Source organism: Leuciscus leuciscus (assembly GCF_965113295.1).
Source record: "Leuciscus leuciscus genome assembly, chromosome: 10".
Taxonomy (NCBI): domain Eukaryota; kingdom Metazoa; phylum Chordata; class Actinopteri; order Cypriniformes; family Leuciscidae; genus Leuciscus; species Leuciscus leuciscus.
Window position 1 is genome coordinate 31,060,166 of NC_138734.1, and position 288,358 is coordinate 31,348,523.

The 288,358-nt window shown below is 37.1% G+C and overlaps 7 protein-coding genes and 1 long non-coding RNA gene across 19 annotated transcripts in view; 2 read left to right on the plus strand and 6 right to left on the minus strand.

Moving 5' to 3' along the window:
- Positions 1–12,510: 12,510 nt before the first annotated feature.
- On the minus strand, positions 12,511–22,835 carry slc23a4 (solute carrier family 23 member 4). 2 transcript variants are annotated; one of them, XM_082181694.1, is made up of 13 exons: positions 22,735–22,835; positions 20,722–20,812; positions 19,037–19,180; positions 18,583–18,740; positions 17,097–17,256; positions 16,206–16,387; positions 15,588–15,708; positions 15,357–15,513; positions 14,939–15,192; positions 14,585–14,749; positions 13,835–13,943; positions 13,609–13,704; positions 12,511–13,502 (listed from the first exon to the last, which is right to left on the minus strand). In XM_082181694.1, the coding sequence occupies exons 2-13, from the start codon at positions 20,767–20,769 to the stop codon at positions 13,240–13,242; spliced, it is 1,857 nt and encodes a 618-aa protein (XP_082037820.1). In that variant the 5' UTR covers positions 20,770–20,812; positions 22,735–22,835; the 3' UTR covers positions 12,511–13,239. The 2 variants fall into 2 exon arrangements, with proteins under 2 accessions (XP_082037820.1, XP_082037819.1); XM_082181693.1 differs by lacking the exon at positions 22,735–22,835 and adding an exon at positions 22,218–22,349.
- Positions 22,836–23,582: 747 nt separating this feature from the next.
- On the plus strand, positions 23,583–67,685 carry bicd1a (bicaudal D homolog 1a). 4 transcript variants are annotated; one of them, XM_082182066.1, is made up of 9 exons: positions 23,583–24,091; positions 44,183–44,395; positions 50,748–50,900; positions 51,886–52,362; positions 55,912–57,021; positions 57,119–57,270; positions 58,038–58,248; positions 62,027–62,112; positions 65,227–67,685. In XM_082182066.1, the coding sequence occupies exons 1-9, from the start codon at positions 23,876–23,878 to the stop codon at positions 65,336–65,338; spliced, it is 2,730 nt and encodes a 909-aa protein (XP_082038192.1). In that variant the 5' UTR covers positions 23,583–23,875; the 3' UTR covers positions 65,339–67,685. The 4 variants fall into 4 exon arrangements, with proteins under 4 accessions (XP_082038192.1, XP_082038193.1, XP_082038194.1 ...); XM_082182067.1 differs by having other exon boundaries at positions 62,037–62,112; XM_082182068.1 differs by lacking the exon at positions 62,027–62,112.
- A 169-nt stretch (positions 67,686–67,854) lies between these two features.
- Positions 67,855–122,702, plus strand: fgd4a (FYVE, RhoGEF and PH domain containing 4a). 4 transcript variants are annotated; one of them, XM_082182070.1, is made up of 18 exons: positions 67,855–68,102; positions 89,111–89,197; positions 101,359–101,499; positions 103,626–103,788; positions 107,773–108,172; positions 110,473–110,562; positions 110,741–110,886; positions 110,976–111,132; positions 112,037–112,175; positions 112,255–112,313; positions 113,233–113,379; positions 113,506–113,678; positions 113,763–113,793; positions 113,885–113,965; positions 116,795–116,929; positions 117,013–117,159; positions 119,335–119,475; positions 119,565–122,702. In XM_082182070.1, exons 1-18 carry the CDS (start codon positions 67,991–67,993, stop codon positions 119,814–119,816), a joined length of 2,601 nt encoding a protein of 866 aa, XP_082038196.1. In that variant the 5' UTR covers positions 67,855–67,990; the 3' UTR covers positions 119,817–122,702. The 4 variants fall into 4 exon arrangements, with proteins under 4 accessions (XP_082038196.1, XP_082038195.1, XP_082038197.1 ...); XM_082182069.1 differs by lacking the exon at positions 67,855–68,102 and adding an exon at positions 72,505–73,805; XM_082182071.1 differs by lacking the exon at positions 67,855–68,102 and adding an exon at positions 85,123–85,721.
- Positions 122,703–122,845: 143 nt separating this feature from the next.
- Positions 122,846–142,166, minus strand: nup205 (nucleoporin 205). 2 transcript variants are annotated; one of them, XM_082182064.1, is made up of 41 exons: positions 142,051–142,166; positions 140,601–140,743; positions 140,064–140,235; positions 139,824–139,968; positions 138,982–139,141; positions 138,667–138,895; positions 138,363–138,527; positions 137,949–138,124; positions 137,629–137,745; positions 137,241–137,378; positions 136,861–137,011; positions 136,570–136,778; positions 136,027–136,209; positions 135,767–135,817; positions 135,089–135,298; positions 134,760–134,997; positions 133,967–134,156; positions 133,715–133,835; positions 133,554–133,632; positions 133,304–133,468; positions 133,075–133,199; positions 131,053–131,167; positions 130,313–130,462; positions 130,162–130,233; positions 129,907–130,064; positions 129,723–129,803; positions 129,444–129,635; positions 129,121–129,325; positions 128,907–129,005; positions 128,523–128,668; positions 128,105–128,418; positions 127,882–128,020; positions 126,502–126,628; positions 126,347–126,420; positions 125,232–125,363; positions 124,537–124,642; positions 124,280–124,437; positions 124,060–124,189; positions 123,782–123,886; positions 123,629–123,687; positions 122,846–123,161 (listed from the first exon to the last, which is right to left on the minus strand). In XM_082182064.1, exons 1-41 carry the CDS (start codon positions 142,076–142,078, stop codon positions 123,009–123,011), a joined length of 5,910 nt encoding a protein of 1,969 aa, XP_082038190.1. In that variant the 5' UTR covers positions 142,079–142,166; the 3' UTR covers positions 122,846–123,008. The 2 variants fall into 2 exon arrangements, with proteins under 2 accessions (XP_082038190.1, XP_082038189.1); XM_082182063.1 differs by having other exon boundaries at positions 130,162–130,236.
- A 2,083-nt stretch (positions 142,167–144,249) lies between these two features.
- fam107b (family with sequence similarity 107 member B) lies at positions 144,250–170,786 on the minus strand. Of its 3 annotated transcripts, XM_082182780.1 has the most exons (5): positions 170,622–170,786; positions 165,258–165,284; positions 151,251–151,428; positions 145,335–145,491; positions 144,250–145,252 (listed from the first exon to the last, which is right to left on the minus strand). In XM_082182780.1, exons 3-5 carry the CDS (start codon positions 151,376–151,378, stop codon positions 145,133–145,135), a joined length of 405 nt encoding a protein of 134 aa, XP_082038906.1. In that variant the 5' UTR covers positions 151,379–151,428; positions 165,258–165,284; positions 170,622–170,786; the 3' UTR covers positions 144,250–145,132. The 3 variants fall into 3 exon arrangements, with proteins under 3 accessions (XP_082038906.1, XP_082038905.1, XP_082038904.1); XM_082182779.1 differs by lacking the exon at positions 165,258–165,284 and having other exon boundaries at positions 170,622–170,785; XM_082182778.1 differs by lacking the exons at positions 165,258–165,284; positions 170,622–170,786 and adding an exon at positions 152,450–152,606.
- Positions 170,787–190,725: 19,939 nt separating this feature from the next.
- Positions 190,726–245,457, minus strand: LOC309508253 (UPF0606 protein KIAA1549). Of its 2 annotated transcripts, none has more exons than XM_082182781.1 (21): positions 245,122–245,457; positions 243,599–243,768; positions 219,039–221,195; positions 218,738–218,826; positions 217,678–217,846; positions 217,425–217,555; positions 216,505–216,694; positions 216,322–216,381; positions 215,565–215,710; positions 213,600–213,777; positions 211,556–211,740; positions 205,915–206,120; positions 202,852–202,988; positions 200,209–200,414; positions 199,792–200,021; positions 199,462–199,606; positions 198,028–198,357; positions 196,200–196,252; positions 195,408–195,559; positions 195,126–195,253; positions 190,726–194,076 (listed from the first exon to the last, which is right to left on the minus strand). In XM_082182781.1, the coding sequence occupies exons 2-21, from the start codon at positions 243,684–243,686 to the stop codon at positions 193,837–193,839; spliced, it is 5,220 nt and encodes a 1,739-aa protein (XP_082038907.1). In that variant the 5' UTR covers positions 243,687–243,768; positions 245,122–245,457; the 3' UTR covers positions 190,726–193,836. The 2 variants fall into 2 exon arrangements, with proteins under 2 accessions (XP_082038907.1, XP_082038908.1); XM_082182782.1 differs by having other exon boundaries at positions 190,726–194,034; positions 245,122–245,450.
- Positions 190,726–288,358, minus strand: part of LOC309508267 — a 224,346-nt gene continuing 126,713 nt past the window's right edge. The window contains exon 2 of the long non-coding RNA XR_014209437.1: positions 190,726–192,715. This is a non-coding gene — a long non-coding RNA (uncharacterized lncRNA). The remainder of the gene's footprint in view (positions 192,716–288,358) is intronic.
- The window catches only part of hipk2 (homeodomain interacting protein kinase 2), a 96,327-nt gene continuing 54,921 nt past the window's right edge, over positions 246,953–288,358 (minus strand). Inside the window, exons 3-15 of the mRNA XM_082181594.1 lie at positions 276,817–276,940; positions 273,374–273,493; positions 271,683–271,769; positions 266,826–267,010; positions 266,550–266,712; positions 262,948–263,170; positions 262,296–262,408; positions 258,448–258,578; positions 256,159–256,338; positions 255,674–255,994; positions 254,663–254,910; positions 253,547–253,698; positions 246,953–253,465 (exon numbers count right to left, since the gene is read on the minus strand). Of these exons, the coding sequence (XP_082037720.1) occupies positions 253,007–253,465; positions 253,547–253,698; positions 254,663–254,910; positions 255,674–255,994; positions 256,159–256,338; positions 258,448–258,578; positions 262,296–262,408; positions 262,948–263,170; positions 266,550–266,712; positions 266,826–267,010; positions 271,683–271,769; positions 273,374–273,493; positions 276,817–276,940 (2,506 nt within the window). The 3' untranslated portion in view covers positions 246,953–253,006. The remainder of the gene's footprint in view (positions 253,466–253,546; positions 253,699–254,662; positions 254,911–255,673; positions 255,995–256,158; positions 256,339–258,447; positions 258,579–262,295; positions 262,409–262,947; positions 263,171–266,549; positions 266,713–266,825; positions 267,011–271,682; positions 271,770–273,373; positions 273,494–276,816; positions 276,941–288,358) is intronic.

The following is a 288,358-nucleotide window of genomic DNA, read 5'->3' on the forward strand; positions in this document are numbered from 1 at the left end:
GGCTTCCATTATGTCATCCCATTATATCAACTCCAGACATCACTGATCTGTGCTGACAATGGAAAAGTCTTTGTCAGGTTTGCGAATGTGTAAATTTTGATGTCAGCCTCATAAAGCTTGGGTACGGTCTGAGTTTAATAAAGCAGTACCCATAATAGTTCTGTGTTACATTTCATCTGATCTCAATTTTAGATTTGTCACAACTCACGAGCACCAGAACATACAGCACAGACACATAAAATAAGTATGGACAGATACCCTTCTATTAATAATAAACATTTCCATATTCATTTTGTTAATAAAATGCTCCTCACTTAGTCTTTCTGGAAGAAAATTTCCCTTTGAACTTATGAACAAATGTTACTCAATAACTATAGCTGTAGTGGAAAGAAAACAGTTAAAATGTCATGTACAAAGAGAGACTTTCTGTGTTTACAGAAAATTGAGCTCAACCAACTGAACTGCAACAACATAAGAAAACACTTTGTGTAGTAATAATTTAATAAAATGAAGATGGTAAAACCCAGCTATGTTATCAAAACAGTAGCACCAAAACGTTATTTATATCATAGAACATTTTTCTGAAACATTTTAGTTGGACTTGTTTTTTTAAACATTACTTATTTTTTCAGATGGTTCAGAGAAAATTGAAAAATAATGTTCCCATTACATGCACTGTAAAATAAATCAATAAATCATATCAATTTGGATGTTTAAGTCATTTCAACTTAAATTGCGAAAAGTAGAAAATTACTTAACTTATTTTGATGAGTTAAAGCAATCTAAAAACATTTGTTGGTATAACTAACTGATCATATAATTGAGAAAACATTCCCTTAATGTTTTCTCTAACATTTACATAACCAAGAAAAAAAATAAAAATAATTAATGCTTTGAACGTTCTGAGAACATTCAGAAATAGTTTTCGTAACTTAATGGGAACGTTAGGAAAACGTTCTTAGAACATATTTTTGTTAGCTGTGAAGTTGGTTACAAAAATTAAAAAAGTCAAATATTTATAGCTGTATCTATGCACATTTTGATAAACTGTATATAGTTCTGTTGAATATAGTCACATTTTATGTCCATATATTTATTTATTTGGTAAGTATCCAGCTATTTAATTAGAAGGATACTGTAAGATATTTTCACAAAATAAACCCTGTCGGGATGTATTTTGTGATAATGACTGGCTGACTGTACTGTTTAACGCCTGGCCTATTTTAAATAAACAATTTTCTCATTTATTATATTTTGTGTGTGGCACTGAAAAACAAACCACATGTAAAATATAAACATTTCCTCCACTTTACAGCATTTCTGAATACAATAAACACAGAAACAGTTCAACTTACAGACCAAAGGAAAGATCTTTGACTAACCAACCAATTATTCATTCCAAACATTGGTTTTGCCCAGCCCAACTCACTGAGACTCATGGGAGAGGAGAGCTGTTGCAGAATGTGTGTCTGAGATCTGAACTCCTCTGCCTACTGGGTGGGCAACACTGTAAGATGTGGCTTTCATGATTTATTTCCCTTTGTCCCTCTGAGTCAGCATGGGCAGACCACACTATGACTTAAATCAGCCGGTCAACCTGGACATCACTAACATGCTGACTGGAACACAAGCAGACATAGGGTGAATGAAAAAGTGAATCAGGCCCCTCATCGTGACTGGCACAGTAAGTTTTTATTTTGGAAGAGTCCAGTGTGCTATTGAGTATTACAAAAAGCATTACATGAAATGGACTGATACAGAATATGGAACCATATTTATGGTAAAATGTTGCCTTTTGCGCACATCTATAAATAAAATGTATAAATATCTTCTGAATGATTAACAGTTGTCAAGAGGTAGGCGTTTGCAAATAAAGATTTTTTTTAAATATAAATATTAATTTACAGTTCCTATAGCTCAACTGGTAGAAAGAAACCAGCTGGAGTGTTCTGGTTGTCCACCAGAGGGCACTCCCCTCTTGTTCATTGCCATTCCATCAAGGACTACGTTCCCCATAATCCATTGGCCAAACTCATCTTCCATGATTGTTTTCAGCTGTATCTCATTTGCCGCCCTTATTAGCTCACCCTATATAAACCTGGCCATTCAGTCGCTCATTAAGACTTGTTTCAAACTGCAATTCTGAGCCATTGTATCCTGTTTCTCATGTGTCCTGGTTCTTTTGATTCTCTGCCTGATCTGTCGGATTTCTCAGTTACAGTATGCGTGTTTGGGTTGTCTGTGTATGACCTTTGCCTGGATTTGGATCACGATTGTAGATTACCCCTATAATACTTTTTGCGTTTGGATCCTCAACCTTCGTCTCTCAGAGACAGTGGCGTCATGCCCATTCAAAGTGAAGGGGCACGTGCCCCCTCAGATTTTTCCTCCCTGATAATTTTTTTGTCACAACTTTATTCCTATTATGCTCCATAATATACCAGAGCCTATAACGACTCAAATGTATTCTTCTGGATGTGTAATAAATCGGTCAGCAATGCATCAGCCCGCCCCTTTTTCCTAATATGGTGTCTGTGTATATCAAATACACGCGCGTAGCGCTCTAGAATCTTTGCTGTGTATGTTCAAGCAACTCACTCGTCTCGCACGTTGAGCTGGTTTTACAGATGGTCTTGAAGTGGTAAGTGGGCAAAGCAACAAATCGGCATTGAATTAGTTATCGGATGATATTAAAAGGTAGTGGGATTATTTGTGGTTTACCTGGAAATTTTAACTTGATCAAAAAGTTATGGATTTGATATTAGCTGCGAATTCAGAGCATTAACTTGTGTCAGTGTAACGTTATCGATAGCTAGCCTAGTCTAACCGTAAACTAGTTGGCTAACGTTACTGCCATACAAAGCCATAGTAACGTTATCTGATCGGTTTTGATTACTTTTTTACATTTCTGTCAAATATAACCATTTTTAAATAAACGGGGTAGTGTTAACCTTATTCAGCACTGAAATCTGTCAAACTTCTTTCAAAGTCCTTCATCACATATTAATATTAAAATAACTTAATTTCAGAGCAGCACAAAGTCAGACCTCAGCACCTTTATGTACCTTTAATGTAAGATCGTTCTTAGGTCACATACCAATTATCATAACGTAAAAACTGCAATGGTAGGCTACTGTTTTTAAAATCATGTGTAGTAGGCCTAAGTGTACAGTAAGTGTGTGTGTAAACATGCTTTAATGAAGTAGACTTCAAAAGCTTTTGAATTTGAGCTTACAGTTCTTTCATCAACCTGTCTTTTACATAAACTTACAAAATAGATACTTTAACTTAGTCCTCAGATAGAGGAGGGTTGCTGCTAGCTCCGTTAAGGTATTTCTGTCCCTCCCAAACTGCATTGAAATGGTATGTTTAGCAGCCAGAATTAAAAAAAATTCAGGGGGAGAAACCCCCTCACCCCTCCTAACATGATCCATATCACCCGTCAGAAAACAATTGCAACGTCTCAGATTGTGCCCCCCCAGAATTTTGGCTTGCATGACGCCCCTGCTCAGAGAAGTTCATGACTGCAGCATTTTTAAAATGCCATGTGAAGCTGAAATATTAACTTTTAAAACATGTTCTTGTATGTGAACGGCCCTTTCACAGCTATTTGTAACAATAACATTCATCGTTCCTTATCAAAATGGTGCTACGTTCCTGTTTCAATATTATTGTAATATTGTTGCAATGTTTGTCTTGTTGATAGATGGCTGATTGTTAAAGGGATGGTTCACCCAAAAAATTCAATTCAGTCATTTAACGTTACTCACCCTCAAGTTGTTCCAAACCTGTATGAGTTTCTTTCTTCTGCTGAACACAAAAGAATATATTTAGTAAAATATGGGTAACCAAACAGTTGATGGGCCTTACTGACTTCCATAGTACAGAAAAAAAAAAAGTACTATGGAAGTCATTCAACTGTTTGGTTACCGACATTCTTCAAAATATCATATTTTGTGTTCAGCAGAAGAAAGAAATTCATTCGGGTTCATTGCTGTATCCACGCCATGTTGTAGGCCTAATTATCGTAATTTCGAGATGTTCTATTCGGAGCCTCGGACTGAGAAGAATTATGCATTTCTAGGCCAAAGCCACTTGAAGACAAGCCTGCAACTTGGCCAAAAAAAGTGTAACGCCTGCTAACGGGAAGGAGACGCCATTTTTGGACAATTGCGCGACAGGTATGATTCAGTTTACCGCACTGAGGAATTATTTCTATCACACTGCAACGGTCATAATATGACGTCAAACTCTGCGTGTATGTTATAAAAAACATAATTCAATATATAAATAACGCTTTTTTAATAGCCCACTTAAAGTGTTTATTACTAATAAATGACTAAATCCTAAAAAGGAATAAATGTAAATGAACTAAAATTTGTGTTGCAATCCTTTTGGGAAAAAAAGAATCCCTAGTTCCCGCACTCCTACACAGTATCAAAACAGTCAAAAATATTACCCGGCATAAGCTTATTTACATGATTAGCCGCTTCCATATTAAGTATACAAGAGCTATGTGTAGCTTACTTTACATAGCTATGGAAAACTAGTGCTGTGGAAAAATGCACCACAAAACATGCCACTTCCTCACTGGTCACTGTCTCAACCACCATAATGAAGCATTGCAATATAAAACATTCTTCAAGAGTGTATCTTTCCCTAAGGCTTGATTTTTTTTTTTTAATGCGCTACTCCGTCTGGTCCTATACTGGCGCCTATCACACAGCTGTGAAAACAATCTAAGTGGATTTCACAATTTGCAGCAGAAAATCATTTCATATTTCTCACACCTGCTTGTGTATGTTCTTCTGTGAGTGCATGTGAAATTGTGTGTATGTTTGTGCCAGCATTTCCCTGGAAGCGAACCAGATGAAAAGACAGATGAAAGGTCTGTTCTAGTGGAGCTGAGAGGTGAAAGAGCGAACCCATGAGATGCTCTTCTGATGTTATGAAAGACCTTGCAAGTGTGCGCAGGACAGAAGGAGTCAATTGGCTTGTAGTTAGAGTGCAGTAAGCATATTTTCCTGTCTAAAGAAAGATTAATATTAATAGGCCCGCTGTGAAAATTACTTTTCTTCCAGTAAAGATAGAAGTATGATAAACCTTTGCCAGTTGGGTGAAGCTCAGAGCATACAGTCAAGATATGTTTTTGTTTTTTTACCCAGCAAAGTTTCACATCATAATACAACTCACAATGGATTACCAGAAACAAAAAGCTTGTTTTATGGCATTAAGTGCTTTATTAATACACTGCAAATCCTGTATTTGTTTTATTTTCCAAATATAATATCTTAAAATTCCTGAAACAAGACCCATTTATTTATACTTATTTATAAATGTATAAATTTGTTTATACTTAAAATTAGCGAGAAAAAAATCTGCCAGTGCAGTAAAACAAAATCATTTATATTCAAGATAAAATCTATGAAAACAAGTCTTAATGTCTTATACAGGTTTTTCTTTAAAACAATCTTTTTGTTAGGATATTTTATTTTTACTGGACATTTTTACTGCTGCATTGTTTGGCTTCCACAAACAGCCTAATTAACTATATTACTTGCCATTAGAATTATTCTGATTATTATCATTATTATGACATTTGGTCCTTTATTGTATTGCTGTTGCCAACCTTTTATATGCAGCCCTGGTAAAATCACTAGCCTCAAGTTGCTTATTGCTTTAGAATACTGTTCCGTCATTAATGAATAACTACACAGGAACAAATTAGTAACACGATATTCTAAAGTGTTACCCTTTATTCTAATAAATGGCAGTATAATCCTAATATGCTCTGAAATGAATGGCCCAGCATGGGGCTTCTTTAAGACTGAATCTTCTAAATCACTCTGCTTTAGGCAGCAGTTGCTTGACCTTAATTTGAATCCCAATTAAGAAATTAGATCAAGCTATTTGCTAGGTAAAGCCAGCTAAAACTTGGATTCTAGTTTAATTCTACAGTATATATTCACCACACTGAGCCCCTTCTAAGACTGATGGGTTTATTTATTTCAACATGCACTGTCTGCTTGTTTCAGCATCAGAATTATAATTAGGAATTATGCAAATCAGGTAACACCACAATCATGCATAACACCTCTCTACCTTCATTTAGACTTGATATGTTTCTTAGAAGGAAACAGCAGAGCTCCGTTCTTCAGTGTATGCAGTCATGCGTGTCTGAAAATCTGTTCATCCAATACTAATTACCGCCATGGCATGATGTACGCCAATGTTCATGTTGCAAATTATAACGCATACATTTAAAGATTTGAATAATCAGTCCATGAAACTTGTCTGATTAACCTGAAAGGAAGATTATGAGCAGAGGTTTTGCAAAACCAACACCCCTTTGGGAGGAGATTTTGCTAATAAATGCAAAGCTCTGTGGGACAGATGACCTTTGGTTAGGTGTGACTGTTCTGTGGCTGAATGTATTGGCCCCGGTGTTATGTGATAGTTCTCCCGGCGACTGTTAAATGAGGGATTTCCTTTCAGGTCAGTGCGCCTGGTGATGGGCCTGTGGCCAGGAACACAGCAGGAGATACAATCAGAACAAGAGCTGTATCCTTACAGCCAAGAACTGAGTGGTCAATCTCAGCACCTTTCTATAATGGCAAATAAAGATATTGAAGCTGGGTCTTAGATCAGCTGCCTCTCTTTGGTGGAAAGTGTAGCAAGCGGGTATTTGGCGTTGGCATCATCTATTTACAACTTTGAATATTCAGGTATGTTATAAAAGCCTATTATGTATAAAAGTCAACATATAAGGGCTTTTTTTTAACCCATTTTACTGACATCTATTGTTTAAAAGATTGGAGTCAGTAAGATTCTTTTTTTGTTAAAGAAATTAATACTTGTATTCAGGAAGGATGCATGAAATTGATCAAAAGTGACAGAAATCTTCTGTAACATTATCCAAATGTCTTTACTATTTCGAATAAATTCTGTTCTATTGAAATTTCTATTCATCAAAGAAAAAGTATCACGGTTTCCACAAAAATGTTTAGCAGCACAACCATTTTCAACACTGATAGTAAGAAATATTTATTGAATCAGCAAATCAAATTCAGAATTATTTCTGAAGGATAATGTGACACTGAGGACTGGAGTAATTGCTGCTGAAAATTCAGCTTTCTCATCACAGGAATACATTACATTTTAAAATATATTAAAATAAATATAGGTATTTTAAATTTGAATCATATTTTGCAATATTACTGTACAAAATACATTGCTGAGCATAAGAGACATCTTACTAAAACATTATAAAACAAATGTACTGAACTTTTGTTAGTGTATGTATAGTCAAGGCCTATTTCAGAATAAAGCTGGATATTCAACAAGAAATCTCTGTATGACAGGTGCTCATAAATGAATAGTTTCCATTTATAATGCCATATTTCTGAAATCCTTGGTATATCATGACCTTTAGTCAGTTTTGTGGAAAAAAAAAATTGTTTTGCAGAAAGCTCTCGGATTTCATAAAAAAACATCTCTTCATTTGTGTTCCGAAGATGAACGAAGGTTTTACGGGTTTGGACCGACCTGAGGGTGAGTAATTAATTACAGAATTTTCATTTTTGGGTGAACTAACCCTTTAAAACAATGGAAAAGTAGCACAATGGAACGAATAAACGCATTCTGTGTGAACAGCCCCTAAATCATTTTCAGTGAGATAAGGGAGCATTTATTTCATGGCTTCAATAAACATTTTAAATAGCTCGAAAATATAACTATTTTACCTGTTATCTCCCCTTTGTGGGAGAGCCCATGCACACATTGATATGAGTGACATTCATAGCCACTAAAACCAGCAATGGTTTCAGTTTCAACTTACTATAACCTCAGACTTCACTTTAACGGATATGTTCACAATGTGTTCAGTGTCAGTTTGTGACAGCTGCTTATCAGCACAAGCCTTGTCTTCTCAATCCTGACACTTTTTAAAGGATGAACTATTGGACAACTCTGAAATACATATGTTTTTGGTCTTTCTACACCCTGTTGTCTTCGTGACCTCTTCCTTTCTATTCATCAATACTTTTCTATCCACACAATGGACAGAGCGAACATAAAACTGGTTCCACTGGAAGCGGTAGATGAAGAATGCTTTTTTGGCCTGAGATGATAAACAGGATTAAAAGCCCACATTGAGTGCTTGTGTCTCGGGTCTGCTTTCGAGAGATTCGGGCTGGGTCGTCTGGCACTGGAGCTGCCTCATCAAACACTCCAAGGACAAAGCCTTGAAGGCCAGAGCCAGGAGACCAGGATGTCCAGCAGACTTTACTAGAATCATCTTCTCCACAGGGATCCCACCATCACAAGCCCCAGATGCCTCTGAATATCGGAAGCGAGGAAACAATATGCTGCGGTTCTCAGGCATCATCTGCTAATCAAAGGTTTCATTCCCACGAAGGTTAGTGGAGAGGAAACCTTGACTTGAGCTGACTGATTAGACTGATAATGTATGGAAGCCAATTCTTCCACTTAAGGGGGAAAAAAATCATGCTTTTGTAAATCATAATTATGACATAAAAAGTCGACATAAAAAATCCTAATTAAGTCATTTATGAGATGGAAATTTGAAGTTGAGTAGTTAAAATTACATAGAAAGTCAAAAAGAAAGTTTTTATCTCATAATTTTGACTTTTTAATCTCATAATAATGACTCTCATAATTATGATTTATGTAAATCTCAGTTTTTATCTCAGAATTATGACTTAGTATGTCATAATTATGAATATCAATTAAGATTGATCAAAGAATGAATATTTTTCTATTGTGACCGAAATGGGCTTACATATGATGCTAACTAACTAATACTAAAACTATACTACAGAGATCTTACCCGACTTCTTTTTTAAAGAATATGCATTTATTATGTATTATTCATTTAATAAAAATATTTTCCCAAAAACACAATAGACATGGCTAGGAATCTTACAATATGACATTACCATGATGCTATAACATCTACTTGTATACTTCTAATATACATTTATTCATATTTCATGTCTTTTGACATTGTTCTGACATGTGATGCAGAATAAAGTGAAAATATTTAAAAAGAGAGCATGATGAGAACACAGTGCGATAATACTGATTCTTGTTGTATAAGTGTATTCTATTGAATTTGAATGTATAGTTTTCAAAACTATTTGCAAAAAATACATATTTGAAATACATAGCCTACATAAGATGACAAATGGCAAAAGTACAGCCTGGCCATTAAAACAAGATTACACTATTAACTAGTTATGTCTGTTACCATGGTCCAATCAGCAACCATCTTCAGCCAATCAGAACACCTTATTAAACAGTTACCACCTAGCTGCAGCCTAGCAGAACCATCAGCATTTTAGCTGTGAATTTTGCATGGGTAAGCACTATTAACTATGAACCACAATGAAAAAAAATTAATAAAAATAAAACCTTTATTCTCAAAATACTACGACTTTATTCTCGAAATATGTCGACTTTAATCTCGAAACGATAGAATTTTATAAATTTTATACGGATTTTTTTTTTTACGTTGCGGTTCAGGGCTTCTGTAATTTTCTTTACAAAAAAAACCAAACAAAAAAAAAAGCACTATATTCTTAAAAAAATAAAATAAAATAATCTAGTTAATTATTATTTGCTAAATCACAATGTAGCCAAAACATGCTTAACCTCATGAAAAAGCACATTTATTTTAATTTATATATTATTTTAATTTTGGGTCCTTTCACTCTAGTATTTTAATTATTATATTAAAGCCCAAATATTCCCTCCTTTTCCTCCTCAGAAATAACAAGATGCTTCTACTGTGGAAAAATTGCGTGCTCTTGAAAGTGCTTTAGTCTCTCTTGGAATATATATTTCTCCCTTTGATGGTAGTGATTAGCGTGATCAGCAGGCTGATTATGAGGAGCAGATAGGTAATAGTTTGATGGTCACGCCTGAGTAGTTAGCTCTGTTGTGGTTAGGATGATCAGCTTCACCATCCCTAATCACAAAGTCTCATTTAATAGTGATTTAGGGAAAGGGAGGAACATTGGACCAGAAGCCTGAGGATGGAGAGATTACAACAGATGGCTTCCGCAGGATTCTGTCCTCAATGGAAACTGATATATAGGTGCCAAGAATCATGCACTCAGCAGGATGGAAGATGAACAAAAAAATGTGGTTTTCATTCTTTTTCCCTTTCAGCACGACTGTGAAGTGATAGACGTCATTGTGCAAAACCAGTTTAAAACTAAACTTATTGGCCAATGCATAACAGATATGCATGCATATTTGAAATAAACAACAGATGCATAAAAAACAATAATTGAGAAAAATTCAGAAATTAAATGAAATGCAGGTCGTCAGACAGGGTAATGTTATTAACAGACATGATGCATTTTTTTTTTTGTTTATGCACATATATAAAATTAAAACAATCTTGAAAATTTAAAGAACAGTATGAGCTGATATTGTGATAGGTGAGGAGGGCCAAAAAAACTAAACTGTGGAACATTTTCAGGCCCAAAAAATATTCACTGAATGTTGACCTTTACATAATGTCAAGTTTTTACACATTTGGAGAAAAATACCTTGATTTATGTGAGGGCATATGCACGTTCAGCTCAGTATTTCACAGATTCTTCTACAGAACAGACCAGGATTTTCAAATGCAATATATAATAAGGCACTTAGCAGACCTACCACAGTTTTCCACCAACCTGCTTTCAACTCCAAGCTCCATAACACTAAATCAACTCATATGCACCTTGGGTGTGTTTCACACTGTTTTACTTATGTGAGCATTTTTAACGGCAACGCCTTCAATAGGAACGCAGAGGAACATCTGCTGCTGATGCACTTAGGCTTGATTTTGACAATTAGACAAGTAGGTGTCCTTCTTTTAGCAAATGCTTACAGCATGCATCTGTGTTAGAGCTCAATAATCTGATTCAAATGGGAGGAAAGGGGTGCAAAAAGGTTTAGGATTAACCAAAGACCATCCATGATGGTTCTTCGTTTATTTGCAAAAGTGAATTTAGCAGATCATTGACAATGGACTGTAATATAGAGAAAATTGGAGCTCCAAAATGGGTTGAAATGTGTGGAAGAGCGTCAACTGTTGTTATTTGGCGCCATCTTGTGGTTGAAAAAAACACGAGCGTACACGTGTAGCTAAGGCTATTTGTTAGGTTTTGTATTGTATCACCTGAGGCCAGAGTTTGATTCATATAAAAGAGAATGTTTTTGACTGAACTATTTGTGTAGTTTTGAGATTACGTTTAGCCTATAGTTGTGAGAAAATGGTCAATTTTTCATGAAATGTGTTAGCAAATGAGAAAAACTAATAGCGACCTATACAATCTTGTCTCAGCAAAGCTTAGTGTAACAGTTAAATCGTTTAATCCTGTTAACTGCCACGCTACAGTTTCATTTTGTATTGTGGTCTTTTTAGAAACTTTTCCTGAACTCTCACGTCCACCTCAACACTGTCAATCAACACTACAACGTCAAGATATTTTATACGGCCTCATTATCTGGGGTTTATTAGAGTCTCTGGACCCTTTAAATACAGACAATATTTCAGCATGTGTCCATCAGGTGTGTTTTAAGGATCTCCACAGAGCAGTTAACAGATTTATAATCCATAAAACGTGTGTTCATTAAAGCGTAATAAAAAGCATAAATAACATCGTGTGAATTCCAAAACTGAGTTTATTTATGGTGTAAAATGTATATTTATATGCCTATCTTGTCAGTTAGCCTATATTTGCAAGGGTAAAATGTCTTGTAGCGTTTGGGGAGAATCAAACAATCGTTGTTTTGTTCGGGTGTTGTGCCGATTTCTGTGACCCACCGTAGGCGTTGTATTGAAGTCATCAGAATCCCAAGCCTAGCCCTATTTGGAAATCTAAACTATTCTTGCCGCTCGCCATTGACTCTTATGTAGGCTACATTACATTTATTAGGGGGCGTTTACAAGGTGGAGATCTGAAACCATTCATCTGCGCATAATTTCAAGATCATTTGCGATTTATAGCTTTTCTCATCCTGAAGCACGCAGTTTTTTAGTGCGTGCGTAGGATCTCTGAAATAGGCCTACACGTACGCACATTTTTTAGAAATGATCGCTTGTACGCAACATTTGCATGCAACATTTTATAAATGAGGGCAGCCCATGGTCTCCAACAAGCTGCCAGGTGCGTAGGCTGACTTCTGCTCTAGTGAATGGTGTTGACTATATGACAATGGCATGTGATGATCAGAAAATAGCCCAAGCCCAAACCACCTACCAAAGAGACAACGCTATAAAACAAAAACTCATGACAAATAGCCTAGAGTTTCCAACTTGAAAATTAATTTGGCCGAAAGACTATGACCTAAACTCAAAATTAAATCAAACCTGCAGGAAAATATTATTTATGGTGATTATTTAGATGATGTGTTACAGTATAGTAATATTTACATGTTATAAAAGTCTATAAACTTTTTTGTTAGGCTACTTCTTAAAACAATATGTAAAAATAGAGGCAGAGTAAATAATTTATTTAAAACAAAATATGTGTAAGAAATACAATACAATACAATTTATAATCATTCCATATACAATTATGAGCATCGAATAAATGTTTACACTTCTCATCTTTATTTGAAATCACCCCATAGAGCACCATAGCAAGAAAAGAAACCCATTAATCGGTAACACTTTACTCTAGTTAACATTAGTTCAATCATTAGTTAATATGAACTAACAATGAAACAGGTAAAGCATTTATTAATCTTAGTTAATGTTAATTTCAACATTTACCAATACATTATAAAAAATTCAGAAGTTTTGTGTTAATATTATTTAATGGACCTCAGCTATCATGAACTAACAATAAATAGTTGTATATTTATTAACTAACATTAACAAAGATTAATAAATACTGTAACAAATAAGTTACCCATTGCTCATTGTAAGTTAAAGTTAGTTAATGCATTAACAAACATTAACTAATGAGACATTATAGTGAAGTATTACCCATTATTCATTAACATTATGTTTACAGATAATTCATAAAGATGAAAATAGAGAGAGATATATTTGAACAGAACTGCTTCAGATTAGATATTAAATGATGAATATGGGGGTAGCTGCCTTCTCAATTCAGTCCATACCTCTGAATGTCACTTAAGAGTCGCAGAATTTGGAGCTTTTTTTACTTTAGACTAAATTGTCTCTGATTTTCAGATGGAAGTCCCCTTCACAGACTATAATGCCACCCCCACTATGATGTGTGCATCATCCTTGTTAGGCTCTGTTTTGGTGTCCAAATCCAAACTGGATGGTGTGTCATCCTGTGTGCTGACTTTGTGTGTAGGGCAGAAGGGCACATATTTGGTCCATGTGAAGGAAGAGAGGCAGGTTTTAATTCCAAAGGGCAGCCCATACACGTCATCACTTTCTAAGGTGTTGTCTGACTCATTTTGGTGGGCCCTGTTCCATGCAACAATGCCCCGTTCACGTTTTGTTCCTGAAGGAATATTAAACAAACTGTTATCACAAAGGCGCTAAGTTATTTGATGAATCAGATATTGGAATTGGTACAGTTACTGAAGCAGATTGTTAGCAGAACTCACCAGGTATTGTGTTATCAAGGAAAAATCCAAATAATCCTCCAACAAACATACTGGTTGTCAGAAGCACTAGAAGCACATGGTCCAGTTCAACAACTCCTAATACAAAAAGTATAGCACAAGAGATTTAATAGGAATTCAAACAGGATGTTGAGAGCAGATGGGTCTGTATTTATAAAGAGTCTGTAGCATGTGCTTTTCCAGTACTGATCATGGTTTAAATGGCTACCTGTTGCTATAGATGTGGGGTTTTTCATTATCCAGTTAGGAATGGTAAGCCCAGTGAACATGGAGAATCCAAAGATGAAGATGTTGCGTGAAGAATTCATGTCTGTATACTATTAATAATGGAAATCAGTCAATATATCATATTAAATTAATACTTTTATTCAGCGAGGATTGATCAAATTGATCAAAAGTGACATTTAGAATGTTACAAAAGATTTTTATTTCAAATAAATTCAGTTTTTTTTTTACTATCCAGACGGCAACATTGTGTCAGCCCAAATCCGTCCCACATCTGATACACATGGATTCCACACGTCCCAGATGTGGGCCGAATCTTGGCCGACACAATATTGCTGTCTGAGTTTCTATTCATCAAAGTACCTTGAAAAAAATTTATCATGGTTTCCACAAAAATATTAAGCAGCACAACTGTTTTTAACATTGATAATAATAAGAAATGTTTATTGAGCTCCAACATCAGCATACTATAATGATTTCTGAAGAATCATGTGACACTGAAGACTGGTGTAATGATGCTGAAAATTCAGCTTTGCCATCAGAGGAATAAATTACATTTCCTTTAAATTGTAATAATATTCTATAATATTACTGTTTTTACTGTATTTTTGATCAAATAAACACAGCTTTGGTGAGAATAATACTTTTTTCAAAAACAATCTTACCGACCCCAAACTTTTGACCTAATGTGCACCTAATGTGAAGCTTTTTGCATTAACAATTCCGGTTTTACCTGTAGGTTTGAAACACCAGCAGCCATAATGACCCCGAACATGACCAGAAACATTCCTCCAATGACAGGCGTTGGTATTGTAGTAAATATGGCTCCAATTTTCCCAAACATTCCCATTATAATCATTATAAAGCCACTGGCCACAATCACCATGCGACTACCAACCTGTAAAGACGAAAGGTTCCTCTCGGTAACTTCAATTAAAAAAAATTCCAAACAATATCTCACAATCTCTTTTTAGATAGTGGATAGTAGTGTTGTAAGCCTATGCAATCATTATGAAATTGAATGAAATTAAATATAAAACATTTAGGCTATTATTGTAGTAAATCTTATCATTGTAAAACATTGTACCTTGGTGATCCCCAAGGCTCCTACGTTCTCACTGTAGGATGTGGTTCCATTGCCTGTGCCCCAGGCACCTGCCAGCAGACATCCAATGCCTTCAATGCCAATGCCCCTGTTAATGGCATGTCTTGGTGGAGGTGGAGCACCAGATAACCTGGCACAGGCATGATAATCCCCCACTGATTCAATCATTGAGGATATAACTCCTGCCAGGATTCCAAAAACTCCCGCCAGACTAACAGTTGGCACTCCCCATTGACCTGAATTACATATCCATAAAAAAAAAAAATATATATATATATATATATATATTGATGATTTCAATAGCCCATCTGATAATACAACAGCAAAAATGAGTCCTGAAAAGATACAGCAATGGTCATATAAAATACTTTATTTGTCTTAATTGTGCTGGTTGCAATACCTGGATAAGGAAATCTGAACCAAGGCGCCCTGCTCGTAACGTCTCCTTTGATGTCAGTCCGAGCGAGATAGCCATATTTATCAGGGTCTGAGGGCAGGACATTGTAGATCGTCAGCAGGTAGCAAATCAACCAAGAAAGAGTGATTCCTAGCAGGACCTGAGGAAACAGACCTTGCTTATAAAGGTATTTTTATGAAGCATTTATACTTAGAAAACAGATATAAAACTTACAGGCATAATCTGAAATATGTAAATCCTGGTGGTGTGAAATTTCTTGGCTTTGCTGTATTTAGGGAAAGGGATGGCAATATGACGGAGGTACTGCGAGAACAACACAATCAAACACGCCGTCCTGTGGAGGACAATAAGACTGTGTTATGGCTCCGTGTCAGATTAAGTTTAAGTGTATAAGCATAAAAGGTGCTTTTAAGTTAAAGCGTTAAAAATCCTTGCTGGACAGTCTGATTCGTTCTAGTGAATGTGTTCCGACAATTCAAGTAAATCAACGAATTATTCACAAATTGGAGTCACTTTACTATGTAATGTGTTTTCGACTAAGTTATGTTATTTGGGGTATTTTGTTATGTTTATTATAAATTTACCTGTTCAAGTTTGATACTGTCACCCTAAACGTCACTGTTTTTGTGCTTGCTAAATATATCTCAGATTAATATATATTATATTAATGTAAATATACACTATACAAATATATTATAAAAACATTTACAGTAACTTCTTGTAGTTATCTAGCCTACACTAAATGCAAAAAATATAACTTTTTCTAAACAGTATTCAGAGTACCTACTTAAAATTTTGATTAATGATAATTAATTCTGAGAAAGTACAAACATGGAAGAGATGCCCCAATGGTGTCCTGCGTTCATGCCAGCGGAGTCAAACAGCGATAGGCCGATTAGTGAAATAGTTGGTGCGATGGTCAATGGGCCAATAAAACGCATGAAGAGGCCAATGAGACCGGAGAATCCCACCAGCACTTGGAATAGGGAGCCCACCATGATTGAGCCCTGGAGCTGTGCAAGAGAAGACAACAGAAACATAATTGTAGCCTTATTCTATAACAATATTCTTTTAGATGTTGTGTTGCTCTAACAAGATAATCTTGTATAGCTATCTTCTTTTAAATAACATCTTTACATCTGCCTTTCCATCTATCTAAATATGCAGTGGGGCCCAAAAGTATGAATTTCATTATGTTAGAATATAAAATACTAATCCACGTGTTACCAATCAACTTGCAAACAGGTAATAGATTTCTCACTTTTCACTATTTCTGCATTTAACCAGCTGGTCCCAAGACCATTTTTAGTGGATGTAGGCCTACTCACTTTAGTGGAGTGAGTTTCCCTCAAGTTCACATGGTTGCAAGTTTGTTATCCAGAAAGTATACATTTTTACCAGCCATTTGATTTTACATTTTTTGATTGAGTTTTATTTAATACAATGACTTCTCTTCTCTGATGACGTGTTTACTCACACAAGGGAGGGACAACTTGTCACTCATCACAGCAATTGCAAACCACAACAATCCAACGATCCAATCAATTCCCAATGGACAAAATCCCACCCTACATTTTTTCTTGTTGGCGAAGCCATTTCACTAAGATATACGTCATAGGGAAGAAGAGATTATCGCTTCATGACGACTTTAACTATGAAAATAAAATTTGGGACTACTCTACACATGTACTGTATGGGTCTACCAGTAATTGAGATACTCACCACTTGCATTCGACTTTGCCAAACATCTATGAACTCGGGTGAGGTGGTGTTGACCAGGCTGGCGTTTTGTGTCCAGGCTGGACAGGTCCATTCAGGCATTGAAAGCAAAGCCATGGTGGGCGAAAGGAACGTAAACGTTCCACCCTGGAGAATGGGTAACCTTGCATTGGGAAAGAGAAAAACCTTGTCACCAAAAATCGACCTTTTTGATTTGGTATTGGTTTTGATTGTTATTTTTGTTTTTAAAAAGTGCATAGGGTCTCACTTTTTATATTATTGAGATGTGTCTCAAACCCTTTTGTCAACTTGGAAATTGTTTGGAGTTTGTTTATAACTCATAATCTTTAATCAAAATAACTTCCCCTCCCACTTGCTGGCGTGAGGGCGGGACAACCTGTCACTCTCCAGAGATCACAGAAATGTTCAAAATCAAGTCCAATCCTACATTTGTTTTTTTGTTTTTGTTTTTTGTACAAGAAGTCGTTCTATTGCAACTTTCGTTTAATGTCAACTTTAACCCTTCCTGATCCCTTACTAAAGGGCAATGCTTTAACTAATCCATTTCAGCAAGCTAAAAACAAGGTAAATAAGTAGATACGATTAGTAGATAAGATTTACTGTACTTTTAGTTTATTAAAATCTCATTAAATGTCATATAATGGCTAATTTTACAAGATTCCTAAACATCTTGAGCTATTTTATGCATTTACACTGCAAGCTTGCACCAAATCAGTTAAACCAACAAAAGGTCATTTAGATAGTTTTAGGGGTGCTGGGACAAATTTTCACAAAATCAAAATCCTGAGGAATGTGGATTTAAAATGTGCTGAACTTCTTGCTAATAAGATGGAAAATCCCTAATCCTATTACGGTTTTCAGCTACTGCAGGAATCAGTCTGACCAATGGCCCATATTTCTCTTATACATCAGTAATAGATTGTTTCAAATTCATAATGTTTGATTATCATAAAAGCGAATGCTCTCGAAGATCTTAGGAGTTAACAAAGCAGGATTTCTTTGGCCTGTTATTCAGGCAAAGCAGCCCTAGCAGAACACAATAGGATTTCAGCCTAAAACATGCAGAGGCTTATCAGACGGTGAAAACATTGCTAAGCCATTATTCACACTTTAATAGGTCAATGAACACATTCACTCAAAGTGTATTTGAAGGTATCTGCAGAAATTTGCTATATGAAAAACAGCTTTTCATTACTAAGCACCCATAGTTAAATAATTGACAAAGAAAGTCCCTTGTGTCTCAGTAACCACAACACAACACTGATTCATGACAGTGATCAAAACACTCACAGTGTTTCGTTATTTAACCAATACCTCATCCTTAAAAAATCTTTACACGTCTTTACCTAATTTCCTATTTCGGTACACTGACTTTGGCCTTGTTTCTGTCAGTATTATTCAATTCTGCTGTGCAGTTTTTCATCAGGCTTCTCTGTGAAACATTGCCATGAGTGATAAGGAACCATACCTCACTCCAAAAGTGACCTGCAGTATGGTGCACACCCCAGACACGAAGAAAATAGTGCTTATTAGGTGACTTTGCGTGAGGCCGTCATGTTGTAGACAAAGGCCCTGAGACAATATCAGAGGAATGGCTATGATGCCACCAAAAGCTGTAAGATAGTGCTGTAGGAGAGATGGAGAGAATTAGTTATGTGCGTCTTTTTTAGTGACCTACTAAACACATTCTATGTACAGTGAAGTCTGAAAGTCTGAGATCCCTAATGAAAATGCTTTTATTTAGCCAAATTTAATCATTTAAAGGGTTAGTTCGCACAAAAACGACTGTTTTTTTTTTACTGACGAATACTGTGCTGTTCACAGTGCATATAATCCAATTGAGATTGATCAATTTGAATTTATTTAGATGAGTAAATTGATGTAAGATAAATCAATGTTCAGAGGAAGATGTGTGCTTATACCTGAATCCCCAAAAAGATGCAAAGGTACCATGGTGGAACATCTGTGACACAATATGCTAGCTTGTTACTGTCTCCCACCTCTGAAAAACTAGCTCTTCCGTCCTCATTTCCCGGTAACTCACAGAAGCGGTCTACACCATCAACCTAAAGTCAAGAGAGATTAAACAGTTTCAGTCCCAGCAGATTTCAATCAACAACCTTTCCTAATTCAGTCAATTTCACATGGCATGTGTAAATATTTTTTCACTTCCACTCATTTGGATTTGTGAGTAAAAACCAATGCACCTCGCTGCAGAGAGACTGTTCTTTTACTTTTGTATTGCTGCTTTTATAATGAAAATGACTGCAATGTCAAAGAAATTGGTGTTTTATGCTAAATAATAACTTTATGGGCCCTATTTTAACGATCTGAAACGCAAGTGTCAAGCGCAAAGCGCAAGTAACTTTGTGGGCGGGTCTCGGCGCTGTTGCTATTTTCCCGGCGGGATAAATGCCTCTTGCGCCCGGCGCAAATCTAAAATGGGTTGGTCTGAAGTAGCTTCATTATTCATAGGTGTGGTTTGGGCGTAACATGAAATAAACCAATCAGAGCGTCATCTCACATTCCCTTTAAGAGAAGACGCGCTTTTTCCATAGCGGATTGCTATTGTAACGGCGGATTTGCCAGGCGCGCGCCAGGAGCTGTTCACAGCCAAGGAGAGCAACGCTCTCGTCACGGCCGTAAAAGAGAGAAGTTACATTGAAATGGAGAAACCCACCCAAATTAACTTCGGTTAAACAGGCGTATGATAATTTGGGTAAATGTGTAAGCTAGATGTATGCTTTTATAATAAATTGTCTGTCTATCTATCTATCTATCTATCTATCTATCGTAATAATGTATGATTTGCAAAAATGAAAACTGCTGCTTCTGTGTAGATGAGAGAATCAAAGTGTATGTGCGTTGTGCACACGCTACATTGATTATGGCCAAGCATGCGCCCTTAAAATAGCATATGAATAACATGCGCAACGCGCCACTGACTTTAAACTATTTTTTCCTGGTTAGTGGCGCAATTGTTTTCTAAACCTGCAAAATAGCAAGAAGGAACGTTTGCGCCGGAACACGCCTCCTCTTTGCGCTGAACCGCCCCCGGGAGCGCAAGTGTATTTCCTAACTTACCGACGTGCTTCTGTGGAGGGAAAAGTCCGCTTTGCGCGGGTGCAAAATAGGAATGATACATGCGTCGGTGTCCAAAGTCCGCTGGGTGCAAGATAGGGCCCCATATATCACAAGAGAAATGGGCTCTGAATGATACACGCACATTGCTTCAGTTACACATTCCAGCCGTTAAAACACTGAGCATGACCACGATAACAAACACATGAGTAATGTTTGAATCATCTTGAATGATTAGAATCTTTGGTCATAAAAAGAAATGATCATACACCAAAGCTTTTTACAACTGTGTTTGTACATCTGTACAACTTATACAACTGATTAGCCTATAACCTGACTGCAGTCTGGCGCAACTTTTAGATTTAAGCAATGAAAACAAGACCTTGTTTCACACCCATGATCAAATACATTCAAACTTCAATGTCCCTGGATTCAATCTGTCCATTTTTAGAAGCTCTAAGACTAATTTAAGAAATAATCAAGTAATTCTACATCAAATTTCTGTCTATTAATGGAGGTTACTTACAGTAAATGCATAGTTGTCCAGCCCATCTCTGGTCTTCTCTGGAGCCATGAGTGTGGAGACAGGAGGCAGTGTAGAATTCTCAATGGAAATTCTAATAAGAGAGAGGGCAAGAGCTAGTTAAGGGCAGCATAATAAAGAAGAGACGAGAGAGGAGAAAGGGTGTGGGGTGGGGTGGGGTGGGGTGTGGTGGGGGAGACACGGGACTGGATATGGGATGCTGTAGTTGATTGTAAATGCTATGGGACCCATCAGCTGCTCATGTGAACTCAATTACACCACAACTTGCAGGCAGCTGACCAGAGCCACGTGTTGCTGGAGCAGAGCTCTTTTTTGGCTTAAGAATACACACTGACACACACACACAAATGTGTGCATGTGCACCAATCTCCGTGCAATGCATCTTGGAAGTCTTTCTGTATTTCTTTCAATCAAAAGCAAAAGAGAATAATATATTACTTCTCTCAGGGCAAGGGTCATTTTATGTTGCTGAATGATTTCAAGGTTTACATTGTAACTTGGTGCGGGGTTGTTATAGTTAACTAAAACTAACACCATTCAATTTTTGTTACTTGAAGTAAAATAAACGTTGACTGAAAAAAACCTAGTTGCCAGAGCAACATTTCACACTTTCATTCATTTCAAATAACTAAAACTAAAACTGAATTAGTACAATATATATATATATATATATATATATATATATATATATATATATATATATATATATATATATATATATATATATATAAATTAATTGTACTTGATATACAATGTATTATAATGGGAAAATCAAGACTAAAATGCACAACAGTATTTCTAGATAATATATAGTACTTTAGCACATCAACAAAAAACATCCAAAGTATATAATTTATATTTTTCAAAAGTTCAACATTATTTGCTGAAACTGTTTCCCTGCAAGATTTTCTACACTGTCTCTGCCAGATGCTTTTATCCTTCTTATTTTGCAATTATGTGATCCTTTTACTCATTTTATTTTAAAACCTGTGATATTATACTGGCAGTATTCCTGCAATGGCAGGTTCCCAATTTACCCCATATGGCTTGACAACGTGTGAACATAATGAACTGTTTTTTCCTGAGCAGTTGATATTTTTTTTTGTCCAGTCTTTAATTTATGTGCCCATAAAAACCTAACTTTCAAAAATAAACCAAGTATGAGAAAAATTTTTGGAGTAAACTATGAATAATATCCCTTTTCTTTCTTATATAATTTATTGGATGTACTGCAGAGAATAAGGGTTTTACATTCCTGTAAAGCTCTCAAAACCAGACCAATGCAAGACTTCCCAAATACTACGTATCACATGTCTCTCATTTGGCAGATTTATCTTAGATAGTGACAGGACAAACCTAATCATCCAATCATTCTCTCATCAGATCAACCCCATTGAATGCCCAGTGGGCTCTTGTGAACATAAGAACATTTCTTTCATAAGACCATTAGAAAATGTTAAGACATGCCGTCTACTTACCTTAACGTACATTCCTCACAAGAAATGAATCTCACTGTTTTGATAGGGCCATCCTGTAGTAAATGATTATGAAAGTCAAGGAAGTTTTCCAGACAATGCACATGTGATCTTTCACCCTCTTTTCACTGCACTCATAATTTATAATGATGTGCCATATTTCCTGGCCAATCAAATTAAAGTGTTTGAAAACCTAGGTGTACAACATAGTTGCACACGGGACTGGTGCAACTATGAAACGGGACTGGTGCAATTCATTATATGTAATGAATTATTATTATAGTCTGAGAAAATAAAATCACATGCAGTCTGGTGAAGAATGGACATCTAGAAGTACAGTGTGTCATGAGGTCTTTTTCTCAACCTATTCTCTTCTTCATGTACTTAGACATGCTTCATTCTAGTGCTTTCTGGATCAGGAAAGTATCACCATCAATACATTAAGCTGATATGTGCATCGTGCAGCATGCATGCATGAAGAGACTAAAGGAATTATGTAGCTTATTATGAAATATCTTACTTTTAGTGATCAGTAATTGTTTCAATGGCAGTAGATCCTCAGTGATTTATTGTACAACTATATCATTAGTTATAGCCATGCGAATTTGATCTTCAGAGCAGCTCTGTGGCTCAAGGCACAGTCCTTTTGGAACCAAGACTGTGATGTCAGTGGCCTTAGTTGTAACTGTGTAACTAGTTAATGCTCAAGATTATAGCTCAGATATAATGGCTTAGTTCTACAACCTTCCCACTCCATTTGAACAATGAATTTGCACGACTTGTCCAGTCATTCATAATTTTTAAATATTAGAGATTGCACTTTCAAAGAGCATCTAGCTGATTACATATTTAAGAGCTGTGCATAATTAGAAAATATGGTCACTTTAGATATGCCCATGGCATTTCCATTCCAGAAATGTACAATTGTACAGTTCCCTATTTTATAATTATTGTTATTTTGCTCATAATTTCAACCACTTCTCTTTAAGCATGTAACGTACGTTCTTTTCCAGCAGGTGGCTGAATAGCATTTAATAAGATTCTTGTTTTCAAACACAATAGCATTATATTAAGGTTAGCCCTAAACATGGGAATTTGCAGATTTAAGCAGATGAAAATCTCAAAAATTTTCACATTTATTTTGAGGATAATAGGCTAAATGTATGTGTTGAATATTAGAATTAATTATTATAATTTACATATGATTTAAATCATTATATTTGTATTGCACTCTCTTCAACTGAACTATGTATACATATAGCCAGGCCTACCACTAACAATATCTACTAATGATACTATATAAATGATATAAAAGATGAGAGACAAGGGGGAGGGAGTGACGTCACGGGTTAAGAGACAGAACTTCTGCCCACTTTGCATTCCGTGTAGATGGCGCCGGTTTTCCTCATGACATTTTAAGTTAAAACCGGGGGGGAAAATGTGTTTTTGATGGATGGAACTGTAGAGCAGTTTATCACAGCACTGTTTACAATGAAGCAATCGAGTCCAGCCCATGACACTCGTTTAAACATCATATAATCATCAGCAAACAGGAGGCGCATCGGGACGGAAGGACTGCAGCATTCACCTGAATCTCCTCATCAGCCTTCGCCTCTCCGAGAGCGCGTGAGGGACGCAGAGATCACACCCGTCCGGAGGCGATGGCAGCCGGGGGAGGATGCGGGGAATCGGTGGATCAGTACCGGGCCGAGGTGGAAAGGCTGACCCGTGAGCTCGCTGAAGCAAACCGGGAGAAGATCCGGGCTGCGGAATGCGGTCTGGTGGTGTTGGAGGAGAACCAGACGCTCAAGCAGCAGTACGGGGAGCTCGAGACCGAGCAGGAGGCTCTCAAACAGGAGTTGGAGCAGCTACAGGAGGTAAACATAGCTTCGATGAGCTGATATAAATGTACATGTGTGTATGTCTGGAACAAATGTCTGTAAATATACATACATACATACATACATACACACACACACACACACACACACACACACACACACACACACACACACACACACACACACACACACACACACACACACACACACACACACATATATATATATATATATAATTTTCTATTATATCATAATAGATATCATATTTGACATTTATTTTAACCTCTCTTTCATTACCCATACCATAGAATTTTCATGGTACTGTTTTGTAAATATATTTGTAAATATTGTTGAAAGAAATTGGGTTTCCTTAGAATTTTCATGGTAGGCTACTGTTTTGTAAGAAATTGAGTTTTTATTTATAAAAAAAAAAAAAAAAAAACTGTTGGTAAATTTAGACTTGCTCAAGCAATGATTGATTCTGGTGTCACTGTCACGGGTTTATGAAGAATCTTTGGTGTGTCAGGAAGGTTTGCTGTGCCATTGTCCCATATAGTCCATCCCTGCTGTGAAATTCTGTCTTCTTTCTGTATCTCTGATGTTTACTCAATATGGTCTATACAGTATAAGTGAAATTTTATCGTCTGTATATTTGTATGTATAAATCTCAGAACTAACTAAGCATGTTGTTGGCTTGTTTAGTGTGATGGTTGAAGCTTTTATGAATCATTTGTATGCACTTTTATTGTTATAATACTCTCAAAACTATTTTTGAAACATCAAATTCGCTCTCAGTTCATGCTTTTCTTAATTGTGGGGTTTTCTTACATCCTTAATGATAAGAACGATGAGGCAAATGGAGTAAACAGTAACCATCTAAAGTGGACACCCATTGCTGTATTCAACTGACCACACTGTAATGTATCCTGGGACAAATGGGCTCTTTTAGAGAGGTGAAATGATGAAGAGATAGAGATGAAAGGAGAGAGACAGAGAGACAAAAGATGGAAGATACTTTCTGACTGCTGCACCAGCTGCAGTGATCCAGGGACTGTGGCTTCACAGCACAGTGGGAATAACCATTACAGGTGATTGTCAGTGTGACTGATGACAAAGAGGGGTAGGGATATAACATGTTCAATTGTCAAATCTGAAAGTTTCTCATAATAAGTCATATTTGATACTAGGTGATTTGTTGTATTTACTACACCACCGTTCAAAATTTTGGGGTCAGGAAGATTGTTTAATGTTTTTGAAAGAAGTCTATTTTACTAACCAAGCCACCAAGGCTGCTTTATTTGATCAAAAATACAGTAATAACAATACTATTTTGAAATATTATTACAATTATTGCATAAAAAATTTGAATATATATATATATACTTTTTTTTTTATTATCCTTGTGGTGGCAAAGCTGATTTGGTGCTCAAGAAACATTTTTCATTAATGTCAATGCTGAAAACGGTTGTGATGCTTAATATTTTTGTGGGAATGGTGATAAATTGTTTTCAGGATAGAATAGAGCGTTCAAAAACAGCATTTATTTGAAATATAAGTCTTTATAACACGGTATAACACTTTATAACAAGTCTTTACTGATCATTTTGATCAATTGAATGCATTCTTGCAGAATAAAAGTATTCATCTCATTTAAAAAAAAAAATCTTATTGACCCCAAACTTTTAAATAATAGTATGTTGCTTATAGGAACTTGTACAGCAATCATGACCGCCATTGAAGCAGTGTAGCCTGACCTTTTGACCTTTGTTTAGGTTGTCATCATTAGTGTTTTCAGTGCTGTTAAAAAAACGAGCTCAAATACAAATTCACCTTCTGAAAGTCACATAGAAATATTAGTTGATGTTATTTGGACCCGTCTAGGGATGCATGATATTATCGGCACATCATCAGAAATTAGCCGATAAAGGCTTAAATTGTAGAACATCGGCCTGATATGAAAAATTATGCCGATATGACAAAAAAGTATTGATTTTATTATTGTTAGTTTCAAAGCTTTCAATGTAGCCTACTCTCATTATAAAAATAACTTTATAGTTAATGTTTTAGTTCTAACAAGTACGTTTTTGCTTATGAACTCTGCACAGGAGAGACTTGGTGACGTTTCCAAACAAAAGGAAAATATATCGCCATTGGCTATTTGCCAAAATGAGTTGGAAAAAATCGGCATATCGGATATCGGCATTCTATCATGCATTCCCATCTTATTTTGTTACCCTAATGCCCCCTAAATTCCCCTGAAGGAAAGCAACGACTATGACTAATGGGTCTTTGTTAAGCTTGACAATATGAATGCTTATCTCAGACATGTATGGTTATTTACTGACAGCAGTGAGTCATTTGCAGTGAATAACTGTCATGAAATGGTGTCAGTAATTGCGTTTTTTTCATGGCAGCTCCCCCTAGATCTGGCTACTGTAGTCTGCCCCGTGGGCTTGTCTTTAATTAATTCTATCATACAAATCATAATAGAGTTTGTCTTTCCTAGCCAGCCAAAAATTAGGGTCAGTTTGAAAAAAATCACCTTCATTGTATCAATTCATTTGGAATTGCTAGAACTTTGCAGCATCTGTTAGTTTTTTGCAATGTGATAAATGTATTTTATCTATTTAATTTCAGAAAAATTAAAAATGCATTTTCCTGTTTATTTAGGAAAGCTTTGAGTACAGAACGTGCAGACAGTTTAAATTCAGATTTATCTTTTAGGGTTCATGATACAATCAATAAAGCACATCTGTTTGGGTTCTTGCCTTTCAAATAGTATCTCTATGTCTCTTTCTTTTCAAAGCGTCTGTGCTGTTTATAATAGAGTCTGTCTGCGGCTGATAGTCTTGTGAAGGGCACGAGTGCTGGAGGTGATATTTTATCTTGAAGATTGACTTGCTGTATTTGGTCTTTTTTTTCTCTTTTTCTCTGTCTCGGTTCCTCCTTTATTTTGATGAATATTAAACAGAATATAAAAGACCACACTGCACCATTTGCCTTTGGGCTCCCAGCTCAAATCCTTTGAGAGTTAGCCTAGAATTTACTTGCAAACCAGATTTTCTAAATGTGCAAGAGAAAGGAAATACCATATGAAATCTTTCTGAGGACAGTTTTAGGAGAGACGCCTCCACCATATACTGTACACACCTTTTTTTTAAAGAATTTGTTTGTATTTGTTTTTTATTGTTCCCGTATATCCCAGTAAGAGCTTTTTAATTTGTTATTATTGCTGTAATTTTCCACTTTTGTGTGTTAAGCATAACTGTGGTGGGGTTTTTTTTTAATGGAAGTGCACATATTTAGTTAGCATACAGTTGGTGGGTCATTTTTTCTTATTCATAAAGTCAGAATTGATTTTAGAACTCATGAATTTATTGATTATCTTGTTAAATTCAGCATAAAGATCAAGATATTTGGGCATTGGAAAACAGGCCCAATGCCATTAGTTTATTAAATGTTGGTAAAAAGGAAATGCTACACCTGTATAAACCCCAAAGCCTGCTTAAAGGGATAGTTCACCTAAAATTTAAAATCACTTACTTACCATCATGTCTTTGCAAACCGTTTCATTTTTTATTTTTTTATTTTTTGGAACAGAGAAGATATTTTGAAGAATGTTTCAACTCTTTTTGTCTATACAGTGAAAGTCAATAGTCTAAAAATCGAATAATCTAAAACAATGTTAGACACCACTGACTTTCATTGTGTGGGCCAAAAAAACACGGATACATTTTTTTTGCAAAATTTCTTCTTTTGTGTTCTACAGAAATCTTCATTTATTCAGACCTACAATAAAGGAGTAAAGTGGTAAATTGGTATGCATTTGTTTTTCAATCTAGGCTACTTGTGATAAACAGCAAATAGAGCTCAAAAGGTTTTTCGGTCCCTCAGGACACAGAGGAAACAGACTGTTGAGTGTTTTATGGTTACAAATGGAGGGTGTTTGTGTGTACTTGAACAGTGTAGTGCCCTACAGTTCTGTTTCCACTGAAATGCTCTTGATGTGACTTGATCTACATTGATAAGACAGGAGAAATTTGAATTTATTTTGGAGATGCTGCACATCCAATATCTGAGCTGAAAGTTTATATTGTAGGCTATAATTATTCTTTTATTCAGAGCAACTTAAATTGCTTTCAGGCTAAACATTTAATTAGTTAATGCATTCCCTGAATCAAACCCATGACCTTGTCATATCACAATGCCATACTGTTTAAGATATGTACTTTTAAACCATAAAATGTAATTTTACTCTATGAATGATCCTCAAAGGACTCAGTATGAGGCTGAGGTTCTTTTCTCACAGATGTTTAATGCAGTCATCGACATTAACACCAACACCGTACACCAACACCTTGGTAATGAATAAAAAGGACAAATAAAACACATTCCACTTTTGCCTGCTTGTGAGCTAAGAGGGGGGTTGATTTCTTGGGATTTCTTGATTGGATGACTTAAACATCTTAAACTTTGAGATTATAGCATTGTTCTATCTCTTCATGTGGATGATAAACCAGCAAGACATACAAAAAGCATGATGGTAAAAAGATCAAATATAACCAAAAACTCTTTGAAAGAATAAATATTGCACATAAAAACAACAGTTGGGTGTAGAAATCACAGTAAGCGTTATGAAATAGTCAAAATATTATTAAATATTATATATTAAGTTTAAGTACACAAGCGCTGTCTAGTGAAAATAAACATCATAGATGCAGGTGGTTTTGTGACCGCAAATATACTTACAGTATGTCAAAGGCAGCCTCCACAACTTTAGTTAACATTTATTATGAATCTGAGCTTAAAGCCCTGCACAAAGTCATAGATCTGTACCTCTTATGTATTATGTAGGGAGAAAGCAGTTGGTAGTACACAAAGTAAGAATGTAAGTGTGGTATCGAAAGGTGGAGTTAGGTAGGTTGGAATACTGATGAACTCTTTGAGTTTAGACCTTAGACCTCTTTTGAATACTCACAAAAGGGCATAGAGCATTTCTAGGTCATCCATATGGAGTCATAAATCTGCCTGTCTTGACAGAAGAAGAAAAATAAAAGAGAAGTGGTAAGAGACAGACAGAAGGATGCAGTAAAAAAAGCCTCACCATCCCCTCACAAAATCAGCAGAGGTTCAAGGAGCTAATCGATAAAGACTGGTGGACAGGACAGACCCTAGTTTTTCTGCCCAGCCCCCATAGCCTAACCTCTTGGCACAAAGAAACTCATCTCTCAAGAACCCCCTAGAGGTGAGAAATATTGATTTGAGCCTCAGATGCAAATGATTGTTGTATTGCCAGCACCATTCTCCAAATTAATACCAATAAACAGCATTTCCAGTGCTACTAACAGTGCAATGCTACTACTAAACTGAATTAATTATACATCATTGCTGCTTGCTACGGGAAGCATCACTTTTTTTGTTGCTCATCCTGAAGGTTATAGGTACAGATAAAAGCATCTGCCAAATGCGTAAATGTAAACTTTGGTGGTGCATTACTCAGAGATGGATGATACCTCAAATTATGCATCTGGTTGAGCGGTTTTTCTACCCTAATTTTCCATAATTTACCATAATTTTCACATGATGAACGATAAAATAGGGATAGCGTCTTTTGATTTGGGCAAGTAATAAACCCACTTAGCAACCATCCAGAAAGCCCTATAATGACCTATCAATGTCATAAGTCCCTGCTTAAGTACACTCTAATCGATGCGCCTTAGTGAAGTAGCCAAAGAATAATTTGAAACCTGCCAATAAAAACACCAGAAAGGCTATATCTGAATATGCCAATCTAGTAGTTGTCTCTTATGGTTTTTCAGAGATGAGCGTTCTAGTGGATTTGTATATATCTAACAGTTGTAACTTGAATTGGTGTGGCTTTGGGTCTGTACCTTTTAATCAAGCAATGAGCAATTTGTGCCTCTCTTCTCAGTGAAGACACTGCCTAGACTAGAACCCTGCACAGTTTTTCGCTGTGTTTATTTCTGCTGCAATGAGACTTTGGGAAAGAGCCGGCCTACTTTACCCAGGGGTGTGTGTATTGATTGTTGCTTTACTTTAGCCTTCTAGACTGCAACTTCAGTGCCTGCAGTAAAAGAAACTGTGGGCTTTGACAATTAAATGAATAAAGTCTCTGTTATGACTGTTTCAGGCAGTTGTAGACTATAGACTATATATCCCTCATTTGTTCTCTCACTAAGTGTGACATATCCATTTGCTGCCTCATAAAGTGTATCACGGTCAACACACTTCCTATTCTCCTTTCACTTTGTAGAGTTTTTTTTCTCTCATTACTTCATCATCGAGAGAAACCCAAAATCTCTAGCTGTCTATCTACTGTATCTTAGATGAATTTGCTTTCCTAAAATGCCAACATTTTAACCGATCCATTTTTATATCCGTTTATTTCTGTAAAAAACAAAATGGGATTGTTCAACAGTCTACATTGAACATTTTAATTTCATATTAAAAATGTGATTTTCATTTTGATGTCTTGATTCACAGCTGCTCTGGTTAGACACCAGACATGTATGATTATATCAATATAATCCCCCACTAAATCTCATTTCCCCACCACCAATATTATTTCCATGCCAGCAGCATGTTAAAAGAAGACTTGGCCATCCATTACATCCTGTTTGGATGATACCCAGTTGCACATTTTCCTGTCCTTCAGTGTTTGTATGTTCAGGTGGTTGTGGCCCATGGCTCCTGACCTGTGTGCTAATTAAATGGAACCCTGCCCTGTCTCAGTTCACTTCCCATCATGTATAGGACGCTCTCTCTCTAAGGATGGCTACTAAGTGATGATGTTATAAGATGCTTGAGGCAGAGGACTGGAATACAACCTCTCTATACAGGGCAATTTACTGTCCTAAAAGACTCCAGACCTGGACTAGTCTGTGCACTTTGAAAAAGAGACAAAAAAGGGAGAGACATAAAGAGAGATATCATATCATACTGGCTCATACTGTTTTAAATGTGATGAATGGGCTTGTTTTCATTGCCTTGGAGGGTGCAGCAGATTTATTGTTTGTTATTTAATGAAATTTACATTGAAGTGAACTGGCATACAAGTTGCAGATAATTTACACATTAACTGACAACCCTATTGGCAGTGCGCAGTGCTGATGTGCATTAATGCTGCTTACCCAAAATAAGAGATTTAAGAGGCACTGTTCAGCTAAAGATGAGGCTGTTTTCATAGTCTGTTTTGTTACTTTGCATGCTGCGAATTTCAATCTCGAACATGATCAAATTCTGCCTATCTCTTTCAACAAGGTATAATAAAGAAGAAAAGCCTCTTTCCTGCTCTGGGCTCCTAAATCCCAGGCGACTTCTACCCCAAAGGGTGATTTGGAGTAATATAGTCCTCTATTATTCTCGCCCTGCATTCCATTGTCAGCTGAACATGTGTTGCAGTGAATAAGAAGTGCTGCATTGCTGCAGAGATGTTTAGCTGAAGAACTGTTCAGTGTTTCCTCCTCCCCATCTTTTTTTATGAACACTTACCAGGAAGGTCTGGTTTAGTCTGTAATTCAATTCAATTCACATTTATTTGTATAGCGCTTTTCACAATACATAATGTTTCAAAGCAGCTTTAAAGAAAATCCAGGTTTATACATTAGAATTTAGAGTAAATTGTTATCAGTCACCTGTGTTGATTATGTCCATATGTCCACAATGTACAGCTCTAAGATAATACAAATCATGCAGTTAGCTGATATCATGAATTCATTTAGGTGGAAACAATGAGCTCATTAAAGCTAATAATTTCAAGTTGTGATTGTAATGATTACAATATATAGAAAATTTGGCAGTGGTGCATGTTTATTCAGCGTTGGCGTCCTCTGAAGTCCTGGCAGGGGTTGGCGACATCTCTTCACAGGTTTTGAGTCATCTGAAATCTTCCTAAGTGACTGGATTCAAACTGGAGCTGACTTATCTCTAGATACCTCGGGATGGGCATCCCAAAGCAGAAACAGAAAAGCAAATGGAAAATAACGTAGCTGCTGTTCATAATGTTTCAAGTAATACATAGTCATATGATTTTGATCTGATATAACTGGGGAGTGCAAGGTTATGGGATGGATTATGCGAATGCTTGGTTAAAGAGATGTTTGTTTATCTAGATTTGGTTTATTCCAGAGGTTAGGAGCCAAATGCGAAAACGCTCTCCCTCCTAGTGGACTTAGATATCCTATGTACTACCAAAAGTCCAGAGTTTAAGACCTTAAAGAGCGTGATAGATTGTAGAGCGATAGAAGTTTGGTTAAATACACAGGAGCTGAACCATTAAGGGCCTTATGTTCAGTAGCAATACTTTGTAATCGATACAGAACTTAATAGGTAAGTGCAGAGATGATAGAATTGGGCTTATATGGTCATATTTTCTCGACCTGGTAAGAACTCTTGCTGCTGCACTAACTGGACTAATTGTTGCTTGTTTATTGAGGATTCAGGACAACCACCTTGTAGTGCATTACAGTAATCCAGTCTAGAGGTAATGCATGCATTAACATTTGATGCTTTTCTGCATCAAAAACAGATAACATGTTCCATAGCTTAACAATGTTTCTGAGGTGGAAGAAGGCTGTTTTTGTAACATGAAATATGATTTTCAAAAGACAAGGTGCTGTCTAATATAACACCAAGGTCTAGGGTCTAGGGCCTTGTAGAGGATGAAGTAACAGTACAATTATTTTAAGAGATTATATGTACATTTTTGGCCCAATAAATAATACATCAGTCTTATCCAAATTTAGATAAAAAATTACTTTTCATCTAATATTTATATTTTAACACTCTGTCACTTCACTTCTGTCATTACAGTCGTAATGAAATATATTATAATGAATCAAATATAAATGAGGTAACATCAGCATAACTGTGAAAACTAATTCCATGTTTTCTAAAAAATATTTTCAAGGGGCAGCATGTATATTGAAAATAGCAGAGGGCCTAAAACAAACCCTTGCGGCACACCATTATTTACTGATGGTAACTTGGAAAAATTCCTGTTTAAATACTGGTACCTGGTACTTTTTGATACTATTTAAGGTACTATTTAGTATGGTACTAAGATAGGTACTATTTAAATCATATTAATGTCTGTTCCTGAATACCAGTGTAATTTTGTAATCTATCTAAGAGTATGTGTCGAACGCAGCTCTGAGATCAAGTAAAACTAGAATTGAGATGCAACCTTGGTCAGAAGCTAGAAGTGAGTGGTTTGTAATTTTGACAAGACTGACATTTTTCATATATATATTGTAATAATATTGTAAAATATTTTTTGATGAAATAAATGCAGTCTTGGTCTTTCAGAATCTCCTAACCACAAACTTTTTAACAGTAGCTTATATATTATGTTTCAACGGAGAATTTTCCATTAATAATTGGAAAGACCAAAAATATGTTTTGAATGCTGGTCTCCATCATAGGATACTGGTGTTTGTGTGTCCGCTTTAGACTTAACTAGCTTAGTCTTTAGAAAGTCCAAACTGGTCAACCAGCCTCAATTCTGCTGTTGGCTATGCTGGTCCACCTGCTAGAACAGCAACAAACCAGAACTTACCGGTGAACGTTTGCAGGTGCAAGCTTTTCAGCAAGGTTTAGTTCTAGAACGAAGATAGTATTATTCGCTTTCTCTCACTGCTGAGGAAAGCATTCTAGTCAAACTCCACCCTGGATTTACAAGCCTCCTGAGACTGTGAAAACTGCCCTGGTTCCCAGAAACCTGAAAACATACCCTGGTGGTACCTGCTAAAAAATACAACAACAGGAAATTACCTTGCGTATAGGATTAGAACCCCACCAAAACTCAACAAGCTCCAGGTGTAGCCATATTGGTTGTGGACTGTAGCTACTGTTAGTTCTCATCAGTACTTTTGGCCAGTACTGAAGCCAGTTAAAGTATTTATTATTTTTTCATAGTGGATTTGTCAAGCAGTACATATCAGTGCAATATGTATGGCAGTTATTTTGCTTTATTATTTTACTGCAAAGCTTTCTATATGACTCCATTGTAAATATGTGCTGTAAGACTCCATAATGCTGGCTTGCTAATGTATCTGCATCTATCTATATTCCTTCACACTGACAGGAAACCTGTGAAACATCCACTCTTCTCTGAGTCATGATGATGAATCTATGAACTGGCAGCATGACCACTAGCCCTCTTGTGTCTTTTCCTCTGAGGACTTTGCCTTGAGGTAATTCAGACAAATATGTTAGTCTTAAAAGATACAGATGAGGGTAAGACTATTTGCTACAGTAGATGATTTGTTTTCTCTATACCTCTGGCTATGATTGAGGTTATGTTTAGATTTTGAAAAATGTATAATCTGTCCGAGAATAATCTGATTTAAAGGGATAGTTCACTCAAAAATGAAAATTGTGTCATCACTTACTCGACCTCGTGTTGTTCTAAACCTGTATGGGTTTCTCTGTTCTGTTGAACACAAAATAAGATATTTTGAAGAATGTCGGTAACCAAACAGTTGATGGACCCCATTGACTTCTATAGTGTGAAAAAAAAAAAATACTATGGAAGTCAATGGGGTCCATCAACTGTTTGGTTACCGACATTCTTCAAAATATCTTCTTTTGTGTTCAACAGAACAGAGAAACCAATGCAGGTTTAGAACAACACGAGGTTGAGTAAGTGATGACACAATTTTCATTTTTGAGTGAACTATCCCTTTAAGAGCAGTTACACATGATGAAAATTACATTTAGGAAGTGTACTGTATGTGTGTGTATGAATATATGTATGTATTAGTGTGTTGTCACAATACTGGAATTTCGATAAGATACCTTGACAATTATTGATATTCGAGACCATTTTCGATTCCATGGGGAAAAACTGTCATACTACCCATATTGTCACGACTAGCTATGTTTAGTTCTATGGACTCTTATTTTAATATGCGGTTCTGTTTCCCTTAGTTCCTGTTTCCTTGATCGTTCAGTTTTCTCGGTTTCTGATTATGCCCCTATTAGCTCCTCCCTATGGTTTAGTTCCTTGTTAATCCCTGCATATAGGCCTATACTCCCTGTTCAGTTTTGTCCTCTGTTGGTTATTATCGTTACGTAATGTGTCGTTTACTTCCTGTATTTATCATTAAAGACTGGATTCCTTGTTCGTGTGTGTCACTTAACCTCACCAGCATCTGACACATAGATATGTAAACATATAGACACATATAGATATTTTTAATATCTCTTTTTTTTTGTCCTTCCATTGAAATTCTATAGTCTATCAATATTTTCAAACTTCAAAAAGTACATGATACATCGTAACAGTAATCCATATGAATCAAGCGGTTTAATCCAAGTCTTCTGAAGAGACACAATCACTTTATATGAAAAACAGATTTTAATTAATTCAGGCTTTTATTCAATATAAACATTGACAACAATTACCATTAAAATTATCTCACCTAAATGTTTGCTCATTCAATGTATTTGTGTATTTGCAATGGGGTAATTTTGTTGCAATAGCTCACATAGCGCAAGCTTGATTTCAAACTTTGGAATGAATTCTCAAAAAAAATATAAGTAAACCGAACAAATTAACAAATTACAAGTAGTAGCACAAATAAACAGTGCTTTAAGTTTGTCAGGTAGGTTTAACAGTAGTATTTAGGTAAGAAATACTACAGAAATTGAATAAAGTAATCAAATCTAAAATATTCTTACAATTAAAGTTACAAAAGTTATTCAGTCAAGAGCAGTGAGTGATTTCCTCTTTTTCTTTTGTTCTTTGATAAACAGACAGCTACAGGTTTATTAGGCCAACCCTCTAGGCAGCCCTTGGCAATAGAAGCGTAATAGATTTACTCTCCAGACTGATCTCCAAAAGTCAGTGTACGCCCACATTTTTTACAACTCACCCACATTGTATATACAATAGGGATACTATATGGAGCAACAAAAATAAATGTGATGACCTCACTTTTGCTTAAAATATTGCTTAAGACATTGTTTTGGCCATATATATGCTGATGTCAGAATTGAAATCATTGTGTGATTTATTTTTAGATTAATTTTTGCTTACACATAATCCTTGGTGTATTTTTGAGAGGAGTCATGAGCTTAGATTGGAGTGTGCAGAAATTTGGTTTGCCAATTATTCTCTCTCTTTCTTTTTTTGCTTGAAGGTTTTTTGTCGCATGCAGTTAAATATTGTTTCCACTTGGATTAATACATTTTACTTTCCATTACAGATTAAATAATCTCTGCTCAAATACTGATAAATCTCAAATAAATAAACCAGCTCAAGCATGCTGGTCTCGTACTCTGACTGCTCAATCTTGTAATGCATTTTCTAATATATATCTGGAGGAATATCAACCTCTTACCTCGGACTCTGTTCCTTCCCACTTGAGTGTTGATGGTCAAGTGCAACTGTTCAATAATAGATGTTGCAATATTTTAGATGCTATTGCACCTCGAAAGCTTGTTAATCGGAAATGCAAATCCCAACCATGGATAAACAATGATATTCGAGAACTTAGACAGCAATGTCGTCAGTGTGAACGAAAGTGGAAGTAGGATGGGCTTCAGGTATCAAATGAAATACTGAAGGCCTCTTTGCATAATTGCAAAAGGCTGCTAAGATTGCAAAAGCTAAATATTTATCGGACATCATAGCCAAAAATTCTTACTGTTCTAGAATTTTATTTTCAACGATAGACTCTGTTTTAAACCCCCCGATGCAGATATTTCCAGAGATTTCATTTTCACAATGTGAAAACTTTTAAGTATTTCCTAGATAAAGTTAAAAATGCACGGGTTAAATTATCTACAATGGCAAATTCTATTCCAGACCCCATTTTATCCACTACTCAATGGAGTGATTTTGAATTAGTCTCTTTACAGACATGTAAAGAAATCACTCTAAAATGAAAAACCAACTTTTCTCCCCACAATGTTTTGCCCTCACGATTTGTAAAACAAATTTTTTGACACTATTGGTCCTGATCTTAGCTTCAGTGTCACCAATCCCAAAGAAGCCTTCGCCTGATCCTGCAGTTTACTAAAATTTTCTACCAATCTCCAACCTGCCGTTTTTATCAAAAATTCTAGATTTTTTTTTATTTATGCAGCTACAAATATATTTTTCAGTCTGGTTTTAAAACCTTACACAGCACAGAGACTGCCCTTTTGAAAGCTTTTAATGACATTTTAATGTCAACTGATGCTGGTAATACCATGGCTTTAATTATGTTAGATCTCAGCTCTGCGTTTGATTTTGTTGATCACGGTATCCTGCTGTCTCGCTTGGAGCAATACATCGGTGTAAGAGGCACTGTACTCGACTGGTTTTGGTCCTTCCTGTCCAACAGAAGATTCTCTGTAAATTAAGGGAAGTATTTTTCTTCTGTAGCACATGTGGTGTCCCTCAGGGTTCAACTTTAGCACCGTTACTGTTTTCACTGTACATGCTACCCATTGGTTCTATATTTAGGAGATTCGGTGTGTCGTATCATTGCTATGCCGATGATTCGCAGCTTTACATACCATTTATGCGCAATGACAAGTCTGCCATAAATCAACTGATAGACTGTTTTCAAGATTTGAAAACATGGCTTACCAATAACTTTCTCCGTTTGAATGATGACAAAAGTCAAATTGTCCTGTTTGGGCCTACTGATCTGAGCAATGTTGACTTGGGGTCTCTCACTCCATATCGTTCTTTTGTTGCAAAGAATCTGGGTTTTACACTGGATAGTGGCTTAAAATTGAACAAACAAATCAATACAGTTGTCAGTTCCAGCTTTTACCATCTCCGAAGATTAGCGAAAGTTAAAACCATTCCTAAGCAGGAAGAGTTTTGAGATTGTAATTCATGCTTCTCGCTCCTCAATACCTTACTGAGTTGGTTATGGAACACAAACCAGTCAGATTGCTCAGATCACAGACCAATCATAAACTATGAGTACCCAGATCTACTGGAATGCAGGGGTGACAGAGCCTTTGCAGTAGTTGGCCCCAGGTTATGGAACAAATTGCCATCATCTATCATAACAGCGTCCACAGTGTCTGAGTTTAGAAGTCTTTTGAAAACTTATTTGTACTCTTGTGCTTTTAATGTTTTGTGAATGTTTACTTTAATTTTGGGGATGGACCTAGATATCTCTTGTGCAGCACTTTGGTCAACCAAGGTTGTTTTAAATGTGCTTTATTAATAAATTAAACTTGAAACTTGAAATAATCTTTCATAGGGCTGGGCAAAAAAATCGATTTTTCGATTAATCGTTTTTTAAAATGTGGTCGATTCAAAATCGATTCTCAAACGCCAAGAATCGATTTTTTTCCATCTTTATGTATTAGTTTTCCTCCACTGTTCATAGGCTTGCAAACTCAATTTTATAGCTAATGCTGTGAGATTTTATGGTAGTTTTATCTAAATCATAAAATAACCTCAATTAGTGCTGCACGTTTAATCATATCGCAATCGCTATGACAAGCCTATACGCAATTAGGCTATATGACCAAAATGCTGCCAAAATGCTGTCGTGACTGTGACAGAAAAACTTGCGATGATATCGTGCGTGCGCACAAGACAGCACAGAATAGAATTATCTTTCGCGCTTGAACGAAGAACACACACAATTATGCCAAAATGTATTTTTGTCGAGTATCTTTATAACATAAGAGCAGTCTTATGACGAACGTGAAGAGTTGTGCCTCGTGAGAGAATGAGTCCGCGTGTGAGTTCTGCGTCTCTGTCAACAGCGGCTGGTCTTAAAGGGACAGTACACTGTAGCCACTAATTATCTCTGTCATTTAAGTTAATCAAAGAACAAAGAGAACAGAGAAAAACACTCACTGCTCTTGAATAAAGAACTTTTGTAACTTTGATTAGTCAATATATCATTTATAATTAATGCAACACAGACTGTTTGATAATTTTATTCAATTTCTGTATGGCCTAGCTGTTAGACAGGAAGGGCACATATTATATTATATGCAACGTTTTTATATGTGGGTTTATGTGAGGATTGTTAACCTGTTTGATCAAGACATGCGACTGTTCTGACTTGTCCAATTTTCAGCATCAATTTTTCATCTTGCATCAAAATCCTGTCTATTCATTGTATGCATTTGAAATATAAGAGTTGGGTTCTGTTTTAATGTACCCAAGTGTACCTAAAATAAAAAGAGTTTAATATACAGGTTTGTAGCTCTTAATTTCTTTTTATTAATTAAACACTTGAAAACTTGTTCACTTTTTTTTCTTTTCTTTTTCTTTTTTTAATAAATATAGGATTTGTATTTAATATTCATTGAGTGAGTCGAATCGAAATTAATTTAGAATCGAAATTGGAAAAATCGAATCGAAAATCGAATCGAGAATCGAAATCGAATCGAATTAGAGCTTGCGAATCGAAATCGAATCGAATTGTAACATCTGAATCGATACCCAGCCCTAATCTTTCAAGGTCTTGCAAATTCAACTGATACCATATAGCATAATATTTTATTTACACTCAGGCACACAAGATGCATACCAACCGCCAATACCTTTGAATGAATGAGACATGATGCAAGGCTGGACCGCGGCCCTGTAATGAAAATAACAAGGATTTTCTGGATTGTGCTGGCAGCGTTACAGAACAGACTCCTGTCCTGCCGTCACTGACATGCAGACGCTGCGACCATGACTGTCTGGAACAAATCACTGACAGCATTGACTGAATGCTCTGAGCTCTCTCTTTCTCCCACTCTTTTGTCTTTTCTTTCTGTTTCTCATGCATACGTACGTTCACGTGAAAGTGGTGAATGAATTCACGTTAATTTACCCAGCATAGTGTTTAATGTTATCACGGCTGTTGCTTTTGACACTTGTGCTTTCGGATGTTTCCTGTTGTTGGAACCTATGTGAAGCATTCTGTTCCCAGGCACTTTACAGTAAAGCTTGCATGTAAATTAAAACTTAAATATATATTTAGACGGTAACAGGCCATCTGATTGATATATCAAGTGATCATTTACTCTTTTTAATGGGATGTTTAGTGGCAGCTAAATAAAAAGTAAAAGAACAACAAAAAATATTCATGGATGATTGTTATAAAATCTGTCTAAAACATGTCTGAGTCATATATCAGCAAAAAAAAGAAGCGTCCTCTCATTTTCAACAGTTTTTTTCTAGCAAATTTCCTAAATTGTTCATTTTTACAATTTATTATTGCGCTTATAAAAACCTCTCATTGCTGGACAGTATGTACCGTGAGTTTTTAATATCATGGTAATCAAATAATTTCCGTCTACAGGGGTAACAGTTGCTTGTTCCATTGTAGATGCTCAGTAGGGCTGCACGATATATCGGAATTATCGAAAAATAATATCGCAATATGCATATCGCAATAGCTTGCGATAACTGAATGATTTTATTACTTCAAAAGATTAGGAAAAGTCAAAGGCTTAGGTCGACACAGACAGCAGAGAATAGACTGGACACGTGACTGTTACATATGTGGGACATGCTTATTGTTATTAGGCGCAATAAGCTAAGTACTAATGTGTACAAGATGCTTTTTCTCTTAACAAAAATATAATGTGAAACATGAATGTTGGTTATTTCATTTTCATTTTTTAAATATAATTAAAATCTATTTTACACTCTTAAAGTAGTACTGTGCCACATATAGAATATATCGCATTATTTAACGAGTTATCGCATATAGCTTTTTTTTTTTTTTTTTTGTGCAGCCCTAATGCTCAGATTGATTAACTCTCAACTCAAGATCCTCTATCTACTGTAATGACCCAATTTTGCGTGCTTCGGTAATTTATTTGTGTTATTTGCATAAACTTTAAATTCAGAGACTAGTTTAGAGACTATAGTTTTTGAGTGGGTATCATATTTTGACCACCCCGCTCTAAATAAAAGAAACCAGATGGAGAAAGTCGGCTTTGCGGACACACTTCTCCACAAACCATCTGCCTCCTACATTATACAGCAAAGGACCAGTCTTTGTGGTCATAGCAACGTCCTATACGTGAGTCCGATACGTCTCCCTCTCTCTCTTGTTCTCTCTCAGAGCGCAGCTGGGAGGCAGAGGGCCTTCAGCAGGGATTCTGGGACATTGACAGGCCCTCATTTTAAATCACAATGAGAGCTTATTCACACTTCTGTCACTGAATTAATGAAAGTGGTGTAGCCATTTGCTTTTGTGCCTTAATTCTCTCCAGGGTTCAGCAATCAAAAGGAAAGAAAGAAATGTAAAAGAGAAGCTGTGAGTATTAAAGGGATAGTACACTCACAAATGATTCATATAATTTGTGCACTATATCAACTAGGCTTCTGAAGCCATACAGTAAGAAAGAGACCAAAATGTAATTCATTATTTACTGATAATCTTGTGGCAGAGAGTTGTTAACCACTGAAGCAATATTATGAATAGACCCTGTGGAAAGTGCAAAGTGCATCGTAAATCAAATTCCTGACAATAATAAAATAATAATGTTGTTGGAATGTGTTCATTATTCATGTTCATGAAATGGGCGAGTATGATAAATAGTCTATGCTATGGTCACAACAGACAATATACTCTGATTCACTATAAAGGCACTAATATGCAGGTAATATTTGCTCATAAGGCTAAACTGTTTATTTTATAAATAATGACTTATTGTACATTTATTTATTCATTAATTGTTAGAACCATTACGATTACTTTTTTTTGCAATGGTACATTTTCATGACAACTAAAAACATTGTCTATCTAAATTCCCCCTACTGTAAAACATAAAAATGTTTTATGTTTTTATAAAACATTTTGTTTTCTTTATAAATATATGTATAAATATATTTACATATAATTCCATTTCTGGATTTATCCAAAAAATTTTTTTGAAATATTGTATTTCTTAAAGTGCCCCTATTAAGCATTTTCAGATATTACCATTGTAATTCGGTACAATTCGGATTTTTTTTAATCGAATTGCACAATTGATTTTGAACTGCCTGAAACGAGTCGTCAGTTATTCCAGCCTTGTAAACCAGCGTAGATTCGTGCAGGAAGTAACAAATATGCAATGGTCTTCATTTTCTGCCCGCGAACAACATCTACTTTGACCGGCCCTAAAAAACTGTTTGAGAAGAACAGTTGTTTTCTGCACTGCGAAAGCAAGGATCAGGACTCAGGCTCAAATTGGTACAGTGAAACCAAAGGCATTGTTACTGTTCATATCGTTGTGTATACAATTGCTAAGGAAGCCTCCAGAGCTAAAAATTCAAATATAGTGATGGCCATTTCGTTTCCAAAACAGGGCAACAGATCTGACCAATCAGAACAGAGTTTTTTCCAAGGCCACTTTTTTTGGCCTTGAATGCATGTAAACCTATTGTTGTAAATTAGTAATGACTGGAATTGATTCAGTGCTTTAATTCTTAGACAATTTCTAAATCCATGTCAGCAACTTTTTAACTACCTCCACTCTTCAGTCAGATTTGTTGCAAGGTACCATCTACTAGGACTCCAATTGATTTTTAGTGCATCTTCAATTGATTTTCTCTTTTGAAGGTCTCTGCTGGTCTCATCCCAGTCATGCTTTGCTCATAAAATGGTCCTGGTATATTGGGAACATCACAGAGTTTATTACCTGCACCAGCAGATTATGATATGTGATGTGCTTTACAGATGTATTGCTTAAATATGCTAATGTACATGTAATGAAATCATAAAATTAGGATTTAATTATTTAATAACCCTTATTATTTTTAATAACCCTCATATACTGATTGAGGTGTGAGAGCCTTGTGATAACTCTTCAAAACAGACTTTTATACCTGGCTCATTCCTCCTTCCTGTTTATCGTCTACTGTCATCTTCCAAACAAGACAGGATGCTTAAGTCATGAAACGCTGGATCTGCATGGGGTGAAAACCTGTGTCAGGGGAATCGGAACACTGTTTCTATTGATCAGAGCGAGCAGCTGAAATATTATCTCAGTTACCTTGAAGTGCAGCACTTTGCCTGGGCAGGTGATGTGAGCGAAGAGGTGACGTTGAAATGTGGGCTGTCTTCACCAAAAGCCAATTTTTTATTTAATTGGCATTAAACTTACATTAACAAACACATCACATATTGTACTATCTAACCGTAACGGTGAGACATACCTTGCTGTTGTTGTTGTTGTTGTTGTTGTTGTTTTTTGAGTGCTGACATCTCAAATCTGAGCAAGATCAAGTCTGGCATTTTGTAATGACACATTATTGTGTTTTTTTGGTTCATTTACTGTCATTAGGCATATTCGTCTATTCAAGAGAGTCACTTAATTGTTCTTGACACTTGCTAATGCCACATATACATCAATGTTATAACTGATTGCTCATTTGTCATAAATCGGTATGTTCTTATGCAAAGACTCAATATGCCTAAACTTCTTCTTGAGTTCCCAAGTATGTTTTTCTGAAACAAGATTCAGAATGGTATAATAGTATAAAGCTAACTGCATACTGTGTACTATTTTAAAAATATGTGCAGTGCAGCATACAGAAATATGTTTTAAAAAATAATTTGCTTCAATGTTTACACAAATTCATTATGTGAGTCTATAAATGAATCGGAATAATTTAATGATACTTTTTCTGGGTCTTTTGCAATAATGATATTGAATAGTTAAGTTGAGGGTTGAGTTGAGAACATTGCATGTGGCTCTGATTGTATTTTACACTTTCTGGCAAATATAGTAGACTTTTTTTGTATTGTGAAATATTATTAGGATTTAAAATAACTTTTATATTTTAAAATGTAATTTATTTCTGATGGTAAAGCTGAATAATTATCATCATTACTCTAGTCTTCAGTGTCACATGATCCTTCAGAAATCATTTTAACATCATTTATCAATGTTGAAAACAGTTGCTGCCTGATATTTTTGTGGATATGCTTTTTCAGGATTCTTTAATGAATAGAAAGTTCAAAATCTTTTGTAGCATTGATTTTAAATGTCTTTACTGTTACTTTAGATCAATTTAATGCATCCTTTCCTGGTAGTATGCTGTTGTGAACATACCCATAATTTCTCTAGAAATGTCTTTAAATTGAACACTGATGTGCCATTTTTTTCCTCCCTATTCCTCAGTCTCTCTCGTTGATTTTCCTCTAGGCGTTCGGTCAGGCATACACCACCCAGCGTAAAGTAGCAGAGGATGGTGAGACAAACGAAGAGACGTTGCTGCAGGAGTCTGCCTCTAAAGAGGCCTATTACATGGGACGTCTGGTGGACCTTCAAACCCAGCTCAAACTGAGCAGCTCCGTGGCCTCCAACGCCCAAGCGGAGACCGAACGTCTCAACGCTCTGGTGCAAGAACTCAGAGAGGTGAGTTGGGTATTTTCTTGTACTGGTGGAACTGCCGTCAGCACACATTACACAGTACATAAGTACTGTAGTTTATTGTAGTTTACTGAAGTTTATCTTGGACCAAAGGGTTATTTTGAGGGCAGTGAGTCTGTGTTCGTGTAGTGTGTCAGCAGTCATTGGTGTCAGGGTCAGAGACTGTCGCCATAGTGCATTGTAGGGGGCAAATCCATGGCTAAGCTGGGGCATAAGAGAAATACCCTGAGGTCGGCACAAAGACACACTGTACACACAGTGTGTATTGCGGTCCTATGAGACAGGGAAGTTTTTCACCCTGTGGTCACATACCTTAAATTTAGAATAGCTTAATTATCACAGTACAAACAGATACTCTGACAGCCTAGATTACATCAAAATTAGCATTTTTATTTATTTATAGCTCAAATAATCAATGGAACGACATCTCTTCTCTGAATGATGACATGTTCTCTGGTGCGAGGGCGGGACAACCTGTCACTCACATGACATCACAGCATTAGTAAACCACAACCATCCAATCAATTCCCAATGGACAAAATCAAGTCCCTCCCTACACTTTTTCTTGTTCGAGAAGCCATTTCACTTTGTATATGCACGTCATAATTGGGCAGAACAGATTATCGGAACTTCCATTTCATGCAGACTTTACATTTTAAATCATTAAATAGACATTACAAAATTGGCTTTAGAAATCAATTTATTGTTTGTTTATTCCTGCTCTTGGTAAGTGTAGTTTAGCAAAGCAGTTGAACATAAACTAGACATATTTCATCTGTAGAAAAAAAATACATTACCTTTAAAAGTTTTCCTGCATTGTTTTCTGTCAAGACAAATCTTTTGTTTTTTCTCAATTGATATCAATTTATGTCGGTGTAATGTTAATAGAGATATGGTGTGTGCCATACATTTTAGATCAGCACAATGTGTTCATAACTGCTATTTCACAAGTTTGAGAGTTGCTCATCATTCCTTGAAGGATTCTAACATTTTTTCAATGTTAAAATACTTTTTCATATTCTAGTTTACTGTACAGGAACAATATAAGAAAGCAATAGACTGACTTCCCAAAAATCTGCGCAGGTTTGGGACAGGACTTCCTATTTGTTGACCAATTGAAGAGAGGGTAGGGCGGAAGGGATTTTCGGAAGTCATTCTCTTTGCAATACCATTTGATGCCACCAAGTTAATTTTAGCCTTTGTGTACTTCATACTGTGTGTGGAGTATTTCAGCCTTAAAACCAGCATTACTGTAGCAGTTTCTGGCACGGCACATACTAGGTTTGCTGTTTAAGTACTGCACTGCTCCTGACCCCTGAGTGTGTGAAGCCCATGATTACCACTGCTACAATAGAGCTGTAGTGGGGGATAATTGGTCAGTAATCCCCTGGAGTTCATGCCCAGCTCATTTGAACTGGCCTGGCATTGCTTAAAATATGCAATGAGACATCACATCCTCTGGGTGAGCTGTGATATTGTGTGCAGTAATCAATATACCAGCTCATGGGAAGGTCATCTTCCAGGGTGTGCAAAATATCTTATACTATAACAGTGTTTGATCTTTTTATTCCAGTAATGAGTGGCAAATTTAATGGAGACAGCTTCAGGTAAATTTGGATAGAATTTGTTGCAGCTTCAGTGAATGTCTTCACACATTTTTTTCCATAGACACTACAGAATAGGATATATATATATATTATATATATATATATATATATACACACACACAAATACACTATCATTAAAAAGGTAAGATTTTGTAATCTTGAAAGAAGTCACCATGGCTTAAGTTCACCAAGGCTACATTTATTGGAACACAGATACTACGAAAACAATAATATTGTGAAATTATTACAATTTAAAATGCTATTTTATTTGAATATGTTTTCAATTTTGATATATTGTAAAATGTAATTTATACCTGTGATGACAAAGCTGAATATTCAGCATCATTACTCCAGTCTTTAGTTTCACATGATCTTTCAGAAATCATTCTGTTGATATGATGCTCAAGAAAAATTTTTTATTATCAATTTTGAAAACAATTATGCTGTTTTTTTTTATTCTTTGAAAAATATACAATATAAATGTCTTCACTGTTACTTTTGGCCAATTTAATGCATCCTTGCTGAATAAAAGTAAAAAAAAATTTGTTAATCTCAGAAAAAAGTCTTATTGTCCTCAGACTTTTGAATGGTAGCATAAAGATTATTCAGATTATAAAATTGTTAAGATTATTAAAATATGCATGCAATGCACCTCACGCCTGTCCTACTGCCCAATCAGAATCTAGGTTTCTCCCAAGGCTGGCTCTGTTCCCATGTCTGTTCCACACCTTTAACTCTTCATCAGCAGTTTTGCCCAGTTTGTGCAACGGTGGGGGGTGGGGGGTTCTCTCTAAGCAATTGTGATTTTCCAGCAATCTGCTCTTGAAGAATGTTGAAAGTATTTCAAAGATTACTATACTGTGAATGCTGGCGCAAACAAAAGGCCTGGTACCTTGGTAGAAAGCTATAAAGAGGTTCCTTTTTGCCACTCATTGTGGCTCACTTTTATATAGATTAATGCTACATTCTCAGACATATTGAGATGTATACAATGTTTTGTCTTCTTGCTTGTCACATTCTGTTTCTGATGTTAAAGAAGCCTTTGTTTCAGCTTTCCCATATAGATTGAACTTTGAGGAAGAAAGTGCTGACTTGAGGGTTTCCTCTGACGGAAAGCAATTTGTTACCCAGCATTCTTGTCTGCACAAGTATGGACATGATCATTATCATCATAGACTCTGACTCACAGACACAATGCTATTATATGTAAGCCTAAAGGATCTTTATATATTGCTTAGAAAGATTCATCATGGCATACTACCACATACCACCACTATAATAAAAAATAAGGAGACTCTAAATGGATATTTACATTTTACATTTACATTTTTTACATTTACATTTAGTCATTTAGCAGACGCTTTTATCCAAAGCGACTTACAGATTAGGACCAAATTAAGCGAGTCATCATGAAGAGGCAAAAACAACGCAAGTAGTGCTCAAAAAACAAAGTTCAGGCATTATTCAGAGTAGCATAAACCCGACAAGTGAGGTTTTAAAGGGAAGGGGAAGGAATTTTATTTTTATTTATTTTTTATTTTTTTTTAATAAGGTTAAGTGCTCACGGAAGAGATGGGTTTTCAGCTGTCTTTTGAATGTTGTCAGGGATTCTGCATTCCGGATGAGGGTGGGGAGAGCGTTCCACCAGCATGGAACTGTGAATGAGAATGTTCTGGAAAGTGATTTTGTGGCTTTCTGTGATGGAACCACGAGACGTCGCTCTTTGACCGATCGTAGGCTTCTGGTAGGGATGTAGACCCGTAGGATTGAGTGAAAGTAGGAAGGAGCTGAGCCTGTGATAGATCTGTACGCAAGCGTCAATGCCTTGAACTTGATGCGAGCAGCGAGAGGTAGCCAGTGCAGAGAGATGAACAGAGGAGTGACTTGGGCCCTCTTGGGCTCGTTGAAGATAAGACGAGCTGCAGCATTCTGAATCATTTGTAGAGGTTTGGTTGCACATGATGGAAGTCCGGCCAGAAGAGCATTGCAGTAGTCAAGCCTAGAAATGACCAGGGCCTGGACGAGAAGTTGTGTTGCATGCTCAGTTAGGAAAGGCCTGATCTTCCTGATGTTGTGCAGTGCAAACCTGCATGATCGAGCTGTCTTTGAAATGTGATCTGTGAAGGTCAGCTGGTCATCAAACGTTACTCCAAGATTTCTGACCGACCTTGATGGGGTGATTGATGATGATTCTAGCTGGATAGTGAAGTCGTGCTGTAGAGACGGATTGGCAGGGAGGACGAGAAGCTCAGTCTTTGCCAGGTTGAGCTGCAGGTGATGTTCCTTCATCCATGTCGAGATGTCCGCCAGACAGCTTGAGATCCGTGCAGCTACTGTGGGATCATCTGGTTGAAATGAGAGGAAGAGCTGTGTGTCATCAGCATAGCAGTGGTATGAGAAACCATGTGCCTGTATGATGTGTCCCAGTGATGTGGTGTAGATGGAGAAGAGGAGGGGACCAAGAACTGAACCCTGGGGAACCCCTGTGGTCATTTGATGTGCTTTGGATACCTCGCCTCTCCATGCGACGCTGAAGGACCTACCTGTGAGATAGCCCTCGAACCAGCGGAGGGAAGTTCCTGTGATGCCCAGTGATGAGAGGCTGGACATAAGGATCTGATTATTCACAGTGTCGAAGGCAGCAGACAGATCCAGGAGAATGAGGACTGAAGATTTGGAAGCAGCTTTTGCGATCCGTAGGGCTTCAGTGACCGACAGTAATGCAGTCTCAGTTGAATGGCCTTTCTTGAAGCCAGATTGGTTGACATCCAGCTGGTTGTTTTGAGACAAGAAGGATGTTACTTGGTTGAAAACAGCTCTTTCAAGTGTTTTCGCAATGAATGGTAGGAGAGAGATAGGTCTGTAATTCTCTACAGATGATGTGTTTAGTGTTGGTTTTTTAAGCAGTGGAGTAACCCGAGCCTGTTTGAATGCTGTAGGGAAAGTGGCAGTATGTAGAGATGAGTTGATGATGTGTGTGAGTGCTGGTAGAAGTGTGGGAGAGATGGCTTGTAGAAGGTGTGAGGGGATGGGGTCTAGAGGGCAGGTGGTAGGATGACTGGAGAGGAGAAGTGTAGATACTTCTTCCTCGGATAGGGACATTGGCTGTGGAAGTGGTCAGTCTGGGTTCCTGTGTGTGTGGAGCTGAGAACTGACTGCTGATAGTTGTTGTTTTGTTGGTGAAGAAGTTTGCAAAATCGTCAGCAGTTAAGGAGGAGGTGGGTGGTGGTGGAGGTGGACAGAGGAGAGAGTTGAATGTCTTGAAGAGTGATCGTATGTTGGAGGAGCTGTTGATCTTGTTGTGGAAGTATGAAGATTTTGCAGCATGAATATCAACAGAAAAGGAAGAGAGGAGAGATTTATACATACTCAGGTCAGATGTGTCTTTTGATTTGCGCCATTTCCTCTCCGCTGCCCTGAGTTCAGTCCGGTGTTGACGAAGAACCTCAGATAACCAGGGGTTGGAGGGAGTAGCGTGTGCTGGCCTGGAGGAGAGAGGGCAGATATTGTCTAGAGAAGAAGTTAAGATGGAGCATAAGGTATCCGTTGCGGTATTTGCATCCAGAGATGAGAATTGTGAGGGTGGGGGAAGAGAAGATGACACGGCAGAGGAAAGATGGGAGGGAGAAAGTGAGCGCAGGTTTCGCCTGAAAGTGACTGGTGGTGGGGTTGGTGGTGCGGGGGTAGAGAGTTATAGACTGAAAGTAATGAGGAAATGATCTGAAACATGGAGAGGTGCCACCAAAATGTTGTCTGTGATGCAGTTGCGTTTGTAAACCAGGTCCAGTTGGTTGCCTGATTTGTGAGTACCTGTGGTGATGAGTCGTTTGAGATCGAAAGAGGCTAGGAGAGAGATGAAGTCTGTTGCATGCGGCTTTTCGAGATGCCGCGGGATATGTAGGGATATGTAGAATTTCGGGATATGTAGAATTTATTGCTGCTAATTATTTATTTTATTTTATTAATAGCCACCCTCTTTTCAGAGATTTAGTCATAAAATCCTCGGTAAACATTACAAGTGTCACAAATACAGTGGACAGATTGCATAGGTGGATTGGACTTTCTGGCACTGCATTGAACTGGTTTACATCTTAACATTAAGAACGTTCCCCATGTGTCTACCTGGGTACTAATAGATCTCAGACTGTGCCATTACAACTAGGTATCCCTCTGGGGTCAGTGTTAGGTCCTATTCTGTATAGTATTTATATGCTCCCTCTTGGGCAGATTATCCAGAAGTATGGCCTGGGCTGTCATTGCTATGCTCTCGAACCCCAGATTTATATTTGCACTCAGCCTTATTTCATTTCTGCCTCTTCAACTCTCTCTGCTTATAAATAAAGGCATGGATGAAACATAACTTTCTTAAATTAAATTATTCTAAAACTGAAATTCCGTTAATCGACACTCCAACCTGATGCAAAAAGGCTTTATTAGATCCAGGCTTGATTACTGTAATGCACTTTTTTTAGGTCTCCCGGCAAATTCCATTAAGAGGTTGCAATTTATACAAAATTCAGCTGCTCGTATCTTGACATGTCTACATCTTTACACCAACTTATCCTTTACACAAATTATCCTTGTGCTTCTTCAACTGCACTGGCTCCCAGTTCAGTCAAGCATTGGCAAGCTTATTTTGAAAGTCATCTTTTCTTCTGAAATGGGGTCATGCTTAAAAAGCCAAATTATTCACTTTTGTCTGTGTTGTCCTTCCCATTTCTCTCTTTCAGAATAACGATATTTTAGAGCTACAGAGGAGCAGGATGAGAGAGGAAATAAGAGAGTATAAGTTCAGAGAGACCAGACTGCTGCAGGACTACACTGAACTGGAGGAGGAGAACATCACTCTACAGAAACTAGTGTCAACACTAAAGCAGAATCAGGTATACTTTACTTACACACACTAATTGTGAAACACAATGTCATTCTATGTGAGCAAAAGCCACTATAGAGTATACTTACATGTAGTCACTTAAATTAATTGGCTCTATGCTACTTACAGAGGACATAGCTTTTGTAAATATTTGTAAATAGTTTTTCTTCACACTAGCTTGTCAGGTTTCTTGCTCCAAAAATGTTCAGAATTTAGTTTTAGCCCCCTATTTTTCCCCCCTTAAAATTAAGCAGGCTGTTTTTCCTACTGTACCTTCAAGCGTAACATGATTTGTCCAAGTAGGTCATGTTTCTGGATCACCATCCTTGTTGATCCTGAAACAACATTCCTATTAACCAATCAAATTTGAGGGCTAGGTTCAGGGGTTACAACAACATTTTCATAATGATTTCCTCTGATTTTAGGAGGATAAGAGTTAGGACTATGATTTTATAGGAGGATTTGATGGGAAAGCATGTTCACCTATAAACATGTTCTACTTTGGGGAAATCACATTGTGTGTACTGCCAAATTACCTCAGATGTTATTGGATAACATATTTTTAAGTAAAAGGAATATGAAAACACTCACCAATTTGCAGAAAATAGTAATAATAGTAATAAATAAATAAAAATAAAAAATTATTAAAAAAATAAAAATAAATAAAAAATGAGAGTACAAAAAATATAAAACATATACTTAGTCACATTTCAGCTAAATGTTTTCCATAATTATATTTACTTAACAGATTTTATGTATAAGTATATATTATTATGTAATAATATACAATATATTATACATTCTAATATTTGAATCTGTTTTAACTATACATATAGATTTAAATGCTAAAAAGCATTTATGTCTTATTTTATTCTATTCTCATTTATTTAATTATGTGCTATATTACGTACTGAGGTCAGTGATTTAGTAAATTAAAAATAAAACAAAATTAAATATATAATAATAATAATTGTCAACCCTTTTCAAATTTACAGGTGGAATACGAAGGTCTAAAGCATGAAATCAAAGTACTTGAGGAAGAGACGGTGCTCCTCAACAGCCAGCTGGAAGATGCTTTGCGCCTGAAAGATATTTCTGAAGGCCAGTTGGAGGAGGCATTGGATGCTCTGAAGAGTGAGAGAGAGCAAAAGAACAATCTCAGAAAGGAGCTGGCCCATCAGCTCAGCCTGACAGAGAGCGTGTATGGAGCCAGCACCCACCTGGCCATCTCAGCCGTGGAGGGATTGAAGTTCGCAGAGGAGGCGGCGACCAACGGCACGTCTGCATCCGGGTCTAGCCCCAACAATGAGGACAGTAACCGGTGTAATGACTGCAATGGGCATGGACCAAAGGTGAATGGAGAATATCACCGACCGGGAGGCAGGAAGGGAGAGGTGTTGCACCCCGTCTCTGATCTCTTCAGCGAACTCAACCTGTCTGAGATACAGAAACTCAAGCAACAGCTCCTACAGGTTAGTCACATGACACTTAAGGCATAAAATATGTAGGGATTGCGACAAAACCAGATTATGAAATTAAGCTGGAGAGCAACATTTGTTTAATTTGATTTATTTTAATGAAACACTTAATCTTAAACATAGTTCATGCAGGAAAATCTGTAAAAAAAAAGCCAAAAGTTCCCAAAAAATGTTTTGTTGAAAATAGCTTATTACACTGCTTTACATTTTGAAACTAGATCTTATTTAAATAGCATGTTGATATGCCCTCTAACATTTTTCTTAATTGTTTATTCCATTCTTTTTTTTTTTATCTGTCAGAATGACTATTTAGTTGTTCATTAATTTAATCAAATAAATCAAAACATTTAGTCTGTTTTTGCTCAGATATTCATAGTCAGATAAATCAATGAGGGGTGCTTTGTGGGAAAACAGCTGTTATCCAGTGCATTAATGGGCAACTATTGACTTGTTGTGTGATAAGCTTTTCATTACATTTTGGTGGCATCTAATGCTACTTTATAAACTAACACAGGTACCTTAAAACTTAGACATAAAACATTGTGCATCCAGTCAGTTTCAATGGACATCTAAGTGATGTCAATCCTTCCTTATTGGCAAAAATACCATACCTGGTATTAAAGAGTTTAAGTGTAAATTTGAGTGAAGGAAAGTTGAATGCAGTAAATGCAGTGGTTTATTTTGTGCTTTGGGATGCTACTGTCAGGTTGATTACAATTATGAGCGAGTGCTTTGTGACTGTCCATGTAAAAGCAGGACACATGCATTTGTATGTGTGTGTGTGTGTGTGTGTGTGTGCCACAGGCATATTCAGCAAGAAAGACAGCATGGGACAAGAATAGAAAATCTGCCAGTGCGGACACAGAAACATAGAGAGCATCAGCTGCTTAAAGGAGTAAATGTAATGGTACATGTAAAAAAAAAAAAATTTTAATATAATAAAAACATTATATAATTTATTAAAATGTATCATTTGAATTTTAAGATAAAATTAATTACATCTACCTGTATCTGTAATGATCGATTGAAAACACTATGGCCATTATGTCATGTATGATGAAATAAAAAAACAATGTTACCACACATAAATTCATCCACATAGTCTAAACAGATCAATTTCATGATAAGTATTATATAACATGTTAGCATTTAATGGTCTCCTCTGGGCAATGTGGCTGCAGCCTTGTTTTCTCTGGCTATGTGGGATTGCCATCAAATACATAGCCAGAAGCCTGTTATTGCAGCCTCCTATTGCATAAATTAGCTGCTACAATATTAGTTCCTATTTAGATGAGCATTTTACACATTTATATCACTGCTTGGCTATAATGAATTGTTTTCTCACCCCTCAAGCAACTGTAATTGCCTGGCATTTATCCAAACAAAAAGTGTTTCCTCATCCTCCCCTATATTGTTCTTCTTGGATCCTCTCCAGTAAGGAATCGATTGTGTTTCGCTATCTCAGCCTCAAGCATTAGATGGCTGACGCTTCTGATACAATGAGTGATCAAAAAGCAATTAAGCAGCACTTGAGCTCAATGACAGGAATCACATGTCTGCATTTATGCTAAATTTGTGACAAGCAAGCTTACACACCTAACTATCACACCTGTCTGTTGAGTGGAATTTCAGATGAAGTGAAATATTAAAAAAAATTTACTAGCAAGAATATTGTAGATAAGGTCTTTACTAGAGAAAGTGAATTAAATAAAATTAGGCTCCTATGAAAAGCTCTTTTTAAAGGTATCATGTAATTCAATGACGGTTGCCATTTTGTTGCCATTTCTGTGATTAGTGGGACTAACCATTCTTGAGAAAATATTGTTCATTGCTGACTTTCCAAAAGCAGCCTACACTTCTTTGAAATCCAACCCTGTTATTTATTTTCCAAGGAGGCCAGGTCTGGCTGTTAAGTATTACTTACTCACCTGCCAGTAGATGTTGTACATTATCTGGACCAAAAAATCACCTTTGTCCATTGGCAGCAATTGAAAAGTAGCTGTGTTCAGATGGAATAAGATAGGAAGCAGCATAAATAAGAATGTTTCTTTATATCATATTATTATAGCGAGCCGAGCTGCTTTTTTTGCATTAACTTGTGTACTACTTTAGTTTATACTTGAAACTTGGCATTGTGTACTGCAAATATTCTTGACATATTATAAATTGCTTGTGATGTTTGTCATTTGTAAGTTACTTTGGATAAATATGACTGCATACGTTTGGGGTCAGTAAGTTTTTTTGTTATGTTTTTGAAAAAATCTCTTACACTCACCTAGGCTGCATTTATGTGATCGAAAACAGTATATTATTAAATATTTTTATCATTTAAAATAACTATTTTCTGTTTTAATATATTTAAAAATGTAATTTATTCCTGTGATGAGAAAGCTACATTTTCAGCATCATTACTCCAGTCTTCAGTGTCACATGATCCTTCAGAAGTCATTCTAATATGCTGATTTGATACTCAAGACATATTTCTTATTATTATCAATGTTGAAATCAGTTTTGCTGCTTAAAATTTGTGTAAACTATGATCATTTTATATTCTTTGAGTAGAATGTTCAAAGGAACAGCATTTTTTTTTATCTTTTGTAACAGTATAAATGACTTTCAATTACTGTCACTTTTGACCGATTTACTTCTGTAATGGTGGGTGAACTCAAAAAACAAAAGAAGAGCTGGATCCAAACACAGTTTTATAGTTTAATAACAAAATAAACATAACAAAACCACAGCGACCAGGGAACAGATAATAGAATGAGCATCACCAAACGTACATCCAACAAAGGACAACACCAGACAAAGAACATGAGAAACATTAGGGAATAAATACAATCAAGGGGAGATTGGCAAACAAGACACACCTGGGAACAATCAGGAACTAATTAACAAGAAAAACTACAAAGGACTACAAAACATGGCACAGAACAGGAAATAACATAAAAGTCCACACAAGGGGAACACAAGACAGGAATCATGACAGATGTGATGGAATGATGATCAGTGCTGTATCATCCGCAGCTGACTCAGGCACAGGGTCCATCTTGTTCGAGGACTCTGGAAGGGCGGGTACAGTGTGACTGTCGTGTTTCAAATGCAGTTTTATAGTTTAATAACAAAATAAACACCAGGGAACCACCAGGGAACCGAATGAGCATCACCAAACGTACAGTACATCCAACAAAGGACAACACCAGACAAAGAACATGAGAAACATTAGGGTATAAATACACTCAAGGGGAGATTGGCAAACAAGACATACCTGGGAACAAGCAGGAACTAATCAACAAGAAAAACTTCAAAGGACTACAAAACATAGCACAGAACAGGAAATAACATAAAAAGTCCACACAAGGGGAACACAAGACAGGAATCATGACAACTGCCTCCTTGCTGAATAAAAGTATTTAATTAATTTTAAAAATACTCTCACTGATCCCAAAATTTTAATGGTAGTGTAAATAAATGGTTATGCTAACGATAGTATTTTAGACCTTCTTGGTATTTGCTAACTAGCTGTGTCTTCTTGTCTACTAGATTGAGCGAGAGAAGACGGTTCTGCTTGCCAACCTCCAGGAATCTCAAACTCAACTACAACACACTCAGGGCGCCTTAACTGAGCAACACAGTCGCGTTCACCGTCTTACTGAGTGTGTCAATGCTATGAAGCGCCTCCACAGCGACAAGGAGTTTGACACTGAGGAGTCTGAGAAGGCCGACGGGCCCATAAACGGTTGCTGCGAGTATGAGACGGACATCAATGGAATAGAGCTTCTGGAGTGCAAATACAGAGTTGCCGTGACTGAGGTCATTGACTTGAAGGCGGAGCTTAAGGCTTTGAAGGAAAAATATAACCAGTCTGTGGAGAGCCAATCAGAAGAAAGCAACCACAGCGAAGGGAAGGTCAAGGCTCTCGAAGAGCAGGTGAAATGTTTGGAGAAAGCCTGCCGTGAGGGCCGCGAGCGTGTTAGCAGTCTGGAAACAGAGCTCCGGTGCGCTTCAGGTATGGCTAGCGAAAGTAACGGTATGCTGAACGCAGCTCAGGACGAGCTGGTTACATTTAGTGAGGAACTTGCTCAGCTCTACCACCATGTTTGCTTGTGCAACAACGAGACGCCGAATCGCGTCATGCTGGACTACTACCGCCAGAGCCGGGTCACGCGTAGCGGCAGTCTCAAAGGCCCAGAGGACCCAAGAGCCCTGCTTTCTCCACGTTTAGCTCGCCGTCTCGCGGCTGCTAACTCCTCAGACATGTCCAAGAGTCCTCAAGACTCCCCATCAAAGGAACCCCTTGGAGAAGGAACTAAAGGGGAAGCAGGAAGTCCCAACAGAACCCCCTTTGGTTCGCCAATCAATGGTTCATCTCATTCTCCCTCCCCAATACCAGAGACAGGTGATCTCCGCAGGGAGCCAATGAACATCTATAACCTCAACGCCATCATCCGTGACCAGATCAGGCACCTGCAGAAAGCTGTGGACCGCTCGCTCCAGTTGTCTAGGCAGAGGGCTGCTGCACGAGAGTTGGCGCCCATCCTCGATAAGGACAAGGAGATTTGCATGGAGGAGATCCTGAAACTCAAATCCCTCTTGAGCACCAAAAGAGAGCAGATCGCCACCTTGCGTCTTGTCCTGAAAGCCAACAAACAGGTACTGTAGAAGGTCAAGTTTATGTTTTTGCTACACACCCCAATATCTCCTGTTGTGTTTGGTCTCAAATAAAAGCATATACACAACTTCTTTTTAGACTGCCGAGGTAGCCCTGGCGAACCTGAAGAGCAAATATGAAAATGAAAAGTCCATGGTGACGGAGACGATGATGAAGCTTAGAAATGAACTGAAGGCCCTCAAAGAAGACGCAGCCACCTTTTCCTCACTGAGGGCAATGTTTGCCACAAGGTAAATTTTCGGCCATTATATGGTCTTACTATAATTGAGGACATCCAAATTGTAAATATTTTCTTTATACATACACATTCCTGACCCTATCATTCCATGATTCTTCAAAAAAAGTTTATCTTTGCAATCTTTCTTTAAAATGTACTTGCTCTAACTCTGAAACTACTTTTCTGTTCGTCTGAAATCACCTAGGTAGGAAATGGAAATGTTAGCCAATGGCTAAATAGCCATTTATTTATTGTCATACTGTCGGTAAGAATGGGAGTTGATTTAGGCTCCGATTCCTCTTAACGATTCTATAAAGAGTTTTTTATTACTTTTACTGCATGTATTTACCTTATACATTTATACACTTTCACAACAATATCCAAATTCCCCATGATTTTTCCAATTGTTTGTGATTTACTGGATAAGAATTAAGGAGTTCACAATTTCTACTCAACATATTTTAGAGCTTGTAATGTATATTCACTATAAAAATTTCCTTGTTTTCTTTCTTTTTTATTAACATGACTTTTCCAGGTGTAAAAATCACTTATATAAAATATTCTGGTTTTCCAAGACCATTTGAATCTTGTACTTCATAAAAAAAAAAGGTTTTGATTGGGTGAATTAAAATAATAAATATCTAAAAGCTTGTTTGGTCTTCTATCATTAAATCATTTCTAAGGCCCCCAGATTGAGAACCACTGTTGTACAGGATGTTCTGATGTTTTATGTTTAATCACTCCGAGTCATTTTGAGGTTCTCTCTCCCTCTTTCTCTAGATGTGACGAGTATGTAACTCAACTGGATGAGATGCAGAGGCAGCTGGCTGCCGCTGAAGATGAAAAGAAGACCCTGAACTCCCTCCTGCGAATGGCCATTCAGCAGAAACTGGCCCTCACACAACGCCTGGAGGACCTGGAGTTTGACCACGAGCAGTCGTACTGTGGCCATGGAGGGAAAGTGGCAAGAATTAAGAGCAGCCCTCAAAAAGTAAGTCATCGAACTGCACTCACTGCTCCCCCTAGTCCCATTGCATCGGTTTCAAAACCTCCTTCCTGTCTATTCCAAAACAATACGGTTGCATCAGCCTGTAGCTCTCCTTCACTGGATGTTCCTACTCCATCCTCCTCCTGGACCTCCTCAGCCCAGCCGTTTTTCCTCGGCCAGTCGCAGTGGAACCTGGGCACTCAGACTTTGGTCTTAGACCCACAGACGTTGAGTATAGAGTTTTGTCATATTGTTCATAGTGGAGACTCTGGCCAATCTGATGCTCACGTTCCCAGATCTGCTCCGACTTCCCCTTACCGTTCTCCTGTCCTTGGGGCTCGCCAACCGTCGCCACGTACTTTGAGATCTCGCATGCGCTCCAATGTGACTCAGTTCACGCCTTCGGCCGCTTCAAGAAACTCTCTAGTCCAGCCTGGGATTCCCAGAATCCCTAGTACTGACCCTCCAGTAGGTGACACAGTTTAAGGACAGACTGGTTTCCATCTTAAATGAATGTTTGATTCAACTCAGGGATATAATTGATACTACTTGAAATTTCAACAATTATGTTTTGCTAACTCTAGATACATTTGGGCCACATCAAGGCTTTGTGAGATGTTACTTATTAATATAATGATGTATAAAAATAAGATTAAATCAAAGAAATTGCACTACCTGTGTTTGATGTATTATTATTTTTTGCGGACTGGGTAAGAAAACAGTTTTTTCATGCATAATTGCTGGAATCTGCATCAGTAATGTATTTGGATCATATTGGAAGAATTATTCCTTAAAGCGAAACAGGTATTGATTGGTGCATGTATCTGTTGGAATATCATCCCTGCATGTGTGCTTCCATTTCATGGCTTGATGAAATGGGTGCTACATACTGCATGCCAAGCAGTTAGTTTGTGTGATGGAGTTTTCAGTTGGTTTTTTTGCATTAGCAAACAGCACATCTGACATAACTATAGCTCCATCCACTGGTGACAATGTGCATTTAAGGATAGAACAGTTACCTTATATCTATGTAGCATCAGTCTTGAAGCTTTGTGAGTGTTTCAAAGTGATTTATACTGGAATCATGAGCAGTAGCCTATCTATAATCATATTAAACCTGTTCTAAAGATACATTCAAACTGCTTTGCCAGCTAACAGAAAATACTCAGATCCCAAGGCACCCTGTATGATAAAATGTGCCAGAGAGAGCTGTTCTATTCATGGACGCGGCATATGGCAATGCGGGATCTGCCATATGCAACTGCAGGGATGAGTTCTTGCATATGCTGCCTGCTGCCCAGCTACTGCATTTCACTGAGCTGTAGAGTACAGAGCCACATCAAATTTGTCATTCATTCATGAGTCATTCTATGAACCTGGTGCCTTTTCAATAGTGATAAGGATTTTTTCAAGTAAATTTCTTAATGATTTTAAACATTCTCTCATGTTCGTGTGTTTACGATTTAAACAAATGTATTGCGCAATCTCAAGCTAAATGTATGAATTTGAATGTATTTTAACAAGGTTAAAGGGTTAGTTCACCCAAAAATGTAAATTATGTCATTAATTACTCACCCTCATGTCGTTCCAAACACATAAGACTTTCGTTCATCTTCGGAACACAATTGAAGATGTTTTTGATGAAATCTGAGAGCTTTCTGTCCTTCCAATGACAAGCTACGCAACTACCACTTTGACGCTTCATGATAATCATAAAGAGATCGTAAAAATATGAATTGGGCAGTTTAGTCCAAATTTAATGGAGAGACACAATCGCTTTATATAATGAACATATAAACATTCATCAACTCACACATCAGATATGGTAAACGGAGGCTCAAGCTTGTACGCTTGATGTGCGAGAACCAATGAGGTTCATTCTCGTGTTACGCACCACGTTTGAGCTTCTGCGAGAAACAATGAGGTTTGTTCTCACGCATCAAGCAGGTTCGGTTGAGCTTCTGTTTATGTTCGCTGATCAATGTTTATATTTATATTACTGTATATTTTTTATTTAAATCAATGAATATTAAATAAATGTAATCCCATTAATCCTCCATCCTTTCAGGAAAGTAACACTTCTTGTCCACTCACTCATTTATTAACTAAAATCTAAAAATATTTTGAGAAATGCTACCTTTCATTTACATATTTCTTCATCAAAATGTGAATATTTGCTAATGTAGCAAAGAGAATGACAGAAAAGCATTCTTGTGACAAAAGAAAAAAAATCAAGTTTCAAAATTCGTAACAAATAATGGATGACAACTTTTACTGTCATATATAATACAAAAATGGCACTCGCTTTTTAGAATGACCTTTGTTTAAGGAGCTGTGGGCCAAAAAGCATTTGACAAGTCGAAGGTTCAGAACATCAGAACATCTGTGTTAGTATTGCTCAATCAAGACTGACCGAGATTGGTATCATGCTATCATGCAGTTCTGATGGTAGACAGCGGTTAAATTTACATGTAAAGACAAGCCTTTGGAAAAGAGAGGTGTTTTTCCTAGGAGTGTTCAGAGATTTCAGGTCTAGTTTCGTTTTCTAATGTAGCTTATTCCTGTGCCTTGCTTAAAGATATGTGATGTGTATTGTGTATAATGTGACTCAGTGGATAGTGTTTGCAAATCACAGAGTTCTATTGTAGTGTAATGGAAACCAGTCTGATCCGCTTCACCTGTGTCACCTTGACATAATATGTCACAATGTACAGTATGTCAAAGAAATCAATTACATTCATGCTCTAGAGGCGTAACACTTTTATAAATAGATTACAACAGTGGCGATACCCCGTAACATAAAAACACTTTTTATTATTCCTGGTAATGATGCCCCGTAAAGAGCAGTGGACGTTTCCAATCTCTGCCTGCAGGTGTCAGTGTTTCTAAATTTCACAACCTTTGCCCATTACTGAACGTGTCAAATGCTGTTTTGCCCATGTTAATCAAACCACAAACCTCTCTCACAGTTTTTTTTTTTTTATAATTTTTTTTTTTATATATAGGGGCTGTAGATAGAATTGTTTGCAGTATGGAGATGGTTATGTCATTAATGCATTTATACAAACAACAACCCATTCCAACCTAACAAGTGCATAGCAACATTTAAAAAAATGTATATAATGCCTTAGCAGTTGCATAGCAATGCCCTGACAACCACTCATAAAACCCTAGCATCATGATGACGAGTTTTGCTCAAGAACTACTCACTTTGAAATGGGAAAATTAAATTAATGAATTGAATGTGTGCTTTAGATGTGTATATGTGCTCTTAGCTAGACAGCATCACCTATAATGTTTTAAACCTTACTTTTTGTCTTGTTAAATGTGTAAACGTGTGTATATGCACTCTCTCATTAACAAAGCTGCAACACTGTAGCATATCATTTGTGCCTGACACATGCCGTTTAAAAGTTTGAAGTCTGTAAGATTAAAAAAAAAAATTTTTTGAACCATGGTATTTCTCTGTTTAACAGAAGGTGATACCTCCTTGCTTTCCTTTTATCTTTGTACCTGGCATTCCTTATGAATGTACGCTAATATTATATAGATGTTAGTTATTATGACAGCTCATAATATCGTGTTACTTTCTCTCATTTTACATGCTCTGCGTGTGATTCTGCATGAGATTAACACATAGAACCACACCCATGCTTGTTAGGCCATAGCAACTATTTTCAGCGTATTCACTTTGTCTCTGTGCCCATTTACGTACAGTATGTCTGTGTTTGTGTCACTAACCCTGACTGTCACACCTCTGTATATTTGTCTAATTTATCAGTCTCTCTTAGATTGTCAGCAGCCTTCTGCCTCAGTACCGCCAACCTCCCCACAACTGAGGCGAGGGAGGGCATCTACGGGCCACAGGTAACCCGTCCTTTGGAGGAACTCGCTCTATACTGCGTCCTCTCTCACACTATTTCTCACAGAGAAAAATGTCACACCTACTGTAGGGTCATACATTCACAAGTATTGTCAACAGCACCACCCACTTGGTCACACTTTTACAATGCAATTGAAAAACACTACTGATTAAAAGTTTGGAATAATAAAAAAAAAATTATGATGCTGATTTGGTGCTTAAGAAACAAATTTTATCATTATCAATGTTGAAAAAAATTGAAACTACCATTTAAAAGTTTTACGGTTTAAAGAAAATAATGATTTTATTAAGCAAGGAGGCATGAAATTGTTTAAAAGTGACAGTAAACACATTTATAAAGTTACAAAAGATTTCTACTTTAACACTGATAATAAGAACCATTATTATCAACTGAGCACCAACAATAAATGCAACAAATAAGTATATTAGAATGATTTCTGAATGATCATGTGACACTGACGTCTGGAGTAATGGCTGCTGGATATTCAGCTTTAACATTACAGGAATAAATTACATTTGAATATATATTTAAATACAGAACAGCACATAAATGCTGCCTTGGTGAGTCGTCGCTATTTTAAGAAGTCACTTTAAATGTTCAAGTTCAAGTTCACTTTATTTATATAGCACATTTACAACCAAAGTGCTTTACAGAACAACCAGATAAATGATAAGAAGCAACTAAGAGCAACCTTAAAACCGGAGTAGCAAAAGTATTAGACTCAATAAAATAGTAAAACAGAAGTGGCAAAGCAGGATCAGACTCAAATATAGAATGGAAAGACAGGAGTGGCAAAACAGTATCAGACTCAAATATAAAATAGTCAAACAAAAGTGGCAAAACAGCATCAGACTCAAATATAAAATAGTAAAACCAACCTAAGAATAGAGATCAATATGCTAAAGAAAACAGGTAGGTTTTTAACAGAGACTTGAAGAGAGACAGGGTAAGGGCCATTCTAATCTCTAGAGGCAGGGTGTTCCAGAGTCGTGGCCCTGCCACAGCAAATGCACGCTCCCCTCTACGCTTGAGTCTAACGCAAGGGACTACCAGCAGAGCCTGGTCGTAGGATCGTAGGCTTCTGGACGGAGTGAACAAGTTCAGAGAGATAGGCATGTGGGGTGACCAGATGAGATTGGCTGAAATTCGGGACGGTGTTCGGATGACGGCGGCGGGGGGGGTCGTCTTACTATGATATTAGACTACATAGCCTATAATAAAAGATAATGAATTTCAAACCTGAACCAAACATATTTTTATTCAAAGATCAACAGTCACAAAAAAACAACAACAACATTAAAATCATGAACTCAAATGTCATTGTGAAAAAACAAAAACAATTACTGTTGTAACAGTGCGTAAATCAGACCTTTCAGGCTATAGCCTAATGCTAATAAGCCTTATGCCAATATTATTATTACAACTAAATTGTCGGTCATTAAATAAGAAAACTAAATAATTGTGTAGATGATTTGCTTTGTGTAACCCAACATCAGACATTAGGCCACACAGTGCCGCGACCACTCAATCACTCCTTTACGACTGACTTTTTAGCGGCGTGTTGGGGTTCCGGTACACCAGCCATGTCAACGAAACGAATGAATGAAAATTAGCTTATCAATGCATATCTAAAAAAATTAACAAAAAAAGATGCTGCAACCAATGAGCAGCCGGCGGGGGCTGGACGACTCGACCTCCACGGACAGTTTTTAATGTTTTATCAGACAATAACTACTCAAGATTTTGCTTTAGTATAATTTTCGGGACAATTAGGGCCGGATTCGGGACAACAGCTTAGATTTCGGGACTGTCCCGAATTTTTCGGTACATCTGGTCACCCTGTAGGCAGGAGCTAAGTTATGTAGAGATTTAAAAACAAAAAGTAGAATTTTAAAATCTATTCTCTGTCGAACTGGCTGCCAATGTAGAGATTTGAGAATCGGAGAGATGTGTTCATATTTGCGACACTTATGAATAAGTCTGGCCGCAGCATTTTGGACTAACTGAAGACGAGCAATTTGAGAACTTGATATACCGCAACATAAGAAATTTCAGTAATCTAGTTATAAATGCATATTACCCATTTCCAGAGTTTTCGGAGTGAGAAAGCCTTTGATTTTAGAAAGTAGACGAAGTTGGTTGAAACTGGAACTGATTACAGATTTGTCAAATTTTAAAGGCTGGTCAACAGGAACACCTAAGTTCCACACCCCTGGGGATTTAAAAGCCGATAAACTCTAAATCAGGGCTTATACACAGAGAATTTTCATTTCGGCTGAAAACAATGACCTCAGTCTTGTCTTCATTTAGAAAGAGGAAATTTTGGGCTAGCCATGCTTTAACCTCCTCTAAGCATAGCAGAAGAGAATGCATCACTACAGGATTGTTTCTCTTGATTGGAATATAAATTTGGGTGTTGTCTGCGTAAAAATTAAAAAAATTGTTTCCTTAGAATAGCGCCCAGAGGCATGTTGAGAGAAAAAAGAGAAGGAGTCAAAATAGAGCCCTGTGAAAGACCACAGGTGGAGCTGGAGAAATTACCCATCTTTACTAAAAACTTTCTGTCAGACAGTTATGACTGAAACCATGTCAGAACAAAAGCTGTTAGACCCACCCAAGACTCTAGTCTAGTTAAAAGAGTAGGGTGGTCAAAGGTATCAAAAGCTGCCGAAAGATCTTAGTGAACAAGAACCACAGTATCTCCGGAGTCAGTGGAGAGATAAATATAATTTAACATATATTTTAACATATGTGACTTCTTTAACATTTAAACATTTTAATTATAAAAAAAATTTGACCGGTAGTGTATGCAAATAAAAAATGAAGATGCCCTCTCATCCCTATGCTGACAACATTCCTTTATTCCCAAACACTTTGCCTGCTTAAAAGCTACTAGCTTTTGCATGTGCCCCTGTGTGTCTGTCAAAAGTGAGTTAATGCTTATGTCAGAGCTACTGAATTATTTACATGATTCTTTTTCTATAGCAATTCCTCCAGTTTAACAGGGAACAGGATACGGCGATTTCATTTTACACCAACTTATGGTCTCTGTTTCTCTTTTTTCTCTCTTCTGGCTGTGCCGTGTGTCTCTTGGTAGTCTTAATGTGTTCTTAGCTCTTCAAGAGGACCAGATACCTGCGGCCAACTCCAGCCTTCCATGTGACCCTTTCAACTGTCTGGCCCATCATTCTCATCTTTATGGCCCTTAGCCTCCTGTCAATCAACTGTCAGTGGCCTATCCTTACAGAGGATGAAGGGGGCGGAGCACATCAGTCAATCATGACCTCCAGCCAATCAGATGCCCCTCTCCATGTGTGATTGATCCCAGAGGAGCCCAACCTAATTTCTCTCCCAATCACTGAGATTGGATGATTATTCAATGGTGCTTATTGTGAAAGTACTAATTATCATGTGGAGAGAGTTGAGAGCAAACGGAAATAGATTGATGCACTTATTTATCTATTTATTATTTTATTTATTTATTTGCGTTTTTGTTTGTTTATTTTAAAATATTAAATTATTTGTGGTATGTCTGATTATTTGGATATGAATATGGTTTTGGATACGGATACATCTTTGCTTGAAAATACACTTTTTTAAACCAATAGTGTTAATTACATCAACCCAGGAGTACATTACAGTTTGCCATTATCAGTCTAAGCTAAAATTAGTCTTTCAAAACGCACAAAAAAAGTGTGACATAATAGAAAGAGATGTTTGAATGGTTGAATATAGGTTATACTGGTTAAATGGACTATTGAGACGTAACTTTCAACAATGTTCAATGTGATATTTGAGTGACTTTTATTTCGACCTTCAAGCTCCTGAGGTGATGTTTGCGTTTCAGTGATAATACAATTGAGTTTTGCTCTCAGCTTCTTTAACGTAATTGCACATGGAATTTGTTTCTTTGTCCTTTTTTAACCGTTTATTGCTCTGCATATGCATAAAGATTATATTTTATACCTTAATTGTTTTTTTCTATCACTGAAGTGATGTCAGATAAGTCTTTGAGGTTTGAGTGGACATGTAGGCCTAGTTTAGTACCTGATGGGCAAAAATCATGTTTGAGGAAGTGGCGTTATAGCTTGAATGGGGCTTGATCCCAGTGCGCTGCTAAATTTGAACATGAAGTGGGTTTATTACTCTCAGATCTGCTCCATAAACAGCATACATATTAGTATCCCATATTCACTAGAATCTCTCTTTACATACTGTATCTCCTCCTCTCTTGGTTTTATTTTCTCTTTAAGTTATATCTAATCTTGACCTTATATGAAGCACAAACATATTTATCTATGCATTTTGAAACAGGCACAGGATCATTTTAAATAATTTGGTCATCTCTCCTCCAATCACACCGTGATTTGTACCAGCAGGATTAAATATCAGATGTCATTGTTTTTATACAGCAGTAAACCACAAAAACACATTTTCAGTCTCATTGAATGACTGAAAGGTTATTAATGTGTCTAAATGAAGAATACAATCAGCAGCTTCTCAAAGCATAACTATCTCCATTGTGGAACTAGAACAAAGCTCAGTCTATGTAATGACATACAAAGAACGATTTAAGATAAATGGTCTCATTCACAATCTCTTTTAGCTCCCAGTTCTCAGTTTCTGGTCAGTCTAACCCATTCATTTGGTGTTTTAGACTACCGGTATATTCATTTCTTTTCGAGCATTTCCGATAAGACAAGAGGAGTTTCAGTTTTATTAACTACAGATTGTGGTAGATTTTCTGCCTCTGAAGTGAAATATCGTGAATAACACCCACAATGTCACACGTTGTGGACTGCTGAAAGCATGATCTTGCCGCTGGATATTTTTGTGTATATGGTCATAAGCCACATAAGTTTTTCGTGAAATAAAATTTAAAAATAACACTGATTCCTGTCCTGATTATATGAGACAAGATGTGTGTGAAAGTTTTTTTTGTGCATAGCCTAAATAGTATACCACAGCACACATTTGTGTTTGCACCAAGGTCTAGTCTAGAGGACTGAGCAAAATAAACTCCTAATTTTTACAACTCATATTGTTAAAATAATTTTTTATTGCTTTAGAATTATTGATTATTAATTATTGATTTGATAAAACTGTTGCCACAAAAATAAAAAGTAAAAGCACTTTTATTTTATTGCAATTACGTTTTCTTTACAATTTCTGTATATTTTATCATTCTTTCTTTTTTTTATAACCCCAATCAACTATAGTGTACAACAGTCTCTAGATCCTCTAATTTGATTGGCTAAGCCGTGTTAAGGTGAACAGGATCAAAAAGATTCGACTCACTGAGACGAATCAAAATCCCAAACATAGCTTTTTTTCTTTCATCATTTTTAACTATTTATTTATTTAATTTCATTTCATTACCCTTTATAGTCTATAGTCTTTGTTTTTTAGTCAAGTTATTCTTCAAAGCAGAGAATCCCCCTGGCATGGATTACAAATTCGGCACAACAACCTGTCCTCTAATTTCATTGGAAGCGGTATGTATTCAAAAGATTCGACTCATTGATTTATCAAATTTCCATAAACTAATGTTTGAGGTCGGTAAGTCAAAATAAACAGTAGGGGGTCAGATGAGCACAGAGGAAATGACTGGACCAATCGTGTTATCAAAGCGGTTAGAGGGCGGTGATATGGGCTGATACAGCGGTAATGATTGACTCCGTGCGGTGTGCACTACTTGTGGCAGTCAAAGAATCTGAGAAAACACTAAAACCAAGCGTCTCGCTTTACTTTTACGTAACACTAGAGACCGTTTACTTCGGACTTCGTTGAAATGCTGTGTGGTCGTACAACGACCGTTTTTTTATGTACAAAGGATTCAATTTGTAAAACAAGTCTTTTAAATGTTGGAACGAACTAAAGAAAACATGAGTGAATTGAGGAGAAACGCTATCAGGAGGAAGTCTAAGCCGAAGAAGACAGGAGGGTCGGCGAAGGAATGCCCGGAATCCTCAGGTGAGTGCAGCGGTGACCGGATAGTCCGCTTATGGGCTTATCCTTATCATGTCAAACGTCCAATACACCGGATACATGTGTCAGCCTTAAGGAAAAACTGCTATCTTGTCAGGCTTGTGGAAATAGTTTCTTCGGTCAGCTTGGAAATATGATTAGAAATGACAGCATGTGATAACGACACACTTCTGATGGGCCCGAGCTATAGCTACAACTTTTTTTTAATGATTTTTTAGGTGTGCGATATATGACCAAAATGTCATATCAGGAGTAATTTTATTACTGTAACGTTACTTCTCCTGCCCACTATAAGCTGCGATGATATATTTACATACGTAATAAATGATAGGCCTATACAATTTATATAGATACATTTAACATTATATCGTTGCCACGATAGGATATCGTCTTAATTATCAGCCCTTGACATGTTTTTACTTGCAAAATATTTGTGTATTTGAACCCACGGAATGTTTATTATTAATATGAATTAATTATTAATAAAATAATTTTAATTATTTTTGATATTCAGATAAATGTTTTACATGTAAGCATGTAGTAGCCTATGTAAAACATTTTTCTGAATATATATAAATATAAAAAATTTAAATAAAAACCGGCAACATATCTACTTTTTGAGGTGTCTTTTTAGTTCTTAGTTAGTTTTAATATAAAACCAGTTCATTCAAAAATGTTGTGCTCAAATTCATGATCGTAGTTTGCCTTAATCTTTGACAGCACACAAGAGATTTGGGAAAGTGCATTGCAATAAATGCCAGACTCCATTTTCTTCTTTGGAAGAAAACCCTGTTTGTACTGTAAGCTCAGGATATGAGAGTGAACAAGTCCCAACGGGTTGCGTTATAGTGTTTGCATTGCAGTAGTGACATGTCTCATCTATGACTTTATGAACCACTCTGACTTTATGAACCAGCATGCATAATTCTGTAGCTTAAGGTCAGGGAATGTGCAAGAACTGGATTGAGTCAGTCTGTGTTTATAGGGATAACAGCCTACTGTCAAGAATACTCTGCTTGGCACAGTACAAACACTGATGTATAGAAGTCAATTGGTGCCATAGAGTCCAGTGTGACTGTGACTGGATGAATGCCAATGCATCATTTGCCTTTCAACAAAAGCAAAACATTGTTATCCTTTGGCTATTGTTGCATATTAATTCAATTTTAAGGTTCTATTTTAATTTATTTAGGTCAGGCAAAAAGTGATTTGATTATCTCTATAATACAGTGTTTATTCTTAAGGCCGGCTATTCACTATTGTCAGTTCAGAGAACTCTTGGTACTGTATCTTATTGAAGAGGCTGCAGTTGGTGACCCGTTCTCATTTATTTATCTGGTGAAGATCCACTTTCTGTGCTTGTTATCTTTACTCTCCAGTGAATCGGAATGAGCATGAGGAGCTCACAGTGGAGTTACACTGTTGTTGATGTCTTTGAGAGTTGAATAGCCTAGTTAGAAGTTAGATCTTTGCTGATTCACATAGCTCTTAGGAGGAATTTGTTTAGCTTCCAACATGTGAAACTATGCAAAAATACAAATTGCAATACCTCCAACATTACCAAACAATATAGTAGAATTTATAATATATTAGAGATGATCAGGATGAGTATTTATGTTTATCTAGCCACTAAAAGTTATCCTAAATAGCTGTAAAAGTTCTTAGACATTTACATTTTTACATTTAAGCATTTAGCAGACGCTTTCATCCAAAGCGACTTACAAATGCGGAGGGCAATAGAAGCAATCAAACCAAACAATAGGGCAACAAGCAAGTGCTGTGACTAGTCCCACTTCTGTCATGACAACTCTATGGAGATTGGTAATCGAGATTGGCATGGTAATAGATATGGCAATGTTAATGTTGGCCTTGGCGGAATAGATCTGCTACGCTGCTGCTGCTGTAGAGCAAGTACAGAGACTTGCTACTGCCAATACATTCACAGACATTGCTGTGATTGTGTAAGACATACTGCTGACATATATATGCAAATGTAACATATATGATTTAACCCCTGTAGCAGATCTATACTGGTGGAGCTGGGGAAGGTGGAGGGTTTCTGAAAGCGCACTGCATACTGCTTCCAGCAACACAACGGTTTTTGTTTGAATGTTGAGCCGCAGCTCATTGGACGCTGATGCAACGGCACAACACTGTTCTCAACAAAAAACGGACGACTTTTTATGCGTTTTGGCTGTTTATTTACATGATCACGCCAATTTGGGTGCCTGAAAACGCAAAAACGCGAATCTCTGAAGACGATGACGTCATGCACGTGTATTACGTGTTCAGTCTATAGTGTTTCATCGCCATCTAATGGCCTGGCAGCAGAATACAGCGTTTTTAGTCGTTTCGCGGATGTGTGAATTGGGATCGTTTTGACCATGATGTCGTCTGTGCGCGGAAAAATCAAAGGAAGAACTTCTCAGTTTTAAGCATATCGTTGTTGTGTAAACGTACCCAAAGACTCATCAGCCTGCACTAGAGTTTCATGCCAGAACTAGGTATTTTATCTAGAACAGTAGCCTACATGTAGCTAGTTTTTATTTATTTATTTGTATTTTTTTATAAATAGATATAGAATAGTAAGTGTTAGTATTAATTGGTCAAGTGTTGATGAAATAGATGTGTCTTCAGCTGTTTCTTGAAAATGGCTAAAGACTCGAGTTGAGATAGGTAGGTCATTCCACCAGCTTGGAACTGTCAAGATAAAGGTCAGTGAAAATGATTTTGTCCCTCTTTGGGATGGCACCACAAGGCGCCGTTCACTTGCAGAACGCAGGCTTTTCTCCAAGTGGTGTGAGTTTAGGTATTGGGGTGCAGAGCAAGTGGTTGTTCTATAGGCAAACATCAGTGCCTTGAATTTGATGCGAGCGGCAATTGGCAACAAGTGCAATTTTATAAGAAGAGGTGTGAGCATTTTTGGCATGCGCTATCAGCATTTGTTTTGACATGTCAATAGAGAAATCTAAATAATTCTCTGAATCAGTCACAAAATACAATTATCTATGCTCGCACCAGATAATCAAAAATAATAGTGAAGAATATATGTGCTGAAAGAAAGAAAGAAAGAAAGAAAGAAAGAGAATAAATAGTTGACTGCACATAAACAGGAAAAAGCACAGCAATTTCCTCAGCTATTTCCTGAAATTTATGCTCTATGTATTTTTAGAAATGCTTTTCTCCTCAAACTTTTGGGATTTGATTAAATGAGCTAGTTTTTGTTAGTTTCCACTTACACAAGTTGTTGTTAAAGGTAACTATTAACTGTTGGTGGCACTTCACTAAATCCCATGTTTCCTCTGAGACACTGAAGTCAGTGTTTTAGAGGTTTCGGGTCAGACTCGGGTAAGACGGATCTGTTGTCGCAACATCACCAGAGCCAAAGGCTTTGTTGTGAATCGTGTATTCTGGAGTAGCAGGGCTGTAGTTTGTGATGTGAGAGATATGATAGAGAAGGGCAATAAATAACTCATGGACTTATGTCGCTCATACACACCCTTCATTATCCTCCAGTAAATATTTAAGGATGAGTTAAATAGCCACAGGAAATTGGTCATTATTTCAGCTTTAACACTGAGATCTAGACTAAAATAAATATTGTCATATCAGCAAAGAATTTACATAATACTCTTAGCTTTAGGGATGTTACTCTCCATAGCTTTTTAAAGGCAGGTACACATGTAGAAACATCCAGCAGGTGGCAGTATGATATCAAAAAAACAAAAAATTATGTGCCCAGAGGCTAATGGACATTTCTGATGCTATTTCTAAATTGAGACATAAAGCTTAGTGTTAACAGAGTAGCTTCTGCTGTGTATGTTTGTGTCAGGACTGTTTATTTTTCCTGTAAATATTTCCTTAAAATGTTAAATCTCATCTTATATCTTGCATCTTTTTTTTTATATTTCACCTTCCCCCTTTCTTGGTATACATCTTTAAAAAAATAAAAAATAATAATCAGCTTTTTTATCACAGGAATAAATAACATTTTAAAATGTATTAAAAATAGATATTTAAAATTATAATTATAATTTCTAACAACATTCATGTTTTAATGTATGCTTGATCAAATAAATGCAAGATATTTCTTTCAAAAACATGAAGAAGGAAACAACATTTAACCTGTAGTGCAGACAGGACCACTCAAAGGGATTTTAGTTTTCACAAAGAAATGTTTTAATTACTCGATATTTTTCCATGTAAATGCACAGGGGAGGGTTCATCACATTAGTTATTTATGTTACACTGTTGTTGTTGTTGTTGTTGTTGTTGTTGTTGTTGTGGGGGGTGGGGGGGGGGGTGGGGGGGGGTATATTCAAGAGAAAGTCCTATAAGGTCAATTCAAAATGACGCACTTCCTGTCAGTTTCTGATGATAAGGGAGGTGACTTCCATTCTTGCCTATTGTGCAGAACACAATACACGGCAGACAGGATGTTGCAAGGTCTTGTGTTAGTCATATCATACAGTAGACTGGTAATCATGCTAAAAAGGTAGTCTAGGTCTGGCGATGGCGTGCTCTAAAGGATGTAAGATTTTGAGTTGCACCTTATGTAACTTCCTGTCTTTTCATTTGTCTTAATGACTGTAGAGTCTTTAAGACCTTGGGTCATTTATTTCACCCTTAGTTGACTCAAAGCTCACCCAGGTCAGATCTCTGCACTGTTTACCTATGAGAATAAGTGTAGCAGTAATAGAAGTTTGAGCTCTTATGTACCCCACCCCTCCACCCGGGGCAGTTCTGCTCATGTCCTTTCCTCTTGGTCAATTTGGATGTGATTCATCTGCTTAGCAAACACACTGCAGGGCTGGAGTTTCCTGACTTAGAGTTTCCCCGTCTCAGGCTGGAGGAATGGGGCAATCCTGTAGCTCGAACATCATGCCTTGGACCAGACTCATTTTTGGAGACTTGCAGCACCAGGAGCATTTTTCAACCACATACAGTCTTGCTGGACTCAAGATTTAATGGAAATTCCTGGAATGGAAACATAAAACATTTCTCCAATCACCATCAATGAATGACAAAACATTGAAATCTTCAGCTTTTGAAAAGCTTTCTGAAAAAGTTCCTCTCTTCCTTCATCTTATAGGATCGTTTGGATCTTTAAGAGCTTGATTTTTGTAAACTGGTCTGCTTTTTATAGGTGTGCACAAGAGGGAATAAGAGAGGAAGTGGTGATACAGTGGATATTTTTGTCCGTTCTTCATCTACAGGAAGCCGGGCTTCACTTTCTCCCCCTGCTTTCTCGTCACTCCTTTTGTGGAACCCCTGGATTCTTCCCTGCACTTCCATCTTTGTCTTTAACTCATTTTCTCTGTGTACTGGAGTCTTGCTGATGGACATTGATGGATTTTTTGGGCTCTGGCCTCAGGAAAGCTATATCTTCCTCAGCTATCTTCCTCCGCACGGCCTCGGGTAGGTGACCCAACAGTTCTTGCTGTAATGAGCTCCAACATGCCAGCCATGAGAAGTTTTACTATGACTCTGGAAAAGAAAACAGTGGTTGTTTGTTAGAGAATGTAGGCTGTTGATAGAACTCAGACTCTTGCCCGGTTGAGATTTAAAAATGCATGAGCATGAGTAGGAAAGCTGCATCCATCCATATTATCACAAAACAACAGATCATGGGGAATGGATTGAGAAAAATGAAGCATCGTCGAAAGTATTGGTTTTGGCCAACTAAAGGTAATGTTGTGTTTCAGTCACTATTCATGAGTTGTTAGTCAATGTTAAAGGGATAGTTAACCAAAAAAATTGATTTACTCACTCTCATGGGCATGGCGTTCCAAAAAATTGATAATTTTTTTTGTGTCTATATACATTGAAAGTCAATGGGATCCAATGTTGTTTTGAACCCAATTGACTTTCATTCTATGGACAAACACACTATATCTTATTTTGTGTTCTGCTGATGAAAGAAAGTCATACAGATGTGGAATGTCATGACGGTGAATAAATAAGGATATCTTTTTTTAATTCTTGGGTGAACTATCCCTTTAAAATACTTCATTAAAAGAAAGAATTTTAGGATATTTATGTGCAAGCTACCTGGAGAAGTTTACTATCTGAATTTTTAAGAAAGGATTCATCATCTAGATGTGGTTATCACAGAAAGAGCTTGGACAAAAAATTAATTACAAAATACACCCACAAAATGTTATTAACAAAATGTGTAATTTAAATGTGTTAAGGGTTGAAGTCAACATGAAACGAGTTTGCTGCACATTTTAATACATTTTATTTATTGGATTGTGAAAAATGGTCTCTATATAACTGGTGGTTGCAGTGAAGGGGTTAAAAGTGCAAGGGCTTGGTGACATCCGTAGAAGCCGTCAGTCTGCATTATTTAAGCTTATTTTTAAAACAGTTGTTTAAAAGTGGAATTCCTAGTGAAAAACTACATTACCCATGATGCTGTACTGACAATTACACCAATCAGAGAGTTAAAAAAAAAAGCAAAACACTCCAAAATAGCTTTTTAGCTCCGCCCACTCCCATGAAACACTCTTGTAATTACTCTTGGAAAAATTTATGGAAAAAAATTACACTCTATACATTTTAGAGACAATATTACAAAGACAATTTATTCATTAAAATTAAAATATTTTCGAAAAAAATATGTATTAAGAAAGCAAATATCATAAATTTTGATTTCATGTTGACTTAGAGTATACCATGCAACATATGATCTCATCAACATGTTTATTAAAAGTAGGTTTAGGCAATTTTGGAGAGGGTAGCAATAGCAAGCTAGCTTTGAAAGCATGAGATCCCACCCTCCCTTCAGAGCGCTCTCTAAAGCCAAGCCTCCTTCAAAACACATGAACGCACACAGCAGAGCCTGCAAAACGCATGTCTCAAAGCACATAACATGACAATAATAATGACCATAAACAACTTGCATAGATCTTACTTGTATCACTTGACTGCTGCAGATTCATTTCGGCTTTGATAGTGTTGACATAGAAACACATAAATCCAGGCAGAACATCACGTGTTGTCATATCGTAATTATGGTTACGATATGTCGTAAACATAGCATAAGCTTGTTGTTTTGGTTCAGGAGTAACTGTAAAAGGTGTTGGCTGTTTGTTTGTGGCGTTCACTGGCTGTCTGTCTACAACACTGCATAGCTTCATGGAACACGTGATGTCTGCGCAAGCAGGGTGCGCGGAGGTATGGAAATACATATGTTGACAGGCAGGTAGGACATCGTATCATTGCATTCGGACCGATGTGAAGAGTTTCAACCGGTACAACAAAGAGTTTATTAAAAAAAAACTGCCTACCCTACCTTTAATAGTTTTACACTGTTACTGGAATTCAGTTTTCTTTTGAAATGGTGCCTGCAGTTAGTCTGGCTATCACCAGACCAAGCTCAATATTTTAAGATTGAACATTGGTCTAGGCTAGGGAGTCTGCTATGTATTTTCTGCTACACAAGAGGCGTGATCAACGGGCATAGTTCAAATGACTCTGTACACAATTGGATAGTCCTTCAACCAATCAGACCAACGATCCAGGTGACGTACTTTGCAGAGTGATTCGAAAACTCCAGGCAGGAAATGTGTAACTAAACGTGTTGATCAGCGGTTTGCAGAAGCAGTAATGGAATCGAGCGATTTTTGCAGGTTATGCAAAAAAAACATGAAAGTTAGTGGTATTTACACCCACTTGAGCGAGTTGTTTGCTAAAAAGAAACCATTGAGCATCGTCAAGAGGTTAAAAGGAATTGGACAGAGCCGTAACGGCTCTGGAATTGGATTAGATTAAACCCGCCAATAGCGTGCCAGGTGGATAAGCCAGTTTGTGATTGGTTCCTGCAAATTTGTAAAGGAAGCAGCAGAGATAAATGTACAGGTTTCCAGCCTGAGCTGCAGGGCGAAATCAAATGGCCGGCGATCAGGCTGGGTTTACCCAGTCTAGCCTGCAGCTGTGTCAGGGCTAATCCAGACACCCCATTCTGTCTCTTGCACACTGTCCTCTTTCAAATACTCTTTTGCTTTGAATCAAATGTTGATTGTTGATTGGTTTGACAAGGCTTAATCTTTTGAGAAAATAAATGCTTTTTACATGTGGAATTAAACTAAATTATATATATATATATATTTATATATTTTCTTATTTTTTTTCTTATTTTTTTATTCACTGTCATATCTTCACATTTATTCACCTTTTTCTTTTTGTATTTATTCTTTCACTTATTCACTTTATTTTGAACATGTTTTTGCATAGCTCATGTAGCTCATAGCTTATTTATTTATAGTTTATTGTCATTATAGTCCTATAGATAGGACAATTAAAAAAGAAAAGAAATTAAAAAAAGTCTGATTGTCCAGCAGGGGGCAGAGGTGCTTTGACACTCATGTGCTAATAACTCACTCACTCCACTGCCATTCACATTGTCATTATAAAAGAATGCTTCACAAAACACAGTGCCCAAAATAAGTGACAAGTATGGGCAGCTTTGTGTGTGTAATGATTCTCCAATTGTATAAGATGTTGTGTTTATGCATCTTTAAATAGTACAAATGAGATTTGTGTGTTAATTATAAAAAAAAGGAAAATAGCTACATACTGTAGCGAAAGTCAACTTTGTTTTTCCTTCAAGTTTGACTGTTGATATAAACTGAGCCAAGTTGGACAACAATGAGGAACTTTTTTGTCAGCTCTCTGGCCTCACACCCACACAAAGCTGCCTGACAGGAAATCTGAGGGGTGTTTGTGTTATGCATGCTGGGATGGTATTTTGGTTGTCCAGTGTATTTATAACAAGGAAGTTTTTTTCAATAATAATGCATCCTTTTTAAGAACACAAACACCTGCACCTGCTCACACACACGCACAGTAGCACAGTTTATAGATTCAGTGACATTCATGTCATTTTTTGATGTATGTGTATCTCACGTGTTCATGACTTCCATAATACTGTCCTAATGGGTCAACAGCTGTTTGATGTCTTTTAGCAGGATTAGTGAGCCAGTAGAGTTATGGTATGATATGGATACAAAAAGTGGGTACAAAGAGATTGGCAAATATGCTACGGAGATATACTGTATCGTATGACCTTGAAAACTTTTTTTTTTTTCTGTTTCATCTCGTGGGATTTCATCTTGAGAAAGACCAAAGCTTCAGGGTTTCATTTATATCAATATTGTGCAGTTGAACTAGCATTTCCTGCCAGGTTTGACTCATTCAGGTAGGGGGGGGAAATAAAAAAAATTAAGGCTTCTCTCTATTTAAATATTTCTTTACCTTGTTTTATAAAACTTTTGGAACTTAAAAATAACATTTTAGGTACACAGATAGATAGATGGGTAGACAGATGGACAGATAGATAGATGGGTAGACAGATAGATAGATGGGTAGACAGATAGATGGGTAGACAGATGGACAGATAGATAGATGGGTAGACAGATGGACAGATAGATAGATGGGTAGACAGATGGACAGATAGATAGATGGGTAGATAGATAGATAGATAGATAGATAGACGGACGGACGGATGGATAGATAGATAGATGGACTGACAGATACAGATGGATGGATGAATGGACCGATAGATAGATAGATAGATAGACAGACATATAGATAGACATTGATGTACCGACAGATAGATAGATAGATGGACCGACAGATAGATAGACATAGATAGACGGATGGACGGACAGATAGATGGATAAATAGATGGACAGATAGATAGATGGAGGATCGGACAGACGGATGGTTAGATGGATGGATGGAAAGATAGATGCATAGATAAGTAGATGGACAGACAGACAGATAGATAGATAGATGGATGGATGGATGGATGGATGGATGGATGGATGGATGGATGGATGGATGGATGAACGGACGGACGGATAGTTAGATGGATGGACAGATAGATAGACATAGATAAATAGATCGACAGATAGATAGATGGACGTACGGACTACGGACGGATAGTTAGATGGATGGACAGATAGATAGACATAGATAAATAGATCGAACGATAGATAGATGGACGGATAGTTAGATGGATGAACAGATAGATAGACATAGATAAATAGATCGACAGATAGATAGATGGACGTACGGACGGATAGTTAGATGGATGAACAGATAGATAGACAGATAAATAGATCGACAGATAGATAGATGGACAAACGGACGGACGGATAGATAGATGGATAAATAGATGGACAGAACAGAATTTATATATAAATATAAAATTCTTTGAAATGTTTATAGATTATATAGGCCCATTCTTTTAGGCCTGATTAGTATAAGTACTTTCAGTGACTAAATCCTGTTGCCTATGAAAGCAGTATATCAAAACGTCATTCAAAAGCATCTATAGGGAGGGAATGATGTCAGCTTAAAAGACATGGCCTGAGGCTCCGTTTACTACAAGTGATGAAGGGGGAGGAGAGGACTGAACATGTATTGATGGAGGGAGGAGCCAAGGGCAGGGGCGAACAGGAGCTGGGACTGGGGGAGATGGGAAATGTGTTGTGTGTGTTTGATGAGATGTGGCCTTAATAAAGTGTAGATGTCAAAGGGCAAGAATGGTGGCGTTAATTTGCATGTAAGAAGTGAGAAGTCAGATAAGTGAGTGAAAACAGAAAGGGACTAAACAAGAAGCGTGATTGAAAATGGGTCAGGAGTGTTTAGCCTGACCGGATGAATTAGCACAAGGGTCATCAAACCGAGGCATATGACAGAAATGATTAGGAGGTTTATAGTCAAGTATTGAAGTGTGATTGTGTGTGTGTTTGTGTGCGTGACACTGCGTGTACATGTCCATTGGTTGGCATGTCAGGAATTCATTATGACGCTGTCACCTCAGGCTGTCGGTGTTTACTGGATCACAGTCATCAGAAACCAAAATAAATGAGAAATGAAAATAAAAAATATGAACATGCTAGCACTAAATTCAGTTTCCTGTATGTCACTGGGTTTTTTTTTAGAGCTGTTCTGTGAGTCGGATGCTTTGTACACAGTAAATGTGAAAAACAGGAAGTAAATGACATTAATTCCCATAGACTCTTATCCACCTTATTTTTAACATAGGAGTGGGAGTGGACATTTGTAAATTAAATGTGTCTAGCTTTAAATATTTTACTGTGCTTTATTATTCTTCAGAAAAATTGTCCTATAGCTGCTAATGAAACGGAGTCTCGCAAATTCACAGAAAATAGCTTACTTCCTCATTAAAAAAATGAGATATTTTATGTAATAAGTCTTATATGACTCGTATAGAGAATATGAGTGTCTCTTAAACACATAATAATATTTTTATATTACAATATTTACTCTCTTTTGATTCTAAAATTCCATATATACTATTCAAAAGTTTGGGGTTGGTACAAGTTTTTTAAAATATTTTTCTAATGTACTTAGACTGCATGTGTTTGATCAAAAATACAGTAAAACAGTAATGATGAAATATTGTTACAATTTAAAGTTCTATTTTTAACTATTTTAAAATGTTGTTTATTCCTGTGATGGCAAAAGCTGAATTTTCAGCATCATTACTCCAGTCTTCAGTGTCACATGATCCTTCAGAAATCATTCATGCTGATTTGCTGCTCAATAAACATTTCTTATTATTATCAATTTTGAAAACAGTTGTATTTTTGTGGAAACCATGATACAAGTTTTCAGGTTTCTTTTGATGAATAATGAGTTCAACAGAACATAGAAAATGTTTTGTAATATTTTTATTGTCTTTACTGTCACTTCTGATCAATTTAATGTGTCCTTGCTGAATAAAATCTGACCCACAAACTTTTGAATGGTAGTAGGCCTATATACTGTATATTTTGTAAAGGTAAAAAATACTTTATTTATTACCTTGCCATGGTAATAAATAATACCGTGGTACTTACCTCGAGAAATAAATACTGATAAAAACACTGAACGATTATCATATTCATATTCCAATGTGTTTATTTGGCATTTCAGGTCAATTCTGTGGTACCACCTTGGTACATGTCCAAAAAGCCATGGTGTTACCAGAGTACTTGTTGTCTGTTGTTGTACAGTGAAGAGTTTTATATATCCCCTAATGTCTTTGTTTCATCATCCAGAAGTGTGAGAATATTATAGGTGGTGACAATTCCCTTCCCTTCCCCCACAAATCACTGACTCATCTGTATTCCTCTGCTGTCTCCCATGTGGCCTGGTCCTTTCGTCACATGACCGGTGTGTGCCCTCCAATAGAATCAGCCTCATTTTCACCCCTGCACTGAATTATAACGATACGTGGACTCAGACGACCCGACCAATCAGGGGAGGAGAACTGGCATTCTCCAAATATCATACCCACTCATCAATATTCATCTAGTTTTTCCTGCCGTGTCTCACCCCACCCTTTTATCCCAAACCCCCACCCCCGGTTTGTTGGCCCACCCCTCCAGCAACACAATAGGGGTAATTGTCCATGCAACACACACACATTGGCACATAAAGACGGACAGACAAGAACGCGTGGCGTTTCCCTGCCATATGCCGTCCCTCCTCTGGAATGTGATTATCCTCTGTGGAGAGAAAAACAGAGGCTGAGCGGAAAACACAGTGTGCGGCGGGGGAAGCAAGTGAGGGAGGAAAGAAAAAGGAGGAGGAGTGAAGCAAGTGTAGAAAGAGAGAGAGAGAGAGAGAGAGAGAGAGAGGAAGGATGGAGGATGCAGAGTGTGTGGTAGCACTGCTAGAGAGGGAGGGTTCATGAGAGGGCTGTTCAGTCTGGCGTGATTCTCTGGATAAAGACGACGGCTCCGTTCCTCTGGAGAACTGAAGTGGAAATCTCTTTCGCACACACTTCTCGCTGCCATCTCGAAATCGACGAAGACTCGCATCAGGTCAGTGCTGTCTCTTTCGCTTTCGCACACAGCTGACCACAGTTGAGAAGGGCTGTGGCTCTTGAAGCTTTCTCAGGTTTACCGCTGCAGACTATAGTATAGACTATACAGACTAGTCTTTCCACTAGTCTAGAACAGATACCTGTGCTGTTTTGAACATGAAAGAATGTTTGTGTGTGACATTTTTATCTTGGGAAGATGCATTTTTAATTCTGCAGACACTTAAGCAGCGGTGTGTGTGTGTGTGTGTGTGTGAGTACGTGGGTGGATTTGAATGGTGCATGTGTAAAACCTAAAGCAGTAACATATTTAAACTGCTTTTTTTTTTGTGCACGAGTCACAGAGATGAATGTTCATGGGGTGAATCAGCCACACAAATGTGAACACAGACACAGATGCAGAAACAGATGGATGTGGAAACAGGTCTGGGTGCTTTGTGGAAGCAGGTGGAGATCTGTGTGTGTGTGTGTGTGTGTGTGTGATTTGCCACCAGCAAACACCACACAGCTATCAGATTAACCAGAGAAGCATCTCTTTACAGGATCAAGGAAATGTTAAGATGTGCTTAACGTGCTAAATAACACATATGTAGTGTGCATGGCCATCACAGACGGCTAAGACCGATTTAGCACCTCGGTTCAACTGTTTATCCTAAAATACAGACATAAAAAGAGAGAACTTTTACTATTACACTACTGGTCAAAAGATTGGAACAGTTCATTTGAAATAAGTCTCTAATGCTCACCAAGGCTGCATTTATTCGATCAAAAATAGAGTGAAAAATTGAAAATAGTAATTTTGTGAAATAATATTACAATTTGAAGTGATGTTTTCTATTTAGTTATATTTTAAAATATATTTAAAATTTTCAGCAGCCATTACTCCAGTCTTTAATGTCACACGATCATTCTAATTTATTATCAGTTATTATTGGTGCTCAATTATTAATAATGTCTCTTGGATGTCGATGTTGGAAACGTATTACTTTGGTGGAAAGCATTTCTTTTTTTTTTTTTTTATGATTCCTTGATGAATTTTGATCCTTGCTGAAAAAAAGCATTCATTTCTTTCTTTTTTAATCAGCAAATCAGCATATTATAATGATTTTTGAAGGATCATGTGGCACCGAAGACTGGAGTAATGATGCTGAAAATTCAGCTTTGGCATCACAGCTTTTTTAAACCAATAATTGCAGCCTTGGTGAGGTTAAATTTTTATTTTTTATTTTTTTCATTGAAAAATCTTAATTATTCCAAACTTTTGACCAGTAGTCTATATTTAAAACTAATATAGGGCAATAGCTTTAAAGAATATGGGCTTGATTAGAAATGTTTGAGTTCATATTAATCTCATATTAATAAAAAACAAATATCTAGATAATTCTGAGCTCAGTTTGTGATATTAAGATCTAGGGGTGTTTTTTTTTCCAGCAAAGTCCTAATTGCTCTTTCTAATCTTATTTCTTTGAAGGAACAATTGAGATAGCAATGCAATCCCACTTGTCATTTTCCTTACCTAAGGGTTTTGGCGTCCCTCTACGCAGTCTTGTGTGAGCAATGGGTTGATGACCTCACTCACTGACATCCACACTGTCTCATACAGAGGAAGAGTGCACAGAAATGTTGTATTTTTATCTGCTTCTCACTGTTAAACATGTGACTGCTTTCAGTTGTTAAGTTAATCATGCACACATGCAAGAAGCAAAAAGCAGAAGTGTGCTGCAGGAAAGTGACATTAAACAAGCTCAAAAAAGAGAACAAAGCGTCATTATGTTAGTTAAATATCTGTAATTATATACAGATCTCATAGTATATATATATTTTTTAAACAATATGAAATACTATTCTGAAATTATTTTAAAAACATGCCCAATTAAATTTATTTATTTATTTTCATACTTAGGTTTGTTTGAATAATTTAAGTATTATACATTGGCTCCGACACCATTTGTGCTACAATTACAATTTTGCAGTTTATTTATGAAAGGTGCGATGACTTTATATGATAAACGGGTGCAAAAATCCCATAGATTCTTATTGTAAGAGGTACTTGAGCTAATATGGCTCAAGTACCTCTTCCAATCAGAATATATGGGACAGCAGTAATTTAATTTGAATTTCAACAGTAAAATCATTTGACAGTTAGGTACCCACTTCCAGTAGCAACCACTCGGAAACCTAATTGCAATGCTCTAAAAACAGTCAGAACACCTAGCAACTGCATAACAAGACCATGGCAACCACAGCACAGTAATCTCATAGTAGGCTGTAGCCCCTTTTCTGAATTGTAAGTTTACTTTATTATTCCTCTCCAATAGGAGTCAATGGCAGCCATATGAACCGTAAGTAGGAAAATGATGAAAATTGGCATAGGCCTACTTCTAGTGATGGTAATGAATAGTATTCTGACCAACTTTGCGAACCAACTTTATAGTGCCACCACCAGTTCAAAAATGATCTTTTCAAATGGTTGTAACTTTTGAGAAAAATGAAACTTAGTACACCTTATTCCTCTCATCATACTGATCACATTCAATATCTTACATTAAGACTCCGCCCATTACAGTAGTGGCCATTTTGAAAAGTACAGTATTACGTTTTTTCACTACCCCTCCTTCAAATTTTGTCAAATTCCTACGAAAATTGCCTAAGATTATCTTTGGACTGAGCCGCACAGAAATGACTGAACAGATTTTTTTTTATTCATCTTTGTTCAAAAGTTATAATGTTGCAAACTTAACGAGGTCGAGCCAAAAATCAAGCGTAGTGTCAGTTCTGGCAGGTCACGTTAGTCAAGCTCGCGTCAGCTGACTCTCAGCTGATACACGTCTACCTATAGGAATACGACGCCTATCACTGTGTATATATTTAAGCTCCTTCAGTAGTATCAGCAGCTATCGCGTTTCTCGAGCTAATTACCCTCCTCCATCCCCAGCTCCTCCTCTCGTCAGTCAGGATTTGGCATTCTGATTCCCCTTGAATCAGAATAAATTCTCAAATTATGTTGTACCTTAAAATCTTGAATTAATGATATCTGCATACATTCATGTTGGTTCGGTTCTGTTTACCCTAAGGGGGGTTATTGCTGCTCTCCCTGCTTTTATCCATGCTAGGCTGGATGCACAGGGAGTTCTTGCCCATAACGGAACCATACCGCCAATCCAAACTGTATGCTAATTGTCAATCATATTTGACGATAGTGGTCCTGACAGAGGCTGTATCTCGGCCAAACTTTGATCAATTGAAATGAAAATTGGTTGGTTTAATCAGAACCATGATCTGAGGGTACATGCCAAATTTGGGAACAGCGACCACCTATATAGGTCATGAGATCGGAAGAATGGCTATTTTTGTTAATAACTTTTGAACAGTTTTCCAGAAAGTCATAATCTTGTCTGTGGATTCCTTGTGTCATGCCGGATCCATGGATACTGATTTTACCAGGTTCGGATGAACCATCTGTCTGCCATTTTGAATTTCGTCATACATTTTGTCATCCTTTAAATGATTTGACATATCGGCACAAAATTTTGTACGAATCATCATCAGCATGTCCTGTAGGTACCCAAAAAGTTTGAATACAGCGTCACCTAGTGTTCCAGAGATTTATTAAATTTTTTTTCAAAAACGCTTATCTTTTGGAAACATAGTTTGTTTTCTTTGTGGGACAACTTTATAAATTTGTGTGTAATGTTGTCATTTAGAGCCAATTGCTGCATGGTTCTGCCTTTAAAATCTCCCTGTAAAATTAACCAAACATTGTATGAATGGCATGCTTTTTAAAGCAACAGGCTATAGCTTTGAAGATTGTTTGATCAAATTCAAAGTGTAGCAAGTGTTTAACCATGTGAATTGTGCATTGTTCAAAAGATTCCTAATAAAATCCAATGTCCAAACATGCCAAAAATGGCCATAAGGGGCTTGGCCCCGGAATTGCTAGCAGCTATTTTAATACTTACAATGAATATAACTGCATTATACTGGATGAAACTAAACAATTGTGCTTTACTGTTGAACTATTATCAGTCAGTATGCAAAAAATTCGAAAGCAGACAAAAATTCTAAGATTATGAGTCATTTCCTGATAATGACATTAATACCAACCATAGTGTTTTATATAGTTTCGAAAGTAAGCCAACCATTCATTTCCTGTTAATATCTTTTAAGGCCCATACTGTTCTACATAATCTCATAGTCCTGTTCACTTTGGGAAAGAGAGAGAGATGAAAGCTGAAGTGGGTTGGTTTGTTGATATTATCACACATTAAGACTTCCCTCTCTTTCACCCCTCACTCACTCAGCAGCTTTTATTGACTCATGTAATTATTCTCTAGTTGCCAGCAGTCAGCAAATTCATGTACTGTACATGCAGACAGAATATTTTTCAATGCCTACAAAAGTCTGAAGAATAGAAGGAATTCACTGCGGTTGGCTTTATTTTTCTTCTGCAGGTATTGGTAGCACAGTGCATCAGCTGATGTTTAGTATCTATGTTGTTATTCAATAAACATTTACTTTCATTCCATGTCCGGCTTCTGTAAAAACCGGTTTTGTGACCTGTGTGGGGAAGAAAGAGTGAGACAGCCACAGGAAGAATAAAAGCTGCTGCTTGTTTTGGGTGACGCTTGTAAAGCGCGTTGCATGTAGAGGGCCTTTCCCTGTTGCTTAGCGTATTACCCTGTGATTTAAGATGGAGAAACATCTTAGGAATGTGAGAGAAACACAAGCCCAGCCACACCGGAGGACCAATAACAGATCAGGTATTTTTCTCATTTTCTTATGCATTTCCTTGTGGCTTGACCTTCAGTGTATTCGTGCAAAGAATTCATGTTGTACTCATGATATGTAATAGTCTCGTTTAGACCAGTTTTTTGACCTGTGCAAGTTTCACGATAAGGCAGAGAGATGCATTCTGTCAGAATTTTCCCGCATACAAGCTTCATCAGGCCATTTATATATCTGTTACATGTTCTTTATCTGATCGTTTCATCTTGTGGACAGTTTGCTGTAAATTCCAATACATATAAACAGGTGAATCTCATACAGCAGGTCAAAAAATGTGTCCTGGGGTCAGTTGCATAAACATAGCCATTGTGTGTCTTAAGTATTAGTATGACCAACTAGTATTTGGTTAGTCAAGGGGCAATCAGTCTTACTTTTTAACTGACTTAAAACAGATATGAACAGTCTTACAGAAAAAAAATGTGATGACTAACTTGTAAGACTAGTCTTAGCGGTTTATGCAACGGCCCCCAGGTCATACAGTAGGCTATATCATCCCAAAATCAAAAGATATAAGATATCCATCCATTCTCCATACCGCTTATTCTCTCTAGGGTCGCGGGAGGAGAAATATGACATGTGAAATTATCTTTTGCTTTAAAAAAATAAGGCAATTCTTTTTTAGCTCATTATGTTTTTTGTTTGTTTTTACATTGGGACATTATTTTCATTAAAATGCAATGATAATTTTTTTTTTAATTATTATCATTTTTAATCATTTTAATGTAATACAGTAAACAAACCATATTGAGAATAATGATAATAGCAACAAAAAAAGTCAAGCAAAATTTCTGGATCCATTACAGTGCTAAAAAACGTTATTTTTATTTTCTTCCCCAAAATATAATTGGATTATTTTTAAGTGAAATATGACCCGCACAAGTAAGGATTGTGGTGGTCATTGTCTTCTGTTGAGTATTACTGCGAGAAAGCTTTGCTAAATTGCATTATCATGAAGAAAAAACATGAAACAATGATAATAATCGTGAATGTTCTGAAATGTTCTTGCTCTTACCCCGTTTAAACGCAGTCTCATTCATTTACTATGCTGTTACAGTAGTAATAATGACAGTAGATGCATGCTGTCGTATTTTGGTAGGAAATGGTTGATTAATCTGAAGTACCTTCGGTTACATGCATCATAGTTCAGCTCAGTGTTCTGATAGTTGGTTACAATTACATTAAATGCATGCATACATACTGGAAATTGATTGAGCATTTATTATTACATTGACCAAATCCATAATTCACTGCCTTATTGAATACCACAGTGTTTGCATTCATTATGGCCACTCGACTGTGAACATGATTCATGGCAAATCTACTCTAATGCTCTAAGAAGGGCTCCACATAAATGCTAAATTACATGCTACACAGTTTCATAAATAACCTCATAAACATGTCATTGCTATTCTTCATTTGTATTCAAATAAAAGATGACTGTATTTTGTGTTTATAACCAAGCAAACTGATTAATTGAGGTGTCATGGAAACAATTTGGATGGTTATCCAGCTCTACACATCTCAGTACTCCATTCAGTGTGCTGATTTGTGCAGCGTTTATTGGGAGGGTCGTAAAAAAGGCTCATTTGATCGCTCATAAAAAAAGGCTTTATTAATGGTCCCACCAGCCCCTTCTTTCATGTCCGTTAAAGTTTGTTTGTTGTGGTGGGTGTGTTAGCTTACAGAATGTGGTTTTTTTTTGTTTTTTTTTTTAAAAGCTGCCATTAAAAATAACTATTATGTGAACATGTGTGTACGTTTGAGTGTGCGGGCAGGGGGACAAATCCTTCTGTCACAAGGGCTCCAGATGGTACAAGGAAAAAGCCTTGCTTTAATCTCAATCCCTGGATAAAATGCGCGCACACACACACACACAGTTCCGCTCAAAATATACCTTACTTTAAACTTGTTTAAACATTAAACTGACTGCTTTTGTTACATTCTCGTTTGCTTCAGTTGCATAAACATTTGGTGTCTTTTATGCTTTACGTTTCAGCTGGTTAATGTACTTGAGTTCATCACTGCATTATATCTCTTTACTTCCCCAGCCTCTTTAATTTTCTCTCAGTAGTGTAACAATTTTCTATTTTCAGCTGTGCGCTTTATAAACTGTGTGAGTTTCAAAGTGTGCCTTCATGCGCACATGTGTGAACAATTGGAAACCACACGCCACTTGTTTACTGTTTGGCTTTCATCTTTTATGTGCATTAGAAATAGAGAGAATTAATTGCTGGTGCGTCTCTGGGGATTTACTTTTCTTTTGTTTTGCTACAAATGCTGGATTAATGTTCTCTCGTGCTCTCTCTTCACACGCAGACCTTCTGCTCAGTGTTTTTATCATCCAGAATACATTTGTCTTTATTGTTCTACAATCATAATATCATAATACAGTTTTATGGTTTCACTTCTAAGGTCAAATGTATATTTTGCATCCAGATTAAATTAAACCTATTTATTTCGTTTTCAATCATTGTTTTTTTTTTTACTTTATATAAATTAAATATTTTTGTATAATTAAATTAAGTTTATTTTTATTTTGCATAATGACATTATTTTAAGCTTTCAATTTCATCTATAATCTTCATCTTTTAATAAATGCAATTATTTATTTATTTTATATTGTGAAATTATAATAAGCTTTCAATTTGATATAATTTGCAGAGGGTCTTTTTCTCATCAGGACAATTCTCTTTGCCATAAGCGAGATTCATATCAAAATTTGAGTCTTGTGTTAAAGAACTGGCCTGCACAAAAGCCAGACTTGAAATCCATTGAACACCTTTGGGATGAAATGGCATTCATATCTAAAGGGATCAAATCCTCACAAACATCATGTTCAACATTAACAAGTACATATGAGTGTGCGGTTTCTGGTGGCTCATGTAGTGATCCAGACATGTTCTTGACCGGTTTGGTGTCATTTTAGTGTTCTTCCTGTTCTTTTATTTAGCCAACCCACAAGTTTCTCAGTATGTCTATATCCACCTTATTTTCCATTTGTATCGAGATCATCATGAAAGTACCTCAAAATGATTCAATTTTTTAGTTACTGGAATGTAGATGGCCTGAACTATTTTATTTGATCTTTATGTATTATTTTATGTGACAGCAGTCGTCCGTGAGGGGCTGCTCTCTTTTACTTTCGTTTTGTATTTGTTTTATTTTTGGTATTAAAGTTTGTTGAATGTTCGCCGGTTCCCGCCTCCTCCTTCCCACAACATCCTCGTTACAAATAAGAATGTTTCTTGAGCACCAAATCAGCATATATGAATTATTTCTGAAGGATCTTGTGACACTTAAGACTATGCTTTATGCATAATGGCGAGAAAAAAACTAACTAAATATTTCTTATGTTGTCTTTCAGATAAAGCTGGCAACCCCAGCTGCTTTCCCTCCAAACAATCTGATGAAGAGGAACCTTGTGTTGGGGTGAAAATCGCTCAGAACAAAGGTGGGTAATATCCCTCCCTTCCTCTCCTTCTTATTCTGTCTCTTCCTTTCTCTGTGCATTAAGACTTGGAGCTTGGACCCATGGGAGTCTGCCATTTTTGTCAGAATGAATCTTTCCTAAAAAACCTGCAGCTGCGAGCTGTTGTATTTATGATTTGTTGTAAGAGATAACGGATACATTTACATGTTATGTAGTAGTGTTATGGAAATTAATGTGCATGACTGAACATGCTCTGGGGTCAATGGGCCACCTCAGTTTTTGGTCTGTTTTCCCTCACTTTTTTTCTTCTGTTTCTTTTGATTAATGGAAGGAGGTTAACATGTTAACATGGAGATGACTTTGGAGAATTTAGCAGTTAATTCAGTCCATATTTGATGTTTAATGTACAATTTGTGGGGCAGAATGACTACCAATGAGCTTATACGGTGGGTTGCCAAGCATGTCACCACATAAATAGAAACCATGCAATCTACAAAATATCTTTTCGCTTGTTGCTTCTCTGTGTTTAAGGCGAGACACGGCAGGCAAAAACATAGATTTTTTTCAGTTTTGAGATTTTGGGCTAGTTTACTCGAAAGAATATGTGTTCTTTCAAGCTGCTATAAAGAAAACGTTGAAAATATACATTAAGATGTTTATTTTATTACATTTTGTTTACTTGCCGCAGTAAGTTTCTCCCAAATTTACCAGGAAGTTAGCATTCCAGCGCGACATGCCGAGCTCCGTCTGTTCACTGAAGTCTGTCATGACCGGTATCGTTGTAAAGCTCTGAGTCTCCTGCACAACGCTATGTAACCCAAATATGGGCATTTCCTTTCTATCAGTAACCAATCGTGAATGTCCAAAGGGGGATTTAAAGCTAACGACGATTTATCATTTGGAGCTATTTAAATCTTTAACTGCCGTTTTCTCAAAATGAGTTTTTTGTCATTCTCCAGTACAAACATCTCAGCCTATGTAGCACCTGTGTACACCAAACTTTCCAGTTATACACTTAGCAGTATTCTGAAGATATTTTCAGAGGGATTTGTTAATAAATCATTCCTGGCCTGATTTATGTGACATTTTAATAAAAAAAAATATGGCGCAAATCTATTTTTTATGGCTATGGACAGTATATTTTGATTTCCTAGGTAATGAAAGCATATATCCTGAAATCCCTCTGAGTTTTTATTTTCATCTTGTGTGTAAACAAAATGAAAAAAGAATTTTGCACCTGGCTTTATCATATGTTCAGATCTATCTACTGAAAATATATGCAAAATCGTGCATATTTAATGAGATAAAAGCCTAATTTGCATAATTAAACATACAAATTTCTAAAACTTGTAATACATTTATTTTATATACTTGTGTAAGTAATCAACTGAGGAAGTTTCATGGTGATATATATTATTTTAAAATGTTAACCTATTCACCTGTAGTGTCTCGCCTTAAGGGCAAAAACTCAGATTGTTATGCAAGAAATAGAGTGGTACATGGAAGACATGTTTTTGTAGACCAAGCCAAAAGATAGCATCACCCTGGTTCCCTCAACAACGACCAATAGGTTTTTTCTGAGGAAAGAAACTTTTCGTGTGTCTGGCTGTTCTGGTGCTCAGTGCTCTGTAGCGCCGGCCAGACGGCAACAGTTCAAAGAGGAAGTGGCTTGTTGGGTGTGAGGGGTCAAGAGGGATTTTGCATACCCTTTTACTCACTCTGGATGAGTACAGTTCTTGGAGAGTGGGGAGGAGTGTACTGATGATTCTCTGTACTGATGGGTGGGTGGGGGGTTCTCCTAAAATCCACAATCATCTCCACTGATTTGAGTATGTTCAGCTCCAGGTTGTTATGACTGCACCAGACAGCCAGTTCTTTAACCTCCTGTCTGTAAGCAGACTCGTCACCATCCTGGATGAGGTCGATGAGTGTGGTGTCATCTGCAAACTTCAGGAGCTTGACAATGGGATCTTTTGCAGTACAGTTTTTGGTGTACATGGAGAAGAGTAGTGGGGAGAGCAAACATCCCTGGTGGGCGCCAGTGCTGATCGTGCGGGTGTTGGATGTGAATATTTCCGGCCTCACTAGCTGCTGCCTGTCTGTCAGGAAGTTGGTGATTCACTGACAGATGGAGGAGCGCACAGAGAGCTGGGTTAATTTGGACAGGAGGAGGTTTGGAATGATGGTGTTTGAAGGCCGAGCTGTAGTCCACAAACGGGATCCTCACATAAGTCCCTGGTTTGTCCAGATGTTGCAGGATGTAATGCAGTCCCTTGTTGACTGCATCATCCACAGACCTGTTTGCTTGATTGAAACTGCAGGGGGTCCAGTAATGTCCAGTAATGTCCTTCAGGTATGCCAACACCAGTCTTTCAAATGACTTCATGACCACAGACATTAAGGCAACAGGTCTGTAGTCATTCATTCCTATGATTTTGGGTTTCTTTGGGATGGGGATGATAGTGGAGCATTTGAAGCAGAATGGGGTTGCTGGAGGTGTTGATAGATGCATGGGGAGAAGGTCAGGGGTGTGAAGACAGGGTTTTTCAAACTTGCAATAAAACTCATTCAAATCGTCGGGCAGTTTTTGATTCGATGAAGTGCTGGGGAATGGTGTCTTGTAATTGGTGATGTTTTTCAGGCCTTTCCAAACTGATGCAAAGCTTATGATTCTTACATGTTTTGTTCATTGTAAAAAAAACTTTTTATTAATTTTGAAGCATAAATACAAAAGCAAAATGTAGGCTATGTTGGAAATTCAGAAGCAAAGTCCAGGAGACTTGATTGTATCTCCTTCAGCAGGATTCTTTATTGAGAATGTGATGTTTAGTAGCTGCAGTCATCAAGTCCCACTAAGGCAGTCATACATTGTAGTTTATATAGATTTTAGGGGGCAGTGACAAAACACCTGGGTGACAACCTTAAACAAAGCATGCAAAAGAAGTATCCAGGTATAGGAACCCACCCAAGACTCTAGAGTATCACCAGTCCTAATCCATTCAGCATAACTATTCAAAGAATGGGACACGAGCTCCAAGGGCAATTAAACACAATAGGTGAGAGTCTCCGTAATCTGGCTCATTTGACTTACAATAAAAAGAACAGTAACTGGCAGAAACTTGCTGGAAGCTATGCTTCACAGAATCATTCATCTGATATCATCATCTTAGCCTTAAATGCTAAATATTAAATACAATGTAATCCACCTTAGTTTTTCATGTGATGTAATTTCAGGATGGAGGATCAGCAGATCTTAAACAGATTCTTAAATTTGTTATGCCACAGCTATAAACAAATTACACCACGTTCGCGTTACTTCAACGTCGCCACTACTAAGCTTCCGACAACTTTTTCAGTCTTTGTTTGAAAAAATGTTCCTGGAAGTTTGAGTAATAATAGTTTGCAAGAGTGTGATAAACACAACGAGGCTGTGAAAGCGGACTAGAGAGTAGATGAGTTTACTTGTTTGGAGTGATGTTTAATGTTACAAACTCTCTAGTCCCATTTTGTTAGCAACCACCTTTGGATAAAAGTGCTTGATGAATAAATGTACCTGTAATTTCAAATACAGTATTACATATTCCTTCATATTACATTGTGATTTGAGTGTCTGTAGCTCCATGTGTAATCAAATGCCATGTATACCTTCACAAGTTTGTTTTCATTTGTCACATCATTATTAACCGGAGAAGTTTTGGTTATCTAGTCAGTATGGGAATACAAATGAAGGTCTGTGGTGACATGGCATTACATTAGTTGTGCTGGTCACACTTGTTTAAGCTCAGAGACATGAACACTGATCTTACTCCAATAGTGGACTTATGATAATGCCAAATGTAAGAGATAGCACTGAGTTGATTTACATGAGAACTGAACAGGTGGTTAATGGTGTGGTTTTGGAGTATATGACCAATAGTGGTCGAGTAGCTTTTATTTAGATATGTGTGCACAGTGTGTTGAAGCATCACACACTACTATTAAAACATTTGGGGTCAGTTATTTTTAAAGAAATTGTTTCCTTCAGCAAGGATGCATTGTATTGATCAAAAGTGACCGTAAAGACATTTTATAATGTTACAAAAGATTTCTATATCAAATAAAGTACTATTTTGAACTTTAAAATTGTGGAAACAGTGATACATTTTCTTTCCAGGATTCTTTTAGCAGCATATCAGTTTTCAATATTCATAATAATATGAAATGTTCACTGAAGACTGGAGTAATAATGCTGAAAATTCATGTTATTCAATTTTTATTTCACAGGAATAAATAACAGACTTCAAAAACATTTAAAAAAAATAACCTTACTGACCCCAAACTTTTGAACAGTATAAATGCTAAACATTATGTATCTAATCACTAATTGAGTTTTCGGTTTCCTCCTGCAGTGGTTGATCCTTTTTTTTTAAATCCTGCTTGGCCTGTTGGACTTCTCATTATCTTCTTGTCTGGATCATCACATCATAGACTGTACACTGAAAGCCCTTTAGTGATTGCTGTGGATACTGTTGCAATGGCAGGTTGATGTTTAGATGTCGTATCTGCATTTCTGCAAATACTAAACTTAGCTTCATTTTGGCACCGGAAGTGTTCTAAGCAGCAAAGCAGAATATGAAAATTTTACTTCATTAACTGTATGCAACTGAAAGTCTGAGGGCACAAGTTGTTATAGACACACTTTAGGTTTGAGTTGAGTTTGGTTGAGTTGTGGCTGTCTGGGATGCATCAAGATGATTGTTCAATACCAGATTCTCAGGACACAACTCTTCTGTCCCCGCTTGATGTCAAAATGAGATTAAAGTAAATCAGATCTGCAGTGGAATCTGGTAAACAGTTTAATGAACTTGAACGGTGTGTCTGTGTGTCCCGGTCAGAGGGTTTAATATGTGCCACTAGTACAAGTACACAGAGATTTGAGAGGGCTGGGAAGCTTTTGAAGGGGCACCGTAGACTTGTCAGGGTTTTTGACAGGAATGAAAACGAGGTTTTGAGGGAGAGAAGTACACTGCATTCAATGGATTGTGGTGTTTAACTACATGCTAATTGTTCAACTGACAAAACATCCTTCCAAAAAAGCTTTCAATAGACAAAAAGTATGTCATCCACCCTGACTAACGTCTATTGCATTTGTTTCTCATTTCATCTGCAATCAAATAATTTCATCACTTGTCTTGCCCTCACAGTCAAACTCCTGAGTCTCACTCCATTCAAAAATGCAACAATACTCACACTGGACTGTGCTCTGAAGGTTTTAAAGGGTTAATTCACAGAAGAAGAAAAACATAGTCATCATTAACTAAATTCCACACCTGTGCTTTCTTTCTTTTCCAGAACACAAAAGGAGAAATTTTTAAGAATGGCTTTTCAATGAAACAATAAATAAATATATTATACTATAATTTATTGTTGAGTGAACTAATGTGATAATACAAAGATTTCCAGCACAAAAGACATGAGACCTTTGGTTATGACGTTGTTTGAAAGCAAGTGGCCAGTTGCATTTGTGCGTGCAGTGTGTGTGTGTGTGTAGAGGGAGGGGCTGTTTCCTCGTGCCTTTGTGGCAGAGTTTCAGTCAGTCTGTGGTTTATAGAGGACCGGATGGCTTGAATGAAGAAAACGGCTCTCATATTTTACTCATTGTCCTGGGATTATTTGGACTAATTTTAACAGACAGAAGGTGAGATTACTCTGGTTTAACACTGATCACAACCTTACCCCTGCTATTTCTGTGTTTTCATTGGTTGACAGTAGAATTTAACTTGGCAACAGTACATTTGAAAAAGCTTTTGTGTATTTTGACACACATTAGTTTTTGTTTTATTCTTTGTGAGTGTGACATTGTTAGATTTGCATTAATTTTGATCTTATTTTATTTTGTAATTGTTCTGTTATTTACATGGATATTTTAAATGATATGAATCTACTTTATTTTTTATGTCTTCCTCAGACATTTGGTCACCTGTCTGCTTTATTTCTGACTTTCTCGTGGGTTTGTTTTCCTACATGTAAGAACAAGTTTAAGCAGTTCACATTTTTCAGTTTTATTAGTTTGCATTTTTCATCCAGCACCATTGCATGGTAAAGGAAATGCATTTTACATACGTGCATTTCTAACTTCCTTCAAGTTTTTATTGCCTCTTTATGTTCCTGTATTACAGGACAAACTCTGAAACACTTTTACTTGCTATTCCTGCTCCTTATGGTCAGTTCCCACTTCGTTTTGCGAACTAAATGAGCTGTTCTGTGTTGGTACTTTCCCTCAAGGTTTTTATTGATAGTACAGAACCTGGAAATTGTACTATTCAAAGTAAGGTTGATAATTATGTTGCTATTTGTAACCATAACTATTTAAAAGTGGATTTTATGTTCCAAACTTCCATGTACAAAAATGAAATGAGTTTAGTGACCAAAGGTCAGACATTAATCCTTTACTGGAACAAACTGTTGCTATCAGATGTTGTTCTGATAATGAAGCCACTATCTTTAACTGAGCTCTCTGTATATGTCAGGTCAGACCGCAGACTTCTTTTTCCTTTCTATACTTAGCTAGGAATGCCAAAGTTGGCACAAATCTGTGTTTTAGACTCTGGGAATGCGGAACATTTGAACTTTTTCCCATGCTCACATTTTAGCTGCAATTATTAGTTTACATTCACTAGGCCACACGTGGTTTGACATCGACCTGGCTCACTCTTCTATCATTACAGCTGCAAAACCCAGCGAGACATTTCTAATAGATATACATGCAGTTGATTTCTCTGTTGTGATGTGCACAGTTTCTATTTCATTGCTTTTCCCAGACAGGGGATTATGGGAAGAGGTTGCCATGGTAACTCAGAGGCCAGTTAGATAGACTGATCCAGGCCATGCCCTGAGGTTAGCTGCATTATTCACCTGAGGATGCTTTAGATGTTTTGTTAGGCAGGTATGCTTATACAAACAAGCTAAGGTAGTTAATTCCAGAAGAATTGCCAAGCTGCCTTTTCTGGTAAATCCACCTCATCTCCAACCACTTTCCATCTTTTATCCGTATATCAAACATCAGCACCCAAAATGCTGTTAAAACTATGATACTAATTGCCGGAAATGGCCTTTAAGCACCTTCGACGAAAAAGGTTAAAACCATGGTAATTTGTCTTGTGTAAAATAACGACACGCATAACTGTATAACGGATAGAGCGAGAGTTTCAGAGTTTGGTCTTCTAGTAATAGGTCTAAAAATGCATCTGTTCAGATGAAGAGAAGCTCTTTGTCTTTGCCTCTATCCAGTTTGATGACATTTCTTTCCACAGTGTCAATTTTCATTTTGAGTCCTGTGTGACAGGTTTACAACTAAACCGTGTCAAGTGTTGTCGGCTTTTTCGGAACTTTGGCTCATACCGTTTGACAGCATTCTTATTTATGTTAGAATGCATCTTCTAAACTTGTAAGTGTTCAAACTATTAATTTTACAATGTTTTTCACATGTAGCATCAGAACTTTTCCGGCAGTGTTGCAACTTCTTCTTTTTGACAACCGGCCCTGATCACACATGACTTTTAAATAGAAAAAGAATGAGAGATGTGTTAAGAACGAATGGGTGAAAGCAAAACAGGCTCTTTAATCTTAATTATATATTTACGATTTCTGCCTGTTTCTTCAAGTTTTTTATACTTAGTAGGAAAGAACTATTGTTGTATTTTCTGTAGTATTTTAATGTAATATTTAATTATTTTTTATTTTTTATTAATTTATATTTTATATATTAATTCAAATCCAAATTTTACAGAAGCATGGGTAGAGCTTGCCTATGCACAACTCACAGTGCTAGTGTTGTGGATGGTTGCAGGTTTGCTAGATGTTTGCATAAGACTTTGTGTCATTGAGTGAACAGGCAATAAATAAATATGGACAAACTCACTGGGGATTACAAAAAATATATATTTTTAGACTCTGATATCAAAATAAATTCTGATATCAGTAGCTGCGTATACATAGACCCTAATAATCCTTTTGTTATCAGAATATCTGACTAGTAGCAGAGGAAAAAAAACTAAAAATTGTTACACATGTAACCATGTCATTCAGTTTGAATTGGTCAAATCCAATTGAAATATCCTGAAGTGGTGCGGGACAGTCTTTGCTTTAGACTCTCATCTGCAGACAGCTTGTTTTGGGCGCGGGAAGGGGCGTTTGATAAATATAACAGCACGACACAAATCTTTGTGTGCTCATCGTCTCCTTATTTGGACCCGAATAAAGAAAAGAAGTGATGACAGGATGATGGTTAGTATGCACCAACAATGGGAAACTTGGTATATTCGTGCAGTGAGCGCATGTCAAAAGAAAGTCATCTGTTTTAAAGCTTGTGACATAAACGCACACATCAGCCCGATCATTTATTTAGCATTCATGTAAACACTATGTTTGGATTTATCAATCAGAATGATTTCATTCCGGTTGAAACAAAAAAAACGTCCATGTACAGTAAATGTAGCTACTAAAATACAGGCATTTAGAGGCTTTCTCCCCAGCCTTAAAAGAAAGCTTGTTTCAATCCTAGCCACAAACTGAGCCAAAACTGAGATGAATGGACCAATCACACATGAAGCTGTTCTTACACCATCACCACCACCATATATTTACTGCCAGCACAACAGCATCATTCATTGTCAGACACGGACAGTCCCATGCAGCCTATTGGCCTAAGATGTTTAGATTGGCCTAAGTGAAGAAAGGGGCTGAGAAAGCCATAGAAAGACTATCTTTGTGCTCACTAATGCATTAACATCCCCATGCTTTAATTTAACAGGACATGGGCTCTTCATTTGCATGCGTGCCTTTGACAAGATGGTTTACCGTAGAAAGCAACACACTTGGATTTCCTGTTTATTGCATCCAAATGGGGATATAAGATGTCAAAAAAAGAGGGCTAGACTTTCAATATAACTGTTAATGTTGTGTGTGCATGTGTATTTTATGTTTATGGACTCAAAATGAATCTTTTTTGCTGTTCTGACTATGAGTCAACAAGTCATTTTTTGAGGACTTTTGGAGAGGTTAACTATGTGCTGCTGCACTCTTTTAATCTAAAGCCCCATTCATTCCCCAAGGATGATATACAGTAGCTTTAACAATAATAGTTTTACTATACTGATTCTATGAGAATAGGGAAGCCCACACTATAACAATATCTCAGAATTGCGTGATATAAAGTCGCTGTTGTGTGTTATGAAGTCAGAATCGTGTGATATTAAGTCACAATTCCTTATAATTGGACTTTATAACACGCAATTGCGACTTTATATCTCGCAATTTTGACATTTTTTCTCAGAATTGTTAGATATAAACTCGCAATTGCAAGTTTTAAAGTCCAATTATAAGGAATTGCGACTTTATATCACACAATTCTGAGATAAAAAGTCAGAATTGCGAGATGTAAACTCGCAATTGTGAGGGGGAAAAAGTCAAGAATTGTGAGATAAAAAGTCGCAGTTACCTTTTTTAATTTTTATTAAGTCAGTTTACTCTGCGGCCATATTTGCAATGCCTTCGGGCATGCAATACCAACTCCTACCTACAGTTAGTCTGGCTATCACCAGACCAAGCTCAATCTTTTAAGATTGAACATTGGTCTAGGGAGTCTGCTATGTATTTTCTGCTACACAAGAGGCGTGATCAACGGGCATAGTTCAAATGACAAATGTACGCAATTGGATAGTCCTTCAACCAATCAGACCAACGATCCAGGTGACGTAGTTTGCAGAGTGACGCGAAAACTCCAGGCAGGAAATGTGTAACCAAACGTGTTGATCAGCGGTTTGCAGAAGCAGTAATGGAATCGAGCTATTTTGCAGGTTATGCAAAAAAACATGAAAGTTAGTGGTATTTACACCCACTCGAGCGAGTTGTTTGCTAAAAAGAAGCCATAGAGCATCGTCGAGAGGTTAAAAGGAATTGGACAGAACCGTAACGGCTCTGGAATTGGATTGGATTAAACCCGCCAATAGCGCGCCAGGTGAATAAGCCAGTTTGTGATTGGTTCCCGCAAATTTGTAAAGGAAGCAGCAGAGATAAATGTACAGGTTTCTAGCCTGAGCTGCTGGGCGAAAAAATCACATTTAAATCAGCAAAATCTTACATGAACTTTCCCATAAATGCCATCTATGCAGCTGCAGTTGCAGTACGTGATGACTTTACAAATTGGTGATTGGCTATTTTATTTAGAATGCGGGACTTATTCCACTATATTGCGTGTTGCAGTTTCTCGCATTCATAGTAATGCCAGTGAACCGTCTAGGTATACAGACATTGGTGGAAGTCCACAAAAAAAATATTAGCTAATGGCATTGCAAACTTGGCCTGGATTCATTCTGGTATATAACACTCACATTTTCTTATTCTTGTTGGATATTCTGCTTCACATGAAAGTACATTACGGAAGCAAAATAAGGTGAATTCTGAAGGAGAAGTCACGTTAACTTCATTTCTTAACATCAGTGTATTTTATTAAAAAGTAACAACTTGTTCTGCTTCTGAAATAACTTTATGGATATCACCAGGTCCTCTTACTTTTAAACCCTTTCCCCCCAAAACCTGCCAGAGACCATTTTAAGATCAAGTCATTTTCTAAAGGATAGATTCAAGTCCCTCCCTCCCAACATTTTATCAGTGTAAAAGTACAGATGCCATACAGCAAAAATGACTTTTACAAGTTATAAGTCACCAATTCCAATATGACTTGAGTAAAGGTCTTGAGTACTGTTAAAATCAGATACTCTTAAGTATTTTACTCGTGCTGAATGTAGGCTCAAACATGCACTAGTCCTCAACAACTAAAGCCCCTTTCACACAGAGATTCCGGAAAATACACGGATAATGTGTCCCGGGATTGTTTGATTTTGGTTCGTTCACTCTGCCAGTGATTTTCTGGAATCTGTGAGTGCGTTCACACACATCCCGTGAAGACACGTGACGTCAGGATGTGATAACTCCTGTCAGATGTCAGTTCTGCTGAAAATCTCAAATGAAACACCTGCGATTCAGCAACTACCTGCTAATGCATCACATTTGCGTAAAGTAGCCTTGTTGACAAGTTTGGGTAAGGACAAAACGCACAATATATAGTACACTCTATGCCCCGTAGATGGCGATATCACTTCTTCTGTAGCAGAAATAAACTGCTGCAGAAAAAGTCAGGTGCCATGCAAAATGTAATGAGTAATTGGATCACTTATCACAAAAGTAATGGAGTAAAAAGTGCATATACTTACAATATACATATACATGCATAAACATTACAAAAATGTTGTCAAGTAGCGAGTAAAAGTTGCTAATATCTTTGATACTCAGTAAAACTGCAAAGTAGCCAAAAAGATCAAACATTTTACACCGGAAATGTCACATTATGAAAGTTAAATGGGTTGCAAAGGCATTTCATGTTGTCTTGATGTTGATGCATAAACAGGTATGTGTCTGTATTTTTTTTATTTTTTTATTTTTGTTACTTTTTTTTACTTATTCTTTTTCCAGGAGACTTTGTTAGTGTATTGATGTTTTGGAATGATTGAAGTTTTGCTCGTACAATGTGAGAACCACATGAGAAAAAAAGTAATTTTACATGTTTTCTATTCCATCGCGGAAACAACCATCCATAGAACAAAGATAATTTGCATGCAGTTATTTTCCCATATTTAAAACAGAACTGAAATCCTCATGTGCAACATAATGACCCGTGTCATTTTTAGATCTGAGCTTTTCTAGGCCATCTGTCATTGTCTACAGATATGTGCGTGCCTTATTTGCCAAAGCTTCAGGAAACATTTTTTAGGAAACATTTCTTGGTTGAGGTGAACAAAAAAGCTTCCTCATAGGTTGAATATTGATCATCCAAACAATCTGAAACACTTTGCTTGTTCTGCTATTGACGCAGAGGAACTTGTGGTTATTTTTAGCTTTTTGTTTCAAGTTGAAGTCACTTTTAGTTTCAAGGCCACTTTTATACCAGCCCTGACTGAGATCAGGAGCACAAAAAACAGACATCTTGCATTTCACTTCTGCACAGAAGCCAGAAGCCTGTATTTGCATGTTCATATTATTCAATTGAAGTCTGCATACAGTATGGCTTTTACAGTATATCAAATAAACTGCTTTTGAAATGGCTACCATTCCATTTATTTCCATCCTTCTTTTGTCTCCTGCAGTTGTTGGCAGCAGCAGTCCTGATGAGCAAGGTCGTCCAAATGAGAAGTTGAATCGTGGATGCAGATTCAGCAATAAGAGCCAGACTGGAGTAAATGGAAGAGTTTCAGACAAACGGCCACCACTTCATCCCAAACCACAAGGTAGAGAGTTGCGCACAATATGCATACACACATAAATCCTTACTCAGTTCCACAGTGTTGATACCTACTCATGCAAAGCCGTACAAATTTACCAGAAGTACATGCTAAACCTCTACACACAAACACGTCTTCCCCTTTACAACAGTCTCTGAACACTAAATGTTACCACTAACGGAATTCAAATCAGCATGGCTACTGATTAATGCTGAAATAACACTGCTGAAATGAGTAAAGCATTGTCAGAGTGTCCTTGAACCCAAGCTTGATTACTAAGCAGAGTGTGTTTGAAAAGTGTGAATGATTTCCTAGTGATATGCGTCACAGTTAAACATTTGTGAAGTTCCTTTGGTTTTAAATAAAATACAGACAATCCTAGACTCTAATAGTGTCTTTACTCTTCATGTTTACTGAAAAGTGTTCAGAACATTGACTGCATATACGATTGTTGGTTTCAAAATGTTTCAAAGGGGCCGGAACAGAGTTCCTCCTTCGTAGATCAGAAATTGTATCGTTTCTCTATATTCCAATGTAAAATTAAAGGCAAAAAGTCCACTGACATAAACCTCAAAGACCACACTCACTTAATTAGAGATGTGTGAATTGAGTGGGCACCCACTAAATATCTGGATGGAGCCTTGAGCTCTGCAGTATCTCCACCCCATAAGATTGACTAAGATTAGCTGTGATTCGCTTACCACACGTAGAGACAGAAGCCTGCTTCCAGATGCACTTGATCTCACCTTGCTGAGAATTATCAGGTTCCATCGCAACACACTAAAGCTGCACTGCCCCCTTGTGGTGATTACAGCTTCCAGTTTAATAACACTAAACCAAGTGCTTCCCTAAAACATCTTCACCTAGGGGTTCAATATGAGAAAATATTTCATAGAATTTACATTTGGGCAATTTGTTTTACGTTTCCTTGCATTTTGAGGCATTTGGATGCAGCTTGAGGTGTCGTAAAAGCTCAGGGCTGGTTTGCCCTTAGGTAAGACACTTAACATCGCGTGATCCTGGGTGCTTATCCCTAAGTTCATGCTGCTTATGCCACTCTAGTGACATGCCATGGAGATTGTGGAAACTGATTTCCAAGTCAAGTCACCTTTATTTATACAGCGCTTTATAAAATACAGGTTGTTTCAAAGCAGCTTAATAGTGATAACAGGAAAATTGTCATCAATTATTAAATTAGTTAATTTCATCTATAAAGCAGTTCTGCTAAAAATGATGTCATTGTCCAGCTCAGTTCAGTTCTCATACAACAACGTCAGTACAGTCAGATCAATAATATTGTTGAATATTAAGTGACCCCAACTAAGCAAGCCAGAGGCGACAGTGGCAAGGAACCCAAACTTCATCAGGTGACAGAATGGAGAAAACAAACCTTGGGAGAAACCAGGCTCAGTCTGGGGGCCAGTTCTCCTCTGGTCAATGAACGAATACAGTGTCATTATGATTCAGGTGGCATCACAAGTCAGAATTCAGATCAGGATCTGTAGGATTCAAATATTCATTCAGTTCCTTTTGCTTGAAGATCAATTCATCATGCAGGCATGGAACCGAAAGCTGGCCATAGGGTCTGTGCGGAGGACCTGTCTGGTTCTTGTGGTCTCTGCTGAGGATCTGTGCCGATGGCTGTCAGGTCGACGAGGCCTTCACAGGGGATTGTCTAGTAGACACGGTCTCTGCTGACATTCAGGGCTGCGTTTTGGTCGTATCTAGGTGCAGGTCCACCTTCTGATCTGGATATGGCCCGGATCCGGTTGACTACGGTAACCTCAGGATAAGGATGAGACAGACAGACTAATATTAGCTTAGATGCCTTTCTTCTTACGATGTAACAAGTACATCGGGTGTTATAGGAAGTGTTCTGGGTTTCAGTTGACCTACTTTAGTCAGCCTAACAATCATTTAACTGATTTGAAAAATAGAAATGGATAGTGTGTTATGTGTATGCCAGGTTAAAGAGATGTGTTTTTAGTCTAGAATTAAACTGACAGAGTGTGTCTGCTTCCCGAACAAGGCTAGGAAGACCATTCCAATCTCAATCTCTTTTCGCCTTCCACTCATGCTGTTTGCTATAGCATCTAAATATAATCTCTGTTCTCTTTGTGATTTTTCTGTAGTTCCTCCTAAGCCAGCACACCTTCAGAGTCCTTTGACGGAAGTCTCCTTTCCTCTGGCTGCTGGAAAGTTACTCATCATTCCCAGCATGGAGGGGGGAGGAGTAGAAGGAGGAGTAGGGAAGGGCCGAGTGTCCAACCTCATCAGTCGCTTTGAAGTGAACAGGTAAACTTGGGATCAATTTCTACTTCTCTTTTCTCTGTTCAGGGAAATGTAGATACTCTCACAAATAAGTTCTCACAAATAAGTTAATTGATCTTGTTTGATTTTCCTGAAGTTTACCTTGAAAAGCACTGTAAGTCGCTTTGGATAAACACGTCTGGCTGATGATCAGTGTTTGACATATGTATAGATTCTGCCCAATAGTTTGAGTTCATGGGTACACTACCATTCAAAAGTTTGGGTCAGTAAGATCTATTTAAAAAAAATTCTGAAAGAACAAATGTCTCACAAAGGTTGTAAAAACAGTTAAGTAAAATCAAAAATATATCAACACACACGTATCTTCTTTGACCTTACACAAGAAGATAAAAAAGCAGAAGCTAGTTGTAACTTTAACGTCCAGTGTACAATTCTGTGTTTCTTAAGCATTGTGGAGAGAACTGGTTTTGTATGAGACATTTACTTTTGTGTTTGATAACTTCAACACGAGAGGTAAGATTAGTTTATCAATTTATGTCTAGCCATCTTTTTTCTGCTACAACTACATTGAAAGTGCTTAAAGCTGCGTACTTCAGTGTGCAAAGATTGATACTTTTGAATGGCTCATGTCTTACTCTAAATTATGTTTTACTGCCAATAGAGCTGTTCATTCATTTGTAGGCCAACCTCTCCCTTTGGAATTTCTAATAGGTTTTTAAGAGTTTAAGGTCTGTGGCTGAAGAGACTTCCACATGTTATTCTACAACATTAATAGTGGTGTATAGCATGTCTCTTAGTTGTTGAGGACTGTTTTAGCCCACATTTAGTACTAGTAAAATACTCAAGTACTGGTTTCACAGACAGGCCTTAGATTAGCCAGGATTAGGCCTTTGTTCAATTAGGACATTTAAGTCGCTTTTATAAACATGCCTTAGAAAAAAAAACATTACTGGTGTGCATCTTGAGACAAAACAATTGTAATGACATGTTTTATGCCAGTACATGTGGCTTTCGGTTAAGACCGCTCAAACAAGGCTTGTGAAACCGATGGTTAGACTTTTAGTCAAGTCTTATTGGAAGTGGTGACATGTAACTTGTAATAGAGTCATTTTCAATGTAAAGTATCTGTACTTTTACTCAAATATGGTTTTCAGGAACTCTTTACACCTCTGAACATTATTTACACTGTCACTCAAACATGAATTTTGAAATCATTGAATTATTTTAACATATGTTGAACACTAATTCATGTCTAAACACATAAACTCACATCCTTGTGGTAGTTATGTTGCGTCATATGTTTTAAAAGCATACAACAGTTTCCAAAATCACATTAGGGACAACTGTGTGTACATTTTCTATAGCAAAACAACTATGAAAATCTAATTTCCAAGGACACTCGTGGTGTCACTCAAGTTAGGAAGTTTTTTTTATTGTATATTTACAGACACACATTGAATTCTATAATACCAAGTTGAATTTTATATTAATACCAAGTTCGAGTTGCACTATTCATAGAGTGATCTTTGATCTGTACGTTGCATAAACAGCCTAAATTTAGGCTTATTTATTTAACTGTATTGGCAGAAGAATTGTTTACTGCGATTCATTATTAATACATTTAATTATTTAATAAACATTGGTGTCCTCTATCATATTGCTTTCGCTGCTGTTTTATGAAATGTATAAGCCTCTTGAAGCAGTGTATTACTGTTTTTACTATTGTTATGTGGGTTTAAGCACTAATGGCCCTTAACCATGATAAATTCAGTGTAATGCTTCTGCTTTACTGCTGTAATATTCACTACAGTCATCTGCTATAAGTCTGTAGCTTAGCATTGGTGTCAGGTCACTGAGTTAGCTCATATGAAACCAAATGGCCACCGTAACAAAATGGACTGACCATTAACCCCAGTTCCGCACAAATAATTCCCTGCGAGCCCTTATCCTGTTTTGCCTGCCTTTCTAGTGCATTGTTTTGTGTGTGGGTCAGAATCTGTGCAGGAATTCATCCTGTAAACTCTGAAGCAAAGTGAGGGAGCAAGGGTTGATGGAGTAAACCAGGGTCTAAAATTTCTGCAGCTGTTTGGCCTGGTCCAACACATACTTGCTGTATGAATGCTAAACAAAGAGCCATGACCTCAGACAACTGCATGGGGTTGGTTTACAACCTCATGGGAAAAAACAATGAAATCCATACTGTCCTACTTGTGTGGCTTCATATGATAGCAAAATTTTTGCCTAGGATGTAACTACATTTTATCATACCAGATTAATAAGACTTAGATTGTGTTAGCCATCCACAGGTCTGAAGTGTTTTGAGCGAAACACTGAACAATATATTAGATGGCATATATTAATCTGTCTCAGCGGTCCAGAGCTCAGCGGTATATTAATAGCCGTCTGTAATCTGGAGTGTTAACTGTGGTGCTCCGTACACTCAGATCCACATCTCTGTTCTCTATCTCACAGGAAACGCTATCTGATCTAGAGGGCAGGTGGGCCATAGACAGGGAAACAGCTGGAGGTGCAGGATATCTGTGTGTGTGTGTGTGTGCTTGTGTGTGTGTGCTTGTGTGTGTGCGCTTGTGTGTGTGCATGTACCACAAAGCCTTATGTTGTGGCTTCATTTTGCTCGGTTTATTCTTGCTTACATGAAGTTATGAATGCATCACGTTTTACGGTTTACTTATGTGGAGTTCTGATTATTATTAGGGATGCACAATATATCAGTGACCATATCGTCCAAAATGATCATATCTTTATATCAGTATTGGTCTGATTAGGATGTTATTAGAAACGAATGATATCAGTTATTGTCCATAACAAAAATATGTACTATCGTTATTGTCACAATTTCTATCGTGCATCCCTATTGTTTATTATTCATCAGTGAAGTGAAGTATTCGTATTATGCCGCTCTCTGGGATACTTAATGATCGGTCTATGGCTAGATGTGACATGATCATTTCGACTCGGCATTAGTGGAGATGCGATGCTAAGATGTTGTTGTTGTTGTTGTTGTTGTTGTTGTTGTTTTTGAAGAAACAAAGTCTCAGCTTTCTATATGGTAATTGTTTACTTGTTTCTTTACTGCTGAAATTAAACAATAAATGCTGTTGACACTTTAATGTGGTGTACACCAATTATAATATATAATATATTGTAATATGTTTTGTATATATGTATACAGTATATGTCAAATATTTGAATATCTCATATTTTGAAGCGGAGTCAAGAAGTCAAAACTAAATAATTACATGAATAGAAAGCTGAGACTTTCCCTTTTCATTAAGTGCATGAAACATTTCTCCGGTCAAAGTGACTCCATTTGATGGAGCAGATCTTCTCATGTTTCTTATCACGTAGTAAAATAATTTCAGCTTGAATCAATATTTCATGTCCATTTTATTTATTTATTTATTAAGTAGCCATGTGGAGTCAAATACAGTCAGCTGGTCATTACCTCAAAATAAACCCCTCAGGGTGATAAAAGCGTGACTAGTCTCTCTGGATGCACTGCATTTGATCTCTTACATATTTAATATTTTGCTTCCACTGTTCCTGAAAGCATTTTGTTCAAAAGAGAAAGACCATCTCACTCTCTTGAGTGTGTGAATATGTGTGTGTGCGCTCGCTTGCATGTTGGCATGTATTCTGAAGTAGGGCAGCCGCGTCTCATGGGACGCTCTGCAGCCGAGTTCTATACCTCTCCTCACCCTCCCTGTTCCTCCCATCCTCCTCCTATCCTCTTTTCCTCCACTCCTCCCATGACTCTTACATTCACACGACGTCCCCTGCAACACACACGCAGACAGAGGAAGTTTGTTCAACACTTAATATTTAAAATCACACTTACATGCACAACACATTTTTCTCTTCTCTGCATCTTTCTGTTCGCACTGTTCGTCGTAAAAGTTTGTTGTTGGGTATAGACGAGTTCTCTGACTCTAAATAAGGTGACCTTCCTTTACTCTGTCTGTCTCTCTCTCTCTCTCACACACACAGTCACACAGACAGTCGGAGGGAGGGCGCTCCCCTGAAGCAGGTCAGCAGATCTCCTAACTCCAGCCCGCCTCATAAGAACTACCAGAGACAGACGGAGCAGCCCACAGACTCCAGCTCCGGCGCGAACAGCCCACGTCATGCTCTCAAACCCCCCAATGGGGTTGTAACACAAATGAACAGCGAGCGGGACATGGATGGAGTTACGGACGACACAGTTCCGGTCGTGAGGATAGAAACGCAGGCACTGCTGAATGGAGATGACGCCAGTATGGCTAAGAGGGCAATAATGGACGAGGACTGTGTAGATCTGTCTCATGCTCACATAGACCAGGCCGAAGAGCCAGAAAGGACAGCACCTGAGCAGCAGGACGTGGTGATGAACAGCATTCCTGAGCAGAAGGTAAGAGATTTTTGTTATCTGAGGGGATTGGTGAGGCATACTTTGTCATAATATTGGAAAGATCATCTCAGATGTTGTCAGTGTGTGCGAGTGTGGTTATGGAGTCGGTATTGACTCTGTCACGCTGAAAGTTATTTGACACCTCAGGCCCGGCTATGTGCAATGTGCTGTCTCATCTGCTAGATTTACATGCTGACGTTTACAGGAGTCTCTTTTTTTTTTTTTTTTTTTACCTGTAGCCTTCATTTCCTCTAAAGAAAACATTGCAGATGGATTAATGCGTTGAGGTTTTTTTTTTTTTTTTTTTTTTGCTTTTTAAATACAGTTGCTATATATGACCAATTTTAATTAAATATATATATATATATATATCATTAAAATTGTTTGCTAAATTGCTATAAATAAATAAATATATATAGATAAAGATATATATATATATATATATATATATATATATATATATATATATATATATATATATATATATATATAGATATAGATATAAATATATATAGATACATACATACTAATGCTGGGCAAAGATTAATCGCATCCAAAATAAAAGTATGTGTGTGTACTGTGTATAATTATTTTGTATATATAAATACACACATATGCATGTATTTATTTAAGAAATATTTGCATGTATATACATTTATACATAATTTATATTATATATAAATATAAATAATTTATATATAAATAAAAAAAATCTTAAATATATACATGCATATGTGTGTATTTATATATACAAAATAATTATACACAGTACACACACATATATTATGCAAACACAAACTTTTATTTTGGATGCGATTAATCGCGATTAATCTTTGCCCAGCACTAATACATACATTCATTATATATGTATGTATGTATGTATGTATATTTGTTTTATTATTATTAATATTTTTGGTCACTATAAAATTCATATACTTCCACATACTTGTCATTTTGTAGTTTCAATTATTTTAATAGTAATTTAAAAAAAGAATTAGAATGTTTTATTGTTTTATGCATTAAAACAATACCAGTTTTTCTGTGAATGTGAACATCTGTGAAGCTTCAAGAACACAGACCTTCCATCTTCTGTCCATGCCAGAACCTCTTTCATTGGCTTTACTTGTTTCCTCTTATCCATCCTTTCATTTCCTGTCCTCTGAGGTACGTTTCAACAATATGCTTCAGTCAATTGTGCCAAAAGCTGGATATATTGGCAGTTAGTTGATTTCTTTCATCGGCTAAGTGGTGCAGGGTGTCCGAAACAGTTCAAAGGTTATTTATGTGAGCTGAGGTTGTAGATTCTGATAAGAAAAGATAGGCTATGTGTCTTCAGAGTGCTGACAGTCAGATACTAGAACTGTTTGTGGTCAGTGTTCATCAGGAAGTTCCTTTAACAGACCTCAGTGTGTGCAGCGTGTGTATGCCAGTGGATGTTCATTCGTGTATGGGTGTGATAGCGAGAAAGAGGGGAAGAAATGTTATGGTGAGGTGAGGAATGTAGGTGGAGTGGGAGTCAACTTCTGAATTGGCTTTGCCCTTGACCTTTATGTTCAGAGTTCTGTTTCCCTTCAGCCATGTGAGCTGCTGTGTTGAGCTGGGTGTCACAACAAAGGATTTCTGCAGTGTTAGTTCCCCCTCAGCAAAATCCAACAAAAAATCTCTTGTATAATTTAAGTTCAAATGAGCTCAAAGCTCAGAACTTTAGACAATCTGAATAATTGATAGTGCTTCAAGAAGAGTTGTAAAAGTGTAAAATGTGAAAAAAGAAAAAAATTACTTTTGATGGTGAATAAAGGTCATGTTCAACCCCAAATCTAATTAAAGAAAAGATCATTTATATTCTGCTAAAAGACTAATATATTTTTTTAAATTATGACATTATTTTCATTTGTATATAAATAATACTAGTATTTGTTGTACTGCTATTAATTATGTCAATTTTTTTCTTTTTTCTTAAAAAAAATACAGTATTACAGTTATGAGAATCTAGTGTGAATCGCCATTTAGAATAATAATAAGTATAACAAACTCAAAAGTAAAGTATCTGGACACATTACAATAATGTGAATTGGGGAAAATTTGCTTAAATGTCATGAAAGAATTTCACTATTCAAACATCTTGATAGTTATAATTATATTTTATGCCCAATATAATTGCTTTTTTTTTTGTGTGTGTGTTAAATTTGACTACCAACATTTAACACCAACATTTGCATGAATCGCATCAAATAACTGATAACTGATTTTCATTTGCATCTGATACAATATAGTTAATATATCGAACCTCTTTTGTTTAGGAAACCAATGAGCAGAAGCTCTACAAGATAGCAAATGAACTTCTGCAGACAGAGAAGGCCTATGTTACACGACTTGACTTATTAGATAAGGTAAGTGCTCATTTAGTTTCTTTCATGAGGGCATGCAATGTATATATTTTTTTGGTAGACTGAACTCTTGTAAGAGGGAAACCAGGAGCATTGTTTTTCAATATGGCAATCTGAACATTTTAAAGCTAGTAGTAAGCACACAGATCATACATCATCTAACTCTGGCCCTGCTGTGCAGGTGTTTTATGCCAAGCTGATGGAAGAGGCAAGAAAAGACACATTCCCCGTGGAGGTGGTGACGAAAATCTTTTCCAACATCTCTTCCATTAATACCTTCCACAGCCAGTTCCTTCTGCCTGACCTGGAAAAACGCATGGGAGAATGGTAAGACATTCACACTCTCACTTTGTGGACATTGGTTTTGGTTTAATTGGAAGAAATATGGTCTTAATGCTCTGAGACTTTTCTACCAGGACTTCAACACCTCGCATTGGGGACATCCTACAGAAGCTCACTCCCTTCCTGAAGATGTACGCGGAGTATGTGAGGAACTTTGACCATGCCATGGATCTGGTGAAGCAATGGACAGAGCGATCACCTCCATTTAAAGCTATCATTCTGGAAATCCAGGTGATCACTACTGCATGTATTAAGCATGTTTTTTATAACCAGAGAGCCGGATGACTACTGGAATGCCAATAGAATTAAATCATATAATACAATTTAATATTAAATGAGAAATTCAGTGTTATTCAGTGTAATTAAATGTTGAAATTAAGTTAATTTATTGTACAAAATATATAGTAAAAAAAAAATCTATTATTTGAAAACACGCAGAAAATTTTATATTTATTGATAAGGTCAGGATGTTGGTAGATGTTATACCTGATATAAAAGAGAACTACCTCCAATCATTTAAAAATAGACAAAAGGAAAAATTTACAGCAGAGGAATGTTTTCATAGTTCCTATAACTATTGGTGGAAGTACCCGCTTTTTCACACCACAGGAACTGGGAACGATTTTAGTTATAGGAATTAGCTCCTACTTCAGAGTAGGGTTCTAACCCAGCACAATAGGAACTACCAGTGACATAAGTGTAGGTTGATTAGCCGAACGCATGTCATACGAAACACTGTGTGTTAAAACGGCTTTTAAAAAAAGTTCCAGTCTACGTTTACTTACTCCATGAACTGACTCCACGAACATTAAAAACAGCGATAGATGGACTGATGGGCGGTGTGAATGAAACCAGGAAAATGGCCCTAGGAAAACATTTAGTCTATAACTACCTAGTGTGAATGCCCCTAAATTGTGGCTGGTTTAATTGGCTTGGGCTGTGTTTCTCAAAAGCATCGTGAGCTAATTTGATCATAGAGACCATTGGTGCCATTGGTTCTGTACGATCTACTTAGGCTTACGATACTTTTGAGGAACGCAGCCCTGGCCGTTGTCTTTACTCTGTCTCGATATATCTGTACCTTTTTGCCTTCTTTATTGTTTATAGATTAATGTGTGCATATTTGTGTGTTTAGTCTCAAGAAGTGTGTGGCAGTCTGACGCTGCAGAATCACATGTTGGAGCCTGTTCAGAGAGTGCCACGATACGAGATGCTGCTCAAAGACTATCTGAAGAAACTTCCACAGGATCACATAGACCGGCGGGATGCTGAAAGTGAGTTCAGGAGGGAACAGGTTCCTAAGACAGTCGTTAAACGTGACCTTTCTTAAATATGAAATCTTTGTCTTTGCAGAGTCTTTAGAGATTATTTCCATGGCTGCCACGCATTCCAACACTGCCATTAAGAAATCAGTGAGTGTTTTTCCTCTGCTGTACAACAATCTCTAGATTATGTCTCATTAGCTATTCTTACATACACCCATTTTTATGTGCAGTTTGGGATATTGCAAAAAAAAAAAAAACCTTGGATGGAAACGGCAAGATGCGCGTTGATTCCAAAAATTTGCATAAAAACCGTATGCGCTCAATTGAGGCGGATAAATTTTTTTTATCCAATAAGAAAACTTGCGCATAAACTATGATGAAAATGAAATTCTGAAATGCCTTAGCCAAAGTCTGTTGTCAAAGTGGTTCAGTATAATTACCTCAGACCTGTCTTAGACGATTGTGTTCCCAAACACACACAAAAACACTAAAAAAGTAATTAATTACTAGATACTGATTACATTTTCAACAGTGTAATTAGATTACTACACTAATTATTCTCTTTTTAAAAAGTAATAAGTATTTCTTTACTTGTGACTAATTACTTATTTAAATCCCATATCAATCTTGACCAGTTGACAGACATATAGACATAAAACTGCTCTTTTAATTATTTTCAATAAATAATATAAAATTGCATAAATTATTCTTAAACCGACCAACGTATTTAAAGGGAAAGGGTTACATTTAAAACATACATTTTAACATTAGACGTTCAATTTTGATGTTAAATCCACTATTGTTTTATATAGAATTTTTCTAGTCTATACAGTTATTTTCTATAACATTCCAAATATATATATATTTTTAATTAAATTCTCATAAATGTTTTGAAACTTCAAATCAGGCTAAAAAGCTGTATTTTTAAAATTAGTGAAGCCAATGCTCATGTAAAAATTAAAATTTGCTTATCTCTTGAAATTGAAAAGGATCAATCACTTAAGATTTTTTTTCATTTTTTTTTTCATTAATGTTTCTGTTTTTGGTCTTTCTCTTTATCTCTCAGGAAAACCTTAAGAAATTGTTAGAAATTTATGAGATGTTGGGAGAAGAAGAGGACATCGTGAACCCCTCGAATGAGTTAATAAAGGAGGGTCATATTCTGAAACTGGCGGCCAGAAATACTTCAGCCATGGACAGATATCTCTTCCTGGTGAGGACAACTAATTATTAGTCATTGATCAGTTACTATGAATATTTAGCTTTAAATAAAACAGTTTTAATTACCGTAGCATTTAGCAATTAATTTTCTTAAATATCTACTGACTCTTTCCTACAGTTCAACAACATGCTTCTGTACTGCGTTCCCAAGTTCAGCTTGGTGGGACAGAAGTTTACAGTGCGCACACGTATTGGCATTGAAGGTATGAAGGTGATGGAGACGTTCAATGAGGATTATCCTCACACCTTTCAGGTTTCCGGAAAGGAACGTACACTGGAGCTGCAGGCCAGGTACAGACCGTACCATCTGTGCTTGCATTTATAATGCATACAGAATATGATTTAGTTTTTAATGGTGTTGTTGCCTCATTACAGCTCTGAACAGGATAAAAAAAGCTGGATTAAGGTAAGAATTTAATATTCACTTTTTTATACTTGATGAATATTAAATTGTAATTAGAAGTCCATTTTCAAAATTGACTTCCTCTGTGATTTAGGCATTCCAGGAAACGATACACATCTCCCTCCAGAAAAATGAGACCTTTAAGTCAGCATGCAAAGATGTGGAGGAAACATCGGTCAGTATTTATTCTCAGAAGTGTAAAATTCTCCTGGACTACATAACACAAGATTCCGAATGCTCTCTGTTATTGTAAGGGAATATTTATACATTTACATAACGGAAAGGGTTTTGCCATGTATTGACTTTTTTTTTTTTTATTGATATTATTTAAAATAATGATTAAATTACACATTTGAACAATAATTTAAATAACTGAATATTTGTAATTAAAATAATAATTTATTTTAAATAGTTTAATTATTTTAATTAGTAATTAAATCAATAATTAAAGTCTTAATGAAACACTAAATGATTGGAGTCCTGCAAACATCACCTGAAAAAAAAGTTATTTTCACCAGAAGCATTGATCACAATAAGATCTAAAACATCCATTTATAAAATATATAGGCCGAATTTTTATTTGATGTCAACTTTAAAATCAATCTGTTTTAATTAAAATTAATCATTTAAATTTATGAGTACTATATGAATGATAATGCTTATTTTATTATAGGTTAGATGTTTCAATCTTATTGTTCAGGGCAAAGGGTCATTTTCTGTGTTGTTTTTTACTCAAGTATGAACATAAGGGCCTTATCATACATAGTTTTTTTTTTTTGCTAGTTTCAGCCCGACGCAGTTATAATTTTCACGTCCTGCGCCACGATGTTTAAATGGCAAATGCATTTGCACCCATCTGTGCGCCCATGGGTGTGCTGGTCTGAAAACGAGGTGTGTTCTGGCGCATTGTTGCCGCGTTGCTATTTTGAGGCAACTGAAATAGACTGCTCCATTGACCAACAAAAACCTGGTCTAAAGTCAATAGCGCAGTATTTATTTTTTTATTTAAAGGGCGCATTAGTAATATGCACCTATAGGCAGGTCCACAACGCACTTACACTCTGCTTAATACACACACAGGTGTGTAGAAAAGTTTTCTGATGCAGAAAAGTTAGTTCATGCATTCATGACCTCGAGACTGGATTACTGTAATGCTTTATTAGCTGGTTGTCCTGCATCCTCAATAAACAAGCTACAGTTAGTCCAAAATGCCGCCGCTAGTTCTTACGAGATCAAGAAAATATGATCATATAACACCGATTTTATCATCACTGCATTGGTTACCTATAAAGCTCCGTATTAATTACAAGGTATTGCTACTGACTTATAAAGCCCTAAACAGCTTAGCTCCAGTCTATTTAACGGATCTTCTATCGCCCTATAATCCATCGCGCTCTTTAAGATCACTAAATTCAAGGCTTTTGGTCATACCTAGGATATCCAGAACCACCAAAGGAGGGAGAGCATTTTCACATTTGGCTCCAAAACTCTGGAATAGTCTTCCTGATACTGTTCGTTGCTCAGACTCGCTCTCCCAGTTTAAAACTAGATTAAAGTCGCATCTCTTCAGCCAGGCATTCATATAATCCTACAGTTCAAACTACAATCCGGCCTCTAGCTCATAAATGCCAGAGGAGAACTGGCCCCCGACTGAGCCTGGGTTCTCCCAAGGTTTTTTTTTTCTCCATTAGGTCACCTGATGGAGTTTTAGGACACCACAGAGCCCGTCTACGGAGAGCCTTGGCACTTCCTATTAGCCCCATTGTATCGATCTTGGTTGCAGTTCCATTAGAATTCCACTGGGGGCGATCGCGGGCGAGTGCAGACTGAATGGGAGTCAATGGGGCTAGACGGCTAAATGTGTCTCTTTCACCCGATTGCCGTTGAGAAATCTCAGATTTTATTGTAGGTTTTGCAAGTTCAACATGGGTTATAGGTCGAAAGTTGAATGAACGAGTACTTATTTCTTTTCGATTTCTTACAGGTTGAGTTGTTGTTGCCCATAACACGCTAGCATTCTGCTAATGACGTCAGCATTCTGACGTCATTGACATTTTAAAAGACTTTTTAAACCAAATAAGTGACTCTAAAAAATCTAACACCCAGCAATGTGTAATTTCTTTGCATCTCCTTTCGAATACAACATTCAAATTACTAGACAAAAAATTATATCCTGAGAAAAGTGGATTTTGAGGGTTTTTCGCCATAGACCTCCATTCATTCTGCACTCGCCTGCGAGCGCCCCCGCATGGACAGAGACGTGTTACTGCAGCCAGTCCAGAAACCGGAAGTAAGCAGAGAGTGCCAATTCTCTTCCTATTAGACATTCTCTGGACACCATTAGGTCACTTGATGGAGTTTTTCGGTTCCTTGCCACCGTTGCCTTTGGCTTGATCAGTTGGGGATATTTTGGGGATATTTAATTTAATTTTATCAATCAATAAATTCCTCTTGAAACAAACTTTGTTGTATTATTTTAATTTAATACTGTGAAGCTGCTTTGATACAATCTGTATTGTGAAAAGAGCTATACAAATATACTTGACTTGACTTGACTTGACACAGGGACGGGCAGCAGCACACAAACATGCCAGATATTAAACATAAAAGGATTACAATGTAAAAGATTATTATAGTGTACATAAAGATATAGTGGAATCCGGCTTGTCCTCGCGCACGAGCAGATCCGTTTCCTATCTGGAGAAGCGTTCAGTCTTTCTGTTTGCAAATTCCACCATTTAAACCATGAATCCGCCATGGCTTTTAAAGGGAATGGGAGATGAGACTCTGATTGGTTTATTGCACGTTACGCCCAAAACACACCCATTGCTCAATAAGAGAATAGGGACAACCCTTTTAGACCATGCGCCGGGAGCGCCGACCATTTTTCCCATCGTGAAACTAGCAAAAGTGGATTCAGACACGACCTAAGTGAACTTGTGCCGTGCGCTTTAGACCATGCGCTTAAATTGTTTATACATTTTATGTCTATTTTTCTACGTAGGAACTTAAGATATCGGAGCTGGGTAAAAGAGCCCCTCGTTGGATCCGAGACAATGAGGTGACCATGTGCATGAAGTGCAAAGAGGCCTTTTATGCTCTCACACGCAGGAGACATCACTGTCGGGCCTGTGGATACGTAAGCGGCAGCAAACTAAAAACATTTAGTGTTTTTACAGTTTTGAAGTGTATTACATGTGCTGAAATACCGATTTGATTCAGGTGGTCTGCTCGAAGTGCTCAGACTACAAAGCCCCTCTGGAATATGATGGGAAAAAGATGAACAAGGTGTGCAAAGACTGTTACTGCATCCTGACAGGCCATATAGAGAGTGAGGAGAGGGAGGGCAAGAAGAAGGGAATTCTAGAGGTGAGTCCTGGGGTCAGTGTGGGTCTATAATGTATCAATTACCACACACTGTACTGTCAGGAAAAAAGATTTCATATAACCTTTATATATACAGTTACGGAAGAAAAAACGACGTGCACGAACTGTTGTGGTGGATTCGTCAGCGGTAAGATCGGTTGGTAACACTTTATAATAACCTGCAGCAGTAATCCATCATTAACATTCAGTAATGCTTAACAGATCAGCAGCTGATGTATATCTTCATTATATACTCATGAATTTACAAGTCCAAGTTTCATTTCTAACTAATTTACATGAACTAATGATCTGTTTAGCATCATGTAATGCAATAATGTTAATATTATTATTGGACTTATTATAAAGTGTTGCCACTGGTATAGTGATGTTTTAACGTTTTGGTTTGGTGACGCTTTAGAAAAGAGGGAGCAAAGCTGATTTAGCTAATCATTTTCAAACACATTTGTGAAGTAGTGGTTTTGCTTGTTCCCTTTTCTAAATTATCACTTTGTGCATCATGGGAGCAAACTGACTCTTTATCTTAAATGCTGTAAAACTGAAACTTACACTTTTCTTTGGCTTTCTTTTTGTTTTGCTTGCTTTCTGTGAATTTCTCAAATCCTGTCAGGAACATGATTATTTCACCTCAAGATCACAATAAAAAGTAATAAATTGTATTTTGCATTTACTTCGTTAAGTAAATGAAGCTGTATTGTCATGACAATTAAACCCATTTCCCACCTTTAAAGGAGAACTCCGGTGAATTTTTAAGTTAATCTTGATCGTTTTACCTTTGTGAGTACTGTCTATAGAAAAAAAAAACGAACCGGATTGGTGCTTGCAACGCGGAGCTGCTACAGTTAATGCCCAGAGCTCCCATTCAGCTAAAACGGCAGTTATGGGGGCATAAACCTAAATACATAAAACCTGTCTTTGTGCCTCTTAACAGACACAAAATGCAATTAAAATGTCTGTCCAACATGAACAGGGCCCTTACATGACAACGAGATGCGTTTAGCAACTTAGCCATTGTTTAAACTCACCTAAATAGTGTTTTAGACAGCTAGCTGTAGTCTCGCGCTGAAGTCCCGTGGGAACTCAGTTGTAGCCGGAAAAAGGTAAATAGTACGTGCGCGTGATTTTTTTTTTTTCCCAAACCACTTCAGCGGAAATCCCGCCCTGCAGCTGATTCTAAGGTTTTCATTGGTCATGTAAATTACAGATTGCCTACACCAAACACTGATCCCTAAACCTACCCGTCACTGTAACCTAAACCAATGAAATCAGCTACAGGGCGGGATTTCCGCTGAAGTGGTTTGGGGGGGAAAAATCACGCACATAGTGCAGGTGGGAGGAGCGTCGTGTTCCGGCTACAACTGAGTTCCCACGGGACTTCAGCGCGAGACTACAGCTAACCGTCTAAAACACTATTTAGGTGAGTTTAAACAATGGCTAAGTTGCTAAACGCATCTTGTTGTCATGTAAGGGCCCTGTTCATGTTGGACAGACATTTTAATTGCATTTTGTGTCTGTTAAGAGGCACAAAGACACTCTTTAGGTTTATGCCCCCATAACTGCCGTTTTAGCTGAATGGGAGCTCTGGGCATTAACTGTAACAGCTCCGCGTTGCAAGCACCAATCCGGTTCGTATTTTTTTTCTATAGACAGTACTCACAAAGGTAAAACGATCAAGATTAACTTAAAAATTCACCGGAGTTCTCCAGATATTTTGATGTTTAGTTTGTTTTTATTTTTTATTTGTCATTGTTATTTGTCATAAACAATGTTCATACTTCATCCTTTGTAGGGTCACATGGGCGCTGAATATATATGTATATATTAATTATATACATTACTTTTTTGATTTTGATGTTGAAGTGAATACGACTCCCTTTAATTTGTATCTGAATATTGAAATTGTAAATGAATTACAGAAACTGACAAAAAAAAGTTACATTATGACAAATATATATATATATATATATATATATATATATATATATATATATATATATATATATATATATATATATATATATATTAAAAAAAATATTATTATAAAAAAAAATGTAATACATAATTGTGTATAAAACCATGCAGGCTTTGTTAAATTCATTGATCTCATACTGGAGTGATGAAACGCATACAGTGCTAAACTTCTCTTCTGGTCCCTCACAGATTGAAGCTGCTCAGTTCTCAGGAAGCAGTATCATGTGTGGCTTCCTACAGTACTGTGAGAAGAACAAGCCCTGGCAGAAAGTCTGGTGTGTCATTCCTCAGAAAGAAGCTTTAGTTCTCTACTTGTACGGAGCACCTCAGGTCAGTGCGCTTGTATCTTCGTGAACCGTGCTATTTCTGTTCCTGTACATCACTTCCCTTTACTAAACAAAGATGCACTGTCCTCACAGGATGTCAAGGCCCAGTCCACAATTCCTCTGCTCGGCTACCAGGTGGAGGACAGCCCGAGACCCACCGACCCTCCCACAAGCTTCAGACTATCTCAGTCTAAATCCGTCCACAGCTTTGTCGCAGAAAGCGAGGATCTGAAACAGCGCTGGCTCAAAGTGATCCGTATGGCGGTGACGGGAGAGGAACCAGAATCGCCTGAAGAAAGCAATCCTACGGAACTCACCCAAGAACCAAGCTCTAACGGTGTCTGAGCAAAGAGAGCAAACTTTTCTTAAAGACTTCTCTACTGGTGTGGCTATGCAAATAAGTAAGAAAAGTGTTGACGCTCCTGCTTGCGTTGCACAGACTTGCTGCGCCATCACTATTGGACGGTCTGAGCTACAGCATTTGTCCAGTTGTCCTAAAGTTCCATTTGGATTTGAACACATCCAGGATATGGGGGTTAAAAGGACATGGACATAAGCTTGACCCTTACTGGACAGATTTGAAGTTCATGCAAATGGAGCACATGTGAAGAGTACACGAGGAACTAAGAGCTCCACCACCTTACTACAGTTTCAAGTAGAATGTAAATATTGTACAACAATTGGACAAAATATTGAACATTTACATGTATGTAGTATATTGAGACAAAAATCCAGATTTGTGGATGCCATTGTAAAAGGACATGAGAGCTTTTCACAAAGTCAAGATTGCAATCTACTTCGACTATACATTGCATTCAGTTGCAAAACGCTCTGAATGCACTCCTTCATGGCCATCGTTACTTTGCCAAAACATGTGTTGACATCTTTGTTGATTCTAGGGTTGCAGCGGTATACTAGTTTCACGATATATAGTTGTATTAAATTTGACATTTACCATACCGCTTTTATTAACTAATGGACGGTATTCAGAAATGTAACCGCACTGAGAATCTCATTTGCGCACGCGACACGGCTATGCTGAGGAGAAAATTGTGAGGCTGAATAAAGCTTCACGAAATGTGTAGCGCGCCTCCCATCCAATAAGTATACTTTGTTACTTCTGATATGAAACAAAGTCTCAGGTTTAAAATGCGGTCAATTTTATTGCGAAATTCAAACAATAAAACCGTAGCGGCCCTCTTTAATGTGGTATGAGCGCGCAGTGAACGTGAACCGATCATCAGCCACAGCGCGAATGTTAACATCAGAACAGAAGGTATTAGAAAGATCCAAAATAATTTACTGAAATGTATCTGCTGTCATTTAATCGCGTAATCAGGGTTTTAACCACGGAAAAACGTCAATAAAACAGCTTTTGAACATGTCAGGAAACATTACATTTACCTCAGGAAAGTAATATCCAATATGGATAACGTTAGCTAGATAGGGAGCTCGAAAGATCTCCGAGGAGCATTTAATTAACCTGTTAATTTATGTGTGTGTGTGTGTGTGTGTGTGTGTGTGTGTGTGAATAATTGTCATAAAGACAAGTTTGTATGAAAACTACCTTATGTGCAATTTAAATGTTTGTAAGAAAATGTTTTGTTTGTGGCAAATTTGAAGTTAGCCTAATGAATTCAGTATGGTCTCGGTTGTTTATTTTCCCCTTTTAATATTGTAGTAATGTTCCAAATGAGGCATTAATTGGGAGATTTTTTTTTTCTTTAAGAAAAACTGTTGTGTAGCTGCGATATTTTCAAATGAATAAATAAGGAAACAGATTATAATACCATGAAACCGTTATATTTTCAGAGATGGTTTCATGGTTATCATACCGTGAAAATCTCATACCGTTGCAACCTCAACCAATTCCTGACCATCAGCCGTAACGTAGTCCAGGACCGTACAAGGATGCCTATTAAGCTTGTCTGGGATGTTATCGAAAGAGCTTCATCGTCAGCTTCTACTTTGCAGTGTTTCAGCACATCAGACATGAAATATTCATAAACCTGCTGTCTGTACCTCGATCAAGCCAGACGCTTGGATTAGTTCCTGAAGAACAACAACAAAGACAATGTGAATAATGTTTCACCCACCATAAGCTGTTTCACTTTTCCTCATTGAAAAGCTTAATCGAATCAAACATGAACAGAATAATGGCTTTGATGGCAGTAGCTCAGCAATCAACCACAGACATTGACATTGAATTATCAGAGATGGACAGTGTGCGATTTATCCGATTCAACTCGCTAATCAATAGATGTAGTATTGACATGAAATAACTGGTTGTAAATCAAATCTGTATAGAAGTTTCTGTAATATATATTTTATTCGTAGGCAGTCAGCCGACCAATAGGGAAGGGTGTGAGGATGAGTTTTTGTTCTGTATATGATGCCTCTACTGTGGGAAGCACAATCAGACTCAGTAGGTCGCTGGAGCAGGAAGACACGTCATGTATATGTTCTTTAAATACTACAATTATAATTTTATTATTTAAAAATAATTTATGGGAGATATGCATGATTTTACATAGCACAAAATTACATTTTTAGTCCCTCAGTTCAGTTTGGACCTTTTATTCATCCCTGCGTACTGAAGAAATAAGCATTTCTTTTCTTTCTTTAAGACAAATCTGCAGTCTCTTGCCTTGCTCTGCAGAACGAGCTGCATATTATTGGAAATTGACTTTCATCACATCAGCATTGTGAGATACAGACCTTTCACACTAATTAAGCTTAAGCAAAATGTTTATTTTTAAAAGAAAATGTGGTTTGATGTTTCTGGGAAACGGCAATATTGTAATAACATTGAACATGATTTAAAAGATACCTGACTGAAACACATCACAGCCAAGTCATATTTTTTTCCTTTGCAACCAGTTGTTGATTCCACAGTCCATGTTTTCTGTGCCTGACATTTATAATGTAGTCATGAACACTTTTATAGACGAACTAGGGAGGCAACTAGGTTGGTATCTTGAATATGTGCATTTCTGTATTAAAACATGGTCGTGTGCTTATTGTTGCCATTTGAAACAATCCTTACCATGTGATCTGAATGTAGCCTGCAGGTATGATCACTCCCTGAATCCTTTCTGCAGTGAAGCTACACCAGCTCTCAAAGCCAAGACAGAGCCAATTTTAAACATACAAAATAAACTGAACATTATGCACTTTTCTGTCTTCTATAAAGTGTACCTTAAAGTGTAATTAAACAAGATTATTCTGCAATGGAATGCCTCAGCTATTCACTATGCAAATCACTAGAAACAGGAATTAAGTGCTTAATTTGCTGAAGCAACTGTACAATACTTATCATACTTACATTTTTGTCGCATATTTTGCCAAGAAAAATCACAGGAACAACAGGGCTGTCTGATTAGAAAACCATTTATTTACCACATTAGAAAAAAGCAGAAATCCAATAGAGATCTTCATAACAAGACAATTTAATGTGTTGATAGTTATCAAAACTGCAAAAAGCACTTGTTTGACACCTAATTGAAAAGAATAATGTTCCGCACTATTTGTGATGGTTCAGCCTTTGGCATGATGCACTAGGCCCCGGATCCTGCGCGTCAGGGCTTGGATGAAGGTGTGACGGGAATGGGTTTTACTATACAGCCCCTCGACCTCCAGCAACTTCCTCTGGAGCGGCTCACTGAAGCTGTTCGCCACATCACTCTGCAACTACACAAACAAGAAACGCTCAAAAACAATACCAAGCAGACATCTGGATAAGTACAGAATCAGTAAGATTTCTTTATGTTTTTGAAAGTCTCAAAGAAACATTGTGGAATATTTACAATTTAAAATAACTTTTCTAATTTAATATATTTTTAAATGCAACATATTCCTCTGATTGCGAAGCTGAATTTTCAGCATCATTACTCGGTCTTCAGTGTCACATGATCCTTCAGAAAATATTCTAATATGCTAATTTGCTGCTTAATATTGCTCAGTAGTAAACCATGACATTTTCTTTTCAGTATTAGAAAGGTCAGCATTTATTTGAAATGGAAATAGAAATGTCTTTAATGTCACTTTTGATCAATTTAGTGCCTTGGTTGGGAACCTGTGGCTCTTTGACAAAAATCATGTGGCTCGCCAGTTCGCACCCTTCACCAACATATGATCATTTAAAACTTGCAATGTACCTGTTCAATATCTTGCTGGCTCACTCTTGACACACTTAAACCTCTGCTGCCACTGGGATCTACACAGAAAGAAATTGGTCAGACATTTGATAAACAAGTCTTTCATGCAGTTAAAAACAACCTAAAACTGAACTTTGAAGAAGAACAGCTGACCTCTGTAACCTGGCAGAAGCGAGTCTTTGGGGTCAGTGGGAGTGCAGTAGAGCAAGTAGAACTCTAGGTGGCGCCAGATCACAAACAGGCACGTCTCAATGATATCTTCAGAGAAATGTCAAGAAAAACATGCAACTGCTGTCCACTTTCAAGGTGTCAGATTGTAATCACCAGAAAAAATAAACTCGAAATAAACAGTCAGAAGCTTAAGAAGTTATTTTAGAAAGCAAATCGGAGCATTTCTTGATTTCTCAGGCAATCTTTATGTGTTAGGATACAGGAACAGAGGGCAAGAAGTTTGGCTCTGTTGTTGACCAGCTGGACGAGCCGGCGCTTGGCAAGCACGTTTCTCTGCACTGATGGGATCTTTTCCACTCCACCAGAACCAGACACCAGACCCTGGCACAGCTTTGCACACAAAACGATATGTCAGGCATAGATAATTCTGTATCTTTTAATCAAACAGGCAGAAAAAGGCAGCAATGTCTGCATGTATACCTCCTTGAGTTCCTCAGGAGGAAGCTGTTCCACTCGCTCTAGCTTGTTCAGGCTCTGTCTGTGGCTGTCATGGTATCGGAAGAAGTCAGTGGCGCTGTTCTTCAGTAGGAGCAAAACCAATCCCAGACTGGGCACCCGCGCGGAGGGAACGGACACATCTGATCCAACACAATGATGCACAGGGAAAAGCACAGTTAGTTTACAGAAGCCAGCCAGTATTTTGTCAACATAGACACTAAACAGTCACAAAGACCAACCTGCTGGCTCACTTGCTGATGGGCTGAACAGGCAGAGAGAGAACTGTGCTTCAGCTGAGCTTTGCAGCAGTAGTGTCTGGCAGTACTCCATAATATTAGCACAAATCTGAGAAATCACACAATACACATTAGAGTGAAACATCAACTTGTGCCCAGATTTTTGCCCTGATCTGCACTCTAGAGAAGTTGATACTAGTTGCCCGTCTGCAGATTTTAGGCAATTAGAGTTGACAGATTTCACAGAAAATCTCAGGCTTTTCACACTCGGCTTAACACCAGGTTAGAGGTCTGCACGGGATGGATTTTTCAATCCCACTCCCGCCCGCAAGATTATCTACCGCTCCCGCCTGCTTCCGGCAAAAATATGTTTGCATCCCTGTAATTGGTAACCCCGGGGTAAATCATGAGCAGTGTGAAATGTGAAGCAAGATAACCCAGGAATCTTTAGAATGACCCAAGGTCAACTACTCAAGTGTGAAAAGCCCTATAATGTATGCTGGGCACAGACTTTTTTTTAACATCAGACTATGAACATGTTTGACATTTTGAGCTAATTAATAACATATTGTTTTAATTTATCATGAGTCTCCAAGCAGGTCGAGGCACATGTTTCTGCATGAGTGTGTTTACAAAATCAGCAACTTTAAGATGCTACAGAGAGGAGTAAGTGGTCACTATGTTTCCTGTGACATCACCTGTTGCATGGCAACCTCCATTTCCTCTCTCTTTTCTGCAAGGTCGCCAGGAGAAACGGTGTCCTCAATCTGCTTCAGGTAGCGAGCACGATCAGTGCCCACCAACCGCACGAGCAGAGACAACGACTGACGCTGAAGGAGGGAGAAAGAGGAAACGTCACTCATGTTGTAAACTTCATACATTTACAGAATTTTCAGCTTTAATGAGGTCATCTAGGGGTGTAACGATTCACTCGTTTTCTCAATGCATTGATTACAAATCCTGACGATGCATATGCATCGATCTTGAAACACGGATTTTTGAACTGATTTAAAATGCTAAGAATCAAAATGAATCACAATTCGATAGCGATTTAATGCTTTAAAATATATAAAACATTAAATGACTGCATGCACTAATTAATGCATTTTTCTCATTGACACAAGAAGGCTTTTCTTACTCTTCAGTGAAGAATAGTTTAAGATTAGTTGGGAAAGTGCATGAAATTCTAGGGTAGTCTCTCCATGCAAGCATTGTGTTTAATGTACCTGGAAGACTGTAATAATGTTGTGTAGCCTATACATTAACACTATCCTACACAATGGTTAACATTATTAACAATACTTTTAAAAGACTTTAAAATCTTGGCATATGTACATTTCTACATATGTCCATTTTTATAAGAAATAAAGTGATGTAGAATCATTACTAACATGAACTAACATCTAATGGACAAAAGGTTTGTTTGTTTTGCCCTCACTCTCTGACCCCCTGAAGGTCGCTGTGTAATTCACACCCTGACTAAGACTCATTAGGGAAAGCATTTAAATAATCCCATGAATGCGCTTAAAAAAAAAATTTTTAGAATCGAATCGCATCGAATATTATTGTGAATCGTCTGGAATCGTTCTGAATTTGCAAAAATGGTTCTTGAATTGAATAGAAAACCTATGAATCATGAATTCACTCAACCCAAAAATTCACAGCCCTAATGTCATCATAATAAACTGCGAATGGTCTTCTTCCTTACAGTTGTTGTCTTGCATATATTTAACCATTTAAAGTCAACTGGTTTCTTTTCAACTTTTCTCCCCTTTAAAAAGAGGTTTTTGAAAATCTTTTTTCAATATTTCACCTGGAATCTGCCGATGTGTCCCTGTAATTCCATAAGGACAGCACTGTTGAATTCCTGTCCCATCTCGAGGGCTCCTGAAACCCAAAATTGACATGCATAGCATTAGTGATGCATCAGTTTGTGGAGCATTTCAAACAGCTGTAGTGTTGCGGCACCTGGCAGTGCAGTCTTGCTGATGATGGCAGTGAGGAGAGAGAGTTCCTGTAGGGCACCCATGCTCATATCTTGACCATGCAGAATTGACTGAATGACATCGGAGTGAACAATGAGCCACTGGAGCACCTATAAACGAAAACACACCGTATGTTTATGTAGCATTTAAAACTATTGATGTTAGTGTTTATTTTTTATTTATTTAGACAAAAATATAATATAATATAGATGCTAACAGTGACATGCAAATGCAAACAATATGTGGTATAAGGAGAGTACTTTTATAAAATGGAAGTATTCATTTAGTTTTAATGGATTTTCAATTAACCTATATATTTTATCTACTCTTTTGATATTCTTAATTAATGTTCAGTAAACATTTTAAGATGTAGTAAGCGATTTCTGTTAATCATTGTTGAACACTTGATATTTGAAATCAACCCCTCCCTTCATTGGTCCGCCACCCAAAATGCATGAACACGCAATGCAAGAGTGGATGTCTCTTTATCATAGCAGAAGCAAAGCAAAATGAAGCTTCGCGAAAAATAAGCCAAAAATGACAAACGAACGACAAGAATTTATATATATATATATATGCATCATATATTCTTTTTATATAAAGAAAAAAAGAAATTTATACTTTTTTATTTTACAATTGATTAATTGATCAAAAGCGACAGTAAAGGAATTTATAATGTAAAAGTGCTGTTCTTTTTAAATTTTTATTTATCAAAGAATCCTGGAAAAAATGTATCATTGTTTCCACATAAATATTAAGCAGCACAACTGTGACAAGAAATGTTCCTTGAACACCAAATAAGCATATTATCATATTAGAACGATTTCTAAAAGATCATGTGAAGGAATAACTTACATTTTAAAACATTTTAAAATAGAAAATATATATATATTTTTAATTGTAATAATTAGGGATGCACCGAAATTGCGGCCACAGGTTTTTGGCTGAAAAAGAAAAACGGCCCAAAATATGAACTGAAAACATATGCCGCCCTGCCCCACAGTGTTCAGCGCACAGGTTTCACTCACTTTAGCCGCTATCACTGCATGGTGTGACGCTCAGTTGCTCACGGTCCATGCGAACACTCCACTCATGTACCACACATGCTCATCGGAAAAGCAAAGTCCGCTCAAATAACGTGCCGACATGAAATTTTTCTGTAGTAGACTTGTTTCTGTTTGTAAATAGCCCTATACTGTGCTGTTACATGGTGTGGTATAGCCGTGCTGGGCAACACTGGTTTAAGTATGCAGTAAGATGTAGTGCTACATACAAGTATATCCAATCGCTAGCTAAACTCTTTTAGCATATACGATTACGAGGTGATTCAGCTGAGGACATCATTACATGGATGTTTAAGTACCTGTGCTGCCCCCTGCTGGTGCTGCGTGGTGGTGGAGGTCAAGATGACTTGCATCAATCTGAGAGTAGGTAGCAGGATCTGTCTGTATCTCTCTAGAGGATTAGGAATAAACCCTGATGGATCTCTCTGCCCAAACACTCTGAAAGAGAAAATGAAGAGAGTAAGAAGGCAGGGTAGAGAAAGACAATTATTCATCTATAGCTTGGACTCTAGATTAGAGTACCTGAGTGCATCGTTTTGAGGGAGCATGTGAAACACCTGACACTCCACCAGCTGACTGACCAGCCCACAGCGCAAAAGCTCCATCGCACCCTGTGCTGTCTTAGCCACACGGGTCAGCAGAGCAATTTTGGACTCGTAGATGTACAGTGGTTTTAGTAGTGGAGGCTGAGGTGTGAGCAGAGTTTGCAAGGCGGCATCATCTTGTTTCAAGCTCTCAACCAGCACACGCAGGTAACCGCTGTTACACAGGTACAACAGCCACTGGCACTGTCTGTCTATAGACAACACCCTGTCCAACACTGCCAAAGCCAGCATCTGAAAAAGAGATTATGTCCTCGAGTCAACTCACTAGACATTTGGAGGTCTTCCTCTCATTCCTCATTGACCAAGCAAGATGATGATGACTTATTTGCTCTTACCCTGCCGATCTCATGGCCGTCACAAGCATCTCTGCACACCACTTCCATAAGTGCAGTGCCATAGCTCTCAATAATGGCCAGGTTCTCTCTCTGCAGCTTGGAGAAACAATCTTCAGGGGCAGTCAAACGCTCCCACATGGATGTAACTGCAAATTCAGAATTATATATTATATATTAGTGTTTATTATTTTGTATATTAGCATATATTACATAATATTGCTATGAAAATGTTTTAAGCCGACATGCTTTTCATAGGCAGATACAGAGTGAACAATCTCTCAATTTATAAAAAAAAAATTAAGGCTCAAAATTGTAGGTAGCTATGCTGTCTAGGAATGTATGTGTATGTGAATAAAATATCCTATACAGTATGTGCGTATATACCTGTCTGCAGTGTCTCAGGCTCCTCAGGTTTCTGGGCAATTTGCAGGTAGTAGAGAAGAGCGCCATAAAGGTGAGCCCGTAGACGTTGGAAACCTCCACCTTGATGTAAACAAACACCAGAGAGTAAGACAAGAAGGTTAACCATTTAACCTCTAACATGGTGGAACTAATTTACCTAGGTCGGCTGATTAGCCTTAAATGTGACCCTTCTAACCTGTGCACAAGATAAAATCCAGCAGCTTCCTCAGAATGAGGTGAAGAGCGGAGTTAGCGATCGAAGCGAATCCTGATCCAGAACCACCCTCTGGCCCCGCCCCCTGCTGCTCAGACAGAACTGATTGGCTGAGGTGTGCTGTTAATGTGAAGACCGCCCCGGCTACAATTGGCATCAATTCACCTGCAGCATCTTCCGATAACACCTAGAGAAAAGAGAGAGAGAAGGCAAGTCAAATTGCTGTTCCACATTTGGATAAAAGCATCTGCTAGAAGCAAATCAGCGTAAAAACACAATCAGTTCCTTTCCATCTGTTGTCCTACCTTGTCGTGCAGGTCCAAAAGCAGGTCTCTGATGATCAGCTGGCGCTGGTCTGCTGGGATGAGCTCTGAAGGACAGGCCGTGAGGATGGTCTCCACAAGACTCCTCCAGCTCTGCAGCGCGTGACGCTTGGCACTGAGACTACGCCGCACACGGTTCCTCTCCACCACCTGCTGCAGGACTGAGTTCACTTCCTGATACCGACAGAGACCATGAAAGAATCAGAACCAGGAAACACTTTTTTTGTATCTCTTGCCTTCAAATAACAGAGATGCATTCACCTCCATCAGCAGTGGTCTTTGCCCAATGGCCGCCATGCCCTGCAGTGCATTGATCTCTGCAACTAAAACTCGCCGGAGCAACTGAAACACGATGAAGCAATGAAAGAATGAATTGCATGTTTTATAATAAAATAAATGACAGTATGAGCTCTAGTGCATGCAGATTGGTGAGCCATCCGCATACCTTGACGTTGCAGACCGTGTGTCCCTGCTCATTGACGTGTTCACAGTTGGTGATGACCTGTTCTATCTGAGCACGCTCAAAGAAGTCCAGCTGCAGAAGCTCCGGGGCCTCCTGACTGAAGTCTATGGCATCCAAAACGCTCAGCAACCTCCTGCGTACTGAGATCACCAAAGAGCAATAGATGGTTAACTAAATATAATCTAAATCAGATTTAGCACCTTCCTTTGCTAAATGGGCGGTCGGACTTTCCCTTACCTTTGGAGACAGTGCCAAAGTGCAGGAAACCACTGACTGATCTACTCTCCTCCTCCATGCCTGTCTCTCCATCTGCTACAGATACAATAAATGCATTTACTTCAGTGCGGCTGGCTGGTCATCATAAGGAACTCTGCGAACTCATACATACCTGTGTGTAATGTGTGTGGCTGGTCATCGAGGAGGAGGTTGAGCAGTCTCTGTGTGTGTGAGCGCTGGCGGTTCAGTGAGGTCACTCTGAGCTCAATGGCTGTAGTCTTCATCAACCAGGACATCTGAGACAGAGCAGCAATCTCATTCTCTGTGGGACATAAAGATGGAATCAATCAGAGGCATTAACAGTTGTTGCTATCCTTCCTATATACCTATTTGTGAAATTATGATTAGTGGGTTACAAATCAAAGATAAAAAAAGTTAAAAGGTGTCTGGATGGGCTACTACACGACACTTCTGAGAGGCTGTTTGTCATGTTTAAAATGGATATTACACTACCGTTCATAAATTTAGGTTTAAAAAAATATGTTTTTGAAAAAAGTCTCTTATCTTCAAGGTTGCATGTATTTGATCAAAAAGACAGTAAAACAGTAATATTGTGAAATATTATTACAACTTAAAATAACAGTTTTCTATTTTAACATATTTTAAAATGTAATTTATTCCTGTGATGCAAAGCTGAATTTTCAGCATCATTACTCCAGTCTTCAGTGTCAAATGATCCTTCAGAAATCATTCTAATATGTTGATTTGGTGCTCAAGAAACATTTCTTATTATTATCAATGTTGAAAACAAATGTTTGTGGAAACTGATAATTTTTTTAATTTAGTGTACATCTTCCACTAGATGTTATGGACACACAAACTCAAAACAAAGAGTGCAGATAGGCAGTGGACCTGATAATATGAAAGGCAAGTGCTGCAGATGAGAGAACAGGAAGTCCTGACTGGTCCTGAGGTATCGCATGGTGGGCCCCGAAGTGTCCGGACACGCGCACAACTGATAGATTACCTAGGAGGAACACACAAAATATATGATATTATATTAAAATATTATTCACACAACATCCACACAAATATATTATCAGGGTTGCTGCATGTTTTTTTTAAATCAAATTTAGACTTTTTAAGATGTAATGTAATGTTATATTATATTATATTATATTATATTATATTATATTATATGTAAGCAGTACTGTAATCCATACTAAAAATATAACTACAAATACTAAACACATGTAACACAACATATAACATCTTAAAACATTGCTTAGTAAACGTTCAAATCTAAAATGCAAAAACTGGATGTAATGTGACTGAACAAATTATACATTTGGAGAACCCAGAGCACTTCAGCCTTCAATTTTGATGGTGCAAAACTTCCAACCTTGCGGTTGTGTTTGCCATCGTGTTCACCTGATTGGAAGAGCTGCTGCATATATCGTTATAATTGCTGAAGATTTTAATCACAGTATTGTCCTCCAAACAGGTTTAATAATATTTTTTTTATAATAAAAAGCACATTTAAATTCAACAAAACAATACACACAAAAAAGTTAAGAAATGTTTTAAACAGATTAAAGTGTAAAAGAACTATAAAGAACAATAATAAAGAATCCGAACCTTTTCGGATTTCAGCACAGGTATCTCCGTTTCTGATGCAGAAAAGTTAGTTCATGCATTCATGACCTCGAGACTGGATTACTGTAATGCTTTATTAGCTGGTTGTCCTGCATCCTCAATAAACAAGCTACAGTTAGTCCAAAATGCCGCCGCTAGAGTTCTTACGAGATCAAGAAAATATGATCATATAACACCGATTTTATCATCACTGCATTGGTTACCTATAAAGCTCCGTATTAATTATAAGGTATTGCTACTGACTTATAAAGCCCTAAACAGCTTAGCTCCAGTCTATTTAACGGATCTTCTATCACCCTATAATCCATCGCGCTCTTTAAGATCACTAAATTCAAGGCTTTTGGTCATACCTAGGATATCCAGAACCACCAAAGGAGGGAGAGCATTTTCACATTTGGCTCCAAAACTCTGGAATAGTCTTCCTAATACTGTTCGTTGCTCAGACTCGCTCTCCCAGTTTAAAACTAGATTAAAGTCGCATCTCTTCAGCCAGGCATTCATATAATCCTACAGTTCAAACTACAATCCGGCCTCTAGCTCATAAATGCCAGAGGAGAACTGGCCCCCGACTGAGCCTGGGTTCTCCCAAGGTTTTTTTTCTCCATTAGGTCACCTGATGGAGTTTTAGGACACCATTAGGTCACTTGATGGAGTTTTTCGGTTCCTTGCCACTGTTGCCTTTGGCTTGCTCAGTTGGGGATATTTTGGGGATATTTAATTTAATTTGATCAATCAATAAATTCCTCTTGAAACAAACTTTGTTGTATTATTTTAATTTAATACTGTGAAGCTGCTTTGATACAATCTGTATTGTGAAAAGCGCTATACAAATAAACTTGACTTGACTTTTCAGTCAATATCTAGTGCATGTTTTAGTCCATATTAAAAGGTCAAAATGTTAAATTCTGCAAATGAAACATCTCTGAATGGATCTTTCAAACATGTTCAGAAACAGAAAGTAGCACAGCCTGCTTTGTTTATGGGGTTACGGCTCTGGTAAAAATCTAAAAAAGTCTAGTTGCGAACTAGGTACTACTAAAGACTTAAAAATCTATATTTTTCAATCAGATTTAAGATCTTAAAATGTAATGCCTAGCAGAAAAAATACTAATATTTAAGACTTTTTAATGGCTTTAAAATCAGGAGATTTTAATTTCAGACTTTTAAGATTTTTTTATGCACCACGGGAACCTTGATTATTTAATAGCATATTTTAGATTTTAGCTATTAGATTTTAGATTTCAGTGTCTGAATGTAAATTGGTTAAAGTGTGTATACCTGGTAGCAGAGTTCAGCTAGTTGAGGGGCCTGTTTGATGAGCACAGGTCCAGAACGCCACTCACAGCCCCTCTGGAGCAGACTGAGGATCGCATGCAAGCAGCTCCGTGGACAGCCAAGAACACCTTATTGATGAAAACATGACAATAAGGAACAAACATTTCATGTTTCAGGCATAGCATAGTATGTGTGAGGTTCTGCATTTGATTGAGTCACGTTGAGATCTTACCTGGGTCCTGGAGGTTAGTGGAGGAAACTGGCTTCTTCACTTCATAGCCTAATAGATACAGGCCCAGGTTGGGGCCCTTTAGGTCCAGAGATGTAATCAGAAGGTTCAGGATGTGGATCTGGGTGTCATGACGGATCCGGGCCACTCGTTTCTCAGGGTCTGATTCTGAACCAAGAAAAAGGGGTGTTAGACGCTGCTTTAAACAATTCATAGATGACATTTGGTAATTTTGAGATTTTTAATGACTCACCATCTGCACTCACTCCCTCCTGAGCTTCCTCACTGTCCAGACACTCCACAAAACCAGCCATCAACTTCTCGCTCACTGCCTGCTCATTACAAAACAGTTATTTCATATTTAAAGCAACTCCTATTCATTGTATTACCTATACCCAGTGTGAGGTCTCTTACTTGATCATGTGTGAAGTCTCCAACCAGTCTGGCCTGGATGTTTGGGTAGCGTGCGATACGGCGCAGGATCTTGGCACTCTGGAAAGCAGCAGCAGGGTTAGAGCTGCTGTGGTACAGGTACCTATGAAGGCCAAACAAGTAAAATCAGCACAGGTATCTCCGAATCGGACACACATTAAAGGATTCCTGAAATTATTTGGGGGAAAATTATTTAGCTGTGAACAATATATGATATATATGTGGAAAGCAGACCTGGCAATGTTGGTGATGTGATCAGCACGTCTGCTCTGAGCACTGACGCCCTGCAGGAGCTGTTCCACAGGGGAGACAAGTAGCGATGTCTGACTTTCTCTCAGCAGATCCATAAACGTCACTTCCTTCTGCAGGGCCAGCTCCAACAAACACAGACAGTGCAGCACTGCCGACTCCAACTGCTTCTTACCTACAACCGCAGCACCGACATAATGTTATAAACAAATACAAACAACTGGAGTAATTACAGCCATACCAGTTGTCAGTCACATGATCCTTCAGAAATCATTCTAATAGGCTGATTTGCTACACAAGAAACGTTTAGGATTCTTTGATGAATATAAAGTTCAACAGAACAGAATTTATTTAAAATAGAAATATTCATACAAAATGTATTTACTGTCACTTTTGATCTATTTTTGATCTATCCTTGCTGAATAAAAGTATTAAAACTTAAAGAATTAAAATCTCAAACTTTTGAACAGAAGTTAATTGTTTTCATGTATTAAATATTACAATTCATGTACTTTAAAAAAATAAAATCATTATCATTTATATATTGAGTGTTTTATTTTCACCCTATCAGTCAAAATAGTATCAAATTATCAACTTACAAGTATTGGCCACAATTTTAATATGGCTGCATCCCCAATATTAATATTTGAATAGGCATTAAATGAATCATTATATAACTATTTTAATTACTTGGTAAAGAGTTGTTTTAAAAGTGTTACTAACAAATGTGACCAGACATCAAAAAAATGCAGAGCACGTGCAGGCATCTTATACTGACCAGGGAAGGGGGCGTAGGTGTCTAGCTGTCGAGCGCCCTCCTCCAACAGGCTGAGGCAGAGAGAGAGGGTGGGCGAGTCATTCAGCAGGTGGAACATCAAGCTGTGCCCTGGAGGCTTATGGGCCAGAACCTGTTCCCCCTGCAGTTCCACCATCTCTTGCAGGAAGTCCGATGGCTGCGGCTCATATTCTCGTAGAAGTTTGTGAAACACCTCTAGCACTGCCTCAGCTACCTCCCACTGCAGAAAAAAGGAAATAAAGATACAAGACCAAAAATGGAGGCGAGAAAGGGATTAGAGAAATGTTTAAATCTAGCAGACTGCAACAAACCTTTTCTGCTGGCCGACGGTAGGCACGTGTGGGGAAGGCCAGAAACACAGAGTCACGCAGGAAGTCAAGATAAGGCTGAAAGCCTGGTGCACGCAGTCCTGCTCCAAGATTCACCGGGAGTGCACTCTCTACCAAAGTACTAATCAAATGACAAAAGGCTCTCGTGAGTGGATACTCCTCACAGCTCGATTCAATCTCGTTCAGCTCCACCTGTTAGACGAAAACGAAATTAGTGGCACAGTAAAAGCACATATATACACACATCACAATTAATCAAATTAAAACTGGAATCGCAATATGGCTTAGGCTGCAGTTTAATTTAAAAAAATTTATACAATGTCGGTCGTGGTGTGAAGCGTGCTACTGTGTCCTTTTTCACGCGAGCAGCTCATGATCCAGTTTCTCAGGTCATTATTCCGTGTGGCAGGTCACAGTAAATGCCATCTCAAATCCATATCCATAAATATTGTACTGTACTGTACAATAAAATGATTATTTTTCTTAAATATTAGATTTTTTTTATTTGATTTAATATTTGTATTTAGTAATAATACAGATCATAATAATCTATCATAAAATTCAGCAAATTGTGAAGCCCTAAAAACAAGCACAGCGAACTTGAAGCTTTTTAAATCACAAATAGCCCTAATACGCAGCATACATGACAAGAAACTGTACCTCAATCCCAGCTGCCTGTTTCTGTCCAGGGGCTTTTACTGTCTGCAGGATCTGAGAGGGGGAAAAAACAGCATTGATCAATATCATTATAATCAAGTCAACTCAACTGAAAAAAGCCACTAAAGTGGGAAAGACCACACTATCTTTGTTGAAACTGTTTAACAAATAGATTTTCTTGAAGATAGTAAAGCTTATTCAGTTTAAACATTCATTCTTTTAGTGTAGGTCAGTTTGGCATTATAGGCTGGAGTTTTATTCACCTGGGTGTACTCCAGAGATTGCCAGAGGGAGGCAGCGATCTCGGGCGATTTGCCAAATGCGGCGAGAACATGCAAAACTTGAGCTTTCAGCACGGGCTGAACACTGCACTGCAGCAATCCCAGCATCACCACCACAGGCGTCCACTGAGGGTGTTCACAAAGAGCCAGACGAGCATTCTCACTCTGAAAAATAGAACAACATGTTTAAACAATGACATGCCAAGAGCACTTTTACCTGCTAGATGATGTGATGAGGGCTGGGCAAATTCTTTAATTTGAATTTGATTCAATTGTGATTTATTCTTGAATATTTCAGTTTTGCTTTGAAATCAAAACAAAAAAAAGTGTCATTTATTCATCAATCTGACTAAAAATGAAATGCAAAAGAGATGCATCCCAACTTGCTGAAATTAAAAACATTGTTTAATGCAAAAATTATTTTGCTCAACATTTAGAATTATAATTGTTCAATTAATCAACTGATATAGTGATCTTTCACTATATATATATATATATATATATATATATATGTGTGTGCTATACCCAGGTGATGATGGTGGTAAGCAGCTGGAGGAACGCAGTGAGGCCTTCTAGCTCTCTCTGAGTGATGCCTCTGATGGGTGGGTGGCGGTACTGTGTGCTGTCGGCATTGGGCACGTCACGTCGCAGGTTCTCATGGTAGAGCATAAGAGAATGAAAAAAGTGCTCCCACGACACTAAACTGCCCGACACTCCAGCCTGCCGGTTCTCTCCTGAAACAGTCATCATAAACAAATTGTTTACAACAGCACTCATATTACACTATTCACTTTTAAGATCTGAGGGTGCAGTTACCGTGTGGAGCACCATTGGTTTTAAGCAGACTAAAGCAGTAGTGGGAACACTGAGGGCCATTAGCAAGTCCGTTCAGCATGCGCAAGTAAGGGATGTAGAGAGTAGCAGGGAGCAGATCACCCATCTGACGCACAAACTTGGAGAGAACCACCTGACGTGACACACACAAATGTATATTCAAATTTAGGACTTTATTTCAAAGCAATGGTGATGAATCATGACCTGTGGAGTTTAAACCAGTAATGTGTCATTTAATGTTTCATGTCACATCACCCCTAAATATATTTGGGCACTGCACATTGTTGGACGAGCACTTTTTTTCTATAAAAATACATCTTTAGTATAGTTTAGCATAGTTAGCCAGTATTTTTCTGACACACCTGTTTGTGAGGGGGTCTTTGGGGAGGTCCTCCAAGAAAAGATCCAGTGAATGAAGTGTGCTGAATAGACTCAGATGGACACCAGAACTCCAGGGCCAGCTCAAGTTCAAATGGATCTTTACTATAAAACTCTCCAATCTGAAACACAATATTACATTAAATAAATACAGCAGTAATTACAATAGTTAAAAAGTGCTGATTAGTGATATAATGCTTCAGTGTTAGTAAAAATGGGTGCATGAGATCCTAATTAAATATAATTGAGATTTTAGAAGCAATATGTAAAGATGCAATTCATTTCCTGGCTGTAGAGAGATGATGTGCTAGAAAGAAATGCTGAAGAATTCATCAAGTCTATAGTACATGATAAATGTAAAGGGATGCTCACAAGGATCATGAGGTGGTCCAGGTCCTTGCGTAGAGATGATGGTGGCTCGCTGCCCATCTGCAGAGCCATGTGGATCAGTCGAGCATCTTCATCAGCACGGTTACGCAACTGCTTCACCTACAAAAATGTAAAACATATTCAAATAGAGTGTTACTTTGAATTGTAATAATATTTCACAATACTACTGTTTTGCTGTATTTTTGATCAAATAAATGTAGCCGTGGTGAGCACAGGATAAATCTTACAGAGCCCAAACTTGTGACCGATAGTGTACAGTATATGAATAAACAGCTAAAAAATGCATGCACTTCTCCTCGCACCTTCATTGGCATAAGAGCCAGGAAATCAGTAATCAGAGAATGCAATCGGCGAGTGTAGAATTCTTCCTGGCTGAAGCCATCACTTCCCAGGATGCCCTCTGTCAGGAAGAGGAAGACACCTCCCAAAAGCGCCTGGTCTGCCAGAGCCTCATCTGCCTCAGTGTACTCCACTAGAGCTGAAAAGAAAATGATTGAAATTGGGCGAGAGTACATTAAACTGTTAACAAATCTAGAAATGTTTTCATGCATTTTCAAGGTTTATCTACTATTTGCCTCTAATCTATAACAAATTATAGCATATACAGATCACATAAAAGCTGTAACTATGACGCATCATGAGATAAACAGCTGAAGTAAAAGTGATTTAGAAATCAGCAACGGCCTAAGCTATGGAAGGGGTTGTCGTGTAGATACCTGCGCCCTGAGGAAGTTGTGACAGGGCCCGCAGAGACAGAGCCCAGGCCAGCTGCACCACTGCCTGCAGTCCTGGAAGCTTCCAGCCCTGACCCTCCACCAGCCGATTGTGCACTGCGGCCACATACTGCTTCTCCGTCAGTAGAGGCAAAGCCTGGAGCAAATCTAATCAACACACACAAAATGTATTTGTGAAAACATAATATTATCTACTCTACGGAGTAAACAACAACATACTTTTATAAATGTGGATAATAATAAAGCATTTAAAGCTACCAATGATGGTTGAAAAAAGCAAGAATACCTTCTCTATCCTCTGTTCCTTGCTCCAGAAAACTAACATCCAGACAATAAAGCAAGGCCATGACTAAAGCAAGGTTGACTCTATCCAATGAGCCATCAGCCTCGGCAGTCACCGTCTCCAAGTGACTGATGAGAGCCAGGGTGTCATCTTTGCTTAGAGGTGACTGGCATGTCCAGGCAAACAAACACTCTGCCAATGACTGTCGGCACTCTTTGATGAGGTCAGATACCTGTACCATATGAAAAATACTTTAATACTGTCTATTTACATTTATTTGCATATGTAATTATCATCAATTTGTATAGGATGCTTCACCTCTTTCCTGTGTTTCTCATTGCCAAGGCCCCGCTCTTTCTGAAGCCTCTCAAACACACGGGTCACGCTGACATCCGAGATCAAGTTCAAGATTTGCTTGGTCAAACCCTGAGCCATCAGCTCATCCGTGAACCGTGTGGTGAGATTCACCAGTTCAGGACTACATGGGAAGAAATCATGACAATACCAAAGAATTACATTTAAAAAAAACTTAACATTTTTGACAAACTCAAACTTATTTTATGCTTTGACTTAAATCCCATTGAAACATGAAGTTGGGACAGAATTCGATGACATTTTAAGCTTTTACGTATCTGGATGTTAACAAGTGGCTAAATGGGACTACAGAGGCTGTCAGGGACATTAAATGTCATCACGCAGAACAGGTAAACTCACTACTGTCTCTACTCTCTTTGTGAAGATTTTCTTAAAGAACAAAATGTATAAACATTTGTTGGTCACAGAGCATATTTTCATCAATTATCCAAACGCCAATGAAAACTTCTATTGGTTTTTTGTTGATGGAGTAGAGTGATGCAGACTTTTGGTTTGGACTACAAAAATAACGCCATCCCTGCAGTAATCTACAAAATGTGAATGTATCAGCTAGAGTTTAACAGAATGCTAGCACATAGATTGCCTCACAGCTAACAGATAGGACTAAAAGCTTCATGCGGTCTGTAATAAAGATTACGGGTGCAAAATCCCTTACAGAGTGATGCAACCAATTTTGTGAACCTCTTGGATAAAATGTTTCCTAAAAGGGAAGTATGGGAGAAGCATGGAAGAATGAGCTTTGTGAGACCAAATCATGGAAGCGGCATAAAGGAAGAACAGCAAACCTCAAGTCAAGTGTGAACGTCTTCCCGTGTCTGGACTGGATGAGCGAGCGGAGCGAGTTGGCCACACAGCGTTTGCCATCCCAGTAAAGGAGCACAGCTACCAGGCCTCGAGTCAGGCCGGGGAAGTGAGGCTGCTGGTGCTCTCCTAAAAATACACATGAAAATCACATTATTACAAAGCAACTTCACTGCAATGACATCATTTCAACAGTCCCGAACGAGTATCTTGAGTGTGTGTACCTGCCAGCAGCAGTTCAAGGGAGGCTAGTTCTCCCAGGTCAAAAAGGTCACTAAGGATGAATGCTTCTGAGATGAGCTGCTCAGGAAGCAGTCGTGCTCCCTGCTGGCCCTGAATAGCGATGCCTTCAGTGCTGGCTTTCCGAACCTTCTCTCTTTGTTCTGCACTCTTCGGCTGTTTTGCGCAAAAAAAAGAATTGTAGATAAATTCAGATCGGTTTCGTAAATAGATTTTTTTATTTTTTTTTATCTGATTCAAAAGACTGAATATTTTCAATTAAAAAAGACAAGCACACAAGTCACATGGTCCACTTTTATGATACTTTGATGGCATTTACAACAAATGCTAGAACGTATTTTGAAGCTTTCAAATCAGGTTACAGATAAAAAAAAACAGGATTTTCCGTTTATTTCCATTTCACAAGTAATTCATAATTTCCCACTAAACTCAACAGTACAATTACAGGTTTCCTTCCACATGGGTTGTCTTTAGAAAAATGTACTGAAATGTTTTTGAATCTATGGAAAGTAAAAACCTACTGGGTTTTTGAAGAGGGAGAGGAAGTTGGGTTTGTGTTTCTTCAACTGCAGATCTAAAAGATGAACGCTCTCAGGCTGACGGCTCCATATGGCGCCCTCCACGGCTTCCCAGAGTTCTTTCAGCGGGCCCCACAGACTGGCTCCTGCAAACCGATTCAGAATATGTCACGGAAAATTTGGTTTATGTCACATTAAAAAGGGTATAAGAGATTATAATGTTCAGTAATATTATCAAATTGACTGCACCGACGCTATTGTATGAGAACAAAACTTGAACTGAATTGAGCAGGACGATAACACCATTGTTTTCTGCAGAGCTGCTTTATAGCTCATTTGACTTTGATTCATAATTGACAGACGTTGCAACATCGACATTGTTACTAAACTGAACTGAATTAACACTGAACTGACTCGATCTGAATAATGACACCATTGTCTTCTTATAGCTGAATTGTACTAATTTCATAATTGATGAACAGTTATTGAACTGAACACAGAACTGACTTAAGCTGATTAGCTGAATAATGACACAACTATCCTCTGTAGAGCTGCTTTACAGCAGAATTTGAATTTGTCTAATATTTGAAGAAGTTTGCATTATTGATTGTTTTCCTTTTTATTACCGAGAGGCTGCTTTGAAACAATCTGTATAAACTAAAGCGCTATACAAATAAAGGTAACTTGACATTAAATTATAAAATCCATTCTGTTTTCTGTATACATACATATCAATGACTGTTTGGAGGATATATACATAATGTATTATCTGAATCGGTTATTGTTATTTAATTTGACAATTTGTCACAAAAATGCTTTAGTGCTACCATGCTGCGTTGCCTTGACTTTAAATTAGAGGTTGATTTTTACAGCATTATCATACAGGAGGTTGTAATAAGAGAAATGAGAAGTATGGACACCAACTTGGATATCAACTTTAAATTTACTGACAACCATGGAGTAACTTACAATCGGCAGCGAGCAAAATAGGAGCAAAAATGAATGCAAAATAGATGCCATGACTTATATTTAAGTTACTATATAATAATACCACGCTAAACCATATTCTTAAAGCATTTTAGACTTAAATCAGACATTGTCTTGGCCATTATTGACCTTATTTACAAATAAAGAGCGTATGCACAAGTTAGTATTAAGAGACATTAATATTCTAAATAAACAGCTTTTTCTGGTCACACAGAGATGATGGTATTACAATGACTTTTCCTGTAATAATAATTATAATAATGTGGGTAGATAATAATAATGAATGTAGTGTGACGCATATAGCTACACACTTTCGGCATATTTACTAATGAAGTAACATGGAGAGTCGATTAAATTATTTGTACTTTAAATCTATAAAATCACATTGGTTTAAATGACCTATATTCGATACTCTATGCTGTATAAAACATGGAGTATGTTTATAAAATAGAATATACATTTATACCTGAATTTACCGCCATCTGCGTCGCCATGTCTGAAGCGTGAGTGGGCTGCCCCGAATTTTGCCTGCGTGAAAACACAACTTTCAGTTTCTTTTGTAAAGAATTTATTTTAAATTTACATTCGTGTAAATTTATGTATTTATCTTATTGTTTATTTAGTTTTTTGACAACATGGTTTTGTTATCTTTTGTCAGATAACCTCTTTAGTGAAATAAAGTTGGTAGAATGGCAAATCGGCTTAAAACCATAGCATAAAACGGATTACTGAAATAAGCGAGGAGTTCAGTGGCCGGAAAGTTGTCTCTAATTGTTTTTTTTCTAAACCATATGTTTATCTACTTTATTACTTCCATTCTATTTATTGTTAATTCGTTGTTATTTACGCGTAAATTATTGTCCAGATTCTGGCTGCAAACTGAACATAGACAGCTTTGTCACATGGTGCATGTTCCTTTTCTCATCGCTTCTAAGAATGGGCTAATCACTGTCAGCTGTGGTTACAGGGATATGGCGTTTCATAAAATCATTTTACAGAAGGTCCTTGGACTAGATCATATTTGCATTTGTATGACGGAGGCAGATTCCAGCATTGATTACAAGTAAGCGATAATAATGTCATTGTGCATCAATCAGTAAGACTAAAATTAAGGCGTCCTAACCGTCTCCTAACTAGTTTTCTGAGCCGCCAAGCGCCCCCTGGAGACAGAACCGAGCCCGTTACGGGAATTATGAGAGGGGTCCTCCATATTAGTGCCTGATAAGCTGCCTGACAACAATCCCAGGATGCGTTACATGGTCCCCAGAGCCATATCTCTATATGGCTCTGATGGTCCCCTGTAATGCTTACAACAACCACAAAGATTTTCAATTGAAATCAAATCATCAATATAAAAAATAAACACATACAAAGATTACAAACTCCCATACCTGCTAGCTGAAAAATCAGCAGTCATTTGTACCTTTTTAACATTCAGGCCTAATTAAAATTATGTTTAGGGTAGGTGCAATTAGAATATATTTATGTTTTCTTTTATATGCTCTTATTAGTTAAGCATCAGCCCACATATCTCTCCTCCCTTCACATGATGATCTTTGCCATACTTTTGGATATATATATTTTTTTTTTTTATGTTTAAATTGTAAATATAATGGGTTATATATATATATATATATATATATATATATATATATATATATATATATATATATATATATATATATATATATAATTTTTATGTGATAGCCCTATATATAATCGCTTGTCTTTCTTTGGTTGTTGTTCTTTGTGTTGTGTGTCTATTTGTCCTCAGGGGTAGGATTTTAATTTTGTTTAGAGGTGTAAATAATTTTTGCCATTTTTCCATGAGTCATTCATTGCCTAAGGGCTTCTTTTTTTTTTTCTTTTTTTTTTTAAAGGGATTTATTATTAAATAAATTAGCTATTAATTTCCAATCAGGTCAATAGGATCAATTTATAAAAACAAGAACCTAAAAACGTGCACAAAGATGTAAACAGAGTGTAAATGGGATAGTTGTCTTATAAATACATTTACATAAGTATATCAGATCGGGTCACTGACTGTTGGAAACTCCCTTTGAGACACAATGCCATAAATGGTGTAATATTCAGAAAGAGAACTTCTGGGAAAACGGGGCTGACATCAGATCTTGTTATTTCAGCTGTGTTAAGGACATATTTTTAAGGGCCTAGGCATACTTTCAGTGTCTGTGACACAGTTCACTCAGACCTACTTTTGCTGCCAGCTGTTCAACACAGCCCAGTTACATAAGAACCCCTGGAATTAAGACTTTCTCTATTTTCATAGAGATGTAATAGCATTTGAGTAATTAAGAGGTCAGCGTCTCAACATTGCATCTCTGCATTTAACTAAACATGTCTTCTGCGATGTCAGATACAAAATGAAGCAAAACACTTTTAAAATCTTAGTTACCTGTGAATCGTTTAGACTCATGTTTATATAGACAGTCTCATTTTATGTTGTGGGAGGTGCAGACCTTGTTGTGCAAATGCCAGTTGACTCACTTACACCTACTATTCTTCTTGAAATTTTCAGGATTTCAAAGTTGTTGTTCCACTTGCTCATCCACTTTCTTCATCTGCATAGAAATCTTCCTTCTTTTATAAGATCACTTGCACTTCTTGGTTACACAGAGATTTATATAGAGATCAAATTAAAGAATTCAACATGATAAAATAATATTTATTAAAAGAAGGTTTTAAGGGAACACAAGGAGTGGTTATTTATTGGCTCAAATCTACACAAAACCATGTGTCTTTCTTCTTTAATAAACATCTCATCTTCTCTTGCAACTAGCATTCAAGTGGAAAAAAAACACATGCGCTTGCGTTTAATATCACATTGAACTAAAGTGTATTAACTTATTAGTAATGTATTCATTAAAAAAGGTATAACAAAAATATTTGCAAAGAAAACTCACAAAACTAGAACTAGTATTGCTTATGAAATTTAGCAAAGGGAGCGCACAAATATTACAATTCATAAAAAGCAAGCATGATGCATCACAATTTGCATTGTTGTAACTTTATATTCCTTTCTTTTTTAATCATCAACCATGAAGAAAATGTCTTGAGAAGCCCTTTTGAACAAAAGCTTATGCTAAACATAAATAAAAGAGTATTGTTTTGGCTTAAAAGAGTCCATCCAGTGTCCCATTTTAGGTTTTGAAAATAAAACAGTAAAATATGTGCCCCCCTCCAAAAAAAAGAAGAAAAACCAACATCAAAGTAATTATGTGGTCTTTGTTTGTTCCGCCATGCATGTTCTTTGAAGCCGGTCAACCAGTGGCATAGAGGCTGCGCCCATGTGCAAGAGTTTGTGTGTGTGTGTGTGTGTGAGTTGTTTATTCTCCATTCCTCTTTATTTGTGATTGTTGTTCAGGAAAAGAGGCTGCGTGAATACTGGTTGCTTCTGCGAGCAGGCAACAGGAACCGTTCGTCTATAGTCACTTGTTTCACAGGGACACATGGGGGAGGAACACCAGGAGATCCCCATAAACCACAGTCCAGCTGCCATGTCAACAAATGTGCCATGGAAACTGTTTCTAGGTGGCACGCTCCTGCCCGTCCACTTCCTGTTTGGTTCTTCTCAGATTGCTTTTCATTTTGACAAACTCTGGGGTGTTTTCTTGCTCCTCTTCATTCTTATGTTGATCCAGTTCCAGCTAAACAGGAAAAATATCATTTTGGTCAATCATTTCTGGATCCGCTCATTGGGACTATGTCTTGGGATGTGAGGGGACATACCTGTTCGAGCGTCTCTCGTCTCTTCATGAGCTCGATCTCAAGGTCCGTCCTTTTCTGGTGTGCCTCCTGCTCCTCTTTCTGAGCCTTAAGCACCTGGTCTCTCTTCCTCTTCTCCATCACTTTCTGGAGTTCTGGTTTATTCTGCGGTGCGAGGCCCCTGTGATAAAAAAAATAAATATAAATAAAAATCAAGGAGATAATGAAAACACTTGACAAAAAGTAACTAGATTTTAACATTTTCTGAAAAATGGTGTGGTTATTAACACTGCAAAACTCGCCACCATGATGCAAGAGTGATAATAGATGGTTGCCAGGGTGTTGCTATGCAGTGTTCTGGGTCATTGCTAGGAAACCCAAGTCAAAAGAACCCACCCTAAAGTCTAACACTGTGTCTACAAAGGATGTGAGCGGCGCGACGCAACTCGTCAAAAGCAAATAGAACCCATTATAATCAACGATGCTGTCTACACTGGATGCGGCGCGACAACATATTCCTGACAGTAAACTGATGCCATGTTCTATTTCAGACGAACTTCAAGCATTCACGCTACACTGTAAAAAATTATTGCTGTGATTATTTATCCCAACTTAAAATTCAACATTAGAATAAGAAACAATGTGTTGTTTCAAGTAAAAAAATTGTGTTTGTGCAACTTAAAATATTAAGTTTAGTTAACTTTATTTAAGTTATCTCAACAAATTTGAAGTTGATATAACTAATTGCAGCAACATTTTTACGGTGTACTTCTGACACGAAGAATAAATGGATTTGCAACAGTTGACAACTGTCACGTTTGGTGAAGACATGATGCCTCAAGTCCTTCAAAGCAAGTCTATGGGAGTTTTTTGATAATGTTTTTATGATCCATAATTGTAAATCTAATCACTTAGAAAAGTAACAGCACACCTCTTTTCAAAAAGTTTGGGTTTAAAACCATAACATAATCCATTTCATGACTTTGTTCAGAGATTTGACTCAATGAAAGAGCAAAATGACTCTAGCACACTTCAGGGTAATAATCCATAGGGTTACATAATGTGACTGAAAATCCAGATTGCCCCAAATAGTTGTAATCCAGTATGGATGGATTCCTGGGTGGGTTTTAGGGATTGGAATTGGTTCGTAATGTCCAGAAGCTGCTGTACATTTAGAGCATATGGATGTACTTTGCTGTGACATCTTTGTTGCGTAATTCTCAATCTCATGTTTCTCAAAATGAACAAGCCTAAAACCAGTTGTTTATGAAACACTTCCAGTTAACTCATTTGAAATGAACTTCAGAGAAACACATCTAGTATATTTGGAATAATAAGAGTCAACTGATGTGATTGACCGATGCCAATGTGATATCTAAAAGGGCAGATGACTGAGAATAAAACAATTTAATGATAAATAACTACAATATAATATTTATTGAAAATGCCTGGCTAATGTAACAATTCATAATTTATTTCACATTGCTAATTTTTTCTAAAAATAAAACTATTAAACTAATTTTCAGTTGAAAAAACATTTTTTTAAAATTGAAACAAACCTGATATAATATAAATATTAAAACTTAAACTATTAAAAACTTGAAATGTTGACATGGCAAATAACTGAAAAGTTTAAATTGAAGTCCTAAAATTGCTTTTGTAAAAAAATTAATTAAAATTGTTTCAGCTTTTTGTTAAAAATTATAACTAAAATGAAAATGAAAACTGAAAATATAAAAAAGCTAATTCAAAATATTAATATATACTATATAATAAAATGTATAAACAACAAAACAAAAAGTCTTCTTCTGCTGTATTTTAACATGATCCAGCTCTTTGCCTGGCACACCACAGACTTGCTGACTGCTTTGTAAATCCTTCCAAAACTTGTAGACTTGTCTAGACTAGTATGAAGAAAAAACTAGAGGAGCTAATGAGAAAATCAGAGCTGAGAAAACAGGAGATTAAATGTTTTGGCTATTTGGATAGCGGTTATATAACTATATGGCTCCCAAATAAATAAAAAAAACATGGAATTTACGTGAATCTCTGCCAGGTGAGAGTAGAAACCACATCTGCCCGTTCTCCATTTCTGTGTCATGTCATTGATTTAGTTTCTGAACACTATTTTACTTTCTCCCTCCAACTATTCATTCTTCTCTGAGAAATAAAAACGGCAGCACATCAGACATTAATCACATGGGTGGAGTGTGTCTGTTGTGCAGGTTACTTTATGAGTGCAATAACAGATCAGCTACATGCCATAAACTTGATACGAATAAACAATGCATTGGTGTATGATTCAGGGCACAGATCTTATTGATGATTAAATCCATTAGCAATATGTGTTGCCAAGCGGAAACTAATAAAATGGTGCGTTTCCATCACAAGAAAAGAAGTCCAATCCAATTTGTCTTTTGATATTTAGACATCTTTGCTCACTGGAAACAGTGCGAGTTATTTTGATATTCTCAACTCGGAGTCTAAACCAGTGGTCTCAAACTCAGCTCCTGGAGGGCCACAGCCTAGCAAAGATCAGCTCAAACACTAATTAAACACACCTGGTCCAGCTAATCAAGGTCTTCGGGATTACTGGAAACAACTCTGCAGGACAGTGGCTCTCAGAAGCTGAGTTTGAGACAGCTGGTCTAAACTATTTCAGTAAGGAAAGAATAAATAGACCCATTCCCACATTCAGGCTTAACATGGAGCCTTTTCAAAGTCAACTCTTCATTGGCCTCTTGAGCTTTGCTGGTTGGTACATTAGTCTGTCTAGTGGACTTTTTGAAAGCCATTGTCTTTCCTTGAGCCAGTATTAATATAAGGATGTGTACTTGTCCATAGGTGTGGTTTTATGTTTGCATTCTCATTGTCGTTCAGAAATAGTTGGGTCCGTGTAAACAAGCTATATTTCTTTAGTGAATTGATTTTAGGATGATAAATCGGCTTGCCAGACTCTGTATGTAAAAGGATAGTTCACTCAAAACTATCATTTGCTCACCCTCACGTCATTCCCATCAGTGTTGTTCTGAGTGTCCATACATTGAAAATCAATGGGGTCCAATGTTGTTTTGAATATAATTTGGAAGAAAGCCAGTCATACAGGTTTGAATGACATACAGATTGCCAAAGTTTACTTTTTAGGTGAACTATCCCTTTAAGACTGATGGTTTTACTGTAGCTGTGCCTGGGAGGAAAAGATTAAAAATACTTTTGCTCTGTGAATGGATAAGGTACAAACATCTTCAGGAATGCCAGTGTGTGTCGTCACCGATTATAAAACACTGCCGTTTGCTGGAACACACTGGTCCCTTGGAAACTGCTAGAAACAGACACTTTGTCCTTATTTGTGGTTACTCATCACAGACAGCTGGGCAATATAACAGAAAAAAAGGCGAATGAGACAGATGAATAGAGACAAAAAAGAAACAAAGCAGAGGCCGGTCTCGATTACATAAAAGACCACCCTGCTCCACAACCCGATACATTATCTAATATATGATGCAACAGACTATATATAACCTGACCTTCATCTCTCCATCACTCTGTGTTCTTCACCTTCTGCCCTGGCTGTAGAATTGATTTCACAATTCTGAGTGTACAGAAACACTTTGAGTATTAGTGTACAGCAGGGTGGGAGGCAGACAGAGGGTGGGAGGTGGACAGAAGGTGCGTGTCAGAGAAAGAGAACAGAGAAAGGAACATAGAAAGGGTAGGAGGGAAGTCTAGGGGATGCTGTAATCCTTCTTATGTAACTCTCCATCTTTCAGAATCCCTCTGAGCACCACATCTGGAACTAATCCCATTTAGATTATGGAAATGTTCCCTTTTCCTAAACCAAAACAAGCACACACCCTCAATTATCCATTATCCTCAATTATCTCTAGCAAGTAAGACTCCATAACATCTTAAGGAAAAATACAAAAAGTGTGAAAATTGAAATTAGAGCCCCTCTTTCTTGAGGGTCTTCATGATCTCAAGGCCCGCAGTGATTAGATCTAATGTACATCCACAACCCCATTCGTAAAACCCCTTCATCGCCACTAAATAAACTAAGTGTTTAGTTCATTTAGCAGGGACAATGGACAGTCCATGACTGCCCCAAAAGTAGCTAAAAAGCTAAACTTCATCTGCAGTCTCTGGGCAGAAAAAAGTTTGATTACACTGGAGATATTGTATATACATCCGTACCGTACCGAAACGTTACACCTAAGGATGCACGATATATCGGCCACCATATCGGTATCGGCGCACTTCAGATGCGCACTGTTCGCCATGATGGTTTTGAATTGCTTGAATATGATTTGAATCACTTCAAAAAAGGAAAGTACAGTTAAGTGTAACATGTACTGCAAGTCTGTCATATAGTCTACATAAAATTATAATGAGAACATTATAATTGTGTGCTTGGTATATGGCTTTTATTGGTGAGACTTTTGTTTTTGTAATCAGGCTCTCAAAAATTATATAAAAATTTGGATTAGGATTTATCGGCCAATATATCGGTTATCGGCTTTCAAATATAAAGAATTATCGGTTATCGGCCAAAATGTTCACATCGGTGCATCTCTAGTTACACCTCTACACCAAACACTTTTGGAAAATGTTACTTTAGAAAAACGAGTGATTTATACAATGTTTAATGTCACATTTTGTAATATTTGCGTCTTTTATTTTTGTAATATGGATTATTTTGTCATCCAGTTTTTTAAGGAGGCACTGCCTTCCTTGCCTACTCACAGTAACAATTGAATATTTTATTTATATAACAAAACATTTTTTTAAACAAATCTAGACATTCTATTCTCTCTCTTTAATACAAAACCTGCGCTTGTTTGTCTTTCAAAAATTTGTACTATTCTGGGGGCAATCATGGAGATTTTTCTCACCCAAGAATTTTTTTTTTATAAATTGTAAATTGAATACAATAAATTATGCAAGCAACACTATTTTACAAATCAGCAGACCTGCATGAAACAAAGACTTACAGGTATAATAACAAAGCAAAATCTAATATTTTCAAGTACAATGCCTGGAACCTACTTAAGTATACATTTTCTCCTGATTGGGAATCACTGGAAAAGATCCCCAGCGGAGGATTCGGATTCTCTATTCCTGCACAAACAGATTTCTACATGCTCAACTAATGTGGGAGGTGAGAATCAGTGGACAGGAGTTTATGTAATCATGCTGGTAACCGAGACTTCGTGTGTGTTATACATTTCTTGCAACATAAATGACTTGTGTCGTGACATATCAGTTTTTGTTCGCATCAAAGCTGCAAGAACAACTTCTACCCTCAAGGGATCTTCCTAATAACTTCCAACTGCAAAAGAAAAAACTGTTTTACGTAATAAGGAGCATGTGTATACACTTGCTGTCGCAATTCATCACCACTGAGAATGAGAGAGACGGAGAGAAAAAAAAGAATGAGGCAGAGAGGACTAGAACGAGTGACTCAAACTTATTGTTTCCAGAGCATTTTTCCCCGGTTCCTGTCTGCCTAGATACAGGACACAATGACAGAGGGATCTGCCAGGGGGAAATCATTCATCTTATCCTGAAAGTCCTCTAGGTAGCATCAGCTTTCAGAAAGACTAACTTTTTAAGAACTCATTTCTGAAATATGCAACAGTGGAATGCCTCAAATTGATCTTTATATGACGCATAACAAGTCATACAGGCATTTATCAGAGAATGTTTGATTCTGATTGATTAAGTGTGATGAAATGTGGTTGGATATTTTCTATGTGTTATATAATATTTTTTCATATCACCCTGTTATATGAAAAAGGACGGCAATAAGGACTTGTTTCAGGTTTAACGTCATAAATAAAAGAGTTTATAATTGGTAACAAAAACGAACAGTGAATTCTGAGACACAGAGAAAAAAGAACAGATGTAGGAGGACTGATCTAATGTAGGCTGTATGTGCATCACCTTTTCTGGTTCATAAGGAGCTCTCTGTGTAGGTCCTGGTGGTTTCTGGAGGACTTCACCGGGTTGAGGAGTTTCTTGGGTTTAATGAGGTCATCACCATCACTGTCCATATAGTCCGGCTCTGCCATGATGCTCCGCACACGGGACAGTCCCTCTGGTATGTCTGCCTGGTCCAGACCTGAGAAAAAGACATAAAAAGACATACATTTTAAAATGTTACAACATAAACAAAAGGTGCTGCAATTAAATAAATAAATAAAAAATTAAAAGTGCCAAAATAATACAGATGTAATTAGTATGCACACAGACCACAGTCATGACAAAAACCGCACATTGATCAATAGTTAAGTGTTTATAGAGATAGAAATATGCATATATGACACAGTTATGCCACGTAAAAATTCTTTGACAAATCAGGTGTTTGAAAAGCATAAACCACATTATCTGCATTTTAATATGTCAACAATAAAACAATATTTTTGACATAAAACAACAAAGAATTAAGTTTGCCCAAATGGCCCATGGGATCAAAATACATATTTAAAAAAACATAATAATATTAATAATAATAATTGTAGGATATATAGGGGGAAATACATACTTCTGGTTTCACTGAAACTTTCATATCAGGCAATAAAACTCTCTCTTGTTGGTTTATCTGATATTATTAAATAGAAGATGAATGATGAGCCCATGTGACTTATCTCACATGGTTATTTGTTTACAGCTGGATGGATAGCAGACACTAGTTTTACACTAACAAACAAGCATGTACCATTTATCACACAGGCAATTAAAATGTTGAAACAACCAGCAATTTGATAAACTATATCTGAATAAACATGATAAACACCACTTGAAATACTTTACATTATAGTATCCATGTGACACACATATATGTGAAAAACATTAAGTACATGTAGGTCAACTCAGTATTTGGGTATTTTTTCTCCATTTAACTATTCTAATAATTAATAATATCAAATTATACTTTTTTAACCTCAATTAGGATACAACATATATTTGCAGGACTATTTTAAAATACAGTGAAAAGGTGAATAAAACATTAAACGACACAGCATCTAAAAATGTACACTTTCACTTCTACATTAAACCTAAAATTGCACTGTTTTCCAAAAAAAATGCATGTCCATGTTATCTGCCAGCTACTCGCATACATTTACCCCTCCAAATCTCACCTGGAAGGACTGGAAACACGGGGTATCTGAACATGGTTGTCATCTCTGCGTTTGAGCGTAATTCAAAATCTCAGGATATTAGGAACTACTTCCCACAGCTAGATGAAACTGCAGCTCTGTATCTCCGACAGAGCGCTGCGCACTATAAACAGCTCTTCTGACTCCGCCTGATGCTTTATTACCTAACAGCCCACCCACCCCTGCCAGAGCAGCTCCCTCAAACATCCCGGTTAATCTTTCATCACCCGAGATAGAAACATCAAAGAGTGTGACCTCAAATACACGCCAATAAAATGATGAACACTCCCAACTAAAGAATTCACACAGGTGTGCTTCCATATATAGAAGAAACTTTGAGCTTAGAGCTATTAAAAGAAGGAAAATATTGAACGAGATGGGGATACAGAAATGTAAACAATATTTCAAAGTGCTCATAAATCAGGGGTGTTATTTTTGAACACATTAATGTGCATTACCTCTTTTATAATCTTCTTATAACCTTAAAAATATGTAATTGATTTAGAGTAAACAGTGCAGGTTTTTGGTGTACAAGATGGCATACTGTGTCTGTATTTATATCAAATAATGAAATAAATAAAATACCAACACTGGTCTGACTCTGTAATAGTTTATTACAGAATCAAAGATGTCCAAGTAGCCTATTTGTGGTACGTAGTGTAGTACAATTTGAGCTGCAGTTCATTTGCTAACCACTAGAGGTCAATCACGCCAACAACCAGACATGAGCCAAATGACGCACGAGCCTTGAGTTTTCACTGTCCTGACATAATTTAATTTTAAGGAACAATATGCGGACATTCCAAACACAGAGCGAATGCTTCAGACCCAAGGGTGAATTATGTCTCTGCTTGAAATGTGTGACACTCCTTCAAGGACAAAATCAACACTCTTAATAGGCCATGTTTGCTTACAGCCTTTTTCAACAGTCACTGTTTAAATACATGTAATTGAGTAGCAACATACGTGCTTTTGTATTTTGTTGCAATAACTTTAGTATTTCCCGTTCTGATATGTTTGCCCATGCCTATCACCTCAGTGTTATTTACAACCAGTAATTTCATTATGCATTCAGGAAGAATACCTTGGGGAAAGTGGATGCTGGTGTTATTACCCTAATGCTGTGCGTCAAAGGCAGCTGTATAATGTGTGTAGCTGCACTTAAGGTTCCTTTTGACATCAGAGTAGTTCCTGTTGACATCAGAATGTGTTGAAAGTTTGTGCTGAGAGTTTCACAAACTCTGAACATTTCTCAAGTCAACATGGTACAACGATCTTATCTAGTTAAAAGGATAGTTCAACTGAAAATGAAAATGATTCTTTTGATGTGAATATTTTGAATGAATCAATTGATTCAGCTGACAAAACCGCTCTGGGGTGCGTTTCCCAAAAGCATCATTAGCCAACTATGTTCACAAGATCCGCTGAATTGCGTTGGTAACGACGGAAGTTGCGACCATAGTCTTTGGGAAACTCACTCCTGAATGATTATCAGACTGATTCAGTTTTTTAATTCCCTGACTTCAATCGGTGATCTTGACAACGTGGTTATCGATAAGGTTATCAGTGAATAAAGACTTGCAGTCTGTTTCCTTCTCATAATTATATTAATTGCTCTCGCTATTATATTGTGTCAATATGGCCCAAAAGTCATAAAACACTTTTATGGCGCTTTTTTTCCAAACCCTCATTCACTGTAATTGAAAATTTAAAATATTTTGACTTTTGTATTCTGCAGGGGAAAAGTCATACAGGTTTGGAACATGAGAGAGTGAGTAAATATCTTTCGCTTAAAACAGGTATATAACTGATCATTTCTATAAATATGTAGGCCTATAAACATAGTGTGAACTACATTCCACTTCATGTCACAGTATCAACAACCCTTTTTGCAAGGTTTGTGTACTGCTTATGTGCTTAAGTCTCTGCACATGGAGCCCTGCAGGACAAGTGCATTTATTAAAAGGCTCAGATCTAGCTTTTAATTACAGAGCTGCACTCTTCAACCCTGCATAGAGCACAGACGCCTCTATGGTGACCACCACAACACTAAAGCATGGGTGGGTCCAAGGCTGAGCATTTCAAAATATGTTCAGATCGATTGTGCATTGATAATGACACACCAGACAGAGCATTTATTTGCATGCATACCTATGTTTGTGCATGTACTAAAGGAATGCTTGTAAACGGTTTAGTGACTCATTAAGGAGGACTGGAGGTGTTAGGCAAGCATCTGTTTGCCAGTCCTCAGATTTGTACCTTGTTCCAGCACAGACTTGCACATGAAGGGGACAGCTCTCATTTAACATCACAATACTCATGGGCGATCATGCATGTCAGCCAGATTTGCATTAATGTTTAAAAGCTGCAGTGCTTTTGTTCAAGGTTCACTTGAAGTTAAAGGGATAGTTCACCCAAAAATGAAAATTCTGTCATTTACTCACCCTCAAGGTGTTTCAAACCTGTATGAATTTCTTTTTTCTGCTGAACACAAAAGAAGATATTTTGAAAAATGTCTGTAACCAAACAGTTGGTGGACCCCATTGACTTCCATAGTATTTTTTTTTTCCTACTATGGAAGTCAATGGGGTCCATCAACTGTTTGGTTACCGATATTTTTCAAAATATCTTCTTTTGTGTTCAGTAGGGGTGCAACGGATCAAAAAACTCACGGTTCGGATCGTTTCTCGGATCAGAGTCACGGATCGGATCATTTTTCGGATCAAAAAAAAAAAAAAGACAAGACAAATAAACACAAGTTTTGTCTTTTTGTTTATTAACATTTTAAAAATATTAAATTAAAATATATAAAATCAACAGTGGGTGTGCGACGGGTTCATTCCATGAAGCGTGACTATAAACACACTGATAGCGTTTGTGATGGCTTTAGCCCGGTCTGATTGTGCAACGTTGAGCTCCTGTCAGTGAAACACTAAGGTGATGTCGCTTCAAATGCGTGGCCATGCTTGATGTGTTTCCACGGATGTCCCGATACTACTTTTTCACTTCCGATACGATACCGATGCCGCAGCATATCGGCTATTTGCCGATACCGATATCAATCCGATATTTTTATTTTATTCTTGAACTAATACTACTAATAATAAAATATATGGAAGCACTTTGCTCAATTAGCCACATAAAAACATCTCACTCAAATGGAGAACAAATACTTCTCCAGTATATAGTCCACAACAACAGTTGATAATGAAAGACTGTCACCCTTTATTCAAATGACCTTGAGATATGTTTGGTAATTGTAGGCTACCTGAATGAATTTAAAATTAATTTGCTATATTTCAGATCAATATATTTGTTTCCTTAAAATTTTAATTAACTTTAACGTTATTCTCATCTGAATTATAAATCATTTATTTCTGTATAAAATGATACTACCATTAAAAACACATTTGATTTTCTTTTTTAATCAATGTAGAATGTGTAACTTCAAAATAAACAGATTACTCTGTTTGAGGACAAGAAATGAAAACCAATGCAATATAATGTCCAAAAGATTAGATAATTTTTGCTTTTAAACAGCGTGCGTGTGTGTGTGTGTGTGTGTGTGTGTGTGTGATTGTTCGATCGCGCCCGTGCCTCTCTCTCTTTCTCTCTCTCTCTTTCTCTCTCACTCTTTTTCTCTCTCTCTCTCTCTCTCTCTCTGTCTGACACACACACACACACATTCCAGCCTTACATCGCAGCCTGTTCATTTTGCCGCGTTCATATTTTTTACAGTCTATGGTTCACACCATACGCGAATAGAGAGTCAAATTCGCGTCTAGTTCGATGCTTGAACAGCTTGAATCCTTTCGCGCGTCCAAAGCGAATAGGACGCGCCGCGCGCGTATAATGATAAAGCGAGCGTTTGAAGCGAAATAGACGCGTGTTCCAGGGAAGCCAAAATGCTCCCATACAGGGGATTTATATGACGCGGGGCGTTCAAGCTCCTCCGTTCCTCCGCTCGCCATGACCACGCTGTGTGTGGACTGAACATGCGCACAACTTTTTTTTTTTTTCATAAATTAATCCGCGGATCACGTGTGTGCCGAACCGAAGATATTGATCCGAACGGATCACGGATCAATGATGATCCGTTGCACCACTAGTGTTCAGCAGAAAAAATAAATTCATACAGGTTTGAAACAACTTGAGGGTGAGTAAATGATGACAGAATTTTCACTTTTGGGTGAACTATCCCTTTAAGACTTAAAATTCAAGAAATAGACGTTTAGATCAAATCATTTAAAATTATAACCCTAATTCAAGAGATTAAACTTAACTTGTACAATTCTTAATATGTCTTCAAAATTGGGATATATGCGTGACATTGGAAGAGACGGGTATATCATGACAAAACCAATTTTCCTTGATCTTTTGAAACATGTCATTGCAAAACACACTGTAACTTTCAAGTTCCACCCCAATACAACAAGACTAAGATGGTACTAAGATGCTTTCCATACTTCTTGAAGACATGTGCTTTCCATTCTTCTTGAAGACATGCACATAACCACCACATCTACAAGTCAATGATTGATGTTCACAAACTTGGCCTATATTATTCCTAACACCAGAAGAACTAACAATAAAAAGTGGGAGTGTGTGTGTGTGTGTGTGTGTGTGTGTGTGTGTGTGTGTGTGTGTGTGTGTGTGTGTGTGTGTGTGTGTGTGTGTGTGTGTGAATGGCATTTATATTGTGTTAAAGAGACAGACAGACAGACAGATAGATAGACCGATAGATAGACAGACAGATAGACAGACAGATAGATAGATAGACAGACAGACAGATAGATAGATAGACAGACAGATAGACAGACAACAGTTCTTTGGAATTGTAACTTTGTAATAATTTGGAAACTACATTGCCTGGAATTCTAGCAATTAAGGCACAAGGAGATTTCACTGGAATTGTGGAAAAAATAGAGTTTATAATGACTTGGATGGCCGTTATCAACCCTCTCTTCCAGACACACACACACACAAATTCACATGCCTACACACTTCCACAATTAAAGCTGGGGAACTGCAAAAAAGAAAACACCCACACCTCCCTTTGAGCACTAACCATTACTGCAAATGATCACACAGCGACATCATGATTTCTGAGTGGATATATACTTGGAACATTGTTTGTGCAGATTTGCTAAGACTCATGCTGTTGCATGACTTCTTTCTAAAGATGACTTCCACAATTCACAGGCTTGAAATGTGACCCCAACAGCATGATAGGGAATTTCAATACAGACTGTTGCAATACTTTCAACAATATGGCCCAATATGTATTTGGATTATTTTTGTTTTTAAAGAATGTTATTGATTTTATGGTCTACATCATAATAGGACAAAACAGAGGGAAGCCGCACCTTAATCAATCACCCTTTGCTTCCTTTTCCAGTCATCTCTCCTATGCCCACACACACAGACCTTGAACGAAGACATGGGGCGGCAATAACAGGAAACAGACAAACTCAAAAAAAAAAAATCCCTTGCCATTTTGGTCACATTTTGGAGATGAAAATGAAGCTATTTGTGAGACTCAAGTACTGGGACACACACAGAGAGAGATGAGGAGGAGGTGGAAAGGATGCCACTTCTTTGTTCCGCTCTCATTACGGACAGAGACATGCAGGGAGGAAGGGAGCAGCTGGCAGTCTATTGCACCATCTGACCCTTATTGGGCACCGTTTACACACGGCAGGAGGGTATATTAGCCCCTCCCCGATCCCAAAATCCCTTTCACTAGTACTGTAGTGCTGTCACTTTCACCCATTCTTAATAATGTATTCATTTCTAACCTAACACTCAAGAAAACCCTTTTCTAAACAAAACCTAACCCTACTTCTGGCATAAAGGCCTTTCCGGACCATCCCCCACATCCCACCCCACCAGTCATTACAGACCACAGAGGTATCAATTCGTATCAACAGTTCTCTAGACGATTCATTTCTCCTCCTCATTTTCTCTTGAACCGCCTGTCTTCTCATAACAGGAATGAATCAGACCGCCACTAACCAGCTAGAGATCTGAAACTGATTACATGTAATCCTTTAAATGAATAGTCCAGGCTAAATATGCATCAGTGGCCACATAAACAAATGGACTCACTAACTCTGATCTTGGGTAAGTATACTGTACATAAAATTTTGCTTGTTTTTACAAATTGAAACAGGGGTCTTATTCTTAGCATTATTTACATAGTTAAGTCACCTTTATCATTTATAATCACTCAAAAAGAGTGATCTTAAATATGAACAATTAGCCAATCGATGCACACACAAATGCAAAAGTTTGGTTTAGAAAACTTACATTTAGAAGACCACAGCAAAAAACAGTCACACTCATCCTAAACAGATTTTTAAGCTGATTATCATCTATTTAATTAAGCTGGGCCAGTGGAAAATGTTAAATCTCATAAACCAAGGGTTCTCCACAGAACAGAGAAATCAACGTTTATGGGTTTCTCTTGAAGGGTCAGAGGTCAGACACTTCATCTTACTAGCATTAAACTGCTTGACTCACCCCCAATACATTAGCCATTCAAATGAAAAACAGAAAATAATTGGACTCCACAGCAATAAGGTTGAAGCCTAAACTGCCATCTAAAGTCTGTATGATTAAAACATGTCACTTGTACAAAGCACAACCCTGTTACAACTACAGTCGAACTACAAAATAACAATAAAAACCGATACTGTCCATATGCCAATGCTGAGACAAAACACCAACACAGCGCCTGCACTCATGCCATCTGTGGACGCACCTGGGCATTGCTGTTGGGGGTTGTGTGTCTGCTGTGGTGCAGAAGAGCTCGGTTATACACTAATAAACACAGGAATCAGGTCAAAAGAGATAAGTGCATCTGGACTGACATATTTCTCACGCTTGAACCAAAACAAAAAATACAATCTCTATTCCTTTTGCTGCTCTCTGGTGTCTGTGGATGTCAAAAACAACACTACATGCTGCAAAGTCAATAGGCTTGATTAATGAAACAATGTTGACATACAATATGGCAAATAATGTTTTGCAGCTGTAAACAGCTTGTATGAGACTATAGCTGGATCAGGATGAAAGGTCTAGAATTATTCAAATTTCCGGTCTGAGTGAAGGCAGGACCTCTGGCATTTCAAGGCCTGACCTCGAGTAGCCCACAAGAAAATGAGGTCATGTGATGAAATGTCAGGACACTGCTGCATATTGGGAAAAGGAAGCACTTGTTTATGTGTGCAAGCGCAGTGGCAAATGGGAGTCTTCATGAAAAATCTTAGAGTAAACAGTTGCTCCTAGCAGAGGTGTAAAATACTTGAGTAATTTTACTTGATTACTGTACTTAAGTATTATTTTTTGGGATTTTTACTTTACTTGAGTACAATTAAAAATCAATACTTTTACTTTTACTTAATTACATTTTTTTAAGAAAAAAAAGTACTTTTTACTCCTTACAATTTTATTTTTAGTCAAAAAGTACTTATTTTTTGGAGATCACTTCATTCTATTTTCCCTTGCTATTACCAAACCAATTGAATTGCGCTCATGCCCAGTTTAATTTAAATGTAATTTATTCTGCCAATGAGATTCGTTTTCACATTCCATGAAATTGGTCAGACATGTTCATTGGTCCTTTGGAAGTGACTTCATGTCGCATAAGAGAGCCTAAGTCCCTCCCCTTCCGGTTGACCACCATGGGACCTTATTTCGGAAAAATATTGTTTGGTAGTCAATGGCGAGAGACAACAAATATTTTGATCTCGTTTGAATTGTGCCCTGAATTACACATATGATGTTTGTCAATTTAAAAGATACATTTTAAAGTCAAGAAAGTCTTAGTTTGATGTAAAACTGTTGAGGTATAAGACTGTGAAAATACGTAATTACAAAGACTACAAACCCAAAAGGCAACCATGTGACGTCATACCTTTTCTCTAAATGAATGAAGCTAACTTTACTGAAGCTAACGTCTGTCATTTTTTCTGTAGTCTTACGTTATAATCGTAATGTTACGCAGTCATGCCTGAGTGTTTTGTACCAGACTGCACACATACGAGCGACAGTGACATACATAGTGCGAGACGAGAGATGTAGTTCATTAAGCGATTTTCACATAAAACTAAATGTTACTCTTCTGTTTTATGACAAACTGCGACTTTCTTGACTTTCATAATTATCTTTTAAATTGACAAACATCATATGTGTAATTCAGGGCACAGTTCAGACGGAATAAAAAGATAAGTTGTCTCTCGCCATTGACTACCATACATATTTTTTTCGAAATAAGGTCCCATGAGCCGGAAGCGGAGGGGAGGGACTTAGGCTCTCAATGCACAGCACCTCAACCTGGAAATTAGAGACATTATAACAGTCAATCAGTGGAAGAAAATGGAGGAAGAACGTGATTCAGCTGCGAACCTGTGGCCGTACCGTAGCAAATTCTTTTCTTTTAGTGGTAAAAGTATGTTTAGTGGATTGTTTAAAGCATGTTGCATACTGGCATTAGATAGTAGTCTTATAGTTTGATAATTAAATACAATTAAATACAAACGTTTCTAAAGCAGGATAAAACCTTGTATGTGGTTCATTCACTTCATGTTTTTAGAGATTAAAAGCTTAAACAAAAATCTCTAGTTTTCATTCTTGCTTTTACTTTTACTCTTTTAATACTCAAGAACAATTTTAATGTGGTACTTTTTTACTTTTACTCAAGTACGATTCTGGCCAGTTACTTTTAATTGAGTAAAATTTTCCCTCAGTACTTGTACTTTCACTTGAGTAACATTTTTACACCTCTGGCTCCTAGTGACACAATTCGTAGAAATGTGGGCGTTTCCTCTTAAAAAAAGTAATTCAGAGAACATCTTAACCCTTAAAAGAGGACTTAAGGTCCAAAACTGTTAGGAGTATGGACGGGGACTGGTTTCTTTTGCAGCTGAGAAAATGGACAAAACGTGAAGGAGAAGAAATGTGTGGCACACAATGCATGTCATTGAGTTAATAAGACCCTACACATTAGATCGTGCAGAGTCATGTTTGTGACCGATCTTGCTAACATCTCCGACAGAAATGGAATAACTACAGTAACATATTTGGCAACAGGAAAATGCAACAATGCAACAGTGATGATTTGGGTTTGTCACAACCTTCTATAAGCAAAGTGATCACCATCAAATACAGCACTTTCAGAACCTTAATGTGTCGCTGTTCATTTCCTGTCAAATATGTTACACTCAGAAAAAAAAAGTACAAAGGCTGTCACTGGGACAGTACCCTTCAAAAGGGTTCTAATATGTACCATCTAGGTACTAATATGTACACGTTTGGTACCAATCTGTACCTCTGAGGGACTTAAATGCACTCTTTCGGTACAAAGGTGTACCTTTTGAAAAGGTAAAACAGGAAAAATTACACCTGTAATTTAATTTCTCAAAGTGAGGGCTTAAAATAGACCCTATACTTAAAAAAGCGTTTTTGTTTTATCTTCTTGGACAACCAAACACGGATAAAATCACAGTTGGGGGGTCTGTCCCACCTCCTCACTAAGATGAAAGTTGTGTCTTTTTCTCGCTTAAGAGTTGCTCTCAGATTGGTCCTAAATCGCCCATAAGCTAAGACTCCAACGTAGAAATTTAAGCTAAATTAGGAACTTTCTGAGAGGATTCGGATACGGGCGCAGGTCTTTTGTCCTTAAAAGGCTCATGTTATGCATTTTTTTTGTTAGTCAATAATGTTAGTCAAGTGTTTTTTGAAACAAAACGTCCCAAAATGTAGCTTTTCATGACCTCTCTCGAAGAACACGTTTACACGACAACGGTGTTCTAGAAACGAAAAAAAAAATATTTTGCACTTTCACGTGCAGACAACAACTTTGTCAAAACAATCCCAGTTCACGCTATAGACTGTAAAAAAACATGGACGTAGTGTCAGTGACGTCACCCGTAGGTTTCTGAAGAGCATTTTTGAAGCCTAAAAGTGGGCGCAGCCGGCCGCCGCCATCTTGGCAGCGCGTCACTCCCGGATAACAGAAAATGGGTAAAGAGGCGGGATGTGGGTGGAGCTGAGGTGCCTGGTTGCCAGCAGACAAACGGCTAGTAGTGACAGCAACGGCAATCCACCTGTCACTCAAGTGGCCACGCCCTTAATTATGCAGAACTTTAAGGCTTAATATAACTTTAAATGGATGAGTTACAAAAATTTGTTCATCCCCCTCACAGTTGTCATGAACGGCAAAATTAGCTATAGACCAAAAGCAATTTTTGTACCAGGCTGTAAACACATTTTTTTCTGCGGTAAATTAGGGCATTTTAACATAGGGGATATATGGAATTGGCTCTCTTTCAAAGCCTGTCTCTAGAGGCCAGTCGATGAATTGCAATTTAAGTCACTTCCGAAAACGACAAAAAAAAAAGAGAATATTATGCATGTCAGACCAGTAGTTGGCGATGTCACTTTGAAAAGAAACATTACGTGCCTATAGACTGAATATGCATGCCATCCCGGTACACAAATTCACGTTTTTGACAATAATGGGGGGAAAAAACTTTGCGTTTTTAGGCCCCCAAATAGCCGTTGTCGTAAAAATTAAATGTTGTTATCCAAAATGCATAAAAAAAGTGTTCCATTTTTAGTTGAAAATGGTGTAGTGTAAGTGCCCCCTATGCGCTAAAATCAGATTAAAAAAAAAAAAGCTATCAAACAGGTATATAAATTGACTAAATAACAACCAAGTAAAATGAGTAAGTAGATGTTGTTTGACAGTACGACAGCACAGAGGAAAACACATCCTCCTCACCAACGGCCATCCCTGGGTTAAGGCATAAGAAAAAAAGTTGTGTATGTGAGCTGGTATTGAGTCTATTACTGCATTGTACCAAATTACCAATAGCTATAAATCCATCATGTATGCTTTAGGTACAACAAAAGACACAAATCTTTCACTTGTACACAACATACACTTCATATTTTCACTCTTGCTCAATCAGTTGTGTGGGTCACAACTTTATCTGATACTAAAGATCACACTCTCTCGACATCCGTGTTCAAACATCCGTCACACCACCTACTGCTTAACACACTCATTTGTGCCTTTTCTCAATTCTGTGGGGCTTTGTACAAACTGTAAAAGAAAAAACAACTTCCTGTTCCTCTCACCCACCAACCCCACATGCCCTTATTAACCTCCAACTTTTTCTGCTCTTGGTTCAAGTCTTTACTCTATTCTGTTTCAGCTGTGACCAAACACCAAATGACTATAATGTCTTATGACAGTCATGAGTGAGGGTAAAATAAGAAAGCAATGAGTTGAGTGTACGGTGTTGGAATTAACTGTAGGTTATGTTAGTTTTGTGGGTGTGTTGTTAGAGAGAGGAGCTCCAAAGGAGAGATACTGCATGAATGGAGATTATTCAGCGAGTGCAACACCATGTTGTGTCATACCACTGGAATGTGATGAACCTGCAAAGGCTTTCTAATACACACACAGAGAATTTGCCATCACCTTAACAAAACAAAAAAACTCTTTGAATAGATCTATACATGGCATACAGGTCTTTATAAAAGTTTTTTTAAAGTTTAAATTCAGTCGAACTAAAGCAATAATTCATATTTAGAATATTGAAATATTCATATTATAATTCATATTTAGAACATATCTGAAATTGCAAAGTCCGACTAGCAGACTAAGAAAACGTGGTTATAGTCAGGATTGGTTAAGAGTGTATACACGTTAATTGGACAACAATGGACTCCAAAAGTTGCTCCAACTCTTCATCGCTCACTCTTCTTTAACGTTATTAAACGTTATTAAATATATTAAACGTTATGCATGAAATGCAAATTTATACATCTGGAAAATGATTGGATTGTTGGATCGTTGTCGTGTGATAATCGATAATTAAAATAATGGAATCAAAATTGATAATTCTTGTTTATTATGGAATATTGCAGTATTTAGTATAAATTATTTTCCTTGCACATCATTATTTAAAAAAAAATCCCCCTTCCACTTGCAGTGACATCTATTCCCTTCTTTGATGATGCGTTTACTGGCTTGAGGGCGGGACAACCTGTCACTCACATACGATCACAACAATAGCAAATGATAATGATCCAACGATCCGAACAATTATAGACGGACAAAATTAGGTCCCGTCCAAGCGGCAACCTTCCTGTCTCTCTCTTGAAACCAACACGGAAGTGACTTAAACAGCAATTCATCGACTGGCTGCTAGAGACAGGCTGCAAAAGAGAGTCAATTCCATATGTGTTTACAGCTTGGTGCAAAAAGTGGTTTTGGTCTGTATAGCTAATTTTGCCCTTCATGACAACTGTGAGGGGGTGAATAATTAATTCATAATTAAACATAATTAAGGGCGTGGCTGGCAGGTGACAGGTGGATTGCCGCTGCCATCACTACTAGCCGTTTGTCTGCTGTCTGTTAGCCGTCACGTCACCCCAGCTAATCCTGCCTTTTTGCCCATTTTCATTTATGCCTTCACGTCCATTTTCGTGACGCGCGGTGACACGCTGCCAAGATGGCGACGGCCAGCTCCGCCCACTTTGGGCTTCAAAAATGCTCTTCAGAAACCTATGGGTGACGTCACAGACACTACGTCCATTTTTTTTTTACAGTCTATGGTCCCTGCTGACAGAATACATGTGGTAAAGCACCTGGAGCAGAGATCAGTGGCTGTCTTTGCCTAACATTTATATGTATTATAACAAAATCTCAAAAAATAGTTCTGGTCTTAAAGGAATAGATCATCCAAAACTTAAAACTCTGTCATCATTTACTCACCCTCATGTCGTTCTGTATGACTTTCTTCTACGGAACACACAAAAAAAAACATATTTTGAAGCACTGAAATTTGAATATTTAAAATATTTTCAAAATATCTTGTTGTGTCATGATATAAAGGTGAGTAAGTGATGACAGAATTAAAAAAATTTGGGTGAACTATCCCTTCAAGACAAATGGTGCAAGCTAAACCTAAACCTAAACCAGCATCTCCATGCTCAGGTCACAGTTCCCTCATATACATACTTACTTACACACACCTGACCCGTTCTGGACAGTTGCTTCACCCCTGACCATATGGGGACTAGCTCAGGGGTGCAGCAACTGTCCAGAATGGGTCAGGTGTGTGTAAGTATGTATATGAGGGATCCAGCAACTGTGGGCTATAGAACAAAGAGTGCGGAACAGAGGGCCCATTGATTCTGCTCAGCTGTGGCCAGCACCTGCTGGGTCACAGCTTACGTTAAAGAGGCGTGTGAGAGGTGCTAATGTATGTTTGGGGACGTGTGTGTGAATGCATGCAAAAGGATGTCACATTTAGGATTACTGACTAATGATTTAAGATAATGAAAAATATCGCAGAGCACACTGGATTGATACATTGATCCGTGGTGCTCATGTAGGCAACATGACTTTGAATCTATGTTCATTAATAGACCTTATTCCTCCCATCATTTGCTGTCCTATTTCTATTTTACTATGACTTAAAGGGACAGAAAACTAAATCTACAATTTCACATAGACTACCCATATTCCATAACAAAACTTTCCAGCGTTTACACCGAAAACATCAATTAAATACAGGAATATACAGGAAAGTCTAAAAACTGCAAACACTACCCTTCAGAGGCGTGACAACAAAATGCCAACTGCTGCCTTCATGATAAAGAGGATAAGCCATCAAAGAGTCTGCTGACCTGGCACTGTCTGTCCCCACAGACAGATGTATTTAACCTGAAAGAAAGAAAAACTACAGGTGTCTGCATACCATTTGTGTGTCTGCTTGAAAACAGACAGCAAGTTTTGTTAGTGGTGCTTGCTAAGGGAAGTATCACTATTACTATTGCTCATTCAAGGGAAGTATCACTACTAGGGTTAGTGATCTGAACAATCATGTAACCCTAAACTTCATCAACATTTGTGCTATGGACAATAATGATACCTCAAATCCTGCAGCTTGTTTAAGAGCGATCATCAGATCAATGATTTTTGCATTGCAGATGATATAACAGGTGTACAGTAAGTAACCTAACCACCTAGAACATCCTTGCAACCATCTAGAGCAATGGTTCGCAACTGGTTTGGCCGTGGGACCCACATTCCCCCATGCCACGACAGACATTTTTAGGAATTTGAACCAAGCAAATTTATTTCTCAGAAATGGTTGTCACACACTTTACTTAGCATTAACTCTAAGAATATCGCTAACACTGATGAATAAACATTATTATAAGGTAAGGCTATTATATAGCAGTCCCAAACTAGATTTGTAAATACAATAAAGTTTGTAAGTTGGTATGAGCCACCAAACAATCTTTAAAAAAAAATATAGAAAAATCACACAAAGTGAAAATAAAGTGGTATTTTGGGTTAAGGTTATGAAAACTACCATTACCATGGTAAATACACAATACTAATATGAACTGTTAAACATATGGACACTGAACCTGATGAATATAATGAACATCCTACGTGCAAATCCTTCCCAGCTAAAACATGACGTACCAGTTACATAATTTATAGGTATGTTTGGGTAATTTCATGACTTACCAATTAACAACGTAACTAAGACGTTGTAATTTCATTTGCTCTCTTTATGCATTTATGCCCTTCCGCATTTGCGCGCAAGCACAGTATAACGTTTGACAGGTCAGTAAAGTTTGTTTTTCTGAGGTGAGACTTTTTATTTCATAACAATTTACGAAAATAACATTAGAATAAGGACACTGATATAGCATGACATCTCCTCTGACCACATTAAATCAGAACAACGCATTTGCTTAAACTGTGTCTGACAGCAGAGTCAACAGCATTCACACACATATTCCAAAATAAAAGTCTCACTTCAGAAAAAACATTTAGAACTATGTTTTTGTTGTTTGACTACAAACTCTGCCACCCAAACAAACCTCACTTTTGGGGTGCGACAGTTGATCTAGACTAGAGCATCCTCCCAACCACTTAGGACATCCTAAAAACCACCTACAACTTCCTAGGAACCACCTGATACACACTAGAAACCACACAGAAAATTCTAGCAATTATCATTCTTTCTTCACAAAACTGAGAATATCTAGTTATATTTACAATGGCACATCACCTCTCAAGAGTTTTGGGCATCTATTAAGACAATATGAAATGTTCCACAGGACAGAATGTTTCACCCGAGTCTGTGACATCCTGATTTAGATTTATCTTGTGGTCATGAATCAGACACAATATCCATTAGTCCAGCCTTCCCTCTGCCCTGTGAGCTTTCTTGGACCACGTCGGTTGAGAGAGAAGAGGTAGTATCTGATTGTCATGTTTCTTTGTTTGATTTAGGGAGGGGGGGGGGGGGGGGGATGCGAAACAGAATGCGAAGCAGCTATTGGTCAGATCCGACTAAAGGATTTATAGACAGCTGTCCGTGTCTGGATTACTCTACAGATCTATAATTCACACAACCATAGCCTACACTTAAACTCGTGTACAAACAATATGCAAAAGGTACAGCTTACACACAGACTTTTATGATGGCGTGAATGACACAAATTACAACCACAACAACAAAACAAATAGAAAACAGCATGCAATTTCCTACAACGGAATTCTGAATCTGAAATCAAAACCATTTTAATTGGATGATGCAACTGTGATTCTGTTAAACGCTGTGCTAAATAAATCCCATCCTAACCCAGATTTATTCTCCAAATGATAATTTCTCCAACTCAAACTGCACAAGATATCGCTCTACGCATGTGTTCATTAACAACAAACCGTTATATATTAAACAAAATCCTGCATCACACATGTAACTGCATATTATCTCATTTCTCCATCCTCTTCTGCCTCTCACCTAACATTAAGCCAAAGACGCTTGAGACATTAATAATGGGTTTGGGGGAAAAACTCTTTGTTCGTGCCCCAACAAAAACACAGTATGCACTTCTATTTGACAAAATAATGAATGCAAAACTATCTGTTCTACAACTTCCCATCTTAAACCATCCACCAAACAACAAATCCCAACGTCGACCCATTCTTCAAAACATAACGCAAGCTGTTTAGCATAACAACTCATAATCCAGCCCCTGGGTGTCAACGTCACCACAGAAAACCATGGAAACGAGAAACAAAGAACATAAACATGCACTCTGTGCTTTATGATTTCAAACCCTACATGAATATTGCATCATGCTTTAATGAGCAGATATCGCTCAGAATCCTTTGTGCGGCTGAGACACATATGCAGTCATATTAAAATGATGTATTATCATCATTTTTAATATGTATATGAGATACATGAGAAGGTATGCGTTATAAACGGGCAGACAAGGGAAAACAAAGAGACCTGTCAAAGAACAGCTCTGCCTTAACAGAACAAAGCACATTGAGCATCACGGAGACACACACACACACGTGTGAACACGCAGACCAAAACAAAGATCCATTTCAATGCGTTTCAAGTGTACAGAAAGGCCACTGCCCCACAACAGAAAGTAGTTCCTCTAAAGCAACATGTTCATTAGGTTAATCAATATGCTGCATATAAATGCAAACCAGCATGCACTCAATATGCAGTGTAGACAAATTCAGTCTAGACCCGAGCATGCTGCTGACTCACAGTGTGTTCAGATAGCTGGGAAAAAAATGGTGATTCCCAGTATACCAGGAAACTAAAGCCAAAGTATTAATCTTTAATATTTAAGTGCATTTAATAACCACGTCAAAGTACATAGGCTACACAGTTTAATTGTCTATCTAATTTTCTATATCTCAAAGGAAATCTATTGAGAAAGGTCAAATTAAGGAAGCAGAATGCACCCTGGGTTGACCCCCATGTGTAAGAGCTTGAGAATAATAGCCAGAACAGTTTGGACAGGTTACTTCTTAATGTAACCAACCCATGACCTAAAATGCTGTTTTGTAAGGCTGAGGACATTGTGTGACTACCGAGAGAATCTCTAATCACTCAACTCCACTGTCCTACCACAAGAGACAAGCATCATCATGTACGGGAAGTCTGAAGTCATGTCTTTCTCTCTATCTCACTTTCTCTGTCACATTCACGGTTATACAGAACGGAAACCACACACGGCAAATGATAGGCAGCGTGTGTGTGAGAGAGAAACAGATAAAGAGATAGGCAAATAGAAACTGGAAGACTTGACTAGCACTAGTGGGGGGACTGGTTCAAAGATCAAAAAACAGATGTAAGGCGTTTGACAAAACAGCCTCCAAATTGCAAACACATGTGTTCGGAACCAACCCCTTCCTACCCCCCCAACATCCCCTCTAATACAGAAAACCAGTTTCGATATGATCATACTGAACATTAAACATAAACAACATAGCCTACTGCAACATCTCTACTTACAAGCTGATTAATCAGAGTCAATGTGGAGCATGTGCTCAGATTATGTTCACTTAAACATATTATTTACTGTAAAAGTAATTAAAACAACTCTAAAACATCTATTTTTAGAAATATACAAATATTATTAAGTTCCCCTGTAGCTTTAGTGTAAATGAGAAGGTCTAAGGAATGAATAAGACAAAAGCAACTCCAAACGGAAATCTTTGACACTAAATGAGAGACTGTTGTACAGTGAGGGAAACATGACAAGACAAGACATGACACGTCCCATGTGCTTGGAATTGCTGCTGACTGAACTACTATACTTTTTACTCAACCTGCATGCATTATTACTTTCTGAAATGTAAGTTAGCCTTTTGTTCAGAATGTGAAAATAATAGAATAAAAAAAAATAGAAATAAGAAATTTGATTGATAGATTTATATATATATATATATATATATATATATATATATATATATATATATATATATATATATATTACAAGTTTACAAGTATATAAACAAGAAATATGAAATACGTCTACTTTCATTATTTCAAACATTTGTTTGCCATTGTTCTGTTGCGTTCTGAAGCGCGTGATTTGAGCGCTTTATTGTTCTGTTGCTCATTGTTTGATCTACTGTCTCACACATTCACTATACAATCAATATATCATATGACTCTGTTCATAAACATTGTTTCCAATAACGCGAGTCTCATTTCCACTACGACAAATAACGCGTTTCGATGCAAAGCGTCCTGAAAACAGACACATTCAAACACACACACACACACACACATACCTCAAAATCAGTCCTGAACGGTACTTCTCTATGGTAAGTGACTTCAGATCAACCTCAGTAGGAAAGACATCAGTTCCCCTCTCCTTTTATGAAGGTGTGTCTGTTAAATCTGTTTTTTCTCTCTTGGAAACAGTTCAGTTGTAGACAGGACCCTTAGAAATGTAAATTAATACTTGGAGTGGGGGCGGGCGTACAATATGACCCAACGCCTAAGTCACATGCGATGCTCCGCCCATTTCTCCTCATGATTATTCATCAGCAGGGGAGACCCCGAAAACTGTCTGGGCGTGGCGCAGTATCGGTGGGCGGAGACTATGGGTACAGCGTACACAAAGCAAACGTGAATGTAGATTAAAAGTAGCCTATAGTTCACCCCAAAAATGAAAATTCTGCCACTCGCTCATATTTTGTCCTATTACTTTCAAAAAGGACCTGGCTGGACTCTTCCATGCGCTGACGATAAATGGAGCTTTCTAAAAGGAGGCAATCTCTCTCTACAAAAGCATCATAAAGATGTGCTTTATATTCAAAGTGTTCTGAAGTCATACGATGCCATTGGGCGAGAAACAGACTCTAATTTAACTCAATTATAATATCCAGTGTAGGCTACTGTTTTTATGGAACGGGATCTCAAACGAGTTCATCCAGTTAAAAAAAAAAAAAAAAAAAAAACATGAAAAAGATGACAGAAATTGCATTTTTATATGTGTTTTTAATTTAATTATTTATTTCCCCACTACATTAAATTATAACACATTCTTTGTTTAAATGAATCTAAATATAAATAAGGATTTTAAATAGCATGCAGTCATAATTTTACTTTGTTCACTGGTTTCTGCATGTGGACTATTTAAAATAATCGGCTTAACTGAGCCTGGACCCCAAAAGCCCCACAACCCCCATTAATCGACGGGATTTGTGCTTTTTTTTCTCCCCTTTTTTCCAGTAGAGTGCAGCCCCGCCCTCGATGCCCCCTTGCTGATACACGTGCTCGTGTGGAACGTGTGCTGCTGCTCTTCTGCTGTGTGTGTGTGTCTGTGTACAACACCGGACTTCCGGTTTCTGGGGCGGCATGACAGCTGCATCATGCAGTAAGTTTAGTTCAGAAAAAGTAGAATTTTCTGTCAAAAACACATCAAATATTTGGGATAGGGGTGAGGAGCAAAGAGTCAAGCGAAATTAGCCTACTAATGTCCCTCTCTCTCATTGCCAAACTATATTTTACAAACTAGGTTTACCATTGCTACTTAATATAATTTCTAATAATTAGCCTACTAAAGTTTCTTAGACTGTTAAATGGGTATCCAATGGATATTCATTTAGCCTACTAGTGTTTTAGCAGTAAATATTGTTAAAATGGAAGGAATAATCAATCTCTTGTCTGAGCACTATTTTGCAGACATGCTTTCAAGTCTCTGATAGAGACCAAGTCAAGTCTTCCCAAAATATGGGCGTTGTCATTGCTTTGTTCCTTAGGCAACCACACCCAAATAATAAATTAAATGAATTAATTTAATTAAATTGAAAGTAATTGAAATAATTCACAGATATATGTTATGAAATAGAGCCGTTATTTTTGTATTTTAATATTTTAACATTTATATTTGTCATTTTATGAATAAATGCTCCCTCAGAACCAGTTTCAGGATGATACATTGATGTAATGCATTCCACTGTCGTGGTTCATGTTAGAGAGCCTTTATAGAACTACAGGGGAATGAGTCATAACTGCTCCAGAGGTTACCCAGAATTCAGTCCCACCAGACTTTCGGGGAACATATGTGGACGAGAGGTTACGGGAATTTGGGAGGGGTCCTAATGTTTGGTTGGGGGGGGGGTCATTCTTTCACAATCTCTGAGCACTAAGAAATGAGAGGGACTTGGAGGGAAACAAAACTCTTTTATAAATATGTGTTTATACAAGAAGTAATCAGCCAGATTTTTGTGCAGTCATTCATCCTAAAATTACGTGGAATCAGATTTGAACTTTTCATTTTTTTTATGTACAGCTATGTCATTTTTTTACTCGGCCGACATCATAGAAAATATAAATTTACAACCAGATTTGGTCTTATAAGCATTGTAGTATACAGTTCCATAATGTTTCCGTTATCACTCCAGTTCATCTGCATTATTAATTTGAGATTTTTTTTTGCTTGTGGTTGATTTCCTGTGCCCGGCCCCTCTCTAACGTCTTTCAACCTGTTTGTTGTTAAACAGGAAATGACAGTTTTCTGAAACCATGGTAATGACTCTGGCTTCCTCTATCGTAGTGGCCTAAAGGCGTCACTTTGAAGATAAATGTGTAAATCTAATTGCACTGAACACACCAGTAAGAGAGACACGTTTCTTTTTTTAGGAGGGAGTAAAATGACTCTCATGATGATTAGATGATACAAAAAATCTCATTATTTATTCTTAAATTTCATGCAAATAATATTTAATATATGTTTACCTATCTAGATGATGTCCAAATATAAAATCCCCACTAAAGTTCCTGAACTTCATGTGCATGTAATAAACTAGTTTAAACTTTAACTATGTCTGCTTTAATCGGGTTGACTTATTGCCATAGCAGAACACTGTAAATAAATAGTTACGGCCATAGTGAATGTTTGTGACCTACTTTGACTGGACTGGGGACCCACTTTACCAATGAGATTACATCTTACAGGAAAATACGCCCACAGTGTAGGCATACTGAGTTCATCTTATGTGTTTTCCACTGGAATTTAGCACATCTCTGCTTCAGAGGTTTGACCAACAGCATTGTCATTATGTTCCTCACTATGATGTCCTGTAACAAAATACAGACCTCTCGGATGTCAATACATGTCAAAGTATTTCAGTCAATACTGACATACATCTGTATTTTATTTGCATTTGCTTAAAAAGTCCTGGAATGAAGTTATGATGACTTTTAAACAATATTCAAAATTATTTTGTGTTCCATGGAAAAAACACAGCATACACAGTTTGGTATGACATGAAGGAAACGAGTTGACTGAATGAATTTTCATATTTGGATGAACTATTCCTTTAATGTGGAATGAGGACATGTCACTTTCTGAAAAAATACACTATATAACATCTGCAAACTGTTTTTGCAAAGAAACTGAGACGCCATCTGTTTTAATGAGGATTGGGTCTGAATCACACAATATCAAATGTACAGTCACAGATGTTTGAGCGGTTACACACTCTAGGGAAGACTGCGCTCTAGGGAAAGTGAAACTGAGTTGGGAATACTTCACAAATATATCACAATCCCTAATTGAGTTGTGCTGCCTGATGAGGAAAACTCAGTGCTTATTGCAGTCTTCACTGTTTGTGTGTTTCAAACATGTATCATAATGAGCTTTGTACTGCTATTTTGCATTTGCATTGTATGTATGAAAGAATTATTTTCTTATAACATGCAATACTTGAAAGCGTTGATGTTTCTGGGCCTCTTCGGTCAGAACTGACCAAAACAAAATTACGTTTTGAATTGTTTAAATTCTTTGCTTCATCGGAATAGGATGACACTTGGTGACTTTGTCGCATTAGCTATGTGAAAACACATACACTCAAAAAATCCTGGACATGATTCAGAAATGTAAAAGGGTAAAAAAATAAAAAGTAACTCTTAGTACCTTTGCAGTCAAAAATGACCGACATAGGAAATTAATGGATTTTTACAAATTTTGATTCATCGGAATGGGAACACACTTGGTGACTTGTCGCATTAGCTATGTGAACACACAAAAGAAATCATGGACATGATTAGGATATGTTAAAGGGTTAGTTCACCCAAAAATGAAAATTCTGTCTGTAATTACTCACCCTCATGTTGTTTCAACCCCGTAAGACTTTTGTTCATCTTTGGAACACAAATTAAGATATTTTTGATTAAATCTGAGAGCTGGCGCACTCCTTCATAGGTTGCAAGGTAATTGATATCTGCCAGCCCAGAAAAGTTAGATGAATGAAAGTCTTACCGGGTTGGAACAACATGTGGGTGAGTAATTACTGACAGAATATTCATTTTTGGGTGAACTAACCCTTTAAACTGAAATATTGTATTTATTGAAAAATAATGTAAAAAAAATTATATTAATTTTAAGGGAAAAAAATTGTTCAAACAAATTGTATAAATATTGTACAGTATCATAAAATCCCCTCAAATAATAATAAAAAAAATATTATTGAACAAAAAAATATTACATTGATTTTCCTGGAAAAAAAGAGAATTCAATTTCAAGGCTTCAGTCACTTTTGACCGTGTAAGGACCTAGCGTGATCCAAAAAGATGAAGGGGCACAGAAAAGCATAAAAATATTTCCAACATGAAACCACAAGTCAGTCCCATATTTAGACTGTATTTTTATATACACAGAGGGAAATTATAGAAGCAATAAAACAGGGTAACATGAATGTCATGCATATGTTTTTCATTTGCAGCTTCAATATTTGATCAGTTTAGTTCTATTTATTAAAGAAAGAGTCATATTGCCAAATAAATGAATACAATTATTGAATAATTTGAGTGAAACTTAAAATGCATGATTTTTCCAATCAATCAATCAGTCAATTTCATATAAAAATGTATTATTTTTTTCTCTTTTTGTCTCTCCTGTTGTTACCATGAGCGCTGGGCAGAGGATGGGCGACTGATGAGAAGCTCAGCCTCTTAATCTAATAAACCAACTCTGAGTCACACTGCAGGATGGGCGGCACCCGCGTTTCTGGATGACCCTGCTGCAGCCCCACTCTGACATCATCATATTATGACCCTGATGCTGATCATGTGCCAAAATACTGCCAGCATATGATTAAAGGTGCTTTTCTCTAAGAACTCAGACCATAGCTTACTATAAAAGTGCTGTCTTGTTCATTTTACTTAACCTGTGGATTCTATGGGCTAATAGAAAATTACATTTATAGAGAGGTTGTGTTGATCCTCAAATTGTTCTTTGAGACTTATCATATCTGTCACATGGAGCCTACATACACTGTAAAAAATGTTTAACCCTCCCAAATCAAAAATTTCACGTGACCGATAACATCAACATTTTTCAATTGGCCCAAGTGAAATTCTTGTTGCAATAGTCTGTTAACATTGGCTCAATGAGAAATAATACGTCAGACTAATTGAAAAATTTAGATGTTATCGGTCACTTGAAATTTTTGACTTGGGGATGTAATTTTTTTTTACAGTGTATTACCTGTGTTATAAGTGAGTCATTTACATCATTTACCCAACCTAAAATGGTGATTCATTCAGGAACACAATAAGTGAATTCGTAACAGCATCATATTTCTTTTACTGTTTCTCTCATATAAAGAAATAGTAGTAGCATGCTAGTATGCCGTTCCGAATTCAGTCACTGTCTTAACGATTGAGTCATTTGAATCATTCACTCAACTGTTTCGTTCTTGAGTCATTCAGAAACATAACACACTGCTGCAGTGGCTATGCAGTTGATTAATTTTAAAAAGCAACTGGCAATATTGTGTCTAAAATGTAAGTTACTCAATATCAAGCTTCAGTTGTGTGACTACGACCGAATCACATCCGTGCTGATATACTGCAACATTCCCTCAATGTTCTCCTAAATGTCTCCTGACATCCTTTACCTGTATACACGTCTATAATCTCTTTTCATGTAGCCAATTCTAATCCTTTGTTTATTGGTCAATAAACATAAACCATGCATCTCATTAAACAGAGATTAAAATAATCAAATTATTTCAGAAAACAGTATTTATCTATTACTTTACTGAGCATCATCTATCATCTACGGAGAAAAAATTGGGATGGGAGAATAAAAAAATGTAAAAACTTTTGCGTTCCCCCGAGAAACTTTGCGTTCCCTCGCAAAGATATTTGCGTTCCCACGCAAAACCTGTTGTGAGCTCGGACCGACACTTCCTGTTTATGTCCCGCTCGCAGTGTTTTAAACAGCTCCGTATTTGAACAATGAAGCATTTCATAGTGTTTGAACTTGAACTCAAATATAAAGAAATGCTGTCGATGCTTAACTCAAGGAGTTCAGTGAAGTTGGCAATATATTCACAGATTCGAACTTCCCGGATCAATAACTCGTGAGCTAAACGTTAAAACACAAATGACACTTAGGCTACGTTCACACTGCAGGCCAGGGCTTAATGCTCAATTCCGATTTTTTGAAAAAAATCGATTTTTTTGCAAGGCCGTTCACATTTCCAATTAAATGCGACCTTTTGTAATCTCCTGTGTGAACGTGAAATAACCCAGAAGTGACCCGCATGCGCAGAAGAGTACTCAACGGTCAACGACGTCACTTGTTGTTTGCGGAAGTAGCTAAACTTTAACTGTGATTCTCTCTCACACACACACACACGAGCGCGCGCAGCGACCGTTACACAAGAGCCAGACAGCAGCCGCTGACCTATCTAATATCAGATTCAGCACAAATAAGTTAACATAACGTATATATAATGGCCGTGGGCTTTTATTTTTATTTTTTTCAAACCGACGACTACTTCAACGCAGGATTATGACGTTTTTCGCGTATCAATGACGTGCGGGTCGGATACATGCGACCTGGCCGTTCAGACTGAAGTCGCATTTGAAAAGATCGGATATGTATCGGATTTGGGACCACATACCCAAGGCCTCGTTTACACTGCAGGTCTTGATGCCCAATTCTGATTTGTTACTTTTATCCGATTTTTTTGACCGTCCATTTACACGTTCTTTCAACTGTGACCCATATCCGATTCATGTGTTTACACTTGCCATACTATCTGAAACATCGCGGATGCTTAAAGGGTTAAATTATCGTGCACAGATGGGCGGACGCGAAATATGCTTGATGCTAGCTCTGCGATATATGTGAAGTTCGCCAAACATCACCATGATTATGAGACGGAGGAGGGCGAAAAGTGCCATCATTGCACATGTGCTTCAGTTATTGTGTGTGAGAGAGATCTCAGGACTGGCGAGAGCATATTGGCTTTAAATATTGGCTTTAACGAGGAGCAGTGGGTCCGAAATTTTGTTGTGTCAACGTTTTTTCACATTCCTCGTCGGGCCATCCGTCCCTTTGCTGAAGCGCGTCGGGGTTCCTCTCGTCATTAAACCGCGGAGACGTCGCTTAATGCCTCAGAAAATCCGATCTGCCTGTTTACATGACAGTCGCATTGGCACATATCCGATTTATTTCCACATATGAATGAGGCCTGAAACCGATCTCGAAATATCCGAATGCATGCGTTTTTTTCCTGTTTACACTGTCATAGAACACATCCGATCTGTGTCACATATGAGCAAAAAATCGGAATTGGGTCACATTTCACTGACAGTGTAAACGAGGCCCAAGTGGCCTCGGTCGCATTTGAAAAGATCGGATCTGTGTCGTTCAGACTGTCATGAAAAGATCAGATACAGGTCGCATAGGGGCAAAAAAATCGGAATTGGGTCGTTTCAGCCTGCAGTGTGAACGTAGCCTTATTTACAATCACAGTAACGTAGACAATGAGCTACACCCCAAATTTCCTAAAAATTTGTTTTATAATATACATTGATCTCTACGAACAGGCGGATGAGAGACAAGTCCAAAGTATATATATAATAAGCTCTTTTTTTCTTCCGTTCCAAATTTTTTCCACCACCACGTCCCTTTAGAGGCTCCGAAATCATCCACTTGTTATTAAATATTTTGTATTTCTCTTTTAATAAATGTTTGCAATGCAAAACTTCCAGAAAATTCCCTCACACAGAAATATCTGCATCATTCCAGAAGACTCATCCATTTAAGAGGACTTGTGGTCATCCTAAATGAACTATATATGAAACTAGTATACCCACTAGTATAAGATTAAATACTGACTGTATCTACAGCTGATTGATTGCTCAGTTTTTACAAAGACAATGTTCAATCTAAAATCTGCTGTGTGTCCAGGCTGTATCTGTCACTCTGTCTTGAAATAGTCACAGTCCGAGTCTGTGCACTCTCTGAGCACTTTAGCTAATGGAGTTGATTGGTATGAATGGGAAGGCTGGTGGAGAGCAGAGCCGCTGTGGAGGTGAGTGATATAATAGGGTTTTTTTAATACCCTGCCAGCTGAATCAATGACAATCAATCAGGATGAAGCACTGAACACACATTAGAAGATGCAGGCGTGGTTGTAGCGTGACACTGGAGAACTGATACATGCAAGAACAGTCACAAGAAAACATATGTAGCCTACATGGAAACACACATAACTGTAAATGTTGTAGATTCTGTAGGAAATGAGGAAGGAAACCATGGTCTTTGGTGTGTAAAGAACAAAAGAAACCATGCATGAGAAAAAAAAATTAAAGAGAGGAAAAGACATAAACTGGTCCCATACAAGAAAAAACATAAATAGGTCTCTTTAACATCACAAATGTTTCTCCTAGACATCAGCAATGAGATTAATTGAGCACAAATAGAGACTTTTAAAATGAATTTTATACCTCTACACAACACCGTTTTCACCTAAAAACGGAAAACGTTTTATGCCTTTTGGCCGTTCATTTACACGATAACAGCGTTTTGGGGGCCTGAAAGTACAGACTTTTGAAAATGGGTTTCAAAGTGCAAGTTTTTTATAATGATACCGTTATTGTCTGTGTAAACTACAAAAAATCTGAATTTGTGAAAAGAGTGACGTCATGCGCATGCGTATTATGTTCAGTCTATAGACACGTAGTTTCTTCACAAAGTGACATTGCCAACTACTGGCCTGGCATGAATAATACAGCGTTTTTAGTCGTTTTCGCAGATCCGTGTGAATGGGGTTTGTTTTGACAAACGTTGTCATCTGTACAGGAAAATTTTTTCTGTTTTTAGTACATCATTGTCATACCCTTCACAACCAATTTTTCTGTTGTCCATTTTTTTCTGTTATATTTTTGTATGTTTCCGTCTCATTTGTGTCAGTTTTTATTTCTCCAAATAAAGTTAAGGAGAAAAATTGGAGACAAAAATTAAACACAATGGCGAACTCCATTAAGTCTCCAAAGCTACCTGTATATGAAAGAGCAAATTGTGAGCAATAAAATCCTGAAAAGACAGGACATGGACGGAAAAACAAGTTACAATACTAAATATCAATTGTATTATTAATACAATATTAATATACAAATTTCATCTGTAATATTGCATTATTATTTACTCTTTTATAGCCCCTGATTCATATTCAGTTGGAGTCTACACATGACGTTCCTCGGACGTCAAAATCTGCCACAAGGTCAAGGGGTCTAGTCTACTTTGTTTCACTGTACTGTCCCACTTCCTCACAGATATTCTAGTGAGACATGACAAGAAACACTGAATTAAGGATGTCTGTTGTATCTACCCCACACTGATTTCCTCTCATAAGGTTACACAAACATACACACTCAGACATGCAGCATAAACAAAGAGGTTTTGTAGGCAAGATCTGGTCCTCTGGGGACTCATAGCATGTGACGCACTGGAGGTGGACAGAACCGGAGAAAACAATAGAGAGCAGGCCGACTGACTGACCAGCTGACTTTAAATATGCTGAATCAGCAGGTCCTGTGACAGAACACGCACACACACACACACACACACACACACACACACACACACACACACACACACACACACACACACACACACACACACACACACACACACACACACACACACACACACACACACAGAGATGCATTCCTGTATGAGTGCTACACACATACAGACCTTCAAAAACAAGCATTAAGTACAAAGATTATTTTATTGAATCTCCCAAACTTTTTATAGTATCCAGTGATGTCATATAGTTTAATTAATTTTTTTAGAAATCCGAATATAATTGAAAATAACCACCCAAAAAACCTTAGAAACTTTTCTTCTCTAAAGTCAGCATGAAACGGAAGAGAATGAAAGGATGTGAGTGACAGGTTGTCCCGCCGTCACGCCAGTAAACACGTCATCAGAGAAGAGAAAAGATGTCATTGCAAGAGGAAGGGGAAGTTATTTCGCCATTAAAAATTATTCAAATTGACTATTCTTTTTTTTTTTTTTTATACAGAATGTTGCAGTTTTTATTATAAATGATTTATCCGTGAACATCATTATTATAATTATTTTTTAATTAATATGCCCTCTTTAATCAAAAATGTTAAATGTAAAAATCTAGCACCTATTTTAAGTATCTTATTTATCTATAAAATATATAATAAAATATTTTAGATATTTATTTTGATTATTTTGAAATATACTCATATCTCTACTTAAACTATTACTTTTTTCCCCCCACTTTTTTGGTTTCCCTTGTGGTTTATTGTTCTGCTGAATTAACAGAGCTGAAGCCACTAATGATTTTTCAGCATGTTTTCTGAAAACATATGCGCACATATACACACGCGCACAAACACACTCCATACTGAGAAAATAAAATGCATAGATGCGGTGTGCAATGTCATTTTCTTTTTCTTTAAGGCCTGCACAGATGGATGAGACAGATGTGTGTGTGAATGCTTCACTTTTGTTCTCTGTAGTTTGAGTTTGGCAAAAAGAATCCAGCATATGAGAACTGAACTAAAAGAATCCTCAGAACTGGCCGACTAAAAAAATCAATCAACATTCCTGCAGAAAACGCCATGAATTTAAAAGTGGCGTTTTGTGGTTTATAATGCATGTGTATTCGCTTTGAGGTTGGGACCCAATTACTTGATTTTGTCTCTTGCAAATGAAAGTTCTTTTTAGACATCTATATATTTATTAAAAATGCTATTGAAACATTTTATTGGCATCGATGGCAATTTGTCAATGTGGATTTCTCTTGCTTTTAACCAATGTTTGAGTTACAGACGGTACCCAGACAGTCTAAATGTCTTGTTATGCTGCCATATGTCCTTAAAACATCCTCTCACAGGCCAGCCATAATGAGACATGGAAGAAGAAATAAAAACGAGTTTCCCCTTGTTTATTAAAGGTCCCTGACCGAGTGGCAGACTCGGTCAGTACTCAAAGCACCGCGCTGAAGCCCAAAATTCAAGGCCATGATTCAATGTGATTATTTTTTCCACAAAGTCCGCTGTCTTTTTCCACTGTGTCTGCTTCAATAGATTTCCTCTCCAAATCTCCAACTCGGAGAGGAAAAGGAGGAGAGGAAACCTGTGTTGTTTTTTTGAAGGTTGTCCATCCTTTGCCTCTTTGTAATTATCTGTCCTTGGAGTGCATGTGTGTGTGTGTGTGTGTGTGTGTGTGTGTGTGTGTGTGTATGTGCGCGCGCGCGTGTGTGTGTGTGTGTGTGTGTGTGTGTGTGTGTGTTTTCTGTACCTGATAACGGTCCATCCTCTGGCTCAATATAATCTGTTCTGACTGGCAGGCTGTCCTGGATTGGTTGCTCCTATTTTCAGAACACAGAGAAACAAAGAACACTGTTAAACAATCATTTTAATGTTGTGACCCTGAGTGATACAAAAATCACAGGACTAAATTACAGTCCCCTGAAGACAGACTGAAAATTCCAACATGGCTCTTTTTCCAGGCTTCTGACTTACAAGAAAAAAATAACACTAACTTCCAGAATTAGGAAGGAAACTTGCATTCCAGAGTGACTTGCTGTATAATTTTACATAACAAAAATAATAGAAAACCTGTGGGTAAAAAAAAAGAAGTTATTAAAAGTTTAGCATTTCTTGTAGCTTAAACAGTAGAACGGCACTAGCAACGGCAAGGTTATGGGTTCGATTCCCACGAATGCTTGAACTGATAAAATGCTACATGCAAATAGATTATGATATGTACAGTAACTCAGAGGTCGCTCTTTCACAGCTCAAAAGCAGATTTTATTAATATTTCAATTTTGTATCCAATGTTTTTCCTAAAATTCCTATCTGATATAAAACCAAAAAATACAATTAGACAACTTTTGACATACGGTAAGAGTATACAGCTATAAAATGAATGCTAAAACAGCTAAAAATGTTCACACAGGCAGATGTGGTTCACAAAAATATGAATGTCCACATATGGAAGTTCATACACGAGCCAATGTGCACACATGCACACTAACACACACACAAGCATGCACACACACACATTCCAGTTTCCCCTTGTTCAACATGCTTTTCCTTTTTCCTAGATAAAGGTTTTTTCCGCTGAACATCACAAAACATCTTCACACTCACATATGCTCAGTTTACATGGGGCTAAACTTAAGTTTAGTATGTTAACCTAGAACTTATCAGATGTTGCTGAGGTTCATGTTTCCACTGTGAGTGTTTCAATGTGCTTTATTAGCAGTGTTTTCAGAGTCAAGCATCACTATTACTGTTGCCCAAAATTAGTGCTGAGTAATTTGAACAAACCCCTAAACTGAAAATTTTTCTAATCTGAACCATAAACTTTAGGATTGTGCTTGTAAATAAATATACTGTATATGAGAAAAAAGTGAAAAAATCCCATAAATTTGCATCAAAGGATCAATGTGAGCAATATTTAGTTACCAGAACATCACAGAGACGAAAAACCACATAGAAACGTGTTATAACACCTTAGAATTGTGACAGTGAGTTTTGCGCTACTCATGTTTTCTTCACACACATGAAAAACAGTATGAGAAAAGAGTAGCATGTCAAAGAGTAGCAAACTGAATAGAGATTATCGAACTATCAAAAGATTTGTGAGTGATTTAGAGCATAGAAGAACTTGGTCAGATATGAACTTGGTCTTATTAATGAAAGTTTCTAAAATGAATTGTAGTAAAAGGGCAGCTATTTACAAATCCACTGTTGAGCAACACACAGGTATTTGAGGCTGTTGGGGTCTCTGGAGTGTCAAGAACCTCAGCCTGGCAGTTGTGTATTAAGCTGAATTTCAGTCACCCCTAACCAAAGCTTACAAAGTGAAACATTTGCAGTGGGTGTATTTCACCATTTCATGCTTTTTATCTTCAGAAAGATCTTTCTTCCTTCCTATATTGCACAAGAACTGTGACTTGCTTAATAATGTGGAACAACCTCTTTAAGTAGGTTCCGTTTACTTTAGAAGACCTTCCAAACTTCTAAACGAACCTGTTTGAGATTGATACCGTTTATCTAAAAAGATATGAGAAATAAAAAAATTAAAAAACTTTCTTTAAAAAACTAAAACCTGAATGTTTATTGTACTGAAATCCTACTGATATGTAATTTACATAATCATTTGGAACACAGTGTGTGTGTGTGTGTGTGTGTGTGTGTGTGTGTGTGTGTGTGTGTGTGTGTGTGTGTGTGTGTGTGTGTGTGTGTGTGTGTGTGTGTGTGTGTGTGTGTGTGTGTGTGTGTGTGTGTGTGTGTGTTTCCCTCATATAATAGTCAATAAGTGACAATGAATATGTATATACAGTGTATATATATGTAGGCCTATATACAGTATATATACACTGTATATATATATATATATATATATATACATATATATACACACACACACACACACACACACACACACACATATTCATTGTCACTTAATGACTATTATATGAGGAAAAAACATAGGGCTTGATAACTTGATAGCTGTTGCAAGGTTTTATCTCTGAATCATGTTTCACGTGAGAGGGTGTAAATGAGCAATCATCACTAACACACACACACACACACACACCGTATATGCAGCAGTTAGAGGCTCCTGTAGAAAAATGATAGCCCTTTATTGGCATCCATCCCCCACTTTTCTTTAATTGACCACACACATTTTCACTGCATTTGAACTCGAGACCGTAACTGACCTATCTTTGAGGGTACCAGGTGTATCGTACTACCATATACTTCAACACGAGCGCTCTTGTCAGCACTGGCTGCTACTACAACGCTACAATGTTTTGTGCGTGTATGAGTTTGTGTGTGCCCATAAAGAAGCATTTGTTTGAATTAAAACACAAAGAAAAGTCCCTTGGCATGAATCTAAAAAGAGTCCTTGTCGCAGCAGGGCAAGTGAAAGACGGGCTGTGTGCACCTAGAGGTCAAACATGGGGAAGATCAATCTTCATCAAGGAGAGACGGGATGCTGGATTTATGGGCAGTGATGACGTGGGACAAGCATTCAGGGAGGTTTACAATACCTGCAGAGAGCTATTCATTAGCATCCCATTCATCTTAATGGCATGTGTTCTGGAAGTACATAACTTTGCTCTTGGACACTCAGTTCTGGACAACTCACAAAAACACACATGAACTCAAGCCTTTCGCAAGCAACTTTACTGAGCTGTGACATAAAAGAGCATACAGGGAAAAATGTAAAGAAATTATTTAGTCACAAACCAACACATACGCTATCATAATGAAATGTTGTTGATATGTGCTAATTACATACATATTCTTTTGCCTTCTTTATAGCAGAAAAAGATTGTTTGTTTTTAAAAGTGCGCATAGTGCATACAAAATAATACATAATTTGGGTCACAACTATAGTATTTCTCATTTTGGATAAAGGACCAAAATATTAAAGACACCATCTTGCTCTACAAAGATTTTTGTCCAATCAAATGCTCTCTAGAACGTGAATGCCCCTCCCCCTAATAACACCTGTAACTGACTAGCAAGTAGCTAATCACGGTGCATGGCTGTGATAAAACTCATCAGAATTGGATGCTAGCACTCTTACAGTTTCTGCCATTGAAATATATTTTCTGCCACAAAAAATAAATAATAAGACTAGTATCCTATTTCCAATTCAGCCTAAATCTTAGTGGCTATAACTTTTAAAAAGGGAACCATCATGTCCCACCCAAACTAGGAAATACATCTGCAATCATCAAGCAAATTCACACACTGAACCTCAATCTGATCATCCTAGAAAAGTACAATGCAAATATTACTGACATAGTGCTCATACCTTTTGTGGCCTGATGATAGATGGACGGGGAATATGTGGACGTTTTGTGTCCAGAACAGGGCTGTCATCCAGGGCATCGTCTTCCTCTGAGAGCCCTTCTGAGCTTGGGTAGGAATGAAGCGCGTGCTGGTTATCTGTTCCCGATTCTTTGGTTTTGGAGTTAGTTCCATTAGTCTTGGCCTGGATGGAGATGCAGCTGAATGAAGGCTGGCTTTCAGTCCTCACTGGGTTTACTGGACCAGGCTGAGTGAGAATGACTGGGCCCATGGCAAGATCTGACCCATTTTTAGAGAGTTCTGAGTCCAAGTATGGAGCGGGGTCAGCAGAAACTTCTGGAGGACCACCAAAACAGTACTGTAGCGCTGAGCATGGGAGCTCGTGCATCACGCCAGGAGATACAAGCGCTTCCTTTTTAAGTAATACAGCAGCTTTTAGTATGCAATCAAATGTTGAAGCTCCAGTTTATGGATGAGATCCCAATACGCAAAAGCATTTCAGGATTCCATCAGAGTTTGACGGTTTTCCATGGTTCCACGCAAAAGATCTAAAAAAAAATTACCTCCAGAGACCTTCCTGCAAACGATTAAGTTTTGCTAAGAGACTCAATGTGTTTTGCAGAGGAACAGCCCCGATAACTTTCTCCATGAATGCTTCTGAGAAACTTCTGAACACATCCCGGTCAAATCATCAACTAAAAACCTGTTGAATGCACTGCAGTCTCCTCTGTACTGGTTCTTCCTCTTAACCTGCTCTCTCTAAGGATGATTTGTGAAGCTCAGGGTTTTGCGAGTGATGGGCTTGTGGGGGTGTCCGAGTGTCTGGTTACCTGAACAGGTACTCCCCCTGCCAAGGGCCTGTGGCATTGTCCTTGCGCATCCCAGTGTGCCAAGCAGAGGTGTTGGGTTTCAGAGCCACAGTAACTGATAGGCCCTTAGTGAAACTCAATTGTGGCGGGTTGTGGCAAGGAGCAAAAGAGGGAGAAAGCGTTATCAGAGACATCAGAACTGGTCATTGGACTTAAAGGGGTGGTATAATGCCCCTTTTTACAATTATGTAAAGTCTTCTTAATTAAGTCTCTGTTGTCCCCAGAGTGTGTACAGTATGTGAAGTTTTAGCTCAAAATACCCTACAGATAATTTTGAACAGCATGTTAAAGTTGTCCGTTTTTGGGGGTCAGTAAAAATGTGTCGTTTCATGTATGTCCCTTTAAATGCAAATGAGCTGCTGCTCCCGGCACAGAGGGCGGAGCTTCAAGAGCTCGAGTGTGTTAGCAGCTCCAATTACGCAGACAAGCACTAAAATTTCAGAATATGTTCTGCCTTTTATGTTTAAACTGGAGTCGGACAATTATGGAGAGACTCAAGAAGAAGTGACAACATGTAGAATACAACAGGACGTTTCTGAATTGTTAGTTGATGAATTTATGTTGCTGATGTGGAGTTAACTTCAAGACATTGATTAGCATATTCTGTCATGATAATCTATAAAATCGCTCGTGTGGGAACTGTTGTAAGATGCCTACAGAGTGACATGCTATTGCATTTGTGTTACGTACTGTATAGCAAAAGACGGATGCGACAACTTGAGCAGACTCAGAAATGTGCTCTATACAACAACTCTTTTATGTAAATTTTATGGTTGGTGATGTCACTAACCCGGGAGGAATGTTGTAGTCCCTACCAGCCGTTTGTTATAGTCCTTAAAAAACGATTTATTTAAAAGAAAATATCTCTCTTTGCTTTGAACTTTGATCGTTGCAACTTTGCAGATTACACACTATTTAAAGTTAGAAAACTAAAATCATAATTAAACACCCCTTTAAGATTTGAAGTACACTAGGGCACATCTAATACAATTTAGTGTATTAAGTGTACAATACACTTCTTTTTCACAAGCGTAAAGCTGCTTGTTTACAGTTAAGACTAATAAACTATGGTTTTAAGTAGTTGTCTCTGTGAATTCTTATGTTAATCTATTAGCAAGACTATATATACTAGCATACTCTTGTGAAAAAGAAGTACACTTTAGCATGCTTTTTAAAGAGAGTACTTATTACAGAAATAATATCCATAATAATAAGAATATATAGTACTTAAGTGCTGAATGTAATGTAATGGACCCTTAATTGCATGTTATTTACAATTTAATTTAATTTAATATTATTTTAAATGTATATTAAATGCAAAAAGTTGAACTTAAGAGTGCTTTTTTGACCCACTTAAGACATAAGTACATCTTCATAAGTAATTATTGTCTTTGAAATATGGTTAAAGAGTAGGCTACAGTCAAATGAACTGACAAACATTTATGGTAAACTAAAATATACTTTAATATCTGAAACTTGTATATCATGTGCAATTTAGTAAATTTAAAATACATACATTTTAAATGTAACATCAAATAATACACTACTTATAATCAACTTTACATGTGCTTTTAGTCGACACAAAATATTAAAATAATGACTCTAAATGTACTTTAAAACTTGATTTTTGACATTAGAAATTGCACTTTCTAAATTGTACTTGAGTGTGTTACACTAAGTACACTTAAGTCGCCTTTTATCATTAATATTATGTTATGTGCAAGCAGTATTGGGGTATGCATTACAACGTGAGTTACGTAATCAGATTACTTATTTCAAGTAACTAGTTAGGTAATTCATTACTTTTGATTTTACAACAAAATAAATATCTGAGTTAAAAGTAATGAAAACTTTGTTTTCCCATTTATTGACTGACACCGCTTCTGTTCCCATGTTAAGAGAAATCGTGAATAAAGGTGCAGAGGTGTTGATGGTTATTGTACTTATAGACTAATGTGAACATGCGTGTAATCATCTTGCACGGAACAGATTCAGTATTCCTCAAAATGAATAAAAAAAATGTAATATGTTAAATTTCACATATATACTGTATGTCTTTGCTGCTGACATTTGATGGTTCCACTTCAACCATACCAATAAGCAAAAATGACTTCAGATAAATATCACATTTGTGTTTGAATTTGTTTTTATTGCTGAAGTAAGAATGTTGAACATTCTCTGGTTGAACTTTATTCTCCTGCATCCTTTTCTTCTGCAGTCCAGAATGGCAGCACAGCTTAAAGGTTTGTTTGAGGTGCGCCCTCTACTGTACAGACGGTGCATTCTTTCAGCCTGAGGCTTATTCATTTCACTTTTGGTGTGAAAGGGCCATTCAATTTGATAAAAATAGAACTTTTGTTTAAAAAAATAAAATAAAAAAAGATTAATGTTAGTAGTTAAAGACATTAGCCTAATTCTAGCTAGTATTTTCAGCAGGGAAAGAGAGGCTTATGCTGGTTTGGTGCTAGTCTTGCTAACACACTAGCAAAATAAGGCACTTCACTAGCAAAACTGCTTAAGATGAAAAGCTGGTTAGCCACTCAATCTTTTTCTTGACATTAGTTAATCAAGGAAAACTTGCTGGTTCAGCTAGCTAAGTGGCTAAACATATAGCATCCAAAAAACAAAACAAAATATGTGACTATAGCCATAGTCTATCCAGCAGGGTACTGACACGGTAGAGCACAGTACATTGGTGAAAAGATCTCATAATATAAGTCAGGTAGGCAGCCATGTTACGACTCAATATCATATGCATAAATGTATAGGCCTAGATTGGTCTAAAAATATGTCCATATTTGAGAAGGCCAATATTAGCACTCACTCGCCACATACACAAGGTGGACAAATTGAACAATGCAGTGCCGCTGAAACATTGATGAGCCCTTTTGTTCGAGAATGTAAACAGGACTACAGTTTCCACTCCACGTGGAGCCGAGGTACCATATGTGCACCAGAGAAACGTGAGTTCAGTGAGAATGAGCGTCTGAATGAAGTGATGTGAAGCCACTATGACTTAATAACAAAGCTTTTATCCATGTATTTTAAACGACAGACTGTGCAGATGGGTGGAATTTTTCAGAGAAAGCCTGATTATTTAGACCTGCATAATTAAAGAAAACAACAAGCCTCAAGTTATTTTGGTTTGTCTGATACAGGTGTAGCATGACAAGTTGATATTAGTGGATGAATATGTGAAATTCTAAATATTGCAGATCATAATAGTGTGTCTGCACATTTATAAAAAAAATACACAAAAGTAAATATAACATCAATTGAGATTTCTATCAAAATATGATTGATATGATATGAAGATGGTTGTGAAAAAAAAAAATTGGTCACACTTTAGATTAGGGTCCAATTCTCACTTTTAACTAGCTAATAACTACGACTTTTGCCTCACTAACTATTAATAAGCAGTAATTAGGAGTTTAGGTATTGGGTAGGATTAAGGGATGCAGAATATTGTCATGCAAAATAAGGCATTAATATGTGCTTTAAAAATACTAATAAACAGCCAATATCCTAGTATGCATGCTAATAAGCAACTATTTAATAGTGAGAATTGGATCCTAAACTAAAGTGATACCAAAATTTCATACAGGTTTGGGAATGACATGGTTATTTAAAAGATGACAGTTGTCATTTTTAGGTGAACTATCATTATAAGATTCGCCATCTATTGGATTTGGGCTGTAAATGCAAAATAAAGTAGGGGACTTCAGAGGCATCTTTACTGGACTGGATTTAAAATAAATGGTATATTTAAAATAAGGCATAGATTTTCTTTCTTTTAGAGAAGTCAGTTTCAGATATTTCAGTTGTTGTCGACTGGCAAAGTTCCTTTAATACAGCAACTACAATCTAAATCGAATCTAAAGGAAAAAAATGTAATATATGTATATGAAAAATATATGAAAAACACTTTTTGCAATTTTATAGGAAATGCATTTTCAGTAAGAATGCTTCAGATATTGTACTACCAGTTTATCCACTAGGATGTGCTGTAAAAAAGTATGATCAATAACTTATGACAACATATGTTTTTACATTGCTTTAACTAAGCAATTAATTTAATTAAGCAATTTTCAACTTTTTAAAAAAGTTATACAAGATTCAACTAATTTAATTTAAGTTGAAATGATTTAAACATCCAAGTTGATTGTACTTAATTTAAGGCAGCAACTTAAATTAGCTAATAGCAACTCTGCAGAAAAAATAAGCTCTGTGTAAGTGAGTCTAACAAGATCTCAATGGTATTTCATGAAGTGAATAGCGACGACATGTTTTCAATTCTGATGAATGCTGAAAGTCATTTGATTCAAACATGAAAACCTACCAATCAGGTTTCAGCGCTCAGTCTCTGTAACAGCTTGATATTGCAAACAACAGTGAATCATATGGTAGTAATTTTTAATTGTCACTTAAATAATCAGCAGATTTGTAACTACAGGTCAAGGAAGTTCCAACCAGACAAACTTAACAAAATTGAAGAAAAAAAATAAAAATAAAAGTCATTCCAACAAATAAACAAGGGCAAACAAAGTAACAGAATTATACTTTTCTTAGAGCAAATGATGCTCCTGTTTGCAACATTAACACAAAAATAGTTTTAGCACAAAGGCAAGAACACAATTTCAGCATGAAATGAAGTACAAATAGCTAAAGGATCAGTGTTTTAGTGAGTCTAATACTACAGTTTTCTGCTTTCCTAACACATCAAAAGCGTGAAGTTACAGAGGAATATACTGTACCCATTTGATCAACAGCAGTTTAATGAGCAATAGTGCATCCTGGAACAATAATTATAATAATAAACAATGTCCGCTATGAAATGATGAGCACTTCATGGCCACAGCAAACAGTTGGGGAGAGAAGCCAGAAATATCTTTAGACGTAACCCTGACCTTAATCGATGCTTTGAGTACAAAGTATTGCAATACAATTTACACAGTGGTAATACTGAAAGTACTCAGGCCAATACACTGTGTGTGTACAGTATGTGTGTGATTCGCCACCTACTGATGCATTCAGCACTGAATTTCATAAAAAAAAAATGTTGAGAAGCAGATGGACAGTTTAAGGAATGTTCCGGGATCAAAATGAGCAGATTTTCTCCAGCATCTACTGTTGATTACCACATAAAAGAAACGTGTTCACAGTAATGCACTTACAATGGGGCAGGGCTTTACAGAGGTGAATAAATATAGTTGTGCATAGAGTAAAAATGATTGTTAGTTTCTACCCTGTATATTGAAATGCACTACCATTCAAAAGTTTGGGGTCAGTAAGTTTTCTTGACCCTCTTTTGAACTTTTTGTTCATTAAAGGTGCAATGCGCAAGTCTCTGAGTTTTTGCAGAACTATGCCCCCTCTGGCGACAAGCGAAACTGCAACCAGAGGTGTGCACGCTCATGACGTCACGCCCAGTCTCAAATTCCGTCCCGAATCCCTCTTATTTATTTTACTGTACAGGATTATAGAGGCAATCGCAGTGATCAGAGAAGGGCTCATTCAGCCCATCAGGCAATTGTTTAAAGCAGGGCTCAGTAGTTTCGGGACTTCTTCGCTGTATTCTCGCTTTTTGCTCGCAGGTTTCTCTCTAGAGCTCCCCCCACAGCTTCGGAATAGATATTTGACAACACTGTTGTAAAAACTCGTTGGTGATTCTCAGACACCATAGGCTAGTAGATCAACGACATCAAAGCAGATGGGACGTTCTTTAAAACGTCTTCTTCATTCGGGTTCGGACAGCGTGAGGGAGCGCAATAATGACCGCATTTTAGCAGATTTCTTTTGGCCGTAAAGCAATTGTTTACATCGCGAGACCTGATATCACGCGAGACTTCCTGACGCGGCGGCCAGCGGCCCGCCGGCTCAAAGTTGCAAGTGCGGATTTTCCGCTCACGGGCACCAGGGGGGTGCGAAACGACCACCATTCAACCCGAAATAAGTAATATAACCATTCCAATGACTCCGAAGCTGTTCAGTTAAGGTAAAAAAGTTACTTAGTTCACCTTTAAAGTTATAGCGGAGGATGTTTTACTTCCTGGTGGGTAACCTATACTATTGGTCCTCCTAATTGTCAATCATTCTGGTGAATCAATCAAACTTTTCAAAAAGTGGAGAGGGCGGGTCTTATCTAAAATTTGGAAAGATCCTCCGCTATACCTTTAAGCATGTATGGGTTAGAAAAACGGGTATTTTTAACATGAAATGTTGCGCATTGCACCTTTAAAGAATCCGGATTTTAAAAAATTATCACAGTTTCCACAAAAAATTTATGATATTAAGAAATGTTTCTTGAGCAGCAAATCAGCATATTAGAATGATTTCTGAAGGATCATGTGACACTGAAGACTGGAGTAATGATGCTGAAAATTCAGCTTTGCATCACAGGAATAAATTACATTTAAAAATAATTATTTTTAATCGTAATATTATCTACAATATTGCTGTTTTTACTGTATTTTTGATCAAATAATGCAGCTTTGGTGAGCATAAGAAACTTTTTTTCCAAAAAAAAAAAAAACAATCTCTAAATGGTAGTGATACTGTTACTTGATCAAAATGAATGTGAACACAATCAGTTAAACTATTGATAGTTGATTAATTCAAATTAGTTCAATTATTTAACTATCCTATTTTTATTATTGAGTCAATTATAAATATTTTTATTATTTAATTAATATTATTTAATTATTTGTATTTTTTTAAATCAGCAAATCACCTCGCAGACTACAGTTCGATAACAACTATTGTATTGTAAATACCTTGCTAAAAATGCAATTTTTATTTGTTTACAATCTGTCAAGTTGAACCTGGAACACTGCTTTAAATTTAACACTGTTTAAAACATAAAAGCTGTATGTCCAGCTCTTTTGTAGATGCCAAACATAATCAAGGCATATGGAGATGGAAAACACTACTTCAAATACTATAACTGGACCCTGAAGTATAATTAAGACAATATGTGAAGGGTTCAATACTGTATTATGAATGCAATGTCCATTAAACAGATATATAAAAAAAAAATCAGCACCCCAAGAGGTCAGGCAGAAGATGCACTGAGAAATAAATCATAAAACAAACCGCAAAAAATTACAGAGATTCATTTAAGGTATCAAAAGCAGTTAAATTTTCAAGGGCCAGTGCAAGGTATAAAATTCAAATGTGAAGGCAGTGTACACAGCAAAGAAACAACAAAAAGTGAAAACAAACACACACACACACACAACTCTAATAATAATTTGCTACCAAATTACATATGCGACTGTAAAGAAGGTAAAATACATTGTTCTTCAGTCTCAGGACACTGCTTGTGTTTTGAACATGGGAATAAAGGAGAAATGTTTACTCTTCCTGTCCTGATGCTCTCTGCCACCAGGCGGCAGCAGAGGCCACATGACGTACAGTCATCGTCCTCTCAAAAAAGCCACTTCCATGGGAAGTACAGTGCAGTGTAGTGCAGTTTTTGCCTGTTGGAGCTTGGGGGGGGGGGCAGGTCTCAGCTGTGGTAGCTGGGTACCGCTGCCTGTTTCTGGGAGAGGCGCATCAGTTCTTCTCGGATGGCTTTGATGAGGGAGGCGGACGAGTGGTTGGGAGGGGAAGGCTCCTCCAGGGGAGCGGAGGGAGCGTAGCCCAGGCCGAGAGAGTCCAGGTGGGCAGAAGTGGAGGATGGCTCTTTCAGGCCATTCCTGGAGGTCTGGAATACAGAGATGGAGCTGTAGTCAAGAGAGCCAAGAACCTAAACAAAAGAAATGAAGAAAGGAAGGACGGAAGGAAGGAAGGCAGAAATGAGTGAAAGAAGATTAAAACAAAGATTAAAGAGTTTAAGTGAGAAAAAGACTCCTACAGAGGCAGAAAGTAGTGAGAATAGTATGAGTTTGAAGAGGACATATTCTGTACTTCTTGAAGCCCGCTTATAATGTATACTATTTCTTTTAATAATTCTTGGATTATTAAAGTTCATTTTAGTTCAAGTTTTTTTTAATATACTCTTTTATATATATAATGTGTATAAGAAGCATGGAAGGGTGTTTTTGCTCCTATTATTATTTACTGCTGTCATGTCAGTGTACTGCTGATGTCAATCCTCAGAATTTAAGTCTAATAACAGAAAAAAGCTATGATTTATTATAATAAATCAATAATAATAAAATTGTAATATTGTCAGAGTTTGTGGATGTAGTAATGTACAACTTTACAGATAGTAGTATAGTATATATAGTAGGTTTTCACAATTAAAATAAAATCCTAAGAAAAGAAAAAAAGATGAAATATTGTATTTGTTTACCTGCATGTCAACGTGACCATTAACTGACATTAGAGAACAGCACACAAATATGTTGTTAAATTATTAAAATATTAACTTAAAATCTCAGGGGGTACATCAATCTTTTAGGTCAAAGGGTTTCAGCTCAGTGTTGCTATTTTTTTAACAAACTATTTAAAAAAATGGTGTTAACTGAAAAAAAGCTGAAATAAATATGAAATATTAGATGAAAAGCCTAAACTTAAATTAGAAATGTTGCCTGAAACTGAAATAAAATAAGTTTACTAAATTGACTCACTAATAAATAAATAAAAAGACAAAAGAAAACAAAATGACTAAAACTTAACTTATATTTTTAGTTTTCATTTACATATTAGTTTAATTCAAAACATTAATAAATGCATACTATAATATTATCCATCTTTGGTAATGTGCAAAAAACAAATTGACTTCAAAGACTTCTATATGCAAATATGTTATTTGTCCCTTTTTTAATTAAGTAAGAAAGTATTTAAACTTACAGGCTCTCTGTTGTTAGCGAATCTACTGTCGTCCTCATGATACGGGCTCCAGTTTAACCCACCAGGCTGCCGGCAGTCCCCTACACGACCCGTCAGACCAGCGTGGGTTAAATGATGCATCTGGGCTCCTGTGAACAGAACAGACATGCATGTAACATACAGTATACTTTATTATGCGTCATTTGTCTTTATCCATGCATCCATCGCTCTTTTCTTTCTATGTTTTAATTAAACATTTCATATCAGCACTTTTTTCCCCTAGTTAAACCTTTAAACTCATACCTGTAGTGCCACCTACAGGTCGTGGCCTGGCGGAGGAGGGCAGATCATCTGTGAGTGTGAGTCCACCTCGACCAGTGTAAAGCGACTCCGGCTGTAGCTGTTCAACAGGAAGGGCTTCTCCTGAAGGGATGTAGCCGGGCCCCAATCCCTGTCTGTAGAGATAGGAAGACTTCAGACCCCAGCTATTAACAAATCACACTGCACTAACAAAAAGTGACTTGATATTTCCCATTAAGCGACGGTTGAAATGTGATTTGCTCACAGTTCCAGAATATCACACAAACCTTCATGATCTTCATGACCTCAATAAAACTCTAGTGGTTGACCGATATATCGCCATGGCTGATATATTGGCTGATATTTGCCTCTTTTTTAAAATTATCGGATTAAGTTAAGCATCAAAAGGGGACTTTTATTTTGACAGTGCTGTGCTGAGAACGATGTAAAAGTAGTGCTACCCAGTATTTATTTGAGAAAATATGATTTCCAGTGCACACAGACATGCCAGATTATTGAGTGCACTGTTGGTTACTGTGTATATACCCCCCACCACCATTTATATATTTATTTTACAGATTTTTTTTTTTTTATCAAGCTTAAATTATTATTTTGCATAATGATACATTTTCCAATCATTTCTAATTTAGTAAATATGTAAAATAAATATAATTTTTATTTCTACAATTGTCGTGCATGTGCTATTTACTATCTTTAAATTAAATAGTGTGACATCATATATAGCCTATCATCTTAATATCGGCAATCCTTCCCTAATATCCCTAATATACTCACCTATGTAGTAAACCTTGCACACTGGAAGGAGGCAGACCTAATTCAGCATATCTCTGAAAGAAATACACACAAACACGCAGTCGTTGAGCTTGTAACAAGTTGATGATTCTTGGCACATCCATTGCACTTTGGTTTAATTTAATTTAATACATTGCTAAGTCTGAAACACATTAGTGGCTGTATGTTCCACCGCAACTGGAGTTTCTGTCTATCAGCCTAAATAAACCCTGTGACCCAGAAAACAGAAAAGCTTTTAAATAGTTGAGCTGGGAATGCCATTTTAAGGACAGCGCACCATTCCCTGTTCCATCTTGACTCTTAAAATAACATTTGAGTTATTAGTCAGTTCATATTTTGCCTCAGTTGGCCTTTGCAATCCCCTCTTTCCCTTCCACGCAAAGGCCTCAATCTAACAGAAATACTTCATTCAAGACAGTCTTGAAAGATGAGGCTTCCATTCTGGGATGTTTATTCCCGATCTGTGGAAAAGCCCAAGTCTGTGTTCTTCTGATGTGATTCCAGAGCATCAAATTTGCTTTAAATGGCTCTAGTACGGTTTATCACACATCAAAACACGTTTATAATGAAATCAACAAATTGAGTGATTGAAACAAACCACTGTAACCAGAAGTCCTTTAGTCAGTGCACCACTGGTCTTATGAAGTAGTTTTAAATGTGTCACAATAAAGAAGAAAACATGGATTTATACATGCTTAAATGTAAATGTGGGCAGTCAAATGTTGATGTTCTCATGGTTGTTTTGCAGTTATAAATGTTCTTATTTCCATGCTCATTTCCTGTATTTTTAGATAATTTTTAGATTACCTTATGCTCACTTCAAGCTAATCTTTAAACAATTTAATATGACTGTTAAAAGTAATATTAAGCAAAGCAAAGGCACTGTTCATAAATCTACATTATAATATTGTGATATTACACAATTAAAATATTTCTTTATTTTAATTATTTCATCGTTCTAATTTATTATTTTATTTAGCGTTTTATTTTTAATCTAGAAACACGAGCAAATTCATGTCATAGTTCAAAAAAACGAAGACAAAACTGTCTCTGTTCTGGATGGAAGTCAATGGAGCATAAAGTGTAGCGTGACCGCAGCTTTAGACAAGGGGAAATCATACAAGTATTGGACTGTACAAAGGAAACAGTAATACATCAGCTTTCATCATCACATGAATGTGGATCATCTAGGGGTTTCTCAGACAGGATCTGTTAAAAAAAGACTGGAAAAACCCACGTCCAAGCGCTAAGAAAAGTAATAGCACCTCTCCTCAATAAACCGCACAATTTTGAGGTATCATTCATGATTTCATAGCAGGACGATTTATGAGTCGAACTCTTAGCGTTAACAGTTTGTTCAAATATCTAAACCTAAGTATGAACAAACATAATAAATAAGCACACGCTATCTCAGATTCTGAGACTTCTAAGTGGTGCAGAAAAGTAAGGCTGTAATAGTGAGTTTTTCCTCAATCAGTCGGTTACAGTTTTACTACAATCAAGAGCTGATCTGTGATCTGCTGGTTTCAGGTTCGTGTAGGGCTGAAAACAGAGAGGCTGTTCCAAGGTCAGTTTGACCTGACATCTTAAGTCAAGGGTATATTTACCGTTGACAGATGGGGGTGTCCTTAACTGATTAGTGCACGGATCTAATCCTCCTCAACTAGTGATTTACAGACTGATGGACAGACAGTAGGAACCATGCTCACCATTAAACCAACTATTTTTAGGACATAGCATGTTGTAAAAAAAAAAAACACCTCAGGCTACAAATACTATTCATTGCTAATTCACTATGGATTGTTCTTACCCCCGTGTAGGGATTCAAAGGCAGGTATCCTGGGCCCCAGGGCCGAGGACCACGGGATGGCGGGCTCAAGGGAGGCGGGGGCCCGGGGTTGAGACCGACCCCAGGCAGAGTGATGCCAGCTGTGCTGCCCTGAGACGAAGGAGACACGAGGGCGAAGGCATCGTCCAGTAGAGAGTGCATTTGCTGCCGGGCCTCCTCTATAGACGGCTGAGGGGGCAGATAGGGGGGTGGAGGAGGAGGAGGGTGACCAGGAGGAGGAGAAATGGGACCACGGAACACGTCATCCGTCGGGGAGGGGCTATGATGCTCGGGCCCCTGGTCTGGGTCCGACTGCAAAATAAAAGCAAACGAAAGATGATTAACATCAACACTGCAACTAAATATAAATATTGCATTTATTTGATGAAAAATGCAGTAAAGTAATATAGTGAAATAACCATTTTCTATTTTAATATATTTAAAATGTAATTTATTACTATGATGGCAAAGCTAAAATTTCAGCATCATTATTCCAGTCTTCAGTGTCACATGATCCTTCAGGAATCATTCTAATATGCTGATTGGTGCTCAACAAACATTTATTCCTATTATTATCAATGTTGAAAACAGTTGTGCTGCTTAATTTCGGTGGAAACACTGATACATTTTTTAGGATTCTTTGATGAAGTTCAAAAGCAACAGCATTTCTTTGAAATAGAAATATAGACATTGTAAATGTCTTTACAGTCACTCTGTCATTAATGTTAATCAAACAACAAAAGACAAAGAAATCACTTTAACAAAGAATTATATTTCATTTGTACAGATAAGACTATGCAATGTTATTTTCCAATGTTTCCAATGTTATTTTTTGTTATGACAGTTTCTATACCTGAACACTGTTAGATTTACTTGAAAAACAAAGTTTATTTAATTTCTATCATTGCTCTATCTGTATTTATCTATGTTTGTAATTTGTTTATTATTTTCTATGCGGATGCACTCAAACCACCCCGTCATTCTAGAATGATTAATTCTTTCCACATAGAGCTATTCAAGTCATCTGTTGAAACATAAAAATGCAGAAAAATAACGTGCAGCCCTACTGTCACTTTTATACTGGATCTTATGAAGGTGTATAAATAAACAAAGTGTATATTTAAATATTTTCAATAGTACCATCTACTTTTTAAGGAAACTTAAGTAAACCTCAAGCAAGATTATATTACTCCAAAAATGAAACTATTATTATATTAATCCTAAAACAATTTTTTTCAGAAGCAGTACGAAATTAGCACCTGCCAATTCACAACATGGAGCTGATTAGAGACGTTTTGAATGACAAATATATTGGGAAAACAGGAAAGAAACCGTATGGAGTTGATTACACAGTTACATGCAGAAGTACAGAGTAGAGAGCGAGAGAAAAAGTGCAGATCTCGTCATGAGACTGACCACATATGCTATGTTATTGACTCCAGGGTATTTCCTGTACGTCCCATCGCTGTCAGTCGTTATGAGTCTATCTCGGTCAGCATCTGTCAGATCACCGTTCATCTGCTGTTTCCTTCTCTGTTTAGGAGAACGCTTCCCTCGGTTGCTGCAAAACATACACAAACACGCGCGTACTCTTGAGTGAGCATTTAAATATTCAAGTTATATGGAAAGTGATTTTCTTGTTCTAGAAGTTGCAATGGAAAAAGTGCAGAAAACTCAGATTTGGTGAGAACAGGTCTTAATTTTGTGTTCAGGATTAGTCTCATTGTCAGTTGCAGATCGTTTTACCCTTTCTTGGGCTCGGTGTACAGAGAAGGCATGGGAATATCTGGATCGAGTATCTTGTCAATCTGCATCTGGGCCTTCAGGTAAATTCGGTCCTGCTCTTTGGGGTCGCCAAGACCATCAATGAGATCATCCATAGCAGGGAAGTCGTAATGGCCTTTCCTTTTGGCCCTCAGGCGGATCTTATTGCGATGGTGCTCGATCTCAGACTTGTGCCGTAAAGCTACCTGGATCTGGAGAAGAAGGAACAGTCAATGACCTTGGAGTCAATGAGAAGCACATATTGATTATTGGTAATGAGGGCTTTTGGATGCTGTGAATCAAATTCATAACCGTAGAGACCTTGAAGTTTGAAATGGGCCCCTAAGGAAAAGCCTTGTGAAATAAATGTGAATTAGATGTATGGCAGGTGAAGGATACCTCTTTATTCAGCTTGGTGTTCTCTGCAGCTCTGTCATTGGCGGTTGGGCTGGGCAGGGGCAGCGCTGGCATCGGCTGCATGGCGATGAGCTGGATTTTATTGTGGAGGCGTTTAGGGCCGTCAATTGGGCGGGACAATCGGTCCACATGCTCAAAAATGGAAGCTGAAGATAATGGCTCATCCATGCCATTCGTTGGGGGTGGACCTATAAGGACAAATATAAGAGGGTGTCAAAACTTCACAGGTGCAATATAGAATGAATATAATATAACTGTTTTCAACACTGATAATAATAAGAAATGTTCCTTGTAAATGAGTACCAAATCAGCATATTAGAATGATTTCTAAAGGATCATGTGACACTGAAGACTGTAGTAATGATGCTGAAAATACAGCTTTACCACCACAGAAATAAATTACATTTTAAAACATATTTAATGGTTATTTTAAATAGTAATGTACTGTTTTACTGCATTTTTAACCAGATAAATGCATGTTTGATGAGAATAAGAGACTTATTTCAAAAACACTAAAGAAATCTTTATCAACCCCAAACCTCAAATAGTAAGTATCAGTTATTAAAAATATGTAAACTGGGTGCCAAGTCACCAGTGATATATGATTCTATTTCTATGGTTTTTAGATGTAATTTGTTAAGATGCTGTGTATAAATGGCCCAAACCTAATTGTAAATCATGAAAAAGAAAAAGAATATGGCCGAAAATTTGCTACTTTTCCTTTAAATAAATGCCATTTATTCATTATCATCAATCAATCATCACTGATTAGATTTTTTTAATATAATGTAATGAAATTCATATTTTTTTAATATAATGTAATGAAATTCATACACGGCACTGTCACTTGATATACTTTTTGAGGCCACTGTATATTATACACGCACATATATTTAACAAATCATAAATATATCTAATGCGTTCCACACTATCAAAACAAAGCTAGCCTCATATGGGCCGACAACTAACAAAGAAAGCAAGTGGTTCGTCTGAATCTCCTCTCTCGAGTATTGTTTCACACCAGATGGGGGCAGTGTCTTCTGACTCTAATAAGACTCTTTTCAATGAAACGTGAAAGACCTTAAGGCAGGAGGATGATCCTTTTTTTTTTTTTTTTTACAAAAATTAGAACATTTTGAAATGGGGAATTCACAAAAACTATGAACACAGATTAGAAGATCTAACACTACTGTACAAAACAGCACCACTCTTACCAATTCTATTCTTCCCTGTGAGCCAGTAACAGATGAATGAATGGGTGGGTTTGTAAAAGAACAAGAGAAAAGTTAAATGATGGCAGAAGTAATGGAGATTGTTTAATTGAGATGAAATATAGCATGAGTTGTATGTAAAAACATGTTTGAGTGGAATACTTGATAAGACAGTATTTTATCTTGGAAAATATCACTGAAACACAATTATGAGAAGAGGAGGATGAAAGGGATTTTCAAAAGGGAAGGGCGTTAAAAGGGAATGGCAATCAGACAAGAGAAAGAGAGAATGTGAGGTGCTAAGACTGAATTCCATGTCATTTCTTGGCTAGTCAGACTGTAGCCTATTTAGTCTGGTAAAGCAGAAATGAGTGCTGAGAGAGGGTTATCGCCACAGGCACTGTTTGACAAGAGAGGAACGCACACAGAGAGAGAGAGAGAGAAAGAGAGCAAGCAGCAAAGAGTAAAGATGAGGGTTAGTCATTCTTCACAAAGGAGGCAGGATGAATGAGTCTGGGCTGACTAGAGAGGAAATCAAGAGGAAGAGCCACAAATCTTCAGCTGAAAGACCCAGCAGGTTTTATTACTTTCCCCTCTCTGTAAATCTTACGTCACATGTTCTTCTTCCACTGGCCCTTATGGAGGCCTAGGACTGCCATTTAATAAAACAAAGGAATCTTTTGCCTTTGCTAGCAGCAACATGAAAAGGGGCGTGTTTAATATTTAGTCAAAATTTCATTGGTTGCCCATGTTTACATGTAAACTGTCCAATTACATGTGAAATTAATAAATCCATTAAGAAGTTTTTTCTATTAAATTTAAAAGTAACATTTAAAAAGGATTTATTGAACTGCCGTTTTTTTTTTTAATTATGTATATACTATTATTGTATTTATTCATATTTTGAATTAGCTTTTATTTTGTATATTCAATTTTCGCAATTTTTTTAATAGTTTAAGTTGACAATAACAACTCCGCTTTATGGTTACGTTTAACTATATTTAAATATGAATTTAATTTCTTCTCAAAAATCTTAAGGAGATATTTAAGAAGAGTTTTAAATCTTAAGTCTATCAGTTTGAAGATATTATTATTATTATTATATATTTTTTCAACTAATTCAATAAATGAACAATTAACCTAGCACACCTGCAAGTATAGGTGTGTAGAACAAAGGACAACATAAACTATCACAATATAAACCATTAAACGCATCATGTAAATTGTTTTATTATTTTACTTATTAAAAGTTAATTTATTCATTTGTTAACTTAACAACTTCATGATATCAGGCATATAACGATACATATCAGGATTCAATACTTTTGTAATATCACAATTTGAATGAGAAAAATAACTGCAAGACATGTATGATATATGATTGTATTGCCAGTTAAAATATACACAAACGTACCGTTTAATCCATTAACAGCTGCTTTACGTGGTTGCTTTGGATCGGTGGGCAGACCAGCAGGTCTCGTGCCGTCCTCAGGTGATCCTCTCTCGCTGGGTGGATCACTGTCTATAGAGTCGCCCTCTGATGGAGAAATCCTAAGCAAAAGATACAAGGAAAACCTTTTAATTCTAAACCATGGTATGAAAACATGCCATACAATTTATGCCACAAAAGTGTGTTTTGAAGACATTTCAAAACAACGTGATCCATTCATCCATGTATCCCACTTTGAAATGTACACATGAGCCTTGGATCTAATTCATCACAACATCTCCTCACAACCATGACATCCTCATCTTGACAGACAACAATATTTATCCCTCATCCAGTTTTGATGAGGCATGTGTCTCCAGGGAAAAAGCAGGAGGATGATGACCTAATCCTGTCATGCTTTCAAAGAGCACTTTCAGATCTAATGTGACCAACCAAAAGTTCATGACTTAGTTATTGAATCTATTACCTATTCCCTACCCTTTCAGTCGAGAACTATTTGACCTACTGACTGTCTTATTTATTAGGAATGTATTTGTCTCTGACTTAGTCATTTTAACTTGGACCGTTTAGTTTATGTGCGTTTATTAATTTTATTGATCTATATTTAAGTATAGTCCAAAAATATGGGTTATTCCATTTCAGCCAACACAGTAAAGAATATATCAGAATTACATTACTTCGGTTTACTTGCAACATGGTTTCAGACACTTTTAATGTTTGCAAGACATGAGATCTGTGGTAATTTCACCCCTTAGACCCTTCTATTGATTAGAGTGTGAGATGTAATCCTTTTAAAAAGCTTTGTATTGATCAGCAGTCGACTCACTCTTAGCTAGATTACCGCCTTTAAATAAATTAACAAGTTATTTTAACGTGAGGATCATGCAGCAAAATGCAGCCACTGGACTATAATTATATTCACAGATTTAGCCTGTGTGACGTGTTCGTGTATGATTTGACAATAGGGAACAACCTATTAACCGGTCAAAATCGGGCCGACTCCCAGAATCTTTTACATGTTTAAAAATTAACGGGAGGTCGGGAAGTGCTCCTAACCTACTCGGCTCGGCTTGTAATTCCTCTCACACAATGCGAGTCGCGACCATACGAGCATCAACGAGTTCCATGCGACTTCTCCAGAGAGAGAGAGAAAGAAGAAGAAAAAATAATAATAATAATCACCTACGAGCTTGTATGCCTCGCTTTAGTTAATAAAAATGTTACTGTTCATGTTAGTTCACAGTCCATTAACAAATGTTGACAGATACAAATGATGAGATTAACCAACATTAACTCAAATGAACAAATGCTGTAGAAGTATTGTTCATTGTTTGTTCATGTTAACTAATGTTAACAAATGAAACCTTAAAGGGATAGTTCACCCAAAAATGAAAATTCTGTGATCATTTACTCTCCCTCAAGTTGTTCCAAACCTGTATGACTTTCTTTCTTCTGCTGAACACAAAAGAAGATATTTTAAAGAAGGTTGGTAATTAAACAGTTGCTGGTCCCCATTGACTTCCATAGTATTTTTTTTTTCCTAGTATGGAAGTTAATGGGGTCCACAGTGTTGGGTAAGTTACTTTAAAAAAGTAATTAGTTATAGTTACTAGTTACTTCTCACAAAAAGTAACTGCGTTAGTAACTGAATTACATCATTACAAAAGTAACTAATTACCAGGGAAAGTAACTATTGCGTTACTTAAAAAAAAAAAAAAAAAGTTTAAATATAAGAAATTTCTTGGATACCCCCGATATGAAATGTTAAATGAATTAAGAACATGCTTCTTAAGAAATGTACCAAAAATAAATAAATAGTAATAGAAAATATAGCCCACATACACTAGTGCATATCATTAAAATGATAAAACTCACACACCTTTACAACTGGTAGACATTCTGTATAGCCTACTTGAAGTATTTTCTTCCTCACAATATTAAGTTTAACAAAAAGTGCTCTCAATATAATACTGTACAATGTACCAACATAAATAATAATAATAAAATATAATCTTTTGGGGCTTTATTTTTATAACCTACAGAGAACGTCATCATCAGAGGTTATTTTAGCCAAATTAGTCGTGTTTGCCGCACAACAACCGGTCAAACAAATAGCCATGTTTGAACGTTCCCTGCAGGTTATTTTGGAGTTTATGTTAGGCTATATAAACTAATTAAAACATTGCATATGATACCAATATGCTACAGAGATTATTCAAATGCTGAAATGTGTAATTTATTTATAAATAAAGTATTTATGCTCGTTGCTCGGACACACTCGGTCTCTCTCGCGCACTGTCGAGCGCGTTCTCAGACACACTCGGTCTCTCTCGCGGACTGTCGAGCGCGCTGGCTCGCGGCATTCGCCTCGCTTTTGTCCAGTCCGGCGCCTCATAAACACACACACAGAGAGACCCTACTCGGATGAAAACCGCTTCAGTGAGCTCAATTACAGTAACGCCGCATTTTTATTGACAGTAACGGCAACGGCGTTGTAACGGAGGAAACAGTAATTAGTTTGATTACTCGTTACTGACAAAAATAACGCCGTTAGTAACGCCGTTTATTTATAACGCCGTTATTCCCATCACTGGGGGTCCATCAGACATTTGGTTACCGACTTTCTTCAAAATGTCTTCTTTTGTATTCAGCAGAAGAAAGAAAGTCATACAGGTTTGGGACAACTTGAGGGAGAGTAAATGATCACAGTATTTTCATTTTTGGGTGAACTATCCCTTTAATGTAAAGTGTTACCGAATTTATTTAAGTTTATGAAACACAATTGTTCATTGTTTTTTTTTTTTTTACGTTAGTTCATAGTGGATAGACTAATGTTAACTTATAAACTTTTTTTAATTTATTTTTTATGCATTAGTAATTTAATCAATAAATGCTGTAGATGTATTGTTCATTTTAACTAATGTAGTTAACTAATGTTAATAAATGGAACCTTATTGCAAAAACTGAATTATGTGTAACATTTTTGATACTGAATATCAAATAAACATTTACTAGAAGTAGACTTACTGGCCCCTGCGCCGCTGGCCATTACGGGAAGCTTTGGTGGAGGCTTTGGACTTTGGTGTCGGCACCTCTGCATTCTCCGCTGGGCTTTGCTCCTTAGTGGGTACAGGAAGTGGCAACGGCTCCTGGATGACCATGAGATCATCCTTACTGTGCTGGCCCATGTGCAGCTTGGCAAAGTCAAAACCCTTCACGCTGGGCGCCTGCAGCTAAAGACCACCACCCCAGAGAGAGGAAAATGTTAATTTGGAGAATCAGAATTATTTGTAGAGTAAAGAAAATGAAGGTATTGCAAAGGGGAGTGAGGGACGACAAGCTTCTCACAAACAAAAGACAGATTCAGGCCAGGCTTTTCGGTCTAGGAGTCTTAAGAGATGTCAACGTGGGCATGTACACAGGGCATATAGAGAGAATGTGAATTTCCATAATCCTCAGATTGTCAGTATCATAGGAATAAATTGAGCAAGAGGACAGTAATTGACTCTGTAAGAGACAATGAGAAGCGTGAGCTTTCAAAATGGATGAACTTGATTAGAGGTCAGCAGACTGACTGCGAGCCGGACCAGCTAGACGAGCTGTAACGTAACGGCCTGTCTGTCTGCTGCGCTGTGAAAGATTAAGTGAACTGAACAAACACAACAGCAGAGAAAGCAAATTCACGCTGGCTCTTTCAAAGACCAGCAGCCACAAGTAAAGCAGTGCATTTTTAAAGAGTGAGATGTTCAAAAGAAAGATTTAGTTTTTTAAAGAGAAACATCACCCAAAATGAAAAATTCTGTCATTGTTTACCCACTTTTAAAGTGATAGTTCACCCAAAAATAAAAATTACGTCATCATTTACTCACCCTCAAATTGTTCTAAATCTGTATGAGTTTCTTTCATCCGTTTAACACAAAAGAAGATATTTTAAAGAATGTTGGTAGCCAAACAGTTGACGGTAGCCATTGACTGCCATAGTATGTTTGGCAGTCAATGGCTACCGTCAACTGTTTGGTTATCAACATTGTTCATATTATCTTCTTTTGCATTCAACACAAGAAAGAAACTCATATGGTTTCGAACAACCTGAGTGCATAAATGACAGAATTTTCATTTTTGGCTGAACTAAGTTGTTTCAAACCTTTTCAACTTTCTATTTTGTAGAAAACAAAAGGTGAATTTTTGTTCTATACAATAAAAGTGAACAAGGAGAGGGTCTGCCAAGCTGAAAACTAATAATAATAAAAACCTGTAAAAGTGGTTTCTTTCAAAATACAAAAAAGCTGAGACTTTGTTTCTTATTAAAAGTAATGAAGCACAAAGCTTATTGTGTTTATTGGATAGGAGAAAAAATTTAATTAAGTTTATTCATGCATCAACTGAAAACAGCATAGACTAAAATATCGATCCTGGGTTTTAAAAGTCGATGCTGGTTTGTTAAAATGATTACAACTGGGAAATTTTCATCCCAGTCCTATCACACACTATATTCTAGGTCTTCTGAAACCAGATGATAACTGTGTGAAAAATAGACAGAAAATTTGTAATTCATTGAAAATGTTTACATAGCTATTCTTAGAGCATTCATGACAGAAGTAGTGATGTCGGATTGGGATTTGAGTTGCATCTTGCACCAATTAATCGGTTTGCAAAAACGGTCTGTGTCTAGACGCAACAGAGAAGAGCAATTTCTCTCTGATCATCACATATAGTATGACTTCATATGACAAATTATGTATTACTTTTATGATATATTTGGATCCATTTACTTTTATTGTATGGGGAAAAAAAGCCTGGACATTGTGAAAAATATCTTCTTTTGTGACAAAAAGAAAATGGACAGGTTTTTCATTTTTGGGTGAACTGTTTCTTTAAAGCTGATGAATCACTGTTGTTTGTTTTATGACTTTCCAGATCAAACAAACTGTGCAAAGGGTCACGACGGGTCAAAATTAAGTTCTCTGTTTCATATATTGCCAGAAAACACAGAGATTTATGAAAAATGCATTAGCTGAGCTTTGAGTTGTGCAGTGAGCATTGCCGCACAATAGAGACGGACTGAAATATGCTCATCTTCTGGGAGTACGTCTATTTCTCTGTTTCCTATCACATTCCCTTTCAAATGCAAATGAGGCTGTTTAGACAAGCTCTTATCTCTTTCTGTTAGCCTGTACTGCTGCTGTAACCAAATCTAGGCCACAATACAGTCGAAGCTGCACAGGCTTAGACCAAAAGGCCGGAAACACACATTATTATTGACACATTCAAATACATACATCTGTTGTTGAGATTGCACATTTTTTTCTCTCCAATTGCTGGTTATCAGTGCCATAAAGGGAGATTATCAGCAATTGGAAAAACTAGGACTAACTGCTGCATTCTAGGAAATACATCTCTACATCACAACACTACTTTCGGACACAGTACAGTTCTGATACCTCCGGCCTCCTCATTCTATACGGCAATGGTTTCTTTACAGCTTTCTTGGGTTCTTCTTTGGCCATTTCTTTCTCCTCCTCTTCTTCTTCCTCCTCCTCCTCCTCTTCCTCAATACTCTCTTTTTTCTTTAAGCTTCTGGCAGGTATTACAGGTTTCTGATTTGGATAAGGGTGATAAGAAGTTGCTTCTGTTCCCATCAAGTCAAATTCCAACAGGTAACCAACTGTTCCATCTACTACATTCTCACAAACACTATTTTTAATGGTACTAACAAACATGTCTAGGGATGGGAATCATAAGGAATCTAATGATTCTTCGTACTTGAGGAGTCGGCAAACAATTGATAATTAACTACACTACAGTTCAAAAGTTTAGGGTCAGTAAGAGTTTATTTATTTTTATTTAAGAAATTAATACTTGTATTCAGGAAGAATGCATTAAATTGATCAGTAAAGACATTAATAATGTTATTAACATTTCTATGTCAATTAAATGCCGTTTTTTTTACTTTCTGTTCAAAGAAAAATAGTAAAGTTCAAAAAAAGTATTCCACAAAATAGTAAGCAGTACAACTGTTTTCAACATAAGAAATGTTTCTTGAGCACTAAATCAGCATATTAGACTGATTTCTGAAGAAACATGTGACACTGAAGACTGGAGAAATGGCTGCTAAATCCATAAATGCCATAAAAGGAATAAAATTACAGTTTAAAACATTTTTGATGAAATAATTGCAGCCTTGGTGAGCATAAGAGGCTATTTTCAAAAATCTTCCTGACCCCAAACTTCTGAACGGTAATGTTTTCTATAGCATCTACCATATTTGTACCACGTAACATAGTAAAGAATCTTAGGTTATTTCCAATTGGAAAATGACTTGCGATTCCGTAAGAGAATCAGATGCTTATTGAGAACCTCTCCAACTGATTCAGTGAGGGAGTGAACCGCTTAAGACAGATTCATTTATCTTTGATTAATTTGTGAGTTGTTGCTCTGCTTCATTCATGCGAGTTGTTTAATTTAAAGGAACCAGTTGAAGAGCCAAAGAGTCATTTGTTTGCAAATCCGACTACATACTCAAGTCAACAGAGTCCACAGAGAACTACAAAATGGTCCAAACACAGATGACATTGACACGGTTACACTGGTGCCTCAGACTGCTGAGGGGCAAAGAGGAAGAGGAATCTTGTGCTTCGTGTGCGAGGACTAACTTGAGGAATATTCTACAGTCTACTATGATGACGACTCATCTACCAGCCTCTACCTTCTCCTCTCTCCTTTCTTCCTCTTCCTCCTCCTCCTCCTCGTCTTCTTCTTCTTCCTCCTCCTCCTCTTCACCTTCCTCTTCCTCCTCCTCATCACTACTATCTAAAAGGTCTTTGCTCTTGACAGGAGTCATTGACCTCTGGATTGCTGGTATTGATTTCTGTAATGAGGAGGTGGACTGCACACGCATGGGAGAGGGAGAGTGTTAAGATATGAATGGATGTGTGTTAGATGAACAAGAGATAGAGAAGCTCTAAATGGGCTCCAAAAAGTTTGATGATAGAACATGAAGAAATGTATTAGAATCTAGATTAAACCTATAAAATGCTGTAAAAGTATTCATACTCATTTAATTATACCCAATATCTAAATTAATCTTATTATAAAGTGTCACCAAAATATTTTAACGTAAAAAAAAAAGAAAAGAGGACAAAAATCTGCCAACTTAAAGGTATACTAACCTAAAAATGAAAATTCTGTCATCATTTAAAAACCTGCATGAATTTCTTTCTTATGCAAAACACAGATGCTTTGAAGAATGTTAAAAAAAAACTAAAAAACATATATTTTGTTCCACAGTCATAAAGGTTTGAAACGACTTGATGGTAAGCAAATTATGGCAGAATTTTCATTTTGGGGGTAAACTGTCCCTTTGTGTCAAAGTACATTTTCTCAAATCCATGAAGTATATCGATTTAAGTAAAAGCATGAACAATAAAGTGTGAAGCAGGCCATTTAACAATATAAACTGATTAAACCAGAGAACTTCATTGAAGGATTAAGAAGAGTCATTGGTGAGATTGTAAATGAGAGTGGGGATAGTTCATGAGGGCAGTGAGTATGCTAGTAAGGGCACACATGGCGTGTTTAATGACTATGTGCTCCTCAGATGAGTGTAGTTAAATCAAGGAGTTGAGACTGAGAGGATCAGCAGGCTCTGTTCTGGATAAGAACATCACTGCTGAGCATTAACCCCACAGCCAGCTGAGCGTTAGACTTCATTACTGCTGTGACTCTGAAAGTGTGTGTGCTTGTGCATGACAAGTCTGGATATCGTAGCAAGATTTATAATGACTAGTGATGTCTGAATTAATTTGACTGCAAGGACAGGGCACTCAAAAACAGCATGGGATGTGATGCAATAGCCAAAGACAAAGTAATGTGAGTGATCATAACTTTAAAGATGATTCAATGAGATGAAATGAACTTAAAGGGTCTAATTTATATAAATACATTGATCACACATTTTTTTTAAACAATCTAGTCGAGGGATGGGCAGATGGTCGGCTAGTCATCTAAAAAGTATATAATTAATAAAATTTGGAAAAACTTGGCTCTCTAATCAAAACACGTTTCAAGACAGTTTGGTGGACCCTACATACATACACAAGGATTCCTTAAGACTGACTAGTCATTCAGACAACACGCTCATTAGTCAATTTTGAAAATATGTTTAGCTCATGCCTAGACACAACCCATACAAAACCCTGGAAAAATTAGATAGAGGTAAACATTAGAAAGAAGAGATAAACATTTATTTCCCTACAGAAAATGACGCAGCGACTTCTGGGAACACTTGACTTATGACTCAACGAACAACTGAATCGGATCATTGAAATGAACTGTCTAAACGAACTTCCCAATGCCAAAATGACCTGTGAGCATAAATGGGTAGAGTAGCGGATAGCGGACTAAAAAACTCATCCCATTTATCCAATTCTGATCTTTCAAAGCTGGCTTGTATCCGGCTAGTCATTTAAATCAGAGACGAGATAAGGAGCTCAGACTCACAGGAGCCACCAACTTATTAGCAATGTCACTGACACATCAGCAGACTTAGCGGATAGAAAATGAAACAAAACAAAATGACGGCATGACACGGTTGAACCATAGTTTTGTCAGGAGAAGCAATGCTTCAATATCGCATCATTACATAGCATTTCCAGTCTCTCTCTCTCACCTTCTGTCTTTGCTGGATGGTGCTCATGGTGTCTGGCTGGAATTCCAGTTTGTCAGTACGGCAGAGTTTCCAGTACAGGATAGTTATTATAATGACGACCACCACAACAGGGACTACCACCCCTACGATTATCCACGTGTTGGTCTTCTCTGTGTCTGAGGAAGGAGAGGCCTGTTTCTCCACAGCTGAACATACACAGGGGTAAACAAGAATGTCAGTGACTAAAGACAGTATGTATCGTTTAAAAGTTTGGGGTTGGTATGATTTTTAAAATATTTTTAATGAAGTTTAGGCTGTATTTATTTGATCGAAATACAGTAAAATTTCGATTTACCATTTAAAATAACTCTTTTCTATTTTGAATACAATTTAAAATGTAATTTATGCAAATTTATGCAAAGCTGAATTTTCAACATTACTCCAGTCTTTAGTGACGCATGATCCTTCAGAAATCATTCTAATATGCTGATTTGCTGCTCAAGAAACATTTCTTATTGTTACCAATATTGAAAACCATTGTACGGCTTCATATTTTTTCAGGATTCTTTAATAAATCAAGTTTAAAGCAAGCTTAAAAGAACAGCATTTATTTGAAAATTAAACCTGTAACACTGTAAATGTCTTTACTGTCACTTTTGATCAATTTAATATGTCCTTCCCGAAAAGAAAAAAAAGTATTCACTTCTTTAAAGTAAAAAATAAATTGCTGTCTTCTTATGAAAAAATATTGCAATAACAAGCGTACAGACTATATTCACACCATTGCCACACAGCATGACACGATTAGAATTAACGTAAACTGTCCTCTACAGTACATTTTTACTCTTTTCTATCATGGTGGAGCAACAGTTTGAAGAGAAACTGGTTAGTTAAACTGTTGACATGTTTAAACCAAACAATCAGAATAGAATTGCTGAAAAATAACAATAAAAATGGTTTAAAGGCACAGAAACTTAAAGAAAACTCGATACCCCCTTAAATAGGGATGCACCGATACTACAATTCTGGCTGATATACTAGATAAGCCATCATTTCACATGTTACAAGTGAATTTGGGAATTATAACATTATAAAAATACAGTATAAGGGCCGGTTCACCCATAACACGTTTTTGCTGTTAAAAAACCTGAGACGATGGTCAATGGAACGAATAAAAGCACAAGGTGTAGAGATACGTTTTGTTGAAAAGAAGTTGAACTTTTAACTTGAGCGCCGCATTTTTAGAACGCTGTGTCATGCGCGAGACGCTGCAAAAGAAGCGAGACCTGAGCGCAATAGTCAAAGACGTCCGTCTAGCGCATGTTTACATTGAAAAACAATGGAAAAGTAGCGCAGCGGAATCGAAAAATGCATTCTGTGTGAATGACCCCTAATAATGGATGTATATTTTGAGATTTGCTTAAGATTACATTTAACAGTTTTACTAAAATTATTTGTTTTTAAAGATGAACTTTTAGTGAGAGTTGGGTGATGGTAAATATCATCTAAAAGTAAAATAAATTAAATATTCAAAATCTCAAACCTCAGTCCAATCAGATTTGCATTAAAATCAGCCATATATTGAATGCATATATAAAATTTGATACATTTTATGATGCTGAATCCATTAAACGGCAAACATTCATAATTCGGGTTGGTCCTGTTTTTGAATTCACTGTAATTGGAGACCTATTAAGATTTATGCTAAAATTCAAGATGTTATACAACAGGAAGCTACTAAATTTAGTCTAATGAATCTAGTGTTTATGCTGTGGGTGATGCAGTTGTAAGCCTGCCACATATAAATGTTACATAAAAAGGCAGAGCTCTCTTGAGATGTCACGCTATCTGAACTCTCCTCTTTGACGTTTAGAGCAGTAGAAATAAAGAATGTTACCACAAAAACCATTGCCTGCTATGTCACATCAATCAAAATCGTTTAAATGACCACTTCATCATTGTTTTTCTTACCATTATTATCTTTTAGTTTATTGCAATGCTATGTTATGTAGTTTCTCTCCCATTGATTTTTTCTACTGAAAGTATTAAAAGTCTGAATGCTCACGCTGTGCTAATATTCCCTGGATGCGGTATCCCATGATGATCGCTGCATGCTGTACGTCAAGACTGTTGAGCGTGTTCGCTGTGGTTGCGGCGGGAAGCCTCTGTCCGTTAGCTCCTTCCACAAAGTAGATAATCTCCAGAGGGTTGTCAGGGCCCACAAGACGAGTGGTCTGTACAATCTGAACACAGTTTTAAAAAAAGTTCAATATGCAATTTAATACACTGTAATGTCTTTATACATTATACATGTATGTCTTTATATGTCATTCGGCATCTGAAACTAATCAATCCCAAATTTTGACAACAACAACGTATTGCAAAACTCTTTTTTGTTTATGGAGAACATCGTTTCCATTGTACAATTTTATATTGTGTATTTGGATAAATTTGTGAAAGAATCATTCAGTCTCGTTTTGTGAATGGAATAATTTAAGTTGAAGTACTAAAATGACTAAAACTGAAATAAAAATAAATGAAAGCTAAATGGAAATAAAAAACAAAAAGTAACAAAATGACAAAAGCACATAACATTACTAAAACTTCAGCTAAAATTAAAATGAAAAATATAAAAAGGATCATCTAAAATATTCATCAATACTATAAATAACACTAGAATGGACCAACTTTATGATACTTTTATGGTGCAATTTTGAAGCTTAAAGGGTTAGTTCACCCAAAAATGAATATTCTGTCATTAATTACTCACCCTCATATTGTTACAAACCTGTAAGACTTTCGTTCATCTTCAAAACACAAATGAAGATCTTTATAAGAGAGTTTCGGTCCCTCCATTGACAGTCTACGCAACTACCACTTTGACGCTTCAAAAAGTTCATAAAGAGATACGAAAAACTGATCCATATGCATTTAGCGGTTTAGTCCAAATTATCTGAAGAGACACGATCGCTTTCTATGAACATTGAATTTAGGCTTTTATTCACATATATATCCACGTGTTGGCTTTGAAGCAACAAAAAGGGTGAGTAAATGATGACAGAATTTATATATTGGGTAATTTTACCAATACATATGCAAATGCTAACTGTTCTTCACACGCAAACATAGGAATCAAAACTCTGAATAGGCTACAATTAGCTTCTTAAAACTTAAATGTCTTTTAGACCAAAACCCCAAAAGGCTTTCAGAGAGAGTCACTAACCACTAGTCTCCAAGGTTATTGGGGTGGAAACAGAGAGTGGCAAAGTGAGGGCTTCACCTGAGCTCGACCTACATTACGAGCCCTGGGTAGTGAACTCTCACTGACCGGGGACGTTAAAAGCTCATTTTAAATGTGTTGCTACCTCAGGGTGCATTATCAGAAACAGCACAGAGGATGGCCACACAATGTCATAAGATCATCCAAGTACATCCAAGCTTTGAAGATTATCATCAACCTACATACAAGCAAGAGTCTATCACCTCTCTAAAATTAGAAATGACATCACTGAGCATCATTAACACAGCTCCATTACTTCTCAGCTAATTAGCGGTCATTAACTGACTATGACTTGTCATTATCAACACAAGTCATTTGGAAACCATAAGGTCAGCTAGTCTGCAATCAGGTCTCTATGAAACAGAAAAATCTTCTCTATGTAGGCAGAATAAGCAATTAATGCTTTAAGAATCACACTAGCTGTCTGCAAGCTGTGTTCAATAATTTATCTGAGACTGCAGCTGGAGTAAGACGCGCCGACAGTCGACAGGGGTGAAATGGTTGTTTTTTTGAGTGGCTCTGCAGGCCGAGGATGAATAGGAGGGTGTTGCCATGGATACTTCTTGTCCCTGAATGATGATGTGTGGAGGGAGAGCAGGTGTGGGGATGTGCCACAAAGACAGAGATTGATTAAGAATCCAGAGAGGCATTAGGCATGCACACAGGAAGAGCTCTATAAATGAATCCAATGAGCTCATGCATGGAAAGCATGAATAGAATAAGACCACATAACACAGATGATTTACAAACCTGCACACTGTTGTTTCCCACACTAGTTGCTCTCTTAAAGCGACGTCCTGTACCCAATGCATCGCCCAGCAACAGAGCCAGTCTCCTCTCAATAGTAGCATGGAAGATCTTGTCACTCACACGCTGGTCCAACACTCCCAACAACACTGAACACACACACACAAACAATATATAATACATGACATTATGGCATTGCAATTGCTCATTTCTGTCTGAAAAATAGACTGGTTATTTTATTGTATAGTAACAACATTACACAATCGTTCAAAAGTTGGTTTGTTTTTGAAAAAGACTCAATGCACACCAAGGCTGCATTTATTTGATAAAAAATACAGTAAAAACAGTAATAATGTAATATATTATTTCAATTTGTTTGAAAATCTGTTTTCCATTTTAATATGTTTTAAAATGTAGTTTATTCCTGTGCTGTAAAGCTGAATTTTCAGCATCATTACTCCAGGCATCAGATCCTTCAGAAATCATCCTATTATGCAGATTTGGTGCTCCAAAAAAACCTCTTCTTATTACCAATGTTGAAAAAAATTGTGGAAACGGATTTTATGATGAATAGAGGGTTCAAAAGTACATTTATTTGAAATGTATATATATATATATATATATATATATAATGTATATCATGTATATCACATCATGTATGTGTCTGTGAGTGTGTATATATATTTATATACATTTAATATAACTGACCCCCTTTTGAACGGTAGTGTATTTGTTAAGCCTAACATCAGCAGGCCAGTACCTGTTCTAACCCATGAAGAACGCAGAAGTTGGGTTGTGTTTAGCTCTGGGTAGTGGAATGCTAATGGTGAAGAGAAGAAAAAAAGGTAAAGTAATATGATCTTGTTCATGACATTTGTGCTATATATAAGTTGTTTTGGGAGTGTATTTATGTAATCGAACAGTAATGAGTGTGTGGACTCACGTTCTGCAATCTGGCGTACAGGGAAGCCCAGGTAGTAGCTGTACTCGACCATGCTAAGTTGTCGAAGCAGAGCGCTCACCTCTGTCCCTGGCACATACCCGCGCATATCACGCACAGCAAAGGTGATCTCAACAGGAACCTTCTGCAGTTGTGCCGCCATGCCCACAGGACTCAATGTGATGTTTAAAATCTACAAAACAATTCAGTCTCTAAGATACAATTATCTGAAACTAAAGCAATTAGACATTAGAATGACTCATTCTCCAGAAAGGGATGAAAAAACAATCCAATAGACATATTTTTCTGCTATTTTAAAAGCCAAAAATATCCAGATTTTCATCAGTCAAGCATCTAATGTAAAATGTGAGCTACTAAAAATAAAAAAATAAAAAATGAATTACTTTAAAAAAAAATTATATATAAAACAATTAAATAATTTAGTTATTAAAATAGTAGATAATAAATATCTTAAAATAAAAAGTCTCTTGTCTTCAATCACACTCACTTATCTATTTAAAAGGTTCCTGAACATTAGTGAATAAAATTAATAAGAGTGGAGCCATTAGATTTGTTACCTTGACAACATTTGAACTTATCCAATCAGAGCAAACAGCTGGAGATGATGTCATCCCACTGCACTGAAGGCAATCAAGCCTCAAATTCACTTTACACAATTTTAAAAGCAGGCTTCTTTTTGCCAACATCAAAAATGTTCCAGAATAAAAATATTAACATTTACTCTCATTTGGCTCGTTTACATTAGCATCATATAAAACTTCTGTATAAAGTAGTCATTTAAGCAAATCGGAATGGAATAAGAAGCAATTAAGAGGATTTGAAGGGGTTCAGTGTCAGGATATAAGTGTTTGAAACTCAGTTGAGCTCTTAATACTGTTAACTGGGTAAAGCAGTCAACTTACATTCACAGTAAAGTTTGTGGACTCCTGTGAGCGTCGGCGTACTTCAGCTAAGGCTGTGATCAGACCCTTCTCTGTCTGCTCACTGAAGGTACACATACGCACATCTATGTGGCTGGGTACAAACTGAAGTACTGCAAAAACACATGCATATAGTCAATGTTTGGTATAATTCATGACATCTTGACATGCAACAAAATCTAATTGGTCAGAGAGAATTCAATAATTGTGACATGCAGTTTCCACTGCAGTGTACCTGTATGTACATGGTACTGCAGGCCTGGTACAGGACTGATCGGTGACACGCTGATAAAGGAGCTAGTGGTCCGAGCAGAGATTCTCAGGGCATTAATGACCGATATGGCAGTGTAAACCACTGCACCAGACACAGCACGAAACACAAAATCTGGAGGAGCTTTCACTACCTTTAACACATGAAGAAATTATTATGAACATTAAATGTCAAGGATGTGTACATCATATTTGTAATAGCAATTTCACATCATTTTGAAGAACATGGAGAAATATCAAAAAGCCTTTCAGTGAGCCTGTAAAAGTCAAGGAGGATTTGTGTTTAAATGCAAAGAACCATTTAGTTCGCCATTGAGCCAAATTAGGTATTGTTTGTTTATGAAGACCCAAGAGATAAAACAGGAAGGGGAGATGTTATCCATATGTTTCACTGACACATCACTGGATTACAAAACATATTTAAAAGTTTCTGCGATTTAAACCAAGAGTAAGCAGGTTAAACAATCCCTATTATGATCCATAAATGTAAAAAAAATAAAATAATAATAATAATAAAAAAAAGCTTACACAAATGCTGCCTAATTTACAAACAGCTTACTCAGTCTGAATAACAGAAACTACTTTTCTTGATCATTTCTTTTCCTCCTACGTGTTTAATAGAAGAAGAAAAAAACACTTCCATGGAAATTGCCACTTTTTGTTTTCCTGGTAACATTTTTCATCCATTCTGTATTTTTATGCATTATCCAAAAAATCCAAATCTTTTAATAAAGAAAACCAGAATGATTTTAGGTTAAATATTTAAACTGTATATTTTCAGATGCCGTTTTCACAATTTTTCACCATTAAAAAGCTTTTAGCTTTACATTAAAAAAATGAATGAATTTTTAAAAGCATAAATTGTATCTACAATCAAGGTATTTGTAATTGTATTGTTTAATATTGTATAAAATAATAGTTTTAGATGTAGAAGAGTTGCTGTCACTGCTTGAAATCAATAAAGACAAGCAAAAAAAAGGAGGAAAAACTTAACATAGACCTATTAAATCGCATGTCTACAGTACCTGTAGCTCCACTGAGCGGCTGAACTCGGCTTTGAGAATCTCTCTGACTTTGGCTTTAGCATATCCAACAGTAGACCCCGGAGGAAACCCTACAACAGAGCAAATATCAAGCTTGATGCTATTCTTGGAGCCTTGAAGATAAGATAAAAGTAATGTTGCATGGATGCGAATCTAGTTATTATTTAAGGCACATCTGTTTTATGGATTGAGTCACACATTGATCCTTAAAAAAACTGACAGGAGCACCTTGCTGGTGTAAATATATATACTGTGTAGAGCAAATTCATTTTCATTGTCTTACCAACTCTGATCAAGTAGGTGTCTGGTTTAGTGATGTTGCAGAGATAATTCCGGGCAGTAGTTGTTGGAGGGGTTGTGGTTAGGTTTGTACCTGATGTGTCTTTCACAGTAGTCACCATTGTGTTGCTGGAGCTTATGATAGTAAAAGACGTGACAGTGGTGTCATTATGTAATACTGGAGAAGACGTGGTTGTAAGACTACTGATCGGTGTGGTGTTATCGCCATCAGTAACCATGGTGTCAGATGGTGTTCCAGACACAAATCCTTCGTCAGCCATCTCGGTTGCAGGAGTGGAGGAGGTGACGTTTAAGGTTGAGGCAGTTGGTAATTCAGAAACACTGATAGAAGTGGTTACTAAAACAGTGGGAAGTACACTACTAGTAAAGAGGGTCTCTGTTGGGAGTGAGGTGATAATCCATTGGCTGTCATTAACAGAAGACATGCCATCCGGTTCTTTGGTCACCGGAGGTGGGTCAGTCACCAGTAAGGAAGTGTTGTATAATATAAAAGGTGTGGTAGCCCAATCAGTGGTTGAGTTTATATCTCCTAATGAAGTTGAAGGGTCTATTGAGGGTGTCAGTGTAAATGACGGCTCCAAATATGGCACTGTAGTATCCGTTAGACTAGGTATAACTTCAGAGGGATCCAGGTTAGTAGTGTTAAAAGGCTCAAATCCAGAGAGATCTGTTGATGATTCCTCAGTCCAGGAACCGTTACCTGCAGGCTGTAGATCTTCATCAAACAAAGCTGTTAGCATGTAACTTGGGTCAATGGTGTAGGTTCTAGTGCTCACAATATTTGTGGTGCCAACCGGCATGAAAGAGAAAACACTAGAGACCGTCTGATTGACCGTGTGCTCTGGCAAGCTACCATTGTCCTTGGTCAACTGGATGGTGTAGTATTCTAAACTGTTCATGTCTGGTAAAAGGACATCAGTGGGTTGGACGGCAACAGTGCCTGCCCAGTCAGATGCCAACTCTGAGCTCTCGTTGACAGACTGGTTCTGGTTTAAGACATCTGAAGTTGTCGGGACAATTGGTAGAGAATGCACTCTAGTTGGTTGGATGGTTAAAAGTGATAGAGAAATGGTGTGGCCAAGGTCCGATGTCAAAACACTGGTAAAAACTGGAGGCCTTGACATGGTAAAGGGCACAACATTTGTAAAACTCTGAAAGGTTGTTGTGTGTTTGGTTAAGTCAGTGTTGGCTCCATCTGAGGTTGAATTGCTATTGAAACTGGAACTTTCAACAGGTTTGCTGGAGAAAGAACTAGTAACACTGGTAGAGGAGGGATACAAGTGTTTGCTGGAAAATGAAATCCCCACTCTTGTGGGAAACGTAGTATCATAGATCTCGGAGTTTGAGTCCTCAAAGTCATACACATCAGATGGGAGATTGGTAACCAGCGAGTAGTCGTTACCTTCAGATCCCATGAAGGACATTGTTTCTAGGTAATCTCCAGAACCATAGTCCACATCCATGGTGTAGGTTGGGAAAAAGTCTTCGGGTGGACCCATAGTTTGCTCGACAGATGCTGAAGTTATTGTATGCATGAAAACCACATTACTTGGCTCCAACTGCTGATAGCCTGGTTGGGTGTTTGGGTCATGGCTAGCTTGTAACTGAAGGTCTTTAATTCTGCTGGATGGTTCCAATTGGTGTCCAAAAGGTACATTAGTGTCACTGGCTCCCTCCGTCCCATTCTGTGTTTGAGGGGAAGGAATGGGATTTTCATCAGGAATTCTCGAAGGAGAATTTTGTCCAACTAAAGGCAAGCTAGAAGGCACAGATGAATCTGTACCCTGTGAGATTTGGGGAGCTGGGCTGATAGCAGACCAAGATAAGGGCACATCATGGGATGTAGGCACTGGAGAATTTAGTTGTCGAGGCTGTCTGGAGGAACCTCTGTGAGTAGATCCAACTGCCTCTCCAGAGTTTAAGGAAAGTAAAGGAGGTGTGGCAAGAGGCTCTGAGATTGTGGCAGAGTTCAAGGAGTAAGTGAATACTGATCCAGTGCTGAAATTGTGATTGTAATTCTTGGTGGCTTTGGATGGATCCGAACTAGGTGAAAGAGAAAATCCAGACAAGGCGGTGGATGCATTATGCAGCACTTCCATCGAAGATTCATTTGGCATGTTTGGAGCCTCCAAAGGCCAGACTAAGGGAGACACAAAGACAATAAAATCCAACAAATGAAATTATCTGATGCAAACTATAGAAAGAGCAACAAAACTATATGAAAAACAGTTAATTGCACAAATCAATACTGATATCTGCCTTATCAATGCAATTAAACATACGTCTCTGTAATAGTTAAGCAAAAGTAATAGGCTTTGTGAACAAAACGGTTAAAAAATAGAATTGGCCCCAAATAAGGTTACACTTACACACTATAAGATTTAGCCTGTGATGTTAATATGATAGATAAGAAGTGCATTACATTATTATTGACAATGATAGAACCCTTATTCATGATTTGAGCAGAACAAATTGTGTAATTAACGAATGATTGGAATTTATAAACATACATGCGTTTAACTATCAAATCTGAGGTTTACGAAACGAAGAGTTTCCGGGAAGGTCTGTTTTACAGGCAAATTAATCTGAATTTATTTATATATTTGTGAAAGTTTCCTAAACTACAACTTCCGTATATCTACACTGAACAAAATTATAAAACGCAACAGTTTTGTTTTGCCCCCATTTTTCATGAGCTGAACTCAAAGATCTAAGACTTTTTCTGTGTGACACAAAAGGCCTATTTCTCTCAAATATTGTTCACAAATCTGTCTAAATCTGTGTTAGTGAGCACTTCTCCTTTGCCGAGATAATCCATCCACCTCACAGGTGTGGCATATCAAGATGCTGATTAGACAGCATGATTATCATAAAAAGTCTTAGATCTTTGAGTTCAGCTCATGAAAAATGGGGGCAAAAACAAGTGTGTTGCGTTTATCATTTTGTTCAGTGTATATATACACATGTACACTGGTGTGGTGTAGTTTAGAAAAACTGTCGGGAAAAAAAAAATATTTGTACAAAACCATAGTTGCACATTGCTGTAAAACTACTACTAACTCTATGCCTTAAACACATCTCTATTCAACATCTGATATTAAGTTAATTAGTCAACCTTTGAACCAATAAGGTCAAGTAATTGATTTAGATTTTTTACATTTTAACAATATCGATTTTGAACATGGACAACTGATAAAATGCAACACTGACCTAGAACGTATTAAAGAAGAATAAAACCTACCCCACAGATTAAACCTATCCCACTAACAATGTTTTTTATGAAAACTGATTAATTGACTTAAAGTGCTGATTAAGTGCTATTTATTGATTGGCTTGTTTAACTTAATAGACATTAATAAGAGTAAAACACAAATGCAGTGTGAGATAACTGGATATTATTTCACAGAGTTACATCAAAAAGTCTGAGTGTTGAGGACTTTCATCGTGCTATTGTGCCCAGATGCTTCAAGGCTTTTTCTCCTGCATAAGTCACAATGTCGTGATTACCAGTCACAATCTCGCACATGTGCGGGTGGTTTGGAATGTGCCAAGGCCACGAAACAGGAGAGTATTTAAATAATTAAGCGTGCCACTTTCAAGAAGGATTCCTGAAAGCAGTATCGGCCTCTATGGTTTATATTCCGCTACACGTTTTATAAACTTTCCATGTGCATTGCTTTTTATGGTGGGTGCAGAGGTTGGGCGTAAAAGCTGGCAGTGATATTCAGAAGCAGCTGCACAGTAATGAAATGACCCATTCTGAGACCAAGGATGGAAGGCAAAGGTGAGGAGCTTCTTAATGAAGCACCAGAGTGAGCAAAACAGTCTTAACCCTATTCAGATGTGACTAGTTTTCCCATAGGAGGTTAGGTAAATTATTCCTCCTCATTTATTTTGACCTGTGTTGAATAATAATAAAACCAAATTTTCATTGTGCTACCTGGTGCACTTTATGGATTTAGACCAATATAAAAATAATGTAATGTCATGACCTAAATTTCAATATAATATCATAATAGGATTATTCGCAAGGTGGAATTGATCAACGTGAAACTAGATCAATGCATATTCTATGATGATTTACAACAAATTACCTCAAACCAACTATAAAAATAAGATAAAACTGAAATGTTTTCCAAATGAAAATGCAATGAACTGTGACTTGCTGAATTAAAAACTTACAGATGAAGTTAAATGAACCAAAACAAAGGAGGTATCCACTTTTAGCAGAAAAGGTTACGTTTATATACCTTTTAGTTCTTAATTTATGCTAGCGTTTTTGCCATTTATATTCAAATGCTAATGCAAGCACAGCCAGTCATCTGTAACCAATCACATACAGTGCAACTCAAGGTTCAAAATGCAATGAAACTCATAACAACATGAATATGAGTCATAGAAACATACGCAGCAGTCCTTCAACAACGTCTGAGATTCAAAGCATGAGCCAGACGGCTTTATTTGTGATAAAGCAATAACTGACATCACCCAGCCTTCTGAAGAATCCCCCCAGACACATGTTTTTCATACAGACGATTTGTTAAACCACAATTCTATATTTAGACCAAAAATAAAATAAAATAAAATACACATGCATATAAGGGAGAACATGCCATCATATAACACTCTGGCTCTGATATCAAAAGAAACAGCATTAGAGAAAGATCCATAGCATCAGCCAAGTCCACTTTTTGGCATTAATTATGATTGCTGTTGTGTGATTTAAATTTGATTAAAAAGTCAATGCACAAAAGAAATAACATCGTATACTACATTAACCAGGTCAGTATGCACCGTGTTTGGGCTTCTTGAGAGTAAATAGTCATTTGATAGTATACGAGACTGTGTTACTCACTGCCATGCTCTGGGCCAAGTGTTTGAAGCCCCTATAAAGCAGGCCGCTGTGTAAAACAGATGATCAACTAAATAACAGAGAGAGAGAGAGAGAGAGCCTGAAGTAGAAGAAACAGTTGTTAGACCTTAACAATGGCAGCAAGAAAAAAAGAAAGAAAGAAAAAAACATCTTAAAAGCCTTAGGTAAAGTCTTAAAGACACCATGAACATTGACACTCAATGTTGTTACTGTTAACTAAATTAAAACTACTAATCTTATGTTTCAATTTTTTATTAAAAATGGCGAAATTAGACAAAAGTGTATTAGTTTGCATTCCCGATTATTTCTGTCAGTCGTTTAACATTTCTATCATAAAACAGCTGTCAAATATAATTTCATATTATCTCGCACTTTTATGAACGGAAGCGCCATGTTGGAATTTGCGCTCAGCAGCTTCTGGGAACATAAAGCCCACCTACTTTAATTTGATTGGACATCAAGCATTTTGACATTGATGAGCACTATCTAATCGCTGAGGCAGCTCAAATGAGAAGGCTGGTTATCGGCATTGTTCAATATCCTTGATGCACTGAAGTAGAGTTAATCTTAGGCAATTATTTCACAACCTTTACTATTTACTCCTTGGAAAAATACCTCAATGGTGGGTATGGCACTGATTGGAAATTATATACAATAAATAGAATTCACAAGTGATATTTACATTGTTTTTTCTTTGTTTTCTTCATTGCATTATGTCATATTTCATCTTAAGTTTGCATGCAAGCATTTGCATAATAGCTATTTTAGTACCTTAAAATTCTGATATTTTACCATGAAGTTCATGCATTTAAAAATATTTAACTTAAAAAGAAAACTCACTTTCATTTAAAAAAATTTAATAAAAATGTTTAAAGGAGGAGTCACAAACAACAGTCACTAGCTTAAAATACAATCAATCAATTTATCTAAATTTTTTGAAAAGCCACACAAAAAAAAGCTTTATAATCATGATACCTTATGACTTTATACTAATTTGCATACTATATACTAAGCAGTATGCAAAATAAGAATTATAGAATGCAAATTGAAATATAGTATGTAAACAGTATACAGTCTCTTGCATTGTAAAGCAATGTTGGTGTACAGCGTTAAAGAACCAGCAAGTTTATTATTAAAGCAAAACTATGGAATTTCATCTGCATGATTGATGAAGCTGTAAAACTCATAGGAATCATCAATATCCACAGTTTGATGTACGAGTCTCTTTGAGAGGGAAGGCGAGAGAGTCATTAATTAGTCTTACTGGCAATAAGTGGTTTAAATGACACACGGGTGAATACTAATGTGTTCAACTATCTCAACCAAACATCAATTGCTGATCCACCATTTCTCAGGTCACTGAGCAAGACTAAAGTTAACAAACAGGACAGAAGAGGCACAGATTACTGCCTGACCTCTGACCTCATTAGATTAGCTTTCGAACATTTAGATTTCTATTCCCTCAGGAGAAATTCAATAAAACATTAAAGCCACAACCAACCATGTTTTTCTGTGCTAGGCCAATCAAAATGGGCTGTTGACCCAGTTTTGAAAATGCTACAACTGCAAGTCATGTAACACATCAATGAAAATGTGTGAACAAGCAAAGCAGAGGACTCTGTCCCTTAGCACAAGTCTTTGTTTTCAACAAGAAAATGACTCCAGCTAAGTCAATCAAAAACCTGCAGAACAGTCCAATCTGTACCCTACTATTATTTCTGCCAGTAAGATGGTTTAAATCCCTATGTACGAACATTTGCCTGACCCTTAATAACATAATTGAAACCGAAACAAAAATACATTTAAATTCAATCTCAATGGCAGTCAGACATTTTCAAACCATATACATTCTTGGTGTTAAGCCACAAAAACAAGAAAAGAATAAAACAAGAAATCAAGTTACAAAAAATTCTTCTCAATGTGTGTTCTCAATTATCTGTGTTGGCATAAGGAAAACACACAAAAGTAAATAAATAACTAAAATAATAAAACAGTTATTTTATTTTAATAATCAATTTCAATTAATCAAATACCAAACAATTGATCAAGAAATTATCATCACTCAAAAGTGTTTCAGGGTGGCATTTTTCATAAATTAAGATGTTCTAGTAAAACATATTATGTTTAATTTAATTTAATGTATATAGCGCCTTTCCCAAGCTCAAGGACGCTTCACAATAACAGTAAGGAACAGACAGTCATTTCAAACATAATCAGTTAAATGCACAGTAGAAATTTGCCCAGTCCAGGTCATGAGCGATTGCAGTTGCATATCGCATAGCTAGTGCAAACAGTCGAATACAAACAGAAACGATAACATTGTAATTACAGACAGCATAGAAAGGTGGGCAGTTGAAGCATAAGTCAGGTGCATATGACTAATGGTATAAGGAAGCATTATGGCTGGTATACAGAGTAATGGAAAATGTTTAAGAAGAAACACACTATAACCGGTAATATTGCTTAAACAAATTGGTTTTAAGTTAAGACTTAAATTCATGTAGTTATTGTCCTAAGAGCCAGGGGCAGAGAGTTCCATAGTTTAGGACGGAGAAAGACCTGCCACCCATAGAAATCTCGGTACACGAAGAAGTTCACAGCCAGAAGATCGGAGTGGTCGAGAGGGAATATAAGGAGAAAGTAAGTCAGAGAGGTAGGAAGGAGCAAGACCATTGAGTGATTTAAAGGTAAGCAGAATAATTTTGCAAGTCATAAGGGAAAACACAGGTAGACAGTGGAGGTTAAATAGAATAGGAGTGATATGAGCAGAGTGCAAGTTAACATTCTTGGAGCAGAGTTCTGAATATATTGCAAATGAGAGATAGGTTGGTTGTCCAGAAAAAAAAGAGCATTACAGTAATTGAGGTGAGATGTGATAAATGCATGTACTAATGATTCAGCATCTTTTGAGCTGACATAGGGGCAGAGTTTGGCAGCTTTGGCATATGAAAATGCAGCTTTACAGAGTTGACTTATATAAGCATTGATGGTCAGTGAAGATTCTGAGTGGAATAATTGCTGTAGTTCAAGGTCAAGTCTGGTAGCATTAGTTAAAATTTTTTGTTAGAGTTGGGGGACCGAGAATTAAGATTTCTGTTTTAGTCCCATTCAAACTGAGTAAATTGGAGTTAAGCCAGGTCTTTAACTCATTGATACATGACGATAGTGATGCAGTCTGGTGAAAAGAATCCGGTTGGCAAGCAGTATATATCCAGCATAACAGTGGTATTAAAAACCATGGTGGCGAATAATTTGTCCGAGAGGCATAATGTAAATAATAAATAGTAGTGGGCCGAGAACTGAGCCCTGTGGAACACCCTGTTTGAGGAAGAAAGTGGGAGATTTATAATTGTGCATGATGATGTAGTATTGTCAGTCCGTCAGATAGGAGGAAAACCAGGATAACGCAGCTCCTGAGATACCAATCTCTGAGAGGTGCATGAGTAAGAACTTATAACAGACAGTATCAAAAGCTGAGCTGAAGTCAAGCAATAGGAGTATGGAGAGGTTGCCTGAGTCACAAGAAAGTTAAGAGGTCATTGATAACCCTTCCTAAGCCAGCTTCAGTACTGTGATGTGAGCGAAAACCAGACTGAAATATATCAAACTGATCATTGACAGCTATAAATGACTGCAATTGAGGAGTGACAACCTTTACATGATTTTTGAGACAAATGGTTGATTGGGGGATAATTAGCGAAGTCATTTGGGTCCAGATTTGTTTTTTTAAGGATAGAAGTAACAGCAGCCATCTTTCGTGAAACAGGAACGGAGGCAGAAATAAGAGACATATTTACAAGATGTGAGATAGGAGCAGAAGTAACAGAGGTACAGTGTTTCAAAAGGAAAGTTGGTGCAGGATCTAACCGGCATGAAAAATAATTGGATTTCTGTATAATTTTACTAATTAAGATGGGGTTGGTCAATGTATATGCAGGTAAATATTGCTATTTACTATTAAGTATGGTTAGGTTACACTGATGCATATAAATAAAAACAATTTATTATAATGCCTTGAGTGTGGACAATTGCGTTGGATTAATAAAAACTACATTTTATACTGTATGAATACTGTATTTTACAGTATACAGTATTAAATATTTTCATGAATCTACTTGACAAACCATAGCTGTTCTACTTGACCAATAGCTTAATCTATCTGAGAGACAATAGCTGTTTGGTTTAAAAGAACCTTTAAATATAGAGATATACTGAATATCATTAAAAAAGACAATTACAATTATTTTAGCTACCTTCCCTATCCTTTACTCTTTCTTTCTTCTCTTTAATATGCAGTCTGATAAAGTCAACAAATATTTCTTTCAAAGTTTAACCTTTGAAACCAGTATTTTAACAATATGTTCTTGTGACATTGTTGGTGAGCCAGACCAAGTGAAATGATGTAAAATGGCACCAAAAGAAGCTCTGACAACATTCAAGACAATTAAGTAATTAATGATGGAGTGACTTAATAATCCTGATCGGCGGACAAGTTCAATAATTAATTGTAAGAGAGTCACCTTCAGCCTAAATGAGCAGTGTTTATCATGAGTAATGGCAAGGAGCCTCTCGCCCGACAGACGGGCAGCAGGGGAAATACCATGACTCCACGCAACAGTGCAGCAATGACTCCCTCTGCCACCTGGTACAGAAATGCAACCGTGTAATGCATGAACAATAGTTAGAGCTATCACTTTCACAGACAGCGAGATCTACTTAAGCGATATGTGTAAGATGCTAATGTAAATGTCATTGGGACGATGCACATAAATGTGCAGTTTTTAAAATTTTGGCAAAATATTTGCTACCAGTTTAATTTAAACCTGTGGTCATTAAACACAACATGTGCAACATATTCCTGTCCATATTCCTATTATTCCCCGTCTTAAGAGATGATTAGGAAAAGCTTAGAACTTAACAAATATAGCATTATACTAAATAATACTCAACAGAAAGTAATCAAATGTAAAACAACACTGCAGAGGCTTCACTGTATAAATGAAATCTAGATTAATCCTACTAAATCTACAAAAGAGCAGCAAGTAATTTTCTCTGTCTTTTGTCATCTGAATAACATTAGTGACACAGACAGCAGCAGGTAAATTAGGCTGCTGTCACTTTAAGATCTAAAGCAAGGATCTAATACTGAAACACATGCAAATTATTTTTGATAATTTGTTCATGTTCACTTAAGACATAACCAACTGTGTTTCAGCAAATACTCACCAAGCTGGGCATTTTGACACATTTCTGTGTGTATTTGACCGTTTAGGCATGAACCGTAGCCCAAAGTACTATAAAGCTTGTGCGTGTTCCACTCTGTCTCAGAGCGTGCGTACAGAAAGCCGTTTTGGGAACAGTATCACTTTCGCAGCTAAATACAGTTTTAAAGGTCCCGTATTATGCCCCTTTTCACAAGATGTAAAATAAGTCTCTGATGTCCCCCGAGTGTGTATGTGAAGTTTCAGCTCAAAATACCCAACAGATCATTTTTTACAGCATGTTTAAATTGTCATTTTTTGGGGCTCAGAAAAACGCGCTGTTTTAGTGTGTGCCCTTTAAATGCAAATAAGCTGCTGCTGGACGACACAGGGGGCGGAGCTTCATGAGCTCGCGCTCAGTCTCTCAGGACAATTTAATCTCACGGAATGATGATAATATCAGAAACTCTCAGTAACGGTGTTCATTTCGAGTCGGACAATAATGCCTACAGAGTCAGAGTGCTGTATAGAGATGGAACAGGTATAGTTTAGTAGTTTAATTACGGTTATTATAACGTATTTTTCATCTGCTTGTATGTATCCATTATTTATTAATAGCCTACAAGTCTGCTGTTTTGGACCAGGTCCGAATGATGATCAAACATATACTGATGAGTTTAATAAAGTTTATTGTACATCACACAAAAGATGAAGCATCAGTTTTACTTCAGAAAATCACCGTAAGAGCTGAGTAAACAAAGCAAGTTATAAGAAGTGCGCAAGTACATAAATGAATTTCGGTAGAGTTGAGGGAGCATTCCTGTGGGCGGAGGTTAGTCAAAAAACTGTTCTAGTGACGTCATTAAAGAAGGAAGTAGAGGGATGTAGTCCAAACGGGCCGTTCGATGTAGGCGACTTCTGTTAAATAAAATATCTCGCTTGGCATTGAACTTTGAGCTTTATAATTTTACAGATATTATTTATGCTCTAACAGCAACATTACACACTAACTGAAGTTTGAAACATGGGATCACGAAGAACGGGACCTTTAATAGCTCTTTTTATTAGAGCATCCTGCAGTTTAGCAACAGTAGACTACATTTTACAACAATTACTAATTTAGCTGATTTTACAAGCCATTGAGTTAAGAGGCTAAGAATAAGTTTAGCACAGATATATTTTTACTCCCCTTCAATTGTATTGAAGACTCTAACTGAGCACTTGAGTGTTTCGCTTTAAAGCGCACTGTTGCAAATCATCTCAATGCACGGCCTATTTGACACACTGTAAAATGTAGTGTGAAGGCGCCCAACTCACCATCACTTAGCTGAGAGCACTGTGAATTTCTTTCACACATGCAAAGAGAGAGAGAGCGAGAGTATTACATACCACGTAGAATTGACACTCTAGATGTAAGTGATATTCTTTGTTGTATTTTCCTGTCAAAATGGAGTTCATTGATTTTATGCAGCCTTTAAGAACAAGCAGAAGCCAATGCCGCTTACTTTGGCAGTGGGGAAGAACTAATGCAGAAGTGCTCACCTATGGAGAGGTGCAGGTATGATGGAACTTTATAGGCCAAAACGCAGAAACGATTTAGCCTTTTATTACTTCCGTTTCCATCGTTCCGAAGTCAATGGGTTTTCTTAATTGTTTTATAGTTAAATGGCTAAAATAAGGTCTGTGGTTAACAAGCTCAGGACACTTTTACGTTTTGTTCTATGACATAAAATACATCAGTACTAGCCCCAGCGTGTCTTGAAAAAGGTGGTTGCTTAAAAGTGGCTAAATGGGACTACAGAGGCTGTCAGGGACATTAAACATCATCATGCCGAACAGGTAAGCTCAGTCTGCTTTTACAGCTTCATTATGCTTATAATTGAGCTCTTATAAACTATTCTAACTCAAACTTTCTGGGAATATGTTTTTAGATAAAAACTGAAAAAGTTTTCGGAAGCTTAGAGGTGGTGACGTTGAAGTCTTGGGACCGTGGTGTAGTTCGTTAATAGCCTACCTTTAGCTTTTTACTTTTGGCGACTGCATTTAAGCTTCAAAATTCATAAAAGTTGTGTTCATCTGTGAAAATGATCTTGATGGACAAACTGTGCAAGTATCATAAACTTTTGTTGATTTTGTTGAGCTTGATTTTTTTTTTTGCGAAGGGTGGCAGTTTAAGGGACGGGGTATGCTTACAAAACCAGTAAATAAAAGTTTATTGGACCTTAAAAAAAAAAAGTACATTGAACACAATGATATAATTAAGTACATAATACAAAACTAACTTTGAAAGCACAAGATTAAAAAGATTAGAGTGAAATTTACCAAAGGAAATGCTTCTAAATTTGCAGTTGATCTGACACTTGATGTTAAAACTGTTGGAAAACACTGAAAAGGAGTTTAAAATCTGTTTGATTTGATTTGATTCTGGCTGTTTTTGTCAAAGACTAAAGGAAAATGAGACAAAAGAACTACAGAGAGAGTGAGGTAACTATCATCACAAAAGGAAACAGTGAGCTACTCTATTTCGAGCTCTTCATGGCCACACCAATAATAAAATAATGGTTACGACCTATTGATGACTTCCTCTATAAACAACAGATGAAGTGTGTTGCACGATGCTTTCAAAATAAAAACAAAGGGATCTAAAATTAAATGAATCTGCAGCAGAAACAGGATTACTGTATGGTCGATGTCAGTATGTCTTTCTGTCTGTCTCGCTATCTTTGTCTTTGAGAACAGGATGACGTCTTAGGCTGAAACCACAAGCAGGCTGAAAATGAGATCAAACCCATATAAATGATTCAGTTTAGCACACCCAAATGTAATTTGCTCTTCCCTAAACTCCTGTCCAGTGGTAAGTGGGAGAAATAACCCAATAAACTATTCCGAACAAAGCCAAAACAATCTGATTGTCTGCCTAACAATCATTAACATGGAGAATGATTTTTCAGCAACAAAGTACATTAATGATCCAGACAGTATGATATACATACACTTATAATAATCTCTTATTGTCAAATACTCAATGCTAATATCAAATTAATTTGACAGTCTGTTATTTGTAAGCCTCACTAATGAACGCTGAGTTTAAAGATCATTTCATCAACGAGACAAATTTTCTTCTGCCTGAGCCAACTTACAAAAAAGTACTGTAAAAAGTGGTGGTACCTTGGTACAGTGGTGCAGTGTCCATCACATGGACATACCATAGTGCTTTGGCACATATCTTGCCATAAGGCTTACACGACTGCTCAAAAGTTTGGGGTCAGTATGTTTTTTTGTAAATAAATCAATACTTTTATTCAGCAAGGATGCAATACATTTATTAAATGTGACAGTAAAGAAGTTTATAGTGCTAAAAAAGATGCCCGCGCTCAGCTGTCAAGTCATCATAGGCAAGTCACTGGCATTAGCTTTTGATTCTAAGGAGTTTTTCCAAGGGTATGCCACCAACTGTTAAAGTATTATGAAAATGAATGACAGGTAATATCCAGCGTGATGTGTTTTGAAACCATCGAAAATTGCAGGTTAGTGTAGAACTGCCATTTAGGAAAAACATTTTTTTTTTTTATAATTAAACACCATGTTGTCAAAGTAAGTACTGTGGCACTTGCATGTGCATATGTGACCCTGGACCACAAAATCAGTCTTATGTGTAATTTTTTTTAAATTGAGATTTATACATCATCTGAAAGCTGAATACATAATCTTTCCATTGATATTAGGTTTGTTAGGATATGACAATATTTGGCCTAGATACAACTATTTGAAATTCTGGAAACTGAGGGTGCAGAAAAATCGAAATATTGAGAAAATCGCCTTTAAAGTTGTCCATTTCTATAGGCGATTGTGCTGCATCTACTCACAAAAATATTTTTTTATATATATTTAAGGTGGGAAATTTACAAAATATCTTCTTGGATCATGATCTTTACTTAATATCATGATGATTTTTGGCATAAAAGAAAAATCGATAATTTTGACCCATACAATGTATTGTTGGCTATTGCCACAAATATACCCGTGCGACTTAAGACTGGTTTTGTGATCCAGGGTCACATATTATTAACATTTTCCCAAAATCAAGCTCAAATGGAGTAACAAGGTTTTTCACCAGCGAATGTCAGATATTTGTGTTCATTTTGTGTCATTAACGGCGTTCAGCGTTATGTTTTCATAAACTAACAGGTTACAAAGTTTATTGTAGCTATGTGGGCGCCCAGTTTTCCCTGTTGTTTAAAACATTTGGCCAAAATCTTGTGTATAAATAAAGATTGAAGTGCTATGAACCGGCTGTACTGGCTATGATTAGAGGGCAAATTACAGACTGACACTCTTCTCGGCTCCTCGAATACATAAAACATTAGCCTTTACAAAATCGTGTTTTTTGAATAATGAAAACACTGTACTTATTCAAAGAACTAGTTCTTTATATACCCTTGCACTGCAAACAAGCAGAGACAGTGCCCAAAATGTGGGCAGCACTTCATTCACGATTGAGACGGGTGGAGCTTCTGTATGAGGTTTTGACAACAGTTTGAGTTAACTGTTAAAAGGAGTTACGAGGTTTAGTCACAAGCTCTAGTATAAAGCTCTATTAAGTTCTGGTATAAAGTATAGGCAAATTATTTTTTAATGTTATTAAATGGGGTTTTTTTTTCTAATCAAACAGTTTCAGAACTGAGTGAACAGATTCCCCCCCCCGATTACTGTATTTCTGATTACCGTTTTACTGTATTTTGATCAAATAAATGGAGCCTTGGTGAGCGAACCAAACTATCATGGTAACTTTTGTTGTTTGTGCAAACCAATTAATAATGACGGAGTCTTAGTTTAATTTGTTAAATGTAGTTAACTGCTCAGTCCCAAATCACTGAGCAATTTACAAGACGTCCTACCTGCAACTTTCAGGGTTAGACTACACGGTCTAATTTGAAGGGAGCAGCTGTGAAACACAAAACAAGAAAGACAAGCCAAAATCTACTGCAGAAAACACTGAGCCACAAATTACAACCCCACCAATGATGTCATTTCCTTCCATTTGCCAGGCTCATTCTAGGGAAAGTCTCATTTGATGGTTGTTGCTATTCCAGAAAAAAAAAAGATGGTTAAAAAAAGAGAAAGAAAAAGCAAAGGAAAGGTCTTTGGTATTAATTCAAACCCCTTTGCCCACACATGTTTCTGTTTTAAGCTGATCCCATTGCGTGACTGCCTCTGCCTAACGCTGGCACAGACTCCCAGCGCGCAGCCTAATCGAACAATCAAGGCAGAGTCTGTGCTGATATTCGTTTTTATCTCAGAATGCTTTTATGGGAGGAAGACTGTTGTTTTAGGTGGTTTCTCTTACATTACATTTACAACATGTAATACTGTGTACTACTACATCCTTCAGCCAGTCTTGTTTGTAGTCTATACTTTTATATTTTTGTAAATGAGCTCAACTCAAGCTGAAAATAAAATGGATTTTAAAATTGAAATCAGATATATATCCCATTCATTTTTTTAAAGAAATATTTCACCTTTCATCATATTTGCAAACTTTTATGATTTTCTTTCTTCCATGGAACACAAGAGAAGAGGTTTCGCAGTGTTCACTGCTCTTGACTGAATAACTTGTCTTAGCCTACTTCAATAAGGATTAATCTATTTTTAATTTTTGAAGACTTAAATTTGATTACTTTATTCAATTTCTGAACCTGAAAACTACTGTTAGACCTGCCTGAAAAAAACTTTTCATTAGTACATTAGTTCAATTGTATTTATTTGTGCTATTGCTTGTAATTTAATTAGGCTATTTGTTCTTATTTTATTGCTGACTGTTTACTTGTCTTTAATAAGGTTTTACATTTATATTTGCTGGTGTCATAACCTTTTTTTTTTTTTTGATAATATAAGGTTACATGGGTCAAAAAAGAAATGAATGAAACCAATAACTTTTATTTGATTTATTTATCATAATTTTGTGGTGGGGGCCAGTGAAAATTTTAGCAAGGCAAGTAAAACTTTGAACCACTTGAACAGCATTTATTTGAAACCGAAATGTTTTGTAGCAACGTAAACTTCCTTATTGTCACTTTTGATCAATTTAATGCATCCCTGCTGAAGAAAAGAAATAACTTCTTTCTAACGATGTGCGATTGGCCCCTCTGACATTGAACAGAGCTCTGTTGTTTGTCTTATCAGCAGCTAAGTCCTCAGGACATCTGAAATTTCCCATGTATAGCCACAGATTGAACTACTACACAGTACAGACAGAAAATGAGTAAGAACAACTAACACAGCGCAACAGTGGCTTCCTTCATGTCATAAAAAGTCTTGTTATTGCAAACATAAGCCAGAGAAAATTTTCCAAAGTGAAAGAGTACTAATAGTCAAATTCACCTGAATTTTGCAGCCTAACATCTGGTTGAGAGGCAAAAAAAAAAAAAAAAAATTCAGGCTGTTTTGAGTAAAATCAGTCTGCAACGTGTTACCTAACATGGCACACAGGCAGAGTCATGTCAGGCGAAACACTTTCTCTGGCGGTTTCCATTGATCTGACTGAGGTTATGTCTGCTGCTGCTGGTCCATCTCTCCAGCACAGCATTCGGCAAAACTAAGAATTTAAGAATTGGCTCCCTTTCAATTAATGCTTAGCTTCAAATCAAATTGACGAATATTGTGCATCCATAGTTTGTGATGACTAGTTCTAAAAACTAATAGAGATTGCACTCGCATGTATATTTTCTAGCTCAAGTAATAATTTAGTATAGCATAAGTACAAAAATGTATACTAGCTAAATACATTTCCATGACCTCTCAAGGACTCTGAGAATTTCAGTTCAAATTTGAATTGAACAGGGTTTCCAAATCAAATTCTGAATGGTGCATAACCTTGTTACTTTGTGCTAATATACTCGAGACAAAGAGCCGAACTGGAATTCAAACGATCGCAGAAAGACTCAGACTGCGAGGGAGATGAGAATGAGACAAAAAATGCAGCGACTGAGACAGACGAGGGGATGTAATGAGGAAGGTGGGGACACACTTTAACTCCTAACATTGGGATGGTCTCCAGAGAAGCAGACTTTTCCATAGCTGGCTTATTGTGTAATTCACTGGAGGACGCTCAAGTTCCCTACACGTTCCTCCCCTACTCCCTCAGCCTTCTTCGAAAGACAGGAAGGCCAGGCCTGTAACCGGAGAGGCCCTGAAGACTGTGTCACTGTGAGGGCTTCGTTTTTTTTAGGGTTGGACTGAACTCACTGAATAAACTTGTGGACCCTTCGACTACAAAGCAGCCAGACTCCTGTAGAGTGGAGAGAAAGAAGCACCTCTTACACTGAAACTCCATCAGGCGAGATGGTTTGACAACCTCTGTAAAACATGGTGCAAATTATGATGTTTATGAAAGGTCGAGGACAATGCTTGATGGTATTATTGTTACTAATCTGTTAGTATTGATTTTTCTTCAAAAGCAAAGCACCAAAATGAGTGTGTACGTGAAATATGAGTTTTCTTTTAATACTCCAATTCCCGTGATTTTTTGAAATGTATGATTTAATCTATTTTATTACATTTCAGATTTAACAATTAATTCCCCAAAACCCCGGCTGTGCTCGGATGTAACCATCTGTTCAGAGTGAGATGATCCAGACATGTGTTGAACCGTACAGATATGTGAACCCAATGCAATATGGACATCCATGTCAGCCTTCTGTCACAGTTACCTCTGTACCTTCACAACAGAATCATAATGCTGGGATGTATTCGGTAGACCACATTAGTGAACTATAATCAATCGCCATGTGGGTGAATCTGGCACATAGGTCTTACGGTACATTAAATGTAGTCCATAAAATGAGTTTATGGAGTAATAAAACCCAGAAATGACACAATTCAAACTACAGTAAATTATAGATAACAAAAGGATACGTTCAAAACAAAGACGATGAAATGGGATGAATGAAATATCAGTATAGATCAAGTAGTGGAGGTCGCTGTTGAATAGATGGTGTAAAATAGCGTGACTGATATCGTGACATCACTGACACGAGCCCAGCGCTATCTCAGCCTCACAGGCCTCCTCCATTCACTCAGTTCCTTTAACTAACAACTAAAATAGAGCCCTCTTATCTTTAAGTGTCACTTCAAATGAGTGCTCTACAGAACAAATGCTGGGAAATAAGTGTTGACTACAAATCCAGATTTTTACGAAAAGAAAAAAAGTACCATCTAGTTAGGAAATAGTAGTTTAAAAGAGTAATTGGTGTAAACAGTAGTGGAATCGTGCAATTTTCCAAAATGAAAATTCTGGTATTCAGTGTAAACATTCCCAGCCATAAAACTGGAACTTTATGACCAAAGTTTCTTATAATCAGATCTAATGTCTTGTGCTTATGCTGATGAAACTCACAAAAAAAGCCCAGAGGTGCTCAGTGCTGAGTCGGGATCTGTGCTTTGGTTTGTTGAAATTCACAATGAAGAAAAGCTGTTCAAATAAAAATGTACTTCCAAACAAAGAAAAGACACATGCTGTCTCCTTAAAGAAATAAAATAATAAATGTGCATAACAAGACAACTGCGACAGACAAATGCATATCATCTTAACTTTGACATTTTGCTGGCTGAAGCCAGGCAGTCTGTCAAGATTGTGTGCTAAAAAACAAAGATTTAAAAACTTGCTAGGCATCAATGCATACCAAAGCTTTCAGATGTTTCTTTTACATCAATAAAGGCCATTAAATGAGAAGAACTGGTCTATGAATGTAAAAACTATAGGACTGTGGAAAACTACCTTGTTAAAGGGGTTTTACCCCTAAAAAAGGCCCAATTACTTGCAGATGTCTTAGAACAATGGTGCAGAAACAGCTTTGTACTGCACACTTTCTCTATGATGAGGACAAATTATTTTCATTACAACTAATTAACATGAAAGTAGGCAAAAAAATTGTAAGTCTAGAGGGATGAAGCACGAAACCCAAAAGTAAAAAAAAAAACCTACTCGAACACATGGAAGTGAAGGCTACAAGACTATAAGTGTGCTATTTGGCATAGGTTTTGTTATGTCATGTTAAAGGGTTAGTTCACCCAAAAATGAAAATTCTGTCAGTAATGCCTCGTAGTGTTTTTGCGCAGCGCGTCTGTGTTACACGTCACCACGTAGGCTCACTATTGACCGACGCTGGTCATGTGTGTGATGCGTGATGACGTGTAACACAGACGCGCTGCGCAAAAACACTACGAGGCCCAGAGAGAAGGAAATGAATAGTGGAATAAAGTCGTTATTTTTGTTTGTTTTTGCGCACAAAAAGTATTCTCGTCGCTTGATATACTTAAGATTGAGCCACTGTAGTCACTTGGACTATATTAACGATCTCTTTAATAACTTTTCTGGGCCAGCAAGTTTGGGCCACCTAGCAGCCTATGGTGAAGTGATCCAGCACTCAGATTTCATAAAAAATATCTTAATTTGTGTTCCGAAGATGAACGAAGGTCTTACGCGGTTGGAACAACATGAGGGTGAGTTCATTTTTGGGTGAACTAACCCTTTAAACTGGGTAACTCTGCCCACTTTTAAATCTCATTGATCCCACTCCATCTTGGTGTATATTGAACATCAATTAAGTTTAAACGGCTTTGATTTTGGCACCCTTTAGGTTTACTTTGAATGCGAGTTAACTTTAAATTGACCTGCCCTTGACCACAAGCTGATGCATCCCTATGGTGAAAGCCAAACCATTATCCTTCAAATACACAAAGTCCTCCTCGGCAAGGAAAGGGTTCACCATCAAAGAAGCTTGTATCCAACTATCCCAGTTTCTCAATGGGACTTTGTTAGCTTGTCCAGAAGCCAGTGGCTTCAGCATCCAGCTCCTGTGGTTTTTGATGGGCCCAGCTTATTGATCTGTTCCCAGTCCCAGAGGCGATGAATAATGAATGCACGCATTGTCATCCCTCACAGATCAGGTTTCATTTGTAAACGAAGCAACACTTGTAATTAGCCAGGAGTTTTTCGATGAGCTCCTCGCAATCCCCAAAACTCAACAATGCTCTTCAGGGGGCTCTGACACCCTGTGTGAATTCTGTGAGAGAGCTTTTCGATTACAAGAATAAGAAGTAGGGTTACACCTGGGTGATCGTGTGTCCACTGAGCGCTCTCATCTCTGTCTAAGGAACATCGGTACATGCACTGGTTGCCATTGGTGATAAGACATTTAAGACAAGGATTTCTTCAAAACCATATGCAAATATTGGTCATTTAAATTAGACCGCCCTATAGAGTTGAATTTGAATTCTGGACAGTAAAATCTCATTCAACTTCTCCATAGAGTAATGTGTTTTTATGCTTAAAACTTTAGGACAGATCTGCCATGAGCTCTAAAATTGTTATGGGATTATATTCGCTTGTAGAATTCACAAGTGTGACTTAAACAACAACAACAAAAAGTGTAATTTCACCAAAAATCCCATTGCGATTGATGTAACCAAATCAGTCTCTCTGCAATCTTATTTATATTCTTGTACACTACCATTCAAAAGTTTAAATTGAGTAAGAATTTTTAAGAAATGTATACTTTTATTCAGCAGTGTCACATTAAATTGATCAAAAGTGACAGTACAGGCAGTTGTAATCTCTAATAAATTCCTAAATTCCTAAATCACGGTTTCTACAAAAATAGTAAGCAGTTCAATATTGGTAATAATTGAAGAACATGTATACACACAAATACACACAAACTCACTGTCCTCAGGCTTTGATTCAAAAGTAGCACACCTTATTATTGAACTACCCCCTGAACGAGTGGGTGAGTTTGATGGCTCCACCTACCACCCCTTTCTGCTCTACACTAGCAACGTGATCGGTCAGCTCCTTTATAGATCTGTTTAATGCCTTTGATGTTCATTACAACTAACCTTTCCGATCATTTTTTTGAAGGAAAAACTGAAAAACTGTCTGACCTAAATCTCAACACCAAGCTGAAGTATAAAATTGCAGAGAAATTTCAAAATGTATGGAGTTAGAAGGTGATGGAAGCATTTGAGTTGCTAAGCTTTAGTAATAATGCATTATATAAATGTGCATGATATATGACACCATCACTCAAACTGCCAAATAGGGCTGAAATTATATCAAAATGCCCGTCTCGGCGAGTATCCACAGTCGGATATATCTCAAGTGAACGTAAACAGTTCGAGAAAGAAAATGGATATCATTATATTGAATCAGTGCATTAAAGTCTTAAAGTGACAGCAGCCTAATAAACCTGCTGCCGTCTGTGTCAATAGCATGAGTAAAACAACAAAAGACCAGAAAATCACTTTCGTAGCTTTAACAAACATTAATTATATTTAAATTACGCAGTGAGGACTATGCTGTGTTATTTTACATTTAATTATTCAGCTTCTGTACCTGAATATTGTTACATCAAAAACAAAGCACTGTTTATTTAATTTGTATCTTTGTTTTATAGTATTTATCAATGCTTGTAATTTGTTTATTATATTCCATGCAGATGCACTCCTACACAAAATCATCCCAATTATTGTAGGATGATTACTTCTTTCCAAATAGAGCTATTCAAGCCATCTGGTGGAATTCTTTCCACATCGCAATATATATCACAGAAAAATTTAATTTCGCAATGTCAGGTTTTTGTTTCAACATTGTGCAGCCCTAACTGACTATATGCATCATTATTACCTCTGTACTGACTCATTGAGATAATCAAAAGAACCAGGGGAAAGAGGATTAAAACTCAATGTAGACCTGACTACCATTAAAAATCTTAAAGGACAAACAGATTTTCTGGACAAAAATAAAAGATTTTCTACCTATATATTTTTCATCCACAGGTTAAATGAAGGTGCTGGCCCAACCTAACCACGTTCTCATGCTCTCTGACCCTCTCTAACATTAAAGGGTTTCTTACATCAAGATTTCAGGTAACAAAAATGACTTTTTTTGAGAATTCATGTTCTGAATTTGAGAGATCGGGATTGAATAAGTACCACAACAGACTCACCTAGGTGGTTTTCATAACATGTTTTGATGGGCCTGACTTAAAGCGATAGTTCATCCAAAAATTTAATTTCTGCCACATTTCGTACGAAAACTGTATGACTTTCTTTCTTCTGTGGAACAGATATTTAGAGAAATGGCTGTTTTTTGTCCATACAATGGAAGTTGTACCAATTGACCCTTCGCAGGGAGTTTGACTGACAGGCGATCTGACCAATCATAATCCGCCATCCGCCAAATATGCCATTTTTGTCCGACAAAGCAGTCAGGACAGTTAGTAGATTAACGTTGGAGAATTTGAACTTGAAAAACGGTGTGTACCGATGTCTTTCCGCGGTTAAAACAACATTCCTTCTTATGTTCATTTATGTTTATTTGATGCTATAAACCAGCTAGAAGGAAGAGATGATTGGTTCACGAGCAGCTTTAACTAAGGCTCTACAGCGATCTGTCAGATGCATTAAAGAGCCACAAAACGGTATTTATTGTTTAAATTTCTTTTTAAAAAATGACCAAATTTGAAAGGTGAGACTTTGTTTCATATCAAAAGTAACCTGGTCAGTCCTGTCTGTCAGCGCCTTGTCAGTGTCCTCTTTGCTCCGCGATGTATATTTCATTGTGTGAGAACATGGTGTGTGGCGTGAGAGCGGCGTGACTTGTCGGACATAGCAACAGTAACTAAAGGGGGCGGGTCTTTGTGAACGGTCAATTGGCTCAAATGTTGATTTGTTCCCAAAGTTCTTTAAAATTTCTTCTTTTGTGTTCTGCAAAAGAAAGTCATACAGGTTTGGACTGACATGTCGGTGAATAGACAGACCTTTCATTTTAGGGTGTACTATCTCTTTAAGAATCAGTGAAGTGGACCACTGGATATAAAACTTTTTTTTTTTTAATACAGCTTGTGACAAGCTGAAATGGATATAAATGCACCATCACTTCACTCAATGAAGCTCCTAATATCTTGATTTTCAGCATAAATAGACGGGTAATTGGAATGAATCGCATAGCAGTCAAGTTTACTCTGACAGCTGATCTATAAGAATCTTCTTGAATGAATGATAGACACGATTTCTTAAAAAAAAAATGAATGCGAAACTGCACCACAAGTCTTGAGTTTGAACTTGAGAAACCACTGCAACGTGCAAATGAATCCAATTGCATCTAAAGATTTTTCTACCAACAAAAAGCATCTAGCAGCATGATTTTTTTTTTCTGTAGCCTAGATTTTCGTTCTTATTCTGTCTTTATAGAGTTCTTTGACCCTTAAGACTGTGAAAGGGTATAACTGACATACAGGCAAGAAGAGTCTGTGTGCTTAATTTGTAATCTATCTAAATTGTGAGTGATATTAAAAATTATATTAATTTGTAGAGTTGTCTGTAAACGGAAGGAATTGTTTTGGTTCAAAGACAACACGCTTGAGTCAGTGATATGGATTAGGGTAAATCAAGAGCCAATGTAGAAGTTCCATAAAAAAAATAAAAAAAGAATAGTAGCCTTATTTAATATCCTTCCTCATTACGTTGACAACAGTCAAAGATCTGACCTGCTTTTAAATTAAAAATAGATATTTTGAGGATATAGAACAGAAACATTTTGAGAGACTAGGCTAAGAAATGAGAGTTTTAAAGACTAAGAGATGCCTCCATCCTTGTAAAAAAAAAAACAGTTATAAGATATTATTCCAAAGCAGTGGTTCTCAACTCGTGACTCATGGACAGGAGGGAAAAACAATGTTAAATGCAAATAATAAAATGCAGCTACTATACAGTATAATTGTGCAAAGCTATGAGAGCTAAACAGACTTCTAAAATGAAGGAGAAATGCTTCCTATATCGTGTTGTCAATGATTTCCAATCAACATCCAATGTCTACTTGAGGATAAACATGATTTGCGCAGACAACAATGTGTTTTTCCAGTGAATTATTGGCCACAGAGAGATGTAAACCATCAACATTTGGGAGAGAGAGAGAGAGAGAGAGAGAAGCAATCACTCAAACTAGACAACACACATTTTGAAATAAAAGGACATTCAAAAATCTTATTCAATTACTTTTATATCCACTGTTCTAAAGTATCTGCTGCTAAATTATATATGAAATAGATTTAAATTAAGTTTTGAGTGAGAAAAAACCCCATCATCATGCATACTTAAAACGGCACAGTAAGTTCCAGACAATCAAGAAAAGCTCCCTTAATGTTAACATTAATTTTGAACAAAACATTTATCAACATGTTAACAAACAGGTCTGACTCTGAATCTGGCCTGCTTTTAAATTGAACCAAAATGTGAAGATGAATTGCTAATGAGAAAAACATTGTCCTCAAAACTTCGCATTGCATTACAGCAGTTTTAAAGGTCTCCCACAAAAGGCTAAATTCCTATCATCTTGCCAACAAACTCATCCAGTTACCGGTTGCAAACTGATCACCCATCCCAAATGAAGCAGACCATGACATCACTCACCTGCAGCAGGTGAATCAGCGATCACCATGGAGACGAACATCAGCAGCAGCAGCACGCACGCGGTGACCCGACTACCTTCCTCCATCATTAGACCCTTAATTTAGTGAAACTCATGTTTGGTCCAAGGTGATCCGAGGAGAAAATCCACGCGTTCAACTAGTCACCGTGAACTGCAGCAGATGAAGACAATACCACTGTTATTTAGGTCATATTTTCAGTCCTCTTTTTGAACATGAATTCATGAATACTCCCGGAACAATATCTAACGATTTAATCATAAACCGAACAAATGACATCTTGCATATCACTAAAACCCTATATTTTAATTCATAACTGCAGATTGTAACCACTAAAATGCATTGCCATGCTGCCTCGCGCTGACTGAGTGACACTATAAGTGAAGTGCTCGAGCAGCGCGCAGACCGTACGGATCCTTTGTTCCTTAACTTGTCCGACTCATTTTCACGAATCGGTTCTTTCAAACAATTCGTTTTAAAGAACCAGCTCAAAGAACGATAGTTACGTCATGGCGCAATTACGTCATCGCGTGGCCCCTGCCATCCTGGCGTGACATATTATAAACTCTAACGTTCCAGTAAAGTTATTTACTGCTGTTTATTACACGTAAGGACACTTTTAACATAGCATAGGTGTTTATTATAAAGTCCCAGCTGTTTGTTGCAGTCTGTTTCGTATGTGTCTCCGTCATATATTTCCAGTAGGTTTACTAATATAATTTCTGCTAATGGACTTTTAAATGAACTTTGCCCTATTTATCAAATCCTGTACAAATCACTTCACTCATCTGTTCTTGGGCATGAACTGGAATCCCCACTCTAGAAACAGCAGGAACGATTCCGGCAGATTCGTGAACGAATCGTTTAGACCTGTTCAATAGATTCACCAAAAAGATCCAGTTCAAAAGAGCGATTCGTTTTCATGAATCGGACATCTTTATCGTGTAATATCACACGAACCGAGTCTCGCAGAGATCCAATCATCCAAACATTGTTGTACAGTGTGCTCCAATGACTAAACTTACACAATGACATAGCATACTGCATGCTTCAGAATCAATGTAAGTTAAAGCCAAGGCTTGTGGACTCACTGTGCGTTAAAACCCCGCTAAACGCGCGTGTTGCACGCGGATTAGGCTTGTACTAGTCGGGATTTGCAGTAACGTTAACTGTTCTGTAATGGTTATGAGAGAAATACTTTGTAATATTAGAATTTCACGGTGTTATTATAACTAGCTTGATTACCTATTGGAACTATAAGAGCTAATATTTCGGATGTGTTGCTGTATGCCACATAACGGAGTCTTTTATAAAGAAATGATTGCAAACATCGTCTATATAACGTTACATGTTTGATTGATGGTGCATTTAACTCGAGTTAACTTGTAGTTGCAAAATATACATCTAGTAACTTTATCTTGCGGCTGGATCGGATTTATATCAGTTTATTTTAAAGCAAAGAAAGACTTTTAGCACATGCACAGCCTAGAAAAGCAACTCCTTTACCTTTTAAAGCCGAGTTACAGCGATCTGAAGTCGATAGCGTCCATATCCAGTTTCAGATCAGGATTAAATCTTCTTTTTTACATGATTGCATGACACAACGTGGGATTTTCTTTTCATAAGTGTCTGGACCTTGTTTGAACATCACTCACTTTCTCAGATGCAACCGCTCTGTGCTCGGGATTGTACTAAATCCTCCCCTGACAGCAGGATTTGGAGTGTCTTGTACGGGGCTCTCCGGTCATTGGCTCCCCTCGCCGTCCTTCAGTAATCCGGGTTAGATTGACACCTCCGCCGGCGTCTGTGCTTTAACGGCAACGCGCTTTGTTACCGGATCTTGTGTGGCTGCATATTCTGAACCTGAACCAGATTATTTTTTAGGAAGTTTTTACATGTTTTATTTTTCACAACCAACGAGATTCTGAACACGATTCGCTACAAGAATGTATTCGAGTTTGGTAATGTGACAGCACACCCTAGTGGTCACTGAGGGCAACGGCGTTTTATTACTTCATCAAAAGATAAGTACTTGTAATTAGATTATATGACATTTTAAAATACTCATAATCAGACTACACAGTTACTTTTCTTGATTACATGTTATTCTCACAATGGCAGTGAATTATTCATAATTCATCGATTCTACTTCTTTGTTTTATTTTAAATGTTCCTACTACTGCTTAAATACATTCAGTTTGTCTTCCAGGTTTATGAAATTACACATACAGAACAGCCACTGGTCATGTGACTATCACTGAAAACTGAGAATCACACAGCATTTGATCACTGAATTTACAGCCATTATTTCACTTTTAAGAAGCTTTTCTCAACATTTTCTCACATGCAAATCTAATAAGATCCTCGTGAACACATGAATTATTATTTTAATTATAAGTCATTAACCATGTATTGCCGTCTTTGGAAAGCTTTTGTCTTACAAACACATTCAAATGTACAAATGTATGCCATTTCATACATGCAGTGCAGGGATTCCCCAAATGTTTTGTTTGCCAAACCTCTTTGCCCTAATATATTTACTTGAAGTAAGCCCTTAGATTTTAAGTAAATAAGTTAGGTCAATAATAATATCAAGTCAATAATAATAATAAAATAAAGTTCACGAATCTCTGATGTCGGTAAATGGTCACATGACATGCAGGTAAATTTTTTTTGTAAATGTTTTATTTTGATTGTTCTATTTTAAAATTATTTATTAGAATTTTTATGATTTAATTTATCGCTTTTCATTAAACTCACAAGCCCCAGTTTGGGACACCCTATTTAATGCACTTCATGTTGATGATAACAAAGAATTTGTATTTTTATATCAATATGGTACAAGATTATCATATTCAAATCAATGTGATAAATGAGTTAGGTCAAAAGTAATCTAAAAAGTAGTCAGAATACATTACCTAAAATAAGTAATGTAGACTACATTACTTACTAAACATTTTTGGCATGTAATTTGGAATCAGTAACCGACTACAATTTAAGTAATCTACCCAGCACTATATAATTATGTATTTTACTTTCTTAGCTGTATTTTAAATTGATTAGTTCTCACCTTCAAATACTATGAATAATATGATGAACGTATGTATGGCAGATGCACATACAAAACCAAGATGCACATTTGTGTATCACTCAGAATCATACTGAAATAGAGTCCCTTGCTGTGAAAACTAGTCCCAGTATTCCCTACTAGATTATTTTTGGTACACGTGCATTGCCTTTGGTGATAGTCTGGTTAGTGTGTGCCACCAAACGATAATTATTCTCTGGACTAAACAAGAAAGAAACTCACAATGACAGCATGAAAATACAAGACAGATGCCGTGACTTAACAGTTTAATGTAAATCCAAGACAAAGTGTGATTACATTTCTACACATATACAATATGCATATGTGAGCATACAAATTTCCTTTAATAACTCGATTCACCTTGGAGACCGAAAAATGATCAAAAGTAACAGTGAATAACAAGCTATAACATAGTTCACCACGACGCGAGCCCCTTCACACCCTACAGTTAGTAAATAGAACGATTAAAATAACTATATTCTTCTATAACCCCCAGGTTTGTTAAAAATCCTCCATGAATTTACACTGCTATCATTAGTTGTCGAAGCCTAATAAAATTCACTCGGTTTTTTTTCTACAACGAAAATTATTAAGAGAAGCACACAACATTTGTAATGGTAACACAAGCGCTTAGTAGCAAGTACTCAATTTTTAGGAGTTAAATCATTCTTATTATTGTCATTATTATATTCATTTTAACATTCTATAAAGCCAGTAAAATATCCATTCTCATAGCATACTTAATAATATTAGCCTAAGGTACAGGGTACATATAATGCTACGTTAACAGATTGAAATAATGAGACATCACACTTCTTCAAATCTCCAATAAACAAAGCAAAATTATAATAATTATAATAAAAAAAAAGGACAATAAACAAAGAAGTATACCTGGAAATACTGCAGCACACAATAGCTTTGACAACAACTAATGTGATACACACTACTGAGAAAACCATACAGCAGTCGACAAAAATCAGGGGTCGGGGGGTCGGATGCTTTCTTAGGTCTTGAAACATTGTAGAAAAATATTTAGTTTTTACATTTGACTGTGAATGTTCACTGCTGTGCAAGTAGAAAATTGTTCACGTCTCCGATGGCTGCACAAACGGCTACGGTGCATCACAGCTACATAACAGGTTACTGTGGCGACTCGTGTGATGAGTGACGTTTCTGTACAAATAAGTTCACTTGCATTCACTGGTGTTTCTTATCTATTTGTGATATAGGTTACGCTTTACACGCTTGTAGTAATGTCACAAAAAAAAAAAAAAGTTGAGCGATGAGTGTTCTTGGGCATTATGATAATTGTTTAGCTTTTTTTTTTGGTTCTAAAACAACATGTGGAGATGGCCGTATTGTCATATTTGGCCTCTTAGCACATTCATTCAAGTTCAATGGTGCATTTAACCCCTTATGCTTCTGTTTCAGCCCATAGATGAGAGGAAAAAAATCTGATGGAAACGAACAAAAGCTTTACAATTCTGGAAGTACTGTGACCACTTCAGTGACAAAATAAACAAAAATCCATTGTGATTTCTGCAAGCTTTGAGTTAATTCATGATCATGTGCTTTAAAAGCAATCTGACAGTTATCAGGGGTTCGACTGGCAAGAGATTTCAGGAATGTTTTGTAGTCCTTATAGTGGCTGAATCCATTGCTTCCTGTAACGTCGGACGTAGGATTTTGACTGTAGGTTGTCGATTCATGAAGCTAAATGTGTAACAAAACCCCAGGCTTCACAAAAATCACCAATACAGCACAGATTCATGGTTCCTTAAAGCTTCATGTGCAGTTAATAAAGGAGAAGGCAGTATTTTGACATAAGATGGAAAACAAAATCGTAAATTGCATGAACGCTTATTTCTAGCACATTTTGGTTGCATAATCTTCATTGATGTATAAAGTTCAGACAAAGCCTGAATCTCAAAGAAAAAAACAACAACAGCACATCATTATGACTTCTTGTTCATAATTCATCAATTTACGTTTGTAGAGTGAGTAGGGCTTTCTATGATTTGAGTTAAAACATGAGAATTAAAAACATTGTATTATTGATCAAATGAATGCTAGATCAAGTCATTCTAGTGAGTCTTGCATTTCAGTGATTACTATCCAGAGCAATCCAACAGTAATCATCATATTTATCGGATATTTTAGTCTCAAATTTAACATTCATTTTGTACTAGTAACCAGTTTAAAGGTAGCAGTGCTGATTCAATTCATGAAGCACTAATTTATGTCTGTGATTCTTAAATATTTAGTTAAAACCCAAATAATAAAGCTGAAATTTAAAGCTGCAGTGTATAATTTCACTGTCACTAGTGGCACCAGACAGAATTGTATTCGAAACACTCCCAATTTTCCATTGGTTGGACTAACTGATAGCCACGCCCCCATCTCACACCATTGGTTGATCCCATGTCAAAGTGAAGCCATTTTTAAAGCGCCACAGTGTTTATACTCATCAGGAGTAAATAATTACACACCGCAGCTTTAATAAATGAAATGGAATTGACATTTTCTTTTTTCTAAAAAATGTGAGGGCCTTATTTTTTACACAAATCTACTTATTAGATCCAAAATCGGGAGTTTTGTCCACACTAACACTGACAAAACGTATGAGAAAGGTACAAAACACTGGATTAAACTGTGTTAAAAGCAACTGCACTGAAATCTGAGAGAACACGAGAGTGCATTATTTGTGTCTTTTCTATTTTGCGTTTTAGTATGCCATTTACAGGATCCTTTCTGACACCGACCTGATCTAACCTTTTTTTATTAATGTTTTTATTTTTCTAAATGTCAGTGAAACTCACTCTTCCTTCTCCATTACAGCAAGAGAGACGTCTGCACATCAATGACATGCTGAATTTCTTTGGTGGGAAGAACCAAAACTCCTTAAATGCCAGCGGAGTCCCAATTTGGTCGTACAGGTCGGTCCCTGTGAGGTGAGACGGACTGGAGACTACAGATCAGTGCGGTCAGAAATGGCTCCTTCCGGAATGGAATGTTTTATGGGAGTATCATCGAAGGAGCCTTTCCTTAACTGTGTGCTTGAATGAGCATCCAACTTAAGCTTAAACAAACGTATGCACAACAAAAACAACAAAACATCTATAGGCATCCTACATCGTAACACACAGCCTAACGAATCAATCTGACAAGCTATCAAACTGAAGGCTCGGGTACAACGCAACTGGTGTGAGATCTTGGCTGAGCACTTATGCTTCCTACCAGACGAGGGTCCACATATGAATATTAAACATCACAGTTACATATTGACCACCAGAAATCAAAGCTTGACATATAACATAAAACAATAATAAACATCCACGAACATTATTGCAACACTCTCTATGAGAAAACAATATACCTAGTGAAATAAAACAATAATATAGAAACATCTCAAAGTAAAAACTACTTCAAATGCAAGTTTTGTGGCGTGAGGGCAGAAGGGGATATATTTGATGTGCCCAACATAAAAATAAAACAAACACTGTGTCCTAACCAGGCACATAACCTCCACAGTTAACTAGAACATGTCTGAAAATTTTGGACCAATGAGATTTCACTGTGGGCGGGGCTACCCAGCCCATCATCACAGACACAGGCTATGCAAAATACAAAAACCCATGGATGTAATTTTTCTTTTCTTTTTATTTATTTAAATTCAATTTGATTTGAATGCTTATTCTTTTCTTTTGTTTATTATTTAGTTTTCCTTCCATTCCATACTTAAGTGATTATAAAACTTTAAAATAAACTTTTAGTTTTCCTTTTCTTTGTGGGTGCACTACTCTTCAAAAGTTTGGGGTTGGTAATGTTTTTTTAATGTTTTATTTTGTTATGCTTACTAAGGCTGCATTTACTTAATAATACAGTAAAATATTTTGAAAATGTATTACATTTTTAAAGAACTCATTTCTATTGTAATATATTATAAAATGTAATTTTCAGCATCATTCAGCATGTGTCTTTAGTGACACATGATCCTCCAGAAATCATTCTAATATGTGGATTTGGTGCATTTATTCTACTAACAATGTTGAAAACAGTATTTTCTGCTTAATATATTTGTGAAAACCATTTTTTTCAGGATTCTTTGAAGAATAGAAAGTTCAAAAGAACAGCATTTATTTTTTAATTTTTTTAAATTATTATTATTATAATATGTTTTTACTGTCACTTCTGGTCAATTTAATGCTTTGCTGAATAAAAATATGAATTTCTTTAAAAGCAAAATCTCACTGACCCCAAACATTTCAATGGTAGGGTATATAAAGTACTATATAAACTTTTCTTTTCTTTTTAATTGGTTTATTACAGAGCGCATGGTTAGGACACAATGTGAACGATTGGCTAGCATATTGAACCTTAAATTAAGCAGCAAAAAGACAAGCATTGGCCCACAGTTTTCTACACTTTCGTTATCTCTTTACTGACAGGACGCCTGTAGCATAAGTGATTCCTATGGTAAGACAAACAGTGAAAAAGACAGCCAATTTTGATTTACGGTGCATGTTGTTGCAGATATGTCATGCAACATGGGGCCGTTTGAAACCCCAAGGTGTACGTGAGAATAAAAACACCACAGATCTTCGTAGAACCTCGAACGAACGCTTAAATCAGAGTGTTGTGTGCAATCTTGCTGCACGGCTTCCTTCGGCATCTACCAACGTGCTCAAAGCCAACATGCAATTCTCATTAAAAATGTGGAATTTGCCCTCTCCCTCTCCCAACAATTCCCATCAAAATCCACAAGCACCTCAGTCTCTCCAACGCCTAACAAGACTCTCCTTCTCGAACCCTCCCAGGTTTCTGAACCAAGTCCAGCCTTCCATAAACAGACAACCTCTTCAAACCTGGTATGTTTTATTTAACTTTAAACAAACTATGCAGCCCAGTCTCCAAATGATTGAACGACACTTGGCTTTTCCCATGAAATATTCGTTTAGTCTCCCTTTTATGACAAATACAGCCTAAAATCAGTGACATCGCATTGATTGCAAGGTGACTAAAACGCATAGCTACGGTATGTACAGTAAATACGCTATATAATTATATCCACTATCCCGAACAAAAGTTACTTATCTTTAAATGACAACTTTGGTTCATTACCCCAGGCAAGTATCTGTAAATGTAAAAGATCTCATGCACGCTAAACGAGAAGCGTTTAAATAACGTTTAGGGCTAATGCTTAATCCTGGAACTTAAAAAAAACAAAACACGAAACGATGAAGATGTTCAACCTAGGAGCCAACTCTCTGACTAGCATCTGGTTCTAGAGGGTTTCCAGCCAAGTAAACTGTCGTAATATATGTAAGGCACTACGAGGTAACAATGATAAACCTAAGACTGTGGAGGAATACGTCGCACAGATGTGCTGAGCGCACACATGCACGCAAACGCACGACCGACTACCATGTTGAACATGCCTATGTTATTGTAACCACTTTGTGCAATCACATTGAAAGAGGAAAAACAAGAATCTATTGGTATAAGAAAGGTTCTTCATTAAATCAACGGGTGCAGACTGCTACATTCTACAAAGAGGGGCCCAGCTAATGTTCTACGGTATGACAAACGTATTTTTCTTTTCTAAATGTGAACACAAACAAAGAAAAGTCTATAAATACACTAGAAAGTTTTGTCGTCCTATTTCCAGAAGATTCCTCCAGGTGTTTTTGTCGGAGAGCGCGGCGGAGTATGCACAATACCGTTCGCCGCAAGTAATTTGGAAACGTTTAAGACAGTTCAAGGCCATCGTTATGTTTTTTTTTTTTTCTTTGAAGAGCAGCAGATATCCGTATTTCACCTCATCCAAAAAAATTCTCGTAGGAATTCAAAACATCCACGTCCTGACCTCGGGCTCAAACAGTCGGTGAATGATTTCAAGAAAGGGAAAAGCCAACAAAATCTCCGCCGAACGAAACTCTGTCTCTCCCAAACGGCCTGCTGTTGAGACCTTGTTGTAAAAGAAACGAACAAAAGCAAGAACTCCTTCTTCGACTTCTGTTTTAAGAGAAACAAAACCTCCAGATCACAAAATAAATTGTTAACTGGCCCTTTTGAGAAGGCAAAATAAAACTCATCAAAAAGAAAGCTCCTCAGTACCCTTCCGTTCCCTCCGAGAATACACTTCCTCTATCCATCGGCATCTTCATTGTCTTCAAGTTTAAGCATGAAAGGAACAAGGGGATGGGGTTAAGGGTCGATAGGCTTCAGCGTGTCTCTCTGTCTCTAGGTGGGATAAGGGTAGAAATGGTAAGCAGCGATTGGCTGGGCTCCAGTGTTTCAGCTTTAGAGGTAAGGGTACTGGTTCATCTTGGTGGGGCTCAGCGGGTATCCAGTGTAGACAGTGGAGGCAGGAGAAGCGCTGATGTAGGTCTGGTGCGCAAATTGGGCCTGGTACTGGCCATGGTGCAGGGTGGGCGAGGGCAGCACGCGGTGGCCCATGCTGACAGGCACCTGGTGGACGATGCCCGGCGGGTAGCTGGCGTGCTGGACTGCGTGACGGGCCGAACCCTGCGAAGCGACCAGGTGGGCCACCGTGCCGGTGGAGCCCAGGGCCGTGGGGCCAGTGTAGGTGTAGAGGTGTTGCCCGGACAGATGAGGGGGGGCCAAGTGTGGATGAACGTTAGCTGTGTGGGTGGGGCTGTTGTGGAAGGAATACTGAGCCTGGGTGGCCATAGTGGGGGTGATGTAGGCCTGCTGCCGCCGGTGACCTCCGTTGCGCTCAATTGCCATGTGCTGCTGAGCCTACACAAAGCAATAATATATTACTTTTGTGGATAAATATATGAACTCTGAAACCAGATGTGAAATTCTTGACTGAAATACCTGGCTGAGATTTAGAGGCTGCTGCTGCTGAAAGGGGTGTGGCCCCGTGCGCTGCTGTCGGTACGATACGCCTCCCGACGAGTGGATGTTTCCAGACAAGCCCCCGTTGGAGATTTTGAACTTGTAGGTAGAGTTCTGGTGGTTCATCATGTCTGTTGGAATTAATAAAAAATGGTATGTTAACTTCTTATGTTACAGTTGGCACTTCTTCTCCCAGTTGTTACAAGGCTACTTACTGAAATCAATCAATCAATCAATCAATCAATCAATCAATAAATAAATAAATTAATTAATTAATTAATATATTTGTGTTGGAAATATTATAAATAAACAAATAAATTAGGAACATTTGGGAAATATTGATGATATGTATAAAATAAAAAAATAAAAATAAAATACATTTGGAAAATTGTTGGAAATATTTATTATATTATGTTAAATAACCACATAAAAAATAAAAATATTTTGTTTGGGGAAAAAACATTGGAAATATTAATTGATATATTGTGAAAATAAATAAATACATTTGGAAAATTGTTGGAAATATTTATTATATTACGTTAAATAACCACATAAAATAAATATATATATTTTTTTGAAAATAACATTAGAAGTATTGACTGACAGATTGCGATAAAATAAAAATAAAAGTAAACAAACAAATAATCAATGAATAAAAAATGGTTATATTGTGTTAATAAATAAATAAATAAATAAATGAAATTAGCACAGCTATGTTGGAAATCGTTTGCCTGGATCAATTTTAGTTTAGCGGTCCTTATAAAAATGTGTCTGCAGAATGCTACGGTTGACCAATTAGAATCAAGTATTTGCGAAAGCTGCATAGTAATGTTTCAAAATGTTCTCATCACATTCGAGCTTGCATTGTAATATAATATTCTTCAGACAAATGTTAACAGATCTGAGTTGTTTGAATTACCTATATAAATTGTTTTACTATCTATAGCTTTTGAAATGGCACATAAATCTACTAAATAAATCAACACTGCACATCAGAGGCTGTCAGTGAATTGTCCCTTTAAATTGATGCTTGATTCAGGCCCTGCCAGATGCCCGTTTTTCTCTGTCATCTTATCAGCCCTTCCCCTGTCTCACCAGGCAAGAGTCTATCACACTCTCCCAGATTCTCGCTGGTCTGGCTCTTCAGTGGGGGGATGATGATGGTGCGGGGGTTCCCGTTGCTGTAGTTGTCCAGGACAGCAACTTTGGAGTCGTAGCTGTTGGCGTTGGGACCATTAGCCCGGGACTCCACAGCGTAAGGGCTGGTATTGCTGGAGTCAGAGTCAGGGGAATCATGGACCGTCACACAGCTGATGACATTCTTCCTATGTTTAGATGACGTGCTGTGAGAAGGCAAAACAGGTTCATTGGAAATAAAAACTATGTAATATGCATGTAAAGTTATTCAAATATTGTTTTGTGTAATGATGCACAATGTAATATTTGTCCAACTCCCAAGACTACCAAATTCATTTCCAAAGCTTCATTTGCAGAGCTGAACAGGTATTTAAAAGTTTTATTTTTTTCCCTGATCAATAAATGTCCCTGGTCTTATTGTGCAAGATTATTCATATTAATTTTATATCATATTCATAAGATAACAGATCAGTTATTCCACAGAAAACAAATCATTTTTATAATCTTTCATCAAAATGTAATAACTTTCTTCACCTCTGAAATGATTTGACATGACCAAGGAAAATATTAAAGGAATAGTTCACTTAAAAAAGAAAATTCAGTCAATGTTGATAACCAGACAGTTGATGACCCCATTCACTTCCATAGTATTTTTTTTTTCTATGGAAGTCAATGGGGTCCATCAACTGTCTGGTTATCGACATTCTTCAAAATATCTTCCTCTGTGTTCAGCAGAAGAAAGAAATTTATACAGGTTTGAAACAACTGGAGGGTTAGTAAATGATGACAGAATTTTCATTTTTGAGTGAACTATTCCTTTAACCAATAATATTATACCCTAATAAAAACACAATCAAATCCTGAAGGATATAATCAAGTTCTGTCCTAAATCACTTCCCACTTTCGCTCAAAAATATGTCATATTACAGAACTAATGTGTGCTAAAATGGCTCGTCCCATTTTTCCGACCTGGTGTTAGTGGGCTGTTTGAGGTCGTCCTCCTCATCCGTGTCGCTGCTGATGGTGATGATGCTGACGGCCGGGCTGGGAGTGTCGGGGATCACGATGGTTTGACGCGGTGGGTTGTGTTGACCGTGGTGGTCTCGAGTGGTGCTACATGCCTGCTCGCCTCCCCATCCCCCTCCTCCACAGGTCTGTGATGGGGCACACGTCGAAGACGGGCCGTTCTGAACCACGGCGCACCGAGGAGGGGTGTTCTCCTTCACTCGTTTGGAGCGCTGTGGGGACGTCACAGTCTGGGTGGAGGGCGCGTCGTATGCGGACACGTTCCTAAGAAAGAATAAAACAATTCTAAAGTTCATTTCAGTACGAATGTTTTTTAACATTATACCATGGCATTCATTGAGGTACCATTTAAATACCAACATATATGAATATTCCCATCTGATGCCATGATAAAACTGTCTTAGTTTTATTAGAAAGGGTTTTCTGACCTGTTGTTTATCTGGTGCTGCTTGTTCTTTTTGGAGGAGGAGCTGTTGTTTGATGGCTGTCTCATGACATGAGCCACACCCACATTGAGAGGTTGCTGAGAGGGCAGGGTGACGTGACCCGCCAGTAAGGCTGGCTGTTGCATAATGGGATTGTAATGGCTGCTGTGGGGATGTGAATTCCTGAAACGAAACAATGTGCATCACCTATAAAGACTACACTAACAACCAGTAATGTTTTTGAAAGAAGTCTCTTATGCTCACCAAAGCTGCATTTATAAGATCCCAAATACAGTAAAACAGATTATTATTATGAAATATTATTGCAGTTTAAAAATGAGTGTTTCTATTTGAACATATTTTAAAGTGAATTTTCAGCATCATTACTCCAGTCTTCAGTGTCACATGATCTTTCAGAAATCATTCTAATATGCTGATTAATTGCTTTGAAAAAAATCTTCTTGAGCAGTAGTGTATATTAATATATATTAATATATAAAAATATTAATCTAAAATAATCAGTTTGATCAGTAACTTGTAAGTCTTCTAAACATTCTTTCAACAAGACAAATTTACCTGGCTAGCAAAATTGCCAGATAATATGAATAGATATATGCTTAATCCAAATGATAAATATGTAATGGAATGAGACAAAATACACTTTTCAAATTTGTTTCATTTTTTACTAAATAATTTTGCTTTAGAGACCTACAAATGTATCATTTATTCAAGATACATACTTTAAAAATTATTCTTAGCATTTTGTGATTTTATTTTAAGGATGTTTAAATGTTTTACTGTCAAACCAAACACACATAATTAAAAATAGGATATTTGTAGTGTACAATGCTCTACTGGAGAACAACAAATATTCTACAGATAAAATGTTTGCAACTCCTTAATGTAATGGTCATATTTTTTTACCAAAATAATTTGATACTACAGCAATACTCAAAATTAAATACTTTATACATAGGAATAAACATTGTTATTTTTTACTAACTAGAATTTAGATATCTGTACCATCGTCTTCAATCATCAACTACAACTGTATCTCGATGAAGAATAAATGCAATGCAACATTTGGCCAGAGGAGGCAGCAGTGACTGCAGCAAATAGCAGAGGAGAAGAGAAGAGAACAGCAATAGATCTCAGAGGAGGATCTCTGCAGTAAAAGTGCGACACTTTTCCAACCGGACTGGGACTATAGAGCCCTCCAGGCTGAGCTTAAGGCGCTGATGTGATGATCTGCAGATATTCTTCTGTAATACGTTCACATCATGCAGGTCAGCACGACCTGACTCCATTACCCTGTCCTAGCCATAGACACGCTCCTGCACTCACTGTTCTAATACAAGAAACCAACATGAATTCTAAACAAATCCAGAATATAATGAGTATCAGTCTTAAAATATTCTCTTCCTGCATTCCAAATGAATAATTCAAAGGCATGTTGGCTTTGTAGGTGCATTTGCAGACTAAGCAACCTAGATAATTCATTCTGCTTAGTTAATAATCTAGGAGATTATAAAAACCCAGTGTTGCGGTACTGAACTATCGTGAAAAATATGCATCACCAGTCATGATATCGTAAAACAGATTGGTTGAGTTCCACATGACCTGTTTATAATCAGCACGGTATAAGTTTTCTCCATAGAGAATTGATTTTGAACGATAACTTACAAACCTTTAAAGACAGACCAACTCTGAGTTACGAGGTTGCTAATCGATGCGAAATGCTTTTGTTGAAGCCCTTAGCCTGCATTATTTTGAATATTTTTTTTAAATAACAATGTTCATGGTGTTCTTGGTGAAAAACAACATTACCCATGATTCTGCAAAGAAATCTCCACCAATCAGATAATTGTGACAATCAAATTAACACTTTAGCACCCACTCCCAATAAATATTGTGAATTACATCATAGTCAGTCTCCCAAGTTAAATATTTTCTTATTTAAAATATTGACATATTTTGAAAAAAATTAAAATATGCATAATATGTGTATTTTGTAATAAACCAAAAAATGATCTCTCTTTCTATTTATATAATCAACATCAAAGTTTTATATTCTCCATCGTTTTTAATTAATTTGTGATTCACCTTTTAGCTGGTTGGTTTGGTTCATGGCTTAAAACTCTTAAACACTTCAAAATACTTAAGGAATCAAAGCAGCTGAAAAAGTGGACGGGCACTGGTTGAATCTATTGCAAAAAATATGGTTTCTCGAACACTCCCCATTTGCCAACGGTCAAACAAAATGGCAGTCAAAATGGTATAGTGGCAACTAACCTCCAGTTGGCCAGAGGCTGCGAACTGGTCATGGAGTCGGGGATGACGGTGGCGTGTTGCACTGAAGTGTGTGTGAGCTGCTGCCACGCTGGCGGAAGGAGAATCTGTTGAGTACCAGATGGCCAGGCCTGCTGCAAGGTCAGGATGGAAGGAAAACAGAGGGTTAGTACCAAAAAAAGTGAGGTACATCTCCAGCAGAAGGTCAAAAAATCTACAGTTAGTAGAGCTCATGTGATCCAATTTAGTTGGACATTGCAGTCGAGTAGGATATGAACGCCTACTAGCAACCAACAGCACACGGACTCCGTGACCTCGAGCTATTTAATTGCAGTCAGTGTAAAGACCCCGTAACCCGGCACATCAAATCGCAGGGTTGCACCGCGGCTAAACAGGCCAGGGGACTGCACCCACATATTTAGAGAGGAGAAAAAGGATATGGCTATTTAGAGAAATGACCGCTAGTAAGTGATAAACTGTGCCAAACAACCACCAAAGGGGTCATTTAGTTATTTAAGACACAGCAGCATCAGCGTTTGGGCCTAGAGACATCACACACCGCAAAAAAATGGTTTTCTTACTTTTTATTTACAGTTCAAATATTTAAACATTCTTAAATCAAGATTCCTTTACTGGAGATGCACAATTATTTAAGATATTAAATTGAGTTGTCTGAAAAAAATGCATCAAATTGAGTGCTTAAAACCAGATAAAATATCTGACAATGGGGTCAGAAAAATAAACTTACATTTTCTGACCCCATATTTTTCTTGTTTTAAGCATAAACTCACTTCATTTTGATAAAAATTTCTGAAAACAAGTAATTTTGCTTCTCATGTAAATGTCTGGTGATTTAAAAAATGTTTAGATATTTGTACTGGAAAACAACACAAAAACACGGAGTAAAAAAATAACTAAATGTGTACAGAAGAATTTTATAATGCATCCATCTTCTTTAGTAATTACTTTCTTGGTCAGAAAATGAAGAAGCGAGCAGGACGGCTTTGAAGAAGCAAATTATGGACAACAAAAAAGATCTCCCTGCGGAATAACAAAAAAGCTTGAGCCCCTTTCGTTGGAACTTCATTCATTTCTCTCCCTCGATACCTTGGCACCGTATCTGCATAGATGAGGGTCTGAGATGGGGCCCTGCATACTGCGTAAGGCCTTGGCTCATGTCTATAAAAAAGATAAGACCCTGCCTTAATAAAGAGATGTGGCATCTCCCAGGCAGTGTGCTGATGTGCGAGACATTTTCCAAATCAGCTCTGACTTTAATTAAATTCAGGGGCCCCCATTCAGAGGCTTTGTGAGGAGCTGTTTTGTATGGCGGGTGAGGAGAGCGAGGAGTGCCAGGCATAATTTGCCCAGAGACGTGAGCTTGAAGAAGAGTGCCTGCAGCTCTAATAGTTTAATGCAGCTTTATTGATTAGCAGTTTAATGTACAACTAATGAATTGTTTCTTTAATACTCTTTGCACATCTATTTACCAGCCCATCTGTATGGGCCACAGCACTTGCACAAAAGGAGATGAAAAAGTCGGGGAAAAAATGCTTTTACAATGTTTGAAAGGCATTTATCATTGTGAGAGGTGTGAATCTGGGCCTTTTTCAGGAATTCTGGCAATTTAAGGTCAACTTTATCACAAGAGTGCATGGGATTGGTATTATGTACTCAGTATGTTACTCTCAAACTACAATCAGCTTATCATTGTCATTTGTTTTATTTTTGAAGCGCTTTATTAATAATACACATATATATATATATAGTTTACATTGTATATAAATTACAGCTTAACTGAAAGAAACCTATTTAATTTAGCCGTAACTTTGCATTAAAGTGCATACTTTCAGTATGTGGCAACACCTCAACATACTTCTTCCGCCCATGACACAAATAATTTCATCAGAACTATGTCCCCAAAGCCCTTTGCCTACATTCCTGACACTTTGCATCCTCCTTTCTCACTCTGGGTCGGGTTGTGTAATTGTTCCGTCTGGCCTGGAACGCTAACCCAGATAAGAGTTTTCCATGCAAGGCCATCTCTGCGACTACCCCCCTAACAGCTTTTCTGCCCTCACAGGGTGAAAGCCTTTTGTCACCCCCAGGGCTCTGAAAGCACCGCCGCTCTCTCGCCAATTGTTTTCGCATTTTCTGCATTCCTGTTCTAGATAAAAGCTGAGGCCTTCTAGAATCCCACTCCACTGGCACCAGGAGCGGTGTGGTTTGGCTGATTGGGTTGAAGGGGGGAAGAATGGGCGGTTTAGGCCCTGGAGAAATGATAAACAAGTATCCCCAATCTTTACTCTGGAGAAACTGTCTTTCCCAATGCAGTGCTCCGATAATCACCCGTGGATTTTATTCACAGGCTTTCCTGTACGTGAGGAACAATAAAGAAATACAGTGTAGTCACGAAACAGCGACATAAGCAAAACTCAGCAATACTGAAAAAGATTGTAGACGAATTACAATTAGCTAAACCGTTGTGAACCTCGTCACCCTGACCTCGGTCCCTGGCTTTCAGCATCCGTAGACTTTATTTGAAGGAATATCTCAACTAAAAATAACAATTCTGCAACATTTACTCACTGCCATGTTGTTTGAAACTTGTATGATTTGCTTTTTTTTACTGTGGAATAAATCTGAATGGAGACTGGAGCTTCAAACTTCAAAAAGGTTGCAAAAAACATTGTAAAAATATCATAAGAGTGGTACATATGACTTGTGCGCCATATTTCAAGTTTTCTTAAGCCATATTATAGCTTTGTGTGATAAAATAGACCATTTAGATGGTTATTCACAGATAAACTTTTCCTCTAGTAAGCTAATCAATTATTCAGCCTACTTTTATGAATGGGATCAACAGATTCACTGAAAAGATCTGATTCAAAACAATGTTTCATTCACAAATTGGGTATTGCTAATTCTTTCATGAACTCTCATTAACATGCCAAGGACAGCTAGAATGCATATCACGAGTTTCAGTAAATATCGACTGTTCTGGTCTGTTCCTCACACAACGCTTCAGAAGACTTGGAAAAGAACACATATGGACTACTTTTCTGATACTTTTATGCCATTTATTTGGTCATTTTGGAGCTTCACAGCTACTCTCCTCCTTCACTTTCATTCAATTTAAAAGTGTGGCCAGAATATTGCTCAAAAATTCACCTTTTATGTTTCACTGAAGAAAGTAAGTCACACAAGTTTGAAACAACATGAGTGTGAGTAAATCATTTTCATTTTTGGCTGAACTATGCTTTCAAGCAGAAGAGTAGAGTCTTAAAACAGCAGCAAGAGCTCTAGGAAATGTTGAGGATAAATTACAAATTAGCTAAACGGCTCTGAACCTCCCCACCCTGTCTCAAATTTTAAAAGCCGTCTGGGCCCTTCCTTGCGGCTCCAGAGGGTAGACAAATCCCTCAGCACTCACAGACCTCATTTAAAGCCAACCTCAGCCTTGCTCATCAAAGCTTGACTTTCTCTAACTCCACGAAAGGAGCAGAGTTCCCTGGACCTTAGTGGAAGCAGGAAAGCAAACCATCAGTGGGGTAAAATCTCTGGCAGGGTAAAGGCAGGTCACTCCCGTTGATACAGCAGAGCATTATGAGATAAATCCAACCTGGCTTCAATTAATCTATTTGCCATGAAATGAGAGTGTCTTCTTGATTTTGTTAAAGGGAAAGCGAATTATACTTTTATCATTAAAACAAAGTAGGTCATGCTAATTGCTCTTTGGTTGGAGCCAAATTCGGATGTAATTGAGAATTTGGGAAAGGCTGAGGGGTGTAATTAGTTTAGTAAATGTGGCTTTGTATTGCTATGGCAATGGGGGCAATGTCTGGCTATACCTGTGTCAGAAGGCCTGACTGGATCTGTAGAGGTTGGGCCTGTGTTACTATGGGAACTGCATTCTCCATCCGCACTGAGTAGCCAGTGTGTTTAGAGGGTGATGCTTGCAAACCTGGGAAGAAATAACAAGGTAAACATAATTAGATGGCCAAATTTATGAAACAGCTCATTCTGATTCATGAATTTTTCAGAAGCAATTACTCTTATCTTCAGCGTCACATGATCCTTCAGAAATTAAGCAGTGTATTTTCTATCCGTATGATAACCTGACTGAAATTTCCATTTTTTCATTGTTGAATCGGGAAGCAAGTGTCAATGTATAACGACTTAAATTTGAGTCTGTTCGTCACATAAATCTATTGTGTGGCTTAAGAGGCCTTGGAATGTAGCGCACCAGTCGTGTGGACCACTTTTATGATACTTTAATGTTTTTTTTTTTGTCCTATTTGTCTGATGTAGATACTATAAACTGCTGTTATATGGAAAGAGTTGGGTAAAGATTTTTTAAAAACAGAAAAAATAACATTAAACAAGTTCGGAAAGAATATAATGCAGAATTGTAATTTATGTGTGACCTAGTACTTTAGCATAATTTATTGTATGTAACAGCCAAAGATATATGGGTTTAGTATAAATGAAAACAGCGCTCACCTTGGAAGCCAGGTGGGCAGACGATGAGGGCCTGCTGGAAGGGATCAGGTCGGGCGGCACAGAGTTGTGGTGCACCGGGCTGGAGAGGCATGGTCCTGGGGGCCACGGCAGCCATGGGGGCCGCAGAAGGCTGGTAGAGTGCAGATTGGTAATTTAGTATGGAGACATCAGGATTGGTAAGGGAAAGGGTGGCACTGGTGGAAGAGGGAGCCAGGTTGGTGGCCTAAAGGAACCGATGGGATAAAACAAACAAACAAAGACAAACAAACAAAAGCATGAGGAAGTGGGTGTGGGGATTGGGTGGAACAACGATGAGAGGATGCGGGGCAAAATTTCAAAGAATAGCAAATGATAAACATAAACTCCTTAAAATATTTCTCAATATGCAGGATGGATGTTCAAAAAAAAACTAGCTGATGAAAACTGCAGGCACGGGAAGCATGCTTGATGTCAAGTAATTTTTCAAAGCGAATACAACAAATTCAACAAATTAGATGCTATTGGGTGCAGACGGCATTAAGGTTCAGGCATGTTCTATAAAATGACTTATTGAGCGTGAGGGAAGAGGAAAGAGGAGGTGAGAGAGCTTCAATCAATGCTCTTGTGTTACAGTCTCCATCAACCCTTAAACTCATTGAATTTGCTCAGTCTCATTAGCAGCAGATAATGATCCCTCTTTGTGCTAAAGCTATGATTAAATATACACACATATCTAACTGGTGAGGGGAGGAAAAAAATCTGTTCTTCAAAGCCTCTGCTCTAGATTTCCCCTCCAGTGCTTTTTAATCCGGCCTGACTGCGGCACATTCATCTGTTTATTCATCTATCAATGTGGAATTTGCGCGTCTAGAGGGTTTGATGAACGAGGGAACTCCCACTCCTCCATCTAGAACGGTGAACCGAATGTGCTTCTCAAAAGAATTGTACAGGTCCTTCCATCATAGTCACTCTCGCTCTATAATGAAAGCACAAGCCAAAAATATAGCCAGAAGTAAAATATGAGTGCGGTAACATCGCCAGAGAGGGGAAAGGGCTGCTCAAAACAAAAAAGAAGGTCCGAGCCATGGCTTAGCAGTAAGTGCACATGTTCCAGCATAAATATTTTTAGCCACGAAGCCTATTTGGGAAATCTGGGGTTGAGTCTATACTGCTCAAGTTCCCATGTCCAAAATAAACAAACATTAAAAAAACAAAAACAAAAAAACATGGTCTGAGCTATGGCTTGGCGTTCAGCGCAAATGCTCCGGCATGAACAATTTGAGCTTTGGCAGGCTTAAACCCACAAGTTTCCATGTGCCTGTTCAGAACTTCTCAAATAAAATAAAATAAATGGTCTGAGCTATGGCTTAGCGGTTGGCACACATGCTCAGACAATATGTTGAGCCATGGTGCTAATATGAGAAATGTGGGTTTGAGTCTGGCCTAATCAAGTTTCTAATCATGTGCCCACAGGGTCTGGGCTATGGCTTAGTGGTCTGCGCACATGCTCCAGCATAAATGTTTTGAGGTTTCGAGCTCATATGGGAAATGTGGGTTTGAGTCTAACCTACTCAGGATCTCATGTGCCTGTTCAGACCATCCAAAACTAAGCCAGACCTTCAAGCCCTAAGCTATGGCTTAGTGGTATGCAGGCATGCTCAAACATAAAAATGTTGAGCTGTGGTGGTAATATGAAAAATGTGGGTTTGAGCCTCTTTATTTTCACGTCTTTCTGTTCCATCTCAGTAAACAAAAAGTCACAAAAATTCCGCACAAAAAAAGCCATGACTCATGGTTAAGTCTGAATAGATCATGTTTAGATGGTAACCCTCTTCAAAAAGTCTTGTGTAATTCACATGCCGCATTTGTAAACTATTTGTTTGGAGTGTCTCGTCAACCAACCCTATCTGTAGCCTTGGTAGAAGGAGGTAGAAGAGGTTTATCATCTAGACATGACCATTCAAGTGCATTTCCATGTAAAATGCCTGTCATTTCTTCCAAGATAGGGGCGGATTTGAACAAAATAATAGACAAAAAAGATGTGCTTAAACTCTGGTGCACCATCAAAATCACTTCGTTTAATGGAAGCTAGTGTTATTTACTTTCATCTGTTACTAAAGCAATACCGTTTCATCTCACGCCACAGCTAGTAATTATAGACTTTTCATTAAGGTTTGTATGGGGAGAATTCAGTACAGGGCTTTTCATTTTTCATTTTCACCGTTTAGCAAGGCCGACGAGCACCAGGGGAGAGAGTTAATCAATACGCCGCCATGGCATTCATCACACAAAATAAACACTTCACCCTCACAGCTGGCTAATGCTACACAAGCTTTCCCTTCGAACACACTGGATGCCCTACACAATGTTCTTCTCACGACGTCACAGAGAGGCCGGAATGCTATGGCATCACAGCCGTATGACTTTTTGACATCAGACATGTTTATTCGAAGGGGAAAGTCACGTTTTGAGCTGATCAAAGAACTCAAAATGAAGGCATTATAGGATTCAAGCCTGGCCCTCTGTCAGCAGTTTAGACAAACGCTCCCTGGTGAAGCTAAACTGCACTGAGGCAAAACAGGAGGAAACAAAAGGAGAGAAGGAAACAAAGTGGTGCAATCTTTAAGGCTGCGAAGTGGTAAAATGCAAGCCAAGCAGGAAGTAGAGGCTGTCATGTTGTTAATCAGCACATTGTGACAGAGGGCTGCAAGGCTGGAAAAACACGCACGCGCACATACACACAGCCCAAATGGCCCATGATATGACTGGTGTTCTGTCCGCTGAAGGAAGTCATCCGATACTGTTAGTGGTCAATGGGCCAATGCTACACTCATTTCTTTGGATTGTCCGACTGAGTCAATGCATGTAATGCAATTAATTATCTGCAGCTTTAAGGTAAACTTAACTGAACTAGGGATCGGCAAGGGTTAAGGTAGCAACTGAATTCAAATATTCAAGTTTTTTGTCACATAAACAGTAGCTTGTTGGTGTGTTTGTTCTGACATGGCTGTAGTTGTGAGGTTGAAACATAAGTTAGTAATTTTTTTATTATGATGTGCTCAAAAAAGAAAATGGTCCATACACCACAAAAATATTGTCTCCATATCCATTAAAACATCTAATTACAAAATATTGCACAACATTTAACACAATATATATATAATTTTATTTTATAAATTATTATTATAATTACAAATAATTATTTACAACAGAAATATAAATGTAATAATTAAAATATTTATGAACATTATATTTATATTATATTATCTGGCTTCTCAAGTACATTTGTCTTGTTTAAGGATGCTTTTAAGGATATTAATGCTTTTAATGCAATTATGATACCATAATTTAATTATATTTATTATTTCATTATCGAGTACATATATTTTGATTATTTACTGTGGTGTATTTAATTTTCTATTCGATCGCATTTGTTCATTTGAGCTTAAAGGGTCATTTTTAGTAATTTTGACCCTGCTAGGTCAGAAACTTACACCACCAACAACAACAACAAACTTGATTTATGGTTTACCTATCATAACTTTATTTAAGGACAGTATACGGTAATGGGAAGTCACTAGTTAGATGTGATAATGTAAATGTGTGTGTGTGTGGATACTGACCTGGCTATGCACAGTGTTAAGCTGGTTGTTGAAGGTCATGGTGAGATTGGTGGAGGTGCTGGGAGCTACATGTGTTATAAAGGGCGTCTTGCTCTGATTGACTGTGTCGTACATGTTCACCCGACGCTTGCAAATCTCCATGTTCTGGAAGCAGGATTTGACGCTGCAGAAACGAAAAGGACATAGTCAGCGATCTAAACACAATAACATATTTGATAAAACGACATAACCTTTACAACCCCCCAAAAAGTTTCCTGTTGGTGTAGTTGAACTGACTGTGTGCTGTGTGGGAAGTCCAGCAAGTGTGTCATTGTGACAAAGGGGTGGTTGAGTGTCTCTATGGGCGTTATTCTCTTGTCTGCGTCGATGGTCAGCATCTTGGTCAGCAGGTCAATGAACTCCCTCCTGTCTGCCTTCTCCGCCAACATGTCACTGCCTTCCAAGTCTGTGGTCATATTCACCTGCGAAAGAGAAAAAAATGAGAGTTAGAAATGAGACAGAGAGAGAGACATACACATTGACTGACATACAGAGACCAACAAGTACTTTAGGGATCCTCAAACACGGTTATTGTTTTATATTATATTTATTATATACAGTACAGGCCAAAAGTTTGGACACATTACTATTTTTAATGTTTTTGAAAGAAGTTTCTTCTGCTCATCAAGCCTGCATTTATTTGATAAAAAAATACAGAATTTTTTTTTATATTGTGATATATTATTCCAATTTAAAAGAATTGGTTTTCAATTCATTATGCTTTAAATTATCATTTATTTCTGTGATGCAAAGCTGAATTTTCAGGATCATTACTCCAGTCTATCACATGATCCTTTAGAAATCATTCTAATATGATGATTCATTATCAAAGTTGGAAACAGTTCTGCTGCTTAATATTTTTTCATAACCTGTGATACTTTTTTAAGATACTTTGATGAATAAAAAAAATTAAAAAAAATTAAAAAGAAGCAAATGTTTTAAAAATAGAAATCTTTTGTAACAACAATATACACTACTGGTCAGTAATTTGGGGTCAGCTATTTTTTTATTTCTTTTTTTGAAATAAATCAATACTTTCATTCAGCAAGGATGTGTTAAATTGATAAAAAGTGATAGTAAAGAAGATTTAGATTATTAGAAAATATTTTTTTATTTTGAATAAATGCAGTTCTTTTTAACCTTTTATTCATCAAATATATTAGGCAGCAGAACTGTTTCCAACACTCATAATAAATCAGAATATTAGAATGATTTCTAAAGGATCATGTGATAGACTGGATGTCACATGTGACACTGAAGACTGGAGTAATGATCCTGAAAATTCAGCTTTGCATCACACAAATAAATGATAATTTAAAGTATAATAAATTGAAAACCAATTATTTTAAATTGTAATAATATATCACAATATAAAAAAAAAAAATTCTGTATTTTTGATCAAATAAATGCAGGCTTGATGAGCAGAAGAAACTTCTTTCAAAAACATTAAAAACACTCTAAATGTGTCCAAACTTTTGGCCTGTACTGTATAAATATATAATATTCTGAATTCCTCAGAAAAAGAATTCCCCCAAAAAATCCATTGAATTTCACATTCAATAACAATCACAATGTTCTGCCTCTTGCTTGTTCATTTAAGAAATATTTTGGCTAATTTAATCATGCTTGCACTCCACTTTAATTCAACACATTTTATAATTACCCCCCAAAAATCAGCACAGAAAATGCAGGAAAAATGTTTAATGCTGTAATGCTTCAATGCAAAATTACAAAAGTTGCTTATCTAAGTAATATTTGTAATTGCACCGGACAGTGCTAATCCATGAATGAAGGAAGTAGAGAAAATTAGCAACCATATTTGCTGAATAAATCAGGCCTAGTGTGTTCAACGCAAGCCTGGGTGTTCTCAAACGATGAAATCTTTCAGCTGTGTCTTCTGATCCAGCTTACATCTTACAGCTTTTGTAAATAATGCATGTGAGTGTTTGTGTGTAAATAATTCCCACATCCCGCAGTGCTTGACGTGTACGACTCTATTAATATACACAGGTCTGTCAGTCAAAAAGTGTGAGCGTTTCTCAGAGGGCAGCAATAACCTTTCTGATATTCCCCAATGTTTGCCCTCAAATTTACAGCTATTTACAGATCATCTTCAGGCCAGATATTCCCGTCTGTCTGAAGATGTAAAAAATAAACAAATCCGGAAAAAATGATATGATATTATATATATGTAATTCAATATGATAGTATTAAATGATAAATAATAATATAATATAATCAAATATAATATAAAACAATTTAATCTATACATACAGTGCTATGCATAAGTTTAGACACCCATGCTAAAGTTGACTAAAAAGAGGAATAAAAAATCATCTTTTGGAAATTAAACTTAATGCCTTAATTAAAAAAATTTGGAAAAATCCAACCTTTAAGGGCACCAATTTTCTTTGTGAATGAATAATGTATCGTAAATAAATAAATGTTCTTCCTTAAAATACAGGGTGCATAAGTCTGGACACCCCTATGTTAAATTCCCATAGAGGCAGGCAGATTTTTATTTTTAAAGGCCAGTTACTTCATGGATCCAGGATACTATGCATCCTGATAAAGTTCCCTTGGCCTTTGGAATTAAAATATCCCCACATCATCACATAGCCTTCACCATACCTACAGATTGGCATGGTTTTATTTCAGTTAGCCTAATAGCTGGTTTGATTTGCATTGAGAGATGATCTTATGGAAAAGTACTCCATGCCAATCTGTAGGTATGGTGAAGGCTATGTGATGATGTGGGGCTATTTTAATTCCAAAGGCCAAGGGAACTTTATCAGGATGCATAGTATCCTGGATCCATGAAGTAACTGGCCTTTAAAAATAAAAATCTGCCTCTATGGGAATTTAACATAGGGGTGTCCAGACTTCATCCTGTATTTTAAGGAAGAACATTTATTTATTTACGATACACTATTCATTCACAAAGAAAATTGGTGTCCTTAAAGGTTGGATTTTTCCACATTTTTTTAATTAAGGCATTAAGTTCAATTTCCAAAAGATGATTTTTTTATTCCTCTTTTTAGTCAACTTTAGCATGGGTGTCTAAACTTATGCATAGCACTGTATACAAGGCATATACAAAGAAGAAAATACGAATAAAGAGGACATTTTAAAGACTGAAGGTTGAAATCTGTAAATCAACCCGTGGGACATAAAAGTTCCTGTATTTGAAGAAACACATTTTTATTGTTTGATAGTGGTGTTTTGCCAGAGGTGAAAAGCAGTGCAGCAGAGCTTTTTTTATTTTGGGACTCCCTGTCAGAGATGGCTAACGCATTTTTCATACCGCCATGCTGTTTATCCGTGGTCTATCCACCCCAAGCTATCAGATAAACCGCCAGTCACCAGTGCAAATCAGAGTCCTCTTTTATGCATGCTATTTTAGTCCTGCTCTGTCTCTCTCTCTCTGTTTCCATCACCCTGCTACATGATAAAGAAATAATCTTTGACACGAGAGGAAAAATAATCATTCAGGACGCAGAATATGAACCGCAAGCGAGGGGAGTGCCTGCATAGCAGCCGTACACAAATCTTGCAGAAACAGTTACGCACGCACATTTAGTGAACTGTCTCTTGAAGATGATGAAACCGAGAACAATCATTCTTCTTGCTCTCCATTTCACATCTGACTGTCATATTTAAATCGGTTGAAATCACAAGTGCCGTATTCACTGAGTGCAACAATTTGAAGACAGGTGCATATCATGGAGACAGCAGTGCAGATGTTTCTCATTCAAACTGGCAGAGCTGCAACAGCGGAAACTGAGCACACGCACGCACACACACACGCACGCACACACACACGCACACACAGAGTTTGGTTGTTCTAAAATCATATTCTAGGTTATAAAGATGTCTAGCCTCTAACTGTTGCATTAAGGTGGCTTATTTAAATAAAGACTTTATTGAATTTTTTTCTTGCTTGTTTGTTTGCATTTTGTATCATATATTTGTATAATTATTATTATATATTATATACTATATAATAATAATTATTTATAAATAATCTATTATTATTATTATTAATTTGTTCATTTTATTTCAAATAGTGTTTTATTTTATGATTTCAAAGCAATTAAACAATAATAGTTTATATTCATTTGTTTATTTGATTTCATTTTATGTTTTATTTTACTATGATTTATTATTAAATAAATACATGTATTTATTTAATTAATAAATAAAATTTAATAAACAAATCAATTATTTTTCTTAATAATAATTCATTTTATTATTATAATCTGCATTATTACTATTATTATTATTCCTTTGTTTGTTTATCATCATACAGTGTTCACATTTTTTTGTTGTATTATCATTATTAGAGTTTGTTTGAGAAGGTCTAATACCTTTATTGAAAATATACATTTCCCATCCTTTTATGAAACTGAGGTTTTACAACAGCACAGTGATATGAAAATTGAAACAACATTTCAAGAAATGTTGTTGACTGTACGGCAGTGCACAAGCCCACTGCAGAATACTGGACTACAGAGCAAGTCCGTACTTAGATCATAGCACCAGAGGACCTGACCTGAAAATGAGGCTCTGATGTAATTCTTGTAAAACAAGGTTTTTGTACAAGACATGAGCATGGATACATTACAGATTAAGCGTATCCGAGCATAAGCATATTTCCATGAATTCATCTGAATTTGCTGTAAATTAGATCAGCCATTTTTATCTGATGAAGCGGGATGGAGTCGGTTCTTATGGGAAAATCCAAATTGAGGTTTGCGTCATTGTTGGCCTGGACCGTTCAGACATCTGACGACAGGCCGGTGATGAAGCGTGCTGATTTCAATAACTTGCAGAAAGCAAAAAGGTCATAAGTCATGTGCCTTATCAATGAATAGCTCCCAGGGGTATAAGGTTCCCATGCACCATTGTGCTTTTGAGTCATGTCCTCGGTTACATAACATCAACGTTTTCTGCGTAACAGAGGTGTGAGTATTACTGGAAACTCTCCACACAGGGTCTGAGACGTTTTTGAAGGTGAGGGAGGTTATTATTAGCCATGAGCCAGATTTCTGCTTCTGTTTTATGGTATGAACAAAAGTACTACCAAACTCCTACCTGTGCCATATCGTCCAGGCAGTTGAAGATGTACTTGCGAGCCTCTTTAGATTTGATCCCCGTCTCTGTCTCATGGTCCTCAGGTGTCTGGAAGTACAAAAAGGAATGGCCTCCACTTAAAAAAAATCATCAAACACTGGAGAAGCACTTTCAACATCAGAAATAACCCCATTACTCTATCCAAAATTCTTTTTTTACTCACCCTCTTGTCGTTCCAAACCTTTTATGACTTTCTTTCTATTGTGGAACGCAAAAGAAGATATTGAATAATTTTGTCCATACAAAGGAAGTCAATTGTAACCGAAACAACATGGGGTAGTCGTGGCCTAACGGTTAGGCCAGTCGTGGTTTGGGCCAGTCATGGCCTAATGGTTAGAGAGTCACACTGGTAACCCAGTTGCGGGTTTGAGTCTCAATACTGGCAGGAAATGACTGAGCTTGGATGTGTTAAATGCAGAGAACAAATTCCGAGCATGGGTTACCATACTTGGCCTTCACATGTCACATTCACTTTTACTTTCATTCTTCAAAATACTTTATTTTATGTTCTGCAGAAGGAACAAAGTCATACAGGTTTGGAACAACATGAGGGTGAGTAAATTTCGACAGAATTTAAATTGTTGGGTGGACTGTCCCTGTAAAGATACAGAGGAACATCATGAAACACTTGAAAGAAAATAGGTCAAGTAAACATGTGACAAACAACATGGATAGAGATTTTGGAATTGGAATTTTAAATGAAACTCACAGCAAAGAAAAATCACAAATTAAATCTCTTTCATATCTCAATTGTTTCTCATAGACACTAATGGAGTTAGTTGTCTGGTTCTTTGAATTTTCTCCTGAAAAGAGTCAAATTTGAGAGATCTCAACAAAGTGTTAAATTGTGCTCAGATTTGCAAAAAAAAAAAAAAAAAAAAAAAAAAATTTCAATATAAACTCAAACATTTCTCAATAATCCATTTCAAGAGCAAATTAGCTTGGCTATGCTATTCACTTTAATTTTATGTCAACTGAATGTGTCTTCTTTTTTTTATTATTTTAGGAGAAACATCTGAGGCAAAGTTGATACTTAAACGAAACATAACTGAGAACTCCATTAAGATTCCTGAACTATGAAAGATAAAACCTTATCTCTGGGAAGTACTTGACACTGAGTTAAGTATTTCTACAGTCCAAGACACAAGCACTGAGGGCCAAAAAGTTTAAGGAAGTATTGACAACACAGGAGGAGTTTTTCTAGTTTTATTGGATCCATATCATATATATGAAGGGTTAGGAATGCAACTTGTTCAGTAATATCAATGTTTTCCCATGTGAAGCTTTGCAAAGTTCACCAAGAGTTAATCTAAAGAGAAAACTATCGACTATGGGCAACCAGCCCATAAGCCCAGTAAGGATGGGGAATGTGGAGGGAAACAGAGCATAAGGGGACGGAGGAATGAAAGAGGGAAGAATGAGAACGGTGCGTTAAGCAGGATTTATCCCATGTTGCTCTGGTTGCCAAGTCGTCTCACACAAAACTCCTTTAGCTCACATTAGCCCCTTGGTCAGTTAACAGGGTGTAGTAGTGAATGCCTCAGTTTAGAGAGTGAGGGAATGAAAGTGAAAAACATTGTTGCTGTATTATATGCAAACCAAGTGAGAAAGATTAAGGAAGTGTGAAAGCGAAACAAGGTGAGGGAGTTTACCTTAAGTCTCCATAGAGGATAGGTGGAGTCGGGGTCTCTGTTGAAAAACCTGGTTGTTTTCGTCCCTGCACTTAACAGATACTCTGCTGGCAAGCCCTGTGTTTGAGAGATGTACCGGATCTGGTGGAAGACAAACACAGGCAATATGAGATTTACAGCTTATGTTACACATTTGGTGCTGGATATTCACTGCTTTGATCCAGTTAAAGGGGAAGGAAAAGGGGATTTTCTTGCTCATTTTATATATGTAGACATACAGTATGATAATAACAAAGTTTCTCTCCAGTTTACTGAAACTAAGCTGCAAAAACAGGTTATATAGAAAATGCTATAGTCAACGAAGTCGAAATTGACATTTTTACTATACATTTATTTCTTGTCCAATATAACGACTTTAGATTGTGGAAGTAAAATGGGTTGCAAACTACGTTTCATGACAACTTTTAAAGAAAATAGCTGAAAATAATAATAATAATATTACATAATGAAATAAAAAAAATCATAAAAAGTATAGTAATTCTAATAAAACATAATGATAAAATAAATAAATATAAATAATAATTTGATAAAAAAAGTCTTTAAAACTTCAGTGCATATAGAATGGAACTCAGTCTATTGAACACGTATACATAAAAATTATATATTTTACGTCAAACATTTATTTGTATATTTATATTATATATTTTTGATTAATTGGTTGTATTCATTTTATTATCATCATCAGGCCTTTTCTTTGAAAGATTATTTATCTTGTTAATTTTTATTTTATTATTAATTGTATTAGATATTATAATAATATTTACTTTTTTCAGGCATTTTCTAAGACATACGAGTCTTAAAGTACAGTAGCAAAAACAGTCTGTTTGATTGTAATGATTAGGGAGATGGTGGAAATGGTCATGAAAAAGGAAATGATTCTGTTTTTGGTGCAAGAAACCTTGACTAACGCTGTAAGTGGACTTCAGGGAAATGCAACAGTGAGCTGCGTTAAAACAGACTGATGACATTTTGTCTGCTCGAAAACATATCAGTCACTTGGCTGCCACGCTGATGACACAACTTCAACATTCCAGCATTAGAAGCCGAGTAAACAGCATCTGTGATGAATGCTGTCACCAAGAGACTGACTGACTTCCCCTGCCAAAACCTCTTTTTACAGGTCTACCCGGGTGGCACAATTACACAGAATGCCATTCACACACCTTAAAAACCGTAAATACAAGACCCTGGCAGCCGAAGAAATCCACAATAATAATCTCTTCCATGGCCCCTGCCAATCGGCTAATCTTGTGCCCTGAGAACGAGCTCATAGCTGCTCAAGAAACCTTGATCACTGTGTTTGGCTCATTTACCGTCTAATGAAATAAGACCATTCACTTTTTGAGGATTCCTGCATGTGATTTCAAGCATCATTATTAGAAATGCCAGAAAGGTGCCGCAAAGGCTGAAAATAAACTCTTCAAGCTTAGTTTTAGATGCAAATCAAAAGTAAACTGGGCAGCCGAGTTGTCCTTAACACAATACCTTAGACATACTTTCCAAACACAAGACCTCATAAATGCACCAAATGAGGGCTGAAAAAAAAATCTATTACTATGTAGTACAAAGAAATGGTGGGAGACAAATCTGCAAAGTCCTTTGCTGTGTTTAAGAGCTTGTTAAAGGCGTTTTTGGTTTGCTTAAAGCTAGAACATTGGCCCTGGGCTGTTCCATGAGGCCAGAATCATATATTTTTTTTTTAAGAAAATGCCTCACTTTAGAGCTCGGGATCTGGGCTAATTGGGCAGTTTGTGGCATGTGTCCAGAACTATGGAGTGGCCAGAGAGAGATGAAAGTCAGTGAGAAGACACACACACACACTTCGACACAAACACACAGCACTTCAGGAGAGCTGAGACAGCAGGGGCCCAGCCAACAGTCAGATTTGTTTTCTCTTTCTTAAGCACAAACTGTAATTGAGGGATGTTTTTGCAGCCATTTTCTGAGAAAGGAGATGACTCTCTCAGCAGGGCCACACACACACACAATCTCACACACACAAAAAGCAAGACTCCTATGCTCCATCTCTCTAAATGAATATCATACAGGACATGCCATTTCATAACTCAGATTTTCGAAGTCATTTTCCAATTGGAAAACATCATTTCTTTATAGTGTATCATTACTGACTATTGAATTTCAAAACAGAAATAGCCAAGGATGTATTATGGCCTGGGCCATTGGGAATTTTTATCAAACAGTCATGAATGAACTTTTTCATATAAGACGACTTCACTGTTGAAATAGATTGACTATAAAGGTGTTTACAGTAATTGGGAATGACTATGGTGAATATTCCTCACAACTGCGACTTCATTTCTTATATTTGCAATGTAATTTCTCATTATTTAGACATTAAATCTTGCAGTTATAATGACTTCAAACCTACATCAACTAGATTTTTAGCAGCTATTTAACAAAGATGGAATTTTGAGAAGTTATAGTTGTCATTTGTGGATTTTCCAGGTGTCTAGAGTTTTTTTTGAAAAAAGGCAAAATTCAAAGTTACAATTACAAGACATAAGATTTACATCTTTAGAGATATACACTTCTGTTCAAACGTGTGGGTCAGCAGGATTCTTTAATGTTCTAGTCTCTTATGCTCACTAAGGCTGCATTTATTTGATTAAAAAAAGAGAAAAAACTACTATTGTGAAATATTGTTACATTTTAAAAGAACTTTTTCTATTTTAATATATTTTTAAATGCAATTTATTTCTGATATGGCAAAGCTGAATCTTCAGATTATAAATCTTTTGTAACACGATCAGTGTCTTTACTGTCACATTTGATCAATTTAATGCATCCTTGCTAAATAAAAAGGTTACACTTTATTTCGGTAGTCCACTTTAGACATTCTACTAACTATAAGTAACTTTTCAACTACATGTCAACTAACTCTCATTAGAGTATTAGTAGGCTGTAGTAGACTGTCAGTAGACTGGTAGGTTATGGTTAGGTGTTAGGGTTCGGGTTAGGAGAACAAGTCGTGTAGTTGCCAAGTTACTTATAGTCAGTAGAATGTCTGTTGGGGGACCAACAAAATAAAGTGTTAGCAGATATTAAGCACAGTCTACTAATAATCTAATGACAGTTAGTTGACATGTAGTTGAAAAGTTACTTATAGTTAGTAGAATGTCTAAAGTGGACTATCGAAATAAAGCGTTACCAATAAAAAAATAAAAAAATAATTGGTGTGCAAGATAATTTCTCCATAGAGGCTGGTGCCCCAGGTGTCCCAAACCATCCTTGGTAACAGCCAAATGGGAAAAGCCAGGGTTGAGTACAACAAATACCCTAAAATGTACTAATGGTGGAAACTTCTGATTATCTGAATTTCAGTGCATGTCTAAAACCTAGGCTATTCTGATGCATTAAATAATTAGATTTAAACAATGTCTTACCTGGTCATACTCAGATGCTCCGGGGTACAGCGGCCAGCCCAGAAACAGCTCAGCGATGACACAACCCAGGGACCACATGTCTATAGCCTCACAGAAGGGCAGTCCCAGGATGATCTCTGGAGCTCTGCAGACACACAGAAGTGGAGGATGAACTTCAACAACAGAGTCACAGCAGAATAAGTACAATTTAAAAATTCTGAACAGGGTTAATATAGTTCACTGAAAAAATATTGCTTTAAATAAAATAAACGTAAAAAAAAAACAAAGGAAAAAATACAAAAAAACAATAAACTTACTAAAACTTTCCCTAAAATGACAATGGAAAAATAAAAACTGATAATTCAAAATATTAATCAAAAATATAATAGTATCTGAATGACACTGTTTCTTACTATGTTATCCCAGTATACTGTACATTAAATGGCGACAGATAGACATAGATAAATATAGACAGAGATAGATAGATAGATAGATAGATAGATAGATAGATAGATAGATAGATAGATAGATAGATAGATAGATAGATAGATAGATAGATAGATAGATAGAAATTTCAAACAATCTATTTGAGTGTACATTTATGAAGCAATTATTGTCTTCCACCAGAGAGAGGGCCAGAGGGAAACTGATGTTTTTGGCCCAAAACTAGTTCATGTGCAACCTGTTCCATTGAGCCCGTTAGACCTCATTGTACTCATTTAAGTTGACCGAGTTGAGTAATAAAGACAAACACAGAATGCATTTTGTTGCTACGGACACAGCGGGAGGAGAGAGACGGCATGTGATACGGCATAACTCTGGGTGCTGCTTGTGCATTATGATTAAAAGGAGGTCCACTCTTTTGGATAGAGGGATTGAAGATAAATAAATGCCAGAGAGATAGACTTATTTCAGCAAGTCTTGAAGGTGAATGCAGCACGCACGCACGCACGCACGCACGCACGCACACACGCACACACACACACACACACACACACGCACACACAAATAATGGGCTGACGCCTCGTTTCAGAGCACAGTAATATTATTTGTAAAGGCAACACTGAACATTGGAAGAACAGCTCATACTCAAGCAGCGTTATCGTTCACTGAAATTAAAACTTACATAAAAATATATTTTAAAATAAACTAATACAAGTAACAAAAAACGCATACAATTACTAAAAGTTAAACTAAAGTGAAAACTGAAAATGTAACAATAAAAGCTTCATTTTAATTAAATTACCTTTTATTTTTATACATTAATAATAAAAAATATTAACACAAACTATAATAGTATATAAATAATATTAAAATTACACTACTACCAAGAGGAAAAACTCAAGACACAACTTGTAAAATCACAAGATCTCTTTATCATCTCATATGTTTCATAGAGAGCTATGTGATTAAATAAAGATGCACAGATTTTAGGGATGCCTCAACATTCAAATGTTGTCTGACACAGGTAAGCTGATCATTATTTTGACGTTATGACTGCTAACCAATACATGGCTGATATTAAAGTTACCGGTATATATAATTTGATCAAAAAAAAAACAAAAAAAAAACACAAATTGAAATCAACTGTTTTAAAGTGTAAAACAGATAATGAGTAGTAAGAAAGACAAATATTTATTTTGAGATTAACTAAAGATTACATTCAACAGTTATTAAATGATAGGTGTTTGTAGATATCAACGTGATTCACAGCAGATGCCGGCAAACATAATATAAAGGAAAAATAGAGGAAATGAGCATGCATAGTTAATCAAATATTGAAATTAATATTATTCAAATTCAATTATCCATCCCTGTCATATTTACCTATCATATAAGTCTGTAATCAAAAGTCAATGGTTTTAATATGAACTCAAATGGTTCCAATTAAACTATGAATTCCACATTAATTCTGGTCCTTTACTTTTATATTTGGCCAACAATTTGTCATCTCATTTGTTTCTATTTCTATTTTCCTAGGGAAGTGCCGGAGGAGCACCCGAGACAAATCAGAAACAAAATACAACTCTACAAAGGTGCCACAAAGGCAGGAAAAGACTCAGTTTGGCAGTTAAATCTCCTATTGGCTCTCACGTAAGGTATGTGGCGCAGGACATCACCCTTCTGGAGTGATGTCATGCCACCCAAGCCTCGTGCATGCTGGTCTGCTCGATGTCATTCAAATAAGCCACAGCGCTACCAGCTGAAAGTATCTCTGTGACACCGAGGACGCATTACGGCCGCCACGTATGCAAATGCATATCCCACTTCAATCTTTTCTCTCCCTTCTTCCAATGCCATATGCAAAACAGACCAGCAGCTGCTGATGCAGGACTTTCAGCGGGTGTGATAAACACAAACACGCGCAGCACTAAATATCGTCCTCATTCTCTTGCATATAAAACGTCTGCTTGTAATGCAAAAATCTGTGGTGGTGAGAAATTCACGACCCTGTTCCAGATCCGCACACATGGAAATATGAGATCTTATAGAAAGGCAGATGTGTTGCGGAGAGAGTGTTTGAGTTCATTTGTGGTACGTTTTGCATACCTAAAACCTGTCAGGTTGTGACCCTGCAGGTGTGCGTTTTATTTGCATGCGTATCATTGTGCAGCTTACATGTATGCATGGGGTGACAGTATGCACACAAGTGCAAACATCCGATCCCGGGGTTGATATTTGCATGGCAGGCCCGATGCACCCATGCGGTGTCATTTCTTGTACACAATGCCACTTAGGATAGTGCAAACAAGCACAGAAGCAAAATCTTTGCACCCATCAGAACCACTGCAGTGTGCAAATAATCACTGGGTCTCTTGCATTGGGGTAAATGATGTTGTGAATATGGGGTCAGGCAAAGGTTATCACACACAGTAAAAGAGTGCTTCTTCAGTTCCTTAAAGGGATAGTTCGGCCAAAAATGATATTAAACCCATTTACTCACCCTCAAGCCGTTCGAGATGCATATGTCAATCATTTTTCAGACGAACACATTTTCAGTTATTTTAGAAAATGTCTTAGATCTTTCAGTGGTTATAATGTCAAGTTATGGGGTCCACCTCCTTCAAGTCCCAAAAATGTGCATGTATCCTTCACAAAAGTAATCCATCCGGCTCCAGGGGGATAAGCGAAGGCCTTCTGAGGGTAATCCGTGCGGTTTTGTCGTAAAAATATACATATTTAAAACTTTATAAATGAAAATAACTGGCTTCCGGCAACGGTCGACGCGCATTCACGGGAGATGGATGCCGGCGTAGGACGTAGCGTAGCATTTGTTCTACGTCATGACGGTTCCTACGCTACGTCCTTTATCATACACCGGCATCCATCTCCCGTGAACGTGCGGATTACCCTCAGAAGGCCTTTGTTTATCCCCCTGGAGCTGGATGGATTACTTTTGTGAAGGATGCATGCACATTTTTGGGACTTGAAGGAGGTGGACCCCATAACTTGACATTATAACCACTGAAAGATCTAAGACATTTTCTAAAATAACTGAAAATGTGTTCGTCTGAAAAATGATTGACATATGCATCTTGAACGGCTTGAGGGTGAGTAAATCATGGGTTTAATATCATTTTTGGCCGAACTATCCCTTTAATGAAGCATAATTCTTCTTCTAAAGTCCTAAACCACTCAAACCCACATTTACATGGTCACTCAGTTGCTATTTGAGGCTCTGACATCATTCTGCGTGGGCATGTCAAAAAGCATCGATCACAGCTGACCTTCAATATGGACCACCACTCATAACCACAGACGATGCCCTGCTTTTTTTCCAGGCCACAATTCTACATCTCCCAGTGCTATTATGCTTTGTACTTCTGTCACCGTTTAGGAAATTGTTATAATTAATTATTGTATTGTATATTGTATTGTATTACTATTTATAAAACGGTTGCTCTTCAACCGTGACTTATTCACCATAAATCACACCATAAAGCACATGCAATACAATATTCAATAACATACAAATCACTGAACACTTTACAAGGTACACCCGTTCAACTGCTCGTTAACACAAATATCTAATCGGCCAATCACATGGCAGCAACCCACTGCATTTTTGCATGTAGACATGATCAGGACGATCTGCTGAAGTTTAAACTGAGCATCAGAATGAGGAAGAAATGTGATTTAAGTGACTTTGATTGTGGAATGTTTGTTGGTGCCAGACGGATTGTTCTAGTATAGCGTGTTTCAGACACTGCTGATCTACTGGGATTTTCAAGCACAACCATTTCTAGGGTTTACAGAGAATGGTCTGAGAAAATAGAAGAGCTCTTCTAAACGCGCAACACGTCGAACCTTGAAGCAGATGTTCTACAGAAGACACACCGTGTGCCACTCCTGTTAGCTAAGAACAGGAAACTGAGGCTACAATTTGCACTTTCTTACCAAAATTGGACAATAGAAGATTGGGAAAAATGTTGCCTGGTCTGATGAGTCTCAATTTCTGCTGCGACATTCAGATGATAGGGTCAGAATTTGGCGTAAACAACTTGAAAGAATGAATTCATCCTGCCGTGTATCCTGATCCTCTGGGTGCCCGCTGATTGGCTTCTCTCCCTCGGAATCAATTTTAATATTTATGTCCTGTCCTCACATCGCACTGAAGCGGAGGAGGCCAGAAGTTCCCGCCGTGCCATTTTAATAAACATTGTGTGAGGTGGGCTCACCGAGGGAAACATAGACATCTATCGTGCACCTGAGGCTGGAGGCGAGGGAAAGAGTGATGGAGCGAGGGGGCGAAAAGGGAAATAAGATTCGGTGTGACAGAAAGAGAGGAACAGACAAAGAGTGAGAGAGAGCAAAAGGGAGGTAAACGACGGAGACAAAAACAAACAGTCCAGGCATGTAAGAACAAGAGAATGAGGGAGGCAGGGGGAGATGTTTAGATTTCCATCTCCACAGAGTCAGACTGTGGGGTCATCTCTCCACAGCGCTTCGACAACTTACTAAAACAACCTTGGAAATAGTCCTCCCTTTTATTGTGCTCGTATTGTGGGAGTGCTCTTTCATTTCAAGGCCTTGTGAACCTCTCCCTCTCCCGCTCTCTTCAAAATGCAGAGGAAATCGCTGACGACGCTGTCACTCTCTCCACTCCCTTTCTTCCGTCATTAGCATTCCCAAGACAGAAAGTGTAGAATGAGGGAGAGTGAGAGGAAAAAAAAGCGAATTGATGACCTCTTCTCTTTAATTTCACTGTTATAGACACCTTTGTGAGAACTCACTATCAGCTCATGCGACATGGCAAAAAAGGAATTCATTTTGAAACTTTTATGCAACGAGACGAAAACTTTAGATTCTTATTTTTCCCATGTTGTGAATGTGAATCGCAAAAATAATGGCAGAACATCTTTTTGTGAATCAACTCACTGCAAGTTATCCAAAAAGTGGCTATTGAATCAACATCTTAACGGGTTAGTTCACCCAAAAATGAAAATTATCCCACAATTTTCTCACCCTTAAGCCATCCTAGGCGTTTATGTCTTTCTTCTTTCAGCCAAACACAGTCAGAGTTATATTAAAAAATATCCTGGCTCTTCCAAGCTTTATAATGGGAGTGAATAGAGTAGTTTTTGAAGCTCCAAAAAGTGCATCCATCCATCCATCATAAAAGTAATCTATACAAGGCTCCAGGGGGTTTACAAAGGCCTTCTGAACCGAAGCGATGCGTTTTGGTAAGAAAAAATCCATATTTATAACTTTATAAACTATAATCACTGGCTTCCGGTATAACGTTCGTACGCGAGTCTATGTCCGATGGAAGAGTGACCTCTGACCTGACGAATGACATATTGACGAATGCAGAAGCGCAGAGGATAGAGCAAAACAAAACACCGGTCACGAATTAGAAGTCTAAAATCAGAACTTTTAAAGAGAAATGTCAGAGGAGCTTGAGTTTGTTGCCCAGTCCTATTTGTTTGAACCGCGAGAGGCGTCTACTCTCACCTAAGCTATCGCTACGCCTACATCCGACCGTCACACATTGGGTCAGAGATCACTCGTCCGCCGGAAATAGACTCACGTACAGCCGTGTACTTTATACGTTTATAAAGTTATATGGATATTTTTCTTACAATAACACATTGCTTTGTTTCAGAATGAATTATATATACAGTAGTTACCAAAATGTTTTCAGTTGTATGTGATTTTTTTTTTTAAATAAACATAAAAATTTATCAAACTAGTGATTAAAATACCCATTATGTCAAGTCAAAGTTTATTGTTGTATGTTCAAGTACAATTAAATTCTTACTTAAATGCTTATTTACAGACTAGAGACAAAGCAATATACAATGCTACTAAATGCAAAATATCCCAAATAACTAAAAACTATACATAAAAATAATAATGTCTATAATAATATATGTACGTTGTTTTGGAACAAGATTTAGAAGAATAACCACCCCTCCCAAACCACATTCACACATGCCACTTAACCACAATCAGTACATATTTGTATAATCGACAACTTCCTTTGCGTGCCAGTCAGGTACAGGAAAAGACATCGAGTTGCAGAGAGCCGTATTGTGGCCCATAGATCACTCAGGCGTCCGAGAGTCCCACTGAACAAACAAAGAGAGGTTGTGCAGTGGCGTCACAGGTTTGTAATCCTCACCCTCCCTCACATCTCAGGCTCCTACAGCATTTCCACCATAGACTGTTAATTACAGACATGCCACCAGCCCAGACAGAGAGAGAGAGAGAGAGACAGCAAGAGTGATGACACTCTTACACAACTGACCTTCTGACAAACACACATAAGCATCAAGAGGCCAAAATGCAGTCTACCTCAGATGGCCCATGTACGATTGTGGATTATGAGTGACAATGTGTGCATATGAATGGGTGCATGGGTACTGTAACATCCAAATGACAGGAGATACTAAACAGTTTTTCTATTTAAAAACAAACAAAAATATTTATTACATTTAATTTATTATATTAAGTTTAAACTGTCACAACAATAATTGAATCTTTGATGACTGAATAAGTGAAAATCACCTTTATTCCACAAGGTGGCGATGTCTGATACAGAATGATGAAGTGACGTTTCACTCATAGTTACCGCAGGCAGAAAACAAAAGAATAGGAAGTATCATCAGCAAAACTTGAAATGGCTCAGCGATTTTCCTGCAGAGCAAGTCCTGAACGCAATCAAATATTGGTGTCACTTTCACATGATGGTGGATCTGGTGAAGAAGCTGTCAGAGATCAAAATATTGATTTTGAAGATGTTGAAAATTACAGTTTTGAGAATATGTTCGAGATCGCGAATATAATCAGTGATGATGGTATAAAACATCTGCTCAAACTGAACCCTTCCAATCTCCAAAAGGTAACAAAATATGCTTTATTTTATTTTTCTGTAATTGTTACTCTAATATCAGGAGAGTTTTATATAATCGCGATAGGGAGAGACCCATCCGTGTTAGATATAGATCCGGGTCGCCAAAAACCATATGTCATAATGATTGGCGAAACATTCATGCATTTAAGGGTTAAATATACTGTGTGCAAAACAATCATGCCAATAACACATTTTGCGTCCCACCTGAGTGACCCCAGCCCTTCTGTAAGAGCCCGCAGGGTGCTGCATCAGTCATGAGCCCTCAACTCTAGCTCCCTCTCTTTTCTCTCTTCCGCCCACTGTCTGTCTCATTCCCTTTCTCTCTCTTTCGCCTCAGCAATCTCTTAAGCAGCCTGCGTAAGTATGTGGGTCACGTCAAGAGCTTTCTGCACGAGGAAAAGGTCCACAAAATGAGTGTCCTAACGGACGCTCTCGCATTTGCAGTCGGGCCCCAAGTGGAACGCACTACAAGTGGAACTCTCTTCCCACAACTTTCTCAGACACACACCCATGATTAAAACATTTTATCACCAGAATAAATGATTCTGTCTTGGTGTCTCTGTGTGCATGTACTCTGGAACAATTTAAATCATGCAATAGTGTCAGTAGTTGATGGGACTTCTAGCATTATAGCAACACAAATATGACATGCAATTTTTTTTGCTGTGTCGTGTTGTACTGTGCTATAGCTCAAACTAATAGTCAAACAATGTATGGACTTTTCAATGATAGACAGCAGGGGGGCCAATATTATACTGATATATGCACAAAATTCGTAAAATGAACCGGATTCATTAAATATACTGAAATATCAGCTTATTTTTGGCCATTTTTATGGCTGATTGGCTGATTAAATAAAATAAAATTGTCTTCTTCAAAATTTAGATAAATAATTTTATGTATAAAATAAGCAATATATATATTCATTTGAAGCTAAAATAAACAAATAAATAAAGCTGCTGAAAAGTTTTTTTGAAAGAAATACTTTTATTCAGCAAGCACATATTAAAAGTGACAGCAAACACATTTATAATGTTACTGTTCTTTTGAAATTTCTACTCAAAGAATCCTGTTTTCAACATTAATAATAATGAGTAATGTTGCTTGAGCAGCAAATCAGCATATTAGGATGATTTTTGAAGGATCATGTGACACTAAAGACTGGAGTAATGACGCTGAAAATTCAGTTTTGCCATCAAAGGAATAAATTAGATTTTAAAATAGAAAAGGGAAATCGGTTATTTTAAATGGAAATAATATTCCACAATATTACTGCTTTGGATCAAACAAATGCAGCCTTGGTGAACACAAGAGGCATTTAAATAATGAATAATCATGATTCGCTAAGAATAATCCACATTAATCACATTATATATTTCAATGTAATGATAGCAAATCAGCCGTTATATTGGCCAATAATTATACTGGTCATTGGCAAGCATACCCTAGATATTAAACAATTTCTCCTAAAAACTGTTCAAAACAGAAAATGTTCATTCACAAGGCTGTTTGTAAATTTGAAAGGGGAAAAAAATATATAATTCTGATAATCAGCCAAACGGTATGATTATTATCATCCAAAAAGGGCCAAATATAGGCCAATAAATCCCCCAGGCTGATATATATCTGTCTATCACTATAGCACAAAGCCCTTCTGCTCTACGGCTGCAGTTCTGAGCCCACACGCCACACTCTCCGTCTCAGCACACTGCCTCTGGGAAACACAAGGCTGTCATTCCTCTCTTTTCGCTTCTGAGACAAAGAGAAGGAGAGACGCTCACCTACGCTGACCAGATAAATCAGTAATGTGCCACCCCCTTCCATCACACCTCCATCTGTCTCTTATCTGTCTTCCACCTCCTCTACGGTCCAGCAGTCCAGCACACCTCCACACGTATAATAATCAGATTGTGCAGGACTGATATTGTGTGTTCAAGCTGTGCTTCTGAACAGGTGGCGGCTGATGTCCTGTGTCTATGTTGGAATCCATAATTAACATATTATCCATCCTACAGTATGCAAAATCAAGAATCGTGCATCTCAAATCACAACATGTTAAAACTAGTTTATTTTTGTACATGCTTTTTTGCACACACAAAAAAAACGTAAAAAGAAACATGGCAGAGAATGCAAGGTCAAACCCACACTTGTTTTTTGAATTCATGAACCCACAATTCATTTTGAGGTAATGCATTCAGCTATATGCTAAAGATACACTACCCTTTAAAAGTTTAGGGTGTTTTTATTTGCAAGAAATTAATACACTTATTCAACAAGAATGTATTAAATTGATCAAAAAGTATCAGTAATGACTTTCACACTGTTACAAAATATTTCTATTGCTATTAAATGCTGTTCTTTTGAACTTGCTCTTCATTAAAAAAAAAAAGAAGAAAAAAAAGTGTCACGGTTTCCACCAAAGCATTAAGCAGCACAACTGTTTTTAACATTGGTAATGATAAGAAATGTTTCTTGAGCATCAAATAAGCATATTAGAATGATTTCTGAAGGATCATGTGACACTCAAAATTCAGCTTTGCCATCACAGGAATACATTTTAAAATCTTTAAAAAAAAAATCTAATTAAAGGGATAGTTCACCCAAAAATGAAAATTCTGTGATCATTTACTCTCCCTCAAGTTGTTCCAAACCTGTATGACTTTCTTTCTTCTGCTATACACAAAAGAAGATATTTTAAAGAAGGTTGGTAATTAAACAGTTGCTGGTCCCCATTGACTTCCATAGTATTTTTTTTTTTCCTACTATGGAAGTCAATGGGGTCCATCAGACATTTGGTTACCGACTTTCTTCAAAATATCTTCTTTTGTGTTCCGCAGAAGAAAGAAAGTCATACAGGTTTGGAACAACTTGAGGGAGAGTAAATGATCACAGAATTTTCATTTTTGGGTGAACTATCCCTTTAAAACAGACTTGTTGAGCATAAGAGCTTATCCGAGCCCAAACTTTTGAATGGTAGTGTACATGTGCAATTTTTTATATAATATAATTCTGACATGTTTTGAATTAAGCATTAGTCCCAACTATGCACTAACTATGCACTCAAAAGTACATATTTAACAATCACTAGTGAAGTAGGCATACATACTTTTAGAGCGTTATAACAGTATGCAATTTGTAAATCTAAGCCATGTGTGTGTTGGGATTGGAGAAAGGCATCAGCATACAGTAGAGAGCAAACACAACAGAGAGCAACCAGAGTCGTTTCTCCTTTAGCCTCTGTGTCAGAGAGAAAATTCTGCTCTCTCCATGAAGACAGAGACCAGGAGAGACAGACAGGCAGTAGATGGGTATGAAAGAGAGAGAGAGAGAGACAGGTTGTGTGTTTGCATGTATTGTGCTCCTCAGGACTGAGCACTTAATCTGCCTGCAGATACGTTACACCACAAACGGCCAAACGCAATTAGCCACACTGCATTCTTCTGCCTTCACACAAACACAATATCTCACGCTATCTCTCTCCCCCTCTCCCTCACACACACGGGGGTGATAAGAGGCACTGTAATTAATAATAAAAATGGAAAGGGAGATCGTGCTGTCATAAGGAAAATGTGTAAAAGGGAACAGAACGCAAGAGTTCAAAGCACACACGCTAGCATTGGGTTCGTTTTAAAGATTTGAGAGCATTCATTTAGTTTTAGAGTAAAATACATAAATACAAATAAATGACATTGTTTACTGTCTTCATACACATTCTTACTGCGCATGATTAAATAGTGCATGTTATTCCAAAGTAAAAAATTATCTTTCAAATCCCCTCAACCACCTGCTAGTATTCTGGTATGTGATGGCCACTTATCATACACATAACTGTCAAAAGTTTGGAAATATTACAATTGTATATTATTATTATTATGTAAGTCTCTTATGTTCACCAAGACTGCATTTATTGAAACAAAAATACAGTAAAAACAGTAATATTGCAAAATAATATTACAAGTTAAAAAATATTATATTTTCTATTTGAATATATTTTAAAATGTATTTATTCCTGTGATGGGAAAGCTGAATTTTCAGCATCATTACTCCAGTCTTCAGTGTCACATGATCCTTCAGAAATAATTCTAATGTACTGATTTGGAGCTAAGGTAACATTCTTCTTCTTATTATTATTATTATCATGTTGAAATAAGCTGTGCTGCTTCATATTTTTATACATTCATAAAACATTTTGAATATTTTTCAGAC

Excerpts from the sequence above, each read along its gene's own strand:
- nup205 (XM_082182063.1), bottom strand. The coding sequence starts at position 142,078 with ATGGCGACGCAGATGGCGGTAAATTCAG. Across the intron at positions 139,142-139,823 it reads ACGTTCACACTTGACTTGAG|TCCTGAACTGGTGAATCTCA; the intron begins GTTTGCTGTTCT and ends CTTCCCATGTAG. Across the intron at positions 128,419-128,522 it reads ACGGCCATGAGATCGGCAGG|ATGCTGGCTTTGGCAGTGTT; the intron begins GTAAGAGCAAAT and ends TCTCTTTTTCAG.
- slc23a4 (XM_082181694.1), bottom strand. The coding sequence starts at position 20,769 with ATGGCTCCAGAGAAGACCAGAGATGGGCTGGACAACTATGCATTTACT. Across the intron at positions 15,193-15,356 it reads GTTCAGATTTCCTTATCCAG|GTCAATGGGGAGTGCCAACT; the intron begins GTATTGCAACCA and ends TATGTAATTCAG. Across the intron at positions 13,503-13,608 it reads CCTTGATAACACAATACCTG|GAACAAAACGTGAACGGGGC; the intron begins GTGAGTTCTGCT and ends ATATTCCTTCAG.
- fgd4a (XM_082182069.1), top strand. The coding sequence starts at position 73,691 with ATGAGCATGAGTAGGAAAGCTGCATCCATCCATATTATCACAAAACAA. Across the intron at positions 89,198-101,358 it reads GAAAATCGCTCAGAACAAAG|TTGTTGGCAGCAGCAGTCCT; the intron begins GTGGGTAATATC and ends TGTCTCCTGCAG. Across the intron at positions 116,930-117,012 it reads ACTGTCGGGCCTGTGGATAC|GTGGTCTGCTCGAAGTGCTC; the intron begins GTAAGCGGCAGC and ends GATTTGATTCAG.
- bicd1a (XM_082182065.1), top strand. The coding sequence starts at position 23,876 with ATGGCAGCCGGGGGAGGATGCGGGGAATCGGTGGATCAGTACCGGGCC. Across the intron at positions 24,092-44,182 it reads AGTTGGAGCAGCTACAGGAG|GCGTTCGGTCAGGCATACAC; the intron begins GTAAACATAGCT and ends ATTTTCCTCTAG. Across the intron at positions 44,396-50,747 it reads TGGTGCAAGAACTCAGAGAG|AATAACGATATTTTAGAGCT; the intron begins GTGAGTTGGGTA and ends TCTCTCTTTCAG.
- fam107b (XM_082182778.1), bottom strand. The coding sequence starts at position 152,492 with ATGACAACCATGTTCAGATACCCCGTGTTTCCAGTCCTTCCAG. Across the intron at positions 151,429-152,449 it reads CGTGTTTCCAGTCCTTCCAG|GTCTGGACCAGGCAGACATA; the intron begins GTGAGATTTGGA and ends TCTTTTTCTCAG. Across the intron at positions 145,492-151,250 it reads CTCCTTATGAACCAGAAAAG|GGGCCTCGCACCGCAGAATA; the intron begins GTGATGCACATA and ends TTTTTATCACAG.
- LOC309508253 (XM_082182781.1), bottom strand. The coding sequence starts at position 243,686 with ATGATGGAGGAAGGTAGTCGGGTCACCGCGTGCGTGCTGCTGCTGCTG. Across the intron at positions 202,989-205,914 it reads GGCCAGCGGCGCAGGGGCCA|GATTTCTCCATCAGAGGGCG; the intron begins GTAAGTCTACTT and ends TCTTTTGCTTAG. Across the intron at positions 195,560-196,199 it reads GTGCAAGGTTTACTACATAG|ACAGGGATTGGGGCCCGGCT; the intron begins GTGAGTATATTA and ends CTATCTCTACAG.